Below are 288358 nucleotides of genomic sequence, written 5' to 3'. Positions count from 1 at the left end.
GGGACAGACTTGACTGGAGGAAAGAAGGGGAGAAAGAAAGAGGGAAAGAGAAACTGCTGAGAAGAGGGACGGGGGAGAAGGGCAAAAAACAAAAACCAACAGAATGGGCAGAAAAAAAAAAGAGAAAAAAAAATGCATATATCAATCACCTGGATCACCTGTTGAGAAAGAAAAAGGAAAACAAGCAGAAGAGAACAAGAGTAATAGAATAAACAACCTTACAATGATATATGGGAATATGACAGTAAATACTAAATATTAAACATTATTGTGCAGCACATAAGATCAACAGCACGCAGTGTGCTTTGAGGTAGGAGCCAAAAAGGGTGTAGTTTGTGGGTGTGATCACCCGTGTGTACACCTGTGAGCATGGACGCGCTTGTTTTTTTAAAAGGTTCCTTCATGTAATGATCTGCTAGAGCGTGTGGGGGGGCACAGCCCCGTCCTCCGGGGCATGAAGCAGGTATGGAGGAGATCAAAACTCCAGACATCCAGAGGCCCCCAGAACACAAGAGACCAAGGAAGACTAACAGACTCCATAATCCTTCCTCACTTGTTCCTCCTAACAACTATGTCTGTTCCGAGAATGACGTCTGAGCTTGTTTGCTTTTTTTCATATTTAACAGCTTGATTTTCCTAATGGTTTGCATGTTGGTGAAGCAGAATCATTTTAGCGTAACCTTGCGTGTGTTTCTTTAATCACTGAGGTGCCACTGCAAAAACATTTGATGACTGTTTTGACTCACAAAGCCTGTTGCCCCACAGGTTTTATAGAAAATATCTGCAAGTCCACTTGTTACCTTTTTGAAAATTACAGATACGCCTACTTGAAGATATCAAACATTTATGTATGTTTCTACAGAGAGGTCACTCCCTTCTGGTTTCCTCATTTGACAGTAAAATATATGAAAAGACCAAATACAGACCTTCTTAAGAGCCAACTTCAGTCCACAGATGCAAAGATAAGCTGTCAGGTAAGTTATGCATCATTAATTATAAAATTATATTATTGTGTATTTTATATTCTAAACATTATTCTAAAACTTAGAAATGATCATTTAAACCATTTTAAAGACACGACAGATTTTACATGTTTAAAAAGTATTGGATATAATGTTTTTGGACATGCATATAAACTGTGTTTAAGGCACAGGTTAAAAACTGGTTATGGACAAATCAAGGATGTGATCATGTACAAGTTGTATAGTTTTAATGTTTTATTTGGGAACAGAATGGTGTGTATGTGTGAGTTTGGTGATGGAGTTTTTATTATGAATGAATTATGATTTTTTATGAATTATGTCTATTTTCTATGTTTATGGAAAACAGATGGAAATTAGCCCTTGGCTCTAATCTGGTATGTTTACATTCATGTAATTTTTTACATTTATGTTCATTAACATGCACTGTCCTAAATAAAGAAATTAAATTAAATATACTAAGAAACTTAGACTGCAGATAAGAAATCTTAAATAAACATCTTTGGTAATAAATATGGTACAATAATAATCATGATTATATCTGTTATACATAAGCAGAGAATGGAAGAAACCTGTTTACTGGTCATCCTGCTGCTCTCAGGTCAGTAATATTAATATCTTAAACATTTCAAATATATCCTATAAACACATTGAGACAGACTGATGTCATTTGGGTAATCAAATTACATGCACATTTTAAAAAAATGTATTTATTAACACATCAACCGCAAGCACCGGCAGAAATTCTTTACCTCCTAATACCACAATACCTGCATTAATTTTCAATTATGTTGGTTTTTTAAAATCATTAAATTTAGATTTTTTGAATGACTGTTTGCAGCTATTTCTATGGTAGCTATTGAACTAACTAGTTTTTAATGTTTAATGCTGATACATGGTCTGAAGAGCTTGGAATGCAAAGCATCTGGACTTCTTTGAGTTGCTTGAAGACGTTTCACATCTTATCCGAGAAGGTTCTTCAGTTCTAGGGTCAAATGATGGAGAGTCCCCAATTAAAGTCATATGGGAGGGTCCCCCAAGGGGGTCGAGAACCCCCTATTGATCCTCTACCTAATGGCACAAGCCAAGGTGTGAAAACGGGTGTAGGTCACAATCAGCCAAGGTGAAGCCGCTGTCAAAACCTAGCCCCACCCCATGCTGTAATTTCCTGAGGTCAAAAGGCCAAGGATGAGAGTGGGCGTTAAGGCATCTGGGAAAGGATCTCAAAACTGGATTATAGATGGCAGACAGTTGGTGTCTAATCTTCTTTTCTGTGACCCCCTTGGGGGACACTCCCTTAGGACTTAAATCTAGGACTCTCCCCCATTTGACTTTAGAACTGTAAGAAGATTTTCGGATGAGAGGTGAAACGTCTTCAAGTAACTTAAAGAAGTCCAGACACTTTTCTTTCCAAGCTCCTTAAACTACGATGACCTTCACTTCTTTCCCTCCTCATTGTTATTATTACTGTTATTAACAACAAGCCAGTGTATTCCTTGTTCCGGTCCCAGATAAAATGGGAAGACTTGCTTCAGGGATGGCACCTGACATCAAATCACTGCCAAATCAAATATGTGGATAAGAATTAAATTTGCGTACTGGATTGCTAGTGCCCTGAGTTAACACTTGCCAACACCAGTGCTGTTGATAAGCTTCGTACCGTTACAAGTTGCCGGGCTTGGACAAAGGAGGAGGATAGGGGAAGGTGTATTTTAATAGAGAGGTAAAGGCAGTATGGTGTGTGAAAGTAAGGATTTCAAATATAAGGACATGCAGGTTCTTGCACTAACATTATGCAAAAGTTTAACAAATACTTTTTTTTTTCTCATTTCAACATTGCATAAGCATTTCTTTTTAATTTATTACAAAAAACGCACCTTCACTAAGTTAGCTGACTGATTTCCCTCTATAATTGATACAATGCTTATCCTGGACATTGACGAAGTAGGGTTCAGAACTAATAATACAAAGCTACACCAAACTTCACATACCTCTTATGTCAGTAGGTTGAACTAGCTCACCGTGTAGTCCTTGTGAACTGTGAGTGTCTATAGCGAAGGTGAAGAACATTAAGGCTACATATGTTGGTCAGAGCTACTTACCGCATGTTTTTTCCTTAGTCCTGACTAAAAAGTTATGGTTGAAGATGCAGAGTTGGGTTTTACTCTTCTGCTTGTTGGTAAATGAGGACAGTGCCAATGTCCCTCCGTTCCTTCTGCTAACTGTGTTAGCATAGCAAGATAACTGTTAGCTAAATGTTACTTTTAGGTATTGCATTATCTTTTTTATTTCCTTAATTGTCAGTACTTGAAGGCAGCGGTTCTCAAACTTTTCACAATGAGTACCACCTCATAAAATATATGGCTCTTGAAGTACCACCCTTATGACTGACATTAAAGTACAGTAGTATAGGCCTATTTAACACCATATACAGTTTACATGAGACAATTTCATATCTTATATGAATGTTATCACTTGTCACATCTTCTTTATGGCAGTTAAAATAGATAATCATAAAAAGTGTACCGCATTAAAATATTCACAGCAGGTGGGATATCCGATCTTTAAGCGATGACGTGATTAAATCTTGTGAATCCTGCTTCCAGTTCCAAACTACTAAGTTTATTAAGGCTGTTAGGTTTGTAGCTTGAACCTATTCGCAGGAACGTTAAGACAATATAATTACACTGCAAGCAAGACGCAAGTAGGCAAACTTCTTCATGGTACTCGTGCACGGGAGAGACTGGACAGAGCGCCGTCCCTTCGCTTGACCCCAGTAGCTCTCGTCCGTCCTCCCATACACTGTCCTTTTATTGAGGTTACATGAATATGCATAGGTTCATTAACATATAACGTCTACATACACAAAGAGTACCTTGCCTGTGTGTGTGTGTGTGTGTGTGTGTGTGTGTGTGTGTGTGTGTGTGTGTGTGTGTGTGTGTGTGTGGACTGCTGATCAAAGGGTCAAACATCCTTGGTCAGGAAGAGGGTAGCCTCCCCCTCCCCCTAGATGGTTCATCCTAGATAACATGGTGAGGAAGTCCTGCAGTTCATCTAAACAAAGAGCACTTAGACTAGAACAGACGCAACTACGTTAATCCTACCATAAAACAATAAGACACGGTATGACCTCTCATGCTCCCAAAGTGCTGTCTAATACACACAAAGTTTGCAGACTATCAAGGATCAAAACCTCTACCAATCTACAACTAATTACAAAACTCTAAGCATATATAAGTAAATATTTCTAAGCATAAATGACAATCAACAATACAAATCTAACATTTCCCCCCTTTTTGACCTTTATGCTTGAAAAGTTCCCAGGTATGAATACCTCATGTCTGACAGTTTCAATGCAAACATTTTTATACTCAGCATACGTCAAATCACCCTAAATTACTGAAAAGGTACACAGTTCAACAAATGAATCAGCAGTTATCCCATTCCTCATTGATCTCATCTCATGGCAAACTGCATCCCATGAGCAAACAAAGAAATTGTTAATTTAATAGTGAAAATAAGAAGATAACATTTTCAAAAACATCTCAGCTTGGTGGTGCTTCCTCCGGATGTGCACATCACATGTCTCTCTGCAGAGTGGTTTAAGCTCTGCAGGGCGTCATGAATGTCTCTTCCAGTTGTTTCCATCACTGTCCATAGGACCAGAGTCCAAATGTATGTAGAATAGACATTCAAACATACCAGTTGGTTTTGTTGTTCGTCAACATGGGTCTCAGCTATTTCCAAGCTGCAGACTTCTCAGCACTCTAGTTTTATGGCCTCTTACCAGCCCCCATCACCTGACTTCAGACCTTCGTCTTGTGAGGGGGATTTATGACTCCTTAATTGTCCACGCTCTGCAGAAAAGCTCTCTGTGGAAAGGGTGCTGGGTTCCGTCATCTTACTGCTGTTATGATCCCAGCAGCCTTCAGAGTGTCATCGTATGCACAGTACAGTGGCACAGCATTAGATGATGTTCATAGGAAATTGCTGTCATCACCACCATAGCTTCTGGTTCCTGTGCTTTTCACAGAATCATGATGTCATCCTCGAACTCCTTCTGCGCTGTCGATGGAGCCCTCATCCCTCGAGTTTTCATATCCCAACGCTGCTGAAGATTTAAGGCAGAGCACGTCGTACACCTTAATTGTCTTTCTCAGCGTCAATATTGAATGTTTCATTTTATTTAACATCTTGCTGTGGGAAGTCTCCTCTTGATCTCCTGGAAGCTCAGTAGCACAGCTCTCTGTGTGATGTCTGCTGTGCTGAAGATGATCTCTGATCCTCCTGAAGTCTCTCTCCTGGCCTCAGCTCCCATCCTGTGGACGATCCTCTCAGGCACTCCTTCTCGTAATGCATAGTCCTGATTTTGGGCCTGCTGGATCTGTCTCTCTTAGGTGAGAGTTGTCATGTGTCCATCTCCTCTGCCTTCCTCCTGGTTCAGCTGTTTCCGGCACCAGCTGGGGTCCTATAAGGATGAGCGTCGTAGTCAAGGTAACCAAGAGGGTCCTGGTCGCACACAGGTCCGTCACGCCTCGCACTTGGTTGCCCTAGAGTTGATCAGAGGCTGGAGGTTGAAGTGCGAGCTTACCCTACGGGGGCTCAATCAGCACTCCCCCCTCACCACTGAAACAATCAAGTGTGAGATTTCTCTATTGTGCTGTCTTGAGGGTGCCGGGGTTTCCTGGGCCCTCGACCTCTTGCAGTGGCTCTGATAAATCCAGGAGGGTCTCTCGCTATTTTGCAGGCAGTTAAAATGGTCCTTGCTGTGGCTCCAAGGTCTGATCTCATGATGGGCCCCAACCAGCTTGACCTTTGACCTCAACCACTGCCTGGTCCTGTCAGCTATGCGCTTCTCACTGGGCCTCTGAAGATTTCTCAGGAGATTACTGCTGCACCTGTATTTCCTTGCTAGGAAGACAAACTATTTGGAGAGCATGTCAACAATCATCAAACCACATTCTTTAGTTCAGTGAACTTCACTTATAGGCCATCAAAGCCTCATCTGAACATGGGTGCACCACTTGCATAGGTTTAATATTTGTAAATAAAACGGCTAATCACACAAATCACTGCAACAATAATAGTAAACATTGCTTAATGTTACTCCTTGGACCCCACCTCTTGACGCATGGACACACCCATGCGCCAACACACCAAACCTGGATTCCTGTCTTAAAGAAAAAGATTAGCTAGATCATATCCCAGGCAACATCAGGGCATCTCCTCCCCTGGAGCAGCACCACCCTGGACCTACAATCCTGCAATAAAAATGTTAGTGTGTTTTGCATATTAAGTATGCTTAACACCGGGCTCTCCCAGGAGCCTGCATACACACCATCATGGCCTGGAAAGCAAAATCTGGAAGTAAAATCAAACTTCATACCTGTAAACAATTGTATCATAAGAACAATAAGCATTCAACACTAGCAAGACAAGTGTCATATGCAGGTTTTCTCAAATCAGTAAACTACAATTATTACCATAATTTGCCTCAGACATGGATCATCCCATGTACTCAGTCAACAGTAATGTAATCAGTGACTTCTCGTAAGCAAAGTCACTCCACTCATATATTATTTATGGGCTCAAGAGTGGCCAGCAAATGAGCCCATATTAACTATTCCATAACACCACATCTCTTATTTGTTTGTCTCATGTCACTTGTCCGCATCTGCTGAATCTTGTACATGCAGTCTCAAAAAACAAACATTAGCAACACACATTGATTATCCTGGTGGGCAGGCGTCGGCCATCCACATTCCAGAGGTGCCATAAAAACACCATAAAGTTAGCCATCCCTAGCTGTAGAAAGAATGTCATACACATATAAACCCAGAAATCCTATAGTAAAAAAAACATTAACTAATCCTCTTATAAATCACATGATCAAACACATGAAAAACTGCAATGCTGTAGAAAAGAAAATGCAAATGTTAGCGCTTGCGCAGGCGTATTGCATACTTTGTCACCATTACCTCTGTAAGCAACACAAGGTAGTGAATAACACACACATAGTAAATTCACAGACAGAGAAAATGGCATTTAAAAGATTAAATCATCATGCAACCTCGAATGTTGCTGTCATCTTTCTGCTCCTGTAACAAAAACACATAAAATCATCCACCCTTTTGTCCTGTCTAGGTGGAGGTTAAACTTGAGTCGTGGTCAAGTCCTGTCAGCTTTTACCAGTCAGTCAGTTTGTTTTTATTCTATTTCCATTCATTCATTCATTCATTCATTCTTTCTTTCTTTGCTGATAGTGGAACCTATCGTCGCATTTAGTTTCCACTCTCAGCAAAATGACGTCATTTCAAAAAGAAAAAGAAGTTTAGATAGGATTACATCGCTGAATCCTTTTTAGGACAGGGACTCTCATTTAATATTGTCCCAATAAGTAGCTTTCTCCTGAGCCCATTTCAACGTGGAGAAAACTCACTTGTAACAGCTTTCTCGACAGGTCGTATAGCACTTTTAATTCCCGACGTGCAGATCTGCTTAAAGAAAAGAAATAGACAAACAAAATCAGTGCCTGTTCAAAAAATAAAAATGAAAAATAACAGAGATTATCAAACCAAACTTTCAGTGCACTGTGAAAGTATCAAAATAAAAAGGCCTTGCTAAGTCATGACACAAACTCCTCATCAACTTCACAACAGGAGAAGAATCATCAGCTAGATTCACTCCAAACCAACCATCAGCTGCACCACTCACAACATAAGCCTAATGTCTTCTTTAACTTATGAGTTTAATCACCAGGTCTGTGTTCTTCACTCATTTAGGCCACAGATCTATTTTATTCAGTTTTCCTTTTTTCCCTTCATCATAAAACATGTGACATGCTGTCATGCACTTCACAAAAGAAGTTTGTTCTGACGTATTCAGAGTTGTGTATCTAAATACAGGATTCACTCGCACATCAAAACAGGAAACTCAGTGTTTTAGAGTCTCCACTCAACACACAACAACTCCAACACATCTCATTCACTCGTACTAGAATTCAGTCACCTTTCATTAATCTAAAACCGATCAACTAATTTGCATATCAGCTATTAACCCACTAAGTTGACAGGACGACAGAAAAGCATGTTCAAAATAGTATCACAAAAGACAATTTCCCTCATACAGTAAATTACATGTGCTGCCTCAATCAAGCAGGAAGCTTCTCCCAATTTACCATTTTAACAACTAAATTTATTGTCTGATCACTGGTTGGTCAAACCAGGATCTTTTTTCCCACAAAAGTTAAACTGTTGTCCTGCAACCTGGAGAGTCAATTTTTTGCATTGGATAAATTCAGTATTTAATAACAAGTGTCTGCTAAATTGACACTATTTTAACACTGATGAAAGATAACAAGCTAATTTTCATTGCATGGGTGTTTGTGCCTTTCCTACACATTTCTCTGCTATTATTTAATCATTTCTTGACTAATGTGCTATGAGTCCACTGGTCTTTGCATCACACTAAGTGACTTGGACAAGATGATAAACAGACTCACATGCTGAAGATGTTGTCTAATCTTCATGAGCTCTCTTGTGTTTGTGTTAGTAGGGTTAATGCATGTTCTGCTTGTGTGTGTGATTTTGTATATGATGTATATGTTTTTTATATTTGCATATATCCAGACTCCTTCTCAATTTTCCAACTTAAGCAGTCAGTTTTCTTTTCCCCAGGTTTGCTAACCCAAATTTTGATTTCCCACATTAAATAACAGCATTCCTCTGTGTTCTCACCTAGTCTTCTCACTCTGTTGTCCTCTCACTCTTTTGTCCTCTCCCACTTCAACAGTCCAAACAGCCGGCAGTTCTCCTTCAGCTTTGTCCTGTGTTCCACTGTCTCTTCTTGCCATTTTACTCCACAGGTGGCAAATGTCAAACTCCAACTGTTCAGTTCTCCTCAAACGTTTTCTTCACATGCACAGTGAAGTCACAGCCTGTTGTAAACACAGTGCCATCCATCCGATCAGTCAGGATGATGGGTTTGCTCTTCTTCTCTGATACTGTTTGTCCACATTGCTGCTGCTTTGCTGGGACTCTTTGCTCAGGACTTGCTGCTGTCTCTTTATCATGTTATTGCTTTGGAGCTGCATTCCTTGTCTTCAGGGAGGGGTGAGAGCTTGCTTGCTTGTGAGGTTGAGAGACACATGGCGCTGTAAATAAGTCAGCCAGAAACTTGGCCTGCATGTTTCCAATGATGTTAAACTATAACTTTCTTCCGACTGCTGCATGTGGAAAATTGATTCAGGTCTGCTTTTCACCTGAAAGTGACAAACTAAGACATTTCATTATTATCATCACTGCTTAATCAACACACATCTCTCTCTCTCTCTGTGTTTTTGTGAACAGTCTTTTCTTAAAAGCAGAAAATGAAATTGTAGTTGTTTTTGGCTGATCAACACAAAACCTTTTTCCTATGATTTTTCTTTTTCACTCTTTTTTTTCTTTTTTTTTTCGTTACAATAGCTGGTGGTCTGCAAAATCACCGCTCTCACTCACAATCAAAGGCAATTACTTTTACACAGCGCACAAAAACACTGTGATGTCAGACACATTCACACTCACTTTTTCATCTGCATAAATAAACCATATGGCTGGAGATATGTGCCATGGTGATCCATAAGCATGATCACCAGTTTATTTAATTATTTTTAATCCAACAAAACAAATAAACAAAAACATGATGCTGATGCTACACACACACACGAGTCAAGGTGCAGAAAAACTGCTCATGGAAACGCTGCACACTCTCTGTTTCCCTCTCTTTGAGTAGTTCTCAGACAGCTCTTGATCTGATAATGTGTAGCTTGCTCATCAGCTCAAAAAACAAAAACAAAACTGCAACGCGACATCACACTGTAGTTGCATGCTCTGCCCACAGTGGCAAAGTCTTACACTTACATATTCAACACAGCTTCTCCATCATGTATTTTTAGATGTTTCATACAGGGTTGAGCATATTAGTTGTTTTCACAGATGTGCTCTATATCTCAACAATGGTTCATAATAAGACGACCGTCTTTCACACAGGTCAAGTGCCTCTATGCACTTCATGAGTTTAAATATTTACCTATATCACTTCTCCTCACATGTCATTGTACTGAATTTAAGCAACCACAAGTTTAATGTAGGTTACTTTTAACAACTATCCACCTCAATGGTTTGGCACACAGGCTGTTAACATTTTGTGTCAGGAAGGGGTGGGGGGAAAGCCACCCACCAGAGCACAGCTGCTGATGTGGGCTGGCCTTTTCCACACACTCTTCAAGGCTGGTGTGTTTTCTGAAAACTTCTAACATTTGAATCTCTTCCATTTATAAGCCTGCGATTAACCGCACGGCTCAGGTCCGCGTGAAACCCGCGCGACCGCATTCGCGTGCACCCACGCAGCTGTGGAGCCTTCGCTCTCTCTCTTTTATACATAAATACTTTGTGCTGCCAGGAGCAAAGTCCAGCACAAACGTCTTTCTCCCTCTAACTCACTCTTGGTTGCTTAGAAACCCATGATAACAACAACAGTCGGTGTTACAGACCACGTGTTCTGCTCCGCACACACTCACACAACAACAACAAAAACGACGACGACGACAACAATGACAACAACACAAAATAGGCCTACTCTGGACTCACACCGGACCGCTCGGGACCCTGACCCAGTTGTGGGACGCTCACCCACTCGCGCGACAAAACCCAATGAAGGGACGCTCGGGACACACACCCAGGGCGATTTCAAAACCGGACACTCACCGGACGCTTGGGACCCTTGGGCGATTTAACCAAAACTTCTTTTTCGGGACACTAACCCAGTTATCGCTCCACAAAGCAGCGAACTTCTCAACGCCTCACAAAATGGCGGAGACTGCACAACGACACGGTTATAGAGTCGGCCTCTTTAAACTTACTTGGCGTTGCTTAGCGTGTAATATCAGCCTGAATCCCGCCGATCGCCATTCATCGAGGAGAAAGACAGACAGCGAATCCACAGGAACTTCCTGGCTGACGTCAGTCTTTCAGCGTGCCTCCCCCCCCTCGGTGAATGCGATCCCAGGGATCCGGCATCGAAGGACCAATTAATGTTAGGTTTGTAGCTTGAACCTATTCGCTGGAACGTTAAGACAATATAATTACACTGCAAGCAAGACGCAAGTAGGCAAACTTCTTCATGGTACTCGTGCACGGGAGAGACTGGACAGAGCGCCGTCCCTTCGCTTGACCCCAGTAGCTCTCGTCCGTCCTCCCATACACTGTCCTTTTATTGAGGTTACATGAATATGCATAGGTTCATTAACATATAACGTCTACATACACAAAGAGTACCTTGCCTGTGTGTGTGTGTGTGTGTGTGTGTGTGTGTGTGTGTGTGTGTGGACTGCTGATCAAAGGTTCAAACATCCTTGGTCAGGAAGAGGGTAGCCTCCCCCTCCCCCTAGATGGTTCATCCTAGATAACACGGTGAGGAAGTCCTGCAGTTCATCTAAACAAAGAGCACTTAGACTAGAACAGACGCAACTACGTTAATCCTACCATAAAACAATAAGACACGGTATGACCTCTCATGCTCCCAAAGTGCTGTCTAATACACACAAAGTTTGCAGACTATCAAGGATCAAAACCTCTACCAATCTACAACTAATTACAAAACTCTAAGCATATATAAGTAAATATTTCTAAGCATAAATGACAATCAACAATACAAATCTAACAAAGGCTGTTGTGTTTTTAACATGTTTTAATGCCTTTTATCTTGTTCTCTTTAATCTGAACAAGACCCTAAAAAAAGCACAACATTATATACCAACTAGCCCAACTTCAGTAACCCTACAAACACCACTGCTGTTTAGTTTTCTGTCTTCACGTATGTTGTAATTTTTGCTGTGGTGGTTAAGCTCCAAGATTGTTGGCTTCATGACCCTCCTTCGTGGTTTGGGGACATCAATGCTCAGTTTGCTCTTCGTGGCATTTCAGCTGATGACACAAAATACATCTTGTGGTGGCTTCGCTGGATCCACTGTCCACCAAACTTTTCACAATGAGCACCAATGTGATAACCCTCCATGACCCCACTGATTATCTGTGGGCCTCCAACTCACGGATAGTGGCTGGGATCACAGCACTGCGGAAAAGGGCTCTTTTTATTTACCATCAGCATTTTGGCAGCGTTGTCTGCCGCCTTGCAGTTTTAAGGTTAAATATAATGGGGTCGGCGGACGCGCCCGCGTATCAAAATCAAGATGCAGCGCGTCAGAGTCTCCATTTCAACTTGGGTTGAAAGTGCGGACTTCAAACTATATACCATTTTTTGAATTATATGATAATAAAATGATAAAAAATACACGCAATGTTTTTTTCTGAACAAAACAGTGGCGTTTACAGCGGGAAGAAGGGTAAAAACTGCGTTTTCTACAGACAGCGCTAGCAAACACTCTCTGCTTGTGAGTGAAAAAAGAAAAAGAAAAAACACCCCTTCCCCATTGGTGTTAGAGTTTACTATGTCAGCCAATCAAAAAATGATAAGGCAACATGTGGCACTTGGTTGTTTAGGGAGAAGGGGAAGTTTTTAGGAGTGACACCGGCGACGGAAAGCGGGCGAGCAAAAGACAGAGAGAGAGCGAGTTTTCACATGTGAGACATTAGTGACGTTTAGCGTGTTTGGAGGCTGTAGTTAATGTGTTGTGTAGTTATTGTTGTGTGTTGTGTGTCAGTTAGACTGCTGAATGTCACAGTTGCTCTAAAAAAGCCGTCAAAGGCAGATTCCAGTGTAAACGCTGTTCCCACATGGAAAACTGGACTGATGAACCTCCTGCTGTCAGACCTGCAGGGTTTAGGCCTGTGCTGTTCTCCTGTCTTATACTGAACACAAACTATTTTTTTGGACTGGCACAAATAATTTGTGTGCCTTCTTATTTGATGCAGCCCAGCTGATTGTTCTGGAAATAGATTTAAATGGTTATATAAAAAACTGAGGCCTTGGCTGCATTTGTAGGTCAATAGTACCAAACAACTTTGGTGTTTGCAAAACTTGTGCATAATTTTTAGAAATGTACAATTTCTATTTGTATTTCAAGTTACCGTATTTTCACGACCATAAGACGCACTGTGCTAAAAGGCGCAGTCTCAGTTATGTGTGCCATTACTGTATTTAACACACACATAAGGCGCACTGGATCATAGGGCGCATACAAGTACCGTATGAGTATTTAAAAATAAAGCGGGAGCAAACCTGAGTTCGGTACCTTACTCACATTTTTATTACCAGTAATCATCATCATCAACAACACACAAGCATACAAGTGTGCGTATTTAAAAATAAAGCAGGAATAAAACAAAGTTTGGTACTCACATTTTTATCATCAATCAAACCCATCAAAGTCCTCATCCTCTGTGTCTGAATTGAACAGCTGCGCTAAATCTCCATCAAACATGCCAGGTTCACTTTCTTCACTGTCAGAGTCACTTTCCGTGCCGTGCGGCTCCTCGGAAATGATGCCGGCTTTTGCGAAAGCTCGAACAACAGTGCCAGCAGCCATGTTAGCCCAAGCATCTACAATCCATTGGCAAATTGTGGCGTAACTCGCCGGGCGCTGCCTTCCACTCTTGGTGAAACTGTGGTCTCCATCGGTCATCCATCGCTGGATGTGTTTGTCGCTGATGTGTTTGCTGCAGTAGGAGCGGAAGATGGCCAGCTTTTCCTTATAATCCGCTGGAAGTTGCTGCGCTACCGTAGTCCTGGTCCGGATGGAAAAATGGCACCGTTTCATAAAAAGTGAAAGTGAAACTGCTTTTAGCCCAATGGTGACCGTCGAAACGCTTCTCCCTTTAGCGTTCTCATTGTGTTCTCTACTACGTCCTCATTACAACACACAGGGCGCACTACTTTTTGAAGAAAATCTAAGACTTTTAAGTGCGCCTTATGGTTGTGAAAATACGGTATGAAAATAATTCATTAAACAAGTTTGTTGGTTTTACAGTAAAAAATATAACTTTTTTCTACTCGGATTTTGAATTCTTTGTCTGAATTTAGATCAACTATGCTCATATAGTATGACAAAATGAAAAAATAACTCAAATTTCAGATATTTGAGGTTGTGCTGAAAATACTGATACCAAACACGGCCAAAAAAACATATTTTAAAGGTGAAATATAGAGGTAAAATCAAAAGTAGTCAAAAAGTAGCCAGTTATACCCTGGACCCCAGAGGGTTAAGCTGTTAAATTTACTAGTACTCAACAACTGAGGCAATCGTTTGCGTTAATATTGATATGTTGTGTGAGATGTTTTTTGAGCATTAATGTCTAGATCTTTGAATTTCTGTACATCACCAATTAAAAACTATATATATATATTTTTTTTTCTTTGATAAACAAAAAAAGTGATGTTCCAAAAATGTTGTAATGGTTGCACTAAACATAATTGTTGCATTTTGAGTACAGAGAAGAGAAAAAGAAATAGAATTAAAATATAAAAAATATAAAAATATAGCTCATTCACCAGCAGGACCTTCTTTTATGCAGTGACATGAAAAACAAACTTCAATCAAATGTGTTAAACGGAGAAATGTGATAAACTAAATATTATATAAACTAAAAGGACAGAAATCTCTGTAAAAATGTAAGATAAGAAAGTAAAATATCTCAATAATCTAGGTAATATAACTATAACAAATTATTTTTGCTTTTTACTTTCTGCCTCTGATAAACCTCCATTAAGTATGACTATTTATATTGTCTTTTCAGTCTTTTTCAGTGGTTTGTCTAACAGCCCAGTTTCCACAATAAAAACTTTTTATGTTTCTCAGGAGGACTTTCCACTCTTCCTCCCCACTCCAGAGAATACCACTTTGTGAACCAGCTGAAGACCTGGACTGAAGCTCAGAGTTACTGCAGAGAACACTTCACTGACTTGGTCACCATCTACAACAGCAACATCAACCAACTGCTTCTCTCAATTTCACCAAGGATCAATGCTGGGGCTTGGATAGGCCTCTATAATGATCGTTACAGCTGGAAGTGGTCCATGGAGGGAAAACTTTTTTATGTTGGCAGTACACATGAATTTTTGATCTGGGCTAATGGCCAACCAGACTGTGTATATGCAAATGAATACTGTGTGGCTCTTCAGGGACAAACACAGATGGATGATAGACCCTGTGGAGCTTCCTACCCTTTCCTCTGTTACAATGGTAGGAAAAAAGATTTGTTACCATAGTTACCCTAAAATTTCATGATATTCATAACATGTTTTTTTTTTAATTCTTTGTTTCTTTTAATCTTTTACAGCCAAAAACACAAGTTACATCTTAGTGAAGGAGAGCCGCTCCTGGTCAGCGGCTCAGTCGTACTGCAGGACATACCACACAGACCTGACCAGTATAAGAAGCAAAGAGGAGAAATCCAACATCACGCTCACTTTGAATGGATCAGGGGTTCAGTATGTGTGGATTGGTCTCTACAGGGATCCCTGGGCCTCCTGGTCTGACAACACAACCTCCACATTCACTAACTGGAGGTCTGGTCAGCCTGATAACTACGGTTCAGTTGAATACTGTGGAGGATTTTATTTAATGTCAGGGGAATTGGGTGATGGCAACTGTGGTATCAGAGCCTGTTTTTTCTGTTTCACAGGTGAGGTCCAGAATGCAAACACTGTAAGATCCTGTCATCATGTAAAACACTAATGTTTGTGTTGTTATATGTGGTTCATTTTTAGCAGTGACAAAGCAAACAGTGGTGAAAATGAAGCTTCAGTCAGAGGCAGACATGCACAGCACAGAGATCCAGCAGCAGGTTTCACAGCAGGTCAGCAGTTCAGTCACCAACACAAACTTGACACAAGTTCAAACTATGCTTCATGTTTTTCATCATCTGCACATTTTGTCCAGCTGTCAGGCCTCATGCTGTCAGAAGGACTGACAGACTTGAGGATTCGTTGGAGGAAAGTCCAGAGTTACCGTGACGACCAGTCAAAGAAGCAGGATGTGGACGGTGACTGCAAAACTGAAGACTGACTGGACTGAACCACTTCATGTGTGAAGTTAATAACATGCTGTGCTGAGCTGTCTCATCCTTTGAATCTTTCAATATTTCAGAGTGTAAAGTTCCACCAACAGCTCATTTGTTCAGCTGCAGTTGTAGTTTGGTAGAAAGTCTTTAATCAGAGGTCCACTCACTAGTTTTCCTGACAGGCTCTAGTCTCTTGTTTTGTTTTTCTCTTTCAACACTTTAGACTCTGTCCTTCTGTGGACGTCACTGCACAGGCTTTGTCTGTGTGCAGTTTGTTAGGATCCATAGTTCTGTTTCATCTGACAGCATCCTCTGCTGACTTACACAGATGATGGAGTAGAAAGTGAGGAGAGCCAGAGATCTGCTTGAGGAGGTCAGGGGGGACAACAAAACATTGTACTGTTTATGTCCTGTTTCTACTTCTGCTGTTTAATAACTGTAACAGCCATGAATGAGACCATAACAGTCCCAAACCTTATCTGATAGAAATTTGGTTCATCGCTTTCAATGGAGTGCAGTTTCAAAGCATGCTAGATGTCCTCGTATCTGTCATTTTAACTTGACTGCCACTTTGTAGGAGCAGACAGAGTCACAGAGACCTAACTGTAGTAAGCAGAGCAGGTGATGGGTAAAGCTTGTGCTGGTGTTACCATAGTTACTGTTGTGATCTTAGTTTTTGACTTGTATTTTCTCCTGTGTTAACATGTTTGTCTACTTTTGTGTTTGTAGCTTTCAGCTTTCTTCTAGTTATAATTTAAAGGGTTTTTACGTGTTCAGTTTTTTTTTATTTCAAGTAATAAAACAGCTATTTGATTGAAAACGATGCATCGATGTGGGCAGGTATACAGAAAGTAATATAAAGCAAGAGATACATATTTAAAAATTTTAAAATTTTATTGCCTTGTGCGGCTCCTTTTCTTATTCAATAACTTGACAATAGAACATTTACATCTTGCCCACACTGACAATTTGGTTTGTTTCATTATCTTGGCTGGAGTGAACTCATGAAAATAGGGACTATTTTTCTATTATTAAGTGAATAAGTACTTTGTGGATTTTTACACTGAGTAATAAATCATGTAACATTGTTCCAGATCCATGACCATAAATATTTTTGATGCTCAGGTTTTTTGTTTCCTTTTTTCTCTCTCTGTAAGGTTGAGGTTTATGTTGAAATCAGAAGTTTTCAAATGTAAAAGGCCTGAATGTGATTTCTACAATCTAAAAAAGAGCAGCTGTAGTGGAAACAGGAAGGTTGAGAGAAGACAGCTGACTGAAAACTCCAGAGAAACTTATACATGTTTAGTTAAACTGGTGCTGGGAAGTATTTTATACGCATGTTGCAGTTATGCTTTGTACTACAATTGTGTTTAATATATAACTTTTTATCAATGACAGTAAAAGGTCAAATCCCAATGTTCCTGCTCAGACATGAAGGTTGAACGTTGTCTCAGAGTAAAACTGGATGCCTGAGGTCTCACAAAGTTCTCTTGAATATTTTCGTGCGTCTGTATGTTTGCAGACTTTAACTTAAGGCATTACTCACAGTTTATACCACTGTGATGTTAACCACAGGTTAACCAGGGCAATCATGAAAGCACTACAAAAAAAAAACCTTAAATAAGCAGAAGAGAAAAAACTAACTCTTAACCCTTTAAGACCTACCATAGAACCGCGTTTTTAGTCACTGAAAACGGAGATTTTTAAAAATGCTTTGGCATGTTCCTAGCAGCGCTTTCCTTCATTTCTGCCTTTACATGTGGACGGGATTATTTTTTAAAACAAAAACAGAAAATCTCAGTTTTCAAAAAAAAACCCGTGTACGTGTGGATGTAGCCCAAGACCGCCAGAGCTTATATTATATTTTTACATGTTGTGGAGCCATTTTTGGGAGCATTTCAAGTTGCTATACATCAATACAACAATTATAGCCCAGATTTTAATAATATGTCTGCATTAAGTGCATAGTAATTACATAAATTGCAAAAAAGTGCAATAAACTACAAAAAAATTGAAAATCGTTTTTGCTTTTTTAATATATATTTGTAGTTAGAGAAGTTTAAGAAGCTTATCTCGCAAAACTGTAAATACAAAAAAGTTGCACAAAATAGTTTCCCACCACAGGAAATTTATTTTGAGTGTCTTCATAGTTTTATTTTTGAAATACACCAATTTTTATACACTGCAGGAAAAACAAAAATAAATATTATACTGCAAATTTGCAAAAAAGCAGCATATGCATCAAAATAAACGATTTCCAGCAGTGCAATATGAGTCCTAAGCATCCCAGAAACGACACAGAAAGTCATAAACTCAAAGATAACTTTTAAAAACACCAGTATAGGCCCTGAGGCCCTGATGGTAAAAAAAAAACTACATTTCCGCGAAAATGACATCACTTCCGGTTTCGAGCAAGTAATGGTGGACATGCAAAAGTTCGCGCTGACGTCTATTCCAACTTTGGAAGTGTTATGAACAGCTGATCGGATCGGCAAAGCGTGTTTCTGGAATATTATGTTTTTGTTGCTGCAAGTGCTTTTTATTCAGTTTTTGCAAAGCTATATGTGGAAGGAAACCGTGACCGAGGACAAGCTGATGCAAAAAAAATTATTGCACTACGTGGTTGCAGAGCTACCGGGATTTAAAAATAGTTACGCAAAACAGAGCGTGCCCGCTCCGACCGGCTCTAAAGGGTTAAATCTTAGGGTCGACTTGAGATTACCACATCTGTAGGAACATAAACTGTCACAGATATAACAGATTTAAAAATGCATTGTTGTACGTCACTGATAAAGAGCTTAAACTGTTCTTTTTTTTATCTCAAACTTTTTTCAGCTTATAGTTCACATGCTAAAAGATATATGAAAAACATGTTATTGTAACCCAGGTTGAATGTAAGGCTTATGTGTCATAATAAAATCCCACTTTATCTCTGACAAAGTTTCATTATTTTTTCACATTATATGAGTTCATTCACTGAGTGTCAGAGTCCAGCAAAGTCACATCCACTTCTAAGACAGTTTAAAAAACACAAGCCTTCCACGGATGTGGAAAAACCTCCGCATGCATCTGGATCTGGTGCCCAATAGAAACATGATAGGACTATGTGGTTGAATTCGGAGGGGTAAGAAAACAGATCCCAGTTGACTGCAGTCTACTGACACCTACTGGTGAAACATTTCACAACATGTCAGTTTTATTGACTGTTACCTCTCTTCCAGCCTCGAGCACAGACGACATTCAAATCAGACTCTCACTTAAATGAGCTGTTTGGCAAGAAAAGAACAAATAAAAGTCCTGCGATAAGAAAGAAACCATTTTTTGGTAGGAAACATCCTGAGAAATGTCAAAGTACTGTCATGAACTCACACAATAGCTGCACACAGTGGTAAAAAAAAAAAAATAACCCACTGTAAATTTAAGGTGGTGCATCTCTGTGTATTTTTTGGCCCAGTCCCAGTGTGCACGTAATATTTAATAAATAAACCCTCACTGACTTAAATGACATCACCTAGATTTTAGTAGATTGCAGTAACTGACTTCTTACCTCTCACAATACAAATGCATAATCTTGTAGTTGTTGCTATAGGACAAACAGCCATGAGAGATTAAAAACATTAGATTTAGACTGTAGCCCATAACCAACACGTGTTTCTACACCTGTATGGACCAGATCCAGATCCACCCAGAGTTTTTCTCTATCTGTGGAAGTTATCAGTCCACTGCTTCCTGTTTACACCATCAGTGTGGTTAATACAAATGATCAAATAATCAGGATCAAACAAAAGGTATTGTTATCTGGGTTTGATTAATTTTAGTCTTTTCATTTCAGTCATATTTAATGCAGTAACAGGATTTGCAACCCATTTGCTGACAACTTAATATATATAATTATGTGTAACTTTACACACAAACATACATTTAATAATAATTAATATCATACTTAATATTAGAGATGGACCAATACCGATATGTATCAGTCCGATCCTGAACTAAATTATTGGATCGGATATCGGGGGAGAAATAAAATGTAATCCAATCCATTAAGTATCACAAAAGCACCTCACAAAACTTGCGACATGGCGTAACCCGGCTCATGACCTTAGGAAGTCGAAGCAGTGTGCGTCACATGATAGAGCGGCTGTTGTGTGCAACACCTGTTGGCAGTCTGGATGTTTACTTCCCACTGAAAGCATTTGACGTCTCGCTAGATGCTGCCAAACCGGCATTTCATCTCAGAGTACAGTAGGCTATCCCAGAGAAATAAAGCAAGTGTGCAAGTTCATCTCTGACAAATGACAAAAAATTCAGTCTCCACTGGGCCGATGGTGATTTTTGTTTTTATAGGCAGATGTGTTTTTGTTTTTTGATTTTTGGAAGGGGGATCTTTTGTAACGGTATAAACAATGAAAGGCGGTGGATTGGCCAATTCGTCATGTTCGATTCTGGGCTGGACCAATTACAGCCGAGGAGGTTGGATGCACCCTCCCCCTTGCTTGGGCTCTGAAAGCAATCTTATCACAGACAGAAGAAAATGGTATTGAGCTGCACAGCTGCCTCTTCGTCCAACATGTTCTCTCTCCCAACTCGTCAAATGTGTGACGCATGGTCAGGCTTCCTCTGCTTCACCTATCGAGCTCCCTAAACGTTGTTTATTGACGACAAGAGATTGCCACGGAAGAGCCTGTTGTCCGTATATTTATACATTTTCGAAATCGCATTGTAGTGACGTATACTGAACACAATAAATTATATAATGTAAACAACTACCTGAGAAACAGCTGTTACGACCCGTCTAGGGCCAGGCCATAACATGAGCGAGGCACTCGCTTCCCTCCCCAAGACCCAAGCAGTCACACGCAACAAATCCGTTAGATGTGAAGTGATTTATTTACAAGGTGAATAAAGAGAACCAAACGGGAGTGTCAACACTTCAGGGTGAGCCAAGGCCAAAACAATAAACAAAACAAACCTACACAAATCCCGCACCCCTGACCTCACCAAAATAAAGTCAAAAATAAAGACAGAGTCTGACCTCCTTAACCAACTCAAAACAGGAGAAAACGGGTGATCAAAATAAACGGCAGCTCACCCCTACCCACTCCACTTCCACAATTCTCGCACGTATACTGCAGCCAGCGGCTACCACAGGACTACTGCTGGGTGATGAGGAGAGACGCGAGGACCTCTCCCGCTGTAGCACTCCAGCCTCCTTTTATTGGGCGGGTCCTCCAGCTGGATCCAATCACGCCGGGGCAGTAAGTCCACGCACCAATCGGAACAGGGACCTGGCACAGCTAAATTAACATAGACAAAAACACAGCACCTGCACAAACAAACACACGGACATACAAGTTCGTAACACCCCCTTCCATAAGAATTAAACAATCCTTCTTCCTAGGCTACAAAATTGCTCTCGACAGGGCGTCCGCGATGACATTTTCCGTCCCTTTCTTATGCCTGATCTGCAGGTTGAAGTCTTGCAAGAGAAGGGACCAACGCATAAGTCTCTGATTTGAGTTCTGCATCTGGGAGAGAAAAATCAATGGGTTATGGTCAGTGAACACTTGAACAGGGATAGAGCTGGATCCGATATACACCTCGAAATGCTGTAGGGCTAACAACAAGGCAAGGGCTTCCTTTTCAATGGTACTGTAGTTCATCTGATGTTTGTTGAATTTTTTTGAGAAGTAACAAATTGGGCGATCCACGCCGCAATGGTCTTCCTGCATAAGGACAGCTCCTGCACCAACCGCACTAGCGTCAACCTCGAGCTTGAAAGGGGACATGAAATTCGGGGCCGTAAGAACAGGGGAACTGCACAGTAATGCTTTCGCAGACTCGAAAGCAGTCTGACAAACAGGCGTCCACACAAAAGGCTTCTTCGGACTGATCAAATCGGTGAGAGGAACGACGACAGTGGCAAAGTTCTTACAAAACCCTCTATAATAACCACACATTCCTAGAAATCGGCGCAGCGCCCTTCTCGTTTGTGGGACTGGAAACTCAACGATCGCCTGTATTTTCGCGGTCACCGGCAGTATCTGTCCCTGACCCACCTGTTTTCCCAGATATGTGATGGTGGCTCTGCCAAATTCACATTTGGCTAGGTTCAACGTAAGCGAGGCCTCCTGAAAACGGCTGAAAACAAGAGAGAGTGTTTGTAAGTGGTCAGACCAGGTGGATGAGTAAATGACAACATCGTCCAGGTAGGCATCGCAGTTATTCACGCCCGCCAGTACTTTGGCCATAAGGCGCTGGAAAGTAGCGGGTGCATTACGCAACCCAAACGGCATAACCGTATACTGGAGAAAATGGTCCGGTGTAACAAAAGCAGATATTTCAGAGGCTCGGGGAGTTAAAGGTACTTGCCAGTAACCTTTTAACAAATCAAGTTTGGTTACAAACGATGCCGATCCCACTCTATCAATACAATCCTCCATTCTAGGAAGAGGAAATGAATCAGGTTTGGTAACAGCGTTAACTTTCCTGTAATCATTACAAAACCGAGGAGTGTTGTCGGATTTTGGTACTAGCACACACGGCGAACTCCATGCGCTGGCGCTCGGAAAGGCTAAACCGTGTTCTAAGAGATAGTCAACTTCCTTCTGCATTATCGCCCTTTTCACTGGGTTCACTCGGTAAGCATGTTGCTTAATCGGTTTATGTCCTTCCACATCAATATCGTGGCACAGGACCGCAGTTTGACGAGGGTGATCAGAAAAAAGTGATAAGTTGTTTTCTATCAGATCAGTGATGTCAGCTCGAGCGGGTTCAGACAGGTGGACTAAATATGTGTCTAAATCATTTAAGATCTCCGAATTTTTCAACCGGCCGCTACCCAGCGCTTCACTTTTCTGGAGTAGCCCGTCATCAGAGGGTTCATAGGGAGAAACAGTACTAGCAGCGCACACTGGAGACGGCGCACCCGAAGGACTCCTCGAGTGAAACGATTTTAACAGATTAATATGACAAACCCTAGACTTTCTCCGGCGGTCTGGGGTCTGGATCACATAGTTGTTGTCACTGAGTTTTTGTTCCACCACATATGGGCCAGCGAACTGAGCTGATAAGCTGGACCCTACCACAGGCAACAACACCAACACTTTCTCTCCCGGCTGAAAACTTCTGCAAACAGCTTTTTTATCATAGCGAGTTTTCATTTTAGCTTGCGTATGTGACAGATTCTCTCGAGCTAACTGACATGCAAGGTGAAGCTTTTCCCGAAGTCCGCTAACATAATCCAGGACATTATGCTGAGTTTCAGAAGTTTCTGACAACCACCTCTCCTTCAGAAGGCAGAGGGGACCGCGGACCACGTGTCCAAACACCAGATCCATCGGACTGAATCCCAAGGATTCCTGAGTGACTTCTCTGACTGCAAACAACAATAACGGCAGACCCTCATCCCATTCTCTATCCGACCCCGCGCAGAACTTGCGCAGCATAGCTTTGAGGGTTTGATGGAATCTTTCCAGAGCACCTTGACTTTCCGGGTGGTATGGACTGGATTTTACATGTTTTATGTGCAACTCCTCCACAACCTGTGCAAACATTTTTGAGGTGAAATTCGTTCCTTGGTCTGTTTGAACAACCTTTGGAAGTCCGAAAGTAGAGAAAAATTTAAGTAGTGCTTTTAGCACCGGTTTTGCTTTCAGCGTGCGTAGTGGAATTGCCTCTGGGTACCTTGTTGCTGAACACATTATTGTAAGTATGTATTGGTGTCCGGATTTGGTTTTTGGCAGGGGACCCACACAATCCAATATTACTTTTTCAAACGGCTCACCTATTACTGGAATAGGATGTAACGGAGCAGGTGGAATGGGTCTGTTAGGTTTCCCCGCCATCTGACATGTGGTACAGGTACGGCAATATGCCACCACATCAGCTTTCAACCCTGGCCAAAAGAAGTTGCGCAACACCCGATGATATGTTTTGTTCACCCCAAGATGTCCAGCCATGCTGGCATCATGCGCTAAGCTAAGCACCTGCCCTCGATGTGGCTTCGGCACCACCACCTGCGTAGCACCAGGCAAACCACACCGGTCAGAGGACCACCTCCTCATAAGAACTCCATCTTGCAAAAAATAAGAAGTGGGTGATTCACTTCCTGCACTCTTAGCTGCAGATAGAAAACAGGGAGCCAGTGATGAGTGATTCTGCTGAGCGGTTATCAATGCATCCCTATTCAATTTCTCATCCAGCTCTGGCATCAGTTTCATCACATCGCTTTTTGTTCTGTCACTCTCACGGCTGGGAGATATTCTCTCGTCTGGCGTCGCCATAAACGTGTCAGCAACATCCATAACGTCATCAAATTTGCGTGACTGCGCACGAGTGATTGCACAAACAGGAAACACATTTAACAAAGGGGCGGCAACCTCGGTGACAGAAGAAATAGGCGTTTCCACCACTTCAGGCGGTGGGAAAACTGTTCCCCCAGCCAAGTCATTTCCTAAAATAAACGAAACCCCTTTAATCGGCAACTGGGAACTCACCGCAACTTTGACATGCCCCGTTTTCACGGGCGAATGTAAATGGACTTTGTGTAACGGCGCCCGAAGAACGCTCATCTTAATTCCCCAAACCAACACATCCGAATCACAAGCAGTTTTATCTGACAATGGTAGTACACTATCCAACATAAACGACTGATGCGCACCTGTGTCCCGAAGAATAGTAACAGGCACTTTGTCCCCCTCTTCTCCCGTCACAGAAACAAAGCCTTTCGTGATGAACGGTTTAAAACGTGGCTCTATTTCTGCATCCACATGGTGCAAATCACGGGTGAGAGTGGAATGCGATTTAGGCAAAGGGACAACTTTGATGAGACCTACGCCCGCTGGATTTCTAGAGCCTTTGCGCTGCTCTTTCCTCCGGAGCGCAGGACAGACAGCGATTAGATGTCCGGGTCCGCGACAATAAAAACAGTCGCGATTAACACCATCCTCCCGTCTATCTTTCAGTCCTATCTGTGGTGACTTTATCTTCCTTTCCTGTCCCACCCTAGTATTCTGTGAGACAGCGGCTGAAAATATAGTTTTGTGGGTGAGAGTAAACTCATCAGCCATCACTGCCGCTTTAGCAAGTGAGGGCACCTTTTGCTCATTCAGATAAATAACTACTTGGTCCGGCAAACATTTTTTGAATTCCTCTAACAAAAGAAGCTCTTTCAGCCCCTCGAAATCCTGTGCTTTACTGGCCTGCAACCATCGTTCAAACAGGCGACTTTTCTCACGGGCAAACTCCACAAATGTCTGATTGGCGGTTTTTTCACACTTCCTAAATTTTTGACGGTAGGCTTCTGGGACGAGCTCATATGCCTGCAACACAGTCTTCTTCATGACGTCATAATCCAGGCTATCTTCAATCGATAAACTGGTACACACCTCCTGGGCTTTGCCAACCAATTTGCATTGTAACAGCAGCGGCCAAAATTCCTTCGGCCAACTTAACGCGGCCGCTATACGCTCAAAAGCGTTAAAATAGGAATCCACTTCGGCCTCACGAAACGGGGGAACCAGTTTAACGTGTTTGGTGATGTCAAAACCTGTCGGGACCGCGGTGGACGTACTAGGATGACTAGAGGCAGATGTGGAGGGCTTTCGCTCCAGCTCCAAAGCTCTGACACGGAGGTGCATTGCTTGTACCTCAAGCTCTTTAGCACGGGCTTCCACCTCCCTAATACGGAGGGTCAAACGGAGATCTTCCGTAGACCGCCCCGCCAGGGGTTCCCCGGCCGTACCAGACTCAGCTGCTTCAGGCTTCGCCCCAGCAGCATCAGAGTCCGCCTCGGCTGTGTCAGAGCCCGCCTCAGCCGCATCAGAGTCCGCCTCGGCTGGTAGCACGTTAACAGGCCCTTTGGCATCCGACCCCGGCTCAGCCTCCGGAGCCACCTTCACACCCCCGCCATCAGGCTGCTCTACAGCTGCCTGCGGGGCAGGAAGAACGCCTCGCTCCACCAACTCTGCACACAAAGCGTCCCTAACCACCGCTTTGCGGGCACCATAGGACACTTGAACGTCATAACAACTAGCAATGATAAGCAAATCCGCCTTCCTGCACTTCACAATTCTATCCCACGAAGGCGAAGTAACAAAATCATCCAAAGAAAACTCCATAATTCCACACACCTACCACCCCCACACCCAAGAAAACCGCCAACAGACCAAACACACGCAAAAACCCACAGAAAAAGGCAGAGGACGAGCCCCCAATTCATGTTACGACCCGTCTAGGGCCAGGCCATAACATGAGCGAGGCACTCGCTTCCCTCCCCAAGACCCAAGCAGTCACACGCAACAAATCCGTTAGATGTGAAGTGATTTATTTACAAGGTGAATAAAGAGAACCAAACGGGAGTGTCAACACTTCAGGGTGAGCCAAGGCCAAAACAATAAACAAAACAAACCTACACAAATCCCGCACCCCTGACCTCACCAAAATAAAGTCAAAAATAAAGACAGAGTCTGACCTCCTTAACCAACTCAAAACAGGAGAAAACGGGTGATCAAAATAAACGGCAGCTCACCCCTACCCACTCCACTTCCACAATTCTCGCACGTATACTGCAGCCAGCGGCTACCACAGGACTACTGCTGGGTGATGAGGAGAGACGCGAGGACCTCTCCCGCTGTAGCACTCCAACCTCCTTTTATTGGGCGGGTCCTCCAGCTGGATCCAATCACGCCGGGGCAGTAAGTCCACGCACCAATCGGAACAGGGACCTGGCACAGCTAAATTAACATAGACAAAAACACAGCACCTGCACAAACAAACACACGGACATACAAGTTCGTAACACAGCAGATACATTAATTATAGGCTATTACTTTTGTATGGTTTATTGCATTTATGGAGGGAGTGATGTATGCTGGGTAATGGCACAGCTAGTGACTGCGTGACTTTATTCACCCGCTTCCAGGGGCGGATCTAGAGATGTTTTCTTAGGGTGGCAAAGAAATCGAATTGGGTGGCAAAATCAAAGCCTTTTTTCCCCCAAACACATATGCAGGTGGTTACATATGGTTAAAATGATTCAAATGCAGTAAGTATACACATTTTTCATATACAGCCCATGCTACAGACAATAATTAAGTTATAGACTCTGCACCCTGCTGACATACCCCTACTCCAAGGCCCTGCATGTGTGGGTGATTGTAGTGGAGCGGGAGGAGGGAGGCAGCTGGAGATGGGGAGGGAAGGAAGGGAGAGGCAAGTGACCCCTCCCTGGGGCCAGCTCCCCCGCTGACCCCAGTAGGCACCCCCCATACTCTGCCACCCACCAGGGAAAGGGGGCCCAGGCCCATCCGGACCGGGGCCCAGAACAGCAGCGCCGCCTGGCCCCACAGAGCCCGGGACAGTCCACCCAACCCCACCACAAGAGCTTCTGGCTGTGGCTTAATTAAACCAACAAAGAGCCCCAGAAAACTCATGATGAACAATATTTTTGTTTTTTAAGCAAAAATTCCTTCATCACATCTTCTTCAATTTTAATATTTTATGTTTAATCACATTTAATGGTAATAAACAGCATTTCTGCTGTAAGCAGAGAGAGCAACAGCACAGTGGATCAAAGCTGCAGATGATGATCACACACACCTCAAAGCTTTGAAAACCCACCTGAAGACTAACTGTGCTGACTGTTCTCCACGGTCACCAGACCTCAGACCCACTGAACATTTAAACTCTGAACTTATCCACCTTTTTAGCTCATGATTTAAACCTTTGACCACACATTTCAATCTAAAAATCAAGTCTTACTGTCCATTTACAGTTTGTTTTTTATGGTTATCGATCAGCCTTAATAAACACCTAGATTTAGATTTGTCTCCATGTCTCAGCATTTGGACCACTGCTTAACATGATCTGCGTCCCACAGCAGTGAAAGGTTAAGGGCCAGCCATAAGGGGTTCAGCATCCAGGGTAATGGTGACACTGAGACGGTCGATGGCGATGACAGAGACCGTGAAGGAGGCGTGAGCGGTGGGACGTGCAGGACAGCAGGGAAAGAAACGATAAAGAAGGAGAGCAAGAAGCCAACAACACATGAACTGAGGCAACAGTGTCCCTATAGTAATCTTAACATTGCATTTGGGAATATTTCATGGTGCGTGGTACTTTCTGGGATGTTAGGTGACTGTGAGTGACAGAGAAAGGAGACCAAACAGAAAGGATGAGACCACACCAGTGAGTTACCAGTGATGGACATAAAGTGCTGATAGTGGCTGTAGGAGGGAAGAACAGGTCGCTGATGGAGAGCAGCAACATTAAAGAGTATAAAACAAACTCCATACGGACATGAGAAGTCATAAACGACACACCTGTAACTGCTTCAGAGATGCTATATCTGTATTATCCACGTAGCTCTAGTGCATCACAGCCACAGTCCTTCAACAATGTCACAGATATAGAGGTTGGAGAATATAGTGTAGATGCCTGTGAAGTATCATGAAGTCATTATAACCCAGGATATAGTGCAAGGATGTGCTCTGATGTCAGTACATTTCCTCCTTTATAGTTTTAAGATGAAATATTCAAATTCAAAACAAATATATGGTTCACTATTTCATTGACCTGCATGTGGAGAAATCTGTTGTTAAATCAGAACATATATCTGTACAGGACAGGCTGCGTTCAGACTCATATTACTGTGTATCATGTGTCACTGCATGAATATTTATTTATATGTTTATGTTTCTAACACATTTATGTTCATTCGCACATGAACATATTTATTTTATGTATTTTTTGTCTTTTAACTTCCACTTGTTTACACTGTAAAAACTAAATTCCAAATAGATGGTTTGTATGCAGCATCTTTTCTGCTCTACCTGAGCACACAACAGTGAATACTAAAATTATTTTTGGCTGTGTTACCACCAGTTGTTTTGCTGGTAACTCTAAGACTCCACTGACTGAAACTGGATGAGCAGACAAGATGGTGATGATCCAGAGCAGCTGGTTTCAAGAGATAAAGCCTGATCACATACTCTATGAAAACAAGGTGAGTTTAATATCACGAGTGATTTCGTTTTTCAAGGTATGGATCATATTTTAATAATGAACTGCTTATATTTCATCTGAAAGCAGTTAACTTCTTGTTAAATTCATTGATGCATAGGTAGTGTTTTTTGGGCACTTTTGAGATGAAATTATTTGCAGTGTCACAATAATGCTATGCTTTTTATTAAGGTTCAAGGGTTCTTCATTTGTCACATGCATAGTTATACAAGTATAACACACAGTGAAATGTAGCCTGACACGCTCCTCGACATGTGCAAAAATGGGGGGGTAGAGGAAGAACATTATATATATATTAATATATAGTATATATTAATAAGTGTTATAAAGTCATATAGTGTAGTATTAAGTGGACACAGCCCTGAAAAATAAAGGCATGAGACCATGTGTCCTTGGGGAGTAGAAAGCTGCAGACTCTCGCTCATGTTTGCCTGGGAAAATGTAGATAAGAGGGACCATCTCTAGTGGAAAGTTACTGAGACACTGTTGTTTAGACTAGAATGAGAGCTTCTGTAATGAGACGGTCAGGGGCACATCGCCATTTTGAGATCCGCGACAGCGTGTCATGCAGGACGCACCTCCCTTCTAGAAGTAATGTGAAAGAGAATAAAAGTGTGAAATGATCTACTGAGCAGTGTTTTGTCTTCCATTGGATGCCTCTGAGGAATCAAAAGAACTTGGTGAAGTGTTGGTACTTAACAGCACACACATAACTCTACATGTATTATAGGAAAATTATTAATGATAATCCACAGTAGATCTGACCAAAGTCTACCTCTGTCCTTTCTTGCTGGTTTTCAGTGGTAGAAACAGTGTACACATCTATTAAAGTCATTTTCCACATTGGTTTGCTCAACATTAAACATTGTAGTTTTATTCGGGTTATTTTTAGCTTTGAAAACAACAAAAGAAAATTTTTAAATTTCTCCTATCCTGTCTTGTCTGCTGGGATTTAGGAACTGTGTTCACAGGCCAAGGTTTTTGCTTGGAAAGTGACCGTGCTCTCATTTTCAAAGACTTCAGTATTATTAGGGCCATTATGGCCACATCCAAATCTTGGCAAATAATACAGAAAACAACAAAACAAAACAACAAAAAACCCTACTAAAACAACCAAGTGTCCAATAAAATGCCAGCTTTATGTAAGCTGCGTCAGACTCATTGACTATCTTTCCTCTAAACTTTCAGCTTTGTGGAGCTGCTGTCACACTGTGCCTGGGATTTCTGAGATGACCCTAATCTCATTGAAAAGCACAGAGTCGCTGCTTTCAGAAACCATTGAAAGGGTGTGGGGGGGCCACAGCCCCGTCCCCCAGGGCATGAAGCAGGTATGGAGGAGATCAAAACTCCAGACATCCAGAGGCCCCCAGAACACAAGAGACCAAGGAAGACTAACAGACTCCATAATCCTTCCTCACTTGTTCCTCCTAACAACTATGTCTGTTCCGAGAATGACGTCTGAGCTTGTTTGCTTTTTTTCATATTTGACAGCTTGATTTTCCTAATGATTTGCATGTTGGTGAAGCAGAATCATTTTAGCGTAACCTTGCGTGTGTTTCTTTAATCACTGAGGCACGTCATTTACAGAATTCCTGGTTTTAAGAAAGCACAGGTATGGTCACATGGCCAAAAATACCATAATATTTAGTTTAGGGAGTGACACCACTTCCAGAACTACATGTAGTTGTTTTATTGTCAATAAAAGTCTTTGAAACATGAGCATTATAAAATGCCTTGAAATATGTTAAATAAAAGTGTAACACTGAGGTGCCACTGCAAAAACATTTGATGACTGTATTGACTCACAAAGCCTGTTGTCCCACAGGTTTTATAGAAAATATCTGCAAGTCCACTTGTTACCTTTTTGAAAATTACAGATACGCCTACTTGAAGATATCAAACATTTACATATACAAGGAGTGCAGAATGATTAGGCAAGTTGTATTTTTGAGGAATAATTTTATTATTGAACAACAACCATGTTCTCAATGAACCCAAAAAACTCATTAATATCAAAGCTGAATGTTTTTGGAAGTAGTTTTTAGTTTGTTTGTAGTTTTAGCTATTTTAGGGGGATATCTGTGTGTGCAGGTGACTATTACTGTGCATAATTATTAGGCAACTTAACAAAAAACAAATATATACCCATTTCAATTATTTATGTTAACCAGTGAAACCAATATAACATCTCCACATTCACAAATATACATTTCTGATATTCAAAAACAAAACAAAAACAAATCAGCGACCAATATAGCCACCTTTCTTTGCAAGGACACTCAAAAGCCTGTTACTAAAAAAAACCCTACTAAAACAACCAAGTGTCCAATAAAATGCCAGCTTTATGTAAGCTGCGTCAGACTCATTGACTATCTTTCCTCTAAACTTTCAGCTTTGTGGAGCTGCTGTCACACTGTGCCTGGGATTTCTGAGATGACCCTAATCTCATTGAAAAGCACAGAGTCGCTGCTTTCAGAAACCATTGAAATTTTTTCAGGTGTTACAGACGTTTAAAGACAGTTGGATGATTCCTGACTAAAGCCAGCGACTGGTTAGGATTTAGAGGCTTAAGCATTCCCATCCCTGAGATTTATTAACAACCTGTACAGTGCCCTGAATCATGGAGAACCATGCCTGAACTTATTTGCTTTTTTCCCTATTCAACAGCTTAATTTTCCTAATGGTTTGCATGCTGGTGAAGCAGAATCATCTTTGTGTAACCTTGCTTATGTTTCTTTAAGCATTGAGGCACGTCATTTACAGAATTCCTGGTTTTAAAGAAACAGGTATGGTCACATGGCCAAAAATACCACTATAATAAGTTTTGGTAGTGAACTACAAAGCTACATGTTGTTTTTTGACTCTCTGTCTGACTTTCATCTTCTCCTGTGACACTATGCCTTGGATTTCTGAAATAACCCAAATCTTACTGAAAAGCACAGAGTTGCTGCTTTCAGTTTTTCAGGTTTTACAGATGTTGTTTCCTGTCTAAAGCCAGCGACTGGTTAGGATTTAGAGGCCTAAGCATTCCCATCCCTTAGGTTCACTAACAAACTGAATCATGGAGACACAGACTCCATAATCCTTTTTTTTTTCTTTCTTTTTTTCCCTGTCCCGTTTGGCTCTTTTGCCATCAGAATTGTTGTCTAAAGGCAAAGAAAGATGCCCAACGGATTTACTTTACCAAATGGACCATCCCAGCCTTGCCATAATGGTCCATTTGATTCACCTTTTATTGTTTATTTTATTTTCACTTGCTGAATACGGGACAGACTTGACTGGAGGAAAGAAGGGGAGAAAGAAAGAGGGAAAGAGAAACTGCTGAGAAGAGGGACGGGGGAGAAGGGCAAAAAACAAAAACCAATAGAATGGGCAGAAAAAAAAAAGAGAAAAAAAATGCATCTATCGATCACCTGGATCACCTGTTGAGAAAGAAAAAGGAAAACAAGCAGAAGAGAACAAGAGTAATAGAATAAACAACATCACAATGATATATGGGAATATGACAGTAAATACTAAATGTTAAACATTATTGTGCAGCACATAAGATCAACAGAACACAGTGTGCTTTGAGGTAGGAGCCAAAAAGGGTGTAGTTTGTGGGTGTGATCACCCGTGTGTTCACCTGTGAGCATGGACGCGCTTGTTTTTTTAAAAGGTTTCTTCATGTAATGATCTGCTAGAGCGTGTGGGGGGGCCACAGCCCCGTCCTCCAGGGCATGAAGCAGGTATGGAGGAGATCAAGACTCCAGACATCCAGAGGCCCCCAGAACACAAGAGACCAAGGAAGACTAACAGACTCCATAATCCTTCCCCACTTGTTCCTCCTAACAACTATGTCTGTTCCGAGAATGACGTCTGAGCTTATTTGCATTTTTTCATATTTAACAGCTTGATTTTCCTAATGGTTTGCATGTTGGTGAAGCAGAATCATTTTAGCGTAACCTTGCGTGTGTTTCTTTAATCACTGAGGTGCCACTGCAAAAACATTTGATGACTGTTTTGACTCACAAAGCCTGTTGCCCCACAGGTTTTATGGAAAATATCTGCAAGTCCACGTGTTACCTTTTTGAAAATTACAGATACGCCTACTTGAAGATATCAAACATTTATGTATGTTTCTACAGAGACGTCACTCCCTTCTGGTTTCCTCATTTGACAGTAAAATATATGAAAAGACCAAATACAGACCTTCTTAAGAGCCAACTTCAGTCCACAGATGCAAAGATAAGCTGTCAGGTAAGTTATGCATCATTAATTATAAAATTATATTATTGTGTATTTTATATTCTAAACATTATTCTAAAACTTAGAAATGATCATTTAAACCATTTTAAAGACACGACAGATTTTACATGTTTAAAAAGTATTGGATATAATGTTTTTGGACATGCATATAAACTGTGTTTAAGGCACAGGTTAAAAACTGGTTATGGACAAATCAAGATGTGATCATGTACAAGTTGTATAGTTTTAATGTTTTATTTGGGAACAGAATGGTGTGTATGTGTGAGTTTGGTGATGGAGTTTTTATTATGAATGAATTATGATTTTTTTATGAATTATGTCTATTTTTTATGTTTATGGACAACAGATGGAAATTAGCCCTTGGCTCTAATCTGGTATGTTTACATTCATGTAATTTTTTACATTTATGTTCATTAACATGCACTGTCCTAAATAAAGAAATTAAATTAAATATACTAAGAAACTTAGACTGCAGATAAGAAATCTTAAATAAACATCTTTGGTAATAAATATGGTACAATAATAATCATGATTATATCTGTTATACATAAGCAGAGAATGGAAGAAACCTGTTTACTGGTCATCCTGCTGCTCTCAGGTCAGTAATATTAATATCTTAAACATTTCAAATATATCCTATAAACACATTGAGACAGACTGATGTCATTTGGGTAATCAAATTACATGCACATTTTTAAAAAATGTATTTATTAACACATCAACCGCAAGCACCGGGAGAAATTCTTTACCTCCTAATACCACAATACCTGCATTAATTTTCAATTATGTTGGTTTTTTAAAATCATTAAATTTAGATTTTTTGAATGACTGTTTGCAGCTATTTCTATGGTAGCTATTGAACTAACTAGTTTTTAATGTTTAATGCTGATACATGGTCTGAAGAGCTTGGAATGCAAAGCATCTGGACTTCTTTGAGTTGCTTGAAGACGTTTCACATCTTATCCGAGAAGGTTCTTCAGTTCTAGGGTCAAATGATGGAGAGTCCCCAATTAAAGTCATAGGGGAGGGTCCCCCAACGGGGTCGAGAACCCCCTATTGATCCTCTACCTAATCGCACGAGCCAAGGTGTGAAAACGGGTGTAGGTCACAATCAGCCAAGGTGAAGCCGCTGTCAAAACCTAGCCCCACCCTATCATGTAATTTCCTGAGGTCAAAAGGCCAAGGATGAGAGTGGGCGTTAAGGCATCTGGGAAAGGATCTCAAAACTGGATTATAGATGGCAGACAGTTGGTGTCTAATCTTCTTTTCTGTGACCCCCTTGGGGGACACTCCCTTAGGACTTAAATCTGGGACTCTCCCCCATTTGACTTTAGAACTGTAAGAAGATTTTCGGATGAGAGGTGAAACGTCTTCAAGTAACTTAAAGAAGTCCAGACACTTTTCTTTCCAAGCTCCCTAAACTACGATGACCTTCACTTCTTTCCCTCCTCATTGTTGCATAAGCATTTCTTTTTTTAATTTATTACAAAAAAAGCACCTTCACTAAGTTAGCTGACTGATTTCCCTCTATAATTGATACAATGCTTATCCTGGACATTGACGAAGTAGGGTTCAGAACTAATAATACAAAGCTACACCAAACTTCACATACCTCTTATGTCAGTAGGTTGAACTAGCTCACCGTGTAGTCCTTGTGAACTGTGAGTGTCTATAGCGAAGGTGAACAACATTAAAGCTACATATGTTGGTCAGAGCTACTTACCGCATGTTTTTTCCTTAGTCCTGACTAAAAAGTTATGGTTGAAGATGCAGAGTTGGGTTTTACTCTTCTGCTTGTTGGTAAATGAGGACAGTGCCAATGTCCCTCCGTTCCTTCTGCTAACTGTGTTAGCATAGCAAGATAACTGTTAGCTAAATGTTACTTTTAGGTATTGCATTATCTTTTTTATTTCCTTAATTGTCAGTACTTGAAGGCAGCGGTTCTCAAACTTTTCACAATGAGTACCACCTCATAAAATATATGGCTCTTGAAGTACCACCCTTATGACTGACATTAAAGTACAGTAGTATAGGCCTATTTAACACCATATACAGTTTACATGAGACAATTTCACATCTTATATGAATGTTATCACTTGTCACATCTTCTTTATGGCAGTTAAAATAGATAATCATAAAAAGTGTACCGCATTAAAATATTCACAGCAGGTGGGATATCCGATCTTTAAGCGATGACGTGATTAAATCTTGTGAATCCTGCTTCCAGTTCCAAACTACTAAGTTTATTAAGGCTGTTGTGTTTTTAACATGTTTTAATGCCTTTTATCTTGTTCTCTTTAATCTGAACAAGACCCTAAAAAAAGCACAACATTATATACCAACTAGCCCAACTTCAGTAACCCTACAAACACCACTGCTGTTTAGTTTTCTGTCTTCACGTACGTTGTAATTTTTGCTGTGGTGGTTAAGCTCCAAGATTGTTGGCTTCATGACCCTCCTTCGTGGTTTGGGGACATCAATGCTCAGTTTGCTCTTCGTGGCATTTCAGCTGATGACACAAAATACATCTTGTGGTGGCTTCGCTGGATCCACTGTCCACCAAACTTTTCACAATGAGCACCAATGTGATAACCCTCCATGACCCCACTGATTATCTGTGGGCCTCCAACTCACGGATAGTGGCTGGGATCACAGCACTGCGGAAAAGGGCTCTTTTTATTTACCATCAGCATTTTGGCAGCGTTGTCTGCCGCCTTGCAGTTTTAAGGTTAAATATAATGGGGTCGGCGGACGCGCCCGCGTATCAAAATCAAGATGCAGCGCGTCAGAGTCTCCATTTCAACTTGGGTTGAAAGTGCGGACTTCAAACTATATACCATTTTTTGAATTATATGATAATAAAATGATAAAAAATACACGCAATGTTTTTTTCTGAACAAAACAGTGGCGTTTACAGCGGGAAGAAGGGTAAAAACTGCGTTTTCTACAGACAGCGCTAGCAAACACTCTCCGCTTGTGAGTGAAAAAGACAAAGAAAAAACACCCCTTCCCCATTGGTGTTAAAGTGTAACATGTCAGCCAATCAAAAAATGATAAGGCAACATGTGACACTTGGTTGTTTAGGGAGAAGGGGAAGTTTTTAGGAGTGACACCGGCGACGGAAAGCGGGCGAGCAAAAGACAGAGAGAGAGCGAGTTTTCACATGTGAGACATTAGTGACGTTTAGCGTGTTTGGAGGCTGTAGTTAATGTGTTGTGTAGTTATTGTTGTGTGTTGTGTGTCAGTTAGACTGCTGAATGTCACAGTTGCTCTAAAAAGCCGTCAAAGGCAGATTCCAGTGTAAACTCTGATTCCACTTGGAAAACTGGACTGATGCTCCTCCTGCTGTCAGACCTGCAGGGTTTAGGCCTGTGCTGTTCTCCTTTGTCTTATACTGAACACAAACTATTTTTTTGGACTTGCACAAATAATTTGTGTGCCTTCTTATTTGATGCAGCCCAGCTGATTGTTCTGGAAATAGATTTAAATGGTTATATAAGAAACTGAGGCCTTGGCTGCATTTGTAGGTCAATAGTACCAAACAACTTTGGTGTTTGCAAAACTTGTGCATAATTTTTAGAAATGTACAATTTCTATTTGTATTTCAAGTTATGAAGATAATTCATTAAACAAGTTTGTTGGTTTTACAGTAAAAAATATAACTTTTTTCTACTCGGATTTTGAATTCTTTGTCTGAATTTAGATCAACTGTGCTCATATAGTATGCCAAAATGAAAAAATAACTCAAATTTCAGATATTTGAGGTTGTGCTGAAAATACTGATACCAAACACGGCCAAAAAAAACATATTTTAAAGGTGAAATATAGAGGTAAAATCAAAAGTAGTCAAAAAGTAGCCAATTATACCCTGGACCCCAGAGGGTTAAGCTGTTAAATTTACTAGTACTCAACAACTGAGGCAATCATTTGCGTTAATATTGATATGTTGTGTGAGATGTTTTTTGAGCATTAATGTCTAGATCTTTGAATCTCTGTACATCACCAATTAAAACTATATATATATATATATATATATATATATATATATATATAAAACACCCAGCACGCCCCTGCGGGCGGTTTATCCTTCAAGCTCGGGTCCTCTACCAGAGGCCTGGGAGCTTGAGGGTCCTGCAGTATCTTAGCTGTTCCCAGGACTGCGCTCTTCTGGACAGAGATCTCCGATGTTATTCCCGGGATCTGCTGGAGCCACTCGCCTAGCTTGGGAGTCACCGCACCTAGTGCTCCGATTACCACGGGGACCACCGTTACCTTCACCCTCCACATCCTCTCGAGCTCTTCTCTGAGCCCTTGGTATTTCTCCAGCTTCTCGTGTTCCTTCTTCCTGATATTGCTGTCATTCGGAACCGCTACATCGATCACTACGGCCGTCTTCTTCTGTTTGTCTACCACCACTATGTCCGGTTGGTTAGCCACCACCATTTTGTCCGTCTGTATCTGGAAGTCCCACAGGATCTTAGCTCGGTCATTCTCCACCACCCTTGGGGGCATCTCCCATTTTGACCTCGGGACTTCTAGGTTATACTCGGCACAGATGTTCCTGTACACTATGCCGGCCACTTGGTTATGGCGTTCCATGTATGCTTTGCCTGCTAGCATCTTGCACCCTGCTGTTATGTGCTGGATTGTCTCTGGGGCATCTTTACACAGCCTGCACCTGGGGTCTTGCCTGGTGTGATAGACCCCAGCCTCTATGGATCTTGTACTCAGAGCTTGTTCTTGTGCTGCCATGATTAGTGCCTCTGTGCTGTCTTTCAGTCCAGCTTTGTCCAGCCACTGGTAGGATTTCTGGATATCAGCCACCTCCTCTATCTGCCGGTGGTACATACCGTGCAGGGGCCTGTCCTTCCATGATGGTTCCTCGTCTCCCTCCTCTTTCTTGGGTTTCTGCTGCCTGAGGTATTCACTGAGCACTCGGTCAGTTGGGGCCATCTTCCCAATGTATTCTTGGATGTTCGTTGTCTCATCCTGGACTGTGGTGCTGACACTCACCAGTCCCCGGCCCCCTTCCTTCCGCTTAGCGTACAGCCTCAGGGTGCTGGACTTGGGGTGAAACCCTCCATGCATGGTCAGGAGCTTTCTTGTCTTTATGTCAGTGGCTTCTATCTCCTCCTTTGGCCAGCCTATTACCCCAGCAGGGTACCTGATCACGGGCAGGGCGTATGTGTTGATGGCCCGGATCTTGTTCTTACCATTCAGCTGACTCCTCAGGACTTGCCTGACCCTCTGCAGGTACTTGGTGGTTGCAGCCTTTCTAGCGGCCTCTTCATGGTTCCCATTTGCCTGCGGGATCCCCAGGTACTTGTAACTGTCCTCTATGTCTGCAATGTTGCCTTCTGGTAGTTCAATCCCCTCAGTTCTGACTACCTTCCCTCTCTTTGTTTCGTCCCTTGCCCACCGATGCCTTCTTGTTCCAGTAGCCCACTTTTCGTCAGGGTGCCCTGGTTCCTCAACACCTGACGCGGACCTTGTTGATCCGGGCGACGTCCGAGCCGGCATGCCTTCATATTTATCTGTCTCGCTCATGTCTGCGGTAGGCTTGCTTAGCATAGGGGGTCTAGCCTTAGGACCCTTACTGGATACAGACGCCCCAGGCAGGAATCGAACTTGCGATCCTCTGTTCCAAAGGCGTGTAGTTTAACCACTACGATATATATATATATATATATATATTTTTTTTTTTTTTTTTTTTATTTATTTATATTTTTTTTTTGATAAACAAAAAAAGTGATGTTCCAAAAATGTTGTAATGGTTGCACTAAACATAGTTGTTGCATTTTGAGTACAGAGAAGAGAAAAAGAAATAGAATTAAAATATAAAAAATATAAAAATATAGCTCATTCACCAGCAGGACCTTCTTTTATGCAGTGATATGAAAAAGAAACTTCAATCAAATGTGTTGAACGGAGAAATGTGATAAACTAAATATTATATAAACTAAAAGGACAGAAATCTCTGTAAAAATGTAAGATAAGAAAGTAAAATATCTCAATAATCTAGGTAATATAACTATAACAAATTATTTTTGCTTTTTACTTTCTGCCCCTGATAAACCTCCATTAAGTATGACTATTTATATTGTCTTTTCAGTCTTTTTCAGTGGTTTGTCTAACAGCCCAGTTTCCACAATAAAACCTGTTTTATTTTTCTCAGGAGGACTTTCCACTCTTCCTCCCCACTCCAGAGAATACCACTTTGTGAGCCAGCTGATGACCTGGACTGAAGCTCAGAGTTACTGCAGAGAACACTTCACTGACTTGGTCACCATCTACAACAGCAACATCAACCAACTGCTTCTCTCAATTTCACCAAGGATCAATGCTGCGGCTTGGATAGGGCTCTATAATGATCGTTACAGCTGGAAGTGGTCCATGGAGGGAAAACTTTTTTATGTTGGCAGCACACATGAATTTTTGATCTGGGCTAACGGCCAACCAGACTGTGTAAATGCAAAGGAATACTGTGTGGCTCTTCAGGGACAAACACAGATGGATGATAGACCCTGTGGAGCTTCTTACCCTTTCCTCTGTTACAATGGTAGGAAAAAACATTTGTTGCCATAGTTACCCTAAAATTTCATGATATTCACAACATGTTTTTTTTTTTTAATTCTTTGTTTCTTTTAATCTTTTACAGCCAAAAACACAAGTTACATCTTAGTGAAGGAGAGCCGCTCCTGGTCAGCGGCTCAGTCGTACTGCAGGACATACCACACAGACCTGACCAGTATAAGAAGCAAAGAGGAGAAATCCAACATCACGCTCACTTTGAATGGATCAGGGGTTCAGTATGTGTGGATTGGCCTCTACAGGGATCCCTGGGCCCCCTGGTCTGACAACACAACCTCCACATTCACTAACTGGGGGTCTTATGAGCCTAATAACATACTTTCAAACCAATACTGTGGAGTATTTAATTTAATCTCAGGGAAATGGGATGATGGCATGTGTAGCGGCAAAGTTCGTTTTTTCTGTTTCACAGGTGAGGTCCAGAATGCAAACACTGTAAGATCCTGTCATCATGTAAAACACTAATGTTTGTGTTGTTATATGTGGTTCATTTTTAGCAGTGACAAAGCAAACAGTGGTGAAAATGAAGCTTCAGTCAGAGGCAGACATGCACAGCACAGAGATCCAGCAGCAGGTTTCACAGCAGGTCAGCAGTTCAGTCACCAACACAAACTTGACACAAGTTCAAACTATGCTTCATGTTTTTCATCATCTGCACATTTTGTCCAGCTGTCAGGCCTCATGCTGTCAGAAGGACTGACAGACTTCAGGATTCATTGGAGGAAAGTCCAGAGTTACCGTGACGACCAGTTGAAGAAGCAGGATGTGGACGGTGACTGCAAAACTGAAGACTGACTGGACTGAACAACTTCATGTGTGAAGTTAATAACATGCTGTGCTGAGCTGTCTCATCCTTTAAATCTTTCAACATTTCAGAGTGTAAAGTTCCACCAACAGCTCATTTGTTCAGCTGCAGTTGTAGTTTGGTAGAAAGTCTTTAATCAGAGGTCCACTCACTAGTTTTCCTGATAGGCTCTAGTCCCTTGCTTTGTTTTGCAGCGTCTCTTTCAACACTTTAGACACTGTCCTTCTGTGGACGTCACTGCACAGGCTTTGTCTGTGTGCAGTTTATTAGGATCCATAGTTCTGTTTCATCTGACAGCATCCTCTGCTGACTTACACAGATGATGGAGTAGAAAGTGAGGAGAGCCAGAGATCTGCTTCAGGAGGTCAGGGGGGACAACAAAACATTGTACTGTTTATGTCCTGTTTCTACTTCTACTGTTTAATAACTGTAACAGCCATGAATGAGACCATAACAGTCCCAAACCTTATCTGATAGAAATTTGGTTCATCGCTTTCAGTGGAGTGCAGTTTCAAAGCATGCTGGATGTCCTCGTATCTGTCATTTTAACTTGACTGCCACTTTGTAGGAGCAGACAGAGTCACAGAGACCTAACTGTAGTAAGCAGAGCAGGTGATGGGTAAAGCTTGTGCTGGTGTTACCATAGTTACTGTTGTGATCTTAGTTTTTGACTTGTATTTTCTCCTGTGTTGACATGTTTGTCTACTTTTGTGTTTGTAGCTTTCAGCTTTCTTCTAGTTATAATTTAAAGGGTTTTTACGTGTTCAGTTTCTTTTATTTCAAGTAATAAAACAGCTATTTGATTGAAAACGATGCATCGATGTAGGCAGGTATACAGAAAGTAATATAAAGCAAGAGATACATATTTAAAAATTTTAAAATTTTATTGCCTTGTGCGGCTCCTTTTCATATTCAATAATTTGACTATAGAACATTTACATCTTGCCCACACTGACAATTTGGTTTGTTTCATTATCTTGGCTGGAGTGAACTCATGAAAATAGGGACTATTTTTCTATTATTAAGTGAATAAGTACTTTGTGGATTTTTACACTGAGTAATAAATCATGTAACATTGTTCCAGATCCATGACCATAAATATTTTTGATGCTCAGGTTTTTTGTTTCCTTTTTTCTCGCTCTGTAAGGTTGAGGTTTATGTTAAAATCAGAAGTTTTCAAATGTAAAAGGCCTGAATGTGATTTCTACAATCTAAAAAAGAGCAGCTGTAGTGGAAACAGGAAGGTTGAGAGAAGACAGCTGACTGAAAACTCCAGAGAAACTTATACATGTTTAGTGCTGGGAAGTATTTTATACACATGTTGCAGTTATGCTTTGTACTACAATTGTGTTTAATATATAACTTTTTATCAATGACAGTAAAAGGTCAAATCCCAATGTTCCTGCTCAGACATGAAGGTTGAACGTTGTCTCAGAGTAAAACTGGAGGCCTGAGGTCTCACAAAGTTTTCTTGAATATTTTCTGTGCGTCTGTATGTTTGCAGACTTTAACTTAAGGCATTACTCACAGTTTATACCACTGTGATGTTAACCACAGGTTAACCAGGGCAATCATGAAAGCACTACAAAAAAAAAAAAACCTTAAATAAGCAGAAGAGTAAAAACTAACTCTTAACCCTTTAAGACCTACCATAGAACCGCGTTTTTAGTCACTGAAAACGGAGATTTTTAAAAATGCTTTGGCATGTTCCTAGCAGCGTTTTCCTTCATTTCTGCCTTTACATGTGGACGGGGTTATTTTTTAAAACAAAAACAGAAAATCTCAGTTTTCAAAAAAAACCCCGTGTACGTGTGGATGTAGCCCAAGTCCGCCAGAGCTTATATTATATTTTTACATGCTGTAGTGCCGGTTTTGGGAGCATTTCAAGTTGCTATACATCAATACAACAATTATAGCCCAGATTTTAATAATATGTATGTATTAAGTGCATAGTAATTACATGAATTGCAAAAAAGTGCAATAAACTACAAAAAATTGAAAATCGTTTTTGCTTTTTTAACATATATTTCTAGTTAGAGAAGTTTAAGAAGCTTATCTCGCAAAACTGTAAATACAAAAAAGTTGCACAAAATAGTTTCCCACCACAGGAAATTTATTTTGAGTGTCTTCATAGTTTTATTTTTGAAATACACCAATTTTTATATACTGCAGGAAAAACAAAAATAAATATTATAGTGCAAATTTGCAAAAAAGCAGCATATGCATCAAAATAAACGATTTCCAGCAGTGCAATATGAGTCCTAAGCATCCCAGAAACGACACAGAAAGTCATAAAGTCAAAGATAACTTTTAAAAACACCAGTATGGGCCCTGAGGCCCTGATGGTAAAAAAAAACTACATTTCCGCGAAAATGACATCACTTCCGGTTTCGAGCAAGTAATGGTGGACATGCAAAAGTTCGCGCTGACGTCTATTCCAACGTAGGAAGTGTTATGAACAGCTGATCGGATCGGTAAAGCGTGTTTCTGGAATATTATGTTTTTGTTGCTCCAAGTGCTTTTTATGCAGTTTTTGCAAAGCTTTATGTGGAAGGAAACTGTGACCGAGGACAAGCTGATGGCATAAGATGTAAGTACAACTCCTCCGGTTTCATATGCAACAAAAATTATTGCGCTAGCTAGCTAATTATTGCAGAGCTACCGGGATTTAAAAATAGTTACGCAAAACAGAGCCCGCTCCGACCGGCTCTAAAGGGTTAAATCTTAGGGTCGACTTGAGATTACCACATCTGTAGGAACATAAACTGTCACAGATATAACAGATTTAAAAATGTATTGTTGTACGTCACTGATAAAGAGCTTAAACTGTTCTTTTTTTTATCTCAAACTTTTTTCAGCTTATAGTTCACATGCTAAAAGATATATGAAAAACATGTTATTGTAACCCAGGTTGAATGTAAGGCTTATGTGTCATAATAAAATCCCACTTTATCTCTGACAAAGTTTCATTATTTTTTCACATTATATGAGTTCATTCACTGAGTGTCAGAGTCCAGCAAAGTCACATCCACTTCTAAGACAGTTTAAAAAACACAAGCCTTCCACGGATGTGGAAAAACCTCCGCATGCATCTGGATCTGGTGCCCAATAGAAACATGATAGGACTATGTGGTTGAATTCGGAGGGGTAAGAAAACAGATCCCAGTTGACTGCAGTCTACTGACACCTACTGGTGAAACATTTCACAACATGTCAGTTTTATTGACTGTTACCTCTCTTCCAGCCTCGAGCACAGACGACATTCAAATCAGACTCTCACTTAAATGAGCTGTTTGGCAAGAAAAGAACAAATAAAAGTCCTGCGATAAGAAAGAAACCATTTTTTGGTAGGAAACATCCTGAGAAATGTCAAAGTACTGTCATGAACTCACACAATAGCTGCACACAGTGGTAAAAAAAAAAATAACCCACTGTAAATTTAAGGTGGTGCATGTCTGTGTATTTTTTGGCCCAGTCCCAGTGTGCACGTAATATTTAATAAATAAACCCTCACTGACTTAAATGACATCACCTAGATTTTAGTAGCTTGCAGTAACTGACTTCTTACCTCTCACAATACAAATGCATAATCTTGTAGTTGTTGCTATAGGACAAACAGCCATGAGAGATTAAAAACATTAGATTTAGACTGTAGCCCATAACCACCACTTGTTTCTACACCTGTATGGACCAGATCCAGATCCACCCAGAGTTTTTCTCTATCTGTGGAAGCTATCAGTCCACTGCTTACTGTTTACACCATCAGTGTGGTTAATACAAATGATCAAATAATCAGGATCAAACAAAAGGTATTGTTATCTGCACTGAAAAAAATGCAATAGGGTGGTTGTTGAATTTGCATAGAATTACTTCATATATCCAGCATGACTAATTTAAATTTCACATCTAAACATATTTTTGTCTTTTAATTTTCACATATTCTTTAAGAATATTCATTCTTTTAGAACAAATCATGTTGAAAAGAAACAAGTTAGTCGTGTTTTATCCTCAAGCTCCGCCCCCTGGAAAGGAAAAATCGGCTGCGCTGTCCGCCATTTTTGTCTCTCGCTTTGGAAAATCTACTACCATCTGGAGTTTTACACTTGAAGGTAAATAAGATTTTAAAGCTAACACACCAGTGAGAACGAGTGTAGACCCTTTATATATGTGGACTTTTACTGGGTGTTGTTATTTTACAGGTATGTGGGCTGTTTATCGAAAACCATGAAAGGCCAATGTTAGGCTCCAGTTAGCTAATGGTAACCGAAATTATGCGATAAGCAAATTAGTAATTAACATATATAATGTGAGTTAATATTGTTTCTATATTCTTTCAGTCTAAATTAACAGACTATTACAAACTTGCATCGGTGTCTGTAGTAAGTGGTGGTACCTGCAGTGTCTTAACCATTAAACAAGCTAATGTAGGGCTGGGATATGACTAGTTTGTTGAAACATGTCTGCTGCCAATGTGACTGCTCACACACGGTAACATTACCAGCACATAGCCACAGCCGCTATAAACATGCTGAAAGGTCAATCTAGCTTCTGTAGTCAGCAGCTGGAAGACTCAACACAGACCCAAGATTCAGTGTAACGGTTATCTAAATGTTGTGTGTCCTGTTTGTAAGCCCAGAAAAAGAAATTAAATAAAATGACGACCTTGAGCTTCAAGCTAATGTAAGCGTAATGCTATAGCATAAAGCGACTAATGCAATGATGACGTTGTTAAATTAGTAAAAATACAGTAAATATATCCAACATGAATCATTTATATTTTTGGTCTAAACATAATTAAGTCTCACGCCTTTCACTTGTTTTAGAAGGATGTTCAGTCTTTTAAAACCAGTCATATCAAAATAACAGAAAATAGTTATGTTTTCTGTTGAAACTCCACCCCCCAGGGTGTGTTTTGCGAGGGAAAATTCACTGTGGCGGTCCGCCATTTTTTGTCTTCGCTTCGTTTACGTTTGGTGCTGAGCTTTACTTTGTCAAGGTAAACTGAAAACTACATGTTTGAGAGGAAACGAAGAGAACATCCATTAGATGGGGAAGTTTTTCTCATGAATTGCTGTTGAGCAACATAATGGAAAAAACAAGTCATTCCTTAAGTTAACTAACGATAATGCTAGCTTAAGCTGCGAGACAATATTATGTGCATTAGCTTTTTTTCAGTGTGTGCCCAGTCACATCCGCTTGTTTTTTCTCAGTGAATACAGACTAACAAACTCGTGTCCATTTAGTTAACTGGTTGTACCTAAAATGTTTTAGTTATACAGTTAAATAAGCTAGTTTGCCATGGGGTGGGCTCTGTGTGTGTTGGGGGGGGGGTGTCTTCACTAAAGTCGGTTTATTTAGGGCATGACACCTATGCAGTACTCATTAGGAGAGGAAGTGCATGACGTGGGGCTTTATTTCATGTTCTGGGGCAGTGAATGTAATCTACTGATAACATGTTAAAGACACACAAAAACCCAACAAATTATTTTAACTGATTTATAGAGAGACTGAGAGGAGGGCTTAAAGAGATAAAAATAATGACAATATAAACATGTTAAATTTATTTTTTCTGTATCGATATATGGTGCTTATCCCTGCTGAAGGGCAGATTGGTGTTGCTTCAGAACAATTGTCTAGCGCTGTTATGTAGAGGTGTTACTGTTAAGGTTTTAATAACATTATTTTATTTACTAGTGAAGATTTGCATATGTTATCTCACATTCTGTAAGGTAAATTTTCTGGAAAGGTCAAATTAACTAATTTAACTAAGTATTAATGAAAGACCTTGATGTGTATATGACAATAATAGATGTCGTTTCTGGGTCATTTGGCAGAACTGCAAAATGGCCAGAAGGAGGCAACTGCTGTGGTTGCAAACAGGCTTTGGGTGGTTTGGAAGTAAGGGCAACTATGGAACTGCTCAGCAACATGGGACCCATAGCTAATAAATAGTAATATAACTTTGTGTGGATGTAACCTTGTGAGATTTGAGATTTTGACAGCATTTTTATGTGACAACTTCTCTTTTTAGATAAATGCAGAGTTTAAGCGCATTCCAGTCCAGATTACTCTCGCAGATAGATGTGCTATCTGACAAACTAATAAAGGTCTTCAAAAGGCGAGGAGGACAAATAGGAAGAAGACTTCAGAACATTCTGGAGCCCACGGCCCAGGTAAGAAAAAAATTAATTTGTGTATACACTTTAGGGAAAATAATAATTTTAACAAAATGCTGCTTGTCACTCTATGCCAGGAGTATGTCGAAAATCACCTGGGATTTTCACAATTTACCATGGGTGCGTTTTTTTTCTTTTTCTTTTACCTGCATTTTTCTATGTGTGGAGTTGATAGTTGAACACCTCTCTATGCTCTGACCGTATTCTGCTTCTTTGCATGGAGATTTCACTTCATTACCTTTTTAAGCATTCTGAGGACTCAAATCACATGCTGTAATGAATCCATTTTTGTTCACCTAATGTGTTAATGTTAACATTTTTTGGAATAGTGACACAGATTAAAATAAGATTTGGTATAATGTTCTTTGACCAGTGTTCTGTTTAATTACATTTTGGAATTCTGCATTTTCTAGGCCACAGATGAAGCCATTATCCAACGATCTAATAAGGAAACAACCATGGGAATTTACATCATAAAGTCAAGAGATGCCAATGGCAGCCCTGAGGACATCGGGATAGTCCTTGAAGGCCAGAGAGTCTGGCAGGATTTGGATAACTATACCCTAGCAGCTGCAATGCTGTTTGGACTAATGTACACTTTGAACCTCACCTACCCACTGGAAAAGTATACCTTCGAGGTATTATAGAAACTGGTTATGGAGCTCAAAAGGAACAGCCTTTCAAAGAAGGCCCAGGTTTTCAGGACCAGACTGTACGATTGAACAGTTTTCCAGTTATGATGTGGGAACAACATGTTTACCTCTTCGAATATGTACCATCCTTTCTTTTAAGCCAGCACTGGTAAAGTTGCAGGACATAGTGAAACTTATTTTTCTGGCACTTTTCAACTTGGGGCCTTTATTACTGCAGTTTTCACTTTTCAAGCCATGGCTCTTTTAAAAAAAATTCTAACTTTGAATGTCCATTTTTCTCAATGGAAATGGTGCCTTGCACCAATTTCACCAGTTTGCAATTTTTTTCCCAAGGTGCACCACTACAAACAGATTGCATCGTCTAGTATTAGTGATTGTGATGTTTAGTGATAGAAGCAAGCCAATACTAATCAGTTTAGGTCTCTTGGTTGTGTGCCTGTGGGTTATAATGTTATTTTAAGTCTCTTCTTTGTGTCATTTTAATAATTACACCCCTGTTGCCATATTACCTTATGGCTCTTACATTAAAAAAACTATTTTTTACATAAGCGCGATGTCATAAGGCCCCACAGTGTTGAATTCAGGTTACAGCAGATAACTTTGAGGAATGTTATGGAATGTTTTTCAAGAGATGCATTGTACAAATATGACTCATGTATATTTTGGAAGCCTGAATTGAAAGTCCATTGTTACAACTGTGTAGTATTTTCAAAAATACAGGTCATTGTTCAAAAATGTTTTGCTTATTTCTTTGATTGAAGAGAAAGTGTACAGTACATACAGTAAGATCAGCCTTAATTTAGTTTTATTTATTGAACACTCAATTATATACTATATTATATTATATATTATATATTAGAAATTTGTTATAAAATAAAATAAGCTTACCATAAAATAATCTTGTCAATATAACACATAGTAGTCCAATACAATTAACACAAAAAGTTCATGTCTGATAAACAAGTGGTTTCTATAAATATTTGACCGGAATGAAAAACATAACAACAACATAACAAAGTCATGTTTGTGTTACCAGAAAAATGTGTGCAGGTATAACATAAAAAACTAAGGTTAACCAAACATAACTTAATTTCGTGCAACCGATTACAATAATTTTTTTACATTTATACCACTGATTATTTTTTTCAGTGTGGGTTTGATTAATTTTAGTCTTTTCATTTCAGTCATATTTAATGCAGTAACAGGATTTGCAACCCATTTGCTGACAACTTAATATATATTATTATGTGTAACTTTACACACAAACATACATTTAATAATAATTAATATCATACTTAATATTAGAGATGGACCAATACCGATATGTATCGGTCCGATCCTGAACTAAATTATTGGGGGAGAAATAAAATGTAATTCAATCCATTAAGTATCACAAGAGCACCTCACAAAACTTGTGACATGGCGTAACCCGGCTCATGACCTTAGCACGTCGAAGCAGTGTGCGTCACGTGATAGAGTGGCTGTTGTGTGCAACACCTGTCAGCGGTCTAGAGTTACTTTACACTGAAGTCTTCTGGAGCCTCGCTATATAACCAGTGTTTCATCTCGAAGAAAGGTATCCCAGAGAAGTAAAGCAAGTGTGTAAGTTCATCAATTAATATTTGTAAAGCATTCCTAAATTAACCTTAACAACTGATTTATGGATCTCGGACGTCTGTGCTGCTATTGAAATTTTAACAACAACCTCCAACACCCCCAGGGAGCGTTTTGGAGTGGTTTAATAAGCACATTGCAATGTGGAGAGAAACATCACAGCTAAACACTAGGATAATCTCTGAAATTTGGCCGCTGCCCTCACATGTTAAAGACACAGACAGATAAAGAACATTCCACAACTCTTATATCTCAAGGGGCTATACCTTCAGCCCAATCCTTAAAACCTTCTCCCTCACAGAGAGAATTATGACCTTTCTTTCTGCTTGGCCGTCACCTCCCTTAAATAGGATGTCTGGAGATTTTCAAGTCTACAATGGGTCCACTGAAAACATTAGAGCACTTTTGCATATGTGATGTCTTGATAAATCAAGCAGATATTTAAAGTTTACACCGCATGAAAATATCTTGAAAGTTTATATAAGATATTGCATTTCGTCATTTCGAGCTGATTGGAGACCAGAACAGCCAATCAGACTTTTTTGCATCCAAGTCTGTGATTGGGAGCGGGAGCAACACATTGTGAGCAAGAGCAAATGCAAAACCTGAGCGAGAGGGGCTGCTGTTGTGTGTGTGTGTGTGTGTGTGTGTGTGTGTGTGTGTGTGTGTGTGTGTGTGTGGATAATAGCAAACACTGAAATACATTTTTTGCACGCAGCAATGAATTGTGTTCACTCAAATGTAGCTTTTCTTCGCTCAAAATAAATTTCTCCTCAAAATGCAACACTTGCAACCTGCAATTTTTTTTTACATGAACTCAAATTTTTTTTTTACGTGCGCTCAGAATAGTGGCACAAAAATAACTCCATACAGTTGTGGCTGCCTCCAGCACAGGAACACTTCCGGGTCGCGATTCCTAAGGTGACCCAAAACATCTGGGAGTACACACTGAGAGACGGGGCAAAAAAGGAGAGAAAACAACAAAAGACTACACACAGAAGAAATTTAACATATAGAAAAATACGTGAGCCCTTGGTCCCTAGTACCAGGCCATGACAAGTATAACAGAATAGTTTTAGTGTTTTGTTTATTAAAACTCTAGTATGAACTACAAAATGCAGCAACACATTTAAAAAAAACAAAACAAAACAAAATGGATGCTGTATCCTGTATCCTAAAAATAATAATGAGAGAGACGGGATTATTTTCTTTTACACATGCACGTGTGATAAGTTGAAGTAGTCGTATCAAAAACATTAATTCAGTGAATACAAATGACTGTGCTCCATGAAAATGTGAATCCTGCCGGCGGCAGTCTGGATGTTTACTTCCCACTGAAAGCATTTGAAGTCTCGCTAGATGCTGCCAAACCGGCATTTCATCTCAGAGTACAGTAGGCTATCCCAGAGAAATAAAGCAAGTGTGCAAGTTCATCTCTGAATGTTGGTAAAGCATTCCTACTTTAAGCTTAACATCCAATATATGGAACTCGGATGTCTGTGCGTTGTTGTTGCTAAGTCTGACTGTACGATGGACAGACGTAAGTTTTGCAAAATGCAGTGTTGCAGGGTAAACACTTTCGTGGTTCGGAAAAAAAACCCCATGAAAAACACTTTTTTCATACTTGTTAAGTTTTGTAGAAAAATGACAAAAAATTCAGTCTCCACTGGGCCGATGGTGATTTTTGTTTTTATAGGCAGATGTGTTTTTGTTCTTTGTTTTTTGGAAGGGGTATGGAAGAAATATAGTATCATCAGAATTCAAGTATTTTTAGACATTGAATTTATGACATTTTTATCCTCCAAATTTCCCTGCAAAAATATTCACCTGCAAAAATTCACCTGCAAAAAATTCACCTGCAAAAATTCATCTGCAAAAATTCACCTGAAAAAAATTCACCTGAAAAAAATTCACCTGCAAAAAATTCACCTGCAAAAATTCAACTGCAAAAGTGATGAACTTGAATGACCCAAGCCAGAGCAATCAACACTAGATCGAGTCGAGCGGCTCTCAGCCAATTAAATTACGCTGTTTGATCACATGACACCGTTAGCCAGCAGCGTGTCTCCTAAAAGAGAGCAATTTAAAGGTGAGTGATTAAGTTTTTCTCCTAAATAGAGATCATTACAGAACGCCTAGTCCTACTTAAAATCCCATTTATTTTTATTTTATCATCTACTCGAACTAAGGAAAACGTTTGACTAACTCAAAGACAATTTCCACGCCTCCCCTGCCTGACTGCAGAGGCAGTTTTGAATTTAGGAGCAGCAAGATGGAAGCGGCAAACCCTGGCGATTCTCCGGTAAGTATATTGTTATTTATCTTCAAGTTTGTCTTTTGAAACGTTAATGTTATTTAAATCCGTTGCTCACGTATAAAGTACACAGACGGGGTCTTTGCTCAACTCGTCTGAGGCGTGTCTCACTAAGCGCTACATGCTAGCATCCTGCTAACCGAGCTACCCTTTACATGCTGTGCTTTAGAAAATAGGATACTCGTTAAAAAAAAATACTCCGCAGATATTGATAGATAGACGAACACTGCAAATATAATGTTGTAAACGAAAACGGCCTTTGGTGAAGGGGTAAAATACACCATGAATAAAGCCATAGAGTGAATGGCTGCCATGGTTGCAGAACGGCCTGATTTAATGACAAGAATGGGGAAGAGTGAGGTGAAGTGAACCAAAGCCACAAAACACGGTCAGACAAGGCGGCAAAAGGGCAGTGATCTGTCCGTCAGTATGAAGTTGGTGTGTGCTTTGGTGAACAAAAACTCGAGACCGGTAGCAGGAAGATGGGAGACTCGTGTTTCACTGGAATAGTGGTGAATTAAAACATCCTTTGTTGGGGACATTTAGGTGTAAATGCACATTGTGGGTATGGAGAAGTTGAGGCCCTTGCAGGCTACCCACAATTTCCCCAAACTGAGCGATTATACATCTTCCTTCTATATTTGTATCTTGTGTCACTAAAAATACATTTTATTTAATTTTATACATTGATTAATGACCTGCAGAATCTCCTTATCATATTAAGTGATTCATAATTGTCACTTTATGCTTTCTCCATCTCTAAAGTGATGACATCCTTGCATTACATACTTTGGGTTCATTTTCTGCAGGCAGGTTTCTGACAGAACAGGCAGATTTAGAATATAACATGCAGCGTTCTATAGATGGACACATAAAGAAATGAAAAATTACATGTATGTGCTAACTTTCTAAACACTGTTACATTAATGATTAAGTAGATAAAACATTTATGTCAGCCTTGGCTCATAGTTCATTTAAAGACAAGAACTTTGTGTGTGTTTCAGGTACTGCACTCTCAAAGACTGAATGAACCAGCATTGCAGCCATGGGTCACTGTGAGCATCACAGGGAAGGTTGAAGCCGCCCACTGCAGCTGTATGGCCGGAGTCACGGAGACCTGCACCCACGTCACTGCTCTTCTGTTTAATGTAGAAGCAACAGTGTTGATCTGTGGCACAAGGACTGTTACAGATGAACCTGCATACTGGGTTTTGCTGGGTAATATGACCAAGATGCAGTCAGAGGTTGGCCATAAGATAGACTTCTCCTCTTCAGCTGCCCAAAAAAAGGCTCTTGATCAGAACATAAACAGACCATCTGTAGTGACAGGTAAAAGGAGCCGTCCTCAAAAAAGAAAAATCCCACCTGCTACTGTGGAGGAGTTGTCACTGCTATAATGCCATCATGTTTTATCTAGGGGTCTAGATTTATGCCTATAGTGTACTGCCGTGTAAATAATTTGCATTTACTGAATGAGTATATCACTGTTCAAAAATTGAATAAAGAAACTAATTTTTGCCTTTTTTTTTTTTAAAACCACTTTATAGAACATCACATCAGTTACAATGTAGAATCCATGTCACTGGAGAATTTTGATTCAATAAACAGTAAAAAGGTGAGCTGTGAAGACCAAGGATAAGTGCAGCTCACAGGTTTTCTATCCAAGGAATCCCAGAAGATTGCATGGTGTCATTGCCCAGCAGCTGTTCGCAGGACATATGGACTCAACCTCAACAATCCCTCACACTGAGCAGCATGAAGTGACCGTGCAGAGGAAAAACTCCCCTTTAACAAGAAGAAACCTCCAGCAGACCCAGAACCTGGTTCAGTACCAGCAGCCATCTGGGTTTGGAGGAGAGAGAGAGACACAGAACTACCAAAAGTATATTTTGTTTAGTTTATGACTTTTTCACCTGGTCATTTCTTGATGAACAGATGGTCTTTTAGGGTTGACCAAGCTGGTACCTTGACTCTTTTCTCTGCAAGATGTTGCAAAAAACAAAATCATATGGAGACAATATTGGACACAAAATATATAACAATTTAGTTAAATGTAGCATTAACTCATAGGTCTTGCTAAAGTAAACCTTGTATTCTGATTCATCACAGCATGGAATATGGCTGAAGTAAACTAAAGCCTAAAATACTTAGTCAGTCATTTAACATTATATATTTCACAAATAAAACTATGAATTGTAATTTTAAATGGTTTAAAAGCATTTAGAATAGCATATGTAGGCAAGTATATTTCTCCTTTTTTATCAAGAAGCAAAGACAATAAGGGGGGAAAAAAGGAACAGGGCAGAGTTCGGTGGTTGAATCATCCGTCCCCACCAATGCCAAAACCAAATCTACGCTCTTGGAGTCACATTTTATTTTCTACGCTTGAAAAAAGGTTTCGTTTCTGATCTGCAATAAACGTCTGCACTCTGCCACACTCTGAATGAAGTGAATGAAGTTCCTGCTTTTATGTCACTGAAATGCTACGAACCAGGAAACAGGAAGTTCTTCGTCCTCAGTAAAGAGAGACGCACAGACGATCAGACTGAATTCAGACCAAACTAGCAGCTTCCTCTGAGTGAGTCCAGCTACAGGAGAGAAAAGTGGAAAACTCCAACACTGCTGCTTCAAGCTGCTGACGCTCCACACACTGAATGTGAGTTTGAGCAAAAACACGACTCAAAGTAAGTTTCAGTGAAGGTGGTAGAGGAGGGAGGGGAGCCAGGACTGACTGTACTTCCTGTCTGCTGTTTTCAGCTTCACTCACAGACTCAATGGCTTCCAGATCAGAGGAGGATCTCTGCTGTCCGGTCTGTCAGCAGGTCTTCAGAGATCCTGTTCTTCTGTCATGTAGCCACAGCTTCTGTAAAGACTGTCTGAAGAGATGGTGGATCAAAAAACAGATATGTGAGTGTCCAGTTTGTAATAAAGTATCAGTGGATGATCCACCTTTAAACCGAGCTTTAAAGAACCTGCGTGAGTCGTTCCTACAGGAGAGAGATCAGAGAGCATCAGAGGATCTCTGCAGTCTGCACTCTGAGAAACTCAAACTCTTCTGTCTGGACCATCAGCAGCCAGTGTGTGTCGTCTGCAGAGACTCAGAAAAACACACCAATCACAGATTCAGACCCATCGATGAAGCTGCACAACAACACAAGAAGGAACTTCAGGAAACTCTGGAGCCCTTAAAGGAGAAGTTAAAGGTTTGTGAAGAAGTTCAAGTGAAGTTTGATCAAACAGCAGAACACATTAAGGTCCAGGCCCGACACACAGAGAGGCAGATTAAGGAGCAGTTTAAGAAGCTTCACCAGTTTCTAGCAGAGGAAGAGGAGGCCAGGCTGGCTGCACTGAGGGAGGAAGAGGAGCAGAAGAGTGGGATGATGAAGGAGAAGATGGAGGCTCTGAGCAGAGAGATAGCAGCTCTTTCAGACACAGTCAGAGCCACAGAGGAGGAGCTGAGAGCTGAAGACGTCTCATTCCTGCACAACTACAAGGCTGCAGTGGAAAGAGTCCAGCGCTGCCCCCTGCTGGATGATCCACAGCTGCCCTCAGGAGCTCTGATAGACCAGGCCAAACACCTGGGCAACCTGACCTTCAACATCTGGAACAACATGAAGGACATGGTCTCCTACACTCCTCTCATTCTGGACCCAAACACTGCTCATTCAGAGCTCATCCTGTCTGAAGATCTGACCAGTGTGAGACGAGGAGGAGAGAAGCAGCAGCTTCCTGATAATCCAGAGAGATTTGATTCTACTTGCTTTGTCCTGGGCTCTGAGGGCTTTAACTCAGGGAGTCACAGCTGGGATGTTGATGTTGGAGACAGTACATGGTGGTTCCTAGGTGTGTTAGCAGAGTCTGTGAAGAGGAAGGGACGCACACTGTCTGGATTATGGGGAATATTGTTTTTTAAAGGTAAATACTCAGCACGCTCTCCATCAGCTCCATCCACTCCTCTCTCAGTAGAGAAGAAGCTCCAGAGGATCAGAGTGAATCTGGACTGGAACAGAGGAAAGCTGTCGTTCTCTGATCCTGATACTAACACACACATACACACCTTCACACACACTTTCACTCACAGGATGTTTCCATACATATGGACTGTTGATAAAGTGAAGGTGTTGCCGTTGAAGGTGTCAGTGTCAGTGCAGCAGATGAGTTGAGGATGATGATGTTTCTAATGTTGTTTCCTGTCAGTGAGTTGAAGCTGTTAAACTGCAGCTGTCCTCCTGCTGCCTCGTTGTTCCAAAGCTCTTTGTTTCTCTTTTAGTTTCACTGTTTCTTTCTGTTTCTGCTGTCCACCTTTTCACATGGAAAATCATTTCACTGTTTCTCACTGAATGACTCCCCAAACTAGATTTGAAATTCTATCAAGTTTCTAATCATTACAAGTGATTCATGTTTCTATTTGATGTGTAAATGGAGATGATTTAGTTTGCTGGGATATGGACTGACATGTGTTGAATGGGAGGAGCAGTTTGTTGTTGTCTTCTTGTCTGTTTATGACAACAATAAATATGTTGTTGAAACAATGATTCATGTTTAACTCCATATATGAAATGTTTCTGATCTTTGAATTCTGTTTGATTAAAGACTTTCTTCATGACACAAATGAGATTTCAGTGTATTAATAGAACTAAATAAGCTCAGAGTTGAAAGGCTGGAGTATTATGTACGTGCTTCACTGTCAGGATCTTCAGGGGGATTCAAAGGGAAACATCAAACTGCTGTAATGAGATAAACTAGTTGGGCTGAACACACTTATCTGTAGTTTGTCTCCATCCAGGATCATCAGAATATAATGAACATGTGTGAAGAGCCACAAAATGCTGCTGCCCTCTCAGCATGATGAGCTCCAGCCTTTGTTAGCAGGACAACAGGAAACATGAGACAACTTTCAGAGACAGTAACCAACTGTGGCCACAAGATGGCAGCAGCTGATCTGAGATCCTTTATTGGACAGAACGACTCTGCTCTGTGACGTCATCAGAGAGACGGCCTTCACTCTGATAGATCTGACGTCATGTCTGCACTGCGATGATGAAAGCTGATAAACACATTGTTATTGATCCATGAAATCACCTCTGTCCTCTCAAGTGTAGCTGTTTACAGAGCTGAAGAAGTCCTTCGTCATCAAAACAGACAAACATGTATTTCCTGTATTAAGTGACGTCATCCTCACTCTGACCTCTTACATACATTCTGTTCAGTTTTCCTGCTGCAGCAAAAAATGCTGCTGTTTGTCGATTCATTTCATTTATCTAAACTTTCAGCCATTAATTTTGCAGATTAAACAAACAGTTTCATTTAGTATGAACAAATTTAAGTGCATAGTGTGGATGATATCATAAGGCCTTGAGGCAATCAGATGTAAAACACAGTATTTATGATTTTTAAGTTGTAATGATTTCACCCGAACGCGACGGAAAGGTTCGATTACATATTAGAATTCAAAGCAAATATGTGGTTCATTTTTTGTTACAGAAGCAGGAATTTTTTTGTCCTGCATGTGGAGAAATCTGCCGTTAAATCAGAACACATGAACACATCTGTACAGGACAGGCTGCATTCAAACCCAATTGAATTTGAATGGTGAAATTGAATGGTCTTCTTGCCCAAGAAATGAGCCACCCTGCAGAGCTGCTACTGGCCAGGGCCAACGGCTGACAGTTACTCATGTGCAGGACATCAAGTCTTCATTTGAGCTTTTCATCCCAGATTCCATCCAGAAAATTATTCTGGATTGCAGTAATCTAGAAGGAAGGTGTGTTTTTGGAGAGAGGTGGAAGGAGATGGAACAAATTCATCTAAGAACCCCAAAGGCCTACTTTGGGGTTCTTATCCTTGCAGGAGTTTTCAGGTCCGAAGGGGAATCGACAGAATCCCTGTGGGATGCAGAAACCGGCAAGAACCTTTCCATGCATCAATGTCTCTGGAAAACTTCCACAAAATTTCCAGGATTATCCGTTTTGATAACCGAGACGACAGACCAGCTCGACGGCAGAGAGACAAGCTAGCTGCCATCAGGACAGTGTTGGATAAGTGTGTGCACAGGAGCTTTCTTCTCTTCAGGAACTCTCTGCAGGAGGGGGAGATACAGGAGAGGTGGAGGAAGATCTCAGCCTGGGCGTTTACCGTCTTATGTAGTCTGGAAGATGTGTGGATGGTGGGGTGGGTGCAGTTTTCTCTGTGGTGGGGTTGGGTGGACTGTCCAGGGCTCTGTGGAGCCGGAGGGCGCTACTGCACTGGGCCCCGGTCTGATGGGCCTGGGCCCCCCTTCCCTGGCGGGTCGCGAAGGGTGGGAGTGCCTACTGGGGTCAGCGGGGGAGCTGGCCCCAGGGAGGGGTTACCTGCCCCTCCCTTCCTTCCCTCCCCATCTCCAGCTGCCTCCCTCTTCCCGCTCCTCCACAACCACTCACACATGCAGGGCCTTGGAGTGGGGGTATGTCACCAGGGTGCAGAGGAGGCTACCCCCCCCCCCCCCCCCCCTGTCCCCTTCTGGCTGCCTCTGCCTCAATTTTATCCCACAACTTAGACATTCACATTATTCACACTCTCATTACACATACATATAGGATCTTGGGGGTGGGCACAATCACGGAGTCCAAATTACCATCAGGGTGTACACCTCACCCCTGACGTCGTTGCCCACCTCTCAATTTTAAATACACTTAGTCATTGAGGGCTAGCAGGAGGGACTATGCGCTTACCTGCTGCTCCTTGGCAGGTAGCTCCATGCCCTCCTGGGTTTTAATTGCACCTTAGAACACATATGCATCAACACTACAATGAGCGGGTGGAGGGAGGTTTGGAGTCTTCTCCCACCCCCATTCTCTGCGGCCTGCTGGAGCGGGAGGGCTAGTAGGAGGAGTTGGCCGTCCGACTGCGGTCTGGGGTGTGGGGCCTCCCTGCTGCTGCGGAGTCGGGGTGGTCTGCCTCTCCCCACCGCAGGGAAAAGGGTAACACCACCTGGGTCTGGGTGCAATTCCCCCCTCCAGGGGCAAGGGTACCTAGACCCGGTTTGTAGAGTACGCTTGGGGAGTGTGATCGTGTGTACAGCGTCTCTTTATGTCTGTCTCCACGTTGGTTGAGTGTGGAGTAAGTGCATATGAGAGCATGAGGGTGGGAATGGATGTTTGTGTCTGTGTGTGCCTGTATGTCTGTGTCTATATGTCAGGTTGGGTATCAGACGCCACCTCTCTGGGGACACCTCAGGCCCTCCAAGGTTTGGAGGCCTATCTCCACCCACCACCACTTCCCCTGCCGGTGGCGGACTCCCTCAGGTGTCGGTGTGTTGGTGGTTCTTTGTATCTGGGGGTGGGCGTCACCGGCTCACTCCTTGGCGGCCGCTTGTCGGGGCCTGGGGCCTGGGGCTCGCTCGGGCCCCTTTGGAGGTGGGGTGCCCCCGGCCTCTCGGCCTGGGGCTCGGTCACTCAGGCACAGCTGGGGGCCGGCGGAGCTCACGGGCGCATCACTGCAACTCCCCCTGACTTCTGCTCCGCGGCTGCTGGGCGAGCCCTCATCTGGACTCTCCTCAGCTCTTACTGGAACAGTGGCGCGGCTGCCCCTCTGTTGGTCTTCCATGGTCTCTTGTATTCTGGGGGCCTCTGGATGTCTGGAGTTTTGATCTCCTCCATACCCACTTCACACCCTGGAGGACGGGGCTGTGGCCCCCCCACACTCCCTAGCAGATCATTACATGGAGAAACCTTTGGAATGCAAGCATGCTGATCCACACAGGTATGCACACATGGGTATTCACAGACGCGGACTAAAGCTTTCTTGGCTGCTACCTCAAAGCACACTGTGCGCTGTCTATCTTGCGTGCTGCACAATATCGTTTATTATTTAGTAAATATTGATATCTATGGCTAGCTAGTTTATTGTGATGGTGCTTTGTTTTCTCTATTATTATGTTGCTCTTTGTTGTTTGCTGTCTCCTCTGTTTGTTTTTTTTTCTTTTTTTCTCCATACAGGTGACCCAGGAGTTCTTTTTTTTTCTCTCTCTCTTCTCCCCCCTTCTCACCGTCTCTTCTCCCCTTTGGTTTTCTTTCTTTCTCTCCCCCTCTTTCTCTCATTCATTCCCCCTGTCCTATTTATTAAAAAAAAAAAAAAAAATGACAAAGGATGAACTGAAGCTCTGCCATCACGTAATGTCGCATACTGCTGTTTCTGATGTCATTTAAAAAAAAAAAAAAAAAAAAAAAGGATAAGTGTGTGCACCACCTCCCCCTGTTTTACAACCCTGGGCCTAATGTCCCCATTGATGAGCAGCTGATCCCATTTAGTTGTGAAACATATTGCTTCACGTGTAAATGTGTTGTGTCTTTCCACTCACTCCACTTGATTATAACTGATTTATTTTTTTATAACATTTTATAAAAAAAAAAAAAAAAACGAGAAGCACATTAATTCATAAATGTGATCTAACAAAGGGAAAGGGAAAAAATTAACCATCTTGCTGTTCATATGGCTTGTAATTGGGATGAAGTAAACATCTGTTGAGTAATTTAACATAAAATTGTTTGATAGTGTTAATTTGGAAAGCCAAAACTCTAGCGGGTCCACCAGACCCATGAACACTGGCTGAGTAACAAAAATATGAACACCACACAAGGGTTAAAGATAAAAAGGCCCAGTTTGCATAGAAAATCTTATTTACTCATTTTTGTTGTTTGAGCTTAGTTGTTGTTTGAGCTTAGTTGTTGTTGTTTTGGAGGCAAATTGAATGCAATAGTTTGATCAGTTATACTTTGAGGATCTGTTTGGGTTTAAGTGATGGGAAATGTCTGTATTTGTTGAGTATCTATAATCATTTACTCACAAATCAATAAATCTGAGTTTGTAATTCCTGGCATTTCAAAGCAAGTCAGTCCAATATTACATTACAAAATATCAAATTTATTTATTTTTTTTATATAAAAGATTGCACATGCACACCCACACAATAATTTGTAACCATCAATATAGGCTGATAATTCTTATCATAAAGCTAGCACACAGTTGCAGACTTTTAAACAATATGGTCTTCAAGACACCATGGGGAAAGCTTAAACTGTTTGATTATAAATTTAAATGTACAAAAAAGGCAGTCTGAAAATCAAGTATAAACATTTAAAAACAATTTAACAAATGGACAAAGTACAAAAAGAGCAACAGTCACTCAAAATGAAGAGAAGCAATGTCTGAGGAAGTGGTTCGTAAATAGGAAAAAGGTGTTCATCAGTTTACTGCATGCTGTAAGAAATAAACTGTGTGAAAATAGAAATGCAGGGAAACATCCATTAATCACAGCTGAGCCGTTTGTTTCTGACTCACATTCAATGAGGCTTCAGGTGTAAATACCTCAGAAGTGTTTGTGAGTTCAGTAGAAGCAGACCCAGTCGACCATCATGGCCTCCACAGCACTACACAATGCAACAGAAAGGCCTTCATCATCTGCTGAACCACCTCTGAACCACGACGCTCTCCCTGCATCTAAAAGCTGTTAGTCAGGATGAGATGCTGCTGTGATCGCTCACAATTTACCTGTGAGACCTTTGTAAATATTGTCTTTGTTTCTGGAGGAAACACCTTTAGTCTGTTTGTATTTGGAGTGCAGATCTGGGCGTCCATCACTTTAACCTGCACACGTTTAGTTATTGAGTGTAGTTGATGTTTGGCAGCATTTTATAAGTGACAGTTCATGAACGGTGAAGGAACAGAGGACGCCTGACCATCCTACCTGTGTCAGTAAGAAGACTTTCATCACAACTTCACAACTTAACACAACTGAAAGCTGAATTCAGTGTTGCATAGTTTACTAACAGTGTGTGCTGACACTGAAGTTAGCAGTTTGTTTCCTAAGAGCTGCTGGGACAAACCACAGTGAGCGGCTACAGAGTTTAGTTAAGGTGGTTCTAACATGTGACCTGTTGAATTATTTACAGGGATTTATTTTTCATTTAAAGCATCATTTGTGAAGTTTTTATGAAGTTTACTTCTTTTATGTTCTTTGTGTAATGTTTAGATTTTCTTCTCTTGTGTTTTAACTCTTCAGGTCTCCTGTAACAGAGATGTAAACCACCGTTTTCTGATGCTGCTGCACTGTGACATAAACACGGCCACTTTATTAGGCACACCTTGCTGGCTGCAGGTTATAACCCCTGCTGGAAACATCCCCACAGATTTGGATCCTTATTGCCATGACAGCACCACACAGCTGCTCCAGATGCTGCAGGATGCTGGTCAGGGCTCTAACAGTGAAACTTTACTGAAAGTAAGAAACCTGAGAGGAAATAAACTTTGACTTTAGTAAGCTGAGCTCTGAAGCTGTGATGGAGCTCAGTCGGTGTGAAGGCGGCTGCTGTGTAACAAGTGTTTGTCTGAGGTGCTGCGACTGATCGTGGTCATGTTTATTTAAAGAAGTCGGTGATGAAGCAGGCTGTGCAGTCCGAGCTCTTCATCAGTTAACAGTCCTCCAGAGCTGCTGCAGGGAGCTGACTGTCCTCCAGGTGGCGCTAAGTGAACAAAGTCCAAAGAAATAAACTTTTTGAAACCTAAATAAAATGTAAATAAACTTTATAGATACATTTAAAAACAGCCATTCTGTGACTTTACACACTCACACATTCAGTAAAAGGACTAAATGTTGTAGTCCCTGATAATGCTTTAAATGGCGAGAATCTTGAGACTTGGCTGTTATCAATTAATCAATCTTTATTTATAAAGCACTTTTCATACAACAATGTAGCACAAAGTGCTTTACATGGTTAAAAGCAGCCCACCCCACCCTCCACACTCTCATTAACATAAACAATCATACATACATACACACACACACACACACAACCCCCCCCCCCCCCCCCCCCCCACACACACACACACACACACTTAAGAAGTAAAATTGGGCTGGGCACACATGAGCCAGGTGAGGAAACACTATAACAGGGATCCGTCTGCACCGGGAGCCGGTCACAGACTGCAGCCTCCAGGCTGGGCACACAGCAGGAGGGAGGCAAAGAAGCCCCCCAGCCAGGCTGAGAAGACCCGCAGAGCCCCAGCAGCCACGGTCGATCACAGCCCCTGTGCAGAGAGCCCCCTCCGAGGAAACACTGGAGATATGACACAATAAGAATATATACAGGATAAAAAGATAAAATAAGAATGGGATACAGTATAAATATGAATAAAGTAAGAAGATAAAAAATGAATAAGGATAAAATCAATAAATATTAGGTAAAACCTAAATTAATAATATAAATAGAATAACAGGATAGAATAAATAAGCATAAAATAAATAAACGTTAGGTAAAAGCTAAATTAAAAATGAGGAAAGGCAGCCCAGATGCTTTAACAGCAGCCTCAACTTTCGGTCTTGTACCCAAGCTAATCTGATGTTTTTGGGGGGATTAGAGATCTGATCTAGATTATCATATTAAGATTTGGGACACTGTGACAGAGCTGACGCCTGATTGGAGCAGCACAGAGTTGGTCTTCTGGCTGTGGATTGGTTCGTCAGGATTTCCTCCTTTACAGGTTTAAAAACAATCTCTGTTTTTACATTTTTTGACCTCCTTCTTGTGTCTAAAGGTGAAGCAGCACCAGCCTCCTCTGATCCTCATGTTGTAGCTCTGTGTGTCCAGCAGGGGGCAGAACATCTCCAACCTGTGCCAGCAGCTCTCACTGTGAGCTCAGACGTTTGTGGACACTCAGTTTGTTTGAACATAGTAAATAATCAGAGCTTCTCACACTGTTTATGGGGACACCACCTGCCCGAGGGTGTACTGTGTCAGAGAGGTGGTGTATGCTGCTGGGTGTAGTCTCTCTGCTGGTTCACAGTTTTTACTGAGGAGCTGTGTTCATGTCAGGAAGGTTTAGTCTCATCACTGTGGTGCAGTTTGGTTTATTCTGTTTCTGAGTGTTTGTAGGATCAGTCTCTGCAGGTCACCTGATACCTGGCAGTGAAGTGTTTATAAATCAGCTCCATCAGATTTAATCCAACAGAATAACATGTAAAACACTCCAGGGCTTTTAATCTGAAACTTTCCCTACAGCTGTCTGGAGTTTTAGATTAAAATTTTCTGGGATTGCCAGACTGTCCACATCATGTGTCCTACCAAAAATTTCATCTATCATAACTTTCATCCACAAACATCCCCTGACATTAAACCCAAATATGTCAGAGTCTGCAGTGTGATTATTTAATGTGGTCTGGAAAAGCTGCCAATGTTGCATTTAGCTCAGATTTGAGTATTTTTGTCACGAAACACTGTGTGGCAGGCAAAGGCAAGGACTCAAAATGCAGGATTCACAGACTCGAGGGATGAACTCAAAATCACAGCTTTATTGGCTGGCAGGGAAAAAGCATACAAACTAAACTGAAGAATAACAAACTAAAACTCAAAGGGAGCCACAGGGAGATCCACACAGCAAGCGGGACGACGCGACACTGACTCAGACAAACACAGGGTTTAAATACACTGGGAAGTAACGAGGGGAATGAGACACAGAAGGAGAGCACAGCTGGGGGAAATCAGAACTGACCAGACAAGGAAGCATAATCTGAACACACTGAGATCAGACTCGGACTTTCAAAAATAAAACAGGAAACACAAACACAAAGACAGACTCAGAGACACGGGCTTAACACAGAGACCTGACTACACTACAGGGGATACAAAGGCAGGGACGACGGAAAACAGAGGGAGCACAGAATAAACACTGGGAAACCAAAACACAAACTGTCATAATTCATAATATCAAAAATAAGAGTACAAAAATCAAAAACACTGGGTCACCGACCCAGAACCATGACAATTTTACTCTGTATGTATGTGTGTGTGTTAGAGAGAGAGAGAGATATTTTTAGGTAACTTACCGGGTTACTGCACATGCTCACACCTTTTCAGCATAACAGGTGCAGTTTAATGTATTACTAACTAAAGAAGAGATGGCGCCAGTGTGCTCGGTAGGCCGTCCTCCTCCTACCTCATCTTACCCTCATCTCTGTTTTCGCACTTTTTATTTTGACATTTGTGTTCTTTTTATTCTTGTCTTGGTTTCGTTCCTCTCTGAGAACATTGCTTTAATCACATATGATCGGCTAACTTTGGTAAATCTCCGGCCACCTCTCTTCCACGAACCGGAGCTACACTTGGACTTGTGTAGCTCTTGTGCCACGTACCTGCCCGTCTACGAGAACCTTCTGCCTACCTCCACCTTCCCTGTTTGAGAGGCGCTCCAGGAAGTGTGGTAAGCAACTCCTCTCTCTTCCTGGACATGCAATTTCTATTCACCTCCCACCGCCGGCCATCCTTCAAACTGCTCAGCCATCGCTGAATCTGCCCTCTTAGACTTCAATTTTATCCGACTTTTCCAGTGGTGTACTCGCCGCTTCGGACCTGGATTGGGACCTCAGGGACTCGTGCTCAACGCAGGCACCTAAGCATGCTGAGACGTTCTTTTCAGCTCACTGAGACTTTCGGGCAAGGGTGGAGGCATAGCCATGGTTTTAAAAAAAAACTTAAACTTCGGCGACTGCCTTCTCCTACTTTCTCTAGCTTTGAGGCTCAATTATTGGAACTGACTGGTCCCACTATGTTCTCTGCGCTGTGATTTATCGGCCACCCAAGTACAGATAGTCTTTTATTTCTGAATTTGCGGATTTTCTAGGTTATCTGTTTTTAAATTATGACGTGTTCTTATTTCTGGTGATTTTAATATACATATCTCCCCTAAGTGTCACGGTTCGGCATGGCAAACCGTGGCGGATGTGGGGAAGGAGGACCCAGGCGCGGTGCTCTATGTACAAGCAGTGTGTTTATTTACAGTAGGGGAGACCGGGGATAGTTGTAACGTGGGTCAGTTGTAACACTTCCAATTTCTCCAATCAGGGCTAAGTTTCAAATGATGTGACTCATCCTGTGCATGCCCAATTCAGCTCTGCTATCACATGTGAAAAATCAGCACATTTTGTCAAACACAGACAATTTAACATGAAAAAAAGTAATTTGTATGCCAAAAAGTAAGTTTTTCTACTTTATTTCAATTTGTAATAGCATCATCTGCTTTGCAGTTAAACTCATCAAACTTAAATTATGTTATTTGTATGTCTGTGGGGATATATTCTGTGTAGGTCTTTAGTGCTAATGTTTTAGCCGTTGGCTGTAATGTTAGCTAGTTCATGGCTATAGGAGTCTGGGTCAGTTGTAACAGCAACAGTCTGGGTTAGTTGTAACAATAATGCAGATGTTACAACTTGCCACACTATTACTTTAACTTATATTAAACAAGTTGGGGCAACGACATCAGCAGAGAGAGGTTCACTGGTCACTTTTGTATATGTGGTTAATGCCATTGGCAACACAATTCCTCCACTGTTTGTGTTCCCACACATACATTATGCAGACCACTGTGTCAGAGATGGACCAGTAGGAAGTACTGGTAGTGGAAATAAATCAGGATGGGTGCAAGAAACAGATTTCCTCATCTTTCTGAAGCACTTTGCAAACCACACCAAGGTAAGCCATGATAAAAAGTAATGGAATTGCGATGCTGGTGAACAACTACATTTTTCCAGCTTCATTGTTATGTTCAAAATTGGTGCAAGAGTTGTAGGTTATAATGCCCACTGAGCCAATGAGGCCAAACTCAAGGAAGACCAACCAAAATTAATGAAATATTCAGTTGCAGAAAATTCCATAATTTGTCTTTTTTGGGGGGGTTGGAATATGTTCAAAAGCTAGATTTCTGCATTCTGTCACACACACACATAGCTGCATAAATGGATGTAAGTGCATTCATGTGTTGAATAAACAAAGATTACATGTTAATATTTTGTTAGTACCCTTATTTCATTGTGTTACATTTCACCCCAGGATATGTTACAACTAACCCAGTCTATGGGGTTAATTGTAACATTTCACTCTTTGTGTTTGAGGCCATACCATGCAATGGGTAATTGTGCTGCAGAGAAAATAGCTGCACTATTTAATAGCCGAGACATGTAAATACTTTGCATTACATTTTGAATCCACTACCTTAAAAGAGCTTCAATTTACAGACAGAAATGTCAAAAATGTTACAACTATCCCCGGTCTCCCCCTACATTGAACAGATGTGACTGGTTTCCAATCTACTCAATATTTTTAAGTGTAAAAGTGTTGCCTCAAAAATTTTAAGTAAATGTCAGTTTTAGTTTTTAGAGTGTAGCCAAAAACGGATACAAAATTAAAACAGTGATTCAATAAATCTAAATTATTTTTTAAGTAACATCTTTTAAAATGAATGCTGGTATTGTGGTATGAATAGGTAAAGATTTTCTCTCTGTTCTTGTAGTTGATGTGTTAATACATGCATTGTTTAAAGACTGTAAATGTAATCTGATTACTGAATGACATCAGTCAGTCTCTGTGTGTTTATAGAATATATTTCAAATGTTTAAGACATTAATATTACTGACCTGAGAGCAGCAGGATGAGCAGTAAACAGATTTCTGCCATTCTTTGCTTCTGTATAACAGAAATAATCATCATATTTTTATTGTACCATAATTATTATCAAAGATGTTTGTTTAAGGTTTCTTATCTCCAGTCTAAGTTTCTTAGTATATAGTTTATATCCATCCATTCGCTTCCGCTTATTCTTTTCAGGGTCGCGGGGGGCGCTGGAGCCTATCCCAGCTGTCATAGGGCGAGAGGCGGGGTACACCCTGGACAGGTCGCCAGTCTGTCGCAGGGCCAACACATAGAGACAGACAACCATTCACACTCACAGTCACTCGCACATTCACACCTAGTGGCAATTTGAATTATCCAATTAACCTATCCCCACAAGTTGTGGGGATATAGTTTATATACATATACAAAATACAATACATTTTGAATATTTAAAATCTATTATGTCTTTTGAAAATGGTTTAAATAACAATAATAATTTACAACCTCTAGAATAATGTTTAGAATATAAACATATACAAGAATATAAGTTTGGAATTGATGATGCATATCCTACCTGACAGCTTATCTTCTCCTCTGTTGACTGAAGCTGACTTTTAAGAAGGTCTTTGTTTCTTCTTTTCATATATTTTACTGTCAAATGAGGAAACCAGAAGGTAGTGACCTCTCTGTAGAAACACACTTTTATCTAAACTATTATTGTATGTTCTGAGCTCTGATCAAAGGCAAAACCAGTTTACTGATTATCACTTTACCTTCTCTAATTGGAGATCTTACAAAAATTGCTGAACATGAAAATGTTTCATTTTGCTTCAGACTCAATATGTAAATGTTTGATATCGTCAAGTTGGCGTTTTTGTAATTTTCAAAAAAGTAACAAGTGGACTTGTTAGATTTGTTCTATAAAACCTTTGGGGTTTTCTCAGGTTACTGAGTTTATACAGTCATTAAAGGGTTGGACAGTGGCACCAAAGTATTAAACTTTTATTTAACATTTAACTGTGATATATTGACCAACAAGCATTTTATAATGCTCATGTTTCAAGAGTTTTTTGGCAATAAAACAAAACATTGTTCTTGAAGTGTTGTCCCTCCTAAAACGAAATATAATGGTATTTTTGGCCATGTGACCATACCAATGCATCTTTAAAACCAGGAATTCAGTAAATGACGTGCCTTGATGCTTAAAGAAACATAAACAAGGTTACACAAAGATTATTCTGCTTCACCAACATGCAAATCATTAGGAAAATCAAGCAGAAGTAGATAAAAACAAAAAAGCAAATAAGCTCAGATGCGGTTCTTGGAACAGACGTAGTTGTTAGTAGAAACAAGTGGAGAAGGATTATGGAGTCTCTGCTTTCCGTTTGCCTTCATTATTCAGGGCGCTGGACAGTTTATTTGAAAACCTCGGGGATGGGAATGCTTTACGACTCTAAAGTCTAACCTCTGAATTTGGTTGAGAGAAGAGAGAGAATCAGTGAGTGTGATGCAGCCCTACAGAAAGCTGACATTTGGGCCGTTTTTTACCTTGTGTTTTGTTTCAAGGTTCAAGGTTCAAGGTTCTTTATTTGTCACATGCATAGTTATACAAGTATAACACACAGTGAAATGTAGCCTGACACGCTCCTCGACATGTGCAAAAATTGGGGGGGGGGGGGGGGGGGTTGTTTTCTGGGTTTTTTTGCCCTGCTTGGGATTACCGTAATGACCCTAATGATACTGAAGGCTTTCAAAATTAGAGCACAGTCACTTCGAAAGCAAAAACCTCTGCTTTTGTTTTTTCTTTTCGGCTCCAAAATCCAAATATACAAGACAGGACAAGAGAAATGTAAAAGTCTTTTTTTTTCAAAGTTAAAAATCAAATGAATAAAACTAGAATGTTTAATGCTGAGCAAACCGATTTGGATAATGACTTTAATAGATGCGAAACCAGCAAGAAAGAACCGAGGTAGACTTTGGTCAGACCTACTGTGGATCATCATTAATAATTTTCCTGTAATACATGTAGAGTTACGTGTGTGCCCAAAAAAACACTATAAATACATCAATGCATTTAACAAGAACCACATTCAATATGCAATATAAGGAGTTTATTATAGTTGCCTGTCCAGTACATTCGAGGTGGCTGTAGCTCAGGAAGTTGGCGGTTTAATCGCTGGCTGCTCCGTCACTGACGCATCTTTCATAGCGTGAATGTTAGAAAACTTAATTATCATTGTCCTGTATTTTTATCAAACTTATTTTTTACAATGTGGTTTATAAGTGATTTATGTCATTAGCTTATAACTGAGACTAAGTTGAAGTTAAAAGACAAAAAATACAAAGAATAATAAATAAATATGTTCCATCCATCCGTTTGCTTCCTCTTATCCTCTTCAGGGTAGCAGAGGTCGCTGGAGCCTATCCCAGCTGTCACAGGGCGAAAGGCGTGGTACACCCTGGACAGGTCGCCAGTCTGTTCCTAACACACAGAGACAACCATTCGTACTCACATTCACTCCTACATTCACGCCTATGGGCAATGTAGATTGATCAATTAACGTATAAGTGCAAGTCTTTGGACTGTAGGAGGAAGCCGGAGTACCAGGGGAGACGGGGAGAACATGCAAAGTGTTTTCGTAGACAGTCAGTCATAAAGCGCTGTACACAGTGACACATGATACACAGTAATATGAGATTGAATGCAACCTGTCCTGTACAGATGTGTTCATGTGTTCTGATTAAATGGCGGATTTCTCCACATGCAAGACAAAGACATTCCTGCTTCTGTAACAATAAATTGAACCACATATTTGTTTTGAATTTGAAAATTTAATCTAACCTTTCTGTCGCGTTCAGGTGAAATAATTACAACTTAAATACTGTGTTTTACATCTAATTGTCTCAAGGCCTTATGATATCCTCCACACTATGCACTTAAACATATAAAAGTGATGATCACCTCTTTTTGAGTGTTTTAATCAACTGTCACGGGGTTTGGGCAGGTAAGGGCAGCAGAGTATGGAGCTGATAATCCACAGAAGCACAGAAATCCAGGGAAGAACTGTGAGTCATTTTCCCAGGAGATAACAGGCTTTTTATGGTAAAAAATATTTTGTACTTGTAAATCAAATGCGTTGTTGTGAACTTTTTTATCCTTGCAAACCAAAATATCTGAAAGTTTTATGTTTGTGCATCTATAGATAAAAAGAAGTTACATTTTGTTTCTCAAGGCCTGATTAAATATACAAAGAAAAACCCTACGTGCAAGGGCGTAGATTTGGTTTTGGAATTGGTGGGGACGGATGATTCAACCACCGAACCCTGCCCTGTTTTTTCCCCCCCTTTTGTCTTTGCTCTTGATAACAAAAGGAGAAATATACTTGCCTACATATGCTATTCTAAATGCTTTTAAACCATTTAAAATTACAATTCATAGTTTTATTTGTGAAATATATAATGTTAAATGACTGACTAAGTATTTTAGGCTTTAGTTTACTTCAGCCATATTCCATATAAATCAGGTATCATACAAAAATAAAAATAGCTCCAAATACAGTCATCACAATAAAAGAATATGACTTTAAGGACTTAACATCATTACTTCAGTTATACTACACCAACATCTGTTATATTTTGGCACTAAGGGAACACTGAATGACCTGGTGGGTTTTGTCCATAAAACTACTCGTCTAAGATTACCACAAAGTAAAAGATCTCTCAGCAAAAGTATGCAACAGTTGCCCCGATCAAATCAGTGAGCTGGGACTTTTTATTCTTAACATGAACTACTGTTACAGCAACAGACATCAAACAACTCAATGTCCACTATGTGAAGCAGCCAAACACATGCCTGCTCCTCTCATTAACTGAGATAAACTGCTGGCATATTGGTTTTACATCTATACTGTCCAGTCTCTCCTGGTGGACATACAGCAGCATTGTTTAATCTCATTTGAGTCATTGTTGACCTTAGCCATGTTTTTAGTCTTCTGAGAGCACTGAAGCTTCTTTCAGCCTCAGTACATGCGTTTTATCCTCAGATTACAATTATTATTCTGTGCTTGATATGCCTCACCTTTGGCCCACTCCACACTTGTTTGTTAGTTTGTTTGCTTGTTTTAATCAATTATAAATCATGCTTTTTATTTGTTTTTGTTTCTAATGTCTCTGTAAAGTATCGTGTTGTTGAATTGTGCTATACAAATAAACTTACCTTGCCTCCTCCATACCTGCTTCATGCCCTGGAGGACGGGGCTGTGGCCCCCCCACACCCTCTAGCAGATCATTACATGAAGGAGCCTTTTAAAAACAAGCGCGTCCATGCTCACAGGTGTACACACGGGTGATCACACCCACAAACTACACCCTTTTTGGCTCCTACCTCAAAGCACACTGTGTTTTGTTGATCTTATGTGCTGCACAATAATGTTTAATATTTAGTATTTACTGTTATAGTCACATAGATCATCGGGATGTTGTTTATTCTATTACTCTCGTTTTCTCTGCTTGTGTCACGGCCAGGCGGATCAGCTGCACGCTGATCAGCCCTCTGTTTCTCTCTCTCTTCCTCTTCTCTCTCGCCGGGGCGGAACTCACTGTGGGCCCACGCCCTCGGGAAATGAGACACCTGGGTCTCATTAAGGGGAGCAGCATTTAAGCCAGGAGGTGACTGCTGTTCGTCGCTGGATCGTTGTCTACCACGCGTTAGTGAAGTCAAGCTACAGCAAGTTTAGTTAAGAGTGTTTTCCTCTGTGCGTCGTCCTTAACCCTGTCTCCCTGTCTACAGAGCTTCCTGGATTTTTCCCCGTGTGTTTCCCGTGTGGCAGTGTCGGAGTGTGAGCCTGTGATCGTGTGAGTGGATATTCTGAAGAACGCGTGCTTTCCCCTGGACTTCCTTGGAGACCCCTTCTCCCCCCACTCAGCTGTATATAACACCCCCCCCACACACACACACACACATTCTTGTATATACACCTGGTGACTTGTAAATAAACCCTTCTTGTGAGCATCAGAACTGGAGTCCTGCGCTTGTTTTCTTTTTTCTTTCTCAACAGGTGATCCAGGTGATTGATATATGTCTTTCTATGTCTCTTCTCCGCTGTTTTTCCCCCCTCTTCCTTTCTCCATTTTCTTTTCCTGATTCAAGTCTGTCCTGTATTCAGCAAGTGAAAATAAAAATAAATAAAATAAACAATAAAAGGTGAATCAAATGGACCATCGCCATCGACCGTCTCAGTGTCACCATTACCCTGGATGCTGAACCCCTTATGGCTGGCCCTTAACCTTTCACTGCTGTGGGATGCAGATCATGTTAAGCAGTGGTCCAAATGCTGAGACACGGAGACAAATCTAAATCTAGGTGTTTATTAAGGCTGATCGATAACCATAAAAACCAAACTGTAAATGGACAGTAAGACTTGATTTTTAGATTAAAATGTGTGGTCAAAGGTTTAAATCATGAGCTAAAAAGGTGGATAAGTTCAGAGTTTAAATGTTCAGTGGGTCTGAGGTCTGGTGACCGTGGAGAACAGTCAGCACAGTTAGTCTTCAGGTGGGTTTTCAAAGCTTTGAGGTGTGTGTGATCATCATCTGCAGCTTTGATCCACTGTGCTGTTGCTCTCTCTGCTTACAGCAGAAATGCTGTTTATTACCATTAAATGTGATTAAACATAAAATATTAAAATTGAAGAAGATGTGATGAAGGAATTTTTGCTTAAAAAACAAAAATATTGTTCATCATGAGTTTTCTGGGGCTCTTTGTTGGTTTAATTAAGCCACAGCCAGAAGCTCTTGTGGTGGGGTTGGGTGGACTGTCCCGGGCTCTGTGGGGCCAGGCGGCGCTGCTGTTCTGGGCCCCGGTCCGGATGGGCCTGGGCCCCCTTTCCCTGGTGGGTGGCAGAGTATGGGGGTGCCTACTGGGGTCAGCGGGGGAGCTGACCCCAGGGAGGGGTCACTTGCCTCTCCCTTCCTTCCCTCCCCATCTCCAGCTGCCTCCCTCCTCCCGCTCCACTACAATCACCCACACATGCAGGGCCTTGGAGTAGGGGTATGTCAGCAGGGTGCAGAGGAGGCTACCCCCCCCCCCCCCCTCCCCCCCGGTCCCCTTCTGGCTGCCTCTGCCTCAATTTTATCCCACAACTTAGACATTCACATTACTCACACCCTCATTAAACATACATATAGGATCTTGGGGGTGGGCACGCAACACGGACTCCAAAAGACCATCAGGGTGTACACCTCACCCCTGGCATCGTTGCCCACCTCTCAGTTTTAAATACACGTAGACATTGAGGGCTAGCAGGAGGGACTATGCGCTTACCTGCTGCTGTCTGGCAGGTAGCTCCATGCCCTCCTGGGTTTTAAATGCACCTTAGAACACACATGCATCAACACTACAATGAGCGGGTGGAGGGAGGTTTGGAGTCTTCTCTCACCCCCGTTCTCTGCGACCTGCTGGAGCGGGGGGGCTAGGAGGAGGAGTTGGCCATCCAACTGCGGTCTGGAGTGTGGGGCCTCCCTGCTGCTGTGGAGTCAGGGCGGTCTGCCTCTCCCCACCGCAGGGAAAAGGGTAACACCACCTGGGTCTGGGTGCAGTTCCCCCCTCCAGGGGCAAGGGTACCTAGACCCGGTTGGTAGAGTACGCTTGGGGAGTGTGATCGCGTATACAGCGTCTCTTTATGTCTGTCTCCACGTTGGTTGAGTGTGGAGTAAGTGCATATGAGAGCATGAGGGTGGGAATGGATGTTTGTGTCTGTGTGTGCCTGTATGTTTGTGTCTATATGTCAGGTTGGGTATCAGACGCCACCTCTCTGGGGACATCTCAGGCCCTCCAAGGTTTGGAGGCCTATCTCCCCCCACCACTTCCCCTGCTGGTGGCGGACTCCCTCAGACATCGGTGCGTTAGTGGTTCTTTATGTCCGGTGGTGGGCGCCCAGGTACACACCGGCTCATTCCTTGGTGGCTGCTTATCGGGGCCTGGAGTCTGGGGCTCGCTCGGGCCCCTTCGGGGGTGGGGTGCCCTCGGCCTCTCGGTCACTCTGGCGCAGCTGGCTGCCGGTGGAGCGCGTCACTGCAACCCCCCCTGGCTTCTGCTCCGCGGCTGCTGAGTGAGCCCTCATCTGGGACTCTCCTCAGCTCTTTCTGGGACAGTGGTGCAGCTGCCCCTCTGTTGGTCTTCCTTGGTCTCTTGTGTTCTGGGGGCCTCTGGATGTCTGGAGTCTTGATCTCCTTCCAGATCCCTCAGGTCATCTGGATCCGGTCTTTTATCAGTTCCCAGAGTCAGAACCAGACACGGAGAAGCTGCATTCAGCTTTTATGCTCCTTATATCTGGAACAAACTCCCAGAAAGCCTCAGATCAGCTGAAACACTCAGTTTATTTAAATGCAGGTTGAAGACTCACCTGTTCTCAGCTGCATTTAAATAAAGCACCAAAACTGCACTTAAGCTTAAATTTCAAAACTTACATTTTAACTACTGATTTTACCTGTTTTGATTTTTGATTTTATATACTGTTTTGTTTGTTTGCTTGTTTTAATCTATTTTAAATCATGATTTTTATTTGTTTTTGTTTCTAATGTCTCTGTAAAGCACTTTGAATCACCTTGTTGTTGAATTGTGCTATACAAATAAACTTGCCTTGCCTCCTCCATCCCTGCTTCATGCCCTGGAGGACGGGGCTGTGGCCCCCCCACACCCTCTAGCAGATCATTACATGAAGCAACCTTTTAAAAACAAGCGCGTCCATGCTCACAGGTGTACACACGGGTGATCACACCCACAAACTACACCCTTTTTGGCTCCTACCTCAAAGCACACTGTGCGCTGTCGATCTTACGTGCTGCACAATAATGTTTGATATTTAGTATTTACTGTCATATTCCCATATATCATTGTGATGTTGTTTATTCTATTACTCTCGTTTTCTTCTGCTTGTTTTCTTTTTTCTTTCTCAACAGGTGATCCAGGTGATCGATATATGTTTTTTTTTTGTCGCTTCTCCGCTGTTTTTCCCCCTCTTCCTTTCTCCCTTTTCTTTTCCTGATTCAAGTCTGTCCAATATCTAGCAAGTGAAAATAAAAATAAATAAAATAAACAATAAAAGGTGAATCAAATGGACCATTACAGCAAGGCTGGGATGGTCAATTTGGTAAAGTAAATCCGTTGGGCATCTTTCTTTGCCTTTAGACAATAATTCTGATGCAAAAGAGCCAAACGGGACAGGCAACAAAAAAAAGTATCCCTGGGTAAGTTGCTCATTGGAGTATGAATGTCTGAATGTAGTTAGGAGGCACTAGGTATAGCAGAGACGAAAATACGACTCTAACCACCGAAGTGTGTCATAATAAGCAACATGCAGTGACACATGATACACAGGAATATGAGTGTGAATACAGCCTGTCATGTACAGATGTGCTCATGTGGTCTGGTTTAACAGCAGATTTCTCTACAAGTTCCTGCCTCTTTCACACAAGCAGTGGGCAAATATATATTTTTGGAATATTTCATCTTTAAAGTATGATGTGAGCCATGTGCTGATATCACTGCTTCTGTCCAGTCATCAGTGCCCTTCGATCTCTGATGAATAGTAGGATGTTCTAGCTTTACAGAGGGCTTTTTATAGAGCAACATTCTCTTTTTCCAGGCTAAATGAAGATCTTCTGCATTACTGAGACATCTTCAGCTTATGAATTATCTGCTTTAAGGTTCGTGAGTTATACCAGGGAGTGAAATTCCTATGATTTAAGGCGTTCTCCTTTAGAGGAGCCACAGTATCCAGTGCTGTACACAATGAAGATGAAACTGGCATGGTTCAGGATCAACTGACTCAGTATTTTGAGTTGTTTATAGTGTTGGGTCTTCAGTGTGTCAGCCTGTCATTCCCCCTGTGTTAAAGTCTCCCTCTCCTTTGTTTATCCCAGTTGCGTCTTTGTGTCTTGTCTCCATTTTCTGTCCTCCTTGGGTTTCATTCCATGTTTTCCCAGCCCGTCACGTGTGATGGGAAATTCGACTTAGCCCTCACATTTAGATTTATGTGGTTAGAATTTCACTGTATGTTTTTTGTGTAACCTTTTCATGCTTAGATAAGGTATGTGTATGTGTCAGTATGACCTCGTGAAATAAAAAACAGCTTAGCTAGGCCTAACAATGTTTCACTTTGTTATCTGCTAGCCGCTTTGCTCAGAAGGATGAAGCTCAGAGCCAGCGCCAGGTGCTGCCCTGGGAAAAGATAGTGGGAGTCTGTTCAGCAACAGCGGGGGTTGGACAAAAGACTGTTGTAACTGAAAGATACACAGAGTTTGTGCGATGTTATGAAAGGTGTGCTGCGATGCCCCAGGTCAGAGTGCTAATAACTTAGACCTGTGTTGTATTGATGTGTGTATCCCTTTTCCTGCGCACAGTAATAAATACCTTGACCACAGCTCTTTCCGTGTTGCAGACTATTTATAAAAATTCCACAACATATGTCTCTCTCCGTTTCTCTCTCGTGTCCTCACTCCCTCTTGTGTCTGCCTTTTCTCAACCCCTGTGTCAAGCTCCTGTTGTCACAGTCCAGGTTTCACCATGTTCCTGTTTTATTTTGACAGTCTTGTGTTTCCTGTGCAGTGTGTTTAGTTTTACTTCCCCTGTGGCGTTTTGTTCATTTGTCTCAGCTGTGTTTCTACTTCCATCATCACACTCGTATCTGTTTATTGTGTAAGCTGTCATTCATTTGTCATCAGGTATTACATACAGATACACATTACATACAGCAAAGAGGAAGAACCTGGATATAACAAAGTATTCTTCAAAGAAACCTGTAAGTCACTTAAAGTCAAAATCACTCATAAAATGTGTCCGTCATAATAACGTTACAGGCTATGCTAGGCTTTGGCCCACATCAGTCTAAAACTATATGTAACCATGAATAACGTGTTTTGGAAACTAACTGCACAACATGCAGCACTATTAGTTCTCTCAGTCTCAGAGCAGCGTTTCTAATTTTGATTGAAACTGTCAGAGAAAACGGCAGCTTTGAGCAGCCAGGATATTAGTTTACAGAGGCTGTTGAAATTATATGTCTAACGTTAAATGTTGGTGACACAATAATTTCATCCTAATGGCACTGACGAGATATATATATTCATAGGGTTTATTTCAGTCTGTGGGTTTTTTTATAGTAAAAAATACAACTAGGATTTTAAGTTCTTTGTGTGTCTTCAGATCAGTAATACTAATGCAGTATGTCAGTGAAAAAAACAACTAAATTCAGTTGAGCTGAAAAGATACCAAACAAGGCATTAATTAAATAAGTTAAATAAAATGAAACAATCTGAGGGGGAAATACAAATAATAAATAATACAAACATAAACTCAAAAGGAGTCAAACATGGCCGGTTGTATTTCAGACCTCAGTAGGTTCATCCAACAAATCATGAAAAATTCGGTTTAAATTTTTGTTCATGACAGTGCAGATTTCTGACATTTTGTGTGATTTAAGCTGTAATAATGTGATTATTTTCTAACAAAAAACAGTGAAACTTAAGTTAGACTTGTGTTTGTAAATGAACCGCCCCATGTTGTGTAGCTTTCTGGATTTTATACTTATTGGGCTACATATTTATTTGTTATACAGGCTATGCAGTACATAAGATCAAAACTCACATGTTTTATGTAACTAAAGTGTGTAATCATGTGGGCTACAGACAATAATTAAGTTATAGACTATATACAGTCTGTAACTTAATTATTGTCTGTAGCATGGGCTGTATATGAAAAACGTGTATACTTACTGCATTTGAATCATTTTAACCATATGTAACCACCTGCATATGTGTTTGGGGGGAAAAAAAGGCTTTGATTTTGCCACCCAATTCGATTTCTTTGCCACCCTAAGAAAACATCTCTAGATCCACCCCTGGAAGCAAGTGAATAAAGTCACCCAGTCACTAGCCGTGCCATTACCCAGCATACATCACTCCCTCCATAAATGCAATAAACCATACAAAAGTAATAGCCTATAATTAATGTATCTGCTGTTTCTCAGGTAGTTGCTTACATTATATAATTTATTGTGTTCAGTATACGTCACTACAATGCGATTTCGAAAATGTATAAATATACGGACAACAGGCTCTTCCGTGGCAATCTCTTGTCGTCAATAAACAACGTTTAGGGAGCTCGATAGGTGAAGCAGAGGAAGCCTGACCATGCGTCACACATTTGACGAGTTGGGAGAGAGAACATGTTGGACGAAGAGGCAGCTGTGCAGCTCAATACCATTTTCTTCTGTCTGTGATAAGATTGCTTTCAGAGCCCAAGCAAGGGGGAGGGTGCATCCAACCTCCTCGGCTGTAATTGGTCCAGCCCAGAATCGAACATGACGAATTGGCCAATCCACCGCCTTTCATTGTTTATACCGTTACAAAAGATCCCCCTTCCAAAAATCAAAAAACAAAAACACATCTGCCTATAAAAACAAAAATCACCATCGGCCCAGTGGAGACTGAATTTTTTGTCATTTGTCAGAGATGAACTTGCACACTTGCTTTATTTCTCTGGGATAGCCTACTCTGAGATGAAATGCCGGTTTGGCAGCATCTAGCGAGACGTCAAATGCTTTCAGTGGGAAGTAAACATCCAGACTGCCAACAGGTGTTGCACACAACAGCCGCTCTATCATGTGACGCACACTGCTTCGACTTGCTAAGGTCATGAGCCGGGTTACGCCATGTGGCAAGTTTTGTGAGGTGCTTTTGTGATACTTAATGGATTGGATTACATTTTATTTCTCCCCCGATATCCGATCCAATAATTTAGTTCAGGATCGGACTGATACATATCGGTATTGGTCCATCTCTAATATTAAGTATGATATTAATTATTATTAAATGTATGTTTGTGTGTAAAGTTACACATAATTATATATATTAAGTTGTCAGCAAATGGGTTGCAAATCCTGTTACTGCATTAAATATGACTGAAATGTACAAGACTAAAATTAATCAAACCCAGATAACAATACCTTTTGTTTGATCCTGATTATTTGATCATTTGTATTAACCACACTGATGGTGTAAACAGGAAGCAGTGGACTGATAGCTTCCACAGATAGAGAAAAACTCTGGGTGGATCTGGATCTGGTCCATACAGGTGTAGAAACACGTGTTGGTTATGGGCTACAGTCTAAATCTAATGTTTTTAATCTCTCATGGCTGTTTGTCCTATAGCAACAACTACAAGATTATGCATTTGTATTGTGAGAGGTAAGAAGTCAGTTACTGCAATCTACTAAAATCTAGGTGATGTCATTTAAGTCAGTGAGGGTTTATTTATTAAATATTACGTGCACACTGGGACTGGGCCAAAAAATACACAGAGATGCACCACCTTAAATTTACAGTGGGTTATTTTTTTTTTTTTACCACTGTGTGCAGCTATTGTGTGAGTTCATGACAGTACTTTGACATTTCACAGGATGTTTCCTACCAAAAAATGGTTTCTTTCTTATCGCAGGACTTTTATTTGTTCTTTTCTTGCCAAACAGCTCATTTAAGTGAGAGTCTGATTTGAATGTCGTCTGTGCTCGAGGCTGGAAGAGAGGTAACAGTCAATAAAACTGACATGTTGTGAAATGTTTCACCAGTAGGTGTCAGTAGACTGCAGTCAACTGGGATCTGTTTTCTTACCCCTCCGAATTCAACCACATAGTCCTATCATGTTTCTATTGGGCACCAGATCCAGATGCATGCGGAGGTTTTTCCACATCCGTGGAAGGCTTGTGTTTTTTAAACTGTCTTAGAAGTGGATGTGACTTTGCTGGACTCTGACACTCAGTGAATGAACTCATATAATGTGAAAAAATAATGAAACTTTGTCAGAGATAAAGTGGGATTTTATTATGACACATAAGCCTTACATTCAACCTGGGTTACAATAACATGTTTTTCATATATCTTTTAGCATGTGAACTATAAGCTGAAAAAAGTTTGAGATAAAAAAAAGAACAGTTTAAGCTCTTTATCAGTGACGTACAACAATGCATTTTTAAATCTGTTATATCTGTGACAGTTTATGTTCCTACAGATGTGGTAATCTCAAGTCGACCCTAAGATTTAACCCTTTAGAGCCGGTCGGAGCGGGCACGCTCTGTTTTGCGTAACTATTTTTAAATCCCGGTAGCACTGCAACCACGTAAGCTAGTGCAATAATTTTTGTTGCATATGAAACCGGAGGAGTTGTACTTACATCTTATGCCATCAGCTTGCCCTAGGTCATGGTTTCCTTCCACATATATCTTTGCAAAAAAACTGCATAAAAAGCACTTGCAGCAACAAAAACATAATATTCCAGAAACACGCTTTGCCGATCCGATCAGCTGTTCATAACACTTCCTACGTTGGAATAGACGTCAGCGCGAACTTTTGCATGTCCACCATTACTTGCTCGAAACCGGAAGTGATGTCATTTTCGCGGAAATGTAGTTTTTTTTTTACCATCAGGGCCTCAGGGCCTATACTGGTGTTTTTAAAAGTTATCTTTGACTTTATGACTTTCTGTGTCGTTTCTGGGATGCTTAGGACTCATATTGCACTGCTGGAAATAGTTTATTTTGATGCATATGCTGCTTTTTTGCAAATTTGCACTATGATATTTATTTTTGTTTTTCCTGCAGTATATAAAAATTGGTGTATTTCAAAAATAAAACTATGAAGACACTCAAAATAAATTTCCTGTGGTGGGAAACTATTTTGTGCAACTTTTTTGTATTTACAGTTTTGAGGGATACGCTTCTTAAACTTCTCTAACTAGAAATATATATTAAAAAAGCAAAAACGATTTTCAATTTTTTTGTAGTTTATTGCACTTTTTTGCAATTTATGTAATTACTATGCACTTAATGCAGACATATTATTAAAATCTGGGCTATAATTGTTGTATTGATGTATAGCAACTTGAAATGCTCCCAAAAATGGCTCTAAAACATGTAAAAATATAATATAAGCTCTGGCGGACTTGGGCTACATCCACACGTACACGGGTTTTTTTTTGAAAACTGAGATTTTCTGTTTTTGTTTTAAAAAATAATCCCGTCCACATGTAAAGGCAGAAATGAAGGAAAACGCTGCTAGGAACATGCCAAAGCATTTTTAAAAATCTCCGTTTTCAGTGACTAAAAACGCGGTTCTATGGTAGGTCTTAAAGGGTTAAGAGTTAGTTTTTTCTCTTCTGCTTATTTAAGGTTTTTTTTTTTTGTAGTGCTTTCATGATTGCCCTGGTTAACCTGTGGTTAACATCACAGTGGTATAAACTGTGAGTAATGCCTTAAGTTAAAGTCTGCAAACATACAGACGCACGAAAATATTCAAGAGAACTTTGTGAGACCTCAGGCATCCAGTTTTACTCTGAGACAACGTTCAACCTTCATGTCTGAGCAGGAACATTGGGATTTGACCTTTTACTGTCATTGATAAAAAGTTATATATTAAACACAATTGTAGTACAAAGCATAACTGCAACATGTGTATAAAATACTTCCCAGCACCAGTTTAACTAAACATGTATAAGTTTCTCTGGAGTTTTCAGTCAGCTGTCTTCTCTCAACCTTCCTGTTTCCACTACAGCTGCTCTTTTTTAGATTGTAGAAATCACATTCAGGCCTTTTACATTTGAAAACTTCTGATTTCAACATAAACCTCAACCTTACAGAGAGAGAAAAAAGGAAACAAAAAACTTGAGCATCAAAAATATTTATGGTCATGGATCTGGAACAATGTTACATGATTTATTACTCAGTGTAAAAATCCACAAAGTACTTATTCACTTAATAATAGAAAAATAGTCCCTATTTTCATGAGTTCACTCCAGCCAAGCTAATGAAACAAACCAAATTGTCAGTGTGGGCAAGATGTAAATGTTCTATAGTCAAATTATTGAATATGAAAAGGACCCGCACAAGGCAATAAAAACCCTCAAAACCCCATATTTCCATAATTTTTTAAATATGTATCTCTTGCTTTATATTACTTTCTGTATACCTGCCTACATCGATGCATCGTTTTCAATCAAATAGCTGTTTTATTACTTGAAATAAAAGAAACTGAACACGTAAAAACCCTTTAAATTATAACTAGAAGAAAGCTGAAAGCTACAAACACAAAAGTAGACAAACATGTTAACACAGGAGAAAATACAAGTCAAAAACTAAGATCACAACAGTAACTATGGCAACACCAGCACAAGCTTTACCCATCACCTGCTCTGCTTACTACAGTTAGGTCTCTGTGACTCTGTCTGCTCCTACAAAGTGGCAGTCAAGTTAAAATGACAGATACGAGGACATCCAGCATGCTTTGAAACTGCACTCCATTGAAAGCGATGAACCAAATTTCTATCAGATAAGGTTTGGGACTGTTATGGTCTCATTCATGGCTGTTACAGTTATTAAACAGCAGAAGTAGAAACAGGACATAAACAGTACAATGTTTTGTTGTCCCCCCTGACCTCCTCAAGCAGATCTCTGGCTCTCCTCACTTTCTTCTCCATCATTTGTGTAAGTCAGCAGAGGTTGCTGTCAGATGAAACAGAACTATGGATCCTAATAAACTGCACACAGACAAAGCCTGTGCAGTGACGTCCACAGAAGAACAGAGTCTAAAGTGTTGAAAGAGACGCTACAAAACAAAGCAAGAGACTAGAGCCTGTCAGGAAAACTAGTGAGTGGACCTCTGATTCAAGACTTTCTACCAAACTACAACTGCAGCTGAACAAATGAGCTGTTGGTGGAACTTTACACTCTGAAATATTGAAAGATTCAAAGGATGAGACAGCTCAGCACAGCATGTTATTAACTTCACACATGAAGTGGTTCAGTCCAGTCAGACTTCAGTTTTGCAGCCACCGTCCACATCCTGCTTCTTTGACTGGTCGTCACGGTAACTCTGGACTTTCCTCCAACGAATCCTGAAGTCTGTCAGTCCTTCTGACAGCATGAGGCCTGACAGCTGGACAAAATGTGCAGATGATGAAAAACATGAAGCATAGTTTGAACTTGTGTCAAGTTTGTGTTGGTGACTGAACTGCTGACCTGCTGTGAAACCTGCTGCTGGATCTCTGTGCTGTGCATGTCTGCCTCTGACTGAAGCTTCATTTTCACCACTGTTTGCTTTGTCACTGCTAAAAATGAACCACATATAACAACACAAACATTAGTGTTTTACATGATGACAGGATCTTACAGTGTTTGCATTCTGGACCTCACCTGTGAAACAGAAAAACCAGGCTGTGTTACCACAGTTCCAATGACTCCATTTCCCTGAGATTAAATGAATTGCTCCACAGTATTCAACTGAACCGTAGTTATCAGGCTGACCAGAGATCCAGTTAGTGAATGTGGAGGTTGTGTTGTCAGACCAGGAGGCCCAGGGATCCCTGTAGAGGCCAATCCACACATACTGAACCCCTGATCCATTCAAAGTGAGCGTGATGTTGGATTTCTCCTCTTTGCTTCTTATACTGGTCAGGTCTGTGTGGTATGTCCTGCAGTACGACTGAGCCGCTGACCAGGAGCGGCTCTCCTTCACTAAGATGTAACTTGTGTTTTTGGCTGTAAAAGATTAAAAGAAACAAAGAATTAAAAAAAAAAAAAACATGTTGTGAATATCATGAAATTTTAGGGTAACTATGGCAACAAATGTTTTTTCCTACCATTGTAACAGAGGAAAGGGTAAGAATCTCCACAGGGTCTATCATCCATCTGTGTTTGTCCCTGAAGAGCCACACAGTATTCATTTGCATTTGCACAGTTTGGTTGGCCGTTAGCCCAGATCAGAAACTCATGTGTACTGCCAACATAAAAAAGTTTTCCCTCCATGGACCACTTCCAGCTGTAACGATCATTATAGAGTCCTATCCAAGCCGCAACACTGATCCTTGGTGAAACTGAGAGAAGCAGTTGGTTGATGTTGCTGTTGTAGATGGTGACCAAGTCAGTGAAGTGTTCTCTGCAGTAACTCTGAGCTTCAGTCCAGGTCTTCAGCTGGTTCACAAAGTGGTATTCTCTGGAGTGGGGAGGAAGAGTGGAAAGTCCTCCTGAGAAAAATAAAAAGTTTTTTATTGTGGAAACTGGGCTGTTAGACAAACCACTGAAAAAGACTGAAAAGACAATATAAATAGTCATACTTAATGGAGGTTTATCAGAGGCAGAAAGTAAAAAGCAAAAATAATTTGTTATAGTTATATTACCTAGATTATTGAGATATTTTACTTTCTTATCTTACATTTTTACAGAGATTTCTGTCCTTTTAGTTTATATAATATTTAGTTTATCACATTTCTCCGTTCAACACATTTGATTGAAGTTTCTTTTTCATATCACTGCATAAAAGAAGGTCCTGCTGGTGAATGAGCTATATTTTTATATTTTTTATATTTTAATTCTATTTCTTTTTCTCTTCTCTGTACTCAAAATTAAGAAACCATTACAACTTTTTTGGAACGTCACCTTATTTTGTTTATTAAAACTATATATATATATATAAATTTAAAAAAAACACCCAGCACGCGGTTTATCCTTCAAGCTCTGGGAGCTTGAGGGTCCTGTGCAGTATCTTAGCTGTTCCCAGGACTGCACTCTTCTGGACAGAGATCTTCGATGCTGTTCCCGGGATCTGCTGGAGCCACTCGCCTAGCTTGGGAGTCACCGCACCTAGTGCTCCTACATATTATATTATATTATAGCTGTAGATTACAGCTCAGCATTCAATACCATCGTTCCCTCGAAGCTGGACAGGAAACTGCAGGATCTAGGACTGAGCAGCTCCCTCTGCAGCTGGATCCTGTCTGACAGACGCCAAGTGGTCAGACTGGGCAGCATCACCTCATCCCCCATCACACTGAACACTGGTGCTCCACAGGGGTGTGTACTGAGCCCTCTCCTGTACGCACTCTACACCTACGACTGCACAGCCACTAACAACTCCAACATCATTGTGAAGTTTGCGGACGACACTACAGTGGTGGGTCTTATCACCAACGGTGATGAGACGGCTTACAGGGAGGAGGTCAGCGCCCTGACCCACTGGTGTCAAGACAACCATCTCACCCTCAACGTCGCAAAGACAAAGGAGTTGATAGTGGACTTCCGGAGGTGCAGAGAAGCACACACCCCCATCACCATCAACGGCGCTGCTGTGGAGAGAGTGAGCAGCTTCCGGTTCCTTGGAGTACATCTGGCTGAGGATCTTACGTGGTCAGTACACATAAACAAAACAGTGAAGAAGGCGCAGCAGCACCTCTTCTTTCTCAGGAGACTGAAAAGATTCGGCATGAGCCCCCGCATCCTCAGGACCTTCTATCACTGTGCCATTGAGAGCATCCTCACTGGATGCATCACCACCTGGTATGGCAACAGCACCGCCTACAACTGCAAAGCTCTCCAGCGAGTAGTGCGGTGCTCTGAACGGATAATTGGAGGTGAGCTTCCCTCCCTCCAAGACATCTACAGGAAGCGGTGCCTGAGGAAAGCGGGGAGGATCATCAAGGACTCCAGTCACCCCAGCCATAAACTGTTCAGACTACTTCCATCAGGAAGGAGGTTCTGCAGCATCCGGTCCCGTACCAGCAGACTGAGAGACAGCTTCTTCCACCAGGCCATCAGACTGCTGAACACGTCATAGACACCTCAGCTTCACTACTGGAACTTCAACATTATGCACTCCATACTGTACAGTAATGCCACTGTTTTGCACATGACTCAACTCTGTATATTTTATATATTTATTATTGTTTACTCTATTTAATTTGTAAAATATGTGTACACACACACACACACACACACACACACACACACACACACACACACACACACACACACGTAGGAAAATATTTAGTATACACATCCAGAAATGCATATACTATTATATATTATTATTAGTTTCAGATGTAGCCATTCTTGTATTTTGCTTGTTTACATTATTGTATTTTGCACAACTCTGTTGCTTGTGAAGCTCGCACACAAGAATTTCACTTACATGTGCTGCACCAATGTACCTGCACATGTGATGTGACAATAAAAGTGATTTGATTTGATTTGATTTGATATGTATATATATATATATATATATATATATATATATATATATATATATATATATATATATATATATATATACATATATATATAGTTTTAATTGGTGATGTACAGAGATTTTGCAGAAGGAACTTTACAACATTACAACATATATGGGGACAGAGATCAAATAGCCATATACATTGTTGGTCAACATATCCAACAGAATTTCAATTTCTCAAAACTGTAGTAAAATGTAAGTAATAGTTCCCAGTTGTTGTAATCTTTGTTAATTGCACAAAACTCAAAGATCTAGACATTAATGCTCAAAAAACATCTCACACAACATATCAATATTAACGCAAACGATTGCCTCAGTTGCACTGAGTACTACTAAATTTAACAGCTTAATTACATTTAATCAGTCTCGAAACTTCGACTTATTAACTCAAAATTTTGAGAAAATAACTTAAAATTTGAAGTTAGCGCTGCCCAATCAGTAATCTATGTGAATGAAATAATTTCCTTGTTACCCGGAAACTGAAGCCCTCAGCTACAAATGCTACAGCTAAGCTACCAGTATTAGATCCAGTCATGAATGCACAGATTGCTGAGTATTTTCAGCGTGGCTTCACAAATGATGAAATCTTTGTGTTATTAGCTGAATCACATGGTGTTACTATCAGCAAACGTACTCGCAAAAGAGCCAATTTGTTGCAATCCGGTTTTGAGTGCCCATTCCTCTGTGCCATATGCTTCTGGGTAACAGGAGAGTGACCTCATTCGTAAATTACTGATTGGAAGAGCTAGCTCAAAATTTCAAAATCTTGAGTTATGTTTCTCGAAATTTCGAGAAAATAACTCCAAATTTCGAGTTATGGATACTTGTTTTTAAATTTTTTTTTAGTGCCGGAAACGGGCTTCCATAAACAACACTGCACTGTTAATATTAAAAAAATATTAAAATATACCATTTTTAAATTAATGTCAAATGCCAAAAACAATATGTAGTGCTGCATATCTGAATAGCAGATTTGACTAAGAAAACTATTAAAACTCTAATATGTACATATACTATACCACTGTTATGGGTTTCTTATTTTAATATTTGCAATACTTGCTTGGTTAACATTCATATTCAAAACAATAACAATGAGAAGTTTCTTGTAGTCCAATTTTTGCAACAACAAAAAAATTAAACTGAGTATTGTGCTCTGATACACTGATCCAGACTCGAGTTTTTAAGTTCGTGAACAGGATCCAGGCTACTTTACTCTGAATGAATACAGGGTCATTCAACCCCTTGGTCATAATTGTAGTAATATATGTAGTGTATAGATGCAAAGACCATTCATATTTATATTATCTCTTTACAGAAAAACATCTCCGATTACCTTGCAGCAGTGGTTCTCAAACTGTGGTACACGTAGTACTGGTGGTACTTAGGCTCTCTCTAGTAGTACACGGGGAAATCTTTGATCAGTTTTTTAAGATTTAACAATATACCATTGTGGAGCTATGCAAAGATGACACGAGAGGTTCTTCTGGGAGCTGGAGTTTACCAGAAAATATTTCCCCAAGCTCGGGTGCTCTATGAAGAGTAGCCTTTCCTTATCGCAAGTGGTCACGGCTGCTACAGAGCACTGGTGGGCTCATTTCCCTGGACCTTAAAACTGCAAGGCGGCAGACAACACTGTGCAACGGTGCCAAAATGCTGATGGTAAATAAAAAGAGCCCTTTTCCGCAGTGCTGTGATCCCAGCCACTATCCATGAGTCGGAGGCCCCCGGATAATCAGTGGGGTCGCGGAGGGTTATCACATTGGTGCTCTTTGTGAAAAGTTTGGTGGACAGCGGATCCAGCGAGGCCACCACAAGATGTATTTTGTGTCATCAGCTGAAATGCCACAAAGAGCAAACTGAGCTTTGATGTGCCCAAACCACGAAGGAGGGTCATGAAGCCAACAATCTTGGAGCTTAACCACCACAGCAAAAATTACAACGTACAGCTTTGCTATCACTTCCGACATAAATGAAGACAGAAAACTAAACAGCAGTGGTGTTTGTAGGGTTACTGAAGTTGGGCTAGTTGGTATATAATGTTGTGCTTTTTTTAGGGTCTTGTTCAGATTAAAGAGAACAAGATAAAAGGCATTAAAACATGTTAAAAACACAACAGCCTTAATAAACTTAGTAGTTTGGAACTGGAAGCAGGATTCACAAGGTTTAATCACGTCATCACTTAAAGATCGGATATCCCACCTGCTGTGAATATTTTAATGCGGTACACTTTTTATGATTATCACTTGTCACATCTTCTTTATGGCAGTTAAAATAGATAACATTCATATAAGAAATGAAATTGTCTCATGTCAACTGTATATGGTCTTAAATAGACGTATACTTTAATGTCAGTCATAAGGGTGGTACTTCAAGAGCCATATATTTTATGAGGTGGTACTCATAGTGAAAAGTTTGAGAACCGCTGCCTTCAAGTACTGACAATTAAGGAAATAAAAAAGATGCAATACCTAAAAGTAACATTTAGCTAACAGTTATCTTGCTATGCTAACACAGTTAGCAGAAGGAACAGAGGGACATTGGCACTGTCCTGATTTACCAACAAGCAGAAGAGTAAAACCCAACCATAACTTTTTAGTCATGACTAAGGAAAAAACGTGCAGTAAGTAGCTCTGACCAGCATATGTAGCCTTAATGTTGTTCACCTTCGCTATAGATACTCACAGTTCACAAGGACTACATGGTGAGCTAGTTCAACCTACTGACATAAGAGGTATGTGAAGTTTGGTGTAGCTTTGTATTATTAGTTCTGAACCCTACTTCGTCAATGTCCAGGATAAGCATTGTATCAATTATAGAGTGTGTGAGATTATTTTGTTATCATATGTTACCTTATATATGAGATCAAAGTAGTTGCATTATAATATGGTATGTAGTTTTAGTTTGCATTAGACCTCTGACTTAGAAGAGTGTGAAAATCATTAGATCTGTTGGATTGACCTGTATTATGTTGAATGTCTTACATTGTTTCAAAGGAGTTGTTAGGATAATGGATGTTATTTTAATCTCACTGAGATCATTTACATGCACTGTTATTAGTTCATTATTACTTCATTAGTCTGCATCAGTTTATCAGCAATATATCATTGTATCATTCATCATATCATTCTTAGTAAATCGGCTACAAGGTAATTCTCCACCAGCTTAGCTGTGGATCCAGATGGCCCAAAACAGAGTCAGATAAGGACACTGACCGTTGGTTGGCCGGAAACTGACACTCTCACACAACTACACATTCTACACACTATTGGTTATGTTCCCAGATACAGAGGAGTAGAAACATCTGGAACATGTTGTTGTTCTTAGCCATAGAAGGACATAGAAGGAGAACTTTCTGACTGAGGGGAAGTTATCATTTCCAGGAAGGTCTGTGTGACGTCATCATGAATAATATAAAAGATATGGTGAGCCGCCGCCCGGCGGAGATCTGTGGCTGTACGCTTGTCTTCCCATGCTTCTGTCTTAGAAGTGTGTAATAAAGATCACTATTCTGGCATCTACTGAGACCATGCAGTCGTTTGTCTTCTCCTCAAAACTCGAATCATGACAAGTGAAATCAGTCAGCTAACTTAGTGAAGGTGCTTTTTTTTGTAATAAATTTAAAAAAAAAATGTTGGGAAAGAAGTGAAGGGAAAAAAAATCTTATTTATTCCCAAAGCTGGACAATTGCAATGTATCAACAGTCTGTTTCTCAGTCATCCAGGTCATCGTAGTTTAAGGAGCTTGGAAAGAAAAGTGTCTGGACTTCTTTAAGTTACTTGAAGACGTTTCACCTCTCATCCGAAAAGCTTCTTACAGTTCTAAAGTCAAATGGGGGAGAGTCCCAGATTTAAGTCCTAAGGGAGTGTCCCCCAAGGGGGTCACAGAAAAGAAGATTAGACACCAACTGCTGTCTGCCATCTATAATCCAGTTTTGAGATCCTTTCCCAGATGCCTTAACGCCCACTCTCATCCTTGGCCTTTTGACCTCAGGAAATTACATGATAGGGTGGGGCTAGGTTTTGACAGCGGCTTCACCTTGGCTGATTGTGACCTATACCCGTTTTCACACCTTGGCTCGTGCGATTAGGTAGAGGATCAATAGGGGGTTCTCGACCCCCTTGGGGGACCCTCCCCTATGACTTTAATTGGGGACTCTCCATCATTTGACCCTAGAACTGAAGAACCTTCTCGGATAAGATGTGAAACGTCTTCAAGCAACTCAAAGAAGTCCAGATGCTTTGCATTCCAAGCTCTTCAGACCATGTATCAGCATTAAACATTAAAAACTAGTTAGTTCAATAGCTACCATAGAAATAGCTGCAAACAGTCATTCAAAAAATCTAAATTTAATGATTTTAAAAAACCAACATAATTGAAAATTAATGCAGGTATTGTGGTATTAGGAGGTAAAGAATTTCTCCCGGTGCTTGCGGTTGATGTGTTAATAAATACATTTTTTAAAAATGTGCATGTAATTTGATTACCCAAATGACATCAGTCTGTCTCAATGTGTTTATAGGATATATTTGAAATGTTTAAGATATTAATATTACTGACCTGAGAGCAGCAGGATGACCAGTAAACAGGTTTCTTCCATTCTCTGCTTATGTATAACAGATATAATCATGATTATTATTGTACCATATTTATTACCAAAGATGTTTATTTAAGATTTCTTATCTGCAGTCTAAGTTTCTTAGTAATTTATTTCTTTATTTAGGACAGTGCATGTTAATGAACATAAATGTAAAAAATTACATGAATGTAAACATACCAGATTAGAGCCAAGGGCTAATTTCCATCTGTTGTCCATAAACATAAAAAATAGACATAATTCATAAAAAAATCATAATTCATTCATAATAAAAACTCCATCACCAAACTCACACATACACACCATTCTGTTCCCAAATAAAACATTAAAACTATACAACTTATACATGATCACATCTTGATTTGTCCATAACCAGTTTTTAACCTGTGCCTTAAACACAGTTTATATGCATGTCCAAAAACATTATGTCCAATACTTTTTAAACATGTAAAATCTGTCGTGTCTTTAAAATGGTTTAAATGATCATTTCTAAGTTTTAGAATAATGTTTAGAATATAAAATACACAATAATATAATTTTATAATTAATGATGCATAACTTACCTGACAGCTTATCTTTGCATCTGTGGACTGAAGTTGGCTCTTAAGAAGGTCTGTATTTGGTCTTTTCATATATTTTACTGTCAAATGAGGAAACCAGAAGGGAGTGACGTCTCTGTAGAAACATACATAAATGTTTGATATCTTCAAGTAGGCGTATCTGTAATTTTCAAAAAGGTAACAAGTGGACTTGCAGATATTTTCTATAAAACCTGTGGGGCAACAGGCTTTGTGAGTCAATACAGTCATCAAATGTTTTTGCAGTGGCACCTCAGTGATTAAAGAAACACACGCAAGGTTACACTAAAATGATTCTGCTTCACCAACATGCAAACCATTAGGAAAATCAAGCTGTTAAATATCTTTAAAATGGTTTAAATCATCATTTTAGAATAATGTTTAGAATATAAAATACACAATAATATAAGATTTGGGGAAACCTGCAGTCAACTGAGACTGAAGAAGTCACTTGGATGAGTGACGAAACGTTTCTCCCACAAAATGCTACGTCCAGATGAACAGAATCAACTTTTGGAGACACAATAATATAATTTTATAATTAATGATGCATAACTTACCTGACAGCTTATCTTTGCATCTGTGGACTGAAGTTGGCTCTTAAGAAGGTCTGTATTTGGTCTTTTCATATATTTTACTGTCAAATGAGGAAACCAGAAGGGAGTGACCTCTCTGTAGAAACACACTTTTACCTAAACTATTATTGTATGTTCTGAGCTCTGATCAAAGGCAAAACCAGTTTACTGATTATCGCCTTACCTTCTCTAATTGGAGATGAAAATGTTTCAGTTTAAAGCTTCAAACTGAATACTGTACAGGGAGTGCAGAATTATTAGGCAAATGAGTATTTTGTCCACAACAACCTCTTCATGCATGTTGTCTTACTCCAAGCTGTATAGGCTCGAAAGCCTACTACCAATTAAGCATATTAGGTGATGTGCAACTCTGTAATGAGAAGGGGTGTGGTCTAATGACATCAACACCCTATATCAGGTGTGCATAATTATTAGGCAACGTCCTTTCCTTTGGCAAAATGGGTCAAAAGAAGGACTTGACAGGCACAGAAAAGTCAAAAATAGTGAGATATCTTGCAGAGGGATGCAGCAGTCTCAAAATTGCAAAGCTTCTGAAGCGTGATCATCGAACAATCAAGCGTTTCATTCAAAATAGTCAACAGGGTCGCAAGAAGCGTGTGGAAAAACCAAGGCGCAAAATAACTGCCCATGAACTGAGAAAAGTCAAGCGTGCAGCTGCCAAGATGCCACTTGCCACCAGTTTGGCCATATTTCAGAGCTGCAACATCACTGGAGTGCCCAAAAGCACAAGGTGTGCAATACTCAGAGACATGGCCAAGGTAAGAAAGGCTGAAAGACGACCACCACTGAACAAGACACACAAGCTGAAACGTCAAGACTGGGCCAAGAAATATCTCAAGACTGGTTTTTCTAAGGTTTTATGGACTGATGAAATGAGAGTGAGTCTTGATGGGCCAGATGGATGGGCCCGTGGCTGGATTGGTAAAGGGCAGAGAGCTCCAGTCCGACTCAGACGCCAGCAAGGTGGAGGTGGAGTACTGGTTTGGGCTGGTATCATCAAAGATGAGCTTGTGGGGCCTTTTCGGGTTGAGGATGGAGTCAAGCTCAACTCCCAGTCCTACTGCCAGTTTCTGGAAGACACCTTCTTCAAGCAGTGGTACAGGAAGAAGTCTGCATCCTTCAAGAACAACATGATTTTCATGCAGGACAATGCTCCATCACACGCGTCCAAGTACTCCACAGCGTGGCTGGCAAGAAAGGCTATAAAAGAAGAAAAACTAATGACATGGCCTCCTTGTTCACCTGATCTGAACCCCATTGAGAACCTGTGGTCCATCATCAAATGTGAGATTTACAAGGAGGGAAAACAGTACACCTCTCTGAACAGTGTCTGGGAGGCTGTGGTTGCTGCTGCACGCAATGTTGATGGTGAACAGATCAAAACACTGACAGAATCCATGGATGGCAGGCTTTTGAGTGTCCTTGCAAAGAAAGGTGGCTATATTGGTCGCTGATTTGTTTTTGTTTTGTTTTTGAATATCAGAAATGTATATTTGTGAATGTGGAGATGTTATATTGGTGTCACTGGTAAAAATAAGTAATTGAAATGGGTATATATTTGTTTTTTGTTAAGTTGCCTAATAATTATGCACAGTAATAGTCACCTGCACACACAGATATCCCCCTAAAATAGCTAAAACTACAAACAAACTAAAAACTACTTCCAAAAACATTCAGCTTTGATATTAATGAGTTTTTTGGGTTCATTGAGAACATGGTTGTTGTTCAATAATAAAATTATTCCTCAAAAATACAACTTGCCTAATCATTCTGCACTCCTTGTATATGTAAATGTTTGATATCTTCAAGTAGGCGTATCTGTAATTTTCAAAAAGGTAACAAGTGGACTTGCAGATATTTTCTATAAAACCTGTGGGACAACAGGCTTTGTGAGTCAATACAGTCATCAAATGTTTTTGCAGTGGCACCAAAGTGTTACACTTTTATTTAACATATTTCAAGACATTTTATAATGCTCATGTTTCAAAGACTTTTATTGACAATAAAACAACTATATGTAGTTCTGGAAGTGGTGTCACTCCCTAAACTAAATATTATGGTATTTTTGGCCATGTGACCATACCTGTGCTTTCTTAAAACCAGGAATTCTGTAAATGACGTGCCTCAGTGATTAAAGAAACACACGCAAGGTTACGCTAAAATGATTCTGCTTCACCAACATGCAAATCATTAGGAAAATCAAGCTGTCAAATATGAAAAAAAGCAAACAAGCTCAGACGTCATTCTCGGAACAGACATAGTTGTTAGGAGGAACAAGTGAGGAAGGATTATGGAGTCTGTGTCTCCATGATTCAGTTTGTTAGTGAACCTAAGGGATGGGAATGCTTAGGCCTCTAAATCCTAACCAGTCGCTGGCTTTAGACAGGAAACAACATCTGTAAAACCTGAAAAACTGAAAGCAGCAACTCTGTGCTTTTCAGTAAGATTTGGGTTATTTCAGAAATCCAAGGCATAGTGTCACAGGAGAAGATGAAAGTCAGACAGAGAGTCAAAAAACAACAACATGTAGCTTTGTAGTTCACTACCAAAACTTATTATAGTGGTATTTTTGGCCATGTGACCATACCTGTTTCTTTAAAACCAGGAATTCTGTAAATGACGTGCCTCAATGCTTAAAGAAACATAAGCAAGGTTACACAAAGATGATTCTGCTTCACCAGCATGCAAACCATTAGGAAAATCAAGCTGTTGAATAGGGAAAAAAGCAAATAAGTTCAGGCATGGTTCTCCATGATTCAGGGCACTGTACAGGTTGTTAATAAATCTCAGGGATGGGAATGCTTAAGCCTCTAAATCCTAACCAGTCGCTGGCTTTAGACAGGAATCATCCAACTGTCTTTAAACGTCTGTAACACCTGAAAAAATTTCAATGGTTTCTGAAAGCAGCGACTCTGTGCTTTTCAATGAGATTAGGGTCATCTCAGAAATCCCAGGCATAGTGTGACAGCAGCTCCACAAAGCTGAAAGTTTAGAGGAAAGATAGTCAATGAGTCTGACGCAGCTTACATAAAGCTGGCATTTTATTGGACACTTGGTTGTTTTAGTAGGGTTTTTTGTTGTTTTGTTTTGTTGTTTTCTGTATTATTTGCCAAGATTTGGATGTGGCCATAATGGCCCTAATAATACTGAAGTCTTTGAAAATGAGAGCACGGTCACTTTCCAAGCAAAAACCTTGGCCTGTGAACACAGTTCCTAAATCCCAGCAGACAAGACAGGATAGGAGAAATTTAAAAGTTTTCTTTGGTTGTTTTCAAAGCTAAAAATAACCCGAATAAAACTACAATGTTTAATGTTGAGCAAACCAATGTGGAAAATGACTTTAATAGATGTGTACACTGTTTCTACCACTGAAAACCAGCAAGAAAGGACAGAGGTAGACTTTGGTCAGATCTACTGTGCATTATCATTAATAATTTTCCTATAATACATGTAGAGTTATGTGTGTGCTGTTAAGTACCAACACTTCACCAAGTTCTTTTGATTCCTCAGAGGCATCCAATGGAAGACAAAACACTGCTCAGTAGATCATTTCACACTTTTATTCTCTTTCACATTACTTCTAGAAGGGAGGTGCGTCCTGCATGACACGCTGTCGCGGATCTCAAAATGGCGATGTGCCCCTGACAGTCTCATTACAGAAGCTCTCATTCTAGTCTAAACAACAGTGTCTCAGTAACTTTCCACTAGAGATGGTCCCTCTTATCTACATTTTCCCAGGCAAACATGAGCGAGAGTCTGCAGCTTTCTACTCCCCAAGGACACATGGTCTCATGCCTTTATTTTTCAGGGCTGTGTCCACTTAATACTACACTATATGACTTTATAACACTTATTAATAAAAAAAAAAAAGCATTATTAAGGCACTGCAAATTATTTAATCCCAACACCAGTCAGATCAGCCCAGATATGCAGCTTCTGGCCTGCAGTCTAGTCACAGCAGCAGATTCCTGTATTCAGAGACAAACTGGGAGTGAACTGGTCTGAGAGTGGACACCAGTATAAAAACTGTCTGATCCACTGCTCACACCGGAAACATGACAGGAAAAGGTCAATGTGTGCCCGAGAGTCTGTGAGATGACACTGATTAATCGAAAACAGTCAGAGAGGCATGAAGCTGCTCAGTCTCTGATGGATCCTTCTCTGTGAATGTTAGAAAGAACTTCAGAAAAACTGATTGTATAGATGTGTGGAATGAGGCATGTTGAGCTCAGGTAGAGCAGAAAAGATGCTGCATACAAACCATCTATTTGGAATTTAGTTTTTACAGTGTAAACAAGTGGAAGTTAAAAGACAAAAAATACATATAAATAAATATGTTCATGTGCGAATGAACATAAATGTGTTAGAAACATAAACATATAAATAAATATCCATGCAGTGACACATGATACACAGTAATATGAGTCTGAATGCAGCCTGTCCTGTACAGATATCTGTTCTGGTGTAACAACAGATTTCTCCACATGCAGGTCAATGCAATAGTGAACCATATATTTGTTTTGAATTTGAATATTTCATCTTAAAACTATAAAGGAGGTCCATTTTTGGTGTTTATGAGGACGCCACCCTGAACCTTAGTCGTAAGCAACTGGATATTATTGCTTTCACTTCATTGCTGGCACGGCGTCGAATTTTGCTGTCTTGGAAAGCTCCTCACCCTCCAGCCCGATCACGTTGGCTGGAAGATGTTATGTTCTTTTTAAAAATGGAGAAAATAAAATTTAGACTCAGAGGAAATGTTAATAAGTTCTCACAGATGTGGCAGCCTTTTATCACTTACTTTAACTCGTTGAAAACACTTACAATAGACTAAACTTTTGTACCACAGGGTTCCCTTCTGTTATGGTTTTGGGAGGGAGTTGATTTTTTTTTTTTTTTTATTATTATTATTATTTTTTTTTTTTTATGTTTTCTGTGCGTGGGTTGTTGTTTTTGTTTTTCTTCCTTTTTTTTTCTGTTTCATTGTTATCATCCGAATTTCAATGGCCTAATTTGTTTTGATATATGTCTTTATATGGGTTGATACTTGCTGTATTGGGCCTGATATGTTAAATTACATGTGCAAAACTTTATAAATAAAGAGGGGAAAAAAAAAACTATAAAGGAGGAAATGTAGTGACATCAGAGCACATCCTTGCACTATATCCTGGGTTATAATGACTTCATGAGTAATTGACTGATACTTCACATGGACATCTACACTATATTCTCCAACCTCTATATCTGTGACATTGTTGAAGGACTGTGGCTGTGATGCACTAGAGCTACGTGGATAATACAGATATAGCATCTCTGAAGCAGTTACAGGTGTGTCGTTTATGACTTCTCATGTCCGTATGGAGTTTGTTTTATACTCTTTAATGTTGCTGCTCTCCATCAGCGACCTGTTCTTCCCTCCTACAGCCACTATCAGCACTTTATGTCCATCACTGGTAACTCACTGGTGTGGTCTCATCCTTTCTGTTTGGTCTCCTTTCTCTGTCACTCACAGTCACCTAACATCCCAGAAAGTTCCACGCACCATGAAATATTCCCAAATGCAATGTTAAGATTACTATAGGGACATTGTTGCCTCAGTTCATGTGTTGTTGGCTTCTTGCTCTCCTTCTTTATCGTTTCTTTCCCTGCTGTCCTGCACGTCCCACCGCTCACGCCTCCTTCACGGTCTCTGCCATCGCCATCGACCGTCTCAGTGTCACCATTACCCTGGATGCTGAACCCCTTATGGCTGGCCCTTAGCCTTTCACTGCTGTGGGACGCAGATCATGTTAAGCAGTGGTCCAAATGCTGAGACATGGAGACAAATCTAAATCTAGGTGTTTATTAAGGCTGATCGATAACCATAAAAAACAAACTGTAAATGGACAGTAAGACTTGAATTTTAGATTGAAATGTGTGGTCAAAGGTTTAAATCATGAGCTAAAAAGGTGGATAAGTTCAGAGTTTAAATGTTCAGTGGGTCTGAGGTCTGGTGACCGTGGAGAACAGTCAGCACAGTTAGTCTTCAGGTGGGTCTTCAAAGCTTTGAGGTGTGTGTGATCATCATCTGCAGCTTTGATCCACTGTGCTGTTGCTCTCTCTGCTTACATTCACATATAGGTGCTCAGGACAAACAAGGCAGGCAGTGCAGACATGACGTCAGATCTATCAAAGTGAAGGCCGTCTCTCTGATGATGTCACAGAGCAGAGTCGTTCTGTCCAATAAAGGATCTCAGATCAGCTGCTGCCATCTTGTGGCCACAGTTGGTTACTGTCTCTGAAAGTTGTCTCATGTTTCCTGTTGTCCTGTTAACAAAGGCTGGAGCTCATCATGCTGAGAGGGCAGCAGCATTTTGTGGCTCTTCACACATGTTCATTATATTCTGATGATCCTGGATGGAGACAAACTACAGATAAGTGTGTTCAGCCCAACTAGTTTATCTCATTACAGCAGTTTGATGTTTCCCTTTGAATCCCCCTGAAGATCCTGACAGTGAAGCACGTACATAATACTCCAGCCTTTCAACTCTGAGCTTATTTAGTTCTATTAATACACTGAAATCTCATTTGTGTCATGAAGAAAGTCTTTAAGTCTTGAATTAGGTTTTGGTTTTTTGGTTTAATTTAGCCACAGTCACGATGTCTCTGATAAGTACGGTGGCCCTGAGAGGCCAAACGGACTGCAACTTCAGAAAACACTTGCAAAAAGAAAAATGCTGCAAAAAGGAAAACGCTGCAAAAAGAAAGACGCTGCACTGCAACTTCAAGAAAAACGCTGCACTGCAAAAAGAAAAATGCTACAAAAAGAAAGACGCTGCACTGCAACTTCAAGAAAAACGCTGCACTGCAAAAAGAAAAATGCTACAAAAAGAAAGACGCTGCACTGCAACTTCAAGAAAAACGCTGCACTGCAAAAAGAAAAATGCTACAAAAAGAAAAACGCTGCACTGCAACTTCAAGAAAAACGCTGCACTGCAAAAAGAAAAACGCTACAAAAAGAAAGACGCTGCACTGCAACTTCAAGAAAAACGCTGCACTGCAAAAAGAAAAACGCTACAAAAAGAAAGACGCTGCACTGCAACTTCAAGAAAAACGCTGCACTGCAACTTCAAGAAAAACGCTGCACTGCAAAAAGAAAAACGCTACAAAAAGAAAAACGCTGCAAAAAGAAAAGCGCTGCAAAAGCACACAAAGCACAACGGAAATAGGAAAAAAGACAACGGAAATGTTCCTGGGGAGACAATAACCCGACGGACCGGTTGCACGAACCAAAACATGCTAACCAGTGCGCTAGGATTGGGACACACTTCAAAGAAGTGGAGGAGAGGTAAATGTGTTGTAATCTCATGATTCTAATAATACTACAGATAAATAGGTGGTATTCAGAATACAGTTTTTTTGTTGAAATAAATAGATTACACATCATTATTTTCCTATTTCGTATGTTAGGCTATGCCCTCTCTATTTTTTGTTAATTCCACTCTGGTGGAAACCCAAACAAAACAAGCATTAAGAGGCTCTAATGCCTGTGTCTCAGTTTCGCGGCTCATGTCACCTCTACTTGCGGCAGTATAATGACATGACAAAATATTTTCAATAATTATTGTTCAAAAAATTATTTAATATGAAGGCAATAGGCAGAGTATTACAGGCATAGCGATAAAGGATGTGCCCTCGTGTAGTCCGTGCTGCAGGGAGAATGGACTGCCATACACGTGAAGTTTCTGTGAGCCAGGGAGTGAGGAAAAGGAAAGTGGAAAAGTATGAGTTCTCACCTAGCAGAAAAGGGAGATGGAAGCATGTAAATATAATAATAACCACTGCAGCCAAAAACAGTGCCTGACGAGTCCAGATGTAAGTACACTGTTTAGACTCGACTGTACACTGTGTTTGTGTTTTCCTCCGAAACAATAAGTTCGGTTGGAGCAGCCTTTCAATGCCTCTCTCTGTCTCTTGCTAGCAAAGTTGACCAAAACTGTAAAGCTAGTTCCAGGTGCGAGCCAGACACTGAACCCCACGTATTAGCCAAAGGTCCCTTTACAACAGTTCGGAGCTGCGGACTGTATATATATATATATATATATATATATATATATATATATATATACAGGCAAGGCATACATGGAACGCCATAACCAAGTGGCCGGCATAGTGTACAGGAACATCTGTGCCGAGTATAACCTGGAAGTCCCGAGGTCAAAATGGGAGATGCCCCCAAGGGTGGTGGAGAATGACCGAGCTAAGATCCTGTGGGACTTCCAGATACAGACGGACAAAATGGTGGTGGCTAACCAACCGGACATAGTGGTGGTAGACAAACAGAAGAAGACGGCCGTAGTGATCGATGTAGCGGTTCCGAATGACAGCAATATCAGGAAGAAGGAACACGAGAAGCTGGAGAAATACCAAGGGCTCAGAGAAGAGCTCGAGAGGATGTGGAGGGTGAAGGTAACGGTGGTCCCCATGGTAATCGGAGCACTAGGTGCGGTGACTCCCAAGCTAGGCGAGTGGCTCCAGCAGATCCCGGGAACAACATCGGAGATCTCTGTCCAGAAGAGCGCAGTCCTGGGAACAGCTAAGATACTGCACAGGACCCTCAAGCTCCCAGGCCTCTGGTAGAGGACCCGAGCTTGAAGGATAAACCGCCCGCAGGGGCGTGCTGGGTGTTTTGTGTTTTTATATATATTTGACTGTTTTGTAAAATTAATTGCTAAAATCATACAACTCATGTTTTTCAGGTTATGATGTATTGTCCATTCTGTGGATTCCAGTTTGAGAACTTGACAAATTTTTGCTGTTCCTGTGGAAAAGACATAAGTTTTGTACCAGCTAAAGATGCTTCCACAGAACAAGAACACTCAAGAGGTATTTTTTTCTGAACTTCCTGCTATTGTAACTCGTTCTATACGGAAAAAAGTTAAAAGGGCAAGATTTGTTCAGGTGTTTGTAATTTACAGATAGTGTCATAAATGAAAAAAAAAAAAGGAAAACTATAGACATCAGGTGTCATGTGACTAATAAATCTGCATTTCTGAAAGCATAGACATTTTTCTGCTGGATGTGACTGTGGGGAAGAGGTAGATTTTTTTGTGCATTATGTTCATATGTTTTTTGAATAATGACTTTTTCATGTTTGCTTTTGAATTATAAACAACGATAGACCAATAAAGAGTCTCTCTGTCTTTCACCCTTTTTTCCTGTTCAGCCAAGACAGTTGTTCAGCAGTTCTTCAAGTACCGTGAAGGTAAAGAGGCAGAAAGGAGGATGTTCTCAAAATCCAAAAAGAAATCAAAGAAAACAGTGAAGGTATAAATACAAAGTTTTTTAAATGTTAATCTGTTGTCTGACAATACTTTTCTAATATGTGACCACTTTTTTTTCCTAAAATGTAATCTAGATTTCTGTTGGGATCATGAACAAAAAGAGGACTGGCATGAGACCCATAAGAGGGAAATCACTACCATTACATGTTGACCCAAGCTGGTCATCTGAGAGGCTGTTGGGTGCTGCCATTAAAAAATTGAAAGCTTTCAACCAAGATATGAAAGATGTAGAATACATCCTGCTCTACCCTGATGGCTCTCAAATAAAAAATATTCCAGGAACTGACACACCCTTTACGATTGAACTCTACAAAGAGGCCGTTGGCAAGCCTTACCAAAGAATTACACTATTTGTCTGCACACTTGAGGACTTTTTGTCAGAATGTGAGTTAAATAGAATTGCCATTAATTCTTTTTTATACTCATATTGTTAAAGAATCTTGTGATTACTGTGTTGAAGATTTTAACCAAAGTATTTCATACGTTCCCACAGATGTTAGTGTTTCAGAAGTTGAGGAGGATGATGAAGTTGTCGTTAGGGTACCACCCGTTACGTCACCCCTCTCTGACACAGTGGTATGTAAATCTCAAGGATTCATTAGTTCGAGATGTTAGTGCTCTCAGTTCGGGCAAAATGCATTCAATGTCTGGATATAAGACTAATATCATTCTATCGTTGTGTATATATAGTGGTAAGGATCTGAGCAGCCATAATCAACGAGTTTGGTGTTTGATGATTTTATCTGACAGCTTTGGTCAAGTCCAGAAAGCAGTACACCAGAGCCTATACGTCGGTAAGTTGGCTACCTTCTAGCACATTGATCTGGCCTCTGTGGCAGGTATATAAACATCTAACGTTCTTAACACTTTAATGTAAGCATTTGATGGCCACAAAAGCATGTTATGTTTTATAACATTTTCTTTTTATCATTTGATCTATATTTTATAGGTCAACTTCAATATCCCAAACATCTGATGTGCAAGTACATAATACTCTTTTGTATAACAATGTTGCATATTTAATTGTTAAGTTTCATTTGCATGCCATTACATCTGCAGTTGTTATGGTATTGTGTTGTGTTTGTGTTTATGCTGAAGGTTCGGTGTGGTACAGAATCTCAAATGGCATCCACATCAGGAGAACATACTACAAGTTACAAGTTAGTCTTAAGTTATAAAATTACATGATTTCCCCTAGGGATCAATGAAGTATTATGATTCAGATTGTGATTCTAAAATTTAAAAAATATGAAATGATATATCTTGTAAATAATTATAAAGTAATAAGCTCAGTGAAACAGTTTTTTGTTGTTGTTGTTGTTGTTGTTGTTTTTTAATTATAGAGGTTCTCTATCTAATCCATAACTTGAGCAAATTCAGTCACGGTGAAGTACTTCAGACCCAACCCAGCCAAATGTAGAGCCAGAATTACTATTACATAAAATATATTTTAATCTTCTGTTTTTACTCTCCTTTGACAGTATCTATACCAATATCTATGCACCTGTCGTTATTGACAGCAGTTCTTCAGATGCTGAGGGAGAGGAGTTGCAAAAGGAAAACTGGTAACTTTCATATCTCGAATAAGTATAATAAACCCATAGTGTGTGACTTGCAGTTAACCTATTTATCAAATATTTTTTTACTAAAAATAGTGCTGGGTACTGCTGCTATTTTTGATCCTAACCTTTTACAGGAGCAAACATAGCTTAACTTTTCCTGTGAAGTTATTCTGCTGATGATTGTATTCAGAAAAAAAAGATTCTTAAAATTATTTGGTTGCTGATGATTGTTCTTCAGATTACTATTTTGCTTTTTAAAATTAATTAACAGAAAAAGGCCAATTGATAAAGCAAGAAAAATTACTTAAAAGATATTAAACAAAAAAAAAATACATAAAGTGTAAATAGTGTAAATATTTTGTTGCTTTTCACTGACTCATTCTACAGTGATGAACCTGATGGATTGACGGCTGCAGATGTCATCTCAAATCTGGCTCTGAAGATCAACAAAACCTCCTGTAGCAGATTCAACATTAACCGAGCCAATGTCTGGGATGGTGCCTACCGAGGCTTCAGAAGGTCTTCATATAGTCCCAACTCTGGCATGATGGTGAAATTCTCTGATGATGTGGGGCTGGCTGAAGAGGCAATAGACACAGGTGGGCCTACTCGAGAATTTCTCACCCTTTTGATGGAAGCCATAAGGACGAGAAGAATATTCGAAGGAAAAGACTATGCCAAATATCTCACATTTCATAGTGAAGGTATTTATTTTTTTCACATTTTTTTCCATGGTCAAAATTACTTTATTATAATGAATTGTCTTTATCTTTAGCTGCAGATGAAAATGAATATTTCTACGTTGGAAGAATGATTGCAGTTTCCATTGTCCATGGTGGTCCAGGGCCATGTTGTATATCTCCAAACTTCTTTATGTACCTTGTTGGAAAAGACAAGACATTCGAGGCACCAATTGATGATATACCAGATGAAGAAATCAAGAAGGCTCTACTAGAGGTAAATTTATGATGTTATGATTATGACAAACACCAATAAATGCAAATTTTTAGTTTTAGTTATCCACTTAACATACGCTTGGTAACTAACTGATGCCTGAAATGATTACGGATTCTGTAATCCAAGACTGTGTTACATCGCACATTAATAGACAGCATGCGAAGGATGTCACTTGTGCATGTGTATGTGTGTGTAATATATATTTTTCTCTTTAGATAAAGAATGCAGCATCTCTAAGTGAGCTCCGAGTAATCTCAGAAAAACACTCAAGCATGCTCCAGACAGCAGGTTGCTGTCGATTCATGAGGACACTGGAGGATAAGAAGAAGGTAGTAGCGGATTACATTCAGTGGTACTTCATCTACCGAAACCATCTTTCCATCCAAAGGTATAGAATTCAGACTATTATGTGCCCATTTTACAAAATCTTTTCAGAAGAATAAATTGTTACTTTTTTTTATTCCTGTGAAATTTAAAGGACGGAAAAAACATATTCTAAATGCAAGACCTTTTTCAGGAGGACTTTTTTTTTGTAGCAGGATGAGTGTCTTAGCTAGATACAGGGCTCTAGACTGCGACCAAATTTTTCAGTGGTGCGACTAAAAATAAATATTTGGTCGCACAGGTGCGACCAACTGTTCCGGTAACAAAAAAAAAATCTCTGTAACTCTCCGTGTGGTCAACAACAGACACACATTATGCCCCTATCGTGGACTAAACCAATCAGAGATAGTCAGGGGCGGGACCTCTCTGATTGGCCGTGGTCCAGTTGAAAGTGCAGGTGGAAGAGAGAGGTGAGTAGCTTGAATAAAGCGATATCAATTCATTAACGGATTCCACACAAAGACCTAAACACGGAGCGGACCCAACACATCAGAATCAGCTTCGTCTTTCTCGGCTTTCTCACCCGACAGCCTGAACACTACACGCTGTCGGAGCTTAGCGATTCTTCGGGTCCGCGCTGTGTTTACGTCTTTTTGCGCTGATTCTGAGCTGCAGGTTTTGCCTCTCTCCAACCAAAATTCACCGAGCCTGCAGCAAAAGAAGCAGCAAACTGCGCTTCACATTTGATCAATGTCATCATGAATTCCCTCTGACTTTTGCTGTTTTGCTTCCACCACGATAAAAATCACACTTCCTGCACAGCTCTCTCTCTCTGTACTTCAGGAACAGTTTCCCGTCTCAAATCTGTTTTCTGCATTATTCATTCGCTTATTACCCACCAGTCTAGCGTTGTTTACAGCGCTTTTTCTTTTTTCACTTAAATGACCTCGGACAAGAAAGCCTAATTTCTGCTGTTCAATACGGAAGAAATTTAAATTTCTTAAAATTATGCAAAATTGCAGAATATTTTTAAGGTTATCTGCTATAAAAAGCCAGACCAGGAAAATCTCCTTCATGTTTTCCTGTGTTTTATTCTCAGTTACTTTCACACAAAGGCATCTGCTGTGATTTTCACAATTCTGATGAAGTCTCATGTGTATCAGTACTGATAAATGATCAGAATTATAATATTTCTGACTGTCTGAGGCTAAATTGAATCAAATCAGGACTTTGAGAACCGGAATTGAATGGATTATAGAAATCAGTGATGATACCCAGCCCTAGTGAGCAGCCTAGGCCTGAGAGAAGTGGATGTACTGTAGCTGTGGGTAATAAGAAAAGATGAAAAGAACTATTGATAACTTTTTTGTTAAGTTAAGGCCTGATCTGTCTGAAATTCATAGCCAGTGCTCTGACACGGTGCCATCAATATTTGAATGCTGAAAAAGCACAGTGTATCCAGAAAACACATTATATGCTGCAGTAAATGCACTGCCCAAGTGTCCCCTCTCTCCACGGCCTTTCAGCAGCAGACAGCAGCAAACAGGTCGTCAGAGGAGGCCAAGATGATGATTACGTTTTTAACATTTTCTACAATATTGACAAAGCACTTTAAGCACAAGTTTGTTAGTTAATAATTTAGAAATTAATATTGTCTGTATGGACTTCCCCCCCAAAGAAAGTGCACATGTAAAACTGCGGTGTTAAGCGATGCGGTTGAAAAATTTGAGTGCGCCTAACTTTTGTGCCGGTACGCCTAAATTTTTAAAGTTAGGCGTACCGGTGCGCCCATGTCAAAAAGTTAGTCTAGAGCCCTGTAGATAAGAATGTTGGTTACTTTCGTAACACAGTAGTTTCCGATGTGAAGTTTTGCTTTCTTGCACAAATAACATTAAACATTTTATTAAAAATTAGACTGTTTTCTAGTTTCAGAAAGGGTCTAGCAACACTGGATTTTCTAAACGCCCTGGAACAGCATCCTTCACTCTTCTTCTCATTCATGTGCTACACTGAGACCAGGCTGACAGCTGATCTTCTTGAGAACATCTTCCATGTGCAATTTGGTCCACCTGGCAGCTCTAGGCGTCAAGAGGAGACAAGAGTACTGAGCTACTGGCAAGACTATCTGCTTTCTGTAGAAGGTATTAAATTTGGTTGAAAATGTTGAAATGAGTACATTTATGTCAGCAAAGTGTAATGGCCCCTTTTTCCTGTTTATTATCATTAGAAATAACTTTTATTCTCTTTACATTTTCAGAGAGAAATGGAAGTCTGTCTCTTGAAGACATCCTTATGTTTGCAACTGGACTGAGAGAAATTCCTCCTGCAGCAATTCAGCCAAAGCCACAACTTCTTTTCCAGACCACTTCACGCTTCCCTGTAGCAGATGTCTGTGCAAATACTATCAAAATCCCAGTGTTACACAGTTATGAGGACTTCCAAGAAGCCATGGATTATGGCATCCAGAACTCTCCTGGGTTTGGGCTTCCCTAAGGTCCAAGTCCTTTTGCTTTTAAGCCACATTTATGGTTTTAGCAAACATTTGAAGTTTGTGATTTTAAAATCTGAAAATTTTTGTTTCTAATAATTTCTGTAAATCACATAAAGTTTAATGCATCGCAGAAAGTTCAATCAGGTTTTGGAATTTCAAAAGCATAGTATCATAGTGGGACAATTGAACAAGTTTGGCAATTTCTTAACACAGTGAAATATGTCTATGTAACAAAATAAAACATTTCTGAAGTATTCTAATGTACTGAGACACGCTAGTATAATAACACAGGGAAAAAAATCTGATAAATTCAGTTAAAAGGCTTTATTTAATCAAACACTTCTGTGTTTGATTACATTTTTTTGTAAGATATGCAAGTTGTTCTTGGAGTTAGAAAAAGAAAAACCCACATAAATACAGGTCTCGCTGAATGCTTTTGTAAACCTTTGTTTGTAAAACAGATCTCCAAATTAATCAATGTGTTTGTTACAACACCTAAATAAAAGGAACAAGTTATTTTGTACAGTATGGTCTTTTGATTTCTTCAGGTAGAAAGCGTACACACTGAAAAGTTGACGGTAGTGAAACTATTTATATAAAAACTATGGTACTATTTTTTTCAATACTCATTAAAGTTGGTTTGTGACAATTAGTGTCAGTGGTAATTGTACTCACATCTAGCAGATGATTTTACATTGACTTCTAAAGTCCAGTCATATTTTTGAGTGTTATATAATTTTCAACTGCAGTAGTCCAGTTGACTGGTCGAGGGAGCTCACTCTGTCTTTCCAAGTTTGTGAAATGAACCTGGAGATTGTCGTCCCCACATAGACTGTACTGAGCAGGTAGAATGTCATCAAACTGGTGCAGGATTTCTTGAGGCACTTGGAATCCACACTCTCTTCCACCATACCTTAGGTCAGTCAGAAAAATGAACAAATTCAGTCACTTCTCCAGGTACTATCTTTCAAGGTTACAGCAAAAGCGCAAAGTCAATCTTATAATTAAAAGTCAGTTCTGGAAATTGTGATTTTAAAGAATCTTAATTATGCATATCTACATTTGTCATTTTTAGCCAAGATGTGATCCAAAGTTAAAATATGATTGTCTAACATTTTTTTTTTTTTTTTGGGGGAAAAAAATATAAAAATAAAACGTAAGTGCATGAAGTCAGAGAACAGAACTAATGGCAAAACACAAGTGGCAGCTTTAATTTCTATTCAGCAAAAAGGTGAAAACAACAAAACACACTATTCAATTGCTAAAGTGTGTGTAATACCTGCTGTGAGTAACAGTTAGGGCAAATTGTTAAACCTAAATGACATACTGCTTACTTAACTCAAGTGGTTAGGTCAAGAAAGAAAAGAGTGCACATAAGGGATGGACTGTTCCTGAACCATTTTATAAATGAACAAAAGGTTTAATAACAGCAAGCTGGACAGGTATCCTGCACATACAATACACTATACTGAGGAAGAAAAATTTTAGTAAAACTATGAAATAAAATCCATGGACTAAAAACATACCTATGAGGCAGGTGATACATGGCTTCTGGTTTACCAGATGGACAACAAGATTGGCGCACAGGTTGGATGGTGTGAGTGTTCCAGAGATCTCTGTACTCGTCAAGCTCTTTTTGCAAGACATTGAGGAAGACATATCGTAGAAGGCATTTATGTTCATGACTGCCGTTGAAAAGATGCCTCTCCCTCAGGTCACTGAAGAGTTCAATCCAGAACTGAGTTCTAATGGTGGAATGACAAAGCATATAAAATTTAATAACAAGTGATTCAATGTAATTGTCCTCTTTAAAAAAAAGTTGTAATCTTAAGAATATTGAAATGTGCGCAATTTCGTTCAAAGAAAAGCTTATTCACATGTTTTGAAGTGTTTCATCAATGCACTGCAGGAAAAAAAAAGCAACTTCACACAAATAACAAAATTTAACAAAATGATTAATCCTTCTGTTATTCCTGCATTTGGCGGTTGAACTCAAGAAAAGTTGTAATATACAGATCTGTCCATATAAATGTACTATTTTGTTTCTACATGAACACTGAAGCTGTTATCACTTGTTAGATACCACACAGAAATCCAAAAACTAGTGAAAAAATCAGTATTTTTTTTTTGGCACACAAAGTCGAAGAAATGTCTGAAACGAATGACCTCCTCTAACAAATTTCTGTCATGTTGGATCAATGTTCTTATATTACTCATATTACAGTTCTCAAATTTGAAGAATCCCTTGTTCTTTTATTTATATGACTCCCTACAGGTAAACTATTTGATCTAGATGTTAGTTTGGTACTATGTAGGCACACAAATTTGAATAAATTTTACTCAATTTTAAATACATCAATCTTTACTGATGCCATTGCCTCTAGGATTTATAAAAATTTATTAAAATGTTGAACGTCAGTTTGTTTGTTGTTTTTTTATAGTTCCTTTTTAGGACTTTTGTGGAATGTCTGAGTAGGATTTTCCTTTTGAGTGTGTTGTTTTAATACAAACAAATGTCACTGGTATACCAAACCATTTATTATATTTTTTGAAGCAGTTGTGCATCACATGAGAAAAATGTGTAGGTGACTATGTTTTCTTTGTTTGTTTGTGACTGTAATTTAATATTGTACAGCATTGTACAGCTACAAGCATTTCACCCCCATGTCATACTGTGTATGGTTGTGTGTGTGTGACAAATAAAATTTGAATTTGATTTGAATTTGAATATTTGAGTATAAAGCCCCACCCACAAAAAAAAAAGTATATCCCTGACCACGAAACACCTTCAGAACCATTCAATTTTAGTTTCAGAATATATTTTAAAAGCCATGTACCTTTGCTTTCTGAACGAAGACCACCAACTTTCAATCCGTTGATTTGTAGTTGAGGTACCATACATATGACTGTGGGCTCCTGCAAGTTCATCTCCATGGTCTGATCTTAAAGCACAATGAATGGCTGCCATTGTGCCATTTTCTGTGCCACAGTCTGTACGAAGGCATGCTGGAAGTTGACCAAACCGTGACAAGCACTCCATATAATATTTTGCAATGATACCTGGGTATCATTTGAGCTGCCACAGCTGAGCCACATAACTTTCCTTGAAAATCCATCAACACATGCACTAATAGCAACACCAAAGGGCTTCAGCTTATCATAACCATCCACATGCCACACTTGATTTGGTCCTTCTGAAAAATATCCTCTTCGAACAAACCTGCGTTTACAGCGACGCTTAACACCATATGGATCTAGTCTTGAGAGTATGTGCATTACATCATTTCTTTTAACTTTCAGATTATACTTTTGTCGCAGTGTCTGACACATGGATCTGTAACCCAGAAGCTGACCTGAGCCTCTCAGTTCTTGTGTAACAGTGGAAATGACAATGTCAGTGGCAGTAAAGTCAGTCCTTCTAGTCATTCCAGCATCTTTTAGCCTCCTCTTTAATGTTCTCAGACTCATACAAATATTATGCTTGTTTTCAAGAAAATCCAGGATCACTTCATATGTATGGCCCTCAGAGAAATACTTATTGATGATGTCTGTGACTGAGACTGGGCCTAAGGTTGAAGAGAAAACATGAAAAGATAATTACGACCGCAGGAATCCACAAATGCACTTAATAAGAGTTTTTTAAAAAAAAATACCACATCTGAAACAAGTCTCAATAAACATGACTCAAGTATTTAATCTTCTTGATGTGTGCTTAAATAAAGGCCAGCAAAAGCTCAAAGAACATGGACCAGGATTCAGGACTTATCACTCTCATTAAGACCTCTATGCTGACAACTCAAAATGAGCAAAATTAGAGAAGTTAGAAGAATTTCGTCACTGTGTACATATGCCCTATTAAGTCATAAACTAGTTTTTAAAATTATGCTGTAGAACCGGTGGCAGGCTTAAACCAGAATACAGTTCTTAGTACCTAGCAGTTCATGCCTTTGCGTTTTTGGAATTCTGATTTATCTTTGCATACAGAGTCTTTAACAATACAAAAACCTTAGAATAAGCAAATGAATATAGTACTTTGGAATGGCACATGAATAATAATCTCCCCCCCCAAAAAAAAAGTTTAACACTCACTACTGAAGCTACTGTGGTGTATATAAGTCATTATGAAGCAATTAAAAGGTGAGCAATAAATACTAGAACTTAGGAAAGTGAAGTGCTTACCATTCTCTATAAAAGGTGCTAAAACTTGAATGTTAGTTCCACAGGACCCACAAGAAAATCCAATTTGCCCCACTAGCTGGATTCCACAATATGGACAATACATTGCCTGATAAAGACACAATGCCAAATTAAAACCTGAACACATTAACTGCAATATTCCTTAATGACTTTGACTTATTAGTATTTGTTCTCGAGTTTAAAAAAGCTTCATTTCTAAGGCTACATTAAACATTATCTTTGTTAGAATTATCTTTGAATGTATATTCCAGATATCTCTAGTATTATTAGAATCATGAGATTACAACACATTTACCTCTCCTCCACTTCTTTGAAGTGTGTCCCAGTCCTAGCGCACTGGTTAGCATGTTTTGGTTCGTGCAACTGGTCCGTCGGGTTATTGTCTCCCCAGGAACATTTCCGTTGTCTTTTTTCCTATTTCCGTTGTGCTTTGTGTGCTTTTGCAGCGCTTTTCTTTTTGCAGCGTTTTTCTTTTTGTAGCGTTTTTCTTTTTGCAGTGCAGCGTTTTTCTTGAAGTTGCAGTGCAGCGTCTTTCTTTTTGCAGCGTTTTCCTTTTTGCAGCATTTTTCTTTTTGCAAGTGTTTTCTGAAGTTGCAGTCCGTTTGGCCTCTCAGGGCCACCGTAGGGGTACAAGTTTTATTTTACACTATGTTTAGTGAGAGTGCATCTGTTGAGAGAAGAATAGAAAACAAGCAAAAAAACAAAAAAACAAAGCAACATACTAAACACAACACCATCGCATTAATCTAGTTAAGTGTAAACAGCAGTAAATACTAAATATTCAATGTTGTTGTGCAGCACGCAGGACAGACAGCGCACAATGTGCTTCGAAGTAGCAGCCAAGAAAGGTGTAATTTAAGTCAGTGACAGGGGATTTCTACGAATCTCCCAAACAGTTCATTTTTTTTTCTCCGTCTTTTTTTTTTACTAAAAAAAAATTTCCAAGCGCACCATGTGCTTTGAGGCAGCAGCCAAGAAAGCTGTAGTCCGCGTCTGTGAATACCCATGTGTACACCTGTGTGCATACCTGTGTGGATCAGCATGCTTGCATTCCAAAGGTTTCTCCATGTAATGATCTGCTAGGGAGTGTGGGGAGCCACAGCCCTGTCCTCTATGGTATGAAGCAGGTATGGAGGAGATCAAAACTCCAGACATCCAGAGGCCCCCAGAACACAAGAGACCAAGGAAGACCCACAGAGGGGCAGCCGCGCCACTGTTCCAGTAAGAGCTGAGGAGAGTCCCAGATGAGGGCTCACTCAGCAGCCGCGGAGCAGAAGCCAGGGGGAGTTGCAGTGACGCGCCCGTGAGCTCCGCCGGCAGCCAGCTGTGCCTGAGTGACCGAGCCCCAGGCCGAGAGGCCGGGGGCACCCCACCTCCGAAATGGCCCGAGCGAGCCCCAATAAGCGGCCGCCAAGGAGTGAGCCGGTGTGTACCCGGACGCCCACCCCCAGACACAAAGAACCACCAACGCACAGACACCTGAGGAAGTCCGCCACCGGCAGGGGAAGTGGTGGTGGGTGGAGATAGGCCCTCCAAGGAACAGGAGGATCTCTGCAGCAGTCAGAAGGGAGAGCAGCTGGGAGTGAGGTGCTTTGCCTTTCTCAGCAGACAGTGCATGCGGATTTAACGTTGTGCTGTGTGGAATAGAGATGGGTTATGCTCCCAGACCCATTCACCAGGTCTATATCAAATCAGAGCTCGTTACGGGATTTTTCCCCGCCGCAGTATGTCCGACCTTACCCATAGAGGGGGTGGCCATGTTGCTAGGAAATGATGTTCCGGGCGGATTAGTGCGTCGTAGTCTGGAGGTGCTGGATGAATCATTGCAGCAATGTTTTAAGCATGTGGTAAGTGCTGAGGAAGCTAAGAATGACCAACAAGCCTATTTCATAGAACAAGGTGTGCTAATGCGTCAATGGTTTCCATTGGGTGCTAGGAGTGTGGACTGGAGTAAGGTTAAGCAGATTGTCATACCCACGCTGTATCAGTCAAAGATCCTGGCGCTTGCTCATGAAAGCCAGTGGTCGGGACATTTAGGCATCACAAAAACATATCAGTTACTATTAAAACACTTCTTCTGGCCTGGCATGAAATGTGATGTGGCAGCTTTCTGCCGTAGTTGCCATGTGTGTCAACTTGCGGGTAAACCAAATCAGGTTATACCCCCTGCACCATTATGTCCCATCCCAGTAGTCGATCAACCATTTGATCACGTCATAGTAGACTGCGTAGGTCCACTACCAAGAACAAAGTCGGGAAACCAATATTTACTCACCATTATGTGTGCAGCTACACGTTTCCCTGAGGCTATTCCACTGCACAAAATTACGGCAAGGTCAGTTGTGAGAGCCCTTACTAAGTTTTTTTTCTACATTCGGCCTGCCTAAAGTCATCCAAACAGATCAAGGTTCTAACTTTCAGTCTAAATTATTCAAGCAAGTAGCTAAAAGCCTACAAATCAAACAGGTTGTGTCCTCTGCCTATCACCCAGAATACCAAGGAGCTTTAGAGCAGTGGCATCAAACCTTAAAAGCCATGCTCCGCAAGTATTGCTTAGAGGCCAAAGTGGATTGGGATGAAGGGATTCCCTTTGTGTTGTTTGCTGCTCGCAAAGCCGTCCAAGAGTCACTCGGGTTCAGTCCCTTTGAACTAGTGTTTGGCCACACGCCTCGCAGCCCACTTAAAGCAATAAAAGAGGAACTTTTGATCCAGGAAGGGAGCCCTAGAGTGGGAGTGACCAAGTATGTGCAAGATTTCCATGAGCGTTTGAGTCAGGCTAATGCTCTGGCTAAGCAGCACCTCACTGTTTCACAAGGAAAAATGAAACGCACTTATGATAAGACTGCTGTCAAACGACAATTCCAGACAGGAGATGAAGTACTTGTTCTCTTGCCTGTCCCCGGATCATCTCTTTCTGCTAAGTATGAGGGGCCTTATGAGGTATGTGAAAGAGTAGGAGAAACTGATTACATAATCGGCACGCCAAATTGAAGACGCAAAACCTGTATTTGCCATATAAACATGTTAAAGTTATACCACTCCCGACCCCAACCAAAACCCACTGTGCTCCTGTGGCCATCTTCAGTCACTCAGAGGGCGAAAGCACAGACGAGGCTGATGGTTTAAAAAGAAACTACTCCAGTTGTTCTAAGCCCCGCTTGCTTAACTCTGAAGTGTTAAAATCATTCCGGAGTCAGCTTGATCACCTGTCTTCCGAGCAACAAGAAGACGTAGCTAGTTTGGTCCATGAGTACCCCTGTTTATTTGGCGATGTGCCAACACGGACTACAGTGCTAAAACATGACATTAATGTTCGCAAAGCCCATCAAACAACACCATTATCGCGTAAATCCAACCAAACGTTTGTTGATGAAACAAGAAACTGAGTACCTGCTACAACATGGTTTGGCAGAGCCCAGTCAGATCCCCTGGAGCTCACCATGCTTGCTAGAAGCGAAGCCAGATGGTTCACCTCGTTTTATCACTGACTTCCGCAAAGTAAACGCCGTTACTGTCCCTGACTCTTACCCACTCCCTAGAATTGAGGATTGCGTGGACAGTATTGGAATCGCCCAATACGTGACTAAATTAGACCTTCTCAAAGGCTATTGGCAAGTCCCCTTAACCAAGCGTGCTTCTACCATTTCAGCTTTTGTAACGCCTGACACCTTTTTGCAGTACACTGTCATGGCATTTGGGATGTGTAATGCACCCGCGACATTCCAGAGATTGGTGAATAATGTCCTCTATGGCCTTTCCAACTGTAGTGCTTACCTAGATGATCTGGTAATATACACTAAAACATGGTGTATATTAACCACTGAACCACTGAACATCCAAGGTATGGACATTGAGGCTGTGGACAGCTACAGGTACCTTGGTGTTCATCTGAACAATAGACTGGACTGGACTCATAACTCAGACGCCCTCTACGGGAAAGGGCAGAGCAGGCTGTACCTGCTGCGGAGACTCAGGTCGTTTGGAGTGGAGGGCCCACTCCTGAAGACCTTCTATGACTCTGTTGTGGCTTCTGCTATCTTTTATGGTGTGGTCTGCTGGGGCGGCAGCATCTCTGCTGGGGACAGGAAGAGACTGAACAGGGTGATCCGAAGGGCCAGTTCTGTTCTAGGATGCCCTCTGGACCCAGTGGAGGTGGTGAGTGACAGGAGAACGGCGGCTAAGCTGTCATCCCTGATGGACAACATCTCCCACCCCATGCAGCAGACTGTGACAGCACTGAGCAGCTCCTTCAGTGGGAGACTGCAGCACCCACGGTGTGGGACGGAGAGATTTCGCAGGTCTTTCCTCCCCACTGCTGTCAGACTCCATAATAAAGACTTTAACTGATCAAGCACACACATCCATACATATGCAATAATACTAAGTGCAATAATCCTTTCTGTCATCGTTGTATTTTTACTCAGTTGTATATAGTATTTGTATTTGTATTCTATTTTTATCTTATTGTATATTTATTTTATTTTATTCTACTGTATATAGTATTTTATTTTATTCTATTCTGTACAGTTGTGTACTGTATTTATTCTTATTGTATTCTAATTTTTGCCTCATAACTTTTGCACTGTCCACTTCCTGCTGTGACAAAACAAATTTCCCACGTGTGGGACTAATAAAGGTTATCTTATCTTATCTTATCTTATGGTCGGACCATTTGTACACTCTGCGCCAAGTATTCTACCGTTTAGCTCAGGCTTCTTTAACCCTCAATCTAGCTAAATATGAATTTGCTAAGGCCACAGTGACTTATTTGGGCAGAGAGGTGGGACGCGGGCAGGTGCGACCTCTTAACGGCAAGGTTGCAGTGATTATGGAGTATCCCACGCCTACCACCCGGCGGGAGTTGCGCAGATTCCTGGGAATGGTGGGTTATTACAGGAACTTCTCTAAAAACTTCTCCTCCATAGTCCAGCCGTTGACCAACCTGCTAAGCCCTAAGGTTGATTTCCTATGGTCTGATGAGTGTCAGGATGCCTTTGAAAGTGCAAAAGCCCTCCTATGCCACACTCCCATGTTAAATGCCCCCGACTTGACGCGTCCATTCAAATTAGAGGTTGATGCCAGTGCTGTTGGGGCTGGGGCAGTACTGTTGCAAGAAGACTTGCAGGGATTGGACCACCCCATTTGTTACTTCTCCCGCAAGTTTAACAAGCATCAGGTAAACTACTCCGTCATTGAAAAGGAGACATTGGCCCTGTTGCTAGCTCTTCAGCACTTCCATGTGTACTTGGGGTCTGGCACATTACCCGTTGTAGTGTACACTGATCATAATCCACTTGTATTTCTTGGCCGAATGTTTAACCACAATTGACGACTCATGCGATGGGCCTTGCTGCTACAAGAGTACAATTTGGAGATTCGGCATATAAAAGGATCAGAAAATGTGCTAGCTGATAGCCTCTCCCGGTTATGAGTATGACTTGTTCTGTTGTCTGCTGGGAGTCCTGTGCCAGCCTTCTTTTATGCAGATCACAGTGTGCCAGACCTCACGGACGATTGGCTGCCTGGAGATCCCATGACCACTCCAAGACCAATTGACTGGCTGATTGTCTGCACCTGGGAGTATAAAAGGCTGAAGAGCCTTCACACTATGGGGAACTGCTGCTCTGAAGTGAACATGCAGTGGCCTCCTCGTCTGCTTTGCATGTGAACGTTGTTTGTTAAACCTGTTTGCTGTGTTAAACCTGATATACAGCTGACCTTAGTTTTACTAGAGTCTTGTGTTTGATTTGAACTGTGTTTGTAACCTCTGATATTCAGCTGACCTTAGTTTTATAAGAGTCTTGTGTTTGCTGGCTCACCTTAGTTAACCCTTAGCTTTTATTTGGTGTGCCGCCAGCTTATCTTAGTTAACCCTTAGTTTTTATTCTTGTCTGTTCTTTTCATTGTGTGTTAATTGTTTCCCCGGTAGTCTGTTGAACAGCCCCGTCGGTTTTTGGTTTAATGTTTGTAATAAAACCCTTTATTAACTCAGATTTCGTGAGAGAGCTTGTGTATGTTTCTCCCCTCCTGTCGCCTAGCAGAGTGTGAAGCGCTTTGTGACCGCTGTGAAAAGAGCTTAATAAATAAACTTCAATTACTTACCTCTGAAAATCAATCAATCAATAATCAAACAGTGAGTTTTGTGTGTTTTACTTGGTGTGTTTCAAAGATGGAGGCCACGCTGCTCTCAGAGGACTGTGTGTGGTAACCTTAAAATCACAGACCATCCTTTGGTTCTTCTTCTGGTCCTGTGAAACTTCCTGTGTGGTGCCTTTCAAATTAAAAGCCCTCCCTGACTGTAAAGACTGGACTGTGCTGCAGCTGGTGGAGCAGCACAGTCCAGCTGTGCAGGTGTGTTGTGTTTGATGGAGGACTGAAGTGTGTGTCCAGCTGAGCTCTCTGTGTGCTCATATATACAGATGCTGATAAACACATGTTTGTATTTGGACCCTGTTACTAATCAGGACCTGCTGTGTGTTTCCTGTCCACAGGTCTACAAAGAGTCACACTTCCTGCTGTGGTTCAGATGTTCAGCGTGTTGCTTTGTTTCTCACATGTTGGCTCCACGGTCTCTGCTGCTGTGGGCTGATCATGCAGCAATACAGCTGCTCAACATCTGGCCTTGTTTTCATCAGCAGTTATTTGACTTTTACATCACATGATATTTGCATGCAACCTTCAAAGACGTGTGGAGAATTTATTATTTCTTTGAGAGATTTTTTAGTAAATAACAGAAAAAAGAAAGTAAGAGAAATTTTTTTCTATAAAACAGTGAAAATTCCACAAACATGTAACTCACCACTGTGTGAACATCACAGGGGAGAAATAGTTTCTCTGAGTCAGAGATGAGTGTCAGTAACACAAAAGTAACACTCAGTGTCATGCAGTGACTTTTACACAACCAGATCAGATGAACCAACTCACACTAAAACATGCATTTTGCTGCACTCTTTACACTTATTTCTTTTCTTTATGCTCTTTTATATATTTTGTAAAAGAACAAAAAAAAAATTATATCAGCAGCAATTTTTCTCAAACTGCTGCATCACAGCTTTCATGCTGTGACCTGCAAGTGAAATGAGATAAAAGCTCTTTATCAGTAACTTATACAACTTCTGGCAGGTTAATGTCTGAACTTTGGAGTGAAACACACCCGTAGTTACAGGAAATAACACCACTGTCTCTAACTAAGTGAATCCACCTTAACACCACCTGTGTGTGTGTGACTGCATTACACTCCCACTGCTGGGAACCTGAACAAGAACCAGAACAAAGTCTAAAATAGAAGCTGACAAACAGCTGCACCACCGAGTGACACTTTATTTTATAAAATTATCTAAAGGTTTCATGTTCTGACCTCCATGTGAAATGAGATAAAAGCTCTTTATCAGTAACTTTTACAACTTCTGGCAGGTTAATGTCTGAACTTTGGAGTGAAACACACCCGTAGTTACAAGAAATAACACCACTGTCTGTAACTAAGTGAGTCCACCTTAACACCACCTGTGTTTGTGTGACTGCATTACACTCCCACTGCTGGGAACCTGAACAAGAACAAAGTCTAAAATAGAAGCTGACAAACAGCTGCACCACCGAGTGACACTTTATTTTATAAACTTCACAACAGGTTTCATGTTGTGACCTGTGGAAGTGAAAAGACACAAAAACTGTTTTACAGCTTTTGCGCTGCAGGAAGGATTGAAACACACCTTAGTTAAAAGTCAAACAGCAACATTTTCTCCTCCCCTCACGTCACTCAAATGTGACAAACCAGGAAACAGGAAGTTCTTCGTCCTCAGTAAAGAGAGACGCACAGACGATCAGACTGAGCTCAGACCAAACTAGCAGCTTCCTCTGAGTGAGTCCAGCTACAGGAGAGAAAAGTGGAAAACTCCAACACTGCTGCTTCAAGCTGCTGACGCTCCACACACTGAATGTGAGTTTGAGCAGAAACACGACTCAAAGGAAGTTTCAGTGAAGGTGGTAGAGGAGGGAGGGGAGCCAGGACTGACTGTACTTCCTGTCTGCTGTTTTCAGCTTCACTCACAGACTCAATGGCTTCCAGATCAGAGGAGGATCTCTGCTGTCCGGTCTGTAAGGAGGTCTTCAGAGATCCTGTTATTCTGTCATGTAGCCACAGCTTCTGTAAAGACTGTCTGAAGATATGGTGGAGAGAGAGACCAACACACGAGTGTCCAGTTTGTAAGAGAAGATCTTCAAGGGATGATCCACCTTTAAATCTGGCATTAAAGAACCTGTGTGAGTCGTTCTTACAGGAGAGAGATCAGAGAGCTTCAGAGGCTCTCTGCAGTCTGCAATATGAGAAACTCAAACTCTTCTGTCTGGACCATCAGCAGCCAGTGTGTGTCGTCTGCTGTGCCTCAGAAAAACACACCAATCACAGATTCAGACCCATCGATGAAGCTGCACAACAACACAAGGAGGTACTTCAGGAAACTCTGGAGCCCTTAAAGAAGAAGTTAAAGGTTTGTGAAGAAGTTCAAGTGAAGTTTGGTCAAACAGCAGAACACATTAAGGTCCAGGCCCGACACACAGAGAGGCAGATTAAGGAGCAGTTCAAGAAGCTTCACCAGTTTCTAGCAGAGGAAGAGGAGGCCAGGCTGGCTGCTCTGAGGGAGGAAGAGGAGCAGAAGAGTGGGATGATGAAGGAGAAGATGGAGGCTCTGAGCAGAGAGATAGCAGCTCTTTCAGACACAGTCAGAGCCACAGAGGAGGAGCTGAGAGCTGAAGACGTCTCATTCCTGCACAACTTAAAGGCTGCAGTGGAAAGAGTCCAGCGCTGCCCCCTGCTGGATGATCCACAGTTGCCCTCAGGAGCTCTGATAGACCAGGCCAAACACCTGGGCAACCTGACCTTCAACATCTGGAACAACATGAAGGACATGGTCTCCTACACTCCTCTCATCCTGGACCCAAACACTGCAAATCCATATCTCATCCTGTCTGAAGATCTGACCAGTGTGACTGAAGGAGGAGAGAAGCAGCAACTTCCTGATAATCCAGAGAGGATTGATTTTTACAGAGCTGTCCTGGGCTCTGAGGGCTTTAACTCAGGGACTCACAGTTGGGATGTTGATGTTGGAGACAGTACATTGTGGGTACTGGGTGTGTTAGCAGAGTCTGGGCAGAGAAAGGGAAACAAACTGTCTGGAATTTGGAGAATAGGGTTGTTTGATAATGAATACTACAAAATCTCACAATCACCTCCTCACACTCATCTCTCATTCCAGCAGAAGCTCCAGAGGATCAGAGTGAATCTGGACTGGAACAGAGGAAAGCTGTCGTTCTCTGATCCTGATACTAACACACACATACACACCTTCACACACACTTTCACTCACAGGTTGTTTCCATACATTCGCACTAATGATACAGTGAAGGTGTTGCCGTTGAAGGTGTCAGTGCAGCACATGAGTTGAGGATGATGATGTTTCTAATGTTGTTTCCTGTCAGTGAGTTGAAGCTGTTAAACTGCAGCTGTCCTCCTGCTGCCTCGTTGTTCCAAAGCTCTTTGTTTCTCTTTTAGTTTCACTGTTTCTTTCTGTTTCTGCTGTCCACCTTTTCACATGGAAAATCATTTCACTGTTTCTCACTGAATGACTCCCCAAACTAGATTTGAAATTCTATCAAGTTTCTAATCATTACAAGTGATTCATGTTTCTATTTGATGTGTAAATGGAGATGATTTAGTTTGCTGGGATATGGACTGACATGTGTTGAATGGGAGGAGCAGTTTGTTGTTGTCTTCTTGTCTGTTTATGACAACAATAAATATGTTGTTGAAACAATGATTCATGTTTAACTCCATATATGAAATGTTTCTGATCTTTGAATTCTGTTTGATTAAAGACTTTCTTCATGACACAAATGAGATTTCAGTGTATTAATAGAACTAAATAAGCTCAGAGTTGAAAGGCTGGAGTATTATGTACGTGCTTCACTGTCAGGATCTTCAGGGGGATTCAAAGGGAAACATCAAACTGCTGTAATGAGATAAACTAGTTGGGCTGAACACACTTATCTGTAGTTTGTCTCCATCCAGGATCATCAGAATATAATGAACATGTGTGAAGAGCAGTGTCGTGTAAGTTACTTTACATTAGTAACTTAGTTACATTACTAGTTCTATCAAAAGTAACTCAATTCAGTTCAATTAAATTTTATTTATATAGTGCAAGGCACTTTATGTTGTACAGTAGATCCAGAGAAAATCTAAACAATCATATGACCTCCTATGAGCAAGCACTTTGGCGACAGTGGGAAGGAAAAACTCCCTTTTAACAGGAAGAAACCTCCGGCAGAACCAGGCTCAGGGAGGGGCGGCCATCTGCTGCGACCGGTTGGGGTGAGAGAAGGAAGACAGGATAAAGACATGCTGTGGAAGACAGACAGAGGTTAATAACAGATATGATTCAATGCAGAGAGGTCTATTAACACATAGTGAGTGAGAAAGGTGACTGGAAAGGAAAAACTCAATGCATCATGGGAATCCCCCGGCAGCCTACGTCTATTGCAGCATAACTAAGGGAGGATTCAGGGTCACCTGGTCCAGCCCTAACTATATGCTTTAGCAAAAAGGAAAGTTTTAAGCTAATCTTGAAAGTAGAGATAGTGTCTGTCTCCTGAATCCAAACTGGAAGCTGGTTCCACAGAAGAGGGGCTGGAGTATTATGTACGTGCTTCACTGTCAGGATCTTCAGGGGGATTCAAAGGGAAACATCAAACTGCTGTAATGAGATAAACTAGTTGGGCTGAACACACTTATCTGTAGTTTGTCTCCATCCAGGATCATCAGAAGATAATGAACATGTGTGAAGAGTCAAAAACTGCTGCTGTTTGTCAATTTGTTTCATTTATCCAGCGGCGTGTCTAGAAAATATTTGTTGGGGGGGGGGGGGGGGGGGGGGGGCAGATAATGTTTGAAAAAAAAAAAAAAAATTCTACCAACCGTTAACCATAATTCAATAATCCTATAAACCTAATAACCGAATGCGCTTTTAACTCTTATTAGAATGAGATTTTAACCACTATGGTGCAAAGTTTTTAGATACTGCGTTGATAAAGTAGAAGAGATACAATCAGTGCTTTGTCAGTGTTTACTCAGCATTTACTCAGCACCGAAACAAAAAACAAGGACCACAAGAGTCCAAATACACAAGAAAACAGTTCAAGAACACAAGAAAACAGATCAAAAACAAAACCAAATCAGAGCTCAACAAGAGTCTGACAAGAAAAAAAAAAAAAAAAAAAAAAGTACAGGGGGTCGACAACACTAAGACCAAGACAGTTCTGGAGGCCGGCCGTGCACACAGCAACGGCGGCGACGGGCAAACAGTTCTGGAGGCCGACCGTGCACACGGCAACGGCAGCGGCGCAGGCAAAACCAGTCAGGAGGCCGACCACTTGGAAGGCAGTGGTGGTCACTGAGGAGGTCCGGAGGTCAGCCGCGATGCCAGCGGCGGCGACGAACCCTTTCCGGAGGCCGTCCCCGAAGGCCACGACGCCAACTTAGAGGCCCGGAAAACGGCCGGCAGAGGCGAGGCGGAACCAGTCGAGCTAGCTCTGACGACGGTGTGGCAACCGCAGGACCAGACGAGGCAGGACCAGACGAGGCAGGACCAGACGAGGCAGGACCAGACGAGGCAGGACCAGACGAGGCAGGACCAGACGAAGACGGAGGTGGAGGCGGACCAGACGAAGACGGAGGTGGAGGCGGACCAGACGAAGACGGAGGCGGACCAGACGGAGGCGGAGGCGGACCAGACGGAGGCGGAGGTGGAGGCGGACCAGACGGAGGCGGACCAGACGGAGGCGGAGCTAAAGCTGGACCAGACGTGGATGAAGGAGCTGAAGCTGGACCAGACGTGGATGAAGGAGCTGAAGCTGGACCAGACGAAGGCGGAGCTGAAGCTGGACCAGACGAAGGCGGAGCTGAAGCTGGACCAGGCGTGGATGAAGGAGCTGAAGCTGGACCAGGCGTGGATGAAGGCACAGAGGCTGGACCTGACGGCAGCGGGACGGCTGCGGAACCTGACAGTGGTGATGCTGCAGGCGGTGATGCTGCAGGAGGTGATGCGGATGCAGGCAACGGTGTAGAAGTCACAGGGGATGATTCACCAGGTGGTGGCTGAACAAACCTCCCCGGACCGTCAGCAGACGTGAGGATGTGCTTGCTGGGTCCTCCAGGACCCCCAGCAGATGAGGTGTGGTGCTGGGTGGGCTCCTCGGACCCACCAGCTGATTCGGCTTGAAGCTGGACGGGCGACTCGGGCCCTCCAGCAGACGAGGCAGGACGCTGGCTGGGTTCACCTGAACCACCAGCTAACATGGCTTGAGACTGGACGGGCCCCTCTGGCCCTCCAGTGGAAACAGACACTGAAACAGCAGGCACGGAGACCTCTGCCAGTGTGGACACTGGCTGGGACTGAGCAGCACAGTGGCTAGACTCAGGCAGCAACAGTGGGATGCAGTCCTCAGAGGGCTGAAAGTGTTCCCCAATGCACTCAGCAGAGGACGGAGGCGGACGGGTGAACTCACTTGAACTCTCAGGGGGTGCTGAGAGCTGAGACTGTTCTGGTGAGTTCTCCGGTGAGGCTGCTGGCACTGGCGTCTTGACCTCTACGGGTACACCGAGCCTCTGGGGAGACCCTAGAGGGAGCAACTGTCTCTGACATGGCCAGCTTAAGAGAACCAGCAGATGTTGTGGTGAAGTGTGTTCCCTGCTTAGAATGAGACAGTGAGGATGGTGGCTGAATGAACGAGTGGGTAGGCTGCTGAACTGGTGGCAACTGAGCTACAGGTGGCGAAGTTGTAACAGGTGGTGGAGTGGCTGGCTGAACTGAGGGCAGCTGGGCTGCTGGCTGAACTGAGGGCTGCTGGCTGAACTGAGGGCTGCTGGGCTGCTGGCTGCTGGGCAGCTGGCTGAACTGAGGGCTGCTGGGCAGCTGGCTGAACTGAGGGCTGCTGGGCAGCTGGCTGAACTGAGGGCAGCTGGCTGAACTGAGGGCAGCTGGCTGAACTGAGGGCAGCTGGCTGAACTGAGGGCAGCTGGCTGAACTGAGGGCAGCTGGCTGAACTGAGGGCAGCTGGCTGAACTGAGGGCAGCTGGCTGAACTGATAACTGTACTGCTAACTGTGTTACAGACCCCACATTAACTTGTGGTGAAGGTGTGGATGGGGGGATATGGTCAGGAAAAACTGTTTCGGGGAAGTTTATTGCTTTACCTGAAGGAACCGAGGCAGACGTAAAAGGCTCCCCTAACATAGTCATTCCCTAAACTCGTGGTGCTTGAGTCAGTAACTTCAGGTTTAGAAACAACAGCGTGAACACAGTCATTAACCCTGAATGTGGGCTCAGCAAAGGCAGTCTTTGGAGCAGTGGCCATGGGTGAGACGGAAAAATTATTGTTATATTCAGAAGACACACAAAAAATAGCTCCAGAAAACACAGTCACAGAGTCTGACGCAGCATAAAAACTGTCCCTTTCACTCACCACAGCTGACTGCTTACATGTCCCTACATCCGGCTGTGGGGTGCCACGCCGGCGGCGCGAACGTCGCTTTCGTCTCAGAGACGGCTCCGACGGACCGGGTAATTCTTCGTCCGGCCGGTCGGACGGCACGTCCTCCATTGAAGCGAGTGGGCAAGCGGTAGCGGCGGGTGAAGGTGAAGCTCGTGAAGAACAAAATTCTGTACGAGCGGATGCAGTGAGTCCAATAACCAGGGGTAACTGGAAATAAGGTGTTGTAGGTTGGCTTCCACAGTGTAAAGAGACGCTTCTCCCTCATGCTCTAACCACTGGTTGATTAATTTAGAAGCAGAGTCGATAACGGCCTCCTGAAGCTCCCTGGTTGGGCTGAATGCTGCTGGATCCATATCTGGCTGGTCCGTACTGTCACGGCGAGTGAGATGAGCCGTGTGGAAAATAATGGAGGATCCAAACGCAGGCACTTGTACAGGTGTGAGGGTGATTTATTAAACACAAAAAGGAAATGGACAAACTGTGAACGGAGCAATGACTAAACTAAACTGGGAACAAACTAACCACAGAACACGAACCTGGACATGAATGAGAGCGGGCGGAAACAGATGATGGTTGACTGCAGGGAAACACACAGATGAAGCAGGGTGGAAACACAGACAGACCAGCAACTACAAACACAGAAGACGCGACTTAAATGCACACAGAGAAACACAGGGAGATTACACACAGGTGGGGGACACAGCTGGGAATAATCAACAAGACGAGACAGAGGTAAAACTGAACACACATACACTCACACTCACATGAGACGCAGACCTTCACAATAAAACAGGAACAAGAAACCATCACACAAAGATGCAGACTCGACACTGAGAGACAGACAGAAAATGACACATGGAACTAAACTAAACCTGCAAAAACATGACAACTCAAAATACTGGGCCAAACTGACCCAGAACCATGACACTTTCTATGCTGCCTTATGGTAAACTTTGGTAATATTGATGTATAAAGAACAACACTGGCTGATGATGAAATACAGTCAGCTGGCATGGTGACACTGCCAGTATTAACCTGCAGGGCTGGACTGGGACAGAAAATCAGGCATTTTGACTACAGACCGGCCCCCCAGGTATTAAAGCCATAAAGACTTTGAATGAAAACAAATGCTGTTGTGACAGTCCCATATGGAAAAGAAATAGTAAAAACTTATATGACTTAACTCATGAAAGTGGCCACTTTCATGAGTTAAGTCATATAAGTTTTTACTTATATAAGGCTTACATGATTTACTCATGAAAGTGGCCACTTTCTCATTACTTTCATACATTGTTTTAGTAAGTATCCAAAACATACAAGATTCATTATATAATCTTTCAAGGGATCTTATATCTGTTTTTACTCTTGTATGCTTTTCATACAAGTTTCACACAAGACAGATACAAACTTTATAAGATTTATAAATATCTTTTCCATATGTACACTGTCTTGTTGGTATATGTATGATTTCTATACATTTTATGTCAGATAAAAACTTTGGTTGTAAGATTTAGATAATTATTTAATAAAAGCGAGACATTTTAAATGAGAATAAGAAAGAAAAGTATTTCTTTGTGCCCCCCTCTCCCTGTTAATGCCCTACCTGCCCCCCTGGCAAAACTTTCCTAGATCCACCCCTGCACAGTTACCAGCTGTCAGCTACATAAAAAAAGGATCCTGGTGTTATTTGTCTCTCAGAAACAGTTCATAACTTCCCTTCAACTCCTTCATGTGACCTAAAAGATAAACCTGTTTCTCCATCACCTGTTCAGCTCTGATGATTCAGTAAGGACATCTCTTGGTTTCATCTTCATGTTTCCCTCTCACCACATATCCAAACCGACATCAAGACCAGCAGGTTTACAGTTGTGGCTCCAGCAAACATCAGCTGATACTAGAAATTAATATTAAATAAATTCTAACAACAGCTGATCAAGCTTAAAGGTGCTGCTGTTGTTTACCGCGACATCCGCTGGTATCTGAGCTTCACCGTGAAAACATAATCGTACATTTGATATTTGATTGAATTTTATTGTTTTGCCTTTGGGGTGGCACCTGGGGTGGCCAGTCTGGTTGGTGGACACGCCACTGGGTGAGGACTCTGTGGGGTTTGGCAGTGCTGTTACTGTGGGCCTGGACTGGAAGGGCCCAGGCCCCCTGCCCTTGATGTATTTTAGGGAACAGGAGTGCCTACTGGGGTCAGTGGGGTAGCTGGCCCCAGGAAGGGTGCACTTTGCCTCTACCCCTATTCCTTCCCTCCCCATCCCCAACTACCACTCTCTTCCCGCTCCATCACCCCCCACGCACATGCAGAAACAGGAGCTGGAAGCATGTAAATATAATAATAGCCACTGCAGCCGAGAAGAGTGCCTGAGCAGCCCAGTTGTAAGTGAGCTATTAAGACTCGACTGTACACCGTGTTCGTGTTTTCCTCTGAAACAATAAGCTCCGTTGGAGCAGCCATTCAACGCCTCTCTGTCTCTCGCTAGCAGTTGACCCAGACAACAAAGTAAAGCTAGTTTTCGGCTACGAGCCCGACACGGAACCCGACGTACGGTTTGGAGGCGCGGACCTGTTTTATATACACACAGAATAGTTTTCTTTACGAGATCGCTTCAAAAAGTGCAGCCTTACCTAATGTCCACCTACTGTTACTCATTTTATATTAAGATTTAAATATCTAGTTGGTATTGGTATGGCGAGTAACCTTCAGTAATAGGAATAAATCACACAGCAATAGGACATTCATGTAGTTGTAAAAAGCATGGTAATATATTAAGTCATCCAAAGTATTCAGAATATGTTACTCTCATTGAGTAACGTAATGGAATACGTTACAGAATACATTTTGGGGCATGTATTCTGTAATCAGTAGTGGAATACATTTTAAAAGTAACCTTCCCAACACTGCTTTCATAACACATACATAAGGGGCCTTGTGGGCACGCTAAATGGTGTACAGAGGACAGTCTGTGTATTCAACCTCACCTCTGGCATCGCTGCCCGCCTCTCAATTTTAAATACATGTAGACATTGAGGGTTATCAGGAGGGGTGCTTACACCTGCTGCTTTCTGGCAGAAAGCACCTGTCTGTCATGAAGTCACCCACTGCCTCGCTATCTCCACTAATCACAAGCCCACCATATCTACTGTACTTTCTGACAGCGCCCATATGACCACTGATGCTGTTAAAACACTGCCCAAACTCATCAACCCCAGAAGTGATACACTTGAAAAATGCTCATCAATGACAAGACTTTTAATTTGGACAAGTTCTTTACATTGAAAACATCTCACTGGAGGAGATTATTGATCTGTTAATAAGTAATAAGTCAACAGGTAGTGACGGTCTAATTTCTGAATTTTACAAAGCCTTCTCCAACGAGCTGTCACATTTTCTTTATTAGGTCTTCACAAAAGGTTAAGCAAATGAACAGCTACCCACTACCATGTAGTGATGACTACATGGCGCCACTACCACTGTTTGTTCTTGTTTTAGCCCATGGAATAAAGATGGTCCTAATTCTAGATATTCCAGAACTAATAAATAGGGGTGGGTTTAAAAAAAATTTTCAGTTGGCTTGGTGGTTAGCACTGTTTACTCACAGCAAGAAGGTCCTGAGTTCAATTCTACCATCAGGCCAGTGTCTTTCTGTGTGGAGAAATGACCCTAATCTCACTGAAAAGCACAGTGTTGCTGCTTTCAGGAACAACTGGAACTTTTTCAGGTTTTACAGATGTTTAAAAACAGTTGCACGATTCCTGTCTAAAGCCAGCAACAGGTTAGGATTTAGATGCTTAAGTATTCCCATCCCTGAGGTTCATTAACAAACTGTACAGTGCCCTGAATCATGGAGCCAGACTCCATTCCTCCCCACTTGTTCCTCCTAACAACTATGTCTGTTCCGAGATCCACGTCTGAGCTTATTTGCTTTTTTCTCCCATTTAACAGCCTGATTTTCGTAATGATTTGCATGTTGGTAAACAGAATCATCTTTGCGTAACCTTGCTTATGTTTCTTTAAGCATCAAGGCATGTCATTTACAGAATACCTGGTTTTAAAGACGCATAGGTATGGTCACATGACCAAAAATACCATTATATTTAGTTTTGGGAGTGACACCACTTCCAGAACTACATGTAGTTGTTTTTTTGTAAATAACAGTCTTTGAAACATTAGCATTATACAGTGCTTGGTGGTCAATGTATCATAGAAACATGTTAAATAAAAGTGTAACACTTTGGTGCCACTGCAAAAACACTTAATGACTGTATAGACTCAGAAAACCTGTTGCCTCAAAGGTTTTATAGATACCTACATACATACATACCTACATGTCCACTTGTTAACTTTCTGAAAATTACAGATAGGGCAGCTTGAAGATATCAAACATTTACATGTACAGTATTCTGTGTGAAGCTTTAAATTGGAACATTACCATATTCAGCAATTTTTTTTTTGCTAGATCTCCAATTAGAGAAGGAAAAGTTATAATCAGTAAACTGGTTTTGCATTTGATCAAAGCCCAGAACATACAATAATAGTTTAGATAAAAGTGTGTTTCTTCAGAAAGGTCACTCCCTTCTGGTTTCCTCATTTGACAGTAAAATATATGAAAAGAACAAACAAAGACCTTCTTAAAAGTCAGCTTCAGTCAACAGAGGAGAAGATAAGCTGTCAGGTAAGATATGCATCATTAATGCTAAATGTAAATTCTTGTATATGTTTATATTCTAAACATTATTCTAAAACCTATTAATGATTATTTAAAACATTTTTTAAAGACACAATGGATTTGAAAACCTTTTAAAAATAATTGGATATATTTTTTTTTCTATATGTATATAAACTATATACTAAGCAACTTAGACTGGAGATAAGAAACCTTAAATAAAAATCTTTGATAATAATTATGGTACAATATTGATCATGATCACTATATTTGTTATACAGAAGCAAAGAATGGAAGAAACCTGTTTATTGCTCATCCTGCTGCTCTCAGGTCAGTAATATTAATATTGCAAACATTTGAACTGAAACTTATAAACTCACAGAGACTGACTGATGTCATTTGGGTAATCAGATTACATGTACAGTTTTTTTTAACACATCAACCAAAAGCACAGTTAGAAAATCTTTATCTACTCCTACCACAACACCTGCATTACTTTTAAATTATCTTTCTTTTTATTTAAAAAAAATGATTTATAGAATGACTTAATGAAGCTATTTATATGAAAGCTATTCATTCTATTTTTAATTTTTTGGCTGCTGATACAACATAATTCCCCAACTTTGGGAATAAATAAGTTTTTTTTTCTTCAATTATTTTCTGCCTTGTTCTTATTATTGCTGTTACTTACAACAAGTCAGTGTTTTCCTAGTGTCGGTCCCAACCCAGATAAAACGGTGAGAGTTACATAAGGAATGGTACCAACACCAGTGCTGTTGATGGTTCCATTACAAACTGCTGGTCTTACACAAAGGAGGAGAACAAGGGAAGGTGTGTAAATAGAGAGAGGTAAAGGCAGTATGGTGTGTGAGAGTAAGGATTTTAAATATAGGGACTATGACTGTAAAGGGAAAGAACTGGCTGATATGTTTCAGAGAATGGAGGTATATACATTGGTAATGGAATTAAATAAATTAAGTTATGTAAACTTGTGAAAGAACAGTGCTGCTAAATTAAATTGTTTTAATTAATTTTTTCAAGATGGTGGTAGTGTTCAAGCCGTCTGACTCTGTCCCTTCGAGTGATATTTTTTGTTTTATTTGTCCTAAAAGATGCTAACTCTCTGTATGTCTATGACCGCCAAACGCTTTTGGATTTAAGATTCCCCTGTTTAACAAGTGAACCTTAATGCAATCATGGAAAGCAGAGATTTCTCCCTCCACTGTTTCTGCCCGGTTTTCCTGTCCCAGCCTGCCTCTGCTTTGCCTCGAAGCTACCCCAATCAACGAGGCTTGCTGACGCCGGGGAAGACCAAGCGGTCGACTGGTGAGCCTGAAGGCTGCCTTCTTATGTCCCGGGAATGATTAATACTGTGATGTGGCCAGATCTGTCTATATCAAACACTGGACCTCTCCGACCATGACCTACCCCTGTCTGGTTCCTGTCGCTGGGATTACTGAAAAACCCATGCCTGCGGCTTCATCACCTCTCGACATCATTGGAGAGGAGTAAACATCCAGAACTTGGAGAAGCCTTGCTGGGCGCCTATTTCCACTACTAACCCCTCGACTTCACTAAGGATTAGCCTTGCTAATGTTCGTTTGTTAGCTAACAAAACCTTTATTTTAAAGGACTTTTTTATTTATTTGGACCTTACGCTCCTAACGGAAACTTGGCTGAGAGCTCAATTGTTTTATGAACTCTTACCTTCCAATTATTTAACTTTGCTGAGGACGGGAAAACGGGGTGTGGAGTTGCGGCTGTCCTCAGGAAGAAGCTAACATATAAACAACTTTCAACAAACTTCTACTTAAGCTTTGAAATCTTAGTTTTTGAATTGGGGAACCCAAGCCCAACACTCATTGGAATAATAAAGAGACCCCCAAAATATAACAAAGATTTTATTCGAGATTTTTCTACTTTCTCAGCAGGAGCAAGTTATGATCAAATTTTAAAAACCTCCACTCCCACAGAATCGCTATTCAAATGTCTTGACGGAGTCAAAACCTGGATGGCTTCAAATTTTCTTACCTTCAGTGAGGATAAAACTGACGTAATTATTTTTGGACCAAGCTGTAACTTTAGTGGCCCAGATTTGGACTTATGTAATTTAATATCTGCTGTTAAAACACACGTAAAACAACTGGGGGTTTTCTTAGATGACAAACTTACATTTGAGAAACAAATTCACTCAGTTGTTCAGTGGTCCTTTTATAAGTTAAGGCTCCTATCCAAGGTGAGATCATTTTTATCCTTTAAAAACTTGGAACAAGCAATCCATGCGTTTGTCCTGTCTCATCTGGATTACTGTAATTCGCTATACATTGGTGTCTCTCAGTCCAGTCTGACACAGTGCCAACTTGTATAAAACACTGCAGCCCGCCTTTTGACTCATGTGAAGAGACACCAACATATTACTCCAGTGCTTGCCTCCCTTCATTTGCATATTAAGTACCTGCTACCTAAAAATATCATTTTTAGGTAGCAGGTACCTAAAAATGAAGGTTTTTGGAAGGTTTAGATTTGTGGGGTCAATTTGACCACAAACATAAAAGACTTTTGTCTTTCCGAGAAAAGTCAATGGAGTAAAAGTAAAATGTCCTTGTCTTTTATCACATTCAAAAACAAATAGTTTTTGTTGGGTTTTTCTCTTTTAAAAAATTGCATAAACATTTTAAAAACAATTTATTACAAAATGATGAATTTACTCAAGCATTCAAAAAGGTCTGCACCAACAGCAAGAGTCAACTGACATTTATTTAGCTTTTTAATTATTTAAATGCATTCTGTCTTATAAAAATCCATCTAGTAAGGTAATTTCCTGTCACATGTGGAGGGTCGCTCATTTGCAGTTGTTTACTTTTTGAAAAGTGAGTGGGTGGGAGCAAAATCTAACTTAAAGCCTAGGAACAACGGTCATAAATTGTTGACCATTACCAGTATTATCAGTATCACAGTAAATATACTAATATTCTTTAGATTTCTATATTTTCCAAGTCATTTTATTGACATGCCAGAAAACCAATTCTAAACGGAACTAGTAGCTAACACTTAATAAGCAAATACACTGGAAAGCTAACTCAGCTGCTTTCACTACGGTACCTAAGACACACAAGTTTTTGTGTGTCTCAGGTACACACAAGGACTGACAAACATGTGACTGTTTATGGTTTTGTTTCAAGTAAATGTCAATCAAGCAAATGTTGAAAAATAAGGAAAAAAGTGATATAGTTTACATAGATTTCATAGTTAGTTAAGAGATAAAGTGACTCTTTTGTAGGCATTCCTTTTAAGTTACGTTCTAATGTTGCAATACTAAGTACTATTATAGTAAATATCATAACAAATTATTTATACGTGGCAACTTCCTGCTTCTGGTAAACCTTCATGTAGTATAACTATTTGAATGTTTTTTATTTTTCAGTCTTTTTCAGTGGTTTGTCTAACAGCTCAGTTTCCACAATAAAAGCTTTTTATTTTTCTCAGGAGGACTTTCCACTCTTCCTCCCCACTCCAGAGAATACCACTTTGTGAACCAGCTGAAGACCTGGACTGAAGCTCAGAGTTACTGCAGAGAACACTTCACTGACTTGGTCACCATCTACAACAGCAACATCAACCAACTGCTTCTCTCAATGTCGCCAAGGATTAATGCCTTGTCTTGGATAGGGCTCTATGATGATCCTTACAGCTGGAAGTGGTCCATGGAGGGAAAACTTTTTTATGTTGGCAGTACACATGAATTTTTGATCTGGGCTAACGGCCAACCAAACTGTGTAAATGCAAAGGAATACTGTGTGGCTCTTCAGGGACAAACACAGATGGATGATAGACCCTGTGGAGATTCTTACCCTTTCCTCTGTTACAATGGTAGAAAAAAAGATTTGTTGCCATAGTTACCCTAAAATTTCATGATATTCATAACATGTTTTTTTTTTTTTTATTCTTTGTTTCTTTTAATCTTTTACAGCCAGCAGTACAAGTTACATCTTAGTGATGGAGAGCCGCTCCTGGTCAGCGGCTCAGTCGTACTGCAGGACATACCACACAGACCTGACCAGTATAAGAAGCAAAGAGGAGAAATCCAACATCACGCTCACTTTGAATGGATCAGGGGTTCAGTATGTGTGGATTGGCCTCTACAGGGATCCCTGGGCCTCCTGGTCTGACAACACAACCTCCACATTCACTAACTGGAGGTCTTCTGTGCCTGATAACTATCTTTCAAACCAATACTGTGGAGCATTTAATTTAATGTCAGGGAACTGGGATGATGACTTTTGTACAAGCAGTAACTATGTTTTCTGTTTCACAGGTGAGGTCCAGAATGCAAACACTGTAAGATCCTGTCATCATGTAAAACACTAATGTTTGTGTTTTATATGTGGTTCATTTTTAGCAGTGACAAAGCAAACAGTGGTGAAAATGAAGCTTCAGTCAGAGGCAGACATACACAGCACAGAGATCCAGCAGCAGGTTTCACAGCAGGTCAGCAGTTCAGTCACCAACACAAACTTGACACAAGTTCAAACTATGCTTCATGTTTTTCATCATCTAAAGACCTGATGGACATTATGGACAATGCCAGGCATCCTCTGCACACGGCCATTAACAGCCAGAAGAGTCTGTTCAGTGACAGGTTGCTTCTCCCCAAGACAAGAACTAACAGACTTAAAAACTCCTTTGTCCCACACGCCATCAAACTGTTTAACTCCTCTCTGGAGGGGAGAGGGAGGGGAAACAGGAGGACAAAGGAGGGGGGAACAACTAAGCTGTAGTGCCTCTTCACCCCACTGTGCAATACCTTTTGTGCAATACTTTTGTAAATAGTCAACAGTGCAATAGACTTAATACTCGAAATGTGCAATTCATTCACTTGTATTTTTATTTTTTAGTGTTGCGCTTATGCTTTATAGTAGAGTTTTGTTTAATAGATCACTTTTCACCAATGGTAGTAAAAGTTCCAATCTCAGCGTCCCTGCTCAGACATGATTTACTTATTTACACCCAGGAGAAAGACCTGGGTGTAATTAGCTAACTTGTACTACTTGTTAAGTTACTTTGATGTTACTCTGTAAAATGATCTGAAACACGCTGTCTCATAATAAAAACCTGAGGCTACAGCCCTACACACCAACAAATCCCTCTCCTAATGAGGACACGTGATCTTTCTCTGTTAGGTATGAACACAAAGCAAAGAAGGTGTGGCTGGAGTGTATCCCAGCTACGATGGGGCGAGATGCATGGTACACGCTGGAAAGGGCGCCATCCCGTCACTGGTTTAACACGGGGTGTCGAACTCCAGGCCTCAGGGGCCAGTGTCCTGCAGGTTTTAGATAACACCCTTGGTCAACACACCTGAATCAAATGATTAGTTCATTACCAGGCTTCTGGAGAACTTCAAGACATGTTGAGGCGGTTATTTACCTTTAAATCAGCGGTGTTGTATCAAGGACACATCTAAAACCTGCAGGACACCGGCCCTCGAGGCCTAGAGTTCGACACCGGTGGTTTAAAACATAAAGACAAACAACTATCCAGGTTTTAGGTTTAGAAAAGAACCGGTTCTGTTCGCTGTGAAATAACATAACGAAACTGGAATAAATTTAAAAACTTTGCGGAATCCCACAAAACACGCCTTTTGCTTTAATGTCCCATGCGGAGATCCGTAGGATATGAGCGCCCCACGTGACCGCTTACAGCAAACCTCAGCAGAGTAGCGACGGCGGGAGAAGAGTTGCGCGTGCGCAGACGTGGCTGCCGTCCTATGAAGCAGACCGAGCTCAAGTATCGCTCCTGTTCCTGTCGATCAAACACCAATAACACAGCGTCGCTGTCGCTTCTATCGACCCGCAGCAGCTGAAGCAGCCATGTGTTCAGCTGAGTCTCTGAGAGAGTTCATACAGGAGAGGCTGGCTGCTGTTTGCCAACAAATCTTCTGCGAGGTTCAGAAAACCATCGTCCAGTATGAGGAGGAGATCCAGCGTCAGCGCAGACTGCTGGATATCAGCCGGAGACCCGACACACACTCACACGGCTCAGGTACGGACACGTGTGCTGAGCTCAGGTTCCTCTCTGTTGATGAAGACATGAAAGCTCGTCAGCGTCTCCGGGATTTCTCTGATGTTAGCTGGGAGCAGAAAGCTGTTACCTTGGTGATTAATTTAATTTCGGACTCTAATTTGTGTAAAATATCAGACACTGGGCATCAGCTAAAGACTGCAGTCAGGTGTGTTTGGTTGTTTTTCACAGTCGTACTGAAACAATCAGTGCAGTTTGAGTTCATCTGTGAGATTATTGTTTAGCAGGAGTAAAACCCTGAAAAGAAATAAACGCCTTGATGCTGATAAAGCAGCGAGTTTAAGGCCAGCGTGTAGTTCAGGTTTTTAAGTCTTGAGCTGCCCCTGATTTCCTCATATTTTGGTAAACATAAATAAAATATGTGACCTGAGGGAGGTATCTATTTCAATAGGATGGAGCTGCAGCGTATATGCAGCTGTAAGTATATAGTCAGTTCCCCTAACTGGGCAAAACACTATAAAAAGGAAATTCATCATTGTTGTCTCCACCCAAGCTCACCACCACGGTGCATGCAAAAGTGGCAAGAAAAAGATGAGTTTCCGTGCAGCGCCTTCGCTGTCTGCAACGATATATTAAAAAAATAAAAGTAAACCACTCTCAACTACAATCAGTACACACATTGGAGCCTACTGATATAATGAAGAAAAACAACAAACAAATAAACAAAACAACATCGACAGCCACAGCTGTCTCAATAATCTTCAGCTCTTTGCTGTCGAGTTAAACCAGTCTAAAACAAATTAAAACAAACACTGGTGTTTCGGGACTTCGGCCTGCAGCCAAAAATCCATCCAGGCAAAGCTGCAGCATCTTGGCAATCTGTAAATGAAAACAGGACATCACTTACACTGAACAGTTGACCACAGCAGGAATATCCCTATTCACAAGTTAGGGTCACACCCTAATAAGTATCGGCAAGTGGTGGCGGAGTCCACTACACATTTCTCTGTAGGAATAAAACAGTGTTTCCTTCTACAAGAGTAAAAATGACTTTAAGCCTCTGCCAAACTACAGAAACTCAAGTGGGACATGTTCCGTTGCCTCAAAGGGGAAAACTACCGACAAAGGTCAGGTCTCACCTGTCACACATAAAAAGAAGAATTTGAAGCAGCTGTTCCAGAGAGTTTAGACTTTCAGTCAATTTTTTTCTTTATGCTTTTGTGGAATCAGATTAAGAATAATTAAAGAGACTAAAACACCAAATAATTTTTAATGATTTCATTATTACCATATTGTAATTTATATTTTTGATGGTACAACAGGGTAAAATGCCTGTGAAACAAAATTGATAAATTCAGTCTACAGTGTTGTTAAAGTCTTTACCCCCCTTCCTGATTTCAGAGACTGCGTCTTCTTTTGGTGTTTACTGGGTGGCTGGCATCCTCGTTGATGCATTGCTGCATCTTCTATTTCAGTCCATTATTACACTCTTAAATCTTCTCATTCCTTCATCTTTCAGGATCTTGCAAAGCTTGAAACGACCCATTAACGACCTATTAAATTAGTCAGACGATTTTGATAGTCGACATAATCGTGACTAGTCTACTGGTGGCAGCCCTATTAGTTAGAAAGCAAAAATGAGTGAATGTGGCCTGTTGTTTGTTTTTATTAAGGAGTTTTTTCATCATCTTTTTCTCTATTTCTCTCTTCAGAATTCCAACAGCTTCATGTTTGTGGGAAAGAGGAGCCTCTGACAGAACAGCAGGTCTTTAACCAGGAGATGATCTCCAGTGTGGACCAGGAGGATCCAGAGCCTCCACAGATGAAAGAGAGACAGGAGGAGGAACTGCAGCAGCTGGGAGTGAAGCAGGAGGCTGACGGTGTCAGAACTGATGATGATTGGCTCAAACTGCTGGCGACCATCTGGAAACCCGAGATAAAGCTGCACAGAATAGGTTTGTAAAACTGGGATGATTCACAGGAAGAAATAAAGGTCAGAACTTTAACTAGAAAAATTTGCATTTCCTGCGAAAATGCAGTGTGGATGCTTTAAAGCTGAAGCTGTATGCAAAAACTAGCGGAAAAAGCTGAAAACTTGCAGAAATTGTTAAAACTTTGCAGAAGCAAAGGAACTTTGCTAAAATGGAATAACTTAGCAGAACTGCAATATCTTAGAGGAAACATAATACTTGGCAGAAATACAATAGCATAGCAGAACTTAGCAGAAATATTGTAACTTACCAGAAACATGATAACTTCTAAAAAATACAAGAATTTAGGAGAAATAGTATAAGATAACAGAAAGAATGTATTTAGCCAAAAATACTTAAACATTACAGAAACACTATGATTTACAAAAATAGTACAACAGAGCAGAAATGCTGTGATTTACCAGAGACACTGTGATGAACTATGAATATTGTAATTTTAAATCAATACTATGTTTCAGCACAAATACTCTGGTTTAGCACAAATATTATAACATAGCAGAAATACAATTATATAGCAGAAATGCTATATTTAGAAAGAAAAATATAATATAGTAGAAATACTATGATTTAGCAGAAATACTACAATATAGCATAATAACAATGATTTAGAACAAATACTATGATTGAGCAGAATAGCAATAACTTAAGTGAAAATACTGGAAAAGTAAAATGACAAGATGAAAAAAAACAGAACATGGTTAAGTTCCCTCAAAACTAATTTTTGTTCACCTGTGAAAAAAAAAAAAGAGCCTGGGAGCTGCTAAATTTGAATCCACAGAGGCTGTGTACTTTTTCCTGCCAAAACAGGTGCACACACGCAGCACAGAGACAGGATTTTTGCTAGGGCTGAACGATTATGGAAAATAATCTAATTGCGATTTTTTTTGCCCCAATATTGCGATTGCGATGCGATATGCGATTATTTTTTTAAGGTCTTTGTCTTCTGTATTATTAAACAAAGACAAGCAATACATCATATAGTATGGCCAATACTATATTACATTAATTTTAAACTGTTCTTTCCTGGAAGACAGACCTCTGTTATGATGACATGAGGTGATGCATGAATTGATGACTGACATTTTTATTTAACTTCTTCAATCACAACAGTATATTTGAACATACACAATAGTTTATTTTTAGCTTACAAACATCTGAGCATAAAGTGCTGACAAGGAACCCTGGTGTAAACATTAAAATGAAAGTCAGTACAATGTGCAGATTGCAGAAATATACAGTCATTCAATTAAAAAATAATATTAAATAAATAAAACTAATAAATAAAAAATACACACATCTTACTGATCTCTGCAGTCAGTAACATTACACATAAAGTGCAAACATAATAGCAATTGTATAAACACACACACAAACACGCCTTTAAAGTTTAAAGGCGTGAAATTGGACGGTCTAGTTCTGATTAGCGTCACCGCTGTCTCGGTGGAGTTTAATAAACTCGGCCGTCTGCTTCTTGCTATCTAAAATATAACCAGACACTGGCGTAAATTCTCGACTGTCTCATACTTCTGTTTAATAAGTTTTCTGTTTGACGTTTAGTCAGCTGTGTGAAAACCAAGGAGGAACCCACCCGGGGGATTAATAAAGTTTTATTTTATCTAATCTAATAACTTTAATCTCAGCCAAACCGATTTACTCACGAACAAACAAAACACTGAAAAAAGCCCAACAATAACATTTTTAGGTTGTCTAAGTGACTTATATATCACGTTTAACCCGAGCAGCGAAACTCCGCGGTGATCTGAAAATGATGTGCCGGGAGTTGTGCCGTTCTCGGCCGCATCAGTAATCCTCGAGCTCCCGGCTAGCTGTCGAGCTGGTGGGTAGCAGACGCCTCTGAAAACGTCGAAGCACTTTTGCAAATATGGGATATCTTGATAAACCGAGCAGATATTTGATGTTTACACAACTACTTTCTCGCCTGAAAATATGTTAAAAGTTTATTTTGTGACCCAGAAAGATTAGTATGAGTAATTTTAAAACTTAGTAGCGGCCGCCATTGCTGGAAACTGGAGTTTGGCTGGGCCGCGCTATGAATTCTGGGATATGGTAGTAATTTGGACAGCCTTCGGCGCGTCGCTGTGACGTAATCGGTCTACAAATGCGGCCTCAGGAGGATGCAGCCCATGAATTGTATAATATAATCGCAGTATAATCGCAGCCTTTGCGGTTAGAAAATTGCACTTGATCATGTCGCGATATTATCGCAAATGCGATATATCGTTCAACCCTAATTTTTGCAGTCTATTTCTCATAGTGAGGACTCCCCTCAAACAAATGACCACAATTTCCTAACTGTATTGGCCAGAACGGTCATTTTTACGCCGTTTTGTTCAGAAGATATGGGGGAATCGTCAAGTGTTGACAATTTATCATTAAAATATGAATTTTTAGAGATATATGACATCGATGACTTGTTGGCTTAGAAGCCACAAAGGCCCCAATATGCAAATTTGAATGCCTCAGCCCACATATATGATTGGCTGGGAAGCCGTGCAGACCCTGATTTGTAAATTTGAATGTCTCAGTCCTCACAGAGGATTGGCTGCCTGGGGACCTGGCAGAAATATATAGAAATACTATGATTAAGCATAAATACTACATTTAGCAGAAATACTGTATTAAGCACAAATCCTATAAAAAGCAGAAATACTATATTAAGCAATATAAATATCCTATAAAAATCCTATAAAAAGCAAAATTACTGTACTATGATTTGGTAGAAAAACTATAATTAATCAGAAATACTATATTTAGCACAAATCTTATAAAACAGCAGAAATGCTATGATTTAGCGCAATAGTAATAAGTTAAACAGAAAAATTGGAAAAGCAAAATGGACAGCTGAAAAAATGCTGAACATGCTGAGGGTCCCTCAAATATACTTGTTAAATGAAAAAAAATCGGCAAAAAAAACCATATAACAGCCACACAATCACAAATATGGACACATATGGAAACACACATGCACAGAGAGAGAGACACACAAGATCCAAGAATGGAATGTGCAGTTTTTTGCGCTATTGGGGGTCTGGGGACCCAGAACCGGTCAGTATCTGGTGTGACCACCATTTGCCTCATGCAGTGCAACACATCGTCGCATGGAGTCTATCAGATTGTCAATTGTGGCCTGTGGAATGTTGGTCCACTCCACTTCAATGGCTGTGCGAGGTTGTTGGATATTCGTGGGAACTGGTACACGCTGTCGTATACGCCGGTCAAGCACATCCCGAACATGCTCAATGGGTGACATGTCCGGTGAGTATGCTGGCCATGCAAGAACTGGGACATTCTCAGCTGCCATCTGCCCTGAACAATGTGAACCATGATTCATCCGTGAAGCGCACACCTCTCCAACGTGCCAGACGCCATCGAATGTGAGCATTTGCCCACACAAGTCTGTTACGGCGACGAGCTGGAGTCAGGTCAAGACCTGGTTGACATTCCTGTTGTCAGCATGCCAATTGCACGCTCCCTCATTGCTTGTGGCATCTGTGGCATTTTGCTGTGAGACAAAACTGCACATTCCAGGGTGGCCTTTTGTTGTGGGCAGTCTGAGGTACACCTGTGCACTACTCATGATGTCAGATCAGCATCCTGATGTGGCACACCTGTGAGATGGGATGGATTATCTCAATATAGCAGATGTGCCCACTACCACACATTTGGACTGATTTGTGACCACTGTTTGGGAGGGATGGTTATATTGTGTATCTGGGATGAATTTTAGGTCTCTACGTCCATCCCATGGGGAATGGGAGCAGTAACAAAGGTGTTGCGTTTATATTTTTGTTGAGTGTATATAAAAAAAATGTTTTCATTTGTCTCTTCAGACCTTCAACGACTAAATGTCTGTGAGGACGAGGTGGAGAAGGAGGAACCTCTCACAAACCAGGAAAACTATAACGAGGAGAGGAGCTCCAGTGTGGACCAGGAGGACCCAGACCCTCCACAGATTAATGAGGAACAGGAGGATCTCTGCAGCAGTCAGAAGGGAGAGCAGCTGGGAGTGAGGCAGGAGGCTGATACCTTCATGGTGACTCCTGCTTATGAGGAAAGTGACCACAGTGAAGCAGAACCAAACAGTGAGCAAATCTCTCACAGCTCTGCTGAAGCAGAGAGCCAAGATCAGGAAGAAAGTCAGCATGTGGACTCGGGGTCATCTGAAAATGCAGAGGTGAAGACAATCAGACGTCGCAAAAAGAAAAGTGACAGTAATAAAGTGGAAAATCCTGCTCTGTCAGAGAGTCAGGGTCAAAGTGGGGCAAGAAAAAAGACTGAACAATGTGACATCTGTGGGAAAAGTTTTCAGTTTAAATCACGCCTGACTGCACACGTGAGACGTCACACAGGTGAGAAACCGTATTCATGTAGCACCTGTGGAAAGGCGTTTCTGTTTAAATCCCAACTGAATATACATATGAGACGTCACACAGGTGAGAAGCCATATTCTTGTAGCACCTGTGATAAAACGTTTGTCCTTAGATCCCTGCTAAATGCTCACGTAAGAGTTCACACAGGTGAGAAGGCATTTTTGTGTAGCACCTGTGGGAAAGCATTCACTTCCAACTCACAATTGACCACTCACACAAGAGTTCACACAGGTGAGAAGCCATATTCTTGTAGCACCTGTGGTAAAACCTTTAACTGTGCAACCTACCTGAAGAAACATGTCAGAGTTCACACAGGTGAGAAACCTTATCCTTGTAGCACCTGTGGGAAACAATTTAGTCAATGGATACACATGAATCGTCACATGAGGCGTCACACAGGTGAGAAGCCATATAGCTGCAGCACTTGTGGGAAAAGATTCCCTTACCAATCAGGATTGAAAGTTCACATGAATACACACAGGTGACACGGTTATGTGAAGGCTGCAGAATCTGTGGGAAAAGATTTTGTTAATGAGACACGTGATAATTTATGTTGCCTAAAAGTGTTATATTTAGAAAAGGTGGGACAGAGTCATAGCAGTGTGTAGAGCTCACACTGACCAGGAGTCAAATCACTGCAACACCCGAGTGAAAAGATGACCGATATTCAAATTAGCATTTTCTGTCCAGAGTAGTAAAAACTCTCAGCATTCTTTATAAAGTTCATTACATTATTCTTATAGTTGTATCAGAGAAACCCTGATGTTACATTTAATGATGGTTAAAGTTCAGTGTGCTCCTTTTCTATAGAAAAGTACATTTTTACATTTAGAGAACATGCACCAGAAAAGTCATTCAATTTGTGTTTGGTTGTTTATTTGTGTGTTGTAACAATGCTTTTTGACAATAAATCCTATACCATTGCAAAGTCTATTTATTTCTCTTTAAATGGAAGCACATTTATAAGGAAAATTTTATTCATGGGTTGAGCAGCAGAGTTGAGAATGTAGATTGCATCCACGACAAACAGCTTATTCTGCTATTGTGTCATAATTTTTAGCTTCCAGAAGACCAGGTGCTGAAAATCAGGTGCCTGATCGGCTCCTGACTAGCAGAATCTGTTATAGCAGTTAGACAGATCTAGCAACTTCAACCTGTTATTCCACAAAACCAAGTTTCAGCATTATTTGCAGTGAGACAAAGTACTTTTTGTGCTTAGTTGATTTATTTCAGCAAGAAATATAAATTAATCAACTTGTACAGATACAGCAAAAACACTGAAGGGGTCCTCACCGATTACCGGCTGATGGGCCACCGTAATGATATCCATGTCTATGACAAGGAAGATGCAAGCATGACTAATGATGACGCTGAGAAAAAACAGTGGTAATGTCTTATGTATTCAGCAGGGGGAGCAGTGTTGACATTCATTTACAGGCTTGCAACATTATTTATTTATAATTGTTACATTTGTTCAGGAATCTCATTCTGACAGAATCATAACGTTGAGACTATTGAAGCCTCACAACAACAGTCCCCTCGTAGCACTTTACATTATAAGGCAAAGACCCTAAAATAAAACGGAGAAAGACTTTAATAATCAGATGAGCTGTTATGAAGAAAAGCTTTTGCAACAGTGGGAAGGAAAAACTCCCTTTTAACAGGAAGAAACATCGAGCAGAACCAGGCCTGGGGTGAGGCGGCCATCCTCGATCATATCAGGATAAACACACTCCGTAGAAGACAGCCAGAGATGAATAATAACTAATGATTAAATGCATAGAGATTCATAACCACATAGTGGGCGAATAGCGCTCAGTGCATCATGGGAATCCCCCACCAGCCTGCGCCTATTGAGGCATAACTAAAGGAGGATTCAGGGTCAGGAGCAGTTATGTACAGCTACTTTTAATACTACTGATATTTATTTAGACTCTTTCTCTCTGATTGATCTTTATGAGTTAACTTCAATAATTACTTCCTCCAAATCATCAATGTGTCTTTTAAGTCCCAAGGCTGCTTAAAGAAGTCGTAACATTAATGAATGATTCAGTTCTGCATATGATGAATCTGTCCCCGTTACTGGACTCACATGTCCTCAGCCAGAATCTCTGAACAGGTCTGCAGAACCAGATGGCATCCCTACAGTTCACAGCACAGTGTGTGCACTGTGCAGTGAGTTCGTATGTTTGAGTGTTTGAACATCCTTTGTCCAGTCCCCAAACCTTTGATTCAGAAAACTGATCAGAGGTTCGCACAAACTCTATTCAACCCCCCCCCCCCCCCCCCCCCCCCCCCCAAATTGTGCTCCAGTCAAATTTGATTGATTTAAAGGTTTTATCTCTGAAATAACTCTCTGGATAACTGTTTTTGTCATGTAATTGACACCTGAAAGCTAAGCTTCTGCTCGTCTAGCTCTTAGGGTCACTGAGGCACACAACTGACCACATAAAGCTGGAACTCTCTTAGGGGAAAAATTGAAAAATTAAAGAACAAACAAATAAAATAAAATATTGCTCATCAGATTATAACAGCTAAAAACATGAAATTTGCATTAATTGGATGACCTTTATCAAATATATTTGAAGACAACAATAACACCTCTCACTGTTTTGTCATGAAAGACGCAATGTGGCAAAATGTTGTAATAAAACTATTACAACAACTAACATCTGAGTAGAAAAGGGTTTTTTTTAACTGTAAAAAACATATTTAACAAATTATTTTCATAACTTTTCTTAATGCACGCTCAATCACCCAGGTAAGTAAAAACCCAAAAGTCTTGATCAAAGACCACTGATCGATAGTTTTTGATTGATGGCTGTGACAATTTGAATATTAATGATCACAAAGCTGAGGTTACAGCCTATTGTTAGTCTGTGGGTGGGTTTTAGTTATTGTGCAAATGTACTGTTTATAAGATTTGGGGAAACCTCCAGTCAGTTGATACTGAAGAAGTCACTTGGATGAGTGACGAAACATTTCTCTGACTAAAAATGCTACGTCCAGATGAACAGATCCAACCTTTTTGTAATTTTCTGAACTGAATGACCGAGTTTTTATCGAGGTATTCTTCTGTTTTAATTGCACGTGATTCACAATGAAATGCTTTGCTTACTTTGCAACAAAAACAACACTATCAAAGCTGCCCAAAGAGGCTATTCATACAATGAATTATATAATGTAGTTTGTTCATGCCTCTATACTGTAAATTATCCACCAAAGCAGAAAAAAGCAACATCATGTTTTCATGCTCCTGCAGCACATTGATGCTAAACGTTCTCAAACAGCTGATTTCATGCACTGACCTGTGCAAGTGAAATGAGATAAACGCTGTTAATCAATAACTTTTGTAGCTTCTGGCAGTCTGAACTTTGGAATAAAACACACTCTGAGTTGTAAGGGCTGTAACAACAACACTGGAATCACACTCACATTTGGTCCAAACTAGCAGCTTCCTCTGAGTGAGTCCAGCTACAGGAGAGAAAAGTGGAAAACTCCAACACTGCTGCTTCAAGCTGCTGACGCTCCACACACTGAATGTGAGTTTGAGCAAAAACACGACTCAAAGGAAGTTTCAGTGAAGGTGGTAGAGGAGGGAGGGGAGCCAGGACTGACTGTACTTCCTGTCTGCTGTTTTCAGCTTCACTCGCAGACTCAATGGCTTCCAGATCAGAGGAGGATCTCTGCTGTCCGGTCTGTCAGGAGGTCTTCAGAGAGCAGAGCAGAGTGCCAGTGTGTCACATCTGCAGAGACTCAGAAAAACACACCAATCACAGATTCAGACCCATTGATGAAGCTGCACAACAACACAAGAAGGAACTTCAGGAAACTCTGGAGCCCTTAAAGAAGAAGTTAAATGTTTGCAAACGAGTTCAAGTGAAGTTTGATCAAACAGCAGAACACATTAAGGTCCAGGCCCGACACACAGAGAGGCAGATTAAGGAGCAGTTTAAGAAGCTTCACCAGTTTCTAGCAGAGGAAGAGGAGGCCAGGCTGGCTGCACTGAGGGAGGAAGAGGAGCAGAAGAGTGGGATGATGAAGGAGAAGATGGAGGCTCTGAGCAGAGAGATAGCAGCTCTTTCAGACACAGTCAGAGCCACAGAGGAGGAGCTGAGAGCTGAAGACGTCTCATTCCTGCACAACTACAAGGCTGCAGTGGAAAGAGTCCAGCGCTGCCCCCTGCTGGATGATCCACAGCTGCCCTCAGGAGCTCTGATAGACCAGGCCAAACACCTGGGCAACCTGACCTTCAACATCTGGAACAACATGAAGGACATGGTCTCCTACACTCCTCTCATTCTGGACCCAAACACTGCTCATCCAAAACTCATCCTGTCTGAAGATCTGACCAGTGTGAGACGAGGAGGAGAGAGGCAGCAGCTTCCTGATAATCCAGAGAGATTTGATTATTACAGCTGTGTCCTGGGCTCTGAGGGCTTTAACTCAGGGACTCACAGCTGGGATGTTGAAGTTGGAGACAGTACACCGTGGGGACTGGGTGTGTTAGCAGAGTCTGTGCAGAGGAAACAAAGCATACTCTCTGGATTATGGATAATATGGTTTGGGGAAGATAAATACTCAGCATGGTCTCCATTAGCAGGATCCACTGCTCTCTCAGCACAGATGATCCAAAGGATCAGAGTGAATCTGGACTGGAACAGAGGAAAGCTGTCGTTCTCTGATCCTGATACTAACACACACATACACACCTTCACACACACTTTCACTGACAGGATGTTCCCATACATTAGCACTGATGTTGAAGTGAAAGTGTTGACGTTGAAGGTGTCACTGTCAGTGGAGCAGATGAGTTGAGAATGATGATATTTCTGTTTTTCCTTTTTTTCCTTTTAAAAATCCAGTTCTGTCTGGCAGCCTTTGCAATCAGAATTATGATCTGAATGCACTGTTGTGCCAAACACATTTTGCTTTTCCAAATCAGCTCTGTATATTCTCTATGGGCTCCCCTTTTTTAAGGTTTAACTGTTTATTTCGTCTATCCATGCTATTTTGGTTATTACAATATATGTTGTATAGAGTATGATCCTGTCTACGGCAGGGCAAGAAGGAAAAAGGGAAGAGGCCCTAGATGGCCAAAGGGTGACAGCCCTAGAGGGCCAGTCGATGAGCAGCAGATCCCACTATAGGTGAGAGCCGAGACCAGGGTCCCAGTGCTCCATGTGCTGAAGAACTGCCCAGTACACAAGACAGTTACCTCCTGACATGGAAGAGCTCAAAGCCACCCCTGGCCACCAAGGGAGCCGGTGAACTACCACACCACAATGTCCAACCACCGGCCCTGGAACCAACAAGTAAAAATGCCCAAGGTGAAGCGGTCAAAAGTCTGGCTGTACTTCACAGCAAAAGATGCAAACTCAGCAGCCTGCAACAAGTGCTTTAAGGTGATACTGTGATACTGTGCAAAGGAGGTGACACCTTGAATCTGATGACGAACCTGGCGATGTATAGTGCTTTTTTTTTTAAAGCCGAGAAATGCGCCGTATTTGATAGCTTGCTGCGAGACCTCACACATCCGCTGCGGGTGGGTTGCCTGTTATCAGACCCGGAGTTAGCAACATCCCCCAAAACCCCGAAGAGGAGTGTCCTGGCCCCTAGCCCTGCCAGTGTAGCAGAAATGATGATGGATGATGATGCAGCAGCAGCCGTTCTTCTCTGCGTGATTAGCTTAATGTTGTTCGTGTGTAATTTACGTTGAGTACGCTAACCACGTTATTACATTAATGCACGTAAGGTGAACTAGCAAACACCGTCGTAGTTACATGCGGCTGTCTTCTTGTTTGATGGCAGATACTCTCTTCACCCTGGCCAAAAAGGCTAAAATGACCAAAGAAAAAGTGGAAAACGGCTGAACATGAGAGGTTTTTGGACAAAGTTTGTGTTTTTTCCATTGTTTAAGCACTGCTTCCAGCCAAGAGTGATACCATATATGCCCCATAGCTGCAGAAAAGGCTAACATTGTTATCTTTTTACAAAAAAACACCTGAACATGAGAGGTTTTTGGACAAAGTTTGTGTTTTTTCCATTGATTAAGCACTGCTTCCAGCCAAGAGTGATACCATATATGCCCTATAGCTGCAGAAAAGGCTAACATTGTTTCTTTTTACAAAAAAACAGCTGAACATGAGAGGTTTTAGGACAAAGTTTGTGTTCTCCATTCTTTAAGCACCGGCACCGTTTCAAAAGTACCGGTTTGGCACCGGTATCGGATAAAACTTAAACGATACCCATCCCTACCCAGAAGTGGCGAGCCAGGAAATAACTCCTCCCACCACAGAGAGTAGACTATAGTGTGTAGATGAGTCCCACATCTTGGGGCTGTGACTGTGTCACAACACCAGAAAGGAAGAAGACACACTAGTCTGGGTCTGGGACAAGCTGCACTCAGCACTGGTTACTCCCTCACATGGACACCCCATCCCATCCCACACAATGGGCCTGCAGGCACCTAGAAGAGGTCAGCCACCCAACTAGAGACAAGGACCCACCACCACAAGCACTCCAGGCCCCACACACCAAGATCGCTAGGCAGCACCCACCCCAGTCCCCCACCACCACGAACTGAGGCAGAAACCCAGACACTCCAAAACTACAACCACAGCTCTTTAGGGTCCAGGAAGCCGCCAGACCTCTAAGTTTCAGAGAATGCCTTAATTCACTATTAAGGAACCCAGGCAAATGAGACCACCCCTATTAAATAATAGGATGAATCAGTGGGGACCAGAGAGAAACGAATAAACGCAGTTCATCTTTTGAGGAGGAAAACACTATCTACAGACTGATGTGATCTAGAAATAAATGTAAATATTGATTGATACACAAACTTTTTTTTTTATTTAACAGTTTTCTTAGTGATGCATAACAAAGTAAGGAGTATAAGTGATGTATTTAGTTGTGTAGTTACTGATGTCACCTAAGATGCACACTTTGGGTGAGGTTGGGATACTGCAACTAAACCATGTGGAGAAGTCTTCACACATCCTCTGCCAGAACATCTAGAAAGGCGTGCAGGACCATATAGCTTGCATATAGTTCTCAGCAGAGTTGTCTTTGCAATGGGTGCATATGTTTGAGTGTGTAAAACCCATTTGGGACAGCCTTTGTCCTGTAAGTTTGGGCTTTCACTCATTTTGAAGGTATTGAGCACATACAGACATTTTACTCTGGATTAATGAAAAGATCTTGCTCCCACTTTACGGTTGAGACAGAAATTGATGAATCAATTTTAAATGAAAGCTTTTGATATTTTGATAGCCATTTGAGGGCACAGATATTTACACATCTTTAGGTATAGATATTTCTAGATTCAATTGATTGGGATTAAAATTTTCCGGTATGTCTCATTTCAGTTGCTGATATTTAAGAAATGTGTTTGTTGATGATTCCATATCTGGATACAACTTCTTGAAATGAAATAAACTTTCCATTTTGTATAACATGTTCAAGATTTTGTATCCCTTTCTCAATGAACAATGATGATACTTCTAATGTTGTTTCCTGTCAGTGAGTTGAAGCTGTTAAACTGCAGCTGTCCTCCTGCTGCCTCGTTGTTCCAAAGCTCTTTGTTTCTCTTTTAGTTTCACTCTTTCTTTCTGTTTCTGCTGTCCACCTTTTCACATGGAAAATCATTTCACTGTTTCTCACTGAATGACTCCCCAAACTAGATTTGAAATTCTATCAAGTTTCTAATCATTACAAGTGATTCATGTTTCTATTTGATGTGTAAATGGAGATGATTTAGTTTGCTGGGATATGGACTGACATGTGTTGAATGGGAGGAGCAGTTTGTTGTTGTCTTCTTGTCTGTTTATGACAACAATAAATATGTTGTTGAAACAATGATTCATGTTTAACTCCATATATGAAATGTTTCTGATCTTTGAATTCTGTTTGATTAAAGACTTTCTTCATGACACAAATGAGATTTCAGTGTATTAATAGAACTAAATAAGCTCAGAGTTGAAAGGCTGGAGTATTATGTACGTGCTTCACTGTCAGGATCTTCAGGGGGATTCAAAGGGAAACATCAAACTGCTGTAATGAGATAAACTAGTTGGGCTGAACACACTTATCTGTAGTTTGTCTCCATCCAGGATCATCAGAATATAATGAACATGTGTGAAGAGCCACAAAATGCTGCTGCCCTCTCAGCATGATGAGCTCCAGCCTTTGTTAGCAGGACAACAGGAAACATGAGACAACTTTCAGAGACAGTAACCAACTGTGGCCACAAGATGGCAGCAGCTGATCTGAGATCCTTTATGTTAGCACAGAAATATTAGCTTCTGTCATGACTGATGAAGTTACTAGTTAATAAAGTTTCCAGTAAAGTGTTTAATCGCAGCCACAGATTGACAGCAAATATCTCGATTAGCTTCAGTGCATCTATAATAAATATGTGCAAGTTTCAGTGGTTCGTTTAAACTGTATGATACTTATACTGACCCAGGGTCCGTGTAAAATACAATCCCAGCTGTGTGAACAAAGCCTGGCTCCTTTAATCCTGCATGACAAACCTCAGGATGCAGGTTATTATTACTCTTTCCTGCTGGCACACCTGTCACACCTGAGAGTCAGCTAGAAACTTACAGTGACGTGGACATCATGCAAAGACTGCCAGACTCTGTAATACTGCAAATGATCAGTGACTCAAGTTAACACTAAACTTTAAATGGTACCTCTGTGTCTCTGTGTGTGTGCTGAACATTTAGAATCGGCGTTTCAGTCAGGCTGCATCAGCTGAAATATGTAAATAATAATATTTTTTATTCAGGTGTGGGGAAAATACATAAGACTGCAGTGAAGCGATGTACCAGATTAATACCTGGAAATCCTGTTTGGCTTTTTTCATTTTAATTCTCTTCTCTGTTTTCCAGAACAGTTCTCCACAGTCGCTGTCCACATGGGTCAGTGGGACCAAGAAGCACTCTGCTAATGTGGGACTCTGACCAGCAACATCCAGCAGGACCCAGACAGCGTTTTCTATCTCCCAGCTGGAGGTTTTGTTTGTCTGTGACTGGAGAGTCAGATTTTTGTTGAGCTTCACACTTGCAGAGTTAAGTCAGTTTGCAGAGATCCCTCCCACCCTGGCTTTTATGTGCTAGATTTCTTATCTGAAACAGTAATATTTCAGTGACTGCTGCTTATACCACAGGTTAATACACTCTACTGATCCCTGATAGGAGAATCATCACCTCTGCCAACAAAGAAGCCTGGTGGATGTTTGTTTACAGTGTGATGATGGGACATCATGCTCTGCATCTTCAAAGTTTGTCTCTTGATTATCATTCATACACAGTAATTTGAAGTATGCTTATATATAGTAGAGCAGCACTCCAGGGCAAAAAAATATATTTAAAAATATTTATCACGATATATATTTGAGAATTTGCGATAACGATATAACTGACAACATAACTGACACTAGACAAAATACTTTACAACTCCACAACTTTATTAGTGCAAAAAAACCCATCAATGTATTTTCACTTAAACAAGCAGCTGTTTTTTATGTGCATTAAAGTTATATAAAAATTTAACAGTGCAAATGCAAAATCCTTGCTGACATTTTAACCAAAAGGCATTTCCAGTGGAAATTGGCCGACATACTCAGCATAACCATGTATAATATGCACAAAACTTAAAGTGAGGTTAAACACACACAATGCAATAATATTACGTTGAAGCACAGTACGTATCACTCCGCGAGGCTCCCGACTACGGTAGCCGTAATGCTCCAACAATCCATCAAGCAGTGCGGTTGCGTAGCTTAGCAAAGTCATGCTAAAACATTTTTGACAGATTTTTGAGCGCCCTGTGCCACCTAAAATCTGTTCGGAAAGGAAGGTTACCCATATTCTATCGCGATATTTCATTTTTTTTATCATTGCCTAACATTATACCGGTATTACTATGAACGGTATGATATGGCCCAGCCCTAATATCTAACATAACTGGGCCAACCTGGTAATCTTCCTTTATGGAGGCTGTTTGAGTGTTGTGTGGTGAAAAAAGTGGACTAGTCGGCAGGATGCGAGTTCAGATGCAGGAGAACTCTATCAGTGAGTTAACAGCATATCACTGCATCACACACCAGAAAACACTGTGTGGTAAAGTCCTAAAAAACGCCTTAACGCCCACTCACATCCTGGACCATCTGACCTCAGGAAATCACATGATAGGGTGAGGCCAGGTTTCACAATGAGCTCACCCGAAACTCTGGCTGATTGTGACACACACACATTTTCACACCTCGGCTCATGTGATTAGGTAGAGAATCATCAGGGGGTCCTTTGTCCCTGTTTGTGGGGGAAACTCTTTTAAATCTGAGACTCTCCACCATTTGACCCTAGAACTGAAGAAGCTTCTCGGATGAGAGGTGAAACCTCTTCAAACAACTTAAAGAAGTCCAGACGCTTTTCTTTCCAAGCTCCTTAGATTAAACAAGAAGATGTGTCCAAACTTTTGACTGGTTTTGTTGGTTTGCAGCTAATAAAATACAGGTTATGCAAACCAAACAAGCCAGACAGAAAGTGATGCTTGCAATATATGATTATTACTTACTTGTGTTTCTGAACATGAACACAACAAGCAGGATTCTCTGGTACTCTGCTTAAAACTGTGGGTAATTCTTAGGCTTTCTCCTCTCCAAATAAATTAACAGTCATAGTGGTACCTTTGAGATTTATTTTAACACCCTGGTTCAAAAATATTGCGCTGTGAAAGGGACACTCCAAATCCATCAACTGGTACATGTCCAGCAAATAAGTGTATAGGGAATAAACCAGTAAAATTTACAGGAAAGAACTGAAATCATTAAAATCACATTTTTTTTAAGTATGCAGTCCAGAGTGTTGTTACTAAAACTGTTGTTAATGTGACATCATGTGGAGTGTACAACATAGTGCAACCTAAAAATATGCAGAAGTAGTTTCTACCTGGTGGAATGAGCTGAGAGAAGATGACTGTTTAGTTTATTTAGATTGCTCCCAGAGCTGCATTCATGAAACTCCAACATCAGAACATTTGCCTTTTTCTAATCTTGAGCTAATTGAGAGAGCATGAACTCTCCTCCTTGAAGCAAATTGAAGTTTTCAGCAGAAACAAGAAAAACTAAATTGTAGGAATTTAAGTAGGAATACACTTCCCTATAAGGTACGAGGACAGGACTTAAAAAGCAACGTCCAAAGAATGTCTTTGAAACACCTTCATCAAGCCTGCAGGACACTTAAAAAAGAAAAACTAGGTCCAAGTCTGGCCCCTCTTATACAAAATATAGAGAAATTATATAAGAGTTTAAAGAAATTAAATAATTCAAACATTAAGTTGGAACCCAACAGAAGAAATGAAGGACGTGCTCATAAGGCAAAGACCCTAAAAAATACTGAGAAAATCATCTATAGCAGCCTGCTGGGGGATTCCCATGACGCCTATTGCAGCGTAACTAAAGGAGGATTCAGGGTCAGGAGCAGTTACGTACAGCTACTTTTAATGATATTCATTTAGTCTCTTTCTCTCTGATTGATCTTTCTGAGTTAACTTCAATAATTACTGTCAGAAGAAGAGACAGTTTCTAGTGTGCACTCTGTCTACTAACTAGGTGTCCTTGGCCTGAGTGGTTTAAAACTGGAAAAGGCCCCACAATTGAACCTCACAGCATTTTCATTTGTTCAGAATTACAGATGGTTTGTTAGCAGTTTCTATCCTGTCATATTAAAGCTGTGCCTATAAGGCATCTGGATTTCTGCTGTGATGAGGCTGGGCTGCTGTGTTGCAAACTGTGCCCCATCACAGCAGCCTCATATTTGACCATCCATACTGTATTAGACTTCATGTAAAGACGTTTTTACAGCTGAGTCTGATGGTGTCAACAATAAGAACATATTGAAATGTAGTTCTCTGATTGAGCGTGTTAGACCTTCTACTTTATTTTTAGAAGAAAGTCTTTACCTCCTTTTTCAAACACAGGTTGATTCATTGCAGGTACAAGTGGGTTTGTTTAAATAACAAAGTGAGATTAATTTATTTTATAGTGTAAGGGACAGCCGGCAGGAGTATGCAGGTGTAGCCTCAGGGAGCAGTTTCCTATGAAGCTCACTATTAAAACCCCTGAAAGTCAATGTCACAAAAATGCCCAACATACAGGTTTTTAGCACTTACAGTACTATTATTGAAGTCTGGTTAAACTTTTAATACCCAGCTGTACACAACAATATCGCAATAACAACATTTTCCACAATGTTATAAACTTCTTGTGACAATCACCTTTTTTAAGACGATGGTTTCAGTAACATCACAAATAACACAGGCATTAGAGGAGAATTATAAAATGTGACAGCGTGTCATTGTCACGGTAGCGTGTGTGTATCAGTTTGAGAATCCGTTTTTCTCTTTTGTCCCTCTCAGGACTCCGTAAGATCTGGGGCGGTTTGCAGGGAGTCACGTGACCGCGCACGGCAAACCACAGCAGAGCAGGGATAGGAGCTGCGCTTGCGCAGACATTGGTCCCGGTTTGATTAAGCGGGCTGAGCTCAGAGACACAGTAAAGTATCGCTCCTGTTCCTGTCGATCAAACACCAATAACACAGCGTCGCTGTCGCTTCTATCGACCCGCAGCAGCTGAAGCAGCCATGTGTTCAGCTGAGTCTCTGAGAGAGTTCATACAGGAGAGGCTGACTGCTGTTTGCCAACAAATCTTCTGCGAGGTTCAGAAAACCATCGTCCAGTATGAGGAGGAGATCCAGCGTCAGCGCAGACTGCTGGATATCAGCCGGAGACCCGACACACACTCACACGGCTCAGGTACGGACACGTGTGCTGAGCTCAGGTTCCTCTGTGTTGATGAAGACATGAAAGCTCGTCAGCGTCTCCGGGATTTCTCTGATGTTAGCTGGGAGCAGAAAGCTGTTACCTTGGTGATTAATTTAATTTCGGAGTCTAATTTGTATAAAGTGTCAGACACTGGGCATCAGCTAAAGACTGCAGTCAGGTGTGTTTGGTTGTCTTTCACAGTCGTACTGAAACAATCAGTGCAGTTTGAGTTCATCTGTGAGATTATTGTTTAGCAGGAGTAAAACCCTGAAAAGAAATAAACGCCTTGATGCTGATAAAGCAGCGAGTTTAAGGCCAGCATGTAGTTCAGGTTTTTAAGTCTTGAGCTGCCCCTGATTTCCTCATATTTTGGTAAACATAGTAAGTATAGTATAAAAAGCAAAACATAGAGTCTAGTCCCGTGAAGAAGAAGAGCCACCTCCACAGGACAAGACTCAGCAGTCCATCTGCATCTAAAGGATAAAGGTCACCCTTTCAAGGATGCCAATGTTTACATTTTGGACAGAGAGGACAGATGGTTTGAAAGAGGAGTGAAAGAAGCATCTATGTCCACTGTGAGCGACCATCTTTGAACAGAGGCGGGGGTTTACGACACCAACTCTCTGCCATCTATAATCCAGTTTTGAGATCCCTTCCCAGACGCCTTAACGCCCACTCACATCCTGGGCCATCTGACCTCAGGAAATCATATGATACGGTGGGGCCAGGTTTGACAATGAACACACACAAAACCTTGGCTGTATTCAGGGTCTGCAGCCTTAAAGGCCGCATTTTAAGGGCGATTACGTCACAGCGACGCGACGAAGGCTGTCCCAATTCAAAGGCTGCTTGAAATGCGTCCTTCATTTCCCTGAATTTTAAGGATGTGGCGGTGTAGACTTCGTGGCCCAACATATCCCACAATGCATAGCGCGGCGGTGGGTGTGGATAATTTTGCCAAAAAAAAAGAAGAGTAAACTTTAAGTAAATACTGAATATTATGTCACTTATTCATGTGCAAATGTTTAATAACGAAGAACATTAAACATTACTGTTGGCCACATGTCGGCAAAGTTATGTGACATTAGTGACGTTTGTACTAACTTGGTTTTAAAGCCTGTACTTTCAAATATACGCCGTTCAATAGCTGAGCTTAATCTTACAGAGAATGATCAAAGCTCATGTAGAAACAAAAACAAATGAACAAAAGATTTTCTCCTTCATTTCTGTTAAATAAAGCTGTATGAAACGTTTCCAGCTGTTAGTATCATGGTTGCTAGGCAACCTGGGCAGCACAACGGAGGCTAGACCGTCCCATTTTACAAGCCTCGCACTTCTGGCCTTAGCGGTCTTTGAGTACGCGGCCCTTGAGGATGGTTGAGGCTGCGTACTTTAAGGCTGCAGAACCTGAATTGGGATACAGCCCTTGGCTGATTGTGACCCACACACACATTTTCACACCTTGACTCATGTGATTAGGTAGAGGATCACCAGTCCCTGTTTGTTTAAATCTGAGACTCCCCACTATTTGACACTAGAACTGAAGAAGCTTCTCGGATGAGAGGTGAAACCTCTTCAAACAACTTAAAGAAGTCCAGACGCTTTTCTTTCCGAGCTCCTTAGACTAAACAAGAAGATGTGTCCAAACTTAGCCTTTTTTTTAAATCTTGAGCTAATTGAGAGGGCATGAATTTCTACATGAACATTTACGTCCACTGTGAGCGACCATCTTTGAACAGAGGCGGTGGTTTACAACACCAGCTGTCTGCCATCTATAGTCCAGTTTTGAGATCCCTTCCCAGATGCCTTAACGCCCACTCACATCCTGGGCCATCTGACCTCAGGAATTCGCATGATAAGGTGGGGCCAGGTTTCACAATGAGCTCACCCGAAACCCTGGCTGATTGTGACCCACACCCAGTTTCATGCCTTGACTCATGTGATTAGGTGGAGGATCATCAGGGGGTCCTTTGTTCCTCTCGGAAATCTGGGACTCTCCACCATTTAACACTAGAACTGAAGAAGCTTCTCAGATGAGAGGTGAAATGTCTTCAAGCAACCTAAAGAAGTCCAGACGCTTTTCTTTGCAAGCTCCTTAGACTTTCACAGAAAATTTATTTTTTTCCTATAGGGCATTTACAAAGATCTGCTGATGTTCTTAAAGTTCATGTTTGAGTTTATGTCTTTCTGTATAGTTTCTGGGATGATTAGAATTTAAATTACATTGTTGGAAATAGTTTATTTTGATGCAAAATTTGTGCAAATTTGCATTATAATATATTTTCCTACAGTGTATATAAAAATTGCATCTCAAACATAAAAAAAGAAGACACTAAAATTTCCTGTGGTTGGAAACTGTTTAGTAGAGATGGCACGATACCACGTTTTTATGTCAGATACTGATATGAATCTGATATAGTGTATTTTATACTCAAAGCTTTTTTATAAATATCTTGCTGCATTTTCTATAAGTTCATAGTCAAGTTTTAAAAACCAAAACACTAAAGCTATTCTGTATGCAAAAAATAGCCTGCACCTAAAATATTTCATAGTTCAGCATTTATTTATTATTATTTGAATTTGATGATCTGTGACTTAAATCTACTGATCTGAAGGTTGGTTTTTGCCTCCCCCAGTCTGCCAAATATTCTTGGGCAAGATACTAACACCAAGTTGATCTTCGATGCATCCATCAGAGTATGAATGTGTGTGAATGTTAGCTAGAAGGCAAAAATCTTTAAATGTTGCACATTTTATACAGCTCTTTGAGTGATCCTGGAGAGTAGCGCTATATAAGAATCAGCCCATTTACCGCTTATCAGGCGTCACAACAAGATAGGGAGGGTGTTGTGGTATCTCCTCGGCTTGCTGCCTGCATGCATCAAAAAAACAAAATAACTGAGGCTTGGTGGTAAACTAACCTTGGTGGTTTCAGAATTTCACCTCTGTTTCTCTCTTCAGAATTCCAGGAGGATCCAGAGCCTCCACAGATGAAAGAGAGACAGGAGGAGGAACCCTGCAGCAGTCCGGATGGAGAGCAGCTGGCAGTGAAGCTGGAGGCGGACGGTGTCAGAACTGATGATGAGTGGCTCAAACTGCTGGCGACCACCTGGAAACCCGATATAAAGCTGCACAGAATAGGTTTGTAAAACTGGGATGATTCACAGGAAGAAATAAAGGTCAGAACTTTAATAAGCAGCAAGAATGCATCACGTTTCTGTTAAAACCAATTAAGATGCTTCAGTAACAGAGTTGATTGAGATGTTCATTGTCCTTCAAAATCATTGAAGGATATGATATTTCTTTGGAACAGAGATGGGAACAAGTCATTATTTTGCAAGTCTCAAATCTTTATCCTCAACTCTGAAACTTTGAATTTCAAGACCTATTTAGTCTTTTTTTAAACAGTGTTGCAAATATATGTTAAATGTAAATAACAGACCATATGTTCTTTTAAAAATCTGTATTTATCTTGACACGATGAAACAAGTGTAACTGAACTTACAAAGTATACACAGAGTAATGATAAAATATCACCTCCGTTATACAGCTCAATTAAACTTGGCTGCAATAACAGTCCTTCTTTAAACTATAAATTCACAGAATAAACATTCAATGAAAATTTTCAAAAGCAGACAAACAGTGTAGACATTCGTGAAGTACAAAACAAAGATTCATTGCAGTACATTTTTTTTATGTGTCAATGTGCAAGTTATAAAGATTGAAAAACAAAAATATATAAACTGAACAATGAACAGAAATGTGCACTTTAAGTTATTTCAGTTAATTATTCTGCATTTGCAAAAGACCAAACTGGCCAAAACTCTGCTAGTCATTTGTGCACAATGAATGATGATCATAGCTGAAAACTCCCTTTTGCTTTACACATGCATTAAATTAAAGTCGATTACGTCGTTTAAGCATCATGAGGAGGAGGGTGGTTCCCCTTTTTCTTTGGGGGGGGCTGGGAGTTAGCAACCCTATTACTTAGGGTTTACACAGAAGAGCCACCTCCACAGGACAAGACTCAGCAGTCCATCTGCATCTTAAGGATAAAGGACACTCTTTTGAGGATGCCAATGTTCACATTTTGGACAGAGAGGACAGATGGTTTGAAAGAGGAGTGAAAGAAGCCATCTATGTCCACTGTGAGCGACCATCTTTGAACAGAGGCGGGGGTTTACGACACCAGCTCTCTGCCATCTATAATCCAGTTTTGAGTTCCCTCCCCAGACGCCTTAACGCCCACTCACATCCTGGGCCATCTGACCTCACCCGAAACTCTGGCTGATTGGGTCCCACGCCCAGTTTCCCACCTTGGCTCAGGCGATTAAAGGATCATCAGGGGGTCCTTTTGTCCCTCTGTGGGGGGTTACTCCCACTGGGTTTAAATCTGGGACTCCCCACCATTTGACCTTAGAACTGAAGAAGCTTCTCGGATGAGAGGTGAAACGTCTTCAAGCAACTTAAAAGAAGTCCAGACGCTTTTCTTTGCAAGCTCCTTTGACTACGATGACCTGGATGACTGAGAACCTTCACAGACATTACTTAGGTTGTTTAATATTTCCGCTAAGTACTCTTTAAAATACCAGAATAGAAAGGATGGTGTAGGTTTAAAAGGGTTTTAGAGATCTTTTAAGACGTGATTGCACTAAAATATGTACTGTGCTTTCAATAACACATTTGCCGTTTTTTAATACCACATATGATTTCTTTTTAAGCACGTTTTATATCAAACCGATTTACCAATAGATAGAGCTGGGCGATATAAGATTTTTTTCATATCACGATATGTTTTTTTTGTTTCAGCCGATAACGATATCTATCACGATATCAGCCAAATAACTATATTTGTAAGATTTAAATGTGCCGTTGCTCACAAGTAAAATGTGAAATAATCAGCAGCTTGTTTTTATTTAAATATTTATTTCCCATAATAAGTTCAACAGGGTAGATGTACTTAAGGAACATGAGACTTTTTCAGATAAATAAAGGCAAATATTGCAAACTACACAAAAGGCAGCCGCTAAAGCGTTTAAGTTTCAAAATAGAACAAACGAAACAGACTAAATTGTCAATTCCACTTAGAAACAAAATATTAATTCTAAAAATAAATCTTAGTTTGTTTTACAGAAGAACAGACAAAACTGACTAACTTTTGTCAATATCAAATAAACTGAGAACTAAAAGGAAATTCTCAATCTCTCCTTGTTGTATAGTTTAGCTTTTCAAACAGTTTTAACAGTTACTTTAGTCTGACAAAAGCCGAATGACGAATTAGCGCTTCCAGTCAGAGACTGAGGCTACGTCCACACGTACACGGGTATTTTTGAAAACGGAGATTTTCCGTTTTCGTTTTAAAAAATAATCCCCTCCACACATAAAGGCAGAAATGAAGGAAAACGCTGCTATGAACATGCCAAAGCAGCAGGTGGCGCTAGATTCCTAACCGTGCAGAAATGTTGGCCAATCAGAAGTCTAGAAGCCTCGATGGGAAAAAGTAAACAAAGCTGGGGCATAGAAGCAGAACCGAGTCGTATGTGTGGAGGGACAGTAACTGTGTGTATATGTAAGCATTTAAACACTGCAGAGAGTAGAATTAACAGTAACAGTATTGTAGAAATTCATTTCACCGACACAATAACGTGGCGCACAGTGTGACGTCAAAAAATGCGTTTTCTCCGTTTTTCTGTCCACACGTAAATGCAAAAACTGAGTTTTCAAAAATATCCACCCTGGCCGGAGTTTTTAAAAATCTTTGTTTTCAGTGAATTTCAAAAATACCCGGGTACGTGTGGACGTAGCCTGAGCATGCACCAGTTTATTGTATTTCCAGACTTGCTTTCGGCACAATTTACAGTGCACGCTACTCTGTTTTTTGTCAGACTTGAAATAGCCGAAATACCTTCACACTACGGAACTTCTATGGCTCTTCCGTTCGACAATCTCTCCGGCGTTGGAACCATCATCTGTTTTCTCTTCGGTAACCTTCGGTCACGCTCGGTTGATGTTTCTCTAGTCGGCACACTCATTTCCTCCATTACCCGGGCGGTACGGTGGCTGGCTGCTTCCCAAACAAATACACATGTGCGGCTTGGCACTTGTGCTGTACGTAACAAGTCACGCGACGTGACGCTGCGGCTGTGATTGGTTCGGCTCTGCGCTACTTAATTTGGATTGGCTGTTCTTTTTTTTTTCTTTTTTTTAAGAGGACAAGAGCGGCGAGGTCTATCGCAATAGTGTAATTTTTCTATCGAGAAAAAGTTATATCGCGATACATATCGTTATCGTTCTATCGCCCAGCTCTACCAATAGCCCACCATTGTTATTTTTTTTTCTCAATGCACTCTGGGTAGTGACGTCATACGGTTGCACCACATCGAGTTCACAGTTAGCGGCGCATTGGAAATGGCTTCTGTTCAACCTTTCCAGTTTGGACCAGAGCAACCGAGAGAGAGGAAGAAAATAGTTAACCAGCACTTAGTTTTGATGAAGATGAAAACAATCCATCACACGAGGACGAGAGAGTGAGGGAAAACTACTGGTGTGTATGCGGCTACTGCTTTTCAATGGCAACGGCGACTGAGCATTTGTTGTAAAGCACCTAAACTTTTTGAAGCCGTATGTTAATCCAGATGTTCTTTGGGCAGCCCTTGTTAGCCTCCGTGTATTCGGTCTTTAAGTAATAACGTGATGAATCGTGCTTCCGGGCCCAAAGTATTCTGCATTTAATAAGACTGTTGTGTTTTTAGCATGTTTTAATGCTTTGTATCTTGTTCTGTTTAATCTCAACAAGCCCCTAAAAACAGTCAGTGATCACTGTCGGCTTCTCGGTTTTTATCACCGCTAATCATTTTAAAGTGTTTTTAAACACTTACGATGCAGCCAAACCCATGCAGCAGTATATTGATGACTAACCTCATATTGTGGATGGATTATCTCTGCTGTTCTCCTGACTGACGTTTGGTCTGTTTATAGCATCCTGTCATGCAATTGCACTTGTCCCTATAACCATTGGGAACCCTCAAATTAATTTTTATCGAATGGGGAAAAAAAAGTCCATTTGTTAGTGTTCACCCTCCAGTGCACCCCAGGGTGGCTGTGGCTACAATGTAGCTTGCCATCACCAGTATGTGAATGTGTGTGGATGGGTCGATGACTGGATGTGTAAAGCGCTTTGGGGTCCTTAGGGACTAGTAAAGCGCTATACAAATACAGGCCATTTACCATGTTATGCTAACATAGCTTGTCGCGCTAGCGATCACGTATCACATCATTATATACCAACTAGCCAATCTTCAGTAACCCTACAAATGTCGCTGCTGTTTACTTTCCTGTCATCATTTATGTTGGAAGTGATAGCAGAACTGTACGTTTTAATTTGTTTCATAAATCTCTCAGTCAGAACATGGTATATTATATTTAGATGGAAGTTTGTGAGCTAGCTCCCTGCTACCTTCTAACTCAGTTAAATGTCATAAATTCTGTTTTCATGGATGCCTGGATGTTAAACTTAATTGTTAAACCTGGCAGAGCAGTCACACTGATCATTTTATTACAGATGAACAAATTTAGACAGTTTTTCAACTCTCAGTAATGCTGCAGTGATCATTTGATTTTTGCAGCGGAGTTTCCACTCAGAAATGGCTAATAACGTCAGACTTAGGCTACGTTCACACTGCAGGTCTTAATGCTCAATTCCGATTTTTTGATCAAATCCGATTTTTTTGTCTGCTTGTTCACACTACATATAAAATGCGACAGCAAACGCGCTCTAGTGTGAACGCTCAAAGCGGCCCGCATGCGCAAAAGAAGATGTCACACACAACGCGCTCTGTTTAGACCCAGAGCAAACAGTATTGTTTGACTGATGGCCCTTAATATAAAGACTTCGGACTTCACGTTTCCCAATTTTTGCTTTAAGTTATTTTGTTATTTACATAATAATGTAGATAACCTAATAATGATCCTTATTGCCGTTTAAGAGAGGAGCGGTGCTTCAAAGGATAGCTGTAGATTTCTGTCAGAATCTGCAGATTATACAGTACAAATAAAATGTTTACGTTGTCTTCCCAACAGTTTCACTGACATCTACACTGGATGGCCAGGAAGCGTTCGCGATGTCTTCTCGGGCGCTTCTCTGGCGCTGATAATTGGCTTCAGTCTTGTGTCGGTGACGTAAAAGGCGGATTTAATGCGACTTGACTGTTCAAACAGCAGTCGCTTTCTAAAACATTGGATATGTATCGGATTCAGTACCACATACGAAAGTGACCCAGATCGGATTTGAAAATATCGGATTTGCGCCGTTCACACTGTCATAGCATGATCGGATATGGGTCGCATAGGGTCAAAAAAATCGGATTTGATGCGCTTTCGCCTGCAGTGTGAACGTAGCCTTAAAGACCGGAAGTGCTGGTCTACCAAGCCGTAACAAGGTCACTAATAGGCAAGTTAATTAATACCGGTGCTACACTTAACAAAACAGGTTAGCTGAACGAAAGCACCTACACCGCCGACAACCAATACACGTCATCATCCCAGAATGCATTGTGTGCTAAAAAAACATGGCCACTCCCACGGCTCCAAAATAGTTTTAAACAACAAAGATTTAATGAATAACAAAAAAATTGTAGTTATTCTCAAGTATGTTTTTAATTATTGGAGATAATTTGTAACATATTTAGAGTAACTTGTCACAATAGTCGGGGTTCCCTTTAAGTTTATTAGCTTGATTAGTATTGCTGAACTATGAAATATTTTGGGTGCAGGGTATTTTTTGCATATATGTATAACAGATTAGCTTTAGTGTTTATTTTTTAAACTTGAGTATAACTTATACAAAATGTAGCAAGGTATAAAAAAAACAAACAGTTTGATTGTGAAATAAACTATCGGTATTGTTAACATTTTTTCAAGTCTAAAGTCAAAAGATTATTGACTTTTCGTCGCACATTTTGTCGCACTTAAATGTTTCAGATCATTTAAGTCATCAAAGTCATCAAACATATTTAAATATTTAAATATTTAAATATTAGACAAAGATAACCTGAGTAAATGCAAAATGCAGTTCGTAAACGATGAGTTTATTTATCAAGGGAGAAAAGTTATCCAAGCCTGCCTGGTGCTGTGTGAAAAAGGAATTGCCCCCTTGTTAAATAACGAATTAACTGATTAATCACACCTTTTTGCAGGCTGAGTCAGCAAATCACTTTAATAGAACCTTTCTGACAAAGTGAAGCCGGCTAAGAGATCCCAAAAACCAACACATCATTCCACAATGTAAAGAAAAACATGAGAAACAAAGTCATTGACATCTATCAGTCTTGAAAGGGTTACAAAGCCACATCTAAGGCTTTGGGACTCCACTGAAACACAGTGAGAGCCAAATGATGCACAAATGGAGAAAACTTGGAACAATGGTGAACCTTCCCAGGAGTGACCGAATGACCAAAATTACTCCCGAGGTCACATCCAGGAGGTCACAAAATACTCTAGAACAACATCCAAAGAACTCCAGGCCTCACTTGCCTCAATTAAGGTCAAAGTTCATGACTCCACTATAAGAGACTGGGCAAAAATGGCATCCATGGCAGAGTTACGAGGTGAAAACCACTGCTATGTAGTAACATAAAATCTTGTCTCAGTTTTGCCAAAGGAAAGTCTCCATGATCTCCAAGACATTGGGAAAATATTCCGTGGACTGACGAGGAAAAAGGGAAACTTTTTGGAGGCATGTGTCTCTTTACATTTGGTGTAAAAGTAACAACAATTCTGAACAGGAACATCATTTTCACAGTAAAATATGGCGAGGGCAGTATTGGTGGTCTGGGGCTTTTGCTGCCTCACAACCTGCAAGGCTTGTTGTGGTAAATTGAATCATGAATTCTGCTGTCTACAAAAACATCCTGAAGGAGAATATCCGACTAGAGCAGGGCGATATGGCCAAAAATATTTATCAGAATATATATTTGAAAATTTGCGATAACGATATAACTGACGATATAATTTCTGCGACACAAAATACAACTTCACAACTTTACTAGTGCTGAAAGTTTAACCAAAAGGCATTTCCAGTAGAAATGGGCTGACATATCCTGAGCATAACCATGTATAATATCCACTGAAGTTAAAAAGAGGTGTTTTGCTACATTAAACTGCAGTGTGCCAAATAAAAAAAGTCAAATATGTATTTTTTGGACCATAAGGTGCATGGGGTTATAAGGCACATTAAGCGAAATAAAGCAGTCGGATAAATAAAACTTTATTCAACTCATTCTTCTTACTTCCTCCACTTCTATACCATTGATTCATTAATGCTGTATTCTATCACAGCTGCTCTATTCCCATGTTGCTGCAGTATATTAATGACTAACCTCGTATTGTGGATGGATTATCTCAGTTGTTCTCCTGACTGAAGTTTGGTCCGTTTACAGCATCCTGCCATGTGATTGTATTTGTCTCTAACCATCAGGAACCTTCACATTAACTTTTGAGTGGAAAAGTGTTAGCGTTCATCCTCCAGCTTCATTGTTTTGTTATGCTAACATAGCTGTGTCGCTAGCGATCACTTAGCACATCATTATATACCAGCTAGCCCAACTTCAGTAACCTTACAAACGTCACTGCTGTTTAGTTACCTGTCTTCATTTATGTTGGAAGTGATAGCAGAGCTGTACGTTTGAATTTTTTCAGAAATCTCTCAGTCAGAACACGGTATATCATGCTTGGGTAACTAGCGAGCTAACTTCCGCTAACTTCCTGCTAGCTTCTAACTCCGTTAAGTGTAATAAATTCTGTTTTCGTGGATGCCTGGATGTTAAACTTCATAGTTACACCTGGTAAAGCAGCAATGCTGATGATTTTATTAAAGATGAAAGAATTTAGACAGTTTTTAACTCTCAGGGATGCTGCAGTGTTCGTTTGACTTTGGGACTTGAAGTGGACGGAGTTTAAGACCCAGATTTACGGGTGCCTTATACGGCAATAACGACGGCCTGCTTGCATGTTCTACAGGGGGAAAAAGTGCTTTGTTGTGTATCTGATGGACACCAAACCAGTTCCACATCACTGAAGTGGCACCATTTTTACAAACTAATTCTGGTTCATCCATTTCACTCAACAATCCGCTTTTTCCCTTCTCATTCTCTGTTGCCTCCATGCTTTTTCGGCCATGTGCATATGAAAACAAAGGCACTGCGCATGTGCGTTTCACCCATATTGTATCGCGTTTTCTTATCGTTGCTTAACATTTTACCGGTATTACCGTGAACGGTATAATATGGCCCGGCCCTATATCCGACCATTTATTAGAGACTGAAGGGCACTAGGATTCTGCAGCAGAATAATAATCCAAAACATACCAGCAAGTTCACCTTAAGAAAAACAAAATGAAGATTTCGCTGTGGCGTGACCGTAAAAAGACGGTTTTTCGAAAACCCTCTAATTAATGAATTACAACAGTTCTGCAAAGTTCAGTGGGCCAAATTCTCACTATGTAGAGACCTGTTTATGGTTCAGATCAAAATATATTTTCTCTGGTGATTGTTGTTTTAGAGAAAAAAAAAATTTCCATTTCTTTTTTTTAGACGTCCAACAACTACATGTCTGTGAGGAGGCGGCGGAGGAGGAGGAGCCACTCGCAAACCAGCCAATCTATAGCGAGGTGAGGAGCTCCAGTGTAGACCAGGAGGACCCAGACTCTCCACAGATTAATGAGGAACAGGAGGATCTCTGCAGCAGTCAGAAGGGAGAGCAGCTGGGAGTGAAGCTGGAGCCTGATACCTTCATGGTGACTCCTGCTTATGAGGAAAGTGACCACAGTGAAGCAGAACCAAACAGTGAACAAATCTCTCACAGCTCTGCTGAGAGCCAAGATCAGGAAGAAAGTCACCATGTGGACTTGGGGTTACTTGAAAATGCAGAGTTGAAGAAGAGGAGACTTTGCAGAAAGAAAAGTGACAGTAAGAGAGTAAAAATGGCTGCTGTGTCAGAGAGTCAGGGTCAAAGTGGGACAAGAAAAAAGACTGAACAATGTGACATATGTGGAAAAGCTTTTCAGTTTAAATCACGCCTGATTGCACATGTTAGAGTTCACACAGGTGAGAAGCCTTATTTGTGTAGCACCTGTGGGAAAGTATTCAATTACAAGTCAAAATTGGTTGTTCACACAAGGGTTCACACAGGTGAGAAACCATATTCTTGTAGCATCTGTGGTAAAACGTTTCTCCTTAGATCCCTTCTGACTACACATTTTAGAGTTCACACAGGTGAGAAGCCATATTCCTGTAGCACCTGTGGGAAAGTGTTCGCTTCCAACTCAAAAATGAATGCTCACAGAAGGGTTCATACAAGTGAGAAACCATATCCTTGTATGACATGCGGAAAAACTTTTAAGAGTACAAGCAACCTGAAAACACATGTCAAACTTCACACAGGTGAGAAACCTTACCCTTGTATCACCTGTGGGAAAGAATTTAGTCAATGGATTAACATGAAGCGTCACATGAGGTGTCACACAGGTGAGAAGCCATATAGTTGCAGCACTTGTGGGAAAAGATTCCCTCATCAATCAGGATTGAAAGCTCACACAAATTCACACAAGGGAATGAAGGCTGTAGAATCTGTGGAAAAGGATTTTGTTAATGAGATACGATAATTGATATTGCTTAAAAGTGTTATGTTTAGAAAATGTGGGACAGAGTCATAGCAGTGTGTAGGTGGTAGAGCTCGCACTGACCAGGAGTCAAATCACTGCAACACCTGAGTGAAAAGATGACCGATATTCAAATCAGTATTTTCTGTCCAGAGCAGTAAAAACTCTCAGCATTCTTAATTCAGTTCATTACATTATTCTTCTAATTGTATCAGAGAAACCCTGATGTTACATTTAATGATGGTTAAAGTTCAGTGTGCTCCTTTTCTTCCAGATCATTATTTAGTTCTTTTGTTTATCAACGTGTGTTAAATTTTAAATAAATATTTAATTCATTAAATCAAATTATTTTTGAAGGGCAATCGCTAACATATGTAAGCAGCATAAAAGACAGTTCTGTCTCATTTCAGAGTTTTTCTTTGTTTTGTTGTTTTTTAAAGAGATGTACAAACAGATGTTGTTGTTTTATTTTTTTTAACATTTAGAGAACATGCAGCACAAAAGTGATTCAATTAGTGTTTGTTTATTTGTGTGTTGTAACAATGCTTTTTGATAATAAATCCTATACTACTGCAAAGCCTGTTTCTTTCCCTTTAAATGGAGCCACATTTATAATGAAATTTTTATTCATTGGTTGAGCAGCAGAGTTGAGTATGTAGATTGCATCCACGACAAACCACTTGTTCTGCTATTGTTTCTTGATGTGAGCTTCCAGTAAACCAGGTGCTGAAAATCAGGTGGCTGATTGGCTCGTGATTAGCATGACCCTGATACAGCAGTCCGTGGGTATCTGCTCTAAGCATGCCATATTTAAAAGATTTAGATAGGGTCCATGCTATAGGGCTGTTTCAACTTGGTATTCCACATAACCAAGATTCAGCATTATTTGGAGTGAGACAAAGTACCATCTCCAAACTTAAGACCAAGTTACATAGAATGGGAATGTCATAGATAATTTGCAACGTGCATGTCACAGGAAGACCGTTTCCTCACCTCATCAGCACTGAGGATCTGTAGGAAGTCTTCTTCAGATTTGCAGTCAAGCATTTCAGGATGATATGGCTGATAGCCCTCTAACAAATTTGGAACAGACTGGACACAGTCACTCTTTTGTCGTTTGACTAACATGTGTGTCTCACCTCCTCTTGTTCATCTCTGTTCTATCATTCTCCATCTCCCTCTCTCTCCATCTCCCTCTCTCTCCCTCTTTTTGCTGACAATCATCAAATATACAGTTGAAGCCAGATATTTACTCTTCAGATCAAAAAACAAACACTTTTTTAATTTTAACATCAAATTAGACTAAATGTTTATTTTTTTAGATTGATAAATATAAAAAACATATTTGTTAACTTTAAGAGTAAAGAGAGAAACTATCTGTATTTCTTAATTATAAATGGCACCAAATTGTATTCAAAATTGAGCCACACTTATAGAGGTCCACAATTCTTTTCCTGGTGTTTTGGTTGACATCTCTTTGACTACGATGACCTGGATGACTGAGAACCTTCACAGACATGTTGACATCTCTTGATTTTCCCATGTCACAGAAACAGGCTCTGTGTTTTGCCTTATATGCATCCACAGCTGTGCCACCAGTTTACTCACATGGACTCTACTAACCAATCAGAAGCTTCTTCAGCTCAGAATGGAATCGTCTGGAGTTTTCTTATTAATTAACAATAAACTTAGTGTATATGTACTCCTAAATTTGATGAAAGTGATAAAAATAGAAGCTCTGTCTATCTTTATTCTGACATTTAACTAATTCAAAAGATATTTCAATATTTATTTATCCAAAACAAAACAAGTTTACTCTAAATTGATGTTGTACAGTAAAAAAATGTTCTTGTGTTTTCCATAAAGTGTATGTAAATATCTGGTTTCAACTGTGAATATACTGCTGTGTACTGAAGTTCCTCTTGTTTTGCATAGAAATATACTGAACAACATACAAAGCATAATATATAAAATAACATCTACCAGAGTTTTTCTTTGAAAGAAGCTCCTTATGTCCATTCTTGTATATCAGTGCATTACTGAAACCGATTTATTTAGCCGTGGAGGGAAACAACTGAAAATATGAAATAAACACACATGTAAGCTAAGACTCTCTAAAGAAACAGCATTGTTGTTGTTCGGCTTTTCATTTCGCCATTTGTTGATTCACTCGAAGAGTAAGTAACGTCATATGGGTCAAGTGATCTGTTTGATATCAATCTTTCGCGATACATATTTACATTATTTGTACAGTACGAATGATTTGCTTTGGTACCTGGTCGAACTTCAGTTCTCCTCTGTCTGCCTGGCTCCGTTTCTCTAACAGCACACTCTCATGCAGCAGCTGCCCCGCCCCGCTTAGTGCCTGAGCTCGGAACATACCAATACTAGGGGGGATTTACGCACAGTCGTAAATTCCCACAGTGTGCGCTATGTGCTTTAAATATTGTGTGTAGTTTTTTGCTTAATACAGTTGTCATCCAGGCATCTAATTATGAAAAAATTACACTCCAAAAGACCCCAGGCTTCTGAAAAAACAACCCGGGCTTAAGCCCAGTAAGCCACCCCCCCGCTCCGCCACTGGCTCCAGACATCCAGAGGCACCAAGAGCAAAGAAGACCAAGGAAGACCAACGGAGGGGCAACCGTGCCACTGTCCCGTGATGTGACGTGCCCGAGATAGGCCTCCTCCCTGGGGACAGCTTCCCTGCTGACCCCAGTAGGCACTCCCAGACTCTGCAACCCACCAAGGAAAGGGGGCCCAGGCCCATCCGGACCGGGGCCCAGTTCAGCAGCGCCGCACGGCCCCACAGAGCCCGGGACAGCCCACCCGACCCCACCACAGAGAAAACTGCACCCACCCCATCATCCACTCATCTTCCAGACTACACAAGACAATAGACACAATTTTTTAAAAACCTCCCTAAAATGTTTAATAATAATAATGGATTTATATAGCGCTTTTCAAGGCACCCAAAGCGCTTTACAATGCCACTATTTATTTTCATTCATATATTCATTTATATCATTATATCATATCATATCTGAGACTCCCCACTATTTGACACTAGAACTGAAGAAGCTTCCCTATTGCCCATCACCAGTGGGCAATAGGGTAAAGTGTCTTGCCCAAGGACACAACGACCAGGACAGAGAGCCCGGGGATCGAAGCGGCGACCTTCCGGTTACAGATGTGCTTCCCAACCCCCCTGAACCACGGTCGCCCCCAGAATTGAATTCAAAATCCTGCTCCTCACATACAAGGTCTTAAATAATCAGGCCCCATCTTATCTTAATGACCTTGTAGTACCATATCACCCTATTAGAGCACTTCGCTCTCGCTCTGCAGGCCTACTTGTTGTTCCTAGAGTATTTAAAAGTAGAATGGGAGGGAGAGCCTTCAGTTTTCAGGCCCCTCTTCTGTGGAACCAGCTTCCAGTTTGGATTCAGGAGACAGACACTATCTCTACTTTCAAGATTAGCTTAAAACTTTCCTTTTTGCTAAAGCATATAGTTAGGGCTGGACCAGGTGACCCTGAATCCTCCCTTAGTTATGCTGCAATAGATGTAGGCTGCCGGGGGATTCCCATGATGCATTGAGTTTTTCCTTTCCAGTCACCTTTCTCACTCACTATGTGTTAATAGACCTCTCTGTATTGAATCATATCTGTTATTAACCTCTGTCTGTCTTCCACAGCATGTCTTTATCCTGTCTTCCTTCTCTCACCCCAACCGGTCGCAGCAGATGGCCGCCCCTCCCTGAGCCTGGTTCTGCCGGAGGTTTCTTCCTGTTAAAAGGGAGTTTTTCCTTCCCACTGTCGCCAAAGTGCTTGCTCATAGGAGGTCATATGATTGTTTAGATTTTCTCTGGATCTACTGTACAACATAAAGTGCCTTGCACTATATAAATAAAATTTAATTGAACTGAATTGAGTTACTTTTGATAGAACTAGTAATGTAACTAAGTTACTAATGTAAAGTAACTTACACGACACTGCTCTTCACACATGTTCATTATATTCTGATGATCCTGGATGGAGACAAACTACAGATAAGTGTGTTCAGCCCAACTAGTTTATCTCATTACAGCAGTTTGATGTTTCCCTTTGAATCCCCCTGAAGATCCTGACAGTGAAGCACGTACATAATACTGCAGCCTTTCAACTCTGAGCTTATTTAGTTCTATTAATACACTGAAATCTCATTTGTGTCATGAAGAAAGTCTTTAATCAAACAGAATTCAAAGAGCAGAAACATTTCATATATGGAGTTAAACATGAATCATTGTTTCAACAACATATTTATTGTTGTCATAAACAGACAAGAAGACAACAACAAACTGCTCCTCCCATTCAACACATGTCAGTCCATATCCCAGCAAACTAAATCATCTCCATTTACACATCAAATAGAAACATGAATCACTTGTAATGATTAGAAACTTGATAGAATTTCAAATCTAGTTTGGGGAGTCATTCAGTGAGAAACAGTGAAATGATTTTCCATGTGAAAAGGTGGACAGCAGAAACAGAAAGAAACAGTGAAACTAAAAGAGAAACAAAGAGCTTTGGAACAACGAGGCAGCAGGAGGACAGCTGCAGTTTAACAGCTTCAACTCACTGACAGGAAACAACATTAGAAACATCATCATCCTCAACTCATCTGCTGCACTGACACTGACACCTTCAACGGACACACGTTCAGTTTATCAACAGTGCTGATGTATGGAAACATCCTGTGAGTGAAAGTGTGTGTGAAGGTGTGTATGTGTGTGTTAGTATCAGGATCAGAGAACGACAGCTTTCCTCTGTTCCAGTCCAGATTCACTCTGATCCTCTGGAGCTTCTTCTGGAATGAGAGATCAGTGAGAGGACCTGGTGGTGACCATGCTGAGTATTCACCTTCATCAAACCATATTATCCATAATCCAGACCATATGTCTCCCTTCCTCTGCACAGACTCTGCTAACACACCCAGTCCCCACGGTGTACTGTCTCCTACATCAACATCCCAGCTGTGAGTCCCTGAGTTAAAGCCCTCAGAGCCCAGGACTGAGCAGGAATGATCAAACCTCTCTGGATTATCAGGAAGCTGCTGCTTCTCTCCTCCTCTCACACTGGTCAGATCTTCAGACAGGATGAGGTCTGGATCAGCAGTGTTTGGGTCCAGAATGAGAGGAGTGTAGGAGACCATGTCCTTCATGTTGTTCCAGATGTTGAAGGTCAGGTTGCCCAGGTGTTTGGCCTGGTCTATCAGAGCTCCTGAGGGCAGCTGTGGATCATCCAGCAGGGGGCAGCGCTGGACTCTTTCCACTGCAGCCTTGTAGTTGTGCAGGAATGTGATATCTTCAGCTCTCAGCTCCTCCTCTGTGGCTCTGACTGTGTCTGAAAGAGCTGCTATCTCTCTGCTCAGAGCCTCCATCTTCTCCTTCATCATCCCACTCTTCTGCTCCTCTTCCTCCCTCAGTGCAGCCAGCCTGGCCTCCTCTTCCTCTGCTAGAAACTGGTGAAGCTTCTTAAACTGCTCCTTAATCTGCCTCTCTGTGTGTCGGGCCTGGACCTTAATGTGTTCTGCTGTTTGATCAAACTTCACTTGAACTTCTTCACAAACCTTTAACTTCTTCTTTAAGGGCTCCAGAGTTTCCTGAAGTTTCTTGTGTTGTCGTGCAACTTCATCGATGGGTCTGAATCTGTGATTGGTGTGTTTTTCTGAGTCTCTGCAGATGTGACACACTGGCTGCTGATGGTCCAGACAGAAGAGTCTGAGTTTCTCAGAGTGCAGACTGCAGAGAGCCTCTGAAGCTCTCTGATATCTCTCCTGTAAGAACGAATCACACAAGTTCTTTAAAGCCTTGTTTGAAGGTGGATGCTTCTTTGAAGATCTTCTCTTACAAAGTGGACACTCGTGTGTTGGTCTCTCTCTCCACCATCTCTTCAGACAGTGTTCACAGAAGCTGTGGCTACATGACAGAATAACAGGATCTCTGAAGACCTCCATACAGACCGTACAGCAGAGATCCTCCTCTGATCTGGAAGCCATTGAGTCTGTGAGTGAAGCTGAAAACAGCAGACAGGAAGTACAGTCAGTCCTGGCTCCCCTCCCTCCTCTACCACCTTCACTGAAACTTCCTTTGAGTCGTGTTTTTGCTCAAACTCACATTCAGTGTGTGGAGCGTCAGCAGCTTGAAGCAGCAGTGTTGGAGTTTTCCACTTTTCTCTCCTGTAGCTGGACTCACTCAGAGGAAGCTGCTAGTTTGGTCTGAGCTCAGTCTGATCGTCTGTGCATCTCTCTGGGCGTTTTTCTTCCTCTCTACTAAGGAGGAAAAACATCATGTTTCCTGCTTTGTTGCATTTGAGTGACGTGAGGGGAGGAGTAAAATGTTGCTGTTTCACTTTAACCCTTTAAAGCCGGCCGGAACGGGCATGCTCCGTTTTGTGTATCTATTATTAAATCCCTGTGTTCTAAGCTGACTAATATGCTGCTAATGTCACGGTTTGCCAGAGCAAACCATGGGATGTGGGGAAGGAGGACCCGAAAGACTCTTTAGTGAAAACAGTACGTTTGTTTACAGTGAGGTAAATAACAGATGCACACAAAATCCCCTTTGCTCTCTAGACTCCCATGTGTGTGCTCCGCGCCATAGTGTTCCTGCACACCCTGTGCGTGCTGGTCATTCGTTCCACCCAGGGGCGGATCTAGAGAAATTTTCTTAGGGTGGCATGAGGGTGGCAAAATCGAAGCCCTTTTTTCCCCCCAAACACATATGCAGGTGGTTACATATGGTTAAAATGATTCAAATGCAGTAAGTATACATGTTTTTCATATAAATATAGTCTACAACTTAATTATTTTCTGTAGCCCACATAATTAAACACTTTAGTTACATAAAACATATGAGTTTTGATGCTATGTACTGTATAGCATGTATGATAAATAAATATGTAGCCCAATAAGTATAAAATCCAGAAAGCTACACAACATGGGGCGGTTCATTTACAAACACAAGTCTAACTTAAGTTTCACTGTTTTTTGTTAGAAAACAATCACATTGTTACAGCTTAAATTACACAAAATGTCAGAAATCTGCACTGTCATGAAAAAAAATTTAAACCTAATTTTTCGTGATTTGTTGGATTAACCCTCCAAAATACAACCGGCCATTTTTGACTCCTTTTTAGTTTACGTTTGTATTTCACCCTCAGATTGTTTCATTTTATTTTTTTCCCCTTGCCTTGTTTGGTATCTTTTCAGCTCAACTGAATTTAGTTGTTTTTTTCACTGATATACTGCATTAGTATTACTGATCTGAAATCATACAAAGAACTTAAAATCCTAGTAGTATTTCTTTACTGTACAAAAAAACCCCACAGACACGTTGAGTAAACTTTTATAACTTGAAATGCAAATGTAATCTAATTGTACATTTTGTAAACATATACAGCTATTTATCTAAAAATGCCTGTGCTAGACAGACCCAACACCCATGCAAATGTACACCTATCTGGAACAACCCTGACATATTACAAAACAATAATATGACAAACTTTTCAGATTGGAGTGGTAAAGGAATCAAATATTTAGAACATATACTAGAAGGAACCGAATTTATTTCATTTGACGGACTAGTTACACAATATGGGATCAACAAGAAAAGATTTTTAGAATATCAACAAATTAAATCCATAGTAAAAAAAGAAATTTAAACCGGGTCAAGTTGAACTACAAACACCACCAAGCGTGGTTCAATTTCTTACTCTTAAACCCCCCAAATTACTATCCAAAATATACAGAATGCTTTCTAAAACAGATGAATCAATATCACTTCCTATTGCAAAATGGGAAGCGGATTTATCAGTTAACTTAGACCTAAACTTCTGGTCTCAGATTTGCTTAAAAACCTTTCATCTAATTAGAAATCCCAGTCTTCAATTAATTCAATACAAAATATTACATAGAGTGCACTATACAGGTCATCGGATGTTCAAGATGGGCTTTACGTCTACCAACAACTGCTCACACTGCCAAACCAATTCACCGGACAATTATATCCACGCTCTTTGGTTCTGTCCACCAGTTCAGAAGTTTTGGCGCGAGATATGTGAAGACTTATCAAAGTGTCTGAAATGTAACATTCCAACTTCCCCCTTAGTGTGTTTGTTGGGCAGCTTAGATAATGTCACTTCAGAAAAGAATATAGCCCATATGGTTTTAACTGCCCTATGCATAGCCAAGAAAACAGTCCTCATGAACTGGAAAAATAAAAATAGTCTTAATTCTGACCAATATAGAAATTATCTATTAGATTACATTAGTCTTGATACGGCCTCTGCCACCACATCAGATCAATTGCTCTGGGCTCCTTTGATCAGCTCCATCACCTAGTGGGGATGGGGGGTCATAGTTTGGTCCCGCCTTCACTGTTGTGATTGGTGTGGGGGTAGGGACAGGCTTAGGGCGTCGGGGGGTTCCCCAGGAGCATCTTCCTTGGGGGACTGAACCCGGGGTAGCGGTCATGGCCTATTAGGGGCTCTGTTGGCTCTTAGGTGACGGTTTCCTCGTGGCTGCGTGCAGCGGGGCTAGGGGAGAGTCTGTGCTGATGGACGTGGGTTATTGACCTGGTAGCCTGGCTGCCCCTGAGTGGGTCCGGGACGGGCGTGAGGTTCTGGGGGAGCTCCGTCTCCGGGCTGGGGCCCTGGCTGGGCCTCGGGGACTTGGGTCCTGGTTGGTATGTTGCTGGGGTTGTGGGCGGGTGGGTGTATGGGGGCCCGGCCCTGGCGCAGAGTGCCGCCAGCGCATCGAGCCACCTGGGGGCTCTTCAACTGGAGGGGGAAGGTTGTAACACCTTGCAGGAGCTTTCCTCTCTTCAGGAACTCTCTCTGCAGGAGGGGCAGATACAGGAGAGGTGGAGGAAGAGCTCAGCCTGGGTGTCTATTGTCTCATGTAATCTGGAAGATGAGTGGATGATGGGGTGGGTGCAGTTTTCTCTGTGGTGGGGTCGGGTGGGCTGTCCCAGGCTCTGTGGGGCCGTGCGGCGCTGCTTTTCTGGGCCCCCTGTCCAGATGGGCCTGGGTCCCCTTTCCCTGGCGGGTTGCAGAGTATGGGGGTGCCTACTGGGGTCAGCGGGGGAGCTGGCCCCAGGGAGGGGTCACTTGCCCCTCCCTTCCTTCCCTCCCCATCTCCCGCTGCCTCCCTCTTCCCACTCCACCACAATCACCCACACATGCAGGGCCTTGGGGTAAAGGTGTGTCACCAGGGTGCAGGGGAGGCTACCCCCCCCCCCCCCCCTCTGTCCCCTTCTGGCTTCTTGTGCCTCAATTTTATCTCACAACTTAGACATTCACATTACTCACACTCTCATAACACATACATATAGGATCTTGGGGGTGGGCACGCAACACGGACTCCAAAAGACCATCAGGGTGTACACCTCACCCCTGGCATCGGTGCCCACCTCTCAGTTTTAAATACACGTAGACATTGAGGGCTAGCAGGAGGGACTATGTGCTTACCTGCTGCTCTCTGGCAGGTAGCTCCATGCCCTCCTGGGTTTTAAATGCACCTTAGAACACACATGCATCACCACTACATATGAGCGGGCGGAGGGAGGTTTTGGAGTCTTCACACACCTCCGTTCTCTGCGACCTGCTGAAGCGGGAGGGCTAGGAGGAGGACTTGGCCGTCCGACTGCGGTCTGGAGTGTGGGGCCTCCCTGCTGCTGTGGAGTCGGGGCGGTCTGCCTCTCCCCACCGCAATGAAAAAGGGTAACACCACCTGGGTCTGGGTGCAGTTTCCCCCTCCAGAGGCAAAGGTACCTAGACCCGGTTCGTAGAGTACGCTTGGGGAGTGTGATCGTGTGTACAGTGTCTCTATGTCTGTCTCCACATTGGTTGAGTGTTGAGTAATTGCATATGAGAGCATGAGGGTGGGAATGGATGTTTGTATCTGTGTGTGCCTGTATGTCTGTGTCTATATGTCAGGTTGGGTGTCAGACGGCACCTCTCTGGGGATATCTCAGGCCCTCCAAGGTATGGAGGCCTATCTCCCCCCCACCACTTCCCCTGCCGGTGGCAAAAGAAAAAAAACTTACTTTAGAGATGTTGCGCAAATGGAAGAAAGCAGTTTTACATATCTGTTTAATATGTGCGTTGAAGGACACGTCCTGGTCAAAAATGACTCCAAGGTTCCTCACAGTGTTACTGGAGGCCAAGGTAATGCCATCCAGGGTAAGAATCTGCTTAGATACCATATTTCTAAGATTTTCAGGGCCGAGTACAATAACCTCAGTTTGATCTGAATTAAGAAGCAGAAAGTTAGCGGCCATCCAGGTCTTTATGTCTTTAAGACATTCCTGCAGTTTAACTAATTGGTGTGTGTTATCTGGCTTCATGGACAGATAGAGCTGGGTGTCATCTGCATAGCAGTGAAAATTTATGCTACGTCTTCTAATGATGCTGCCTAAGGGAAGCATGTATAATGTAAAAAGAATTGGTCCTAGCACTGAACCCTGTGGAACTCCATAATTAACCTCAGTGTGTGAAGAGGACTCTCCATTTACATGCACAAACTGGAGTCTATTAGATAGATATGATACAAACCACTGCAGTGCAGTACCTGTAATACCTACAGCATGTTCTAATCGCTCTAATAGGATATTATGGTTGACAGTATCGAATGCTGCACTAAGGTCTAGCAGGACAAGCACAGAGATGAGTCCACTGTCAGAGGCCATAAGAAGATCATTTGTAACCTTCACTAAAGCTGTTCCTGTGCTGTGATGAGCTCTGAAACCTGACTGAAACTCTTCAAATAAACCATTCCTCTGCAGATGATCTGTTAGCTGTTTGACAACTACTCTTTCAAGGATTTTTGATATGAAAGGAAGGTTGGAGATTGGCCTATAATTAGCTAAGACTGCCGGGTCTAGAGATGGCTTTTTGAGTAAAGCCAGTACAGTACAGCCAGCTTGAAGGCCTGTGGTACATAGCCGATTATTAGAGATAGGTTGATCATATTTAAGATCGAAGAATTAATTAATGGCAGGACTTCTTTGAGCAGTTTTGTAGGAATGGGGTCTAAAAGACCCGTTGATGGTTTGGAGGAAGTAATTATTGAAGTTAACTCAGAAAGATCAATTGGAGAAAAAGAGTCTAACTTAACATCAATGGTACTAAGAGTAGCTGTAGATAATATTATATCTGTGGGATGATTATTGGTAATTTTTTCTCTAATGATAAAAATTTTATTTGTGAAGAAGTTCATGAAGTCATTACTAGTTAACGTTAAAGGGATGGTTGGCTCAACAGAGCTCTGACTTTTTGTCAGCCTGGCTACAGTGCTGAAGAGAAACCTGGGGTTTTTCTGATTTTCTTCAATCAGTGATGAATAGTAAGATGTTCTGGCTTTGCGGAGGGCTTCTTATAAAGCAGCAAATTGTTTCTCCAGGCAAAATGATGATCCTCTAAATTTGTGACACGCCATTTCCGCTCCAGCTTATGAGTCATCTGCTTTAGGCTACGTGTTTGAGAATTATACCACGGAGTCAGGTACTTCTGATTAGAGACCTTAGTTTTCACAGGAGCTACAGTATCCAGAGTCGTACGCAGTGAGGAGGTAAAATTATTAAAAAGATAATCGACATCTGTTGGGGTAGCGTTCAGATAGCTGCTCTGCTCTGTGTTGGTACAGGGCATTGAAGATGATAACAGTGGTAAATGGCCTGTATTTGTATAGCGCTTTAGTCCCTAAGGACCTCAAAGCGCTTTACACAACCAGTCATCCACCTATTCACACTGGTGATGGCAAGCTACATATACAAATATCAAATATATGTGACAGGCAAAAACTAGCAAACACTTTTAGCAGTTAGAACAACTTATACTTGAATGCAGAATGTTACACCATCACTTATGGATATATTAGTTTTTCGCCTCTCACTGCTTAAGCCATTAATCTTTCTAGAATTGTTCTTTGAAACAGATGCGACCTCACAAAAGGTGTTAACGATGCTGTCAGACCAGAGCAGTTTAACGCTCAACTACAAATCAATGGCTTTTTGATGGTGGCCGGCGCGGAATGAAGGTCAACTATAAATAGACCTTTTCTCGACATTGTTGTTGTCACCTGGTCGACTACAAATAGATCAAATATCAATGACAAAAAAACAACGGTAAATCAACATCATTACAACGTCCCTATAGTAAGATTTACCACAGTCGGTTTACCACAGTATTTCAATGTTGTTACAACAGTGGCATTTCAACCCTGACCATAACAACGGATCGGATGAAAAATCAACGTCAATTCTATGTCGTCTTGCTATCTGGGACCTCTACACTGACAGAGCTGACACCTGATTGGACCATTACAGAGTTAGTCTTCTTTTCTGGCTGTGGATTGGTTCGTCAGGATTTCCCCCTTTACAGGTTTAAAAACAATCTCTGTTTTTAAATATTTTGACCTCCTTCTTGTTTCCAAAGGTGAAGCAGCACCAGCCTCCTCTGATCTTCATGTTGTAGCTCTGTGTGTCCAGCAGGGGGCAGAACACCTCCAAACTGTGCCAGCAGCTCTCACTGTGAGCTCAGACGTTTGTGGACACTCAGTTTGTTTGAACATAGTAAATAATCAGAGCTTCTCAGACTGTTTATGGGGACACCACCTGCCCGAGGGTGTACTGTGTCAGAGAGGTGGTGTATGCTGCTGGGTGTAGTCTCTCTGCTGGTTCACAGTTTTTACTGAGGAGCTGTGTTCATGTCAGGAAGGTTTAGTCTGATCACTGTGGTGCAGTTTGGTTTACTCTGTTTCTGAGTGTTTGTAGGATCAGTCTCTGCAGGTCACCTGATACCTGCAGTGAAGTGTTTATAAATCAGCTCCATCAGATTTAATCCAACAGAATAACATGTAAAACACTCCAGGGCTTTTAATCTGAAACTTTCTCTAGAGCTGTCTGGAGTTTTAGACTAGAATATTCTGTGATTGCCAGACTGTCCACATCATGTGTCCTACCAAAACTTTCATCTATCATAACTTTCATCGACAAACATCCCCTGACATTAAACCCAAATATGTCAGAGTCTGCAGTGTGATCATTTAATGTGGTCTGGAAAAGCTGCAGTGGCTCAAGCCAAAGGTTTAATATTAAAAGAAAAGGGAAGCACAGAGTACCAGAGCTGCAACATGTCACATTAAAAGCTCCAGAAAAAGGAACATGTGACAGTGACACCAGAAATGTTTTATATTAAAGGGAAACTTGATTTAATATGTTAATAAATATGATGTAATATACAAAAATAAAAAACAACAATTTAAAACCACAGAAGAAGAAAAGATGATGTTATAGCTCTAAGTCAACTTTCAAATTTAAAGCTCAGCATTTAAAGCAAAGTAAAAATGTGCTGGAAAAGGGTTCATTAGAAAATCAACAGTTTTAAAACAATGAAAATCCCCAGAAAAACACATTGGAAAGAAGAAATAAGTAGGAGGTTCCTAAGAAGTTTCTAAGACGCCATGAAAAGGGAAATACAGTTTAATGGCTCTAAGAAAAGTTTCAGATTAAAAGCTTCAGGAAAGGTGTTTTACACCTGCTGTGATAGTCATCTAAACGAGGTTGGACAGAGGATCAGGATAAAAATCGGTCAAGTGTTTTAATTTTCATGACATCTCTGTTAGACAACACCACACTGATCACCTAAACCTATAGAAGGTCCTAGTAAAGATTAAATGTTTCTGTCATGTTTAAAAACCTTTGTTTTTATATGATGACCTGTTAGCCCTCAATTCAGTGTCACATGAGCTCAACCCTCCATCATCCCTGCTCAGCATGACCCTTTCACTAAGCTCAAACCTTAAGGATCACTCTTCACTTCTCCTCCATCTTTGTTGGGTGATCTGTGCTCGAGCTCTTTTGACCTACACTTTGTTTGACTGGTGTGTTGCGTGCTGGGCCCAGCTACGCTTCGGTGATCACAATCCACACATAGGTGTAGATCTACAACACTTCCTCACATACAGCTCTTTCCAGAAAAATCACTGCAAGTCAGACATTACTGTGCAAAAGTCTTGAGTCACCTGGTATTTCTCTACATTTTGCCTCCAAGGATTTAACTTTCTTCTGATTTTTAAAGTGGTTTTAAGCAGAGATTCTGAAGCTTTCTGGGAGTCAATGACTTCTTTGGACACTGGCTGCTTTTTCACTAATTTTCAGTCCAGTCCTTGTACCTAAACATTTTCACAGGAATGTTTAATTCTGACTTGCGAATCATTCAACTGTAACCAAGGCTCCCAACACAGTGAATGGACCAGCGTTGTGCCTACAGGCAACTTAGCAAAGAACCAGTTTTAAACTGTATCTTTGGGTCATTTGTTACCAGCAGCCTGTCACAAAAACAACCCTCAGTACAATTTGTTTAGCTGAATCTAAAACTGGCCCAGTGGAGGATAAAGAAGAAATGTGAGGCCTGAAAATCTCCAGCAGATGAACAGTATCTGAAAGTCATGACCTTAAGAAAAAAATCCAGGAGGGCAGTTCAGTAGGAGGGGAAAGGAGGGGAGTGGAAATGATTGGAACAGGTGTGTTGAAGTGATGAATGATGAAAACAGAAAAGTACCATCATGTTTTAATCCATCTTTTAATACCACCTGGAAAGCATCTGATTGGCAGCAGCTTTATTTTCAGACAATGATGCCAAACACAAAGCCAGTGCGGTGAACACTATCAGAGCCCGGACGTCAGCGTAGCTTGACAGAATATAACAAAAGGAAGAAACATCCAAAAAAGAGCTTTAAATGTTCTTCAAAAACCCGGAGAACTATTCCTGAAGATACTTAAAGACATTACAGGAAGCTCCTCAGAGAGTTCAGGCTGAAAGGCTGCTGTGACTCAGACCAAATGTTTATTATATAAAAAGAAAAGGGAAGCCCTCAGTACTGTGGCTACGACACGTCAAATTAAACCCCCCAAAAAGGGAACATGTTGTAATAACACCTTTTCTAATTAAAAGGAAATGTGATTTAATGTGTTGATAAACATGTTGCAATAGCTAAGGAGATTAAATGAATCCGACTATAAGCTATAGAAGACGGACAGATATGTTTAGAATAGGTTTCAAATTGAAAACTATTATAACTTAGAATCGAAAGTTTTAAAAGAAATTATGTGAACTGCTCAGAAGGCTGGTCAGAACTGTAAAAACTCTGTTTCTGCCCCATATTCCATATTTCTTGCTTGTTTGCTGGTGTTTCAATAAATCACTGCACTCATTTTTAATTTTCAAGGGATGGCTCAAGACTTCTGTGCAGTGATAGGATGGTGTGAAATGGTTTCTGCAATTAAGACACAAAATTACAAAACAAGCGGTCGTTTCAACACTGATGTGCTGTTGTGTTGGATCATCACGGGTGTGTGAGGGGGGGCAGTCGTGTTCAGGCAGGCCGTGTCTTCACCCTGAATGTAATCCAAGTCCTTCTAGAAACAACACCTACGGGCAGATATTTTGAAACAGATCCTGAATTCATTTCAATGCTCACAGAGGCCTTAAAACTGCAGCTTTGCTTCAGATTGAGAGTTGAACCTCTGCCATCATGTAGCTCTCAATCCTCACACACATTTAAAGTCAGGGGTTTTTCCCCCGTGTTTTATTGTTTTTACCACAAAGCACTCACTGCTTGTACAAAGTCTGCATCAATGCCTATCGCTCTGAGTCCCTGCATGAACGCGTCTTTACTTCCTGTTAGAAAGTCACAGTTTAGTAAAAAGGCAGCAAGCAACTACAAAGAGACTAAAAAAACACCATATTTGAAGCATCTTCCTTAGTGTGATGCCCCTCCTCCTCCTCCTCCTCTAAATGAGGTGAGAGCATCTGTTCAACTCTGCAGAGGTGGAAGGGTGGAGGAGGTGTGCATGTGTGTTTGTGTGTCACAGGAAGAACGATCTAGTGGTAGGAAGTGGGTGTGGCCTTTAAAGAAGACACTGAGCACAGTTTAAATTTTCTGTTTCCCATTAAACTCGACAAGTGTCGTCTATAAAAAGTCAATTTACATGCTCTAAGCGTGCCATCACACACGTGCACACACAAGCACACAGACACACACTTCACTTCACTGTGCTTCTCCATATAAGGACACACACACACTTGATAGTACTTAAAGTGCAGTAAAGTGTGTGTGAGACTGAGGAGAACACCACTTCCTCTTCTCTCACTCGCTTCGACTTCTTTCAACTTGAGTCAGAAAGCAAGAGTTCAGTTACTGAGGAAGTGTGTGTGTGTGTGTGTGTGTGTGTGTGTGTGTGTGTGTGTGTGTTGTACGTTCTGCTTTAACCTCCATAAATGGTGCCTGAGCTGCAGACTGGAGGCCTCCGGCTTCTCTTTGATTTGCCTGATTGATCAGGGCTGTTCAATCCGAGCGAAGACTCGTCTCTACTGAAAGCTTTCTCACTTCAGCTTGCTTCTCTCTTGCGTCAGAGCACGGCACACAGCCTAAAGAATGAGTTTCAATTTGATTTAATCAGCTCATGATTCTCTAGATGAGCATCACGCCAGATTCCTGCTCTCAATATAACCGATGGAAAGTCCTCGTTCCACAGGAGAGCTGAAAACTAGTCAAGAATCCAGTTTTCTGTTCACTCAGTGTGGATGACTCTTGGTTGTCAACGCAAATCAGTGACACATAATGGCGCCCTGCCACCAGCACATGGTGACCTATGGTCTCTCAGAAATAACAGTCTCTGATCCTTATCTTTGGAGGCCTGCGATGCAGAATATGTTTTGCACGTTGTCTTGCATATTTAAAACTACTGACTTGTCAAGTTTAGTCTCCAAATAGCATGCGGTTAGCTTTAGCTGAAGACTTGGCGGTAACTACCATAAAACAACACTTTAAAAGGAGTTAAATCAGATATCAGATATGATGTGTTTCTCAGTTTGTGTTCTTACCTGTCATGTGGAATGTTGCGTGAACACAGAGACCGTTTGGCGTTTACTGCAGACTGAACTGATTAGTTTGCAGTATTGTGGTGACGTTCGCAGACTGCGGTGTTCATGGTCAAGGTTACTTGAAGGTTACATCAAGTGGCAGACATCAGTCTAAATTTAAGATGACGATGCTGATTAGAGTGGCTCACTGAATTCTGATTTGTATACCACCTTCATACAGTGCTGGAAATCGGCTGTTGAAGCTCATATAACATCTATTTTTAACTTATTGAATTCAGCTGGTTAAAAACTGTCCACAAAGGACAGGAAACCTCAGCAGCAGCAGCAGCAAGTCAGCTGACCACAGCCTGCACACAAAGAGGAATCTACAGGAGCTCACAGTGCAAATTACTCTGTGAAGTGATCATTTTCACCACTCTGCAGGCAATCTAAGGGTTGCCACACCCGCCATATCTCACTTTAAGCTCTGCTAACAACCACAGCATATTGCACAGCTTTCTGTCACTCTGTAGTGTCCAAACTTGTTTCTTTTACAGATTTTTAAATGAACTTTCTGACAGTGCGGATCCTTCAGCCTTCCCTCCTCTGTGATCTGTGAGCATTTCATCTTCATGTCAGCGTGACTCGTTCACTTTGCTTTGCATCAAGGTGTGATGGATATGATACTGCATAGGCAGCATCATGACATGAAGTTTAGTAGCACATGAGTGGGAACAAGAATGAGAGAAGATCAGAGTCTTGTCAAACTGCAGTCTAAGGTAAAATCGAACAAAATGTCAATGAGGTTTGGTTCCTGTTTCCTGCCGCAGAAAGGCAGAAAGAGAGCATTTCCTCAGGGTATGCATATTCTACATGCCGGCCTGTATCAACCTGTCCCTCCCAATTCACCTCACATTTCTTTTCCCTTTGGACCTGACTGATGCTTCAGCATGTTTTTCATTCTTCACAAACCCTTTTGCCTGGAGTCAGAGGTAGAGACCCTGTACCCGTTAGACTTGTTTCCCTTTCTTTGCATGCTGCTGAGGAGCCGGTCCTCCAAGAGATGCAAAACCCTGAAGTTACTCCTCCAGTTCGTGTTACTGATTTCATGAAAACCACTTCATTCATGTTGGTTTGTCGTAAAAGTACACACTGTGACTGGGTGGGAGTACTAGATAGTGATAGCATGACCGTCGTGTTTAAACACGCCGCTGACACACACAGGCCTGAACTAGCTCAGGTATGTGTGTGTGGTCTGTGTGTGTGTTAACCTGAGGTATGCAGCATGTGGGAGCAGATAGAGACGCCATGGCTTTCACTGAATCTGCCTTCTAGGTCACCTCTGCTGAACTGCAGCTCCCACAATGCACTGCAACTGTGGGTGAGGCTGCTGATGTCTAAGGTTAACAGTTGGGGATCAATATAGGTTTACTTTAATACAACGGTCGCGTGTTTTAATGTCTCTGAATGTGAGCTACATCTCAGCCATGGGAGTGGATGTGAAGTGAAACGCGTCAGGAGGAAGTGGTTTGTGTGGGACGACAAGTTTCTCAGCAGCTTCTTGCTCGCTGACGGTTTTAACTGAGCTGCTCACACCTCACAAACCTTCCGCTGCACTCACTCACTAAGAGATTAAGGATAACTAGGTTAGTTACTAACAGTGCAATCTGACCATTAACCCCAGTCCCAGACCTGAGGTTAGCAGAAAATCCTGCAGTGCCTCAGATGTCCACTCGAAGATATCGACCACACAGACTCCCATGTTAAGATGTCCAATTTTACAGCTGAAACAAGCATGTTTATGGCGTGTATTTTGAGATTTGTTCACTCTTATAAGTATTTAATATTATGTCTGATCAGAGAACAAGAACTAAAAGTTCACAAATTACAGCGAGTAAAACACAACAGTCACTGTCAAATATTGTAATTCTCATTTCAAGTTAAAGCGCAATTCACTGTGTTCAATCTTACTGATCAAAACTGCTGCTATATTGTAGGTAGTTGGGGATTTTTTGAGCCAGAAGTGACCAAATTTAGAAAAGAGGTGAGTGGTGCACTCAGCTATTAGCTAATGCTAACAAGCTTGGTTAAAAAGCTACATCCACAGACTGTATGGGAGCACACACACAATCATGTCACACGATGACAGCTGTTAATTAGTGCTCAGTAGCGTTTATGTTACCAAAACTGGAGCTTCATGGACTCTCAGTACAATTATTGACACAGCAGCCATATTATTGTTTTTGATAATTGCATAAAAAATGTTAAAACAGCTCCAACAGCATATACACAGTCCAGAGGTCCAGTTCAGGGAGTCCAGTTAGCTGAGATGGAGTTACAATCTAGCATCTATGCCCACCTGTCCATCAAAGAGGCAACACCCTAATGTAACTTTAAGTATTAATACAATTTCAATATGTTAAATATTAACCTCCCTAATATGTGCTTTTAAAAACAAGACTATAATACAAAGTTGAATAAAAAGCAGAGGACCGATAATAGAGCCGTGTGGAACTCCACAACCTGTCAGAAAACTACATCAAATCAGGCTGTAAATGGGTTTATATCTGCAGTAAAGTTGGACAGTATAACGTGAGTCTATGCTGACTGACTCACTGCTTCAAGTGGATGTTAGAGGAACTGCACGTGCCTTTTTCAGCACTGGAGGTTAATGCTTGGTTAACAGTTCAATTTAATAATGCAGGTCTCTCCACAGAGACGCCGACTGACCGATTACAGCTCAGCGGGTTACAGGACTGATGTTTTAGAGGTTTAAATGAGTGGATGTTTGTGTGCTGATCAAATCACTTCCTTGTTTTTTTTTTTTACTTCCCAGGTGAGTGAGAGAGAGTGACAGAGAGGGGGAGGGGTCGGGCGACTCTCTCACTCAACAGTGACAGTGAGAGAGGAAGCTGCCAGCAGGCTGGGAGTGGTTGGGTGTATAAAAGACAACTCTTCTTCCTTCTTTCTGCATTCGACTGCTCTCTCCCCTCTTCCTCACACCCAAGACTCTACCTGCACAGGTAAGCTAGCGAGCTGTCCCACCTCTCTCTCTCTCTCTCTCTCTCTCTCTCTTTCACACATAGCTAAAGGTAATATTGATTTGGTGCTTGTGAATCGAGGTTATTGATCAGTGTGTGTGTTATTGATCAGGATGTCGTGGCAAGGTTATATTGATAACTTGAAGACGCCCGACCAGAGCGGGACGTGCCCGGTGTCAGAGGCAGCCATCTGTGGAATCACAGCTGGGCAGGAGAGCGTTTGGGCCAGCTCACCCGGCATCCAAGTCACGGTACACACAAACACACACTGTTCCTCTTCCTGCCTCTACAAACTGCTAAATATATGTAAAAAAAAAATGTCCACTTCCTCCTTTAAAGCTTCTGCCAAGAGTTTTCAAACAACCTCACACTTAAAAACTTGCTCAGACTGGTGACATCAACCTGCACAAACTGCCACTCCTTTGGCTCATTTTCTGTTGCTATGAGAAAATTTCTTGGAAACAGCTTCTTATTTTGCATGTCCGTGTCTTCTTCTTGAGCTTTGGGTGTGTTCAGTTTGTTGCCTGTCTAGCTCACTTCCCGCTCTCAGTGCTGTGTTCAGGTGCTGCAGGAAAACACGTGTGCCATACAGGTTTTTTTTTTTAAAAAAGTCAGAAATTTAAAGCTTGGCTTCAAAGGGGAAAGTCACTGAGCAACAAGATGACAATTCTCAGCTCATTGGCTTCTTCCCTTAGCTTTTAATTTTTAAAAGTACAAAGAGAAATGTTTTTTTATGTTTTTTTTTTTAGTTTTGATCTTAGTTCAGGTGTAGAAACAACTTTTCAGGAGTTCAGGAGATGTGTTTAAACTCCCTCGTTTTAACTTTTGCCAGAAAGCACAAACATGCTACAGTACATGTAGTTTTCTGGAAATGGTGGTAATTATAACTGGAAATAAAACACGTGCTATTAAAGGTTTTTAGGTTTTATTTAATTTCCATAAAATAATCTTTCAGTGTGACAAAAAACGTTTCACCTGAGGTGCTCGTTTTTCTACACATTTTGGAAAATGGAAATGGAAAAAGATGAATGCTAATGTCTCAGAGCAGGCTGCGTAACGGTTGTGAGCTTCCGGTAGTTTCCGGGTGTTTGTGCTGTGCGTTTGCTTTAACTACCTTATAAGGAGACAATGCCGAAAAACAGCGAATACAGGAAGACGAGACGATCACTTCTTGTTTCTGAGACACACACACACACACACACACTGAGGTACGGAGTGGAGTGTTGCACAATGTCTCAAACACACACACATGGACACACACGTCTGCAGGATTTGTCTTTTTTACAGTTTGTAAACTTTAAATTGTAAAATTAAAGAAGTTCGTTCCTGCTTTTAAAAACACTCTGTGTGCATTTGCGTGGGTTTGTTACACTCACTAGTGGGCTCCTCTCTGATTGGCTGATGTTTTTTGGGAAGTGGTTTTGCCTGTGCAGGCAGCAGCGTGTGCATTTTGGTGTGTGTGTGTTCATGTCTTGACTTGTCGTCCTCACATTCTTTCCTCCTCGATCTTCCTGCAGCTCCCTTCACTTCTCAGAAAAGTCTCCACAAAAACAGAGCGATGGTTAAATCTCACGTATGAGCTCAGAAACCTGCGGAGCAAAGCTGACAGAAAGCAGGAAGTGTGAATTCAGTTACACGTGAGGCTGAAGCCCGAGCACATCTGAGTTTAAATCAAAAACAGTTGGCGGTGATCAGCTTTGAATCAGACGCTGTGCAGGTTTGTTAATTAAAGAAGGCCTCAGAAAGAGGAAGTCATGCTAAATCTAAGCATGTCAGGTTCATATGTGTAAATGGAGATCTAACGCAGACTGCGTTTAAAGCTACAATGCATGTACTTCCTGGTGAGTTTGAAGGCACTCGAGGCCTCCTTCCTCTCTGAGCCTCACTCACAAAACACGTTTTCTGAGAAATGAAGTGCAGTGAAAACTTTTCCTTCTGAGAAGAAACACTTCAAAAGGTCAAATCTGTCCACGTACATGACAGATGTGAAACTAGCTGTCATCACAGTTCATGTGATTCAGCTCTGCTGCTTCAGAGCAAAGTGCAGCGACAGTTTCTTTGACAGCAGCAATCACGTTTTATTTCTGCAAGTCAACACTTCAACTTCTTCAACCGCATCTCAACTTTCAACAAATACATTTGATTAATAATTTAATTTCAATAATAAAACCAGACTGAAATCCCCAGAAATCCAATGCAGTCCCATAACAGTGTATATTATTATATACTATGATAATAATCTTTTATTTTTAATATAAAAACGTAAAGTAAAGCTTTTCTTTTTATTAGAATTATTGATTATACTGTATTTTTTTATTTTTCTGATTTAAAATAATCTAATTAGCAGTATTAATGATGCAGTTAATAGGTAACTGAAACACAGGATTATTTAATAGATAAATCAATACCTGAAGCTATAAATGTGATGCAGTCCTAAAACCACATTAGATCATTTTTAATTTTCAAGTTAAAAGTATATATATATATATATATATATATATATATATATATATATATATATATATCTCACAGATGCATAATCATGAAAAAATGACTTTAATTGTGATAAATGCATTAAATTAAAACATTTCTGTGACCTCAGAGCTGGTAAAAACACTCTGATTAGTGGATGGTGTCTGAACTAGGCCAGTGAGTCAGCTGTGTCAGTGTGACACACTAACAAAGCTCAGACAAACCAGTAAAACCAGTATCAACAGGCGGCGCAACAAAGTTATTATTTGTTCCGATTCCAGCTGGAAACACACAAACCAATGAGCAAGAATGTCGTTTTTCTCTCTCTCACTTCCTACTCTGCATGCTCACAATGGTCACACCACATTAAATCATGTTTCAATGACTTTAGCTTCCTATTCCGACGCTTGTTTATGATCCTCCGCACACAGCGGCTGCTTTTTTATTGTGAGATTTAAATAAACTCAGGCTGTAAAAGGAGAAGAGCCCATGCTGGTCATGGTGGGTACTTCAAGGTGGCTGGGAATTTGGAGGACTCAGTTAAATAGATCCACTAATCTCTATCTGGCCTCTCCCTTAGAGATAGGGTGAGAAGTTCGGCCATCCGGGAGGGGCTCAGAGTAGAGCAGCTGCTGCTCCACATCGACAGCCAGCTGAGGTGGTTCGGGCATCTGACAAGGATGCCCCCTGGGCGCCTCCTGGGTGAGGTGTTCCAGGCATGTCCCACCGGGAGGAGGCCCCGGGGCAGACCCAGGACACGCTGGAGAGATTATATCTCTCGGCTGGCCTGGGAACGCCTTGGTGTTCCCCCGGATAAGCTGGAGGAGGTGGCTGGGGAGAGGGAGGTCTGGGCCTCTTTGCTTAGGCTGCTGCCCCCGCGACCCAGCCTCAGATAAAGCGGATGAAGATGGTATGGTAATCTCTATCTCTCGCTCTGTTTCCCTTTTTTAGGTCGATGAGATCAAGAAGCTGGGTGCTAACGACCGGTCGAGCTTCGCTCAGAATGGCGTTCACATCGGTGGAGTAAGGTGCCGGCTGATCCGAGACCAGATGGACGTTGACCCAGTCTTTGCGCTGGACCTGAAGACCTCAGCAGACGCCGAAGGAAACACATTCAGCGTATGTGTCGGAAAGGCAAAAACAGGTAAGATGTTCCCGTTGACTCAGCACATTTTTATCCTTTGAATTCACTCCAAATCTCTGAGGCTGACACGCTCCTGCTTTCTGTCTGTCTCTACAGCGATAGTCATAGCCAAGGGCACGAAAGACGCCTCTGGTGGTCAGCTATCCAGCAAGGTGTTCAAAATCGTTGAGTACCTGAGGAAGGCTGGTTATTAGGACAAGACAGTCACCTTCACCACATGAGATGGATGCCACCTCCCGCCTCCCTTCCCCTACCCTCCTCCCTGTGTTTCTACATCTGAGCTTCTTTAGTTTTTTTTTTTTTTTTAAAGTCATTTTCAATCTTCAGGTGTGTTTCCTGCTGTAGAGATGAATCAGTGTTTTCTCTGGTCTAAGTTACCGTGTGGTAGCTTTTAACCTGAGAGTACACCTCATTTTTAACGCAGGAACATAGTGTTACCATTATTTTTCTACAGTGGCGATTGACCAGCGTCCAATCAGAGCTCTGTGAAAACTGATTGCACACTTGAATGAAATAAAAACAAACATGGTTATACTTACATTGTGAGGGTGTCTTTATATGTGTGTGTGTGTGTGTGTGTGTGTGTGTGTGTGTGTGTGTGTGTGTGTGTGTGTGTGTGTGTGTGTGTGTGTGTGTGTGCTTCAAATGTTTTCTACAAACACCTCTTCTTCAGGGGCTGATTTACTGTGCGACACACAGCTAAAAAATAAGGCAGTCTAGTGCACTCATATACCCGCATCACACCTAATATTTGATTAAATATGCCACAACAAGTTGTAGTATTAGTATTACGTACAACTCCTTGTTAGAGCTTATATAGTGTTTAAACAATACACGCACTTTTGTCTTTCTGTATAAGTTGGGCCCATATTGACTCACTGCCTTATCAAGTCTCCTGATCTAAACCTGAACCTCAAAGCCATGTTTGTGTGTTCAAAGAGTGCTCTGAAGGAGAAAAGGCCAACTTTTCCATAAAATACAAAACTTCCTCTTCATACATAAATATCATCACATGCTGAATGTCTTCATTATTCTGGTTTAAAACCTGCACAGGTATGTGTGCACACATCCAAATTGCTTTTTGTACACATTAACATACTGGCTTGTCAAGTCCAAAACTAATTGACTCCAAAACCAGATATGAGCCCTCACACCTCCCGCCTCCCTTCCCTTCACACTCTACTATGAAGCAGAAAAGGCTTTTGTGGCTTTATAAAAAAGGATGAAAAAATGCCCTCCACCTCAAAACCAGGCCAGACTGAATTTGTTTGTTTTCCCTGTGCTTGTTTGGGTTCTCTAGGGGAACTACAGCTTCACCCACAGTCCAAAAACACGTGTGTTGGGTTAACTGTGGGTGTGAACATGACAATGACTGAAAAAGATTCTCATAATGTAGAAACATTCGCATTATTTTGGAGTCAAGCTAAAAATGGCTCTCACAATGAAAACTGTACAAGCCCAGACATGTGTCATCCTACACATGTGTGGGCACATGTTAACCTAGAGGGTTATCATGGCTCTTTAGTCTTTCAAAGGCATGAGGACTCTCTGAAATATCCCTATAATGTAAAAATGTGCTCTTATTTTGATTTAAAAGTAACATAGTAAAAATATACCAAGCATAGCCGCCCACAAATGACTTTTTCTTCTTGAACTCACCCTTTAAATATGATCCCATATGCATAAAGATCCTTATAGTTCTCCCAGAAACCTTGTTAGCATATCAGCACAGACAGCTTAAAAGTAATGTAGAGGAAAACTAAGCAGAAGAGGAATAAAAGTCTTACCTCAGTGAAGAGGTGTGGCTAACTTTAGAGCTTTGTATGATGCACTCTTTCAAATAAATTTTTATTTTAAGGCAGCTGAGAATATCATCTAATTGAAGAAACGGGAAAACATACCTTAGCTTATAAAATGTTTGAAAACACAGACCAAACACACTAGTACTGAATGTGCTTTATAGGGACCGATCGGCTGACCTCTGACCTGTAGACAAGAGCTGAAATGCTAAAAACTGCAGTTCCTGTAATGTCCACTCGGGCCTCCAACAGTAATTCAGTCCCCATGATCTCCCAAGTTAAAATGTCCAAACGTAGAACTGAAGTAAACATGTTTGTACAAGATGCCCAAAAAGGCTGATCTCTGTGCCCGTGTGGTGCACTCATTCAGTCCATGGACGCGACTTTATAACCCTGCAAGATGACATTTGATTAATAATTTCTAAAAAGATCAACATGGCACCAGCCAAAAACCCTTACAAACACTCTGCTGTTCACCTTTTAGTTGGAGACCTTTGTAAACACGAGTCCCCACAGGTGTATAAAAACAAACATCTGTGTATGTGGTTAAAAGGCAACATAAATTATTACTGCTAAGAGTAGTACAACTAAAAGTGGTGTTATTGAAATATAAAATTGTGAACTTCTAGTGCAACATGTGATTTTGTTGCTATAGTACTGCAGCCCCCTCGTACTGCTGCAGAACTACAGTTACACGTCACGGTGAAGTTAAGCGACAAACTTCCACTTTACTGACACAGACAGTACGATCAAATGCTGCAGGAGAACTTACACTATGTGTCATATACAGAGTGTGCCCCTCCCCCACCACTCCAGTAAAGTGCAGTTATATTTAGTAAAGGCACCGGGGACGCTGGACAGGCCGCCGTGTAGCCACTCGGTGTGTGTGAAGTACAGTTAAAGGTGAGCGTAAAGGGTAAGGTGTGTGTGTGTGTGTGCTGGGGTTACTGCCCTTTGCAGTGACTGCTGAGCTGGTCTCACATTTCCCCTTTAGATGAACTTTAACCTTCTCTGTGAGCGTTAGGGACCATCACTCTTGTTCACCCCACAGCATAACAGTCATTCAGCACACTGAGAGTAAAACTGGGCCCCACAAAAAGACTTTTTCCCCTTCATTCTTGTGATGTTTTGAACTAATTTGTGCCTTTTTTCACTGGATTATGGTAGAAATGTAAACTTTTGTTTCCTTTGTGGCTTTTGTTTAAGAGGAAAGTCCTCTGTGAAAGTTCATGTCACACCAGTTCGCACAAATGATGAACGAAATCGTTTCATTTAATCAGTCTGCTGGATTTCAACAGTTGGGCTGTATTTTGAAACCTTTCTGAACTCGTACCTGTGTTCAGTGATCAGCTGCTGCAGCTGCCCGTGTCGCCATGCACCTGTGAGTCAAAGAGGCCACGCCTGTAAAAATGCAAACTTTAAGCTTTAATGCAATTTAAATATGCAGATACAGTCGTTAAACCTCACCAGTCTGAGCTTGTGTACCTGAAACGACTGCAGGTTTCCGCTGCTGTCAACCAAAGAGACACGTTTTCTAATCACAGATGGGACTGAAACACTAAACCAGGAAACCACTGAGGTGTAAACACCTTTAACATCTTTGCATTTAAGCACAATTAAATCAGGTACACACAAAAAAGACACATAAAAAAAGCAGAAATCAAATGGGAATTTAAGAGGTTTCAGGTTTTTTTTATTATGTGTATTTTTTAATGAAAGTCAGAATAAGAAAAACCTCGTTGCCCTTTAAAGATGAGGGACATAAAACAGAGTTAAACTGGGTAACTTTTACTTAAAAGTAATCGGTCTAAACAGTTGGAGTGCCCTCTGAGACGAAATAAACGCCTCTTTTTATTTAGCCTCCACATGCTCAGCACACTGACGGCTTCCTCAGAGTAAAGGCCGTCCTCTCTGTCATCAGGGATTTCGTTTCTTTAGGTTTTCCTCTGAATAAATATTAAACCTTAACAAACTGCTTATTTGACAAATTAACATGTGATGTTTTCCCTCAGATGAGCCGGAGCTCTGGGGTTCTGTGAGCGCCACAGTGATTTTAAAGTTTTAGATTAGATCATGCACACAGAGCCACATTTGTTTAACGATTCTTGTGTTTGAAAGCATTAAATTAAACAGTGATGATAGCACTCGAGTGTTCGAGTCGCAGCACTTCCTGGATTCAAATCGTCTCTGCAGATATAAAATCAAAGAGCAGTTCCTTTTAAAGCAGCACAGCCGGTCCTGATTATTATTTATTATTACTGTTAAAGAGGTGGTTTTATACATTTCTTACATTATTTTCAGACTTTTCCATTTCATTTTCATTATTATTATGTATGTATTTTGTTATCTACCTGAGCTCTCCTGCCTTTGCTTTGTGGTGTTGCAGGCTGTGTTTAATGTTTTGGCTGCAGTAACACGGGCACTTAATGACTTTTGGGTTAAATAAAGATTATATCACACTGTTGGTCCAGTGCATCCATGTCCCCTGAAGTCTTTAAGCTCTTATTTCAGAGCAACTGACGGACAGAAACATTCATTGTACCCGAGTTTAGAGACTTCCTGGATTGTGTTACGCTGCTGGTGATTTTCCTTTTGACTCTTTGGGAAGCACTAGAAATGTGTGTGTTCAGGAAGTATTTACATATCTGAGCATGTTACGCTAGGACTGCAGTCCAAACTTACACAGCCTCAGATTAAGGCTCTTATAATTATGTTTGGAGACGGCAAACAGCAGTGAGGATCTGATGATTAACTACAGCCGGGAGGTTTTTCTGTTTGCCTCCGTCCTGTCACATGCACACACTCCCTCCGTCCTCCTCCTCCTCCTTCTGCTGCAGCTGCAGGGAGAGGCTATAAAAACCCTGCTGGGGGACAGACAGACACTTTCCACGTCAGTCGGACAGTCAGACAGACGACCCCCTCTTCTTGCTCGCTGCCTCTGAACAGGTAAGCTGGGACGGCAGACAGCTGAGGGCTCTGCTTGGAGCTCTTTTAAGTAACTTCCTGTTTGTGTCCGGCTCAGACTGCTTCTGGTTTGGTGGCATGCGTTTTAGACTTTTACTCTGAAAGCTCAGTTTGCAGAAGTTCTCCTGAGGTGCTAACTTAAATAAGTTCCTGTTTATGGCAGGAAGGGGAACAAAGTTTGAAAGGTTTGACTTTGAGTGGGCTGAAGGTCACAGAGCTGACAGACAGACGTGAGAGGCTCAAAGTCCGTGGACGGACGGACACCCTCCATGTGCTCACAGGGAGCTTTAAATGTGACTCTTTAGCATTTAAAAGTCCTCCTGAGCTCAGATCTGCACACATTTAAGCAGGTTATATAAACTCCAAGCAACACTTCCTGAATCTGACTTTTCACCTTAAAGGAAAAGGTTTTATTACATTTTGAAAAGACTTCTGTTCTGTTGACTTTCTACTTGCTGAGTGACTTTGATTCATCTGTAGTGTAACGCTTGGCTTTCTGTGTGATAACTTTTACACTTGGAGACATTTTATTGTGTTATTGGTTCATTTCTTGTTTGTTTAGCAGGCTGAAACAAAGTGTCCCTAAACCTGCCCCGCTGCTAGGCTGCTAAGGCTCATTCAGCCAATAAAAGATGTTTTCATTCGTCCCACATGGTCTAGCAGCAGACTTCACTCAAAGCTAATGATCACAGGTGGTTTAAACGTGACCTGCTGGGTGTCTAAATGGCCACTCTGCACCTTAAAATGAGGCGTAGCCTCCCCTCAGGGGTCTGGGAGACAGGGGTGTGGTTTAAGGGGGGGGCACTAATCCTTCAAAATGATGTTTCTGTATCAAAGCAGCCATGTGTGGACTAGTCTGTCCCCCTGAATGCATCACTGTAAATATAACTAATGTGAGCGCTCATGGACTTAAAGCTATTGTGCTAATTATCGATGTAAAGCCCCCTCCCCATCGTCCTTCAGTGGTCTGATGTTTGAGATATTACATACTGGTGACCCAGTCTGTATGTTAAAACTCATGCTTCTCCACGGCTGACCAACAGTGAGCAGGAGCAGCTCACAGACCCGTGGTGCCACATGCTTGATCTCATGTGAGCTGTTCTGTTACTCACTAGACTTGAATGTATTCACAGCTGACTCCAGAAAGCATGTTGGCCACTTGCTGGGCCTGCATGTAGTAAAAACCAATGAAGGTGCCTTTCTCATCATTTTATTTCTAACCATAAACCGATAAACATACTTATGCTTGAGTAACTTAATAATATGATTGGCTTTGCATTGTGAGAGTTAGTTATAGCCTCTTGTATGCTGTTAAGGCCAGAAGCTGCAGAGGTGAGTGTCTTGGGTTTGACGGCTGAAAGTCCTGATGAACAAAGCTACCTAAAAACTGTTTTTAGTGGTCAGCGTTATTGTGATGCCTTTTAAAGAAACGTGAGAAGACTGTGAAATGAGTAGTTGGTGTGCATTTAAGTGTCCTCAGTCAGCTTTAATTCGCTCAGTTTTCAGCACACCCAGCATGAACAGGCCTCGTTCCATCTGCCTGAGACGTTTAACGGTAGCTCATGATAACAAAACGGGGTTTTAACAGATTTCCCCTAAAAGTTTAAAGACTTCAGTGACTCATCTGCTTGGACTTGACATAGGATCAAAACAACATCTAGGTGCTCAGATGTACCCAACCTGTGTACAGGAAAAACACTTTAATTCTTCGAAGGATCAGCGACTTCAGAATTTGGTTGGAGCTGCTGTGCCTCGTGTTTAACAGACTTTGTCAGACTGCCGCTGTTATAGTCAGTTTATTCATTCTGAAAGCAGACCTGCAGATCTGAAAGAGGCTGGCTGACCCACACTCATCTGCAGCCAAATTCAACTCTAAGCAGGTGTACAGTGTTTGTAAAAGCCATCAGGGGTTTGGAGTGTACTGTAAGAGCTCAGCTGTTCAAATGGCATCTGCCCAGACACACTCTTACATAACACGCAGCAGATGTGACGGACGCTCTGAACCTGCTCACACAGTTGGACCAGAACACTTTTACTACAGCAGCTTTTCTCAGTGTGCACAGAATCAGAAGAGCTTGCTGTATGAGACCTAGCAACCAGATAAAGCCCAGTCCTTCAGCTGTGAGGTGAAGTGGGTCATGCACGGTGGAGGCTAATATCAGCTCAGTCAGAAATGCCTCTTCAAATGTCACAAGCATTAAGAGTCTGTGTAACTCAAGAACAGCAGGGAGGAAGTCATGACCTCTGCAGAAAGGTCAGGGGAAAAGTCAAAGGCTCCCACACGGCTGGTGTTGGTATAAATAACCCAGCCAGACTATGATACCCCCCTCGTGCCTGCAGAATGGTCTCTCCCATTCTTCTGTTGAGCCCTGTAGCTGTCAGTCAGGAGTGCAGGGCTGTGATTGGTTGTGTGGGTGGAGTCTGATAAGAAAGGGCATCATGGAGGCATCATGGCATTAAACAGGATTTCTGCAGCAGGTCTCTCACTCAATCTGACCTCTTCACGGGGATTTTTTTTTTTTTTTTTTAGTAACATGTCAAATTTCAGATTAAACAAATGTTTGACCCAGTGCGGATGACACTTCTATAAAAGATTCTTTGTATTTGAACTAATCACCTGGTTCTCTTCCCCCTTCAGTCAGGATGTCTATCACCAAGATCCACGCTCGTGAGATTCTGGACTCCAGGGGAAACCCCACAGTGGAGGTGGACCTGTGGACAGCCAAAGGTGAGCAGCTGTCACTTTGACCATGACGCACTTCCTGTTTGCAGCGAGTTCAGTAACCTGACGGTCAAACTTCACCTCAGGTCTGTTCAGGGCTGCTGTTCCCAGCGGCGCTTCAACCGGAGTCCATGAGGCTCTGGAGCTTCGTGACGGAGACAAGAGCCGCTACCTGGGCAAAGGTGGGAGGAGTCAAGTGTGTGGGGCTGGGGATAGCATTAATGCTACTTTTAGCGTAGCTGCTAACACCTGTGTTTCCCTGCAGGTACCGTCAAGGCTGTGGAGCATGTCAACAAGGAGATTGCCCCCAAGCTGATTGAGAAGGTATCCGTTAAGTTGGATTGCTGATGTTAGCTTGATGCTAATACACTTTAACTACTGCAGGGATTCACTGCAGGCTAATGGTACTTCATCCCATCTGTACAGAAACTCAGCGTCGTCGAGCAGGAGAAGATCGACAAGTTCATGCTGGAGTTGGATGGCACTGAAAACAAATGTAAGGACTTAGAAACTCGCCTCATAAAAGTAGTTGAATTTAAGATTTGTTTCTTCCATGTTTTTACATAAAAGGGTGGCGACGTAAAATGGCAAATTCTTTTAAAACCAGTCCAAACAATATTAGGTTATAAGAACTGGGTAAACAAAATATTTAACAGGAAATGAACTGCTGAAGTGAAAACAAAGCTGGAAGCACTGCTTTCTTTGGCATTTATACAGGTATACTGGTGCACCCGTCTATATAGCCTGAAATAAATGTGCCATCTGACAGATTTCTTAATATTTCATTAAGATTTGTGGTCCTCTGACATTGTAACTGATTCAGGTGAACACCTGGTATGGACTCTGAGGATCACCATTCATGTTAACTTGCTGGGCATGAGGAAATTAAGAAATTCCACTGCACTTAAAGTTGTGTCTGCCAAGTTTGTGTACTGAAGGATGGGACTTTAATAAATGACTGTAATAACTTCAACCTGAGTCCATGGACTCAACAATCTGTTTAACCTTTCTAGTGGCAGGTTAAAATCAGCTCTTCACTAGCAAGAAGAATATTTCAACCCACAATTATATTTGAGAAACCCTCAAATCGTGTAAAGGAAAGTCAATTGACATCCCTCGAGTCGTGGTTTAACACTCTTCATGCTTCATTCATGTACTGAATGTATTCAAATGTTATATTTATACTTAACTTTTGGGGAAACACAGATGAGTTCAAACAACTTGGAGGATTTCTTGACCCTCTTTACCTGGTAGTTTGGCCGTACTGTGCAACTGTATGCAGATTGTTTTGAAGCAAGGATGTCTGATTCTTTGTTTGCAGCCAAGTTTGGTGCCAATGCCATCCTGGGTGTGTCGCTGGCTGTCTGTAAAGCTGGAGCAGCAGAGAAAGGAGTTCCCCTCTACCGCCACATTGCTGACCTTGCTGGTCACAAAGATGTCATCCTACCTGTGCCTGTGAGTGGGAGGGGCTTGTGCTTAAGTGAAGTGGAAAACTGGCTTTAAAGACCCAAACTTCTTGACTCAACTTTACTTATATTTTTATTTAATTTTTTTATTTAGTTTGCTATTAACGTGCAAGCCTATGGGAAATTTGTAGTGAGCCTCTGGACAATTTTTATTGTGCACCAGATTTTTATTTTCAATTCAGTGGTTTCATTTAAGCTCCAGAGGTGTTTTGTAACTTATGTTTGGGTAGTTTGCATATGGATGGTATTTTTAGAATCTTTCTCTTTCTGCAGGCCTTTAATGTGATTAATGGTGGTAGCCATGCTGGAAACAAACTGGCCATGCAGGAGTTCATGATCCTGCCAGTTGGAGCCTCCAACTTCCATGAGGCCATGAGGATTGGAGCTGAGGTTAAACCCTGCCCTCTTGCAATGTTTCTGCTATGAACGGTAAAACCGATGTCTAACTGTTTAAATACTTTGTTTTCAGGTCTACCACAACCTGAAGAATGTCATCAAAGCTAAATATGGAAAAGATGCCACCAACGTGGGAGATGAGGGAGGCTTCGCTCCAAACATCCTGGAGAATAATGAGGGTGAGAGCTGCACGTGACCACGCAGTGACGTTATGTAGTTTATCTTGGGACTGATGTGACTGCTAATGCAATAGAATTTAAAGCAGACTTGTGTGTATTGCTGCTGCTTCAGTTAGTCAGACAGTTAAATTAACCAGTGGTTGAGCTGATTACTAGAAAACTAATAATACACATTTGGCACAACTCAAGGTTGAAGTTATTATGACTTCTAACAATGAGAGTTTGTGTTCACAGCTCTGGAGCTGTTGAAGAGTGCCATCGAGAAGGCCGGTTACCCTGACAAAATCATCATTGGCATGGACGTGGCCGCCTCAGAGTTCTTCCGCAATGGAAAGTACGACCTGGACTTCAAGTCCCCCGATGACCCCTCTAGACACATTTCTGGTGAAAAGCTGGGTGACCTCTACCGCAGCTTTATCAAGAACTACCCTGGTAAGATTGACTAGAGCTGCTGCTATGACCACTGAATGACTTCAGAACATACAGTGATGATCTGTTCGCATCCTGAATGTAGACAAGATGTGTTTAGCCATGACCTTTGAGAAACTGCAGTGAATTTGGACAACTAAACCAATGTTGCACTGATGTGTCAAATTGAGCTTGAGATTTGACTTTGATTTATGGTCTTCAAATGTCTTTCACAAACCTAGGAAACAAAACTAATTCTGTAGCTTTGAGTCTGTGGTTTAACCGAATGTCTTTGGAATGGAATATATTGGTCTCTTAAAGCATTTAAATTTCAAACAAGGCTGCCAAGTATGAAACTCAAATTCCTTTTTGAATACTTGGATCAGAAGTATTCAAAATGTTTACTTGGTTTAGTTCACTTGAGCTCTTGAGGGAGTGAAATAAGCCTTTTGAGTTCAGGAAGTGGTCAGGCTGCCTTCTTGTTCATTGCAGGAAAAATGCTCTAAAATCTCTCTAGAGAGGTTCTAAATTTATTTTTTCCATTTAAAAATGTGTGATGTTCAACTGATAATTTGGAGAACCACAAAGATTTGTGCAGTGTGCACATTTCCAATTGAATTCATGTAACTGTTAAGCACCGTAGCATCATTGAGCCTGTTGGGTGTCTGTGGCATTTCTACTGTGGAAACTTTCTCCTCAGTGTCTCTCTTTCTCCAGTCCAGTCCATTGAGGACCCATTTGACCAGGATGACTGGGAGCAGTGGGCTAAATTCACTTCTTCTGTAGACATCCAGGTGAGGTGCACACAGGCATGCAGACATGTGACACAACCTCACTGTCATTCGATTTCTTCTTTTTTTTTTTTTTCCTCTTTGCCACAATCATTGGCATCCCTAGACGTTTGTTAGCCTTGTGGAATCTCAAGTATACAAGCTGGTTCTTCCTGGAAGAACTCAAGGAAAACCTTCAGTAACGGGAATATAGTGTTACTATAGTAACACGTCGGTTTTTCTGCTCTAATCAGATCGTAGGCGACGACTTGACTGTCACCAACCCAAAGAGGATCCAGCAGGCAGTGGACAAGAAGGCCTGCAACTGTCTGCTGCTGAAAGTCAACCAGATTGGCTCTGTCACCGAGTCCATCCAGGCGTAAGACACCAATCAGTCGTTTTAGTCCACATTAACATTTTCTGCGTAAAGTTAATTAAATGTATCTGCCTGTCAGATGTAAGCTGGCTCAGAGCAGCGGCTGGGGTGTGATGGTTAGCCATCGCTCCGGAGAGACTGAAGACACCTTCATCGCTGACCTGGTGGTTGGACTTTGCACTGGACAGGTATTTAAACTTCATCAGACAGTCTCAGTGAGATTAATGTGTTCACAAAGAATAATTGAAGTTTTTGTTCATTAAAAACAAAAAATGCCCCTTAAAGTCATTTGAAAAAGCCAGACTGCTCACACATGGCTGGTCAATCTACTGCTTCATGTATTTGAGCTTGAATGAAAGATTTAAGATCATTTTGAAGCAAAATTGTAAGAAAATCACTTGAATCTTAACTGCTGGGTGTGTGCAAAATGCCTTGATAATCAAGGACTGATATGAACACTGATTATCTACAGAGGTCTGACTCAAAATGAAAATTGAAGTGCATCAGTACTTATAAGACCCAAAGTTTTGAGTCTTGTGGGAAAATCACTGGTCAGTTGCAGGCAGAAGAATAAATGTGACTTGTGCCTTTTTTAAATAAGTGGTTGCATAAAAGCAGGGAAACCACTATTGAACTGTCTGGTCCTATTTCTGATTAAATGTGCTGGGTAGGAAACTGGGTCACTACAACTCCAGTGCTGATCTCATTCTACTGTTTCTTTCAGATTAAAACCGGTGCCCCCTGCAGGTCAGAACGTCTGGCCAAATACAACCAGCTGATGAGGTAAGAACTTTAGGATTTTTGTCATTCTCAGGCTAGTAGACGTTTAAGAAAAACAAAGCACAGCTAATCATGACCTCTGACTTGCAGGATTGAGGAGGAGCTTGGAGGCAAGGCCAAGTTCGCTGGCAAAGACTTCCGCCACCCAAAGATCAACTAAAGCACCATGCTGCCTTCCTGTCGCTGTGGCAACTGACTGACACCTGATGACCCCAGAAGGCTCTTGCCCCTTTCCACTGGGGGTGAGGGGTTAGAGGTCATAGTGGGCTTGACTGTCTCTCTAGATGTAATTCCATTAATGATGTTTTCTATACAAAAGACAAACATTAAAGAGTGAAAAGGAAACATCTCCGAGTTTAATTCATTTAGGCTGCTTATAGTCTTTTTACATTCAAACTTCTTAAAGAGCTGAGCTCTTCAATGCATCATGCATGTACAGATCCTCACCAGCAATGGTGAACAAAACTCATTCAGAACAAGCTTCTGCTTGACGTGAACAACTAATCGCTTCCTAATAGGAAAGACTGATATTCTGAAGTTTTCCTTCAGCTTTCCACCTCAAAATCCTCAGGTGTGCTTCAAATGTGTTTCTGTAACTCCTACAAATCAAATGGAAGTTATCAAGCCAAACACCAACAAACAAAATAAACTTTTGGTTGGACAAAGGTTCTGGGTTCATGTCCCCTTGTTGGCTGGGTTCTTTAGTTTTCTCCCTCCCATTGACATTTCTATTTGGTTAATGTATATCAGCATTTTTAGCCACCCAACAATTATCTGAACTGCATCAGTAAAAAGGCAGCCTGGATAACACAGCAGTCATTAATGGGTTTTATCAAAGCTGATTCCAGCCGTGAGGCGTTCTCATAGTGACCAACATGGACCAGACAATCTCTGGGCTTGGCTAGGTGATTGATCAGCATCTGTTTAATGAGATCTGACACAAATGGATCCAAAAGGCTGAAGAACTCGTTTAGGAATCAACATCTGTGAATCTACTTCCTGTCTGAGTGTTTTGGGTTTTTTTTTCCTCTGGTCTGTACGATCATTTTGACAATTTGAAGATGGGGCTATCATCCAACAAGGTCTTCAAAGACTACTTGGTGATGTCAAACTGACAAATGCTTTATAACTAGACAACTACAGTGGTTTAAAAATAAAACGAGTGTTATCAACATGAAGTACTTTATAAATAAAGTGTAATTTGACACCTCCTGCAAGCTCTGATCAACCCGAAAGGTTAAGTTGATAATGCTACAGAGTTTCTTCCTGACGACACGGGGACTGATGTAGGGCCATTCAAATATGTCACACATGAGCTGACCTCTTAGGTTTCATATCTACCTTTCGCGTTCAGCCTAAAACATGAGACTAAGCTTCCTGGTTAGAAATAGTGTAGTATATTATATCATGTCATTATCCGTGTCCAGTTATTTAGAAATAATATTCCTACATAATGTTTGTAATGAATTAAAGTTCTGTCTTGTTACACATGTGATTTTTATTGTGCTACAAACTAAAAGAGGATTTGAAAAGAAAACGTTTCTCGGTCTTATCTATAAGATTAAGACAAACATTTAAAACCCTTGTGTTTGTCAAAATAGTTAGCCATATAAGCATCAGTGAATATCTTAGCTTGCGTGATCTCTACAGATAAGCTTTGAGTGTTAGATAAGGGGCTGGTTTTCATGCCATTAGGCTGCACATTCAGTGTTGTTATACCATGAAAGTACATAAGGATTGAGCAATGCATCTAAAGGGGAAGTGGATGAGCTGCAGAGCTGCAGGTTCCCTCTCAGCTTCCTGCAGCAGTCAGAAAAGATGCAAATGAGACGTGTGCGACGAGTGTAACAGGAGGCACGACTGTTTTACTACATCAGATAAACTCCTACGCTTCACAATGAAGAATAACCAACTGATTCAAAGCAGTTTGTATATGCCAGTGTATGGATCCCTGTTTATTTATGAGCAGCTAAAGTGTGTTTTTCTTCCTAGTTGAACATTTAACATTAAAAATCTTTGAACTCTTTCAGTGCACTTGGCTCAGCTCTGCCCACAGCTACAAACAGCCTCTGCTTTGATCATGAAAGTTAAAAGGACATTATGCCAGTTCAGTGTCACTTATTCTCTAAGGGTAGTCTCCAGTGGTGGAAAGCAACTCGTTTCCTCCTTGAAATTTCTTTCTTTAAAGATGAGTTTTCTTTCCTGCAGCATTTGGTGCTTTCTAGGGTCTTCGGCCTTCATTAGAATACCTCTCTCCATCTGCATTTCCTCTTCCTCCCCTTCCAAGCATCATTGTAGGGCCTATTTTGGCCCACGATCAGGTCTCTTAGGTCTGCTGATAGCTTCCGGTTATTCTGGAAGGTTTTTAAATAGGTTTTAGCAATAAATATCTTTAATATGAAAATAAGCTTTAAATAAAATCCTGTGGTGAGAAAGAGGTGAAACATTTATGTGTTCAGTCTTGTGAACGAAGGGCAGATTTCTCACACTCAACTGGAGTCCACTATTCATGTCCACACACACACGCTGGTGTGACGTCAATGCTGATTGGTGGAGGAGTTTAGGCTGAAGGCAGCCTGTTGCCTGGATATGAGCAGCAGCCGTGCCGAAGTTCACTCTGAAAACGATCAAAACTCATTTAGAAATAATTACTTGTTACTTTACAATCGCTGTGTAAGAACAGCAAAACTGCAGCTGTGTGTGTTACAGTGCAGTGTTGCAGCCCTACAGCACTGGTCGGGCTGAAATGCACCGAAAGTGACACAAAGGTAAATATTGTGTTATTGTATTAAGAACAAGCTGCTCTCTGACCTGTGATTGGCCTTCTTTGGAAGTAAAGGCGCTGTTGTTTCCTGCTTGTCATGCTGACACACACACACACACACACACACATAATAACCCATCTTCCTCTCTAATGAGGTGATTGATGATCTGTTATTCCGCCCTTGTGTGCGTGTGTGTGTTATGCGTGGCTGATGACGTGTGAGGTTGAATGGGGGGCGGGATTTTGTCTGATGAGGACAAAGACAGCAGGGGGTCATTAAACACACACAGACACACACACCCATACATACACACCTATCCTTCGGAGCATGTGAACCTCTGTGGCCCCGCCCCGTTCCACAGGAAATAGTTGCAAACCACGACTCAGTCTCCACGGTGATGCTTTACGAGCTGACGGGACGACTGGGGTCAGGGGTCACAAGGAGACGGAGGGAAAGGCGAAGCTATCCTTTCTTTTGGGTGCGGTTATAATGGCGGCTCCCGAATATTCTAGGATTCAACTCAACATCTGGAACTTAATCTGGGACTCCAGGATTATCTTCATATTCCCCTGGAAGATTTTAAGTATCTCACTTAAAAGACCCAAGTCATTCCAGGAATCCCGGAAGCCCCTGAAAGACTGATTGAGTCATTCATTCTATCTGGAAGAATCCTGGAAGTGAAATCAAATTTTCCCTTAAGGACCCTGAGGACCGTGCAGGATCTATTTGATTCTCCCCATGCTCGATTCTCTATTTTCAACTGCTGGAGAATCTCGATGTACCTTAAAATGTTCCACAAGTTGCTGACTTGTGGAACATATTTTAGTCTGCATGAACATCTTTACTGACTTTTAGTTCTCAAGAAAGTCTAGAACTCCTTCTTTAAGGACAATCACATCCTTTGGCTTTCTCTCAAGAACATCTACAACACCTTCAGTAACTTACTAAACTTTTCCTGGAAACCTTGAACCAATAAACCATTTAACTCAATGAATTTTGTCAAGTATATGTGGAACTAGCCTACAAAGAATACCTAAACCTCCTGCAGGATCATTTCTCCTCTGAAAGCTCTTTAGAATCTCCTAGAAGTTCTTCAGAGTAAAGAAGGAAATTTCTCAGTACAACTCTTTGAGCTTAAATTGTTAGAAATAAATGTGTTTGGAAAAATAAAGTTCTGGTATGTCATTGTCCAGACTGACCTTTAATTATATAATTATAGTTATAAAAACTATTTGTTAATTCACAAAATAAATTATGTTTGACTCCCCTGAACTAGAAAGTTTTCTGTTTTGTTTTTTACCTTCAGAATCTTCAAGAGCCCTGAAACATTTCAAAGACTATACTTCTTTACTATACTTTTAGTACTTTAGTGACTAAATCAGATAAACTATTTCCAACTTACCCTACTGCAATCGCGTCTTTAACAACATCTGTTTCCAGAAACTCTGAAAGTGCTCCTGGAACTTCCTCAATGACAACAATAGACACTTGAAACTACAGTAGAAGGAGGCCCATTCTGTCTCCTGTCATGACTTTTACAACATGTTCAAATACCACTTGCACCTATTTGTGACTCCTGGAAACTTTTCAAGAACCCTGAACCATTTCCAGGACTGTATGAGCCTGTTCCTTTCCATTTATTGTGTTCTTAATTACTCATGGAAGAATTCGCCTTCTTCAAGAACATCTAGATGTTTGAGAGTAGTTTTGAGGGTTTGTCTCACCTGGAAAGTTTTCAAAGCCAAGACATTTTTAGCTCTATTACAGGTCACTAGATGACATCTGGAGGCCCACAACCCTTTCAGTCATTGAATGTTGTAAAGACACCTCAAACTGACCTAGGAAAGACCCTGGAGCTACAATGAGGACAATCTGAGACCCTCATGAAACTTGTGAACACTCCTATGGTCTTTGAAACACCACAAGGACTTCAAGATGCTTTTAAAACACCAAAGGAAACTATTTCAAACCAAAGAAGCCTCTTCAAGGATTCCTTGAACTTCCTCCAGAACTTCATGATTAAACTTTGTCGATTGAATATTTTTATCTATTTTGTTTTTTTGAGTGTTTTTTGTAACACATGCATCCATTGAGTCCACATTCATCTGTGTGTGCGTCGTTGTGAGTGTGTGAACCCGTTGTCTGGGGTGACAGCAGTAAGAATGTGTGACATCATAGCGCCGAGTCGTATAAAAGTGTCAGCCCGCCGCCGGCACACAGATACTGACTGGTCCTGAGATGAGACAGGACAGACACCAGTGATAGTTAAAAAAAGGAAAAAAAAAAAGCTTATACGACTTGTTCTGAGACTGATAATCAATTACTGTGATTGGAGAAAAACAGTTGGATTGATCGGACGACCAGCAGAATCTTTTATTTGACTTTGATTTTTGTTGGAATATTTTTGAGAAACTGTTTGTCAGTAAGTTCTGCTTCTTTATTGTCCTAATCATCAAATTTACTAATACATAAACATCAGAAAATGACATTTAAACTTCAAAAATATTTCATCAAATTAAAGAAAATCTAAATTGAAATTTACTAAATAATCCAGTTTAATAACTCCCATAACCCAATGAAGATTTATTCATATCTAATAATAAAATAACAAAAATCAAAATTTATTTTAAGTCTAAATTTTCTAGCCTTCTTTTACTTAAAATGTTTTTTAACTCTATTGTATTGAATTGAATTCAATAATAAAAATCTAAACACCTTCAGTTTGGTAGACTCTAATCTACATCTGTAATCTGAGACTGTAATAATCAATTTAAAAAAACTATTCATGACCACATTGTAAAAAAACAGAATTGTACAAACGTGAATAAAGCTACAAATTTGTTAAGATGCACAAATAAATTCAAATTTATGTTAAAAATATATTTTTGCTTCTTTTTTAATACCACAACAAAATTTGACCCAATCAGTTTTTATCTCCTGATCAGGTTATTTCACCACAATATTCACTTTTATCAAGTCACAGCAATCCTCTGACCGATAGATGGCGCTGTAGGCTTTAATAACCTTCAGTCAGAGCTACACGTAACTCAGCTATTTCATGTTCTTCTTAAAGCTTATAGGTTAAAAACAGTCACGGTGGTGTGTTTTTTTAACTAAATGTTTTTTGTACAAACAAAGATGGCTGCTGCTTCATCTCCTTTCATTTCCCTCATCTTCCTCCTCTTCCTCGCTGTTGCTGCGGAGTTAAAACCGTCACCTCAACGAGACAACAAACAGGTCAGTGGAGAACTTCCTTTTCATCATTACCTTCATTCTCTTTTTACACCCTTTATTTTAATCATTATCTTTGTCCTCATTATCTTCATTCATCGTCTTCATCGATAGTTTCTGCTCTTTTTATTGATTATGTCAGCTTTAATAAAGAGATACAATGAAACAGATCTCATAGTCAGAGATGATCTTAGATTAACAGCATGGTGTCATCAGCATAAGTGAGTCTGTGTAAGATTTTTCAGTGCTCCACCGATCAGTGACACATAATAGGAAGATAAATGTGACACTTAAAAAATGTCATCTGTTTGATGTTTTAAAGACTTGTTTTAAAGACTCAAATATGGGGCAAAGGTTAATGGACCCATCGTTACAAGAGTACTAACCAATATATAATATGGCTTACTCTAAGTTCTGTTATGTGGGACCAGTGTGTAATCTGAGTAATCTGATTAGTTGACTACTCTGTGTACTTGAGGTACAGTTATCAACATTCACTAGAAAAGGCAGTGAATCACACAGATGATTACTGACTGTATTTCAGGTTTTACACTCTCTGTTTGGCTCTCGTCTTTCAACTCTCATCTTGGCCACTCCCACTTTTGATGACATCACAGAGGGATCAGCTGGACAGCTCACCTCCACAACTCCTTCTGCAGTACTGCCTGTGAGCCACACCCTTGCAAAGCGAGTGAACAGCAGAACTGAAGCAGTCCCTCAGTTCTTTCTCAACTTCCTGCGGCAACAGACCAAGATGAGGAGGTGGAGCCGCAAGTCGATGATGGGAGGGAGAGGATGCTTTGGGATGAAGATGGACCGTATTGGGTCCATGAGTGGTCTGGGCTGTTAGACATATGTGTCACCATGGTAACTACACTACGACCTAAGCTCCGCCTGACGTTGCATGACCTCTGACCTCCAGAAGGATGAATTTTTCCACTGGGCAAAGACTTCATGTTGGATCTTTACTAATAAAGGACTAAAGGAAACGTACTAATGACCCTTGACGCCTGGCTCCAGTGCAGCCAGCAGGACTCTGTGTGTGTGAAAGACGAACATGTTTTAAACATGTAGATATATTTGTGTGTGTAAGAACATTAGGCATTTAGCTCACAGCAGGAAATGATCCGCTTCACACGCCTTTTCATTACAGGAAGTACTCTGTGTTGCTCCAGTGAGGGGCGGAGTCTGGATAATGTGTGCAGGACATGGCAGGTTAAAGACAGATGAATGTCCAATCTGATAGTGTTGCACATTTTTGCGCTTTTACATGTGTCTCTGTCGGGTGATGTACTGGAAAGCTGATCACAGTGGGGCATGTGTGAAAGCAGCTTAATAGACGACCATGTGTTAAACATGCAGGTATGTGTGTGTTTGTGTGGACGGACTGCAGGCAACAATAAACTACAGAGAAAACCTCACTGGGCTTATGTTGCTTTGATTCAACAGGTAAATAACATCACACAGATATTTATTACAACATTAATATTAATGAAAGCTTCAGTTTTTACTGTGTGAACTTCCTGTTTATGGTGACACTGAACGGACATTATGGTGCTTCCAACAAGGAAGAAGAATCCTAAATAGGAATGCATATTATGGCTCTGTAACAGCAGGAATGTATTTATCTGTTGTTTAACCAGGAAAACATTTTGAGGTTAAAGACTTGAGAAATACCAAGGGCTCAGGGAAGAGCTTGAGAAGAACAACATCGGAGATCTCTGTCCAGAAGAGCGCGGTCCTAGGAACAGCTAAGATACTGCGCAGGACCGCTCTACCTTTCTGAGAACCAAAAGAAAACCTACTTTTTAAGAACTCGCTAACTCAAGAGTGACATCGCTCCCAAGTTTTGACATATGAGTTTCAAAATATCTCTTCAAGCTACAGTCAAATGTAGCAGGTTGGTGCTGCACTTTCACATCGGAAACATTTTGTTTGTTTGTCTGTTTGTTTGGTTTTTTACATATGACTATCAAATATACGATAAACCTGATAACTATTAAACTAAAGATTATGAAACATATAATGAAAGCAACAGTTCACTGGAGTTGTGTCACTGTTGTTGGAGTGTTATTTTGAAACAGACAGTGAACACATCACTTGACTTCCTTTTACATATTTCCTAAAGCTTTCTTATGATAAGTCCACTGCCACTTTTCATTTATCAGTTTTTCTCTTTTATCTCATAATTTGAAGCTTCTAGTTGAAGTCAGTGATATGACCAGCTCTATTAAAAGTTGATCATGAAGTTCTTTTGGATAGATATTAATATCTTGTGCAAATACCAAGTTTTCTTAATTATAATTCTTCTTTGGTCAGGATTTTCTGAACAGAGTGCCATTTACATCAGTGGATGGTTCATGGTGTTGGTGGTGTATGGAACACATCATAAAATGTGTGACGCGTTAATAATTTTACCGGTTAAAGGTTAAAATACAAAAATGATCATATCATTACATTGTTAGAGAAAATGTCATTCATTCACACTGAAAAAGACTGGAAATAATAAAAGATAATCTTCTTCTTCTTATTATTATTATTATTAAGGTGGTCTAAGTTGAAACTTGAGAAGAAGAAATACATTTTTAGACAGGTTGCCTAAAACTTGAATTTAATCACCACTCATTTCAAAGTGATTTCCTTCTTCTTCTTCTTCTTCTTCTTCTTCTTTTGGATCCTCCTTTTAGGAGTTGCCACAGTGCATCTTATCTGCTCGGCAGTTCCATTTTTAACATCCTATGCACATGTCCACACCATCTCGGCCTTGCTTCTATAACTTTGTCTCCAAACTGCTCTTCCTAATTTCTTATCCTCTCCATCCCGATCACTCCCAATGACGTTCTTAACACATTCAGCTCGGCCTTCTGTCTGTTCATCAGTGCCACCGTCTTCAAACCAAACATCACAGCACGTCTCACTAACATCTTATAAACCTTCTGTTTCACTCTTGCTGCTTCTGTAACAAATCACCCTTGACACTCGTTTCCATCCTCCCCAGCCTGCCTGCACTTTCTTCTTCACCTCTCTTGTACACTGTCAGTTGGATGGTTGACCCCAGGAACCTCATCTACGTCACTCCTTTTACTCCTCGCACCTTCATTTTATCCACTTGCCTCATCCTCACACATGTTATCTGTCTTATTTCCTCTTCTCTCTCCTCCTCCTGCTCCCTTCTCTCCCAACAGATCAAAACATCATCTGCAAACATTCATAAGACTTCCTCATGTTGAACCAGTTTCAGTAATTGTTTAATAATATTACATTTATTTTGAATATTTCTACGTTTTTTAAGAATATATAATTATTTTTGTATTTCTGGTGAAATTTCTGACATGCACAGGTTGTTCCCGCCTCTCGGGGGCAGCATGCAGACATTTGGCTGTTCCCTGTCACGTGACGAGGTCAGTAGTTCCGGGGTCAGGGCTCGCTCAGCTAACATCAAGCAAACCGTTGACGGTAACACGGAAACAGAACGAGCTGACTGTCCTCTCCTCCGCTACCAGCGAGCCTCCTGCCTCTGGATCCCGGCTGTTCCCGCCTCTTCCTCCGTCCTCCTGGTCCGCACCGGTCAATAAGCCTGAAGCATGTCGGCAGTGCAGCGGATGAAAGTGGCAAACGAGCGACACAGCAAGACGATCACACAGCGGGGACACGTCCAGAAAACGTCGGTAGGGAAACCAGGGCTAACGGCTGACCCGTTAACTTAGAGCCCGTGGGCTGTGGCCGGCGTGTGGTCTGTAGATGTGATGTTCGTGTAGAAGTGAGCATTTAAATACGTTTATTTGATTTATTTAGAGTCGAATCCAGGAAACAGCTAGCTCGCTAAGTTAGCCACGGAGCTCTGTTACCATCACAGTCGCCATCATGCTGCATGTAATTGTTGTTAAAAACCAGTGAAATGGTGGGATAGTAACAGAGGTCCCGCTGCTGGCGCACTGTGAGTGGCTGTTTAGTGTGTCATCTTAAAGAGAGCCAGAGTCCTGCAGGAAAGCTGGAGTTTTAGCGCGCCGCTCGATTGTAATTTATAGAAATACGATTTTATTCTAATATATTAAAGTTTTATTTTGTGGTGTTCAATCGGCACAAACATATAAAGCTGTCGGCTGTTTGTGAGCTTTTGGGGGGCTTTAATCGTCCATCCCCTCTGTGTGATGAGGTGTAAACAGATGGAGTGGGCGGAGGCGTGCAGCTCAGTGCGCACATTTAAAACAGAATTTGTGTCAAAGAAGGTGATGTTAGGGAATCACACGCAGGCTGAATTTAACAAAGGGCTTCGGACCGTTTAAATGAAGATCAGATGCTCGATTCTGTCCGTGCAGACAGCGAGCAGCGTTAAATGAGCTGTTTTCTAAATGGAGTCTGGTGCAGAGTGGCTGGTTTGGCAGGTGTAACAACATTGAGCGCACACAAAGCTGTGTGTGTGTGAGCAGTTATGAGTGTGACACACACAGAGTCAGCCTAACATTTTTTACTGTGAGGCGATTCTCAAGGAACTCGAAGCCACAGATGTGATTTAGTAAACATCTGTAAACACCCAGCTTTGTACTTTTGAAGCTTAAATTCAGAGACATTTAGCTTGCGTGCCATCAGCAGGCACGCTAGCTCAGGATATTTACAGTGTGTGGTGGGCGACTGTGACAAAACCACAGTTTGCCTTGATTCAGTTGGTGGTGTCACACCGTACAACAGAACTACTTGTGTTTTCTGTTTGATGAACAAAGAAGTATTTGATGTTTGAATACCTGTAAAACCCCTCATAAAATATGGTTTAAATATACATTTATTACAGTTCTAGTGATATTTGCACTGCTTTGGCACAACGACTATTTCATTGAAGCAGCACCACGTGAATCAACCAATGCTGAGGCTATACTGGCATCTTTACATGGTCCCTGCTGCTCAGTCACATCGAGCTAACTTTAGCTTATGTTACAGCAGCCAAAATGTATGTAAACAGTGTGCGTTACTAGGCAACTACGTGTGCCATTAATGTCCAGCGCTGCGTTCATTATTATATTAACGTGACGTCTTCAGCGGTTTGAGGTATAAGTGGCCTTCCCGTTGTACCACATATTGCAAATGGTAACATGACGGGTTTTATTTTAACAGGGTTACATAATTTAAACATTTTTAAAGTTCTAGTGTTTAAAATAAATCAAAGGTCAGAGCTTGGAGCTCTGAGGCATGAATGGATCTCATCAGTCAGGGTTTGTCCCTGTAATGATGACCTCCAGACGTTAAGGTGAACACAGTAAACACTGACTGTCCACGGAAATCTTTTCATTTGCTAGCAGAAGTCTTTGAAACGGGACGATTACAGCAGGGATGTTAGCTGAAATATTCAGCGGCTGTCGCACGTTCTGTTTGCCCGTCCTGTCTACAGTTCGGTTTCTCAGGTTGTCTTTGGTTTGTTGGAGACTTTCGGTTTTCTCTTAGCGTTGACCTGCCAACACTCCCATCTCACCTGTCGCAAAATGTCATTTTTTTCAGCTCGTCTGTCCTTGCAGTAGACAAACCAGTTAGAACTGTCTCACCTCGTGTTTCTCTACTTTACTCACCCTGCTGCATAAACGAGGCTTCATGAAGCACAAGCTTAAATCTCAGGATTAAGCAAGTGAAATGTGTGAAACAAAGTCGCATATAATGTAAACGGTGTAAAGGTATCATAAGAGAAGTGTTGTGAAAACACCAAAGACGCCTGTTTTCACCACGAGGTGTTATCATTACCATCAGAATAAAAAGAACCAAGTTCTATGTAGAAGGAAAACTCAAAAGGCTTCCACGGGACGCTTTTGACGGTGCGTGGTTTCTCTGTGTTTTCCAGCGGCCAGTAAACGATGAGAAGTCTCCGGTGGGCCCGTGGCTGCTCGCTCTGTTCGTCTTTGTGGTTTGTGGATCAGGTGAGTTTCTCCCCTGCAGGTGATACAGATGTTGATACAGCTGCTGATGCAGACGGGCTCTGCTTCCCGCTCAGCTGATCCTATCTCTGTGGCGTTTCTGCAGAACTCTATCAGCTCTCGAAACTCTGAGTCACATTTTTCCCCAGAAGTTTTGTCTTCAGCCTGCAGGATACGGAGTCAGAAGGTCTTCCTGTGACAGATTGCACTTTTATCGCTGCCAGTCAGGACTTGCCATCTCTAATTAGCGTTTGGTAACACATGTCAAAAAACAGTCGCTTTAAATAGATGGGAGTTGGCTCTCCTGCTTTTCTCAGCCTGTTTTTTAATTGTAGGTCACAATAGAATCTCTGTTTGTGCCGTGGCTTTGAGGCATAGAGCCGGTTTGGGTTTCCCGTGATGTTCCTGCTCATTAAGCAGATTAATGTTGCTTCTGCCAGCAGCAGAAGACTTGACTGTTTCACACTAAAAGAAGTATTAGAGTTACTGGAATAAGGACAGGAAGTTGATGCTGGCGGTGCTGGACATTTTGAAAGTTTCACATTTGCGACTAAAAATACATGTGCAGATTGCTACATTTATTTAGGAGCATGTGTGTGAATAAAAAGTATTACAAGGCTCAACACTCTTCGTTAACATGACAATAAACCTGGAGAGAGAGAAACATGTTTGCTTTACTTTTTGGATTAACTGCGATCGTTACTATTACTGCAATCACAATCAAAGCCTCTGAAGATAAAAAGCTATTAAGAGTCCTCTATTAAAGCACTGATCATCAAATTTAATGGGGTGTCTCTAGTTGTAATACCTCAGTAGATAGGCAGGCACATCCATCCTTATCCATAGGTAAGTATATGAATACATGCCTATGGATAAGATAAACAGGACAGTTGGTAAAGTAGATTAAGTCATATATCAGTAGGTAGGTATATGGATCATTACACAGGTAGTTAAGTAGGTAGGTAAATGGGTGGGTGGGTATAATGAGATGAGAGAGATGATGAGATAGCCTTTATTTGTCAGTTGCAGGTCTTTTGCCCACAACCAAGATGACAGACCTTGCCGGCCGTACATACAATACAAACATCACATTGGGGAGACAGGTCAGGCCAGGTAGCGAGGAAAAAAAACATTGAAATGTGCAACACAAAAGGATAATACAGGAATGCACAGGTATCAACACACCATAACACAATAAACACAGACAACAACATGGGAAAGAGTCCCAGTGTGTACATCTGATCTGGGGCCGCTACAATCTTCGACTGCGCCTCCAGCTGACCCGATGTCCACATCAGAGGGGAGGTAAGCGTTGGAGGTGGCGTTGGGTCCGGGGTAGGGAGGGCGATGCGTCAGTGAGTGCTTATCAGTATCAGTATATGTATGTGTGTGCGTGTCCATAGTTCAGCTGAGACAGTGTCCTTCACCCTATCAGGCTAAGTAAACAGTCTACCAGCCAACCCAGGTGGCCTTGTAGGGAATGGGAAGGAACAGACTCAACACAGTCGTTATCAGGGAGTTGTTGTTCGGCTCCAGCCTTGAGCTGGCGCCGAAGGGGTAGCCGGGTTATGATGGTAATTGAGAATTTCAAGCTGTTTTTTAACACTCCGACACTGGTCTCTCAGTCTCCCGTTAATAGCTGCGAGCTTCTCCGTGATGTTATTAGCCGTCGATTCTGTGGTCTTGTCACTCTTTTTGCTCACATAGCAGATTCTGAGACCTCACGACCGCAGCCAACTGATCCGAGGTGTAATCCAGCTCCACCCAGAGGTGTTGTTCTGAGTTGATTCTTTCCTGATGTAATCCAACATACATGCGCTCAAAGGTGTTATTCTGAGCATTCACTGCAGTCGTAAGCGCCTCCAAGCTCTTAACCATGCTGCCTTCAGTGAGCCCTTTCTGAGAAGTCGCGCCTGTCGTTCCAATCCCAGCGGGCAGCTTTGTGGGGGTTTGAACAGCCGGTTCCGCTCTCTTAATTCTCCGATAAGCCAGGGCCAAGCCAGCTCCGATCAGCAAGAACCCTGTTATCATGGTTCCGAATAGGTAGATATCTTCAGCGTCCTCGATCGACAGTCCCGCCAGGCACACGATCCTCTGCCACCCGTCCATCGTGTATCCGGCAGGGAAAGTCCCTCCAGGGCACTCGGGTTCTCCCGAGCCCAGACTTCTCGTTAAAGGGTGTCAATAGCATTCAGAGACCAGTTGATCAAATCCATAATTCTCTTTTAGGTTTTAGACACAGACTGTGAGAGAGTGTTCCAGGGAAAGTAATACAAAAAAGACACGAGACTAGACAAGGACATAAGAACTAGCAGGGAAGATAAGGGAGAGGAGAAAAGTGCGTCCGCCTCCTCCGAGAGCCAAAGTAGAAGTGGCAGGTAGGTGCATAGATAGAGAGGCTTTAGGTACAGAGACACCTATGGGTGTCTATGTAGGTAGATTTTAGGCAGGTAGAGGGTATGATGGTAGTTAGATATGGGTTGGTATATAGGTAGATAAGTAGGTGGGAACATAGTTTGGTAGATGGATGCAGCAGGTTTGTCAGTAGGTGGATCTGCACATATCTTGGAAGGTAACCGTGTAGGTAGATGGAGACATAGAGGAGCATGTTTCCCACTGAGCTGTGGCCGTTGTTCTTCTAACGTAACTCTTTACGTGTTCATAATCTTAGGTTGTAAGCTTGTGGTTTGAAACCATAATGTTTCATTTTTTCACTTTATCTAGGATTCAAGCAGCTCTTTGCTCACATGTTGGGTTTTATAAAGTTCAGTGGGTGACCGTTCAAGTCTACATGCTGGTCAGTAGCAGCTGGGCTCTTTTACAACAATGTGCTTTGGCATCGTGTTGCTGAAAAAAGCTGAATCTTTGGTGGCTGCGTTAGTTGAACAGTAACAACTTTCTTACAGATGTTTGTGGATTCCATCATATGTGGTTCATAACGTCATTGAGATTTCATGACTTGATGGATTTGGCTGCACAGTGTGAATGTTGGTGTCAGCGCTGCATTAGAAACCGACCTGATCCTGCGTGTGCTCAGGAACATCCACACCTGAAGAAACACTGACGGTGAAATAAGCACAGGTTTCCACCTTAAATGAGCCCGGGCTCATTTAAGGTGGAAACCTGTGCTTATTTCACTGACAGGTTTCTAAACCACACTGTGTCCCTGCGGCTTTGCTTCATAGTTAGTCCTCACAGACTCGAGGAGCTTATGAAACACAAACGGTGCTTTTATTTACATTTACAGAAACGTTGCTATAAACACGTCCGTCGTGACTGCGTGCGCTCGGAGTCTTTGGACGGTTAGTGTTCTTGTTTAAGACTCCACTGCGAGCTGGTGAGGAGGCTCGCTGTTGAGGAACACGTGTGAAACCACACGAGCAGCTGCAGAGTGATAACGCAGAGACTTCTGCATTTGCAGCCGACAACAGAGCACATCACCTCGCCACCATTTCAAGCGCGTTCACACGTCACATGATTCATGCGATCTTATCTCCGCTGCACACGGTTGTTTGGTACCTCCGTTTCATAACATTTATCTTCTTTAAAATACAGTAGTTAGTGTTACGTGACAAACACAGGCGGCTGGCAGGCCTCCAGCCCTCGGAGTAAAACTCAGGAAGCGATCGTGGCTCGTTGCTTTGCGTCGTTTGTGGTTGTTTTTTGAACGTTTGTGCCACAATTTCCAGGTTTGATTCACTGAGCAATAATACAGTTTAAGAAGACAGGTGTCAGCGTCTCTCTGTGTCTACGGATGAGCTAGTTTTGTGTCATGTGACCTGCTGCTAATGCCTCCTTTGTGTTTGTTGCAGCCATCTTCCAGATCATCCAGAGCATCAGGCAGGGCATGTGATGATCTTTGACCCCAGAGATGCTGAGCCCGATGGAGGGAGGGAGGGGCACATCGCCTTCAAAACACACCCCCAACACACTCTCTCACACACACACTTGTACCTGTGGAGTCTGGACTCTTCCCTCTCTCTCTGCAGCACATCGCCTGTTTGTTTACTCCCGTCTCTGTCGATGAAGCTGATCCATCACATATTGATAATTGGTTCCTGTCAGATGAAGTCTTAAATCCTCTTCCTGTCGGTCGTCCAGCTGCTGTCTCTCGTCTCTGCTTCTTTTCTCAGTCCCCGGTTTAAAGGGACAAAGCGCTGTTCTTCCTGCTGTCGGCTCATTAATCATAAATCCTGCGAACGCGCCTCCTTTCTCAGACCGTCGCTCAGTCTTTAGGACCCTCGTGAGTCTGAGCTCATTTACTCAGAAAGACTCAGCCATCATACTGTGAATCATTGTAATAACAGGACAAAGTTAAGGTTCAGACAGATGTTTACATGCAGCACGCCTCAGATTTTAAACTTTTGTACATTGAAGCCTGAGAAGAGCAGCCCAGCCTGGAAGACTTTTAATGTGAAAAAAAAGAATGTCTTCCAAATTAAAAGTCTAACACACCTGTTCTAGTTTCAGTTCATATTGAGTGTATTTGTTGTGAATTTTGTATTTTTGTCAATAATAGTTCAGTGATTTATGTGATTTCGAGTGCTGTTGCTAACCGCTGTTTAATGACTGCTTATTACTTAGTGTTTCAAATGTGAAACAAACAAAAAGAACAAATCTATTTATTTCTGAGGAGTTTAATTCATTCCGCTGATTATTCAGTCACATATCATAAGTGTTAATATTAGAAACGGTTTAAAGACAAACATTTACTTTAAAGAAGCAATTTTAGCTTTTCTGCTGGAGCTCTTTAGTTTCAACCACAGCTGTTACTCTAATCTCTCCTCTGGTAACTGTCACTTACATTTAGTGCGTCTTCTTCACAATAAACCCTGCTTGAGCTGTGATTGGTTATATTTGTGATGAATTAATGAAATAGTTAAGTTACAGATAAAATGTTTATTTTGAACTCAGGGTTGAAATCTGCAGATTGCGTCTATCAGCAGCACGTCTCTCATCCAAAACACTTTTTTGTGAGTGTGTGTGTGAAACAGGAAATATATGAATCACATGAAGAAGAAGTCAGAGCTTCATCTTCTGTGAGCGCTAGTTACAAATGTCTCACGGGGCCTCGTAAATTCTTCTTTTAGCTCTCAGATTTTCAGAGGTCCAAAGTCATTTAAAGTAAATGAATCTGGGCTTTAATGACGTCGTGCAGATGAAGCGACGAACAGACTGTCAGCGGGGTGAAAAGACGTTGAATTAAAGCACACAGGAAGTGATTGTGAATGCAGGTTCATGCTGGATCATCGTGTGAAGTTTACAGGATTCAGACTGGAAATGTGATTTCTCTTTAAGGCTCTAAAAACAGCGCTTTGCTCCTTTAAATCCCTTCCCCTCCACACACTTTCAGTTCTTCTGCTGTAAATGAAGTAAAACAAGCTGATGAAACGAGCTCCGTCATTACAAACGTCCTGCTGACGTTTCCATGTGAAGCAGTCGGAGACGTTCCTTCAGCTGGACGACACGCTCCGCTTTGATACTAAATAAAGCTCCAATATTTTTCTCTACACGCCTCCCGGCTCCTCTTTGTCTTTGCTTTCTCTGTAAGAAAAAGATGTTTACGACCAACAAGGCAGTGCAGGCATGAATTCATCTCTGAAAGTGAAGACTGTCTCTGATGACACCTGAGAGTTGAATTGTTCTTTCCGATAAAGGATCTCAGACCAGCTGCTGCCATCTTGTGGCTGAGGTTAATCATCATTGTAAACTTGCTTTACTAACAGCTGTTCTGAAGAAGAAGGGTTAGCACTATTGAATTTGTACTGTTATCCACGGTTTTATTAATTATATGAAAAACAAATCAACCTGTCCTGCTAAAGATTAAGTTGGGAAACAAGGGGACAGATGGAGGATGCAGAACAGTATGGAGCCCCTCAGTGATCGCACTCAATTGTCCATAACTCCACTACCAAACCGGGTGCTAACATGAAGCCTGTTACCCTGACTCTGCACACTGACTGCCACCAGTGAGCCCAGAAGAAGACAGAGTTACCATCATTAACATCACTAGCACAATAACGTAAAACATAAAGAGGAAAAACTGCAATTGTAGTATTCAAAATACAAAATAATTAGAAGCAAATAAATGACACAACTCCAATGTCAAAGTACATATATACAATGTATATATACACAAACATCCCGTAAATAAACACTAGCCTTAACAAATAGATCAGCTGGTACTTCATTAAGGGGGGGTTCAAAACTCAGTTTTATAACACACCTCTGGGCAAGACATCTGTTTATCAGTTGTATTACCAAAGTGACTCATCCAGCCTCCAACAGATCAATTTGTTCAAGTAAGAAAGGATAAATGTCTATGAAGCCAGTGTTGTGCTACGGTAGGTGTATTATGGGAGGGGATTATTTCATCAAACTGAGGACATTTTGCCTGACAATTATTTGTATCCTCCTAATACACCTTGTTGCTAGGTGTATTCCCGTGACAGTGTGAGCAGTTGTTAAAAACTATCCTGAACATCCACTGACCTGTATATTGCACTCTATGTAGTGTTTTGTACAGTATTGGTTGTAGACTGGGATTTCTAATCAATTTAAAGCTTTTTACGCATATCTGAGACCAGAACTTTTGGCCTAAACTGACTGATAAATCTGCTTCCCATTTTGCAATAGGAAGATTCATCTATTATGGAGACTGTCCTGTATATTTTAGACAGTACTTTGGGGGTTTTAAGATTAAGGAATTGTGATGGTGTTTGTTATTTAACTTCATTAGCCTTAAATTCCTTTTTGTTTGTTTGTTTTTTTTACTATAGATTTAATTTGTTGATATTCTAAAAATCTATTCTTGTTAATCCCACACTGTATAGCTAGTCTGTCAGATGGAATAAAGTCTGTTCCTTAGAATATATGTTCCAAGTATTTAATTCTTTTACAACTGCAATCTGGGAAGTTAATCATATTATTGTTTTGTAATATGTCAGGTTTGTTCCAGATAGGTGAATGTTTGCAGGGGATTAATGAAGACTCATCATTTTTAGAAACTCCCACCATGCTATCAGGAAGAAGCTGATATTGATGCCATTTGATGTTTGAGCTGATAAATGGTAGTTCCAAAATCTCTCTGTTATTGTTAGAGCCTGTTCTACGTCTAGCCAGGGCCCATCTGAAAGGGTATGTTTTAACCATCCTAAGCCTGTTGGCTAAGAAGTTAGGCGGATCTAGTCCTTCTTTGTCCTCGGTCCTTTATAGCTTTTTAAGATAACACGCGGGGGTTTACATTTTCAGACTGCAGTGGTGTAGAAGAAGAATTATGAAACGAGCAATTAATCAGAAGAAGTATAGATACTGAATAATCTGAAAATCTTGAAAAAAAGTTTATTAATATAATTACCTCAGAGAGAGTGGTTTGTGAGTTTTGGAGAAAAAGTAAACATCATAAAGAGTGTTTTTATGTTCCACATTCTTGCATCTTAAGCCCTCAATCACTATAGCCTGTCTAATTCCTGCTGGAGTTCACCAGTTGTCAGCGGTGAATCCAGCGTTATTGCATGACTGTCTTATTAATAACTTCATTTAATTCGAGTTTTACATAGTTTGTTCAGTATTTCCTGTTCCTGTTGGGACACGAAGGCTTCTTCGAAGGATTTCATGTTTTTTTTCTAATCCCTGAATATTTTGTTTTGTTTTTTCTTTTTAAAATGAAATGAAATTATTTTACCTCATCATAGCTTTCCCTGCTTCCCAGAGAACAGATGTTGATGTTCCAGGCAGATTTTTATAGTGTAGATCAGGGGTGTCAAACTCATTTTGGTTCATGGGGCCACATACAGCCTTATTAGATGTCAAGTGGGCCAAAGCAGTACAATCATAACATAATTACCTATTAATATTAATAATTATAATAAGTCCATGTTTTTTTCACTTGTTTCATGCAAAGAAGTACAATTCCATTAGAAAATCTTCATATTTAATCAGATATCCCTTTTCAAAACATATAACAACTTTTGCTTTCTTAATTCAAGTGTTGCACAAATACAAACAACTGACAACATAGTATTGCACTTTAACATTTATGGCATTGCACGAACAATAGGATGCCACCAAACCAAACTAATTTGTAGTAAAGCTGTTGACTTACATTAAATTTTATATTTTTGAACTTTTTCTACAGCAAGAATTCATTTTCACAGAACTGTTTACTTTAGTTGGCGTCTGAAGCAACATCTCAGATTCTAATCTGCAGTGATGTTAATATAACCAGGGAGTGATGCAGGGTCACGATAGAGCTGTCCGTCCACGTAGAGCCCTTATTAATGAAGACTTAGGAACAGGACATTGCGTTGCTCCAGGATCTCTTTAGGGAAATGGTGGTTTATGCTGAAGTCCAAGTTGACGCAACTCTTCGCTGGTCTTTCTATTTGAAATGTCCGAATTTGGCCACAACAGGATGCTGTCTCCCGGCACCCTCTTAGGTCTGAGACGATGGACTCGATCGCAGCTTTTAATTAGTTGCTTCTGCATCCTCTTCAGCAGAACCCGAGATACCAGAAAACACATAGTTCTCTCTCATACTACAGGCCTGCATTTATTTTCTGTATTATGATGGGTCACATTCTCATTTACAGACTTAACTCAGTCCCGTAGCGAGGACTTTTTAGCAGCGACCGTTTCCACCTTATTCTGGCTGAAATCCAGAGATTTTCGCAGGGATTTAAATTGCTGGTGTAAAATCTTCAGCAGGGACAACATCGCATCCAAGCTGGACCATCGCCTATCAACTGACTCCAGGAGTTCGATAAAGTCGTTGTATTCTTGGAGAGCGTCTAATTTCTCCTCCCTGTGCTCCAGGCTGTTGGAGATGATTATACAAATTTGGTTAATTATTTGTCAATTGATTGTATACTATAACTGAAGCTTTGTGAGCTAACATTTAGAGGTTTTTTTTCTTGTCAACTCTCCAGCATCTGATGTGACCTACGGCATTTTCCGTCACTTCCCTCTCCTTACCTGGGTGAGGTAAGGAGAGGGAAGTGACTCATTACTTCCACAATAGAAGGATCTCACTTTCATTATAATCAGACAAAGTCAATCAAATGCAAACAACCACAATTGAAATATCAGAAACATTTCATATATGGAGTTGAACATGAATCATTGTTTAAAAATATATTTATTGTTGTCATAAAGAATAAACTGGGCAACAACAAACTGCTGCTCTCACTAAACACATGTCCGTCCATATCCCAGCAAACTAAATCGTCTCCATGTATTTCTTTAACTTCAGGAGCATTTTGAAACTGAACCTGACTGGATGCTGTCTTGTCTGACTAAAGCTAACAGACTACAATCCAGAGGAAAGTGGGATCTATTACAAACTCCTGCATTATCAGCCATGATGGACAATTTGTTTATGGTGTTTACACTTATTTGTGAAATATTGTTTCGTATTAACATTATTTATATTTTATCTTTAAGCTGGGCTATCCTGAGGCTCAGTGCATCTTTCGCTCTTAAACTCCTCCTACAAACTCAGACTGAGTTTGTAGGAGGAGTTTAAGTCTCTTCTCCTGCAAACCTCAGGTGGGCTTTGTTTCAATCTGGCAAAAGAATATTTGAATGTTTTGCATCTCTTTGTGCTTTGTGACATTTTTCTGTTGTGAAGACATGTGAGACTTTTTGAGTCAACTATAAAAACAGTTTAAGGCAAAATTACACTTCACTTTAGATGAGGTCACAAAAAAATGCTTAATAACTTGTAACTGTGGCAAACAATGAATTACAAAATTATATTTTAAAATAAGCATTTATAACACATTTATTAACACACAGACATGAGCTAGATGTGCATCTAAATACTTTATCACTTATTTAAAAATGATACAATGAACATGTTATATGGGGCTGTATTAATCAAGAATAAACATTTAGAAATGAACAGTAAGGAGAATTAATGCTTTATAAATGATGAAATAAGAACTTAATAATAGCTTACTAAAGCTTAATAGTTCACACATCAAATAGAAACATGAATCACTTGTAATGATTAGAAACTTGATAGAATTTCAAATCTAGTTTGGGGAGTCATTCAGTGAGAAACAGTGAAATGATTTTCCATGTGAAAAGGTGGACAGCAGAAACAGAAAGAAACAGTGAAACTAAAAGAGAAACAAAGAGCTTTGGAACAACGAGGCAGCAGGAGGACAGCTGCAGTTTAACAGCTTCAACTGACTGACAGGAATTGAAGCTGTTGGAAAGAAAAAAAGCGTCTGGACTTCTTTAAGTTGCTTGAAGACGTTTCACCTCTCATCCAAGAAGCTTCTTCAGTTCTAAGGCCAAATGGTGGAGAGTCCCAGATTAAAGCCCTGTGGGAGTGTCCCACCCACTAAGAGGGACAAAGGACCTTCTGATGATCCTCTACCTAATCACATGAGCCAAGGTATGAAAGCGGGTGTGGGTCACAATCAGCCAGGGTTTCGGGTGAGCTCATTGTGAAACCTGGCCCCAGCCTATCATGCGAATTCCTGAGATCAGATGGCCCAGGATGTGAGTGGGCGTTAAGGCGTCTGGGAAGGGATCTCAAAACTGGATTATAGATGGCAGAGAGTTGGTGTCGTAAATCCCCGCCTCTGTTCAAAGATGGTCGCTCACAGTGGACATAGATGGCTTCTTTCACTCCTCTTTCAAACCATCTGTCCTCTCTGTCCAAAATGTGAACATTGGCATCCTCGAAAGAGTGTCCTTTACCCTTAAGATGCAGATGGACTGCTGAGTCTTGTCCTGTGGAGGTGGCTCTTCTGTGTTGTGCAATGCGCTTGTGAAGTGGCTGTTTGGTCTCTCCAATGTAGAGGTCTGGGCATTCCTCACTGCACTGTACAGCATACACCACATTGTTAAGCTTGTGTTTAGGAGTTTTGTCTTTCGGGTGAACCAGTTTTTGTCGAGCGTGTTGCTGGGATGTCGTGCTTGGAGAAAACTCTCCTGAGTTTCTCTGATACACCGGCTACATAGGGGATGACAATGTTGTTGCGTCTGTCCTTCTTATCCTCCCTCGCTGGTGTCTGGTCTTCTTTCCTGTGCATCTATGCTGACTTTATAAACGCCCAGTTAGGATAACCACATGTTTTGAGTGCTTCCTTTACATGTGTGTGTTCCTTCTTTTTTCCTTCAGGTTGAGAGGGAACATGTTCTGCCCGGTGGTGTAGGGTCCTAATTACTCCAAGTTTGTGTTCCAGAGGGTGATGGGAGTCAAACAGGAGGTACTGGTCCGTATGTGTGGGCTTCCGGTAAACTTCGATGTTGAGGTTGCCGTTCTCTTCAATGTGCACGGCGCAGTCCAGGAAAGGCAAACAGTTATCCTTTGTGTCTTCCCTGGTGAACTTGATGTTTTTATCCACAGCGTTAATGTTCGCAGTGAAGGATTCCACTTCTTGTGTCTTGATTTTTGACCCAGGTGTCGTCCACATATCTGTACCAGTGGCTGGGTACTCTTCCTTTGAAAGAGCCAAGAGCCTTTCTTTCCACTTCCTCCATGTAAAGGTTGGCTACAATAGGTGACACGGGGGAGCCCATGGCACAGCCATGTTTTTGTCTGTAAAAGCCTTCGTTGTATTTGAAATATGTAGTGGTGAGGCAGAGGTCTAACAGTGACAGGGAACAACATTAGAAATATAATCATCCTCAACTCATCTGCCCCACTCACACTGAACCTTCAAAGGCAACACTTTAGCTTTATCGTAAGTGTTAATGTATGGAAACATCCTGTGAGTGAAAGTGTGTGTGAAGGTGTGTATGTGTGTGTTAGTATCAGGATCAGAGAACGTCAGCTGTCCTCTGTTCCAGTCCAGATTCACTCTGATCCTCTGGAGCTTCTTCTGGACTGAGAGATCAGTGATAGCTGATGGTGAAAGTGTGTAGTATTTACTTGCACTGCACCCTATTCTCCATAAAACAGACCCTATGACTCCCTTCCTCTGCCCAGACTCTGCAAATACACCCAGTGCCCACTGTATACTGTCTCCAACCTCAACATCCCAGCTGTGACTCCCTGAGTTAAAGCCCTCAGAGCCCAGGACACAGCAGGAATGATCAAACCTCTCTGGATTATCAGGAAGCTGCTGCTTCTCTCCTCCTCGTCTCACACTGGTCAGATCTTCAGACAGGATGAGGTTTGGATTTGCAGTGTTTGGGTCCAGAATGAGAGGAGTGTAGGAGACCACGTCCTTCATGTTGTTCCAGATGTTGAAGGTCAGGTTGCCCAGGTGTTTGGCCTGGTCTATCAGAGCTCCTGAGGGCAGCTGTGGATCATCCAGCAGGGGGCAGCGCTGGACTCTTTCCACTGCAGCCTTGTAGTTGTGCAGGAATGAGACGTCTTCAGCTCTCAGCTCCTCCTCTGTGGCTCTGACTGTGTCTGAAAGAGCTGCTATCTCTCTGCTCAGAGCCTCCATCTTCTCCTCCATCATCCCACTCTTCTGCTCCTCTTCCTCCCTCAGTGCAGCCAGCCTGGCCTCCTCTTCCTCTGCTAGAAACTGGTGAAGCTTCTTAAACTGCTCCTTAATCTGCCTCTCTGTGTGTCGGGCCTGGACCTTAATGTGTTCTGCTGTTTGATCAAACTTCACTTGAACTTCTTCACAAACCTTTAACTTCTTCTTTAAGGGCTCCAGAGTTTCCTGAAGTTCCTTCTTGTGTTGTTGTGCAGCTTCATCGATGGGTCTGAATCTGTGATTGGTGTGTTTTTCTGAGTCTCTGCAGACGACACACACTGGCTGCTGATGGTCCAGACAGAAGAGTTTGAGTTTCTCAGAGTGCAGACTGCAGAGATCCTCTGAAGCTCTCTCCTGTAAGAACGACTCACACAGGTTCTTTAAAGCTCGGTTTAAAGGTGGATGCTTCTTTGAAGATATTTCCTTACAAACTGGACACTCACGTTCCCCTTTCTCTCTCCACCATCTCTTCAGACAGTCTTTACAGAAGCTGTGGCTACATGACAGAAGAACAGGATCTCTGAAGACCTCCTGACAGACCGGACAGCAGAGAGCCTCCTCTGAGCTGGAAGCCATTGAGTCTGTGAGTGAAGCTGAAAACAGCAGACAGGAAGTACAGTCAGTCCTGGCTCCCCTCCCTCCTCTACCACCTTCACTGAAACTTCCTTTGAGTCGTGTTTTTGCTCAAACTCACATTCAGTGTGTGGAGCGTCAGCAGCTTGAAGCAGCAGTGTTGGAGTTTTCCACTTTTCTCTCCTGTAGCTGGACTCACTCAGAGGAAGCTGCTAGTTTGGTCTGAGCTCAGTCTGATCGTCTGTGCGTCTCTCTTTACTGAGGACAAAGAACGGCCAGTTTCTTCTTCTTCTTTCTTACAGTTGTACTGGCTGTTGGCAAACAATTGAAAGGTGCATTACCGCCACCAAGTGGTATGGAGTATGGTCTGGAACGACGCTCGAAAAAAAAAAAAAACTTTATATAAGCAGGTCCTCTTAGCGTGGACCCTCATTTATAAACACAACTTCTCACCTCACAAATACCTCATCTGGAACAAAAGAGATATAAAAATTAATCACTTTTCCTGGAAACTTGGGTCCAAAATGGGATCCTATTGGTGGCTCAGCTGGTTAATAAAGAGGGACAACTACTTACTTACAACGACTTTATTGCACTATATAATTTTCCAATGAGTGTTCAGGAATTCTCAATGGTGCTTGGTGCCATACCCTCATTGACTTTAATATTATATAAAAACACTGACAGCTCAATATCTGCCTCAGTCACTCTCCCTGATCCAGCTGAGTCACCAATAGGAAAAATCTGCTTTTCACAGGAACTTGGTAACAGCAATAAGAGAATACGTAGTTTATTCCAAGAAGATATCGTCTCTCTCCCATATATAATATCTTATTGGAACCGATATGTTCCAGATATCAAGTGGAAGACAGTCTGGATGGTCCCCATAAATATTTGATTGTAAATAAGGTAAAAGAAGTCTCATTTAAAATTCTACATAAATGTTATCCAGCCAGTCACTACATGGTAAAATTTAAAAGGGACATTAATACTAATTGTACTTTCTGTGGGGATCATCCAGAAACTGTGACACATCTTTTTTGGTACTGTTCTTTTACACAGAGATTCTGGAAGGAATTTAGCAGGTTTGTTATTGTCCATATTTTAAGGGAGTTTTCTTTAAGTTCCCCAAGAAGTATGATAAATGTTTTTATATGATAAATTTGTTAATACTTTTAGCTAAATTTTTTATCCATAAATTTAAGTTTACTAACAAAACACCATATTTCTGTCATTATTTTAAGGATGTGGAAATGTACATACAATCAATATCAGACTCCACCAACAAAAAGGCTCTCAAAACAATATATGTATGTGAATTTTTGCGTGTATTCTTATAACTGTTACCTTTTTCTTTTACCCCTGGCTTTTTGTGTTAATGTTCTGTTGTTTTGTATACTTCATCTGTTCGTATGTTGTATACTCATTGTTTGTTAAATTAAAAAAAAAAAAGCCAGTTTCCTGGTTTGTTGCGTGTTAAACACGTGGGGGGGCGGAGCTTCATTCAACTTCCTCTTATAAATGTGTGAGTGTGACAGCAGAGCGCAGACGGTCACCGCAGGTCAAAAATTAAACATTTTGTGAAGTTCAGAAAATAAAGCATGACTCAGTGTTGCAGCTGTTTGGCAGTTTTTCTTTCAAACTTTCTTCTGATTATTAGAAGGGCTCACCCCGCCCGCAGACTGTGGACCAATAGGAGAGCTGGCCCACTGTAGACTACCAATCGTCTGTCGACGGAAGTTGCGTCACCAGAAAACAACAACGGCACCTCCGCTATGTTTGGAAAGTCGCTTTTCGTTTATCTTTACAGTAAGTTATCCACTTTAAGATATTTGGATCTGGATTTAGCTGAAATGACACCAGGATGAAAAGCTCATTCAACCCTTTACGTCATGGCCAATATCTAACCTATTACTGCCATTTCTAGTCTTTTCAGTGGCGACACCAGCAATTCGCGTTGTTAATCCCGATGCACGTCGTCACTCGGCCCTACTTAAGACAACCAAAGAGGCACGTTACTGTGGGCAGTATGGTCTTCTCCAAACCTCCACTGGAGCTGCTCAGCCAAATCACTGCGTTGACTCACGCAGAGAAGCTTCTCCGAGCAGATTGTATCCACGCGCCTTCACGTCAGCAGTGTCTGGGAGAGCTGGTGGTGCCATTAGGACAATATGAAAAGGCACCGCTTCGGTGGCTCGTTACAAACGATGTCGGATATATGAAGTAGTAAGTGTATCATATATTTAATATCATACTAGGCAGGATTACTAAACCATTAATACTCATTTACCTGAGAATGGCTATTGTCAGCATATGTTGCTCGTTGTAAACTTTCTTTAAGTGTGTAACATTCACGATGATATTGCTGACGGTATGCATGATTCCAGCATACTTGACAGGCGCAGAACGGAGCTGACAAATAGTGATGGGCAGATGAAGCCTCATGAAGCACGGAAGCTTTTCATCCAATTGGTTCACCCCAACGCGAAGCTTCATGAAGCTTCATTTGCTCTAGCAGAACACCTACTGGACGTAAAAATATTAGTTGGCATGAATTTGAAGAGTGTGGCATTTTGCACACAGCCTGTAAATGTCAACAACAAAAGGAGTGTGTAAAACATGTATATTGTAGTGATGGCAGTATACTGTGTATATTTATGCTGGCAGTATGGAAAATGATCATTTGCGGCAAAGTTCGAACTGCTTCCTGAACCAGTCACGTGGTACAGCCGGGCAGCGAGGCTTCGGACGTCATCATTTTCAGCTCCTCCCATAAATGAAGCAAGCCTCGATACGCGCTTCGCGGAAACGCCCCCTCCATTACTCGACACAAGCCTCGAAGCCTCGATACAGAACATCACATCACTACTGACAAACCCACAAAGAAACGGAGAGATGGGGAACCACCTTTTTCTACAAAGTAATCGTAATTACAAAACTACTTGTTCATCCCATTTATAGATGTACTAAAGTCCCAACACTCCTCGTCCTGGAGTGAAGTCTGACAAGCGGGGAACTGGGCAGACCTCAGCTTTCCTGTCCAAGGAGTTTGAGACCACTGTACAGTCACATCAAAATAATTTTGAGTCCACAGAGGCTGCTGTACGGTCCAAAAACATGACACAGTTTGACTGAGTGAGTCACCTGCATCCCAGGGTCATGATCATGCCATACAATTACCTTTGAGTCACTCACCTGTAAGTGCTGTTTATTTGAAATCCAAACAATTTCAGTTAGAGCATTTGTATGTGTGTGTTGTATTCTATGTTTTCTGTGTGTGTTTCAAGTGGAGACAGAGGGATGGGCATGTCTCTGGGAAAATCCTGATATATCCCATCTGGTGACTTTTCCTGGCTTAAAAAGGACACTGACAGAGGGCTGTTCACCCCTGTTCAGACATACAAGGACACTACTGTTGTGTTAAAGAGGCGACGGGTGATGAAATCACATCACATTTGTTTTTACCCACCAGAACCTCCTGAGGTAGGGATGCACCGATACTGTAAAATGTGTGTGTACTCATACTCGTAAAAGTTAACCGATACCAACTTATTTCATTAATCAGAGGGTGGCTTGTCATTTTTGTTGTAGTTTTTTAGATTGGCCACTAGGGGGACATCCCGCGCTAAACAGGCACAGGGTTAGGTGAGTGAGACTGGCGACTCCAGGTAAAAAAGAGAAACTGGAGGCTGCTGTAGCTAGGCTAAACAAAATGTCAGCAGTGTGGACCGGAACAGCCAACTTTAACTCAGGTTTTGGAAAAGCAATGAAAAATGTCAAGAGAGAATCCACGGGCAGTTAAAATAACAGAGGCTCTGACTCATTTTATCGCTGAAAACATAGGATTGCACCATCTTCTCAGCATACTCGAGCTGCGATATGAAATTCCCAACCGCCCATACATCAGGGAGATAATGGTGCCAAAACTTTCTGAAGAGGTAAAGACAAGCAATGTGTGCGCGACGGCACAACGGACGCCAAATACTTTCGTTATTTTGTTTGTTTGTTTACAATATGGACACTCTGCAACAATTTAAAAGTTTATTTTACTCTCAAACCTTATTTGTATTTATTTTATTCCAAACAGAAGTGTTTATTTATTATTCTGAAAGCTCGAGACAGTGCCAATAATTCAGTGATATTTTGTAAAATTACAATGTGGAGACTCTGCAATAATTTAACAGAAGTGCTTATTTTTCACTTGAAAATTTTTTGTGGTCATTTTTATTAAGATTTTATTTTTTATCGGCAGGGAATATAATAAAACCTGTCTTCCAATTAATTGTATTTGTGTGTGTGTGTGTGTGTGTGTGTGTGTGTGTGTGGTAGAAGTATCGATTTTTGTACTCTGTATCGGCAAGTACTCAGATCCAAGTATCGTATCGGTTTGAAAAAATTGGTATCGTTGCATCCCTATCCTGAGGTGCTGTGATCAGTGTACAGCTCTTTTTTTCACAGCCGCATATTTTTTGTGGCACTCTGTTGGAGTGTGAAAGTGCTCCTAGAAGTATCCTCAAGCTGATGAGTGTGAGGAGGTTCACCTATATAAGTCTGGCTATCACCACCGTGTAATTTCACATTAATATTTTACTCCAATGTAAACAGTAAAACCCCTATCCTGGATTCATATTTACATTTTCCCTCTTCTTCCTTATATACTTAAGGTACGTCACACCTGTGATGTGTCCAACTGGTGCATGATGCTTACTGAGGTCCTGTGCTGCGGGCCATGGACAAAGGCAGAAGTGGCAGAGGAGGGTTGGTGGCTCGCCTGGAGTTCAGGAATTTAATCACAGCTCAGTGAGGGACATCAAGCCATGTTCCCTGCCATCTTGACTAGCAAGTGAGTAAAATGACCATCATGTTCATGTGTATTTTAAAAGCTTTAAGTGTTTTTTTAATTTTTCAATCGCTCACTCAATTTAACATCAAGATCTTAATTGTGAGAGTCCTTGCAGGCGTGGTGTGGATAAGAATGTTGCACGCCTTCTGAGAGACAGAACCGGCAGATAAAGAGAATCACATGAATCGCACTTTGTGCTAACCTGTGAGGAGTCCTTTGACAAGCTGGAACCAATGTGATGTGGAGTCATTGAGAGGTTTCACTTGGCCAATCAGCCTGTTCCCAACATTTTGGATGCTTGTTGTCGTGCAAAGGGACCATCAGTAGTAGAGGCCTTGTTTCAGCCTCGGGTGGACTGTGGGATGGTTGTGTGTCTGGACATCTTTCACTGGATCCCCTGGTTTGACGCAGCCATCCGTACAGAGTTTCATGCAAAGTACTCAGCATTTAAGTCTGCACTAGCTGGGGCGCTGCTGCCTTAAAACCGCGAAGACCTCGAGCTGCTTATAAGGGTCGCCAGAGCAAAGGACCCAGTAACAATGCAGTCTGTGTCTGCAGTTGTCTGCCTGTACATTTCCAGGGACAGGTAAAACAGCATGTGCGGAGGGTCACACTGACGCCCGAGGAAACATTTCGGATCATCCATTTGGTTATTGAGGAGCTGAAAGTTCCAGCTGGGCTGGATGAGGGTGGAGTGAGTCTGTTCAAAACACCTGGTAGGAAAGTCCTCATTCCAGAAGGTTATTAAAACAAGAATTTAAATTGTGACAAACTGAAGATCACATAAAGTTTGTCTGTTTATTTCCAGGTGTCATTGTTGAGGGCAGCACAGCAGTGACACCTGGAGTGCATTCAGGACCCAGCAGACACAAACATGTACAGGGTGGGTACCACAAGAAAAAACAACGTGGATTAAAAATGTCTGCGTGGAAGCAACAGCCTGGAAGGTTTTCACAAATAACTTCCTAACATGATTTCAGGTACACGGCTGTAATCTGTATACTTGTGACAAATTACACTTGTAGTCATGTCATTGACATTTCTATTATTATTGTTGTTTTCAGGTCCTCACTGATAAGTGGCTTTGCAAGGTGGAAGGAGGAGCTCAGATGCTGTATTTGGTGGTAAAGGATTTACTCTGCAGCACTGATCAATTGCCTCAACACTTGCTGTCAGCAGCTGTTTGGAGAACCTGTAGAAGTAAACATCTGTGGCCCAGCTGATCTCACATCCACTGAATTACTCAGACTGGAGTACTTGTTCAGCCAGAGCAGAGGAGACTCTGTAATTTTCTCTCTGTAGGACATCGTCAGTGATGGACCTGGTTCTGAGGAGGAGGTGGTTCAGCCTGAGCAACCCGAGCCAGATGATCCCGGTGAAACATTGCAGAGTGACGAGGAGGTATGTGACACTGTGCTGCATGCTGTCCTTCCCCACATTACACTCACCAATTATAACCTCCACTGTTCACCCTCCAGTCTGTGTGAGTAGCTAGGTTTACTTTTTATATGAGGGACAACATTTTTACATTAAAGCAAGGATTAAAACACACACTGCTTGTCTGAAAACAAAGACAATTGTTTATATATTTACCGACCAAGTTTGTATGGGATTCATTTTACAGGAAGATGCCTGCAGTACAAAAGCCATCCTGGATTTGAAAAGCTGGAAATGTTCTGCTCTGTGTTTGTGGAGATTAGCCTGATAGAGGACAAATTATCACTTACCGCTGAGCAGAGGAACAAGGTCCTTCAGTGTGGAGGGGCATGACAAGCAGCCACAATAGTTTAACCAGCTGTACAAGACCCACTGGGACAACACCCTCTACTGCCACACTGACAGGGATGACCTCGTTGATGCTGCTCTTATACAGAGAGTAAAGATGACCAAGTGCTAGGGACCCGCACAACGTGACATCAGCACTCGGAGCAACAGTTAAACTAAACACTTGTGGTTATGCTCACCTCAGGGTACTCACAACAGTCCAGAGAAAGTCTCTATTTTAAAGGCCTGTGAGCGAATCCAGCATCGTGTTCTGGTGGAAGATGCGGTTCTTTCTAAAATAAACATCAAGACTATGCGGGACTTCAACCATCAGCAAGAAACTATCCTCAATCTGCATGCAAGAAAACATACATAGGATTCAGTGCATGAATAAGTTCCTGAATCCTTTATCATCCACAGCTAAAATGGTTGGAAATCAAGTGCAATCATTTTGGACAGGTCTTTATCAATTAAGTTCTGTCTTGCTGGGGTCACAGACCTCTGCAAAAACTTTCTTATAGAGCTCTGGGTTGGTTTAGGTGGTTGTGGTGGTATACTGCATGATGCTGTAGATACTGCAGCAGCTACAGTTGCAGTAGACACACTGGCACCTTCATTAATATCACTCTCATTTGACTGTGTTTTATCTTCCCAGTGCACTGATGGGTGGACTGTTCTCAGGTCTCTGTGCAGGTTGTTTGAGTTCTGTGATATCTCTGTGAAGGTTCTCAGTCATCGTAGTCAAAGGAGCTTGCAAAGAAAAGCATCTGGACTTCTTTAAGTTACTTGAAGACGTTTCACCTCTCATCCGAGAAGCTTCTTCAGTTCTAAGGTCAGAAGGATAAAGGACACTCTTTCGAGGATGCCAATGTTCACATTTTGGACAGAGAGGACAGATGGTTTGAAAGAGGAGTGAAAGAAGCATCTATGTCCACTGTGAGCGACCATCTTTGAACAGAGGCGGTGGTTTGCGACACCAACTGTCTGCCATCTATAATCCAGTTTTGAGATCCCTTCCCAGACGCCTTAACGTCCACTCACATCCTGGGCCATCTGATCTCAGGAATTCGCATGATAACGTGGGGCCAAGTTTCACAATGAACTCACCCGAAACTCTGATTGGGACCCACACCCAGTTTCACACCTTGGCTCAGGCGATTAGAGGATCATCAGGGGGTCCTTTTGTCCCTCTGTGGGGGGATACTCCCACTAGGTTTATATCTGGGACTCTCCACCATTTGACCTTAGAACTGAAGAAGCTTCTCGGATGAAACTTCTTCAAGTAACTTAAAGAAGTCCAGACGCTTTTCTTTGCAAGCTCCTTTGACTCTATGTGATATCCTTTTCTGGCACACTCTACACTCTGCCTTTGTATTGTCAATAAAATTGAAGTGGTTTCAGATTTTGCTTCTTTTCTTGGTGTCACTTATTTTCTTTATTATACCTTTCTAATGTGTCGATGTTGTCTCTTGTTGTTGCCCCTGGATCCTTCTCTATCTCGATCTCCTCCTATGAACGTAACTAACACCACTGGTGATGTTTTTTTTTTTTTTCCCAATTCAGGAATGTTTTTGTTCTTTTTTTCATTAAAAAAAGAAGAAAGAAATAATTTTACCTCATCGCAGCTTTCCCTGCTTCCCAGAGGACAGATGCTGATCTTCCAGTCAGGTTATTATAGTGTATATCAGGGGTGTCAAAGTCGTTTTAGTTTACGGGGCAACATGCAGCCTAATTAGATGTAAAGTGGGCCAAAGCAGTACAATCATAACATAATTACTATGTTATGCTATGTGGGGGAAAATATCGATACTGTGTAGTATCGTGATATTTTGTTTGCTAATAATGTATCGATACAGGGACAGCAGAAATCGATATTTTGTTACAAAAAAGGTTTTTGTGCTCTGACTTCAGAGCATGTTGATCCTTTTTCTGAGCAAGGATCCTGACATTCCTTCACTGTCCAAATGTCACAGTTTACTTATTTTAATTTAAGACACGTTTTATTTTAATTACGTTTAAAAAATTTTTATTTAATGTAAAATTATGTTTTGTTTTAACTCATTCACTGCCAGCCATTTTCAAATCAGGTAACTCCCCACTGCCAGGGTTTTTGAGCATTTTTACTCATTTTTGAAGAGCTTTTTTTGAAGAGTTTTTCAATTGACATCTATAGACGTCAATGGCAGTGAATGAGTTAATATACTTTCAAATTCTTCAGTTGCTGAATGGGCTGCATAGTTTTCATAAATTGCATAGTTCAGAATAGCTATAATTGTACCAGATGGTTGCATTCAGTTAAGTTGGACTAGACTGTAATACAAACCGTTCAGTTTGTCAACAATAAAACTGACTGAAATGAGAGAAAGACTGAGTGTGAGACTTTGATATTAGATAAATGAATTTTGATAAAGTTTACCTTTATGTACAGAATCTGAATATCGCAAAATATTTTTAAAAATTGCAATAATATCGTAACGTGCGTAAGTATCGTGATAATATCGTATCGTGGGACGTATGGTGATTCCCACCTCTAATAATTACCTATAAATAATAATAATACGTCCATGTTTTTCACTTTGATTTTATACAAAGTACAACAGCGTTACAAAATCTTCATATTTAATCAAATATCCTTTTAGTGAAGCTTTCAATATTGAATATTTTTCAACTTTTTCTACAGCAAGAATTCATTTTTACAGAACTATTTTCTTTAAGTGTAGTTGGTGTCTGAAGCAACATCTCAGATTCTTATTTGGAGTGATGTTAATATAACCAGGGAGTGATGCAGGGTCACAATAGAGCTGTCCGTCCACGTAGAGCCCTTATTAATGAAGACTTAGGAACAGGACATTGCGTTGCTCCAGGATCTCTTTAGGGAAATGGTGGTTTATGCTGAAGTCCAATCCTTTCACCTCCTTGATGCAACTTTTCGCTGGTCTTTCCACAACAGGATGCTGTCTCCCGGCACCCTCTTAGGTCTGAGACGATGGACTCGATCGCAGCTTTTAATTAGTTGCTTCTGCATCCTCTTCAGTAGACCTCGAGATACCAGAAAACACATAGTTTTCTCTCATACTACAGGCCTGCATTTATTTTCTGTATTATGATGGGTCACATTCTCATTTACAGACTTAACTCAGTCTCGTAGCGAGGACTTTTTAGCAGTGACCATTTCCACCTTATTCTGGCTGAATTCCAGAGATTCCCGCGGGGATTTAAATTGCTGGTGTAAAATCTTCAGCAGGGACAACATCGCATCCAAGCTGGACCATCGCCTATCAACTGACTCCAGGATGTCAGTAAAGTCGTTGTATTCTTGGAGAGCGTCTAATTTCTCCTCCCTGTGCTCCAGGCTGATGGAGATGATTATACAAATTTGGTTTATTATTTGTCAATTGATTGTATACTATAACTGAAGCTTTGTGAGCTAACATTTAGAGTTTTTTTTCTTGTCAACTCTCCAGCATCTAATGTGACCTACGGCATTTCCCGTCACTTCCCTCTCCTTGCCTCACCCAGTTCTCTCAGAATTGGTAACTCTCGTAATCCTTGATGAGTGACAAACTACAGATAAGTGTGTAAGCACCAGTGATCTACACACTGCTTCTTACACTTTGAAGTCTTCCTATTAAGTTCATAAGAGCTTGTACTGTCAGTCCATCAAGTGTTCGTGAGCTCTCTTAAACACTGTTAAACTTTCATGGGTTTCTGTATGTATGCGTTTTTAAATTGGTCCCAATTCATATTGTTGTAATGTTAACACTTTTAATATAGAGGACAAAAAAGAAAACGCCTGAAGGTTCAAAAAAAGCACTTGATTTTTTAAATTTTTTTATTATTATCTCTTTTATTGGGACAGCTGTTGAACATAACAGTAGTTTGCCTTTTTACATTTTCTTTGCTGTCAGATTTTAACTTATAATTGAAAAATAAAGAAGACAGAAAAAGAAGAGAAAAGAAAAGAAGAAAAGAACAAAAACAATCCCCCCCCCCAAAAAAACAACAACAAACAAACAAACAAACAAAAAAAACTAGGGTTAGGAGGCAGCAGGGCAGGTAGGTTTACGTAGTACTCAGGGTTGTAACATCATACACAAAATCACACCTCATATGCTTAACATAGTCTGTCCATTTAGACCATATTCCGTAGAAGGTATCCCTCTGAAGTTTAAGAGAAAATTACACTTTTTCCATTGTATAGATCCCTTGTACAGAATGTATCCAGTCTTCTATCGTTGGTGGTTCAGGCTTAAGCCATCTTCTCGTAAGAGGCTTTTTACTTGCGACCAGAAGGATATACAGGAGTCTTCTGTCGTTGGAATTCAGTTTATCCACTGGTGCATTGCACAAAAAACGATCAGAGGAGTATTGGAAGAAGAATGGTGCATTTTATGGACGATTTTGTACTACTAGATGTGTGGAGAGATTTACACCCAAATGACAGAAAGTATACCCACTTCTCAATTCCACACAATGTATATTCTAGGCTAGATTATATTGTCATGTTTAAGAATGACCTATTTAGAATTAAAAGCTGTGAAATAGGCGCTTGTACCATCTCAGATCATAACCCGGTTTATCTTGAGATCTGCCCGAATAGCAAAAATAGATCAACCTTATGGAGGCTGAATACAAACATTTTAAATTATCCAAATATTAAAGAGAGTTTGAAAGAGGAAATAGAAACTTATTTAGAGTATAATGAAAATAAGGAGGTATCTCCAGGAATATTATGGGATGCATTGAAGGCAGTAATTAGAGGAAAAATAATTAGTATATCCTCTTACCTGAAAAAATCTAGGTGGGAAAACCGTTGTCAATTAGAAGACAAATTGTTAGAGCTACAACATCTACATTCTGTGACGCTGGATGATGATATCAAATCTGACATAATAAAACTTAAGAAAAAAATAGATGATTTAAATATGATGGATATACAAAAGAAAATCGTTTTTATTAAACAACAGCAATGCGACGTAGGGAGGAAATCACTAAGACTTCTGTCTCTTAAACTTAGGAAGCAACAAGCAGAGAGGACTATACATAGAATAAAGAATCCTTTTAATGGACAAATAGAAACTGAACTGGGGAAAATTAAACTATGCTTCCAGAATTACTACAGAAAACTTTACTCCCAATCTCCTGTAGATAACAACTCTATTGTCAATATTTTCTTGTCAGGTCTAAAGTTGCAAGGTGTGACAGAGGAACAAAATAAAATGCTGTTGTCCACAATAACTAAAGAAGAAATTTACTTGGCAATTAAAAGATTAAAGGGAGGGAAAATGGCGGGGCCAGATGGGTTCGGCCCTGAATGGATGAGTTTGTTCACTTAATCCAACAGATGTTCCTGTGCAGTCACAGCTGTTAGCTTTATTTGTTGAACACGAAGCAGTGTTTGAATCAGGCCCAGGATCCTCCAGCAGCCACCAGGCCCAGGATCCTGCAGCAGCCACCAGGCTCAGGCTCTTCCAGCAGCCACCAGGCCCAGGATCCTGCAGCAGCCACCAGGCCCAGGCTCTTCCAGCAGCCACCAGGCCCAGGCTCTTCCAGCAGCCACCAGGCCCAGGCTCTTCCAGCAGCCACTGAACTTTTTTAACATCAAAAATACCTGCTACTATCATACTGAAGAACAATTCAACAAAACTGTCAAGGTCGACGGCAAAATATCTATAATCCACTTTAATAGTAGAAGTTTATATGCAAATTTTCACAAAATAAGGGAATATTTAAGCAAATTTACACATCCATTCAGTGTGATTGCAGTATCTGAAACATGGATTAATAAAGAGAAAGGAGAGGACTTTGTAATAGATGGATATGAATTAAATCTTACAAATAGAAAGAATAAGAATGGCGGTGGTGTGGCCTTGTTTGTGGATAAAAATTTAAAATACAGTATGGTGGGAAAAATGTCGATGGTGGTGGATAATATATTAGAGTGTGTAACAATAGAAATTAGTATGGGTAAAGAGAAAAATGTCATTGTAAGCTGTATATATAGAACACCAGGTTCTAATATTGAAATTTTTAAGGAGTGGGTAGATAAAACATTCATTAGGACAAATCAAAAAGTCATCTTCATTTGTGGGGATTTTAACATAGATCTACTAAATTCAAACAAGCAGAGAACGACAGAGGAATTTATTAATACAATGTATAGCTTGGGACTTTTTCCAGTGATCACTAAACCCAGCAGGATTACAGCACAGTCGGCAACCCTAATAGACAATATATTTACTAATGAAATAGAAAATAGAACCATAAGTGGTCTCCTAATTAATGACATCAGTGATCATCTACCTGTTTTTATAGTGTATAACAGCAATTAAAGGAAGGTTAAACAGGAAAACACAATAAAATACAAACGAGTGAGAACAGAAGAGTCAATAAACGCATTCAAAAGTGATTTACTCAAGCAAGAATGGGAGATGCTGTATAAGGAAAAAAATATTGATAAAGCTTATGAGATTTTTTTAGGAAAATTTAAACTGTTATATAATAGTCATTGCCCAGTAAAGAAATATAGTAAAAAACAAAAATATGCAGAGTGCCCATGGATTACAAAAGGATTGCAAAATGCATGTAAGAAGAAAAATACCTTATACAGAGAATTTATAATGAACAGAAGTACAGAAGCTGAAAATAAATACAAGAAATATAAAAATAAATTAACGAGTATTTTAAGGTCATGTAAAAAGGAATACTATGAAAAATTACTGATTATGAATAAAAATAATATTAAAGGGATTTGGAAAACATTAAATACCATCATCAAAAAGGGCTCGGGGCAGGCAGACTATCCTTCGTATTTCGCAAATAATGATAGAAATATTACTAATATGAGAGATGTGGTAAATGAGTTCAATAAATTCTTTGTAAGTGTTGGGCCAGACTTGGCTGAAACAATTCCTGATATAACAGATTCTGTAGAGAAAGAAACTAGACTCATTGACCGCAATCCTCATTCAATGTTCTTAACGGTGGTGGAAGAAATGGAAATCATTGATATTGTTGGGAAATCACAAACAAAAAACTCTACAGACTCTGACGACATTGATATGGAAATCGTTAAGAGAGTGATAGAGGGCATTTCCAAACCCTTAACACACATTTGCAATTTGTCCTTACAAACTGGTACATTCCCAAAACAAATGAAAACAGCTAAAGTAACACCACTGTTTAAAAATGGTGACAGACATCAATTCACAAACTATAGGCCTGTCTCTCTACTTTCTCAATTTTCAAAAATACTGGAAAAAGTCTTTAGTAATAGACTTGACAAATTTATAGATAAACACAAAATAATAATGGATAGTCAGTATGGTTTCAGATCAAATAGATCAACATCATTGGCATTAATGGAACTGATCGAAAATATCACCAACAATATAGATAAAAGACAATGTATAGTTAGTGTATTCATTGACCTAAAAAAAGCTTTTGACACAATTAATCATGACATATTACTTGATCAACTGGAGTACTACGGCATTAGAGGAGTGGTGTTAGAATGGGTAAAGAGTTATTTGAGAGACAGGCAGCAATTTGTGAAAATTGGGGAATATCAATCAGAGTGTATGGACATTGTTTGTGGAGTTCCGCAGGGGTCAGTATTGGGACCAAAGCCGTTTATCCTCTATATCAATGATATATGTAGAACATCAGATATACTACAGTTTATTCTATTTGCAGATGATACAAATATTTTTTGTGCTGGAGAGAACTTACAGCAGCTTTTGGAAATTGTCACACAAGAAATGATTAAACTGAAAACATGGTTTGATAGAAATAAGCTATCATTAAATTTGGAAAAAACTACATTTATGTTATTCGGAAATTGTAAAAAAGATGCAGGAGCAAAATTATTAGTAAACAATGTTGAATTAGAGCAAGTTTCGGATACAAAATTTCTGGGTGTGATAATAGATAACAAAATCTGCTGGAAACCTCACATAAAGCATATACAAGCCAAACTGTCAAGAAGCATCTCCGTACTGAGTAAAGTTAAATATTTTTTGCCTTCCAAATCACTCCGGGTACTTTATTGTTCACTTATATTGCCATATTTGGAATACTGTGTGGAAATTTGGGGAAACACATATAAAACTGCACTTCAACCAATATGTAAAATTTAAAAAAAAGCAATCAGGATGATTAATAAAGCAGGATTTAGAGACCATACTAACATCATGTTTTTGAAATTAAAAATACTGAAGTTTATGGATCTTATAAAATATAAAACTGCAAAAATTATGTACAAGGCCAGATACAATATGTTACCAGGAAATATACAGAGGATGTTCTATGACAGAGAAGGAGACTATGAATTGAGGGGGAAATTGAATCTAAGGATTCTTAAAGCACGGTCAAAGGTTAAAACCTTTTGTGTCACTATTTATGGGGTAAAACTGTGGAATAGTTTTACTATAGATCTACAGCAATGCTCAGGAATTAGTAAGTTCATGAAAATACTTCGAAAACTGATTTTGGAAGAATATGATACCGATAAAGATGATCACCCATTGTATGTATAAAAATATCAAATTATATCCAAATTATATCAATCACGGTAGCCATGTTTATATAGGTTCTCCTCGTGTATTGTGTGGAGTATGTGATGATGGGAATTAGGTGAATTATGTGGGATCAATAAGATGTTGAGCAGGGGTAGGAATTAATAAGTATGTTCATACTTCTTCCTACTCCTTTTCAGACCAAACATTGTTACATTATGTCAGACGATTTTGTTTTATTTCATTATATATTTTTTTGTTTATCTGAACACATACATGTGTGTGTGTGTATATCTACATATATATTCGTATCTGTAAATGAAAATATATGTAGTGTGTATATATTGTTTTTTTGTTTTATATGTCTGAAACAAATAAAGATACAATACAATACAATACAATGGTATAAAATAATGCATCATTTGATCCCCACCATGATAAAGACATTTAATTGGGTAATGGAAAAGAAAATTATCCCTCCTTCATGGAGGGAAGCAATAATTTCCATTATACCAAAAGAAGGAAAAGATAAATTAGAATGTAGCAACTATCGCCCAATCAGTGTATTGAATATTGACTACAAGTTGTTCACATCTATTATCTCTAAGAGACTAGAAATGATATTACCTAGGTTAATACATAATGACCAAACGGGTTTTATTAAACATAGACAGGCCCAGGACAACATCAGAAAGGTTTTGCATATATTGCGGCAAGTTGACAAACAAAAATTAGAGACCTTAGTGTTAAGCTTAGATGCCGAGAAGGCGTTTGACTCAGTGAGATGGTCCTTTTTATACAAAGTGCTTGAGAAGTTTAATTTTGATAAATCTATAATTGATATTATCTCAGAGCTATACAACAAACCAACAGCTAAAACCAAAATCAATGGGGACCTCACCGAATCATTTATACTGGAACGAGGGACACGACAGGGTTGCTGCATTTCACCGCTGCTTTTTGCTTTGTTTATAGAACCACTAAGTCAGTGGATCAGGCAGAGACAGGATATAACAGGAGTACGAACGCCAGGAGGGGAACAGAAATTAGCATTATTTGCTGACGACTTACTTTTAACATTAACCTGTCCCTCACAGGCACTCCCCCATCTCATGGAAGCACTATCAAAGTATGGTTCTTTATCGGGATATAAGGTCAATATAAATAAAACGCAGGTATTAACTTTAAATTATGAACCACCAGTCGAAATTAAGAATCGTTATAAATGGAAATGGGATGCAGATAGCATTAGGTATTTAGGGGTGGTAATACATCGTGACTTCACCAAAATGTTCAATGCCAACTATGCCCCTCAAAATGAATCCATAAAATCAGATATACAAAGATGGAACACTATTCCATTTCTGGACCTACACTCCAGGATTGAATCAATCAGATTAAATATTCTTCCCCGACTGCTGTATTTGTTTCAGTCTCTACAGATTACCATACCACAAAACAGTTTGTGGTATGGGATAGAACATTGTCAAAATATATCTGGAATGGGAAAAAAGCTAGAGTTAAATATAAAACGCTTCAATTAAAGAAAGAAAAGGGAGGTCGTGGGCTTCCCTGTCTACGAGAATATTATTGTGCAGCTCAGTTAAGACCGCTGATTTGTCTCTGTTGTCCAAACTACACCGCCGGATGGAAAGATGTTGAAGGAACAATAGTAAAAGAAATACCAGTTTCAGCTTTAATATCGGACATAAAATTGCAGAATAAAATACATATGGCAGATAAACCTATACTGCAAATAATGATATCAGCTTGGAAAGAAGTAATAAAAATTGGTGGTTTGGAAAATGCCTCTAAGGTTTTAAGATGGTGTGCATATGATTCAGATTTTACTCCAAATCAATATGATAATAGATTCAAAAACTGGATTTCAAAAGGTATAACCAATTATTATTCATTTGTCCATAAGGGTGCATTTCAAAGCTTTGAATCTTTAAGGAGTAAACATGACTTGGGATCTGATGATTTTTTTAGATATCTACAGATCAGAAATTATTTTAATCAAAACTTAAAAGTGAACCTAAACGAATTACAATTTGTAGAAACATTCTTATTACTAACCAAATCTGAAGTGCAAAGCAAAATTATTTCTAAATTATATAACAGCATCCGGCGGTGTAAAAACGACAGCACTCTGTATATTAAAGCGAAGTGGGAAAAGGAGGGTAATTTGACAATTACAGAGAAGTGTTGGGCTCACGCATGCAAGATACAGTGGGCTACCACTGGGTCTAACGTTTGACGTGAATTTTGCTGGAAAAGCATTATGAGATTTTTCATTACCCCTGCTCAACAAAGATATCGAGGAATAGGTGATAAATGTTGGAGATGTGGGGGAGATGGAGCTAACCATTTCCACATCTTTTGGGACTGTAAAGATATTCGCCAGTATTGGTCTCTGATCCATGATCATTTACAAAATGTTTTTTCATTTGTTTTTCCTTCAACTTTTGAGACCATGATCTTTTTGTTTTTTAAACAGGTTTTGCCTAAACATGATTTCATTTTCATTTTGCAGTTTGCTGACTCATTACTTCCACAGTAGGAGGATCTCAAATTCATTATACCGTAATTGTCGGGCTATAAGCCGCTACTTTTTGCACAAGCTTTGAACCCTGCGGCTTTTAGTCAGGTGCGGCTTTTCTATGGATTGTCCATGAGCGGATTTGTTTTGTTTGTTCCGCTGTTGTACGGCACTACGTTGCCTGGCGGAAGGATTGGGGTTCAAGAGTGGTGTGTTGGTCACATGTCCATCCGCCAGGCAACGTAGTGCCATACGAAGTAGCGCGAAAAACAAACTTCAAAGTAGCGCTACGCGTTCAGCTCGAGGCGTGGATGATGAGCGGCGATAAACTTGCAAAAAGCAAGTTATGCCCAACTCCACCAGTGGATTCTGACAGCGTGGAAAAGTGTGAAAACATCCACGATCACCAACTGATTTCGAAGGGCTGGATGCAAGTGTTACTGGCTGCTGCATGATGGAGAGGAGGACACCGCCACGGCCCTTCTGAGGGTGTTCGACTCTGACACTGACAACGAGGATTTCTTTGGTTTTGAAAGTGACAACGAAGGAGAGAAGCTGAGAGTGGATGAGGAAGCCATCCTGAGCCTGTTCGTTTCCGACACTGGAGAAGAGGACTTTGGTGGTTTTATTGCGCAGGAAGAAGAGAAAGATGGTGAATGACTGACTTTTCTTCTTGTTAAAGCCCTGTCACTGCACCTGAGCGTAAAAGGTAGTCCAAATCTATTTTTCTGGTGTGCTGTAGGTTATTGTTATGTACTACATTTGTTACTCATTTATGAAGCACAGTACATGTTTCGTACTTGTAATTACCGCTACTTGTACATATACCTAAAAAGTTATGCAAATATGTACCCATAACTTGTTTTTCAAAATATTAATAAAAGGGATGTCTCCAAACAGCCATCTCTTTCCTGACAATTCGCTTTGTGCATATTCTCTTACATATGATAAGTCAACATTGAAACACCTGCGGCTTTTAGTCAGGTGTGGTAATGTATGTACAAAACAGGATTTTCCCCTGATTTTAGCTTGTGCGGCTAATATTCAGGTGTGCTTTGTAGTCCGGGAAATACGGTAATCAGACAAAGTCAATCAAATGCCACGATGGATCATTTGTTCATGGTGTTTACACTTATTTGTGAAATATTGTTTCGTTATAACATTATTCATATTTTTAAGCTGGGCTATCCTGAGGCTCAGTGTATTTTTCGCTCTTAAACTCCTCCTTTTTGAGTCACGAGCTACTTTTATTTTCATTAATAAAAAAACAGTTTATGTACTTAATAACTTCTAACTGTCGAAAACAATGAATTAAAAAAAGATATTTATAAAATTAGTATAAAGAATATATAAAGAAGAGTATATAAAACATTTATTAACACACAAGCTTGGAGCTCATATGTTTTAATTAAGCTCCATATAACTCAATAGACAGACAGATAAAAAACATGAATCACTTGTAATGATTAGAAACTTGATAGAATTTCAAATCTAGTTTGGGGAGTCATTCAGTGAGAAACAGTGAAATGATTTTCCATGCGAAAAGGTGGACAGCAGAAACAGAAAGAAACAGTGAGAACTAAAAGAGAAACAAAGAGCTTTGGAACAACGAGGCAGCAGGAGGACAGCTGCAGTTTAACAGCTTCAACTCACTGACAGGAAACAACATTAGAAACATCATCATCCTCAACTCATCTGCTGCACTGACACTGACACCTTCAACGGACACACCTTTGCTTTACCAACAGTGCTAATACATGGAAACATCCTGTGAGTGAAAGTGTGTGTGAAGGTGTGTATGTGTGTGTTAGTATCAGGATCAGAGAACAACAGCTGTCCTCTGTTCCAGTCCAGATTCACTCTGATCCTCTGGAGCTTCTTCTGGACTGAGAGATCAGTTTTAGCGGATGGTGAGAATGCAAAATATTTACTTGTATTGAACACTATTCCCCAAAATCCAGACTGTATGCTTCCCTTCCTCTGCACAGACTCTGCTAACACACCCAGTGCCCACCGTATACTGTCTCCAACCTCAACATCCCAGCTGTGAGTCCCTGAGTTAAAGCCCTCAGAGCCCAGGACAGAGCTGTAATAATCAAACCTCTCTGGATTATCAGGAAGCTGCTGCTTCTCTCCTCCTCGTCTCACACTGGTCAGATCTTCAGACAGGATGAGGTTTGGATCAGCAGTGTTTGGGTCCAGAATGAGAGGAGTGTAGGAGACCATGTCCTTCATGTTGTTCCAGATGTTGAAGGTCAGGTTGCCCAGGTGTTTGGCCTGGTCTATCAGAGCGCCTGAGGGCAGCTGTGGATCATCCAGCAGGGGGCAGCGCTGGACTCTTTCCACTGCAGCCTTGTAGTTGTGCAGGAATGAGACGTCTTCAGCTCTCAGCTCCTCCTCTGTGGCTCTGACTGTGTCTGAAAGAGCTGCTATCTCTCTGCTCAGAGCCTCCATCTTCTCCTTCATCATCCCACTCTTCTGCTCCTCTTCCTCCCTCACTGCAGCCAGCCTGGCCTCCTCTTCCTCTGCTAGAAACTGGTGAAGCTTCTTAAACTGCTCCTTAATCTGCCTCTCTGTGTGTCGGGCCTGGACCTTAATGTGTTCTGCTGTTTGATCAAACTTCACTTGAACTTCTTCACAAACCTTTAACTTCTTCTTTAAGGGCTCCAGAGTTTCCTGAAGTTCCTTCTTGTGTTGTTGTGCAGCTTCATCGATGGGTCTGAATCTGTGATTGGTGTGTTTTTCTGAGTCTCTGCAGACGACACACACTGGCTGCTGATGGTCCAGACAGAAGAGTTTGAGTTTCTCAGAGTGCAGACTGCAGAGATCCTCTGAAGCTCTCTCCTGTAAGAACGACTCACACAGGTTCTTTAAAGCTCGGTTTAAAGGTGGATGCTTCTTTGAAGATATTTCCTTACAAACTGGACACTCACGTTCCCTTTTTTTTCTCCACCATCTCTTCAGACAGTCTTTACAGAAGCTGTGGCTACATGACAGAAGAACAGGATCTCTGAAGACCTGCTGACAGACCGTACAGCAGAGATCCTCCTCTGATCTGGAAGCCATTGAGTCTGTGAGTGAAGCTGAAAACAGCAGACAGGAAGTACAGTCAGTCCTGGCTCCCCTCCCTCCTCTACCACCTTCACTGAAACTTCCTTTGAGTCGTGTTTTTGCTCAAACTCACATTCAGTGTGTGGAGCGTCAGCAGCTTGAAGCAGCAGTGTTGGAGTTTTCCACTTTTCTCTCCTGTAGCTGGACTCACTCAGAGGAAGCTGCTAGTTTGGTCTGAGCTCAGTCTGATCGTCTGTGCGTCTCTCTGCACTGAGGACAAAGAACAGCCAGTTTCTTCTTCTTCTTTCTTACAGTTGTACTGGCGGTTGGCAAACAATTGAAAGGTGCATTACCGCCACCAAGTGGTATGGAGTATGGTCTGGAACGACGCTCGAAAAAAAAAAGCCAGTTTCCTGGTTTGTTGCGTGTTAAACACGTGGGGGGGCGGAGCTTCATTCAACTTCCTCTTATAAATGTGTGAGTGTGACAGCAGAGCGCAGACGGTCACCGCAGGTCAAAAATTAAACATTTTTGTGAAGTTCAGAAAATAAAGCATGACTCAGTGTTGCAGCTGTTTGGCAGTTTTTCTTTCAAACTTTCTTCTGATTATTAGAAGGGCTCGCCCCGCCCGCAGACTGTGGACCAATAGGAGAGCTGGCCCACTGTAGACTACCAATCGTCTGTCGACGGAAGTTGCGTCAGCAGAAAACAACAACGGCACCTCCGCTATGTTTGAAAAGTCGCTTTTCTTTTATCTTTACAGTAAGTTATCCACTTTAAGATATAAGCTGGAGGAAATAGACATGAAAGGAAATATTATATGGTGTGGGCATTTTAATGCACACCATTCGTTATGGGTGAGTGAGAAAACAGACTACAATGGTAAAGTGTTAGAGGAATTTCTGCTTATATGTTTATTATATGTTTATCAAGGATGCAACGATACCAATTGTTTCAAACCAATACGATACCGATACTTGGATCTGAATACTTGCCGATACAGAGTACAAAAATCGATACTTCTACCACACACACACACACACACACACACACACACACACACACACACACACAAATACAATTAATTGGAAGACAGGTTTTATTATATTCCCTGCCGATAAAAAATAAAATCTTAATAAAAATGACCACAAAAAATTTTCAAGTGAAAAATAAGCACTTCTGTTAAATTATTGCAGAGTCTCCACATTGTAATTTTACAAAATATCACTGAATTATTGGCACTGTCTCGAGCTTTCAGAATAATAAATAAACACTTATGTTTGGAATAAAAGAAATACAAATAAGGTTTGAGAATAAAATAAACTTTTAAATTATTGCAGAGTGTCCATATTGTAAACAAACCATCAAAATCACGAAAGTATTTGGCAAACTCCTCATCAGTCCACTGTGCCGTTAAACTGAGGACTGACATCGCGCACACACTGCTTGTCTTTACCTCTTCAGACAGTTTTGGCACCATTATCTCCCTGATATGTGGGCGGTTGGGAATTTCATATCGCAGCTCGAGTATGCTGAGAAGATGGTGCAATCCTATGATTTCCACCACCGGCATTGGCTGGTCATCCAGAGCGATAAAATGAGTCAGAGCCTCTGTTATTTAAGCTGCCCGTGGATTTTCTCTTGACATTTTTCATTGCTTTTCCAAAACCTGAGTTAAAGTTGGCTGTTCCGGTCCACACTGCTGACATTTTGTTTAGCCTAGCTACAGCAGCCTCCAGTTTCTCTTTTTTATCTGGAGCCGTCAGTATCACTCCCCTAACCCTGTGCCTGTTTAGCGCGGGATGTCCCCCTAGTGGCCAATCCATGAACCGATACCAATTTACTTCATTAATCAGAGGGTGGTTTGTCATTTCTGTTGTAGCTTTTTGGTATCAGTTAACTTTTGCGAGTATGAGTACACACATATTTTACAGTATCGGCCCAGATGCTAATTGTATGAGCCACTTCATAGTGAGTTTAAGTTGTTGCCTTCCGGCCGCGTACCTGTGAGGAGACCAAAAGACTCCAGGTTTCTTTTATCCTTACTGCATCCCGTCTTCTTAATGGCAAATAACCATCCTGTGACTTTCTATTACTATTATTGTCATTATTATTTTATATTATTGTTTTGTCTACTTTTATGTTGGCTGCTGCTAAACTAATTTCCTCTTGTGGGACAATAAAGAATTTAATTTAATTTAATTTAATTTAATTTAATTTAATTTAATTTAATTTAATTTAATTTAATTTAATTTAATTTAACTGACAGAGGGCTGTTCACCCCTGTCCAGACATACAAGGACACTACTGTTGTGTTAAAGAGGCGACGGGTGATGAAATCAGATCACATTTCTTTTACCCACCAGAATCTCCTGAGGTGCTGTGGTTAATGTACAGCTCTGTTTTTTCACAGCCGCGTCTTTTTGTGGCACCCTGTGCTGGATGCTTTCCTTCCCCACATTACACTCACCAATGATAACCTCCATGGTTCACCCTCCAGCCTTTGTTAGTAGCTAGGTTTACTTTTCACATTAGGGACAAAGTTTGTACATTAAAGCAAGGATTAAAACACACACTGCTTGTCTGAAAACAAAGACAATTGTTTATATATTTACCGACCAAGTTTGTATGGGATTCATTTTACAGGAAGATTCCTGCAGGTTAGGGAGGCAATGTTGGAGGTGAACTTGTTTCTATTAACAGAGTCCTATGAAATAAGTAAAAGCCATTAAAACACAGAGCCAGATACACCAGCCAAAACCTGAAGTCTATTAAGTAGGATTTTATGGTCAATATTACAGAAAATGATTACAGATAAAAATCCCTGCATTTGAAGCCATTAAAAGATCATTACAGACCTTCAAGAGAGCAGTCTCAATGGTTAGGACTGAACATGCAGTTTGCCCTTCATGCCTGAGGGTCATCACCTCCATAAGGGGAGCAACTGGAGGAGATTTGGGATCTCAAGTCAATCAGCTTGTGTAAAAATGGTTTGAGAAATGTATCGCACTCATCATCAGAGAGTAACTCATGATCCTGGGTCTTTTGACCCAGCGTTTTAAGTTTTAGTTTATGTTTGATGTTCATGGTTTATTTTTAAGTTCATTAGATTATCTAAGCTCATTTGTCTATTTCGATTCCCCTTGCGTCTTCTACCCCTGTGTTTTAGTCTCCCTTTGCCCTTCATGTGTTCAAGCTGCATGTCTTATTTTGTCAAGTTTGTATTATCAAGTTTATATGTCTGCACCTCATGTTTCCTGTTTCCTTGTGAAAGTCTGTGTCCTAGTTCAGCATAGTCAGCTTTGCTTCCTGTGTCTCGTAATGTCAGATTAGTGTCAGCTGTTTCCCCATGTGTTTCCACTTCCCCTAATCACCCTTGTGTGTATTTAGTCTGTGTGTTTCCGTTCGTTCCTTGTCAGGTTGTCTGTTCTTCACATCACGTTTTCCATGCCTTGTTTCCAAGTTTCATGTCCAAGGTTTTTCTCATCGTTTATTTAGTGCTCCCTGTTTAGGTTGATGTTAGTTTATTTCAGTTTGCCTTGCCCTTCCTTTGTACCTTTTTTACCGGCCTTATTAAACGGCTCGCTTTTTGTTGATATTCAAGTTTTGGTCCAAGTTCCTTGTGTCTGCATTTTGGGTCCTCCATGTCAAATGCTCCTGCAGACTGTGACAGTAACACAGGATGCTGAGGTGGAGGAGAAACAATACTTCTGACTATTTATGATTTTATTGAAATAAGAGGATCTTGCCTCTTTCACTGACTCATTATAAAAGTGAAGAAGCTCTTTGAAGTATTCACGATGAAAAATCAGACCCGTGGACTTCCATAGATGTTCTGCTTTTTGACAGGAACATCAAAGACCACAAGTTTAATTATTTAACCATAAAGAGTTTGCAGGAACTGACAAAGCAAAGCTGGTTTTGTACAGAGCGACTTGATTGACAATTGGAAGGCTGAGTTCATTAAAAGAGTTAACAAGGAGTTTAACGTCACCAGAAAACGTTGTAAAAATAAAATTAGAAATAAAATGTAGAAACTTTAGAATTTTTTTAATGTCTTTTATTAAATTAAACATTTTATATATCAAACATCCCATCCTGCACCACACACACCACTACATGTCTCATCAATACACTGATTAGACTTATTTTTTTATTTATCTTTGATTAATAATAAATTATTTTTACAAAGTAGAGAAAAGCTCTGTTTTAGCCATTTTTCCTCACAGAAGGCGAGATATTAAGACCTTCAGCTGTGATTTAAAGGACACCTGAGGGAATGCAATCTCTTTCTACACCAGGTGTCACGACAACAGTAACATGGAGCAATTTTAAGTAATAGTTTAGTGATACACTAACAATGACATCATTGTTCCAGTAGGAGGCAGTGATACACTAAACTGCACCTGTTGTGCTGAAAAGGTGTGAGCATGTGCAGTAACCCAGTATGTTACCTGAATATCTCTCTCTCTCACACACACACACACACACACACACACACACACACACACACACACACACAGACTCTGCTGTTTCTGTATACCTCAAATTCTTGTGTTTAATAAGGTTTACTAAGAGATGATGTTCCTTTGGTGTAACTGAGCTGCTCACATATCTTTGATTTTACAGTTTTTCTCGATTGCTTGAACACATTTCTTGGAACTATGCCTCATATTCCCAAAACAGTAAACACAAATCCATAACGTGTCACCCAATTTTCCAAACATCATGTTAGGTCAAAATGAAGCTCTACACTCAAAACCATTCACTCTTGCTGAAAAACCAAACTTTGCCCACAGACATCACACACAAGGCCTCAAAAACACACACACTACAACATAGTCCTACACATCGCTGCAACAAATATTAAACAATATTCCCAAAACTGGCAAGTTATGTTGCTTGTGGTTCTTCCCTTCAATAACCTTTTCACATGATGAACACAAATCACGTAACCAATGTACATACAGTGGCACGTTTTTATTCATGTACCATACAGTACAACACACATCAAAAACATTATTCCACCTCAGCATCCCGTCTGTGATCTGAGTCAGGCTAGAGAATCTCATCCACATCACAGGCTGTATTGGTCCTGGCCAGGCAGCGGGGTTAAAATCCTCTTGCATGCCTGATCCACCCCTGACATGCATCTACTGATATGTCTATGCAGGCTTCTTCCATGACCTGGAGGAGGTGCACACGGACATAAGGTTCTCTATCGTACACCTTCCACCGCCAAGTCAAAAATAACTCCTCTATCGGGTTTAGAAAGGCCGAATATGCAGGCAGAAAGATATTAGAAAACCTTGGGTTATTGGTAATCCAGTCATGAACCACAGCAGCGCGATGGAAGCTGACGTTATCCCACACAACAACGTAGTGAGGCTGTCTGGCTGTGCTGGTTCCCTATAGTCCCGCTGGATCATATGTTGTCTCAGACCATCAATAAAAGCAAGGAGAAGCATAGTGTTATAGAGTCCTAGAATGGCATGGAGGTGGAGCATCCCTCGTTGGCTGATGGCTGCACACAGAGTGACATTCCCTCCACGCTGACCAGGGACATTTAGACAGGCCTCTTCCCTTCCTGTTTTTAAGTCACTCCTGAAAACTCACCTCATTACCCTGACCTTTGACACCACGTGACATGTTGGTTTTTATTTTTTTTTAGTTTTATTTCAGTTGTTTTAGTTGTTTCTATGCTGTTTTATCTTGTTTTCTTTTCTTTTCTTTTTTTTTTTACAGTTTTTCCCAATTGTTTACACACATTTCCTGAAAGCATCCTTCATATTGTCAGAACTCTACACACAAATAAAAAAAACGTAATGTAAAACACTGGCCACTTCTTCTCCAGTCATCCTAATGAGTTACTGGAAACCTTTTCTGTTCAATGTTACACTTATGAAGACAGGACATAGGCCTACATAAGTGCATTGTGAAAGATTTCAGAATGTTTGTATACAAAACAGACAAATACACGGTACCAAATATATTTTACTATATTTTTCCCACTAAATCAATGTACACAATGTTCATCTCAACCAACACAAAGTTGCACATACCATGGTCTACATATACAAACAACAGAAGAATTTACTGACTACAGTTACAGTCAAAACAAAACAAAAAGACTGCATCCTCTCTTCTGTTTCCATCTGGCCACAGCACACAAGCAACTGATCAGCAGGGCAAATGTTGCCTAGCAGGACAAATCCAGCCATGAATAGCATCAACTGCTAAATCTCCACATGTGTCTTCCATATTTTGGGGCAGGGGTATATGTGTGTGTGGATTTTGGTCATACACTTTCCATCTCCAGACAAAAAAAGATTCTTTATAATAGGATTGAGGAATGGAGAATATGGGGGGAGATAAACAACTAAAAAGCGTGGCTGGACAGTGAACGAGTGACGGACTCTGAAACACACATGATAAGTAATACAGACTTGGAGTGGTCTCTATTGTGAAGCATAATCAGAGTACGATTACTGTACAGTACTGTAATTTATACAGTGTTGAGAGTTTGCATCAATTGTGGGATTGTGTGGGACTTATGTGCACATAGTTGTTTTGTAATTCTTTGACTCTTTCTGAATTGCATTCTAATGGCGCCCTCTAGAGCTGCTTCATCCTCAGATTATTTCTGTACAAGAAATGATCCACTGTTGATTAGCTGACCCTATCAATATTTTGAAATATGTTGAAATATGAAAGATGTTCCCGACAACCTCGTGTTGGTAAACTTTCAGCTCTGCAATACATATAGTATATTGTAAAATACTGTGAATAGAAATCCTGTGCGGGAATACAAAGTAGGAATACATTTCCCAAATTTCCCAAAAATTGTGTGTAGTGTTTTGAAAATAGTGTTTTGAAAATAGTGTTTTAAAACTGCAATTTGAGTGTAAAGCAGGAATTGTGCTTCTGGTTTAGCAGAATTGGTTCAGGGAGTCGGTGGATCAGTTACATGTTGTAGTCATTGTGTCTGAAGTACAAGTAATTGTGTGTAAACAACTGGGAAAAACTGTAATATAGGGCTGTTTTAATCTTTATGTATTATGTGTTTTATTTATTTATTTTGCTGTTTTCTGTTATTCTATTGTTTTTAAATTATTTTCTGCACAGCTCTTTGGTCCTGTACTGGGTATTTTAAAGGGCTTTATAAATAAAATTGGATTGGATTTAGAAAACCTCAATGTCCATTTATGTTCCTCCACCTCCTCCACGCTGGTGTCCTAGACCTCCTTCCTCTCCCTCCACCTCTTCCTTTGCATGTCTTTGGAACCATTATTTCAAAGCTGACTTTGGCTGTTTTGTCTCTCCATCAAAGTTTCAGATTGGTGTGTGATACGATTTGACTCCCAGTGTTTCCACTTCATTAATTGTGCTAATTTAGCTGAAGCTGTGCTGATGTGAGTTAACATTATTAACTGCTAGTGCTTTCTAAGTGACCACATGGCGTCAGCACTGAAAAATTTAGATATTTGTGTGTAGAAATTTGCAGTAACAATTCATCACATCTGACTCATGTGGTAAAGCAGGAGCATAGCGTTTATAGTTCATGGAAATGGGTGTTCATTTTGGAAAGTGGCATTATGGTTTCGAAATTCGGTTCACAACACTGGTTAAACAATCGATAAAAGCTGTAATAAACAAACTGATTAGAGAGAAATACCAGGTGACTCAAGACTTTTGCACAGTAATGTCTGACTTACAGTGATTTTTCTGGGAAGAGCTCTGTGTGAGGAAGTGTTGTAGATCTACACCTGTGTGTGTGGATTGTGATTATTGATGTGTAGCTGGGCCCAACATGCAGTGAACACACCAGTCAAACAAACTGAAGGTCAAAAGAGCTCGAGCACAGATCAAATCAAAATCAAATCAAAAATATTTATATAGCACATTTAAAGACCGAAGTACACCAAAGTGCTTTCCAGTAAAACCATGATACAGAGAAAATCACAATATAAAATATATAATAATTACATAATCTAAATGCAGAGCCAGATGTAAATCACACTAATTAGCCTCAAATGAAGACTTAAAACAGAAGAGAAGAAAAGAAAATCTAAACATTACACAAAGAAAATAAAAGAACTAAACTCTATAAATTCTAAAAATGTCTTCTTTTCTTCTGGCACTCAGTACAACAATTGATGTTCCTTCAGGTGGAAGACAGCTTTTGAAACAAAATAAAGCATGGATGATTTTTATGGAACGCCAGGACTGCCATAATGAATTAATTAAATATACCATTAAATAATTAATTAAATGTGTCAATAATTAATTAAATGTGTCAATAATTAATTAAAATTGGAATTAATTAATTAAATATGTAGTTATGACACATGCAATTAATTAATTATTGACACATTTAATTAATTATTGACACATTTAATTGATTATTTAATGATATATTTATTTATTTCATTTTGGCAGTCTCTGATGACCTCTCCTGGACTGCAAATACCCCGGCGGTGGTAAAAAAGGCCCAGCAGCGTCTCCACTTTCTGAGAGTGCTCAGGAGGAACAACCTGGAGGAGAGGCTGCTGGTGACATTTTACAGAGCCACCATAGAGAGCATCCTAACGTACGGCACAACAACATGGTATGCAGGGTGCTCAGCTGCGGACAGGAAAGTACTGCAGAGGGTCATCAACACAGCCCAGAAGATCACTGGCTGCTCTCTGCCCAGCCTGGAGGTCACTGCAAACTCTCGGTACCTCAGCAGAGCTGGCAATATCATCAAGGACCACTCTCACCCCAGCAACCAACTGTTTGAACTATTACCGTCAGGCCGACGGTACAGGTCACATAAAACCAGGACAAACAGATTCAGGGACAGCTTCTTTCCCAGAGCTATCACCGTAGTAAAGAAGCACAAAAACAATTGAACCTATTCCATACCGTCACTGTCATTATATTATGCTGCTATCCTGTATATATTGTACATACTATTGTTTGAGTACTTACGATTGTTTTTTTGTACTTTTTATATTTTACATTTATATTTATTATTGAAACTTGCACCAAGGGAGTGGCACTCCAATTTCATTGCACTCTGTACAATGACAATAAAGGCTATTCTATTCTAAACTACAGATAAGTGTGTTCAGCCCAACTAGTTTATCTCATTACAGCAGTTTGATGTTTCCCTTTGAATCCCCCTGAAGATCCTGACAGTGAAGCACGTACATAATACTCCAGCCTTTCAACTCTGAGCTTATTTAGTTCTATTAATACACTGAAATCTCATTTGTGTCATGAAGAAAGTCTTTAATCAAACAGAATTCAAAGATCAGAAACATTTCATATATGGAGTTAAACATGAATCATTGTTTCAACAACATATTTATTGTTGTCATAAACAGACAAGAAGACAACAACAAACTGCTCCTCCCATTCAACACATGTCAGTCCATATCCCAGCAAACTAAATCATCTCCATTTACACATCAAATAGAAACATGAATCACTTGTAATGATTAGAAACTTGATAGAATTTCAAATCTAGTTTGGGGAGTCATTCAGTGAGAAACAGTGAAATGATTTTCCATGTGAAAAGGTGGACAGCAGAAACAGAAAGAAACAGTGAAACTAAAAGAGAAACAAAGAGCTTTGGAACAACGAGGCAGCAGGAGGACAGCTGCAGTTTAACAGCTTCAACTCACTGACAGGAAACAACATTAGAAACATCATCATCCTCAACTCATCTGCTGCACTGACACTGACACCTTCAACGGGCACACCTTCACTTTACCACCAGTGTTAATGTATGGAAACATCCTGTGAGTGAAAGTGTGTGTGAAGGTGTGTATGTGTGTGTTAGTATCAGGATCAGAGAACGACAGCTTTCCTCTGTTCCAGTCCAGATTCACTCTGATCCTCTGGAGCTTCTTCTGGACTGGGAGAACAGTGAAAGGAGTTGATGGTGAGAGTGTGTAGTACATACCTAAACTGCACACTATTCCCCATAATCCAGACTGTATGCGTCCCTTCCTCTGCACAGACTCTGCTAACACACCCAGTTCCCACCCTGTACTGTCTCCTACATCAACATCCCAGCTGTGAGTCCCTGAGTTAAAGCCCTCAGAGCCCAGGACAGAGCAGAACAAATCAAATCTCTCTGGATTATCAGGAAGCTGCTGCCTCTCTCCTCCTCGTCTCACACTGGTCAGATCTTCAGACAGGATGAGGTTTGGATCAGCAGTGTTTGGGTCCAGGATGAGAGGAGTGTAGGAGACCATGTCCTTCATGTTGTTCCAGATGTTGAAGGTCAGGTTGCCCAGGTGTTTGGCCTGGTCTATCAGAGCTCCTGAGGGCAGCTGTGGATCATCCAGCAGGGGGCAGCGCTGGACTCTTTCCACTGCAGCCTTGTAGTTGTGCAGGAATGAGACGTCTTCAGCTCTCAGCTCCTCCTCTGTGGCTCTGACTGTGTCTGAAAGAGCTGCTATCTCTCTGCTCAGAGCCTCCATCATCGCACTCTTCTGCTCCTCTTCCTCCCTCAGTGCAGCCAGCCTGGCCTCCTCTTCCTCTGCTAGAAACTGGTGAAGCTTCTTAAACTGCTCCTTAATCTGCCTCTCTGTGTGTCGGGCCTGGACCTTAATGTGTTCTGCTGTTTGATCAAACTTCACTTGAACTTCTTCACAAACCTTTAACTTCTTCTTTAAGGGCTCCAGAGTTTCCTGAAGTTCCTTCTTGTGTTGTTGTGCAGCTTCATCAATGGGTCTGAATCTGTGATTGGTGTGTTTTTCTGAGTCTCTGCAGACGACACACACTGGCTGCTGATGGTCCAGACAGAAGAGTTTGAGTTTCTCAGAGTGCAGACTGCAGAGAGCCTCTGAAGCTCTCTCCTGTAAGAACGACTCACACAGGTTCTTTAAAGCTCGGTTTAAAGGTGGATGCTTCTTTGAAGATCTTCTCTTACAAACTGGACACTCGTGTGTTGGTCTCTCTCTCCACCATCTCTTCAGACAGTCTTTACAGAAGCTGTGGCTACATGACAGAAGAACAGGATCTCTGAAGACCTGCTGACAGACCGGACAGCAGAGATCCTCCTCTGATCTGGAAGCCATTGAGTCTGTGAGTGAAGCTGAAAACAGCAGACAGGCAGTACAGTCAGTCCTGGCTCCCCTCCCTCCTCTACCACCTTCACTGAAACTTCCTTTGAGTCGTGTTTTTGCTCAAACTCACATTCAGTGTGTGGAGCGTCAGCAGCTTGAAGCAGCAGTGTTGGAGTTTTCCACTTTTCTCTCCTGTAGCTGGACTCACTCAGAAGAAGCTGCTAGTTTGGTCTGAGCTCAGTCTGATCGTCTGTGCGTCTCTCTGCACTGAAGAAGAAAAACAGCCAGTTTCTTCTTCTTCTTTCTTACAGTTGTACTAGCGGTTGGCAAACAATTGAAAGGTGCATTACCGCCACCAAGTGGTATGGAGTATGGTCTGGAACGACGCTCGAAAAAAAAAAGCCAGTTTCCTGGTTTGTTGCGTGTTAAACACGTGGGGTGGGGGGGGGCGGAGCTTCATTTAACTTCCTCTTATAAATGTGTGAGTGTGACAGCAGAGCGCAGACGGTCACCGCAGGTCAAAAAGTAAACATTTTGTGAAGTTCAGAAAATAAAGCATGACTCAGTGTTGCAGCTGTTTGGCAGTTTTTCTTTCAAACTTTCTTCTGATTATTAGAAGGGCTCGCCCCGCCCGCAGACTGTGGACCAATAGGAGAGCTGGCAAACTGTAGACTACCTATCGTCTGTCGACGGAAGTTGCGTCACCAGAAAACAACAATGGCACCTCCGCTATGTTTGAAAAGTCGCTTTTCTTTTATCTTTACAGTAAGTTATCGACTTTAAGATATAAGCTGGAGGAAATAGACATGAAAGAAAATATTATATGGTGTGGGCATTTTAATGCACACCATTCGTTATGGGTGAGTGAGAAAACAGACTACAATGGGAAAGGAAGATAAGATAAGATAAAACTTTATTAATCCCTCGGTTGGGTTCCTCTGGGAAATTTGGTTTCCAAAAGCACAGCACCGACAGAAGTTACAGAGCGTGAGCAGAATATTATATATATACACATATATAAATACAGAGACATATATAAATAAAATATACAAAGAGGATAAACAGAATAAATAGGAATAAGAATACAAGTGAATTGCACATTTCAAGTATTGAGGTCTATTGCACCGTTGATTATTAACAAAAGTATTGCACAAAAATTATTGCACAGTGAAGTGAAGAGGAACTACAGCTTAGTTGTTCCCCCCTCCTTTGTCCTCCTGTCTCCCCTCCCTCTCCCCTCCAGAGAGGAGTTAAACAGTCTGATGGCGTGTGGGACAAAGGAGTTTTTAAGTCTGTTAGTTCTTATCTTTGGGAGAAGCAACCTGTCACTGAACAGACTCTTCTGGTTGTTTATGGCCGTGTGCAGAGGATGCCCAGCATTGTTCATAATGCATAGAAAAGTACTCCAGCAACCACTGAACTGCGTATAAAGTAAAGGCTTTAAAACAAAGTAAACGCTGAAAGTACAAACATCGCTAATGTCACATAACTTTGCCGGCATGTGGCCAACAGTAATGTTTTAATGTTCTTCATTATTAAACATTTGCGATTAAGTGACCTTAAATGAATGCCGTCTTTTTAATTCTGCTCTGGACTCGTGAATCTCAACCCAGCAGCAGCGGTAACGTTTGCACGTCCTTTCCCGTTAATGCGGCAGGTAAATAATCAACTGATAGTGCTAATAATACTAATAATAATAATAATAAGGGGCAGTATTATGTTAGCGCGACCTGCCTTATTACACAACCTGCCATTACTGTGCATTTAGGTGACCATGATGAGCGAGACAGACAGAGTCTGGCTCAGATGCTGGCAGTTTTCGCTGCATTCTACCGGTAGAGTCTCCTTTCAGGCCAGGATGTCACCGAGCAGTGACTAAGTTTGTGGTAAAAGGCATTTGCCACAGCAGATGCCCCCGATTTCCGGTAAGTGAATGTGTTTAATTGTAGGCAGGGAGATTACTGGATATTCTTGTGTAATTGCTACAGAATAATTTATGTTATACTTTGTTATTGCTACAGAAGAATATTTATTTTATTATTTTACATATACATTTTTTTTCCTGGGGACCCTGTGACACCCCATTGAAGAGCCGTAGGCTGTGGATCTCTTAAGATCTCACTGTTGGGTTTGTAAGGCCATGTTACTCCTAAATTTCTATCTCGTTCAAAGAGAAGATATAAAACAAAGTTCTAAGCTAATCAACCTTAGTGTTCTCCTTTTTCAAAAGAATCGATAAAGAATCGAATCGTTAAACAGAATCGAAAATGGAATCTGAATTGTGAAAATCTTATCAATACCCATCCCTAGTACTTACTTTTGAAAGTTTACTCTTTGGCCGCCCCGCTTCCACTTCTTTGAAGTGTCTCCCAGTCCCAGTGCACTTGTTAGCATGTTTTGGTTCATGCAACTGGTCCGTCGGGTTATTTTCTCCCCAGAAACATTTCCATTGTGTCTTGTGTGCTTTTGCAGCATTTTCCTTTTTGCAGCGTTTTTCTTTTTGCAAGTGTTTTTCTTTTTCTGGGGCTCAGTCACTCAGGCACAGCTGGCTGCCGGCGGAGCTCACGGGCGCGTCACTACAACTCCCCCTGGCTTCTGCTCCGCGGCTGCTGAGTGAGCCCTCATCTGGGCTCTTACTGGGACAGTGGCGCGGCTGCCCCTCTGTTGGTCTTCCTTGGTCTCTTGTGTTCTGGGGGCCTCTGGATGTCTGGAGTTTTGATCTCCTCCATACCTGCTTCATACCCTGGAGGACGGGGCTGTGGCCCCCCCCACACACACCCTCTAGCAGATCATTACATGAAGGAACCTTTTAAAAACAAGCGCGTCCATGCTCACAGGTGTACACACGGGTGATCACACCCACAAACTACACCCTTTTTGGCTCCTACCTCAAAGCACACTGTGTTCTGTTGATCTTATGTGCTGCACAATAATGTTTAATATTTAGTATTTACTGTCATATTCCCATATATCATTGTGATGTTGTTTATTCTATTACTCTTGTTTTCTTCTGCTTGTTCTCTTTTTTCTTTCTCAACAGGTGATCCAGGTGATCGATATATGCATTTTTTTTCTCTGCCCATTCTGTTGGTTTTTGTTTTTTGCCCTTCTCCCCCGTCCCTCTTCTCAGCTGTTTCTCTTTCCCTCTTTCTTTCTCCCCTTCTTTCCCCCAGTCAAGTCTGTCCCGTATTCAGCAAGTGAAAATAAAATAAACAATAAAAGGTGAATCAAATGGACCATTATGGCAAGGCTGGGATGGTCAATTTGGTAAAGAAAATCCGTTGGGCATCTTTCTTTGCCTTTAGACAATAATTCTGATGGCAAAAGAGCCAAACGGGACAGGCAAAAAAAAAAAGTGTTTTTCTTTTTGCAGGTGTTTTTCTTTTTGCAGCGTTTTTCTTTTTGCAAGTGTTTTCTGAAGTTGCAGTCCGTTTGCCTCTCAGGGCCACCGTAGGAATGCAGTGTGGCATGATTAAAGTCTCCAGATATAATAATGAAAGTGTTAGAATTTCTGCTTGTATGTTTATTATATGTTTATGTTTAAAATCTTATATATTTAAACGACGGGAAGAAGACAAGAATTTATATTAGCTCTGGCAAGGATTCCATATTAGATTTAACTTTTGCTTCTAGTTCTTTAGCACCATTATGTGAGTGGCAAGTAAAGAATAAGCTTTTTGGTAGTGATCATTATCTGGTAGTAAGGATTGGTCAAATACAGGTACCTGAAGCATTTGGAGGGAAGTGGGTGTTTGGGAAGGCAAATTGGGGGAAATTTAGTAGGTTGTGTGAGAGGAAGCTTTTAGAGGTTCGTAATCATTTGAGTGTTGAAAGAATGAATCAAGAAATTAGTCAAAGTATTTTAAGCTCTGCTGAGGAGGCTTTTTCAAAGACATCAGGAAAAGTTAGGGGGAGATCAGTTCCACGGTGGAATGATGAATGTAACCTAGTAGTTAGAAAAAGAAATGGCGCATTTAAGTTGGTCAAGCGGGATCATAATTTTCAACATTTAATTGACTACAAAAAAGCACAGCCAAAAGTCAGAAGTACAGTAAGAAGAACAAAGAACGTATTGGAGAGATTTCTTTAATACAATTGGCAGTAGGCCTAATATTCAAATAGGGGAGGTTTGGGGGATGATCAGGAAAATGGGGGGAGACAAAAGAGAATGGAGTTATCCAATAGTTGATAAGAATAATCAAGTAGCTGTAACTGATAGGGGAAAAGCTGATTTATTGGCAATTACTTTTGTTGATATACATAGTGGGAGAAATTTATCAGATGAGAGTAAACGAGGAAGAGAGAGGACTAAAGGATACAATTTTGAAGCTTTAGGGAGGAAGGAGAGTACTGAAGATGTAATGAGTTGTCCCTTTTCTATTGGAGAACTAAAAAAGAGCTCTGGGTAGAACCAGGAGTACAGGGAGTGCAGAATTATTAGTCAGATGAGTATTTTGTCCACATCATCCTCTTCATGCATGTTGTCTTACTCCAAGCTGTATAGGCTCAAAAGCCTGCTACCAATTAAGCATATTAGGTGATGTGCATCTCTGTAATGAGAAGGGGTGTGGTCTAATGACATCAACCCCCTATATCAGGTGTGCATAATTATTAGGCAACTTCCTTTCCTTTGGCAATTCTTTTTTTTATATATATATATATATATATATATATATATATATATATATATATATATATATATATATAAAAAAAATACTAAAAGGATCAATATCTGTGGTGCCTACTGATACAGAAAAAAATTAAAACAAAAAACAAAACCATCGACAGCCGCAACAGTCAGTCTGTCGACTTACACCAGTTTAAAACAAATTAAAACACACTGATGTGTCGGGTCCTTTGGCCGCAGCCAGAAATCCACCTGGCAAAGCAGCAGCTCGGTACTCTGTGAATAAAAGGCAGGAGATCACTAGCTGGACAATAAAACACAGGAATATTCCTCAACGGAATTGGTTTTGTTACCTGTCCACACGTTCGTGTCACACCCTAATAAATGTGGGTCAGTGGCGATGAAGTCCACTATACCGTTCTCACGGGAGCAATGTTTCCCACCTACAAAGGTGGAAATAACTGTAAACCTCTGCCAACAGCCAGAGCTCACGTGGTACATTTTTGTGTAACCTACCGTTCTAACAGAAGTTTAGGGGATGACCCGTATCAGACTTTCATAGACAGGAGTTAAGAAACACCAACTTGCCCAACTCGGACCAAGCACTCGCAGCTTCAGGTTTGCAGAGGAATACCCAATTGCCCACACCTGTGCTTATGAAAGGAGCAAAGACCAGCTCCGCCCACCAGGGGCGGTCCCAAGTCTCCAGGTCTCACCTGTCACACATACTCACCATAAAAGTTCTGTCTGAGAAACAGGAAGTGAACCAGTTGTGTACAGCACCAGAGAGGCCCACCATGTGTTTCAGCCTGTTTAAAAGAATAGCGTGGTCTACTGTATCAAAGGCTGCGCTTAGATCCAGTAGCACCAGGACTGAGAGCTTTTGGGAGTCCCAGTTACATCTAAGATCATTTAAAACCTTTAGGAGAGCCGTCTCTGTGCTGTGGTTCACCCTAAATCCAGACTGGAATATCTCCAGGATCTGTCTATCATTCAGAAAATCATTAATCTGAGTAAAAACAAGTTTTTCTAAGATTTTACTTAAAAATGGTAAGTTGGATACAGGTCTGTAGTTATTAAAATCATTACAATCCAAATTGCTCTTCTTCAGAAGGGGCCTCACTTTCTGAAGGTTCTCAGCATTAACCAGGACAAAGCTGTCCAGTGTCTCCTCAGGTACAATCGAGCCCTCAGATGTGTTTAAAATCATATCACAAGAAGATAAAATATCAGATCTGATGGCGCTGATCTTTCCCCTGACGTGGTCTGCAAACTGCTCACAGAGCGAGTCTGTGGGGGTTCTTTGGGAGCTGTTAAAATCAGGGTTAAATAAATGATCTATGGTGGAAAAGAGGACCTTGGGATTATTTTTGTTATTACTGATTATTTTGGCAAAGTATGAATTTCTTGAATTCCTTAATGTATTATTGTACATTTTAAGTTGTTCTCAGAGTATTTGATGGTTGATTACATTTTTATTTTTCCTCCATCTCCTTTCTGCTGCCCTGCAATTTCTTTTGAGTGTTTTGACTTCTTCGTTTCTCCAGGGTGATGCACGTTTTACATTAATCTTTTTGGTGGTGAGTGGAGCAACGGAGTCAAGGCTTTTCTTCAGTTTGCTGTTGAAATGATTAAAAATCAAATCACAGGGTGCAGGTAGAATCACAGGGGGGCATTCGTCTAAAACCCTGGTAAGATTTGCAGCCACTTCAGAGGTTAGATAGCGCCTGCTCACAGTTCGCACCGAGGTCTCCCGCTGAATAAAACTGGTGATGTTAAAAACACACAGTAGTGGTCAGAGACAGCCAAGTCAACAACAGAGGACACGCTGGTGGACAGCCCATGGGTGACGAGATCCAGAGTGTGTCCTCTGTTGTGAGTCGGCTGTGTGACGTGCTGGGTAAAATCCAAACAGTGAAGAATGTTTAAGAATTCTTTTGCTGCAGGGTCAGAAGGATTATCTATGTGCAGTTTAAAATCACCCGTTAAAATTATCATATTATATTTTGAGTGAATGTTTGTTAAAGATTCTGAGAATTCCTTGATAAAAGCAGCGCTGTCTTTAGGTGGTCTATAAATTGTGACAGATAAAACTGGAGGGCTGCAAAAAACAATAGCATGGAATTCAAAAGTGGTAAAATGATCAAATAAAATTTGTTTGGAGGTGAGTGTGTTGTTGGCTAAAGATGCAGTCCCACCACCTCTCTCACCACTTCTAATAGAAAAATAGAAATTAAAATTTGGTGGGGAGGCCTCAGTGAGAACAACTGGTGCATCCGAACCCAGCCATGTTTCAGTTAAAAATAAACAATCAAGTTTATTATCTAAAATTAAATCATTAATAATAATAGACTTGTTCCACAGAGAGCGGACATTTAAAAGTGCCATGCTGATTGAGACTGGTGGATTTTTGACAGAGTTCAATGAATGCTGACATTTTTGAAGAGGCCAGAGGTTATTAATGTTTTTGGAGTTACTGGATTTATGATAATTCTGTTGCTCTCTGTTTGTGATTATGACAGGTATTGTGTTGACTGTGGGAGAGAGAGGACCGATTCCAGAGTTTAGTGTATTACTGTTAAAAGTGGAACAGATATAGGAGCTGGGACCAGGGGGACATCAGTCAGTGGCGGACAGATCAGCAGGTAATGTCGGTTTGGGGTAGTGACAGGGCGGTGTGTGGGAGTGCTGTACGCCAAATGTCAAATTGGCGGACAGCAAACGGCGTCCCCAGGCGTTGAGGTGGAGCCCGTCTTCCCCAAAAAGATGCCTCCTCTCCCAGAAAGCATCAAAATTGTTAATAAAACCCAGATGTGACACAGGCGGAGGAAAGTCAGGTGTTAAGGCTGAGCAGCTGGCTGAAACGGCCTATCCCTCTGCTGCAGGTGGGGGTGTGGAAAGTTTCCCTCGAATCTCCGTAGTCCTCAAGGCCAACATTTATGGGTGCATCTATGAGTACAGCAGCCAAAAGGACAGACCTGAGAAGTACAGTGATAAGCATTCAGAGGGCACACAGTTCTGTGAAGAGGTGGTTGAACACACCGGTGACCCACATCACAAGGTTCAGAAAATATATATGCAACAAGGAACAAGTAAGTGCTCTGGAGCAGGACAGACAGCAGAACAGGGTAGTAAATGATTTGGTTAAAGATAGTGCTATGTGAATAATCTTGTCAAAGTGTGCATGTGTTATTTTCTGGTGTGTTTTGGCAAATAAAATTTGTATGTTATAAATCAAGGTACTCACAATAAACTGTATTGTTTAGCAACGGCTGACAAGTACCCCCAGGTGTGATCCTTCATTGTGACCAGGTGATGATGCTGAACTGTTAGCTGCATCCCAGTCTGTTTAAATATGTGAGAGTCAGAGTTAAGACCACAACCAGGCTCCGCCATCAGCCAGCAGGCCACAGCCAGGGTCCATCAAGAGCTAGTGAAGCTACAGGAAAAGGCAGGCCCAGAGTTAAAAAGCCTAAGGATTGATTGAGGCTGCAGTAAAAAAGGGGCACAAGTATTGAGAAGATGCTGCCTAAAAGAAGCAATGTCAATGAGAAAGGAAGAAATCTTTGAACTTCATGTCAGAAGAAATAACAATCATTGCAAAACAACAAAAAAAGGACAAGAAAATTGCTATGTTGGAAGGATGAGTGGCAGAGTTGGAACAATATTCAAGAATAACCGATGTGATAGAAACGGGTCTGGAAACCAAGCACCAGACATATGCATGGGCAGCAGGAGAAGAGAGAGGGCAGCCACCTGAGCAAGAGTTGCGCTGCCTGGAAGAACAGGTAATGGCCTTTTTCAATAGTTGAGACAACGCCGGTCTCTGCGATTTTTTTGGTCCCGGTAGAGATCACGCTGAGATGTTTCCATGTTTTACACAATTCTTTTATTACCCATTATTCTTACAGATGCATCTGGAGATCATCACACTGCATTCCTATGCAGTCCTATGCTAAAGGCTGATCTAAAGAACTCCACACAACAGTTACAGTTATAACCTCTGGTCTCCTCCCCTCTACAGTAAACAACCCCGCAATGGAAATACACTAGTACAGTGGCCAAGGGTGCTGACACCCTGACCCCCATCTCCTTTTATTGTAGTGCCCGTTTGCCCTTTGTCTGCTCCTCACCCTCAGTAACTCTTGCTACTGTCCTGGGGGTGGGGGTTGATTGTCCTCCTGCCCTGTACCTCAGTTCTTTGTTCCCATCCCAGGCCTTTTTTTTCTATTTTGTATTCTTACACTCATTAACCGCAATATTATAATGTTGCAAGCAATCACAAACTATATTCTCTTTAACTTTCATGTACATCAAGGAATCTATTCTCAACAATAGTAAAGGCATTGAAATGGATATTAAGGACATTGAGGGATGCCATACTCTTCCAAGGAAAAACAAGAATTAAAAACCTGCCATTATTATAAGATTTGTTAATAGGAAGCAGAAGAAAGAGCTACTGAAGCAAGGAAGAAAGTTGAAAGGAACGGATGTGTATGTTAATGAACACCTAATCAAGAAAACAGAAGAAAATACAGTTAAGCTGGACAACAGATTGTAAGGTGTTCATTAAGTTAAATGGAATACCGGAGCAGGCAAAGGTCTTAGTCATTAAAGAGCTGACAGAATTAGAAAAATACGGCTGATAAAATGTAAGGAAAGGCATTGGTCAATGGCACTTTCAATGCACTGTCAACTTGGTGGTTCTTGACTAAGACAAAGTATTGTTAAAGGTGATGGTGTGTGGATAAGATGTATAATGAAGTCAGATGTCTGATGAATTTCAAGTAACTGTTGTGGAAATTTTAATTACCAAAGCCTGCAGACACGATGAGTTGTAACAACACCTTTATTTCAGCTCTCTCATGCATAATGAGGGACGTCAGTCAGGGGGCACTGAAAGTCATCTCTGACAATGAACAATTCAGGTCCCTTTTATACACAGTCGTAGAACAAAAGGCTTTTACAGTTGCAGTTCACGCCTTGGCTCTAAACAGAAAGACTCTCTATCACTAATATGAATCTCCCCCACTCTGGGGTCAAGCCAGGGCTCTAGACTAACTTTTTGCCATGGTTGCACTGGTGCGCCTAAAAATAAAATTTAGGCGCACCAGCACAAAATTTAGGCGTACAAGCACAAAAGTTAGGCGTACCCAAATCTTTTAACTGCATTACTTAACACCGCAGTAAATGCAGTGCATCATATTGTCAGCTTGGCTGTATCTTAGCCAGGGAAACTGGTCAAGCCACTCGATTCGAAATTTATACATTTTCTCACTTTTACTTTCAGTGGACTCCGGCTGGGAGTCGATCGTATGTGGCTCATTTTCTGATGCCGTCTCCGGACCAGTGTTTGACAAAAACAGAGAGGTTGATGGCTCCGTGTCAGAGCGCTGGCTGAGAATTTTGGACTGATCAGGTCTTAACTTAACGAAAAAGTTATCAATTGTTCTTTTCATATTTTCTCAATACCAACTTCATACACTTCTGACCTGGGCTACTCACCCTTCTCTATCTGCCCGCACTTTCAAACGTAAACACAAGTAGGTCTGCAGGAATATCTGGACCACGGCCAATCACAGAGGTCCCCGCCTCTGAGTATCTCTGATTGGTTTAGAACACGACATGGGCATAATGTGTGTCTGTTGTTGAACACACGGAGACTTTCAGGGTTGCTGAAACTTTTTTTCCGAGAAAATACTTGGTTGCATCGGTGCAACCAAGTATTTTTTTTACTTGGTCGTACCGGTGCAACCAAGTATTTTTTATTAGTCGCACCATGGAGAAATTTGGTCGCATTTGCGACCAAATTGGTCGCACTCTAGAGCCCTGCAAGCCCTCCTGGGTGAGCTTCCGTCTCCTGGCTTCCGTCTCCTGGGAGACATTCACCAGTTTCTCACCGTCTGTTTCCCAGCGTGAATGAGGTGTGAACCAGACGTACTAAACTAAGGAACATGAAAGCATTTCATCAAGACAATACATCGAAGGACAATACGCTAAAGAGAAATCCCACAACATAACAAATCAAATGGATGTTGAAAGTGGCACACTGAGGTATGATAGCAATATAGATCCTGACTGTAATGTTTTTTTTGTTTTTTTACCAAAATGTTAAAAGACTGTAATTATTATGCAATGGAACAATTTAATAGGAACATAGAGCGGGGTAAGAATATAACGATGGTTCATTTTAATAGTAGAAGTCTATAGGCAAACTTTCAATTTATTAAAGAATATATGGCACAATTGAATCAACCATTTGACGTGATATCAATATCAGAGACTTGGATAAACACTGGAAAAGAAGATTTTGAGATAGAGGGATATGAATTCCTCCACTTAGATCGGACTAATTAAAAAGGAGGTGGGGTGGCACTCTATGTTGATGAAAATCTAAGGTTTGAAAAAATGAGAAGAATGATGAGGGTGGTAGATGGAGTGATGGAATGTATAACAGTGGAAATAAATATGAAAAAACAGAAAAATATAATTGTCAGTTGCATATATAGAACAGATCAGTATAGACTGATACTTTTAAGGACATTGTGGAGGACGTATTTACAAATCTGAATCAGAAAAGAATTGTTATTTGTGAAGACTTTAATATTGATTTATTGAACCCATGTATTGTATGGGATTATTTTCCCTTATAATGAGACCGAGGAGAATAACCACTCGTGGTGCAACTCTACTAGATAATATTATTTCCATTTTTGTAATGGAAGAAAATATAAAAGGGGGGATATTGATTAATGATATAAGTGACCACTTACCAGTTTTTGTAACTTATGACTGTTGTTATAAAGCTCATAGAAATGAACGTAAGAGAATATATAAAAGAATTAGAACAGAAAAGACATTATTAACTCTCAAAAGTGAGTTAATAAAACAAGATTGGAGTATTGTATGTAAACAATAGGATGACATAGATGACAAAGGGACTGCAAAATGCCTGTAAACAAACAAACAAAACAAAAAACAGAAGTATAGAATCTGAAAAGAAATATAAAAAGTATAACAATAAATTAACTAACATAATGAGAACTTATAAAAGAGAATACTTCATCAAAAAGTTGGAAGATAAGAAAGATAACATGAAAGGGATATGGAAGGTATTAAATAGTTGAATAAAAAATGGACCAAGGAACAATGACTACCCTGGGTATTTTATGGAAGGGACAAACACTATTAGTAAAATGAATGAAGTAGTAGATGGATTTAATTAATTATTTGTAAACATAGGGCCAAATCTGGCAGTGGAAATAAAGGTTGATATGATAGAAAGGGAGACGGGTGGAAATATTGAAAGGGATGCAAGTTCCATGTTTTAAGAGCAGTGGAAGAGAAGGAGATATATGATATTGCAGTGGACTTAAGAACAAAATGGGTACTGACTGTCATCATATTGATATGGTAATGGTAAAGAGAGTAATTGGTGTTATTGTAAAACCGCTACAATATATTTTTAATTTGTCTTTCCAGGAAGGGGTTTTTCCACAAGAAATGAAAGTTGCGAAAGTTATTCCCATTTACAAATCAGTTGAAAAGCATTGTTTTACAAATTATAGACCAGTGTCGGTACTCTCCCAGCTTTCTAAGATACTGGAAAAACAATTTATGAAAAAGATTTGATAACTTTGTGGATAAACATGATTTGTTGACAAATCGGCAATATGAGTTTTGAAATAATAGATCAACAGTTTTGCCATTAATGGATTTAATGGAAGAAATAACAGAATGTATGGATAACAAGATGTACACTATGCACTTGGAGTCTTTCTAGATCTAAAAAAAAGCATTTGATACTGTTGACCATGAAATTCTAAAAATCAAACTGGAAAAATATGAGTTTAGGGGTGTGGTATTGGATTGTATAAAAAGCTATGTGATGAATCGACAGCAGTATGTACAAATAAATGACTTTAAATCTAAATTGATGGATATTGAATGTGGAGTACCTCTAGTCCAGAAATTTTTATTATGTATATAAATTATATTTGTAAAGTATCTACGATACTAAAGTTTGTAATTTTTGCAGATGATACCAATATACTTTGTTCAGGTGTGAAATTCCAACAGATTTTGGACGTGATGGCACAGGAGTTAAAGATATTAAAAAAATAGTTTGATAAAAACAAATTGTCATTAAATTTAAATAAAACAAAATTCATGTTATTTGGGAATTATAAGTAAAAACATTAAAATAGAAATTTGTATTGATAATGTATATCTAGAAAGGGTTAATACCATAAAATCTCTTGGTGTGATCATTGATCATAAGGCCTGTTGGAAATGACATTTGACTTATGTGAGGGGAAAGTTCGCTCGGGGCATTGCTGTCTTGGGGAAAGCAAAACAATTTCTGGATAGGAAAACATTGTATATGTTATATTGTGCTTTAGCCTGCAGTGCGAGAGCGAAGTGCTCTAATAGGGTGATGTGGTACTACAAGGTCATTAAGATAAGATGGGGCCTGATTATTTAAGACCTTGTATGTGAGGAGCAGGATTTTGAATTCAATTTGGGATTTAACAGGAAGCCAATGAAGGGAAGCCAAAACGAGAAGTATGCTCTCTCTTTCTAGTCCCTGTCAGGACTCTTGCTGCAGCATTTTGGATTAGCTGAAGGATTTTCAGTGAGTTTTTAGGACATCCTGTTAATAATGAATTACAGTCGTCCAGCCTGGAAGTAATAAATGCATGAACTAGTTTTTCAGCGTCACTCTGAGACAGGATATTTCTAACTTTAGAGATGTTGCGCAAATGGAAGAAAGCAGTCTTACATATTTGTTTAATATGTGCGCTGAAGGACATGTCCTGGTCAAAAATGACTCCAAGGTTCCTCACAGCGTTACTGGAGGCCAAGGTAATGCCATCCAGAGTAAGAATCTGGTTAGATACCATATTTCTAAGCTTTTCAGGGCCGAGTACAATAACCTCAGTTTTATCTGAATTAAGAAGCAGAAAGTTAGCGGCCATCCAGGTCTTTATGTCTTTAAGACATTCCTGCAGTTTAATTAATTGGTTTGTGTTATCTGGCTTCATGGACAGATAGAGCTGGGTGTCATCAGCATAGCAGTGAAAATGTATGCTATGTCTTCTAATGATGCTGCCTAAGGGAAGCATGTATAATGTAAACAGAATTGGTCCTAGCACTGAACCCTGTGGAACTCCATAATTAACCTCAGTGTGTGAAGAGGACTCTCCATTTACATGCACAAATTGGAGTCTATTAGATAGATATGATACAAACCACTGCAGCGCAGTACCTGTAATACCTACAGCATGTTCTAATCGCTCTAATAGGATATTATGGTCAACAGTATCGAAGGCTGCGCTAAGGTCTAGCAGGACAAGCACAGAGATGAGTCCACTGTCAGAGGCCATAAGAAGATCATTTGTAACCTTCACTAAAGCTGTTTCTGTGCTGTGATGAGCTCTGAAACCTGACTGAAACTCTTCAAATAAGCCATTCCTCTGCAGATGATCTGTTAGCTGTTTGACAACTACTCTTTCAAGGATTTTTGATATGAAAGGAAGGTTGGAGATTGGCCTATAATTAGCTAAGACTGCTGGGTCTAGAGATGCTTTTTGAGTAAAGGTTTAACTACAGCCAGCTTGAAGACCTGTGGTACATAGCCGATTATTAGAGATAGGTTGATCATATTTAAGATCGAAGAATTAATTAATGGCAGGACTTCTTTGAGCAGTTTTGTAGGAATGGGGTCTAAAAGACCCGTTGATGGTTTGGAGGAAGTAATTATTGAAGTTAACTCAGAAAGATCAATTGGAGAAAAAGAGTCTAACTTAACATCAATGGTACTGAGAGTAGCTGTAGATAATATTATCTCCTTAATAGCTCCTTAACTACAGGACTACAACGCCTGTGGATTTATTTCCAATATTTGTCGCATCTGCGGCAGATTTACTGCTGACTCTGACCAGGAAAGCGAGACGCCGAAAGAGAGGGAAGCGAGCCGGCGCACTCGTGCGTTTGAGGAGACGCGGACTGCAAACTGCTCTTCCTGGGATCTTCCTTTCTAATGTACGCTCACTCGGGAATAAGATTGACGAACTGGCCCTGATGAGAAGCATGAACAGAGACTTTGCCTCCTCCTGTGTCTTATGTTTTACGGAGTCGTGGCTCAGTGAGAACATCCCAGACTGCGCGCTCAAGCTGGAGGGCTTCCATCTGCTGCGCGCGGACCGGCAGGCCGCTCTCTCCGGTAAGTCCAAAGGTGGAGGTGTCTGCTTCTACATCAATAGTGGCTGGTGCACAGATGTGACAGTGATTGCTCAGCACTGCTCTTCCTCTCTGGAATATCTTTTTATCCACTGCAAACCGTTTTATTCTCCGCGGGAGTTTGCTTCATTCATCCTGGCCGCTGTTTACATCCCGCCAGACGCAGATGCGCAGGCAGCTCAGTGCGCACTCGCGGAGCAGATTCTCCACATGGAGCGGACATTCCCGGACTCTCTCATCATTGCTCTTGGGGACTTTAACAAAGCCAATCTGAGCCATGAGCTTCCGAAATATAAGCAGTATATTAAATGCCCGACCAGAGAGGAGAGGACATTAGACCACTGCTACAGCACGATCAGCGGGGCCTATCGTGCGGTGCCCCGCGCTTCACTCGGACTTTCTGACCACGTCATGATCCACCTAATCCCCGCGTACAGACAGAGGCTGAAGCTCTCCAAACCTGTCGTGAGGACCAAAAAACTGTGGAGCAACGAGGCTGTGGAGGAGCTTCGCACGTGTTTGGAGTCTACAGACTGGGACACAATGAAGGCTGCTTCTAACAGCTTGGACGAGTTTACGGACACTGTCACCTCCTATATCCACTTCTGTGAGGACAGCATTGTGCCATCACGCACCAGGGTGAGTTATAACAATGACAAACCCTGGTTTACTCCTAAACTCAAAAAGCTGTGGCTGGAAAAGAGAAAGGCGTTCAGAAGCGGAGACAGGGACTGCTACAGAGAGGCCAAGTACAGGTTCACTAAAGAAGTGGACATTGCTAAACATCAGCACTCTGAGAAGATGCAGCAGCAGATCTCAGAGAATGACTTGGCCTCTGTGTGGAAAGGTTTTAGGAATATCACCAACTACAAGCCTAAAACCCCCCACTCCACTGATGACTTGCTCTTAGCCAACACCCTTAACGACTTCTACTGCCGTTTTGACGAGCCATCAGGCAGCCTTCACACCTCCAACGGCCCCAACAATAGAGACACTTTGGACACTAATTCCCCCACCTCTCCCCCCTCCATAGAGCCATCACCACCTTCAAACTGTTCACCTACAACACCCCACACAAAAGAGGATTTCACACCACCTCCTCCCACCACAACTCTTCATATTCATGAAGCAGATGTGAGGAAGCAGTTTAAGAATCTGAATGCTCGGAAAGCTCCCGGCCCAGACGGCGTGTCTCCTGCCACCCTCAGACACTGTGCAAACGAGCTGGCCCCAGTGTTTTCTGGCATTTTCAACTCCTCACTGCAGGCATGTCATGTGCCTGCCTGCTTCAAGTCCTCTACCATAATCCCTGTCCCCAAGAAACCTAGGATCACTGGACTAAATGACTACAGACCCGTGGCTCTGACATCTGTGGTCATGAAGTCATTTGAGCGCCTGGTTCTCTCCTATCTCAAGACCCTCACGGCCCCCCTCCTGGACCCCCTGCAGTTTGCATATAGAGCCAACAGGTCTGTAGACGACGCCATCAACATGGCCCTACACTTCATCCTGCAGCATCTGGACTCCCCAGGAACCTACGCCAGGATCCTGTTTGTGGACTTCAGCTCTGCCTTCAACACCATCCTTCCAGACCATCTCCGAGGCAAGCTTTCCCAGATGAATGTGCCTGATCCCATCTGTCGGTGGATCACTGACTTCCTGACGGACAGGAAGCAGCATGTGAGGCTGGGAAAGAATGTCTCGGACTCCCGGACCATCAGCACCGGCTCCCCTCAGGGCTGTGTTCTTTCTCCTCTGCTCTTCTCCCTGTACACCAACTGCTGCACCTCCACCCACCAGTCTGTCAAGCTAATCAAGTTTGCAGATGACACCACCGTTATTGGACTCATCTCGGACGGGGATGAGTCTGCCTACAGGAGGGAGGTTGAACGACTGGTGTCCTGGTGCAGCCACAACAGCCTGGTGCTGAATGCCCAGAAGACAGTGGAGATTATTGTGGACTTCAGGAAGCACACAGCCCCACTCCCCCCCATCATCCTGACTGACACCCCCATCACCTCTGTGGACTCATTCCGCTTCCTGGGTACCACCATCACCCAGGACCTGAAGTGGGAGCCCACCATCACCTCCGTCATCAAGAAAGCCCAGCAGAGGATGTACTTCCTGAGGCAGCTGAAGAAATTCAACCTGCCAACACGGACGATGATGCAGTTCTACACTGCAATCATCGAGTCCATCCTCACCTCCTCCATCACCGTGTGGTACGCTGGAGCCACTATCAGGGACAAACAGAGACTGCAGCGTGTTGTGCGCTCTGCTGAGAAGGTGATTGGCTGCAGACTCCCATCTCTGCAGGACCTGTACACCTCCAGGACATTGCGGCGTGCAGCTCGGATCTCAGCTGACCCTTCTCACCCTGGACACAGTCTGTTTGACCTGCTCCCCTCAGGCAGGAGGCTCCGGTCCATTCGCACCAGAACCTCTCGCCATAAGAACAGTTTCTTCCCCTCTGCTGTTGGACACATGAACAATAACCATATGACTGTCCCCGCCACTAACACATGACCCTACGCTGTGTCACTGCATCATTCCATGTTTGGCACTGATCACCACCTGCACTCATGTATATATCTTTCTACGTAGCACTCTTAATTCTTATTCTCATGTATATATCTCATGTATATCTTATGCACATATCTTTCTACGTAGCACTTTTAATTCTTATTCCTACTTTTATTTTTTCCATGTCTATTTAAGTGCTATTTATGACACTATGTTTGCACTGAAGCACCGCAGCAATTTCCTAATGTTGTAAACCTGCTCAACATTTGGCAATAAACCCCTTTCTGATTCTGATTCTGATTCTGATTACATCTGTGGGATGATTATTGGTAATTTTTTCTCTAATGATAAAAATTTTATTTGTGAAGAAATTCATGAAGTCATTACTAGTTAACGTTAAAGGGATTGTTGGCTCAGTAGAGCTCTGACTGTTTGTCAGCCTGACTTGTGATGTGAAAACATGGCACAAAATTTTACATTCATTGTAATGTACATTGTAACATTTTAATGTTAGCGATGTGTTAAAGCTACCTGATGTTGTAGAGGGCATGAAAATCACAGGCAGTGGCATGTTAGATTGTAATGTGTGCACAGAAGAGAAATTCACTAACAACAGAAACAGACAAAGCGACCCAAAAGCGAGTGAGCCATTACAGTTGGTGCACACTGATCTAGCCAGCCCCCTTTGACCAAGTGGCCAAAGTGGTTATAAATATGCTATATTATTCACAGATGATTTTTCAGGGGCAGTGTCAGTTTACTTTCTAAAACAGAAAAGTGACACCACAGAGGCCACAGCAAAGTTTCTAGCCGACTGTGCACCATACGGCAGTGTTAAGTGCATTAGATCGGACAATGGCACCGAGTTCACAAGCAGTTCATTCCAGTCTCTTTTAAGGGAAAAGGGCATAAAGCATGAGACATCTGCATCATATTCTCCTCATCAGAATGGCACAGCTGAGAGGCAATGGAGAACTGTCTTTGAAATGGGGAGGTGTCTTACTAGAAAAATGTCTGCCAAAAGGATTATGGCCTTATGCCATTCAAAATGCAGCACACACCCACAAGAAATGCTACAGTAACAGGACTAAAAATACACCCTATCAGATGTTAACAGGGAAAAGACCAGATCTCTCAAAACTGTGGATATTTGGGTCAGACTGTTATGCATACATACATGATCACAAGAAACTTGATCCCAGATGTGAAAAGGGAATATTTGTGGATTATAGTAAAAATTGCCCAGCATACCTGGTTTATAACCCCCACACAGGAAAAGTGTCAAAACACAGACTCCTGAGATTTATCAAGAAGAACACTGTTAAACAACACAGACTGATGAATATGACACAGAAATTCAGACTGATGAGCATGTAGTGCCTTCAAAAGAAAGTACAGAACAACAAAATGAAAATGCAGCAGAGAACAGACCTAGAGAAGAGGAAACCATCACAAATGAACCAAACCCTGACATAGAAAGAAATGAGGGTGATGAGCAAAACCAAACTGAACGCTATCCTAACAGAGAAAGGAAACCTCCTAAATATTTAGCGGATTACACATCTAACTGCAAAGAGTTAGCTAATGTAACCTCTGTAAGTGTTGATAATTGTTACAGAGCAACCTGTGGAATCCCCCAAACCTATAAAGAGGCGCTGATGTCACCAGAGGCACCAAGGTGGAAACAGGCAATGACAGACGAAATCAACTCTCTGAAAGAGAATGACACATTCATATTGGCTACTTTACCTACTGGTAGAAATACCATTGGAGGAAAATGGGTCTACGCCCTCAAGGAAAATGAACAAAGACAAATATTCAAAGCCAGGTTTGTAGCAAAAGGTTACAACCAGACACAAGGAATAGACTACCAAGAGACATTTGCACCAACAGCAAACATGACATCTGTGCGAACCCTAATGCAAATAGCAGTCCAGAATGATCTTATTACCCACCAAATGGATGTTAAAACTGCATATTTGCATGCTCCCATTGAGGAAGAAATATACATGGACCAACCAGAAGGTTTTGAGCAAACGGAGTTGTTGTTGTTTTAATAAAACATCAGTAGTAGTGAGCAAGCTTCTTTATTTTAACGTGGCTCACATCCATGCATGTAAACATAACCTGCCGACACAGTATATATCACAATTTGGTTTAGACAGCCCCCTAGTGGTGAAGCTGAACTAACCCACATAAGTCCTATCAACACAAGAGTCAGGAGAAAGTTTGGTGTACAAATTAAAGAAATCCCTTTACGGGTTAAACAATCAGGTAGAAACTGGTTCAAACTCTTGAATGACTACCTTGAACAAAAGAAACCTTTCTGATCACTGTGTATACAGGAAGGACATTGAACATGAAACTACTGGTTATCATCTGGGTAGATGACTTGATCATTGCGGCTAGCAATACTAACTTGTTAAACACATTCAAAGAAACAATGAGGTCAAAGTTTAACATGAAAGACCTGGAAAAAATATCCAGTTTTCTTGGGATACAGTTTATACATAAAGAGAGTGAAATCAGGATGAATCAGAAGAGGTACATTCAAAGAATGTTGGAACGCTTTGGGATGTCTGAATGCAAACCCAGATCCACACTATGTGAACTAAAAACGGACACTACTACATGTGGAGGAAGTGATGCAAATGAGACTGTTAACTCAAGGGAGTACAGAGAAATAGTGGACAGTCTGATATATGCCATGACGTGTACGAGACCAGATATAAGCTGTGTTGTTAGGAGACTATCTCAAACACTAGCTCAACCCACGAGAGAGGACTTAGTAACAGCAAAACAAGTCCTCAGATACCTAAAAGGCACAAATGACTTTGAACTGATCTTTAAGAAAAGCAGTGAGGATCTAGATCTAATTGCTTACAGTGGCTCTGACTGTTCATCCTCTGTAAAAGGTACACATGTACTAAACTGCTTGGGGACAACCAAGGGGCCATTGCTTTAAGTAAAAATCCAGTGAACAGAGAGGTCAAAGCATATTGATGTGAAATATCACTTCGTGAAGCGGTAAATGAAGGGAAAATCCGCATTGAACACTGTCCATCAGAAGAAATGGCTGCAGACATACTAAGATAAGATAAGATAACCTTTATTAGTCCCACACGTGGGAAATTTGTTTTGTCACAGCAGGAAGTGGACAGTGCAAAAGTTATGAAGCAAAAATTGGAGTAAAATAAAATAAGAATAAATACAGTACACAACTGTACAGAATAGAATAAAATTAAATACTATATACAGTAGAATAAAATAGAATAAAAATATACAATAAGATAAAAATAGAATACGAATGCTATATACAACTGAGTAAAAATACAACGATGCCAGAAAAGATTATTGCACTTAGTATTATTGCACATGTGTGGATGTGTGTGTTTGTTCAGTTAAAGTCTTTGTTGTGGAGTCTGACAGCAGTGGGGAGGAAAGACCTGCGAAATCTCTCTGTCCCACACCGTGGGTGCCGCAGTCTCCCACTGAAGGAGCTGCTCAGTGCTGTCACAGTCTGCTGCATGGGGTGGGAGATGTTGTCCATCAGGGATGACAGCTTAGCCACCATTCTCCTGTCACTCACCACCTCCACTGGGTCCAGAGGGCATCCTAGAACAGAGCTGGCCCTGCGGATCAGCCCGTACTTATGTGCCGACACCGGTGTTTTAGCAAAGCGGCGTGGCTGATGTGGAGTGAAGCCACGATAATGACAACGTGTACAAACATTGGAGATGTGAGCAGGACAGACGGAACAATTGACGGAAACAGTTTGGACTTTATACCAGTTTTTAAATTGTGTTGATCGGCCACGTAAAACCAGAGTTATGATAAAAATATCTGCAATGTTTGGTTTTCTTCCTGAATACTGTCGTTGTTTATATTTCCTGCGGGACGAAACGTTTTACAAGAAGAAAGGCTCGAAAGCACTCTCCGCCTGTGAGCAAAAAACAAAAACACCCCCACCCTTTCCTATTGGTCGAAAAAAGTACCATGTCGACCAATCAAAAAATGATATGGCAAGTTGTTAAGAAAACGTGGGGAAGTGTTAGGAGTTACTGCGGTGTTTTGAGATGTGAGAGATTTGCGACGTTTAGCACAAATCTTGTGTAGTTATTGTGTCAATAGTTTTGTTGTGTGTGTCAGAACAATGAGGCGACTGCTGAATGTTACAGGAATTACAGCAGTGATACATCTGCTGTTGTCAGGCCTGCAGGTATCAGGCTGTTGTTCTCCTTTATCTCATAGTGGACAGAAATTATTTTTTTCAGTGGCACAAATAATTTGTGTGGCATCAGATTTGATGCAGAACAGCTGATTGTTCAGTAAATAGTTTGAAATGTTTATTTTAAAACGCCTTGGCTGCATTTAAAAAAAAATAGCTGCAAAAAACTTTGTTGTTTGCCAAACTGAGTTACTTTTTTGAAGAAATAACTATATAATTAATTGCCCAACATTGGTCCAGCAGTTCTCAGTCCTTCAGACTACCCCCTGTTGAATTATGTGCCCACACCCAGCACTGCAGGGACCAAGGTTTTGAGGGGAAGGAAAGACTTGCTGATGCCAGTCTCATAGCCTCAGCCACCTCTTCCACCTGTGTCACTACCGCCCCCACCACCACCACTTGGTAAAAGCCCCACAACCTCTACAATCACCCGACCTTTGTCTTCACTGGCTGCTTGTACATCAACCTCTGAGACTGTTGGACCCTCCATACTGCCAAAAAAATCCTGCAGTCAGACCAACCCTGGTGATTGTGGCCCTCCTACATCACTCTCTTCCACAGTGGCCATAACACCCACAATTAGCAATCTAGACACTGCAGGCAGGGCTTCAGTCTGGACAAGGGCAACCCAGTATAAGCGTAAGCTGAGGGCTCACCCCTCAGATGTAGGAGCCGAAGTGTCATGGGTGCAAAACCTCCCCATTTGCAGAATGTGCAACCAGCCAACCCAAGGACATAAAAAGGATTTTCCATTCCAGTGCAGGACCCAGTATGGTAACCCGTACCACATGTATAATCATTCTTATTGTGTGATGTTGGTTTTAGAGGCATCTTGTCTTTTACAATCCAATGATCAAAACATTCTAATTTTCACTTTTTTTTATACAGTTGGCTTTTAAAATACCTCACATTACATTCAGAATCAAGTTCACTGATTGCAGTGCTGTTTTTTGTGCTTTGTTGTTTCATCCACTTTAATAAAGTGTTCTGTGATACAGCAACAGTGAGTTGTGGAACCACTTAATGAATGCCTAAGTTGGGCTTTAATCTGCATTCGACTTACTGACCTTCTTTCAATCAGCATCCCAATAGTCCTAAGTGCACTGTCAAAACATACAAGTATAAATAGATAAAATGCTGTTTTGGAGAAGAATCTCTCAGAGGGTATCGATGTTGCCACAATGCACAGTGTCTGTGTCGTCACTTTGGTAAAACCTGGATAAATTGAAGCCTTGGTATCCCACCAGCTCAGTGGGTCTGCACTTCTCTGGCAAAGGGCCCCATCAATGTAGGATCTCACTTCCAGTATTGCATCTGCTGAGGGATTCCTTCTGGTAGTGTCTGTACTTGCTTGTTCTTCAAAGAACCTCTAAAGAGCAGATGCTTGTTGCGCCTTCTGTTTACCCTCTTCTCCCTCTTGGTCCCCTGGCAGTGGAGTTGGTTTGCTGGATCTTTCTGCTGCAGTTATTCTCTGAAGAGCTTCATCCACCGCTCCGTTGTCATTAAAGACCAGCTTCTTGAATCCTGGATCAAGAATGGTGGTTTCAGAGAGAACAGCGTTATATTCCATTCTGTGGAACTTTCTGTCCATGGTGCACAGAGAGCATCCACCAACTACTTCACTTTTCCTGTAGTTACTCTGGTTTGACGCTCAGCTTCACTGTCTGCAGACCCTTGCACAACAATTTGGAGGCCGTGACATGACTGAAAAAGGGTAAATAATAAGTCTCAAAGTTATTTATGTTTGTTTTTTCAAAATTCAGCAGTATATTATAACCACCAGCAAAACCACTTTGTTTTCCACATCCCACTCTTTTGCCACTTTGAGCTGTTCTGCTAAGTTCTCAGAAGTGTGTCTGTTGCTGATCTCAAAACAATCTAGAAGACAGAACTCTGTTTTATAATTTGTGTCGGTGACACATAACTGACAAGAAGGATGTGGTGGTTTGGGATGTCCAGCTGTCAGTTGTTGGACAGACTGCTGTAGCTCTTTTAACCCTCTCGCAGTGATGCACGTTCTCTGTCATATCACACATAACTGACTGTGTTTTATCTTTCCAGTGCACTGATGGGTGGACTGTTCTCAGGTGTCAGTGCAGGTTGTTTGTGGAGTTACTCTATGTCAGCTCCTTTTCTTGCAGACTCTACACTCTGCCATTTGTTTTGTCAATAAAATTGAAATGGTGCCAGATTTTGCATCTTTTCTTGGTGTCGCTTATTTTCTTTGCTATACCTTTCTAATGTGTCGATGTTGTCTGCTGTTGTTACCCCCTGTCTCTCTTTCTCTCCTGGTCTGTTCCTCAGCTACTGCTGCTGTGTAACTACTGCCCCTCCCCCCTCTGCTCAGTGCAAACACAAGGCTCAGCGTGAGAGAGTAAGAGAAAGAACAAACAAACATGGCTCCAATTAAGGAACCGGCTCCTGTCGTTCACTTCAAAGATCGTGATCGACCCATCACTGCAGTTCATCGAATGATCTGAAAAACAAACCCAAAAAAACAATTACCCCAGAGAGAGGTTTGGGAGTTTGGGAGAAAAAGTAACACATCATCTGCCTGAAGACTGATTTTATGTTCCACATTCTTGCATCTTAAGCCCTCAATCACTATAGGTTGTCTAATTCCTGCTGAAGTTCGCCTGATATCAGCGGTGAATCCAGTGTTATTGCTCAATGTCTGTTTACTTTGTATTGAATATGAAGTTGTAAAAATCCCTAACAGTGTTGTTCATTCTTTCAGGGTCACACACACACTGTGTTCCCAGATAAATCTTTAACAGAACTTTTAGTCAGGGGTGCACATAAGTGGTACGCAGGTGCGCATGCACTGTCAAAACAAAAAAACACACACCAGATTACCGGCAATTACTTTGGCGTATTTTCTGAGAATAGGCGCTTCTTTTGCGGTTCAGACTCCTTCTGACATTTCTTTGGAGGTGGAGGAACATCACAGTAATTGCTTAAAGGAGCTTGGTTCTTCGACATCTTTAAGAGTTCTAAACAAATCTCTGTCCTCCTCCAGAAAATCTTATGTACACAACGCGCGTTGCACATTTTTTATTTTGACAGTGCATGCGCACCTGCGGACCACTTATGTGAAACCCTGCTTATAGTTGTTTTTTAGTATTTATTTTTAACTGGTTCGCTAGAAATTGACCAGATTTGTTACCATGTTCAAAATTTTGCAAGCAAAGCCTTTGTGCAAAGAATTGTGTTTTTCTCATATTAGTGATTTCATTTCATTTAATTTTAGTTTTGTTTTATGTATTTTGTTCAGTATTTCCTGTTCCTGGTGGGACACATAGGCTTCTTTAAAGGATTTTATGTTTTTTTTTCCAATGCTTGAATATTTTTGTTTTCTTTTTTCTTTGTAAAATAAAATGAAATTATTTTACCTCATCATAGCTTTCCCTGCTTCCCAGAGGACAGATGCTGACGTTCCAGGCAGGTTATTATAGTGTAAATCAGCAGTCCCCCACCCCTGGGCCTCGGACCGGTACCGGTCCGTGAGTCATTTGGTACCGGGCCGCGAGAGTTGAGGCTCAGGTGTGAAATGTATGGTTTTCAGGATTTTTATCGTTTTTTATCGTTATTTTGTTATCGTTTTTATCGTTAACCCGGTTTTCCTTGGTGACTTCACGTGTGTCATGAATAAATCTTCTTTTTTTCGGTACTAGTTTTATTTTGTTGTATTTATCCACGACACCTCAGAGGCTGGTCTGTGAAAATATTGTCGGGCATGAACCGGTCCGTGGCGCGAAAAAGGTTGGGGACCGCTGGTGTAAATCAGGGGTGTCTGTGGTGGGCGTGGCCTGCGGTGCCGTGCAGAGGAGGCGGACGCAGCAGCACGGCATCCGCGATCATGACCCGCCGAATTAAATATTGTACTGGGTCTTATGGTTGGCGTTGTTGTTGTGGTCGTTATGTTGAGCGGGCAGCGGGAGAGCTGCAGCTCTGTGTGCCTTGTAAACAGCAACCGTGTGTCAATCAAAGGATTGCAAAGCATGTTGATGTCACCAGATCTGCCGTGGTCGTTTACAGTGGTGCCGAAACCCAGGACGGGAGGCACGGCAGATCCAGGAGTGGGCCAACAGAGGGAGGAGCTTTCGAGAATGGTGGCCGAGCTGGCAGCCACGCAGCAGGAGCAGGCAGCAGTGGAGGCGCAGTGCAGGGAGCTGCTCCAGCCGGGAGGGGTGGAGAAGCCGCGGGATAAGTCGGAGGTGCCCGTGCTAGGGGAGTCCGCACCACCATAGCCCGAGGTTAGCGGGCTGAGCAGAGCGGCCTCACCTCCACCAGAGGCCGGTGCCCGCCTGCGAGCGGCTGGGCAGAAAAACATAGTATTGCACCTTAAAAAGTATCGCATTGCATGGAACGGAGAGTGTAAACACAGTTTGTTATCAAGAGAGATTATTTGTTATGTTCAGTTCCAGTCTTGAGACCGCAGCTGGTAGCCGCATAAAATTAAAAAACCACAGCAAATTAAAAAACTGTAACAAATTAAAAATCCTTGACGGAAAAGGATTGTCTGAAATACCGGAAGTGACACAACAATTAGCCTAATAGGGCTTTTGCCCTATAGGGCTTTGGAGTTGACGTCACGCCGCAATGCATTGTGGGAGTGCAGCGCCATTTTCGGGGTCTACGAATTAAAACAAACACACTGTGTTGGAACCACGACTACAAGAAAGATGCTTAAAAGCAGCTCAAAAGAGAATGGACTGTGTAGAGACCGATTGCGTCCAGAGGCGAAGCAGCGGTACTTGCAGAAAATAGCGTGCATTGTAAATGTGGACCCGTATGATATACGGCCGTGGAGTAGAAACCCCAACACCTAGCGCTACTGACGTAGCCTGACATATTTTCGTACCTTGTCTGTGGAGTCAGTGTGTACAAGTCGTCATTCAAACAAAGGTAAGTCAGCTCGACTACTGCGTGTGAAATGCGTTTGATTTCCCTGCAAACATTCACATTAGTGCAGCATAAATTCATTGATGAGGGGAAATTACAGAGAGAACATGTAAAGGCTGTTAGGGGGATAACATAGTGAGTTCAGTGCATTGATGTGACATTGTCCTGAAGGATTTAGTTATTCTTTATGGTTAAAGAAATTGCACTAATTTATTCACATTTATTATAAATAATTCTAATTATACATCTTGCTTCCATGTTTGTATCCTGTGTCACTAAAAATACATTTTATTTTAGTTTTATACATTGATTAATGACCTGCAGAATCTCCTTATCATATTAAGTGATTCATAATTGTCACTTTATGCTTTCTCCATCTCTAAAGTGATGACATCCTTGCATTACATACTTTAGGTTCATTTTCTGCAGGCAGGTTTCTGACAGAGAGCAGACAGATTTAGAATATAACATGCAGCGTTCTATAGATGGACACATAAAGAAATGAAAAATTACATGTATGTGCTAACTTTCTAAACACTTTGTTACATTTATGATAAAGTAGATTAAACACATTTGTGTCGGCCTTGGCTCATTAGTTCTTGTCTTTAAATGAACTTTGTCTGTGTGTGTTTCAGGTGCTGCTCTCTCAAAGACTGAATGAACCAGCATTGCAGCCATGGGTCACTGTGAGCATCACAGGGAAGGTTGAAGCCGCCCACTGCAGCTGTATGGCCAGAGTCGCAGAGACCTGCAGCCATGTCGCTGCTCTTCTGTTTAATGTAGAAGCAGCAGTGTTGATCCGTGGCACAAGGACTGTTACAGATGAACCTGCATACTGGGTTTTGCTGGGTAATATGACCAAGATACAGCCAGAGGTTGGCCATAAGATGGACTTCTCTTTAGCTGCCCAAAAAAAGGCTCTTGTTCAAAACATAAACAGACCATCTGTAGTGACAGGTAAAAGGAGCCGTCCTCAAAACAGAAAAATCCCACCTGCTACTGTGGAGGAGTCTAGATTTATGCCTGAAGTGCACTGCCATGTAAATAATTTGCATTAACTGAATATGTACTGACTGAGTACCACTGTTCAAAAGTTGAATAAAGAAACAAACTAATTTTTGCCTCTTTTTTTAAATTTTTTTATTAAAACCACCTTATAGAACATCACATCAGTTACAGTGTAGAATCCATGTCATTTACAGTTTACAAATGACAAAATGTTTACACCAAATCATGAGTGTTTACATGATATCACCCACTACTAACATTACTTTATTTACTGTATCTTTTGAAAAAATAACAGCACAAGACTTAAGAATATTTAACAGGAGCAGGTTTCATTCTTCCCTGGTTTTATTATCACACTGTTCACCAAACGCAGCAAACCTTCACCATCTTATCCTGAAGGGTCACCTCTTCACCCTCACATGGAAGAAGTAATCTGATTGGCATGGTGGTATGTTTGAAGCAGGTCCCTTGTGTATCTGGACTCCCCAGGAACCTACGCCAGGATCCTGTTTGTGGACTTCAGCTCTGCCTTCAACACCATCCTTCCAGACCATCTCCGAGGCAAGCTTTCCCAGATGAATGTGCCTGATCCCATCTGCCGGTGGATCACTGACTTCCTGACGGACAGGAAGCAGCATGTGAGGCTGGGAAAGAATGTCTCGGACTCCCGGACCATCAGCACCGGCTCCCCTCAGGGCTGTGTTCTTTCTCCTCTGCTCTTCTCCCTGTACACCAACTGCTGCACCTCCACCCACCAGTCTGTCAAGCTAATCAAGTTTGCAGATGTCACCACCGTTATTGGACTCATCTCTGACGGGGATGAGTCTGCCTACAGGAGGGAGGTTGAACGTCTGGTGTCCTGGTGCAGCCACAACAACCTGGTGCTGAATGCCCAGAAGACAGTGGAGATTATTGTGGACTTCAGGAAGCACACAGCCCCACTCCCCCCCATCATCCTGACTGACACCCCCATCACCTCTGTGGACTCATTCCGCTTCCTGGGTACCACCATCACCCAGGACCTGAAGTGGGAGCCCACCATCACCTCCGTCATTAAGACAGCCCAGCAGAGGATGTACTTCCTGAGGCAGCTGAAGAAATTCAACCTGCCAACACGGACGATGATGCAGTTCTACACTGCAATCATCGAGTCCATCCTCACCTCCTCCATCACCGTGTGGTACGCTGGAGCCACTATCAGGGACAAACAGAGACTGCAGCGTGTTGTGCGCTCTGCTGAGAAGGTGATTGGCTGCAGACTCCCATCTCTGCAGGACCTGTACACCTCCAGGACACTGCGGCGTGCAGCTCGGATCTCAGCTGACCCTTCTCACCCTGGACACAGTCTGTTTGACCTGCTCCCCTCAGGCAGGAGGCTCCGGTCCATTCGCACCAGAACCTCTCGCCATAAGAACAGTTTCTTCCCCTCTGCTGTTGGACACATGAACAATAACCGTATGACTGTTCCCACCACTAACACATGACCCTACGCTGTGTTCACTGCATCATTCCATGTTTGCACTGATCACCACCTGCACTCATGTATATATCATGTATATATCTATCTACTTAGCACTTTAATTCTTATTCTTATTTTATATTTTTATGACAGTATGTTTGCACTGAAGCACCGCAGCAATTTCCTAATGTTGTAAACCTGCTCAACATTTGGCAATAAAACCCTTTCTGATTCTGATTCTGATTCTGATTCTGATTGTGTAGCGCTGGAACTCAGTAACGATGTGTTTCATCCATTTCATCGGCTGGTTTGCTGCAATAATGCCAAATAATTAGCAACTCTATAAATAGAAGGTAGTTCTGCAAAATCACTCAGTAGGATGTTTGTTCTAATTTGCTATGAGCTCAGAGCGCATAGAAAATAAAACTAATAGGCTATAAAGAGTGATATGAACATATTTAGAACTTACCGGAATGAAAATGTCTGGAGCACCAACAGATATTTGGAGATGGAAGAGAACTGCACGTCAGCTCGTCTCACAGCTGCTATCCAGGCTGGACGCCTTCGTTTGCTAACATCGATACACGAGCTG

At 41.1% G+C, this 288358-nt stretch overlaps 14 protein-coding genes and 3 long non-coding RNA genes across 28 annotated transcripts; 11 read left to right on the top strand and 6 right to left on the bottom strand.

The window, feature by feature from the left end:
• The first annotated feature begins 53944 nt into the window (after positions 1–53944).
• Positions 53945–55938, top strand: LOC309703562 (nuclear factor 7, brain-like). The gene is made up of 2 exons (XM_082528475.1): positions 53945–54059; positions 54161–55938. The coding sequence occupies exon 2, from the start codon at positions 54178–54180 to the stop codon at positions 55564–55566; it is 1389 nt and encodes a 462-aa protein (XP_082384601.1). The 5' UTR covers positions 53945–54059; positions 54161–54177; the 3' UTR covers positions 55567–55938.
• A 5940-nt stretch (positions 55939–61878) lies between these two features.
• LOC309703685 (stress-associated endoplasmic reticulum protein 1) lies at positions 61879–219486 on the top strand. The gene is made up of 4 exons (XM_082528636.1): positions 61879–61896; positions 211557–211747; positions 213904–213979; positions 217789–219486. The coding sequence occupies exons 2-4, from the start codon at positions 211664–211666 to the stop codon at positions 217827–217829; spliced, it is 201 nt and encodes a 66-aa protein (XP_082384762.1). The 5' UTR covers positions 61879–61896; positions 211557–211663; the 3' UTR covers positions 217830–219486.
• LOC309698923 (G2/M phase-specific E3 ubiquitin-protein ligase-like) lies at positions 103133–106433 on the top strand (the record flags this gene model as incomplete). The annotated part of the gene is made up of 5 exons (XM_082521679.1): positions 103133–103184; positions 103361–103542; positions 103758–103930; positions 105793–106007; positions 106124–106433. 5 exons carry the CDS (start codon positions 103133–103135, stop codon positions 106357–106359), a joined length of 858 nt encoding a protein of 285 aa, XP_082377805.1. The 3' UTR covers positions 106360–106433.
• On the bottom strand, positions 106595–109437 carry LOC309703731. Its single transcript, XR_014275996.1, has 3 exons — positions 109195–109437; positions 107884–108102; positions 106595–107270 (listed from the first exon to the last, which is right to left on the bottom strand). It is a non-coding gene; the product is annotated as an uncharacterized lncRNA (long non-coding RNA).
• On the top strand, positions 118334–120366 carry LOC309703567 (nuclear factor 7, brain-like). The gene is made up of 2 exons (XM_082528480.1): positions 118334–118490; positions 118592–120366. Exon 2 carries the CDS (start codon positions 118609–118611, stop codon positions 119992–119994), a length of 1386 nt encoding a protein of 461 aa, XP_082384606.1. The 5' UTR covers positions 118334–118490; positions 118592–118608; the 3' UTR covers positions 119995–120366.
• On the top strand, positions 134425–142185 carry LOC309703550 (uncharacterized protein). Its single transcript, XM_082528458.1, has 3 exons — positions 134425–134813; positions 136505–136747; positions 140635–142185. The coding sequence occupies exons 1-3, from the start codon at positions 134642–134644 to the stop codon at positions 141657–141659; spliced, it is 1440 nt and encodes a 479-aa protein (XP_082384584.1). The 5' UTR covers positions 134425–134641; the 3' UTR covers positions 141660–142185.
• On the top strand, positions 144379–145992 carry LOC309698915 (nuclear factor 7, brain-like; the record flags this gene model as incomplete). Its single annotated transcript, XM_082521668.1, has 2 exons — positions 144379–144716; positions 144818–145992. Exon 2 carries the CDS (start codon positions 144835–144837, stop codon positions 145990–145992), a length of 1158 nt encoding a protein of 385 aa, XP_082377794.1. The 5' UTR covers positions 144379–144716; positions 144818–144834.
• LOC309703551 (uncharacterized protein) lies at positions 153661–167227 on the top strand. Its single transcript, XM_082528459.1, has 3 exons — positions 153661–153996; positions 156967–157146; positions 165594–167227. Exons 1-3 carry the CDS (start codon positions 153825–153827, stop codon positions 166661–166663), a joined length of 1422 nt encoding a protein of 473 aa, XP_082384585.1. The 5' UTR covers positions 153661–153824; the 3' UTR covers positions 166664–167227.
• On the bottom strand, positions 170941–172984 carry LOC309703565 (nuclear factor 7, brain-like). The gene is made up of 2 exons (XM_082528478.1): positions 172817–172984; positions 170941–172715 (listed from the first exon to the last, which is right to left on the bottom strand). Exon 2 carries the CDS (start codon positions 172696–172698, stop codon positions 171313–171315), a length of 1386 nt encoding a protein of 461 aa, XP_082384604.1. The 5' UTR covers positions 172699–172715; positions 172817–172984; the 3' UTR covers positions 170941–171312.
• pfn1 (profilin 1) lies at positions 186456–190761 on the top strand. Its single transcript, XM_082528620.1, has 4 exons — positions 186456–186589; positions 186720–186858; positions 190031–190223; positions 190320–190761. Exons 2-4 carry the CDS (start codon positions 186721–186723, stop codon positions 190415–190417), a joined length of 429 nt encoding a protein of 142 aa, XP_082384746.1. The 5' UTR covers positions 186456–186589; position 186720; the 3' UTR covers positions 190418–190761.
• eno3 (enolase 3, (beta, muscle)) lies at positions 194837–202428 on the top strand. Its single transcript, XM_082528489.1, has 14 exons — positions 194837–194968; positions 197625–197714; positions 197795–197890; positions 197974–198032; positions 198135–198204; positions 199030–199163; positions 199448–199564; positions 199644–199749; positions 199984–200181; positions 200875–200951; positions 201182–201306; positions 201383–201491; positions 202028–202086; positions 202174–202428. The coding sequence occupies exons 2-14, from the start codon at positions 197630–197632 to the stop codon at positions 202241–202243; spliced, it is 1305 nt and encodes a 434-aa protein (XP_082384615.1). The 5' UTR covers positions 194837–194968; positions 197625–197629; the 3' UTR covers positions 202244–202428.
• Positions 207987–208929, top strand: LOC309703674 (C-type natriuretic peptide 2-like; the record flags this gene model as incomplete). Its single annotated transcript, XM_082528624.1, has 2 exons — positions 207987–208085; positions 208624–208929. The coding sequence occupies 2 exons, from the start codon at positions 207987–207989 to the stop codon at positions 208927–208929; spliced, it is 405 nt and encodes a 134-aa protein (XP_082384750.1).
• A 3607-nt stretch (positions 219487–223093) lies between the features above and the next one.
• Positions 223094–227303, bottom strand: LOC309703573 (nuclear factor 7, brain-like). Its single transcript, XM_082528486.1, has 2 exons — positions 227117–227303; positions 223094–227015 (listed from the first exon to the last, which is right to left on the bottom strand). The coding sequence occupies exon 2, from the start codon at positions 226996–226998 to the stop codon at positions 225625–225627; it is 1374 nt and encodes a 457-aa protein (XP_082384612.1). The 5' UTR covers positions 226999–227015; positions 227117–227303; the 3' UTR covers positions 223094–225624.
• A 1407-nt stretch (positions 227304–228710) lies between these two features.
• On the top strand, positions 228711–235009 carry LOC309703695. Of its 12 annotated transcripts, none has more exons than XR_014275933.1 (9): positions 228711–228804; positions 228923–229221; positions 229957–230192; positions 230283–230933; positions 231660–232554; positions 232647–232818; positions 232903–233038; positions 233141–233239; positions 233463–235009. It is a non-coding gene; the product is annotated as an uncharacterized lncRNA (long non-coding RNA). The 12 variants fall into 12 exon arrangements; XR_014275936.1 differs by having other exon boundaries at positions 228716–228804; positions 230283–230478; positions 230595–230933; positions 232903–233239; XR_014275937.1 differs by having other exon boundaries at positions 228716–228804; positions 231660–231838; positions 231945–232554; positions 232903–233239.
• Positions 235010–237416: 2407 nt separating this feature from the next.
• Positions 237417–248124, bottom strand: LOC309703570 (nuclear factor 7, brain-like). The gene is made up of 2 exons (XM_082528483.1): positions 247845–248124; positions 237417–247743 (listed from the first exon to the last, which is right to left on the bottom strand). Exon 2 carries the CDS (start codon positions 247724–247726, stop codon positions 246347–246349), a length of 1380 nt encoding a protein of 459 aa, XP_082384609.1. The 5' UTR covers positions 247727–247743; positions 247845–248124; the 3' UTR covers positions 237417–246346.
• An 8842-nt stretch (positions 248125–256966) lies between these two features.
• On the bottom strand, positions 256967–259164 carry LOC309703575 (nuclear factor 7, ovary-like). Its single transcript, XM_082528488.1, has 2 exons — positions 258905–259164; positions 256967–258803 (listed from the first exon to the last, which is right to left on the bottom strand). Exon 2 carries the CDS (start codon positions 258784–258786, stop codon positions 257416–257418), a length of 1371 nt encoding a protein of 456 aa, XP_082384614.1. The 5' UTR covers positions 258787–258803; positions 258905–259164; the 3' UTR covers positions 256967–257415.
• A 4325-nt stretch (positions 259165–263489) lies between these two features.
• LOC309703742 lies at positions 263490–264014 on the bottom strand. The gene is made up of 3 exons (XR_014276007.1): positions 263918–264014; positions 263755–263844; positions 263490–263677 (listed from the first exon to the last, which is right to left on the bottom strand). It is a non-coding gene; the product is annotated as an uncharacterized lncRNA (long non-coding RNA).
• Between the last annotated feature and the right edge of the window lie 24344 nt (positions 264015–288358).

Source organism: Aulonocara stuartgranti (genome assembly GCF_965226115.1).
Source record: "Aulonocara stuartgranti genome assembly, chromosome: 3".
In the NCBI taxonomy this organism is placed as follows: domain Eukaryota; kingdom Metazoa; phylum Chordata; class Actinopteri; order Cichliformes; family Cichlidae; genus Aulonocara; species Aulonocara stuartgranti.
Note: the sequence above shows the minus strand (reverse complement) of the source record. Positions and strands in the feature narration are given on the sequence as shown.

Excerpts from the sequence above, each read along its gene's own strand:
- pfn1 (XM_082528620.1), top strand. The coding sequence starts at position 186,721 with ATGTCGTGGCAAGGTTATATTGATAACTTGAAGACGCCCGACCAGAGC. Across the intron at positions 186,859-190,030 it reads CACCCGGCATCCAAGTCACG|GTCGATGAGATCAAGAAGCT; the intron begins GTACACACAAAC and ends TCCCTTTTTTAG. Across the intron at positions 190,224-190,319 it reads TGTCGGAAAGGCAAAAACAG|CGATAGTCATAGCCAAGGGC; the intron begins GTAAGATGTTCC and ends CTGTCTCTACAG.
- LOC309703562 (XM_082528475.1), top strand. The coding sequence starts at position 54,178 with ATGGCTTCCAGATCAGAGGAGGATCTCTGCTGTCCGGTCTGTCAGCAG.
- LOC309703575 (XM_082528488.1), bottom strand. The coding sequence starts at position 258,786 with ATGGCTTCCAGATCAGAGGAGGATCTCTGCTGTCCGGTCTGTCAGCAG.
- LOC309703685 (XM_082528636.1), top strand. The coding sequence starts at position 211,664 with ATGTCGGCAGTGCAGCGGATGAAAGTGGCAAACGAGCGACACAGCAAG. Across the intron at positions 211,748-213,903 it reads GACACGTCCAGAAAACGTCG|CGGCCAGTAAACGATGAGAA; the intron begins GTAGGGAAACCA and ends TGTGTTTTCCAG. Across the intron at positions 213,980-217,788 it reads CTTTGTGGTTTGTGGATCAG|CCATCTTCCAGATCATCCAG; the intron begins GTGAGTTTCTCC and ends TGTTTGTTGCAG.
- LOC309703573 (XM_082528486.1), bottom strand. The coding sequence starts at position 226,998 with ATGGCTTCCAGCTCAGAGGAGGCTCTCTGCTGTCCGGTCTGTCAGGAG.
- eno3 (XM_082528489.1), top strand. The coding sequence starts at position 197,630 with ATGTCTATCACCAAGATCCACGCTCGTGAGATTCTGGACTCCAGGGGA. Across the intron at positions 200,182-200,874 it reads CTTTATCAAGAACTACCCTG|TCCAGTCCATTGAGGACCCA; the intron begins GTAAGATTGACT and ends CTCTTTCTCCAG. Across the intron at positions 202,087-202,173 it reads AAATACAACCAGCTGATGAG|GATTGAGGAGGAGCTTGGAG; the intron begins GTAAGAACTTTA and ends TCTGACTTGCAG.
- LOC309703570 (XM_082528483.1), bottom strand. The coding sequence starts at position 247,726 with ATGGCTTCCAGATCAGAGGAGGATCTCTGCTGTACGGTCTGTCAGCAG.
- LOC309703565 (XM_082528478.1), bottom strand. The coding sequence starts at position 172,698 with ATGGCTTCCAGATCAGAGGAGGATCTCTGCTGTACGGTCTGTATGGAG.
- LOC309703551 (XM_082528459.1), top strand. The coding sequence starts at position 153,825 with ATGTGTTCAGCTGAGTCTCTGAGAGAGTTCATACAGGAGAGGCTGACT. Across the intron at positions 153,997-156,966 it reads CACACACTCACACGGCTCAG|AATTCCAGGAGGATCCAGAG; the intron begins GTACGGACACGT and ends TTCTCTCTTCAG. Across the intron at positions 157,147-165,593 it reads TATAAAGCTGCACAGAATAG|ACGTCCAACAACTACATGTC; the intron begins GTTTGTAAAACT and ends TCTTTTTTTTAG.
- LOC309703550 (XM_082528458.1), top strand. The coding sequence starts at position 134,642 with ATGTGTTCAGCTGAGTCTCTGAGAGAGTTCATACAGGAGAGGCTGGCT. Across the intron at positions 134,814-136,504 it reads CACACACTCACACGGCTCAG|AATTCCAACAGCTTCATGTT; the intron begins GTACGGACACGT and ends TTCTCTCTTCAG. Across the intron at positions 136,748-140,634 it reads GATAAAGCTGCACAGAATAG|ACCTTCAACGACTAAATGTC; the intron begins GTTTGTAAAACT and ends TTGTCTCTTCAG.
- LOC309703567 (XM_082528480.1), top strand. The coding sequence starts at position 118,609 with ATGGCTTCCAGATCAGAGGAGGATCTCTGCTGTCCGGTCTGTAAGGAG.